This window comes from Stenella coeruleoalba (assembly GCF_951394435.1).
Source record: "Stenella coeruleoalba genome assembly, chromosome: 1".
In the NCBI taxonomy this organism is placed as follows: domain Eukaryota; kingdom Metazoa; phylum Chordata; class Mammalia; order Artiodactyla; family Delphinidae; genus Stenella; species Stenella coeruleoalba.
The window spans coordinates 39,420,784-39,694,567 of NC_137169.1; the positions used below are offsets into that span (position 1 = coordinate 39,420,784).

Genomic DNA, 273,784 nt, shown 5'->3' on the forward strand with positions numbered 1-273,784 from the left:
TCCACATTGAGATGCTGAGTTTAGAGATGAGACTAGAGTTTGGGAGAGAGGTCTGGGTAGAAGATATCATTCGAGGAATTCTTATCATATTGGTTTTATGTAAAGCCTTGAGATAGAATTAAGTCACAATAGAGAAAAAAAGACTCAAAGACTATGCCCTGGGAAACTCATATATCAAGAAGGCGGAGCGAAAAAGATGAAGTAGCAGAAGAGAATAAGAAAGAAGACAAGCAAGATGGTGAACAAAGCCAAGAGAACATAATATCCTGAAAACCAAGTGAAGAAAGTGTATTAATTTTTCTCTTTAGTTTATAAATTTGATGACAATGGCCATCATCTGAAGAACAAACACACAGATCTCACCTGATAGGACAATGCTTGTTCCTTCCTCTTGACCAGTTACAGGTTTCGAAGGTAGCAAGTGACATTCCCATAGGAGCTCCATCTTAGAAGAAGGGTCATCTTCAGATTGAACGATTTGTCAGTATGCTGTGAGTGAAATTTTGATGAAGGTAGAATGATCTCTCCTCTGCTGTCTCTCCATTCCATTTGAGGTTGCAGGAACCAACCTCTTGAATTACACTCCACTAAAAGACCTTTGGTATTAGGAGGATGCACAAGAATCTGCGTTTCCAGGCTTGTAGCTGGTTGGAAAGAAAGGGGAAAACAATATTTAGGTGAAGGGATGGGGAAACATAAGAGAGAAAGAAAAGCCCCCTTCTTCTACTTTAAACCTTATGCCCTTAGATACACTGATAGTCAAGCGCTGTGGGGCTCTGATTGCTTCTACAAGCTAATCAAAAGGGAAAAAGGCTAAGCCAGACTGAAGGGGTATGATATCCAAATTAACAACCTGGTCCTAAAAAGTCAGGACAGGAAATGCCTTTTTGTTTCATTTATTCACTTAGTCAAAAATATTTATTGATTATTTACTAAATCTAGGAGACTGGGCTAGGTCCATGGACGTAATGATGAACAAAAACAATCAATATCTCAGTCCTCATAGAATTTATAGTGTAACATTTTTTCTTGTATCTTCATCGTTAGTCACATATGAGCTACCATAATTTGTTAATAAGCAGTAAATAGCATAAAGGCAAGTTTGCGACTTTAATTGAAACTTTAATTTATGTGCTCTTTGAATAAAACAGGTAACACACTACTATTATCAAAATAAAGCAGTAGATATCAGTTTAGAGAAAATAAACAAGTTTTTGAAAATTTTTAGGACATTGCTGGGGATGTTAAGAATTGCCTAATGCGTGGGCAAAGAAAGAATGAGTAGAGATTTAAAGAGTTCCTCTAAAGCAGCTCTGTCTGATAAAAGTTTCTGCAGTGATGGAAATATTCCATATCTGTGCTGTCCATTCAGTAGCTTTTTGCAATGTGAGACTTTAGCACCTAAGATGTGGTCAGTGATCCCTTATTGACTTTTTGGCTAAGATCAAGATGTGGTCAGTGAGAGTAAAGAACTAAATTTTCAATTTATTTAATTTTTTACTTTAAATTTTGCCTAATTTTAATTTTATTTAATTTAAATATAAATGTAAGTAGCCACATGTGGCTAGTGGCTATCATATTGAATAGCTTAGCTCTAGGTAATACAGATGAACGTCACAATAACTAATGAAAATGTTAAATGTGAATGGGCCTAGGTCCCTACCCTTGTGCCCTCACATTTGGAAGCCTTTCAGTTTACTTCAAGTCCTCCATCTTGCTGCCATTTCTTTGTTATTCAGAAAACCATGACTGAGGTGATATTGGAGGACACAGAAGATTACAGATGAAGGCTTTCTGAACTATATTTAAGAACTACGTAGTCAGCAAATTGAGTCAGGGAGAAATGGGAACAAGAATGATCATTAAGGAGACAGTTGTAAAGATTTAGGTGGTTTATAGAGTCAAGTTTTACTAAAGTGTTGTCAAAAATAATTGAAAAATATAGTACCAAATCCTGAAAGGATTCTGTTGATACTTTAAAGATCTAACAGTGCACATGGACCTGGGAAAACAGACAGTTCTTGCCGATAAAGGTAATATGTGCACAGACACAATTTGCATTCTTAATCCAACACTCTTCCCCATTTAAAGACTAAATGCATGAATTTGAACTTGCTAAGCAAACCCTGTAATATGAAATGGTCAGGAACACTAAGAATATTCCTAATACTCAGCCTCAGATGGATTGAGAATTGTGGATGCATAGAAGCCTCAGAGGGATCCATCCTTACCTGTGACCTTCACTTCTCTGATGGCCTCATCACAGAAATCACCATCTTTGAAGAAACAGTGGTACCACCCATCAGCAGCAGCATTCACATTAAGGAACCTGAGGGTCACCTTACCCTCTCCAGTGACTTCTTTCAGGAGCTCTGTCCACTCCACATACTTGGAGATGGTTTCTCCATACAAGTCTTTACCATTTCAGTACAGGTGAACAGGTTTTGTGTAGTGGTTCTAGAACCAGCGTATTTCCATGTGTTCTGCACTCTGTGGTGGGGACAGCTGGCTACTGAACTCAGCTTTTCCACCTAATGGAGCCAAGATTTGCCCCTGAATGCCATTCACTGTGAACTGCTCTGTGAAGGAAGACAGTAACCAAAAGGTGAGAGTATGAACCAGGAGTCACTGTGTATTGGATTCATATATGTACATGATGAGTTCCTAGCTTTCTAGGTATCAATGGGTTCTTAACATTCCTTCCAAATACTACCTATAGGACTGCCTTACCTTTTTAGTATATCTTTCCAGAGACTCCCAAAATTTCCCTTTTATTTGATTCTCTTTAAATAGGATCAAGATAGAAATTTCAAGAAAATAAAGAAGAGACCAATTAAAAAAGGGATATTCCATCAGGCTCAGTCCTTAATAAAGATCTCTACACTCACTAAGTGCCTAATCAAATAATGTAGACTGATTGATTTGCACAGGCAAATAAAGTCTTCTCTAAAAAATATGTGTGATCATTACTCTTGCCTTTTCTCTTAACCTCAGGCCAACCACCAACCATTTTTATTTCGACTGAAAAAATCCACACTGACCCTGACATCTGATATATTTCTCTTTTCATCCCTTTAAAACTCAAAAATTTATTTCTGGGTAGAGCTTTTTTATTTTTATTTTTAAAAATTTTATTGGAGTATAGCTGATTTATGATTTCGTATTAGTTTCAGGTGTACAACAAAGTGAATCAGTTATACATATAATTGTATCCACTCTTTTTTAGATTCTTTTCTCGTATAGGTCATTATAGAGTATTGAGTAGAATTCCCTGTGCTATACAGTAGGTCCTTATTAGTTATCTATTTTATATATAGCAGTGTGTATATGTCAATCCCAATCTCCCAATGTATCCCTAACCCCTCTTTCCCCCAGTAACCATAAGTTTGTTTTCTACATCTGTGACTCTATTTCTGTTTTGTAAATAAGTTCATTTGTACCATTTTTTTAGATTCCATATATAAGCGACATCATAGGATATTTGTCTTTCTGTCTGACTTACTTCACTCAGTATGACAATCTCCAGGTCCATCCAAGTTGCTGATAAAGGCATTATTTCATTATTTTTTATGGCTGAGTAATATTCCATTGTATATATGTACCACTTCTTCTTTATCCACTCTTCTGTCGATAGACATTTAGGTTGCTTCCATGTCTTGGCTATTATAAATAGTGCTGCCATGACCTTTGGGTGCATGTAGTTTTTCAAATTATGGTTTTCTCTGGATATAATCCCAGGAGTGGGACTACTGGATCATATGGTAGTTCTATATTTAGTTTTTTAAGGAATCTCCATACTGTTCTCCATAATGGTTTTACCAATTTACCTTCCCACCAACAGTGTAGGAGGGTCCCGTTTTCTCCACACCCTCTCCAGCATTAATTGTTTGTAGATTTTTTGATGACACCCATTCTGACTTGTGTGAGGTGATACTCCATTATAATTTTGATTTACATTTCTCTAATGATTAGTGATGTTAAGCATTTTTTCATGTGTCTTTTGGCCGTCTGTATGGGTAGGGCTTTTTTAAAAAAAGATGTTTTCTCTGTATCCCTTAAAGGATTATATTTCACTTTAACAGATTATGTAGGATCTCATTGTGGGGAATTCTGCTCCATCTAGACTATGCTCTCTCACACTTTTGGTGGGGGATTGTAATCTATGGACTCAGAGAAAAATAAAAGTTTACTAAGTTATTAATTTATTTCTTCCAAATGAGTTTCTTAGATTTTCTCCCCCAGAGTAGAAAGCCACATACCATACAACTCATTGAAGGAGAAAATATGACTTGGATGTATGGTAAACCTTTATGTGTTAAGGAACAAAATATATTTCTTTATTCATGTAAACATTTTAAATTTATTTCTTTGTAATTATGCAGTATTACAGATTCATACTGAAATACTTTAAAATACAGAATTATTTAAATGAGGAAAGTAAAAGTGTCCAAAATTTGCATGATAGAGGAATAGTGCTCACATTTGGACACACGTCATCCAATAACAGAGTAGGGAGGAAAGTAAAGACAAGTTCAGATACCGCTAAGATTGCAATAATTGCTAAAACACAAGGAGCACTTACAATGTGCATGGCAATATTCTAAGCATGCAAATTTTAAGTAAATGAAAAATGATATACCATGTTCGTAAATGGGAAGAATCATTTCTTTAAAAGTTTCAAATCTTTCTCCCCCGATAAATTATAATTTCAGGATAGTTCCAATATCCCAATAGTTTTTTTTTCCATAAATTGACAGATTGACACAAATCAATGTCGATGTGCAAAGGCTGAAGAATTGCCAAGACACAACTGAGGGAGAGGGAGAGAAGGAGGATGCATAAGAATAAGGAATATGGAAGCGGAATGAACAAGGGGAAGAAGAAGAGAAAATATAATGGAGGCTGAATATATAAAAAATCTTTAATATAAATTGAAGCTTTTAGGGTCTTCCCTGGTGCCGCAGTGGTTGAGAGTCCGCCTGCTGATGCAGGGGACACGGATTCATGCCCCGGTCCGGGAAGATCCCACATGCCGCAGAGAGGCTGGGCCCGTGAGCCATGGCCGCTGAGCCTGCGCGTCCGGAGCCTGTGCTCTGCAACGGGAGAGGCCACAACCGGGAGAGGCCCGCGTACTGCAAAAAAAAAAAAAAAATTGAACCTTTTTTTTCTAATTAGGATTGTTAATATAAGGTATTAAATCAATTTTTTTAGCAATGAAGTTTAGCAATTTGAAGATTAGTGTAATGTAGTAATTGTTAAATATTACTTTAAACAAGTTTTTGAATTTGGTTTAATAATATTTTATTTAATAGCTTTAATTTACACCCATAGAGAAATTTATCTTTTTTAAGAATTCATTTGTCAGATTGTGATATCAGAATTATATAGTCAATGTGATATCATCTAAAATCCTTCCTACTTTTATTTATACTCTTGAGTTCCTCACAAAGCGTGAAAACTGTAAAATTTTGAAAACTGCAACAATAAATCTAGATTCTGAGTTGTTTTGGGATAGTTATTCAACAAGTATTTTTCCCTTTTACAAACTCAATTGGACATTGACATTAAATGGTTTTCTATATTTTCTTGAGCAAAATTTGGTAAATATCCTTTTTTGTTTTTACATAAAACTGTCCAATTTACTAACATTACCTCATTTAATAAAACACTTTTTTACTGATCAGTCATGATTAATTTTTTGAGAATATATCAATTTTAAGCTTCCTTTGTTCCTATATCAATTTTAAGCTTCCTTTAAGCTTCCTTTGTTTAAGGGTGAATTCTCTTATTTTTCCTGAAGACACCTTAATTTTGTACTTTACCAGAATTGTAGTTCATCAGTCTGTTTCCCTTAAGAAATATGATATACGGTTTCCATTGCTGCTGTTAAGAAAACTGCTACCACTCTGATAGCTGTTCCTTCATTGATAAACATCCTTTCTCTCAGACAGCTTTTAAGATTTATTGCACTTTAGTTGTAATGAATCTATGTAAGAATTTATGTTTCTTTTTCTAGCTTAAGCTTGATAGTGCTTTTTGAATTGGATAATTATCATCTGTCTTCAAGTATAGAAAGTTCTCACCAAATAAATGTTTAATTTTATTACTTCTCTTATTCACTATATGCTCTTATAAAATTTTTATGTCCCACACAACACCTCTCAACTCTCTTGGGTATTACCAGCAGATGTCTTAAACCACCACCGCCTGCTCCTACGGGTGTCCCCATGTTAAAATAATTCATTTATTGTTTTGCCTTTCTGATACAACTGGGCTACCACAGATGTTCTTTCAGTTTAGAGAGTCAGAAATTCTCAAAGTAGACATTTAGTTCCTGACTAGAATAAGGTGTGGGAATAGGACACATGCCAGACCTTCACATTTTTGTCCCCACCTCACTCATTGAGGGGAGGATGCAGACATAGTTGAAACTCTAGGACTCTCTGTTTCCCCCACATTAAGGCCTTCTTGTCTCTCCCAATGCCTCCTGTTATATCGCCACTTGAAAAACACCACCAAATAAATTTAGGTTTTCTCATCCTTGAGGCCAGGAGAGTCTTAGTACCAATGTGTCAACTAATTAATTGATTGATTAATCAATTAACATATAAAATATTAAAACTTATTTTGTATGTGGAATACTATTTTAGGTGTATACTGTTTGATCCCCATTTTATGATATGTTTGTATAATAATATTTGAAAATAATTTGAGCTATTTGAACACTGCCAATGAAGTTACTTTTATTCCCTTAAACAATTAAACTTTAATATGGATCCAAAACACTGATTATTTTGAATGTGTTTTAAGTGCATTAGGTAACAAATAAAATAGAATGATTACAAGCTAATTACCACAGTTACCTTTATATCTATTATAAAATAATAACGATAATTTCATTTTCTACTCATTTTTATATCTAGCTGGATATATAATTTGATACATTTTAAGGTTACATAATACATATTTTCATAAATTTTCAGGTTTATAACAATCTTACAGGAAACAAAGAAAAAAAATGAAAAATTATTCTCAAAGATATAATGGAAAATATTAGAGCATTTTCTATTAAGAACAACTGTAAAGCAAGGGTAACTCAGTGTGGAAATTTGAGGTCATCAAATAAAAATATCTTTGAACTATTTCATAAAACAAAACATGTTTTGTTTGTTTTGTTTTCTATAGACTTTTAAAGAAAAAATATTTTTTTAAAAAAGGTACTGAGCATGGAATAGTTCTACAAGACAGAAAAATGTATAAATATTATCATTTTTGAAAAATCTGAATTTGGCTCATGAGAAGAGAGCTCAATGAAACAGTTTATAATTTTAAATACATAGAGGAATTTAATTTATGACAAAGATGCAATTTGGTATCAGTACAGAAAGATAGATTATTTAATAAATGGAAGGACAACTGGGTATTTTTTGGAAAAAAAATTTAGATTTCTGTCTAAATCCTTATAATAGAAATCATTTTGCATAGATTAATTTGCAAATATAAAATAAATAGAAAAAGCAGCTGTATAACTTGGAACATGGCCTAGAAAACTCTTTCTAAGCAAACACACCAGCTGGAAACCATGAATAGAAGAAATATTGAATTATGCAACAGAAAAATAAGTAAATAAATTGAATTATAAAGGTCAATAAAAGGTATAACAGATCAAGCATTAATTCATTAAATTAAATTTTTAATTCATTAAAATAAAAATAGTCTGGTCTGGAAAAGCTTTTTTTTTTTAATCTGCAAAAGCTTTTGTTATGAGAAAGGAAAGATAAGTTACAGGCTGAGAAAAAATATTTACAAAAGATATATCAGATAAAGGGTTTGTATCCAAAATACAGTAGTCCCCCCTTATCTGGAAGGGATACATTCCAGGAACCCAGTGGATTCCTGAATCCACAGATAGTACTGAACCCTATATATACTATGTTTTCTCCTATACATACATACCTATGACAGAGTTTAATTTATAAATTAGCCACAGTAAGGGAACGTCCAAATTGCCAACATTTCTACTTTTGTGCATTGGGGTCATTATTAAGTAAAATAAGGGTTACTTGAACACAAGCAGTGAGATACTGTGACAGTCGTTCTGATAACCAAGATGTCTACTAAGTAACTAAGGAGTGGGATACCCTGGATGAAGGAATGATTCACATCCTGGGTGGGACAGAGCAGGACAGCATGAGAGTTCATCAACCTACTCAGAATGGCTCCCAATTTAAAAATTATGAATTATTTCTGGAATTTTCCATTTAATTTTTTCAGACAATGGTTGATCTTGGGTAACTGACACTGCAGAAAGCAAAACCACGGTTGGGGATGGGGACTACTAAATACAAAGCTTCTCAGAACTTAACGATAAAAAAACCCCAATATAAAAATGGATAGAACATCTGAGCAGACACTTCACCACAGAAGATATATGGATGGCAAACAAACACAGGAAACGGAGCTCAACATCATGTGTCATTAGGAATTGCAAACTAACGCAATGAGATATTACCAGAAGCCTATTAGAATGGCTGAAATTCAAAACACTGACAACATCAAATGCTGACAAAGATGTGGAGCAAAAGAAACTCTCATTCATTGCTGGTGAGAATGCGAAATGCTAAGCCACGTAGGAAACCAGTTCGGCAGTTTCTTACAAAGCTAAATATGTGCTTACTATATGTTCTAGCGATCAGGCTTCTAGGTATAACACAAATGAGTTGAAAACTACATCCACACAAAAACCTGAACATAAACGTTCCCAGCATCTTTATTCATAATTGCTCCCGAATTGGAAGCAACCAATATGTCCTGTGGTTCATTTAGACAATGGAATATTATACAGTGATAAAAAGAAATGAGCCATCAAGCCATGAAGAGACATGCAGGAACGTTAAATGCATATTGCTAAGTAAAGAGGCCAGTCTGAAGAGGTTATGTGCTATATGATCGCAATTATATGACATTCTGGAAAAGGCAAAATTATGGAAACAGTGAAGAGAGCAGTGGTTGCTAGAGGTTTAGGAAGAGGGAGGGAGGAATACGTGGAGCATAGGGTATTGTTAAAGTGGTAAAGTGGTTCTGTATGATTCAGAAATGGTAGAAACATGGCATTATGCATGTATTAATGTAGTAAATTTGAGGATTTCAGGGCTGATCAAGGAAAAAGATATGACCACGAGGTGGTGGTAGCACACAAGAAGCCTTTATTTGAGCAGCACTTTGACAGGGTTTCGCGGGTGGCAGTCCCCACAGTATGAGACCATTTGGAGGCAGAGGGAACACCATGCAGAAGGGGAGGAGGGCAAGGGAACTCCCAGGGGAGAGATGGGTTGGAGAGAGGGCTTACGTGTCTAGTAATGTCACTTCACAGAACAGTGCAGAGCTGAGGGCTCTGCAGGGCAGCCGTGGCTTGGGGGTCTCTGTAGCTACAGAGTTTATCTTACCTATGGCTAGCAGATGTTGGGTGCAGTTTCACAGGACACACAAAGCAGACAGGCATTACATAGCTAAAAGTATGCTTATCAGGGATATATTTAAAACAATTGGATGTGTAAAAGTTTGAGTTTGGCAAAGCTCAGGCTTTTGAGCTAATGGGTCTCAGCCTGATTTAAAGAAGTGAGTAACACAGGGACAATATACAGAGGCTACTTGTGCTCATTTATATAACAATTTGTTAAAACCCAGAGAACTTTACAACACGAAGCGTGAACCCTAATGTAAACTTTATTCAATAATAATCTATCAATATTGGTTCATCAGTTGTAATAAATATACCACACTATGGAAGATGTTAGTAGTAGGGGAACCTTTGGAGGGGCTGGGTGAGGAAGGGAGAATGGGGTTGGTTATATGGAAACTCTATGTACTTTCTGCACATTTTTTCTGTAAATCTAAAACTGCTCTAGAAAATAAAGTAGTAAAATTTAAAAAGTCAATGAGGATAAAAAGGAGGAAAAAATAAAGGGGGACTTGGGAAATTTTATAATTTATAAAATAAAAAGTCAAAAAAAACCCTCTGGATGTTCAAAATATAATTAATATGTCAACAGACTGAATTATAAACTAGTCAGAAACATGTGGAATAGGTATAAGAGATAAAAATTCCTAAAAATTTAAGAGTTCTTAAAAAGCAATGAGGGAGGGACTTGTCTGGCCGTCCACTGGTTAAGACTCTGTACTTCAAATGCAGGAGCAGTGGGTTCAATCCCTGGTCAGGGGACTAAGATACCATGTGCTGCATGGTGTGGCCAAAAAAAATTAAAAAAATAAAAGGTGATTCTTTCATAATTAAAAAAAAAAAAAGCAATGAGGGAAAAACCAACAATGCAAAGGAGACATGGAGTAAAGACCTACACAGGCAGTTCAGAGAAAAGAAATACAAAATTTCTCTGAAAGATACTCAGTCTTGTTAATAAAAAGGGTAAAATACAATCACTATGAAAATTTATTTTTCATCTGTAAGTTTGGAAAAGATAAAAAACTGTGATACCTGTAATATCTGAGATAGTGATACCATCTGTTGGTGGAAATGTAGATTAGTAACTATTTCAGAATGATATTTTCAATATATAATAAAATGGTACATAGTCTTTGAGCAGCAGTTCTACTCACTGGAATGTTTCCTACCTATATACTGACAGGCATGCTCAAAACATGTGTGCAAGGATTGGTGGCAGCATTATTTTATTAGCCAAAGGCTGCGTACCACCTAAATGTGCATCACTAAGATTTCTGTCATTTAATAAGCAGATTTGTTAGAAACATTAAAATCTTATATTCCATTTGTTGTCTCAGGCTTTCTTTTACCTATCTCTAAATACGTTATCTTTATTTCTTCTCTGCATAGATCCCTTTACAAATGCGAATTTTCCTCACCTGTCAAGCTTCCATTAGCCCATCCCATCCTTCCTCGTCTGACACCTTACTTTACTGATAACTCACATGGATTCCAGTATGGGTCTGCAGCTTAGACCACTTCCTCACAGTATAAGTGGTACGTAAATCATGTCTCCTAAATATGAATATCGGTTCTCAAGGGAAAGTATTAGGTTTTCTTTATTTGTTTATTCTCCCTGGAACCTAACACAAATCTGGGTACATGATAAAGAAGACTTGCTGATTAGAGATAATTAATTTTTCCTAACCATTAACTGGATCTGATACCACAATGAGGTATCACCTCACATCAGTCAGAATGACCATCATCAAAAAATCTACAAACAGGGCTTCCCTGGTGGCGCAGTGGTTGAGAGTCCGCCTGCCGATGCAGGAGTTACGGGTTCGTGCCCCGGTCCGGGAAGATCCCACATGCCGCGGAGCGGCTGGGCCTGTGAGCCAGGGCCGCTGAGCCTGAGCATCCGGAGCCTGTGCTCCGCAATGGGAGAGGCCACAACAGTGAGAGGCCTGTGTACCGCAAAGAAAAAAAAAAAGCATCAAACTATAATTTAAATGGGCATATTTTACTGTATGTAAATAATATTTCAATAAAGGTTTTTTAAATTGAGAAATAAAGTAGCAAGTGAAGTCCTAATGGATCCTCTTGGTGCCAACCTATGTAAATTATACACTAGGAACTTTAAGTATTTGTTGAAATGACTCAGAAGACTTAGTTTACACTCAAAAACCAGCTTTATTACAAAGGAAATAATACAATAACAACAGACGAAGGATGTGCATTGAAAGGGCTTTGGGGTTCCCAGAAGCAGGCTTCTAGGTCTACCCATGGGGTAACATCACACAGGATATGCATCGTCTCCAGATCTCAGCCCATCTCTGTGTTTTGTGGAGCCCTCCAGTGCTAGGAAGCCCCAAATCTGCCTGTGGTAGGGGTCTCATGTTGAATTGTTCACATAAATCTATTCCAGCTATGTGACCAGGCTTAGCCTTTGAACCCTGACATCCCCTACTCCCTGCCCCCACCAAAATCTGGTGCTAATCTTAAATAAAATTAACATTCCTAAGCAATGAAGACAGGCTGCTGCTTCTTGCTCTGTAACAACTCACAGATCCCTGGTTTCAGGACATCATATATCTTTAGTTGATAGATTTTACATTATTTACCAAGAGTCAATAGCTCTGGAGATAAGCACTCAGTCAATCTAGACCAGCTGAGATTAACTGATGCTGTAAACAAATATATTCTTCCCTACCTCCTTTGTGTGACATTAGCTCTACATCTTCCTGGTGATAAGCATAAATTACCCCTGCCAAGATAGTGGCAACTTTCCTCACCTGTTATTTTCTAGGTAAGAGAAACCCAAACATTGGACAGAACTTCTGATTCTAGCTAGGATGAAGTAACAAAGATAGGACCTAACATTAATAAACAATGAAAAACAAGAAAAATATGTGAAATAACATTGTTTTAAATTTTAGGAAACAGACACAATAAAATCAATGAGGCAAGTTCTACAATCACCTAGGCTTCTGGTAGGCAAATTTTTGATTGTAGGCAGAGGAAAAGAGAATGCAAACAAAACCCCAAAAGGCCTGGCTGAGTTGAGAAGACATAATAGATTTCAGGAGGGTAAGGTGAAAAAGTAAGGCTGAGGTCCAGAAAGAAAGGAGCTATGAAGAAAAAGAGCTACAGAAATCTTCAAATAAAAAACCCTGAAAATTTTCTATTAAATAGTGCATGTGCAAAGTGAAACTCTGCAAAACTGAGGAAAGAATGATTAATATTGTTTTAATACCAACACCAGACAAAGATACTGCAAGAAAAAAAATAACAACAACTTATGAAGATTGATGCAAAAATCCTCAATGCAATACTAGTAAACAGAATTCAGTAGCATATTAATAGGGTTATATAATATGATCAACTGGGATTTATTCCTGGATTAAAAGGATGGTTCAATACAAAAAAATTAGTCAAAATAGTATATCATATTGACAAAATGAAAGGAGAAAAACCGAATGATCACCTCAACTGATGCAAAAAATTATACAACAAAATTCAAAATACTTGCATGACAAAAACACTCAACAACTAGGAATAGAGGAAAACTGCCTCAACGTAAAATATATGAAAACCCACGGTGAACATCATACTCAGTGGTGAAAGATGGAAAACCTTTCCTCTAACATCAGGAACATGGTAAGGATGTCCACTTTTGGAACTTCTATTAAATATAGAACTGAAGGTTTTAACCAGAGGAATTAGGCAAGAAAAATAAATAAAAAGCATCAGTATTGGAAAGGAAGAAATAAAATTTTCTCTGTTCACAGATTATATAATCTTATGTTATAGAAAACCCTAAAGATTCTACCAAAAAAAAAAAAACCTGTTTGAACTAATAAATAAATTCAGCAAAGTAGCAGAAGGCAAAATCAACACAAAAATAAGTTACATTTCTATGCACTAACAATGAACAATCTGAAAAGGAATTTTTAAAAATATTCCATTTACAATAACATCAAAAAATATAAAATATCAAGAATTAACCAATGAAATGAGTGACTTGTTCATTGAAAACCATAAAACATTTCTGAAAGAAATTAAAGAAGACATAGATAATTGGAAACATACCTTGTGTTCATGGACTGGAAGACTTCATATTGTTAAGATGTCAATACTACCCAAGGTAAGCTACAGATTCAATGAAATTCCTATCAAAATACCAATGATATTTAAAAAAACCATTAAAATTCAAATGAGACCTCAAGGTATTTTGAATAGCCAAAAAAAAAAAATTGAAAAAGAAGAATAAAATTGGAAGGCTAATACTTCATAATTTCAAAACTTACTACAAAACTATAATAATCAAAACAGTGTGATACTGGCATAAAGATAGACCAATGGAATAGAATAGAAAGCCCAGAAATAAACCCTCATATAATATGGTAAAATGATCTTAGAAAGGACTGCCAAGACCACTCAATGGAAAAAGAGTCCTTTGAACAATATTGCTGGGAAAACTGGATACCCACAAACAGAAGGATGAAGTTGGACCCTTACTTTATATCACATACAAAAGTTAACTTAAAATGGATCAAAGACCTAAATATGAGAGCTGAAAATAGAAAACTCTTAGAGGCAAAAATGGGGAAAGTTTTCATGATATTGGACTTGGCAATGATTTCTTGGATATGAAATGAAAATCAAAGGCAAAAAAAGAAAAATAGATAAATTTGACTACATCAAAATTAAACTTCTTTGCATCAAAGGACACAATTAACAGAATGAAAAGGTAACCCATAGAATGGGAGAAAATATTTGCAAATCATATACTGATAAGGATTAATATCCAGATTATGTAAAGAACTCTTAAAACTCAGTAACAAAAATAACAAGTACACTATTCAAAAATGGGCAAAAGTTGAACAGGCATTTCTTCACAGAAGTTATACAAATAGCCAGTAAGCTCATGAAATGATGCTCACCATCACTAATCATTAAGACGCAAATCAAAAAACAATGACATACCACCTCATACCCATTAAGATAGCTACTGTAAAAATTTCAGAAAATAATTTTTTAAAAAAGGAAATGAATGTTGGCAAGGAAGTGGAGATACTGAAACGCTTGGGCACTGTTGGTAAGAATGTAAAATGGTACAGCTTCTGTGGAAAGCAGTATGGTGGCTCCCCCCAAAATTAAAAATAGAATTACCATAAAATCCAGCAATTTCACTTCTGGGAATATATCTGAATGAATTGAAAGCAGAATCTTGAAGAAATGTTTGAACACCTGTGTTCAAAACTGTATTATTCATAGTAGCTAAAGTATAGAAGCCACCCAAATGTCCACTGATGGAACAGTTAAGCAGAATATGGCATAGACATACAAAGCAATATTTTTCAGCCTTAAAAAAGAAGAAAATTCTGATATATGCTACAACATGGAGGAATCTTGAGGATTCTATGCTAAATGAAATAAGCCAGTGGTAAAAAGATAAGTACTATATGATTCCACTTATATGAGGTACCTAGAGTAGTCAAATTGAAGGACATAGAACATGGAATGGTGATTGCCAGGGGCTGGTGGGAGGAGGAAATGGGATTTATTGCTTAATGGGTACAAAGTTTCAGTTTCACAAGATGAAAGGAGTTCTGGAGATGGATAATGTTGATGGCTGCACAATAACATGAATGTACTGTAACTTAGAAATGATTAAGGTAATAAATTTTATGTTACAGTATTTTATCACAATTTTAAAAATTAGAGAAAAAGACTAAAGACTTTAGTCTAGCCTAAGTTAATTCAGTGTGTGGAATGATATGACAATTTCAAAGTTCACCTAACAAAAAGTTACTTTGTTTTTCATGGTAAAATTAAAATTCTAGTTGAATAAATAAAACTGTATAATGGAGAGGTCTCAAATTACAAAACTTATGCTCAGATAAATGTAATTCTCCCATTCATTTTATGCTTTCATCTTGTTATCAACCTCATTAGTCCCTTATTTGCAATTTATCCCATAAATTCTGGTACGATTATTAATAGTCTTTTAATAGTTTGTATTTCTATTTTTTTTAATTGATTGATTTTCTCTTGGACTAAGATTGGAATAGGAAAGGCTTTGAGGTATTTTTTGTTTTCCAATTTTCCAAGTTTTTACAATTTGTATATTTGTGTAGTAGTTTCTTTTTTATGGCTTTTTATCAGCCAATTTGTTCTCCCTTTCTTCTTCAGAGAATTTAGCAAGACTTTTATTTCAGGATTTACACAGAATCAAAAATGTAGCCAATACTCAATAAATGGTAGCTATAATCATTATGAATGTTAGACAAGCTCACTTGTCACTCTGTAGGTATTGGATTAGATGATGAGGTTGGCAAATATTTAGCTAGAGAGAGTATTTACTATATAAATAGTAGGTGACTGTTACTGTAATATAGTTGAGAAGTTGTGGTACACTCAAATGCATACATGACTCCATGGTATACTCATTTTGTAAGTATTCCACAAGGTCTTTAAAAGAATAAAAATAAAAACATCCAAAAATACTCAGTGCCTCCTGTTTGCCAGGTATTGTGTCCAAGGTCAAACAGCCAGGACACAGTAGAACTAGGATTAAAATTCAAGATATGTATGCCTCAGTTCTGTGCTCTTTCCATAGTACCTGGCTCCCTCTTTTTAAAAAATCATACTTGAAAAAATCTCTCCCCCATTTCCCCATAAATTTTTCCACAAGGTATACATACCTTTTTATCTTCTGTCCACCAACAACTAGTAAGTAACCATGGATAACACACACACACACACACACATGCATGCACACATACCATTCAACACACATTTTCCCACAATATGTACAACTTCTGTGTAGAAGTTTTCTTTGAAATCAAGACCTCAGACAATTTATTTACTAAGGAGAAGGGGAATTTACCCAGAACTGAAAAACTGTATCCTACTAAACAGGCTATAAAACCACACTTGCACAAAACTATAGAAATTGTCATTCACAATGAAAGCATTAACAAACAGATGTTAGGGTAAATCCAAGGTCTATAACAGAATAAGAGACAGTACAGAGCTTAGAGTCTGAGAATCTGTTTTTGGAATCTCATCATGTGATCAGGGATAACATATTCTATCTTTGAGTCTGTTTCCTTATTTTTGTAGTAGGGATATAGGTATCTACCTTACAGCCAAGTCTCTGTGTGCATGAAACTACAGATCCTCAGGTCCTTTTCCAGACTTACTGAACTGGACCTCCTGAAATGGAGATGAAGGAAAGTCAAATATTTTCTTAGGAAACTAGATTCCTTAGGACAATGGATAAAGATACAACAATCCCTGGTAATATAAAAACATGGCAAGAGGAGTGGAGGAGTAAGACATGGAGGAGTAAGACATGGAGATGGTGGAGGAGTAAGACGTGGAGATCACCTTCCTCCCCACGAGTACATCAGAAATACATCTACATGTGGAACTACTCCTACAGAACACTTACTGAACACTGGCAGAAGACATCAGACTTCCCAAAAGGCAAGAAACTCCCAACATACCTGGGTAGGGCAAAAGAAAAAAAGGAAAAACAGAGACAAAAGAATAGGGACGGGACTTGCACCTCTGGGAGGGAGCTGTGAGGGAGGAAAATTTCCACACACTAGGAAGCCCTTTCACTGGTGGAGAGAGGGGTGGGCAGGGGGAAATCTTCGAGCCATGGAGGAGAGGGCAGCAACAGGGGTGCAGAGGGCAAAGTAGAGAGATTCCTGCACAGAGGATCGGTGCAGACCAGCATTCACCAGACAGAGAGGCTTGTTTGCTCACCCACCGGGATGGATGGGGACTGAGAGCTGAGGCTCGGGCTTCAGAGGTCAGACCCCAGGGAGAGGACTGGGGTTGGCTGCATGAACACAGCCTGAAGAGGGCTAGTGCGCCACAGCTAGCTGGGAGGGAGTCTGGGAAAAAGTCTGGAAACTGCCTAAGAGTCAAGAGACCATTGCTTAGGGGTGCGGGAGGAGAAGAGATTCAGAGCACTGCCTAAATGAGCTCCAGAAAAGGGCGTGAGCCGCAGCTATCAGTGTGGACACCAGAGACGGGCATGAAACGCTAAGGCTGCTGCTGCAGCCACCACAAATCTTGTGTGCAAGCACAGGTCATTATCCACACCTCCCCTCCCGGGAGCCTGTGCAGCCCAACACTGAGAAGGTACCATGATCCAGGGACAACTTCCCCGGGGGGAACACACGGCGCACCTCAGGTTGTTGCAACCTCACACTGGCCTCTGCTGCTGCAGGCGCGCCCCGCATTCCATACCCCTCCCTCCGCACAGGCCTGAGTGAGCCAGAGCCCCATAATCAGCTGCTCCTTTAACCCCCTCCTGTCTGGGTGAAGAACAGACGCCAGAGGGCGACCTACATGCCCAGGCAGGGCCAAATCCAAAGCTGGGCCCCAGGAGCCGTGTGAACAAAGAAGAGAAAGGGAAAGTTCTTTGTGCAGACTCAGAAGCAGTGGATTAAATCTCCACAAAAAACTTGATGTACCCTGCATTTGTGGAATACTTGAATAGACAATGAATCATCCCAAAATAGAGATGGTGGACATCGGGAGCAACTAGACTTGGGGTTTGCTTTCTGTGTCTTATTTGTTTCTGGTTTTACGTTTATCTTAATTTAGTATTTAGAGTTATTAACCATGGTAGATTTGTTTATTGATTTGGTTGCTCTCTTCCTTTTTTTTAATATACATATTTTTTTTTCTTTTTCTCTTTTTGTGAGTGTGTAGGTGTATGCTTCTTTGTGTGATTTTGTCTGTATATGTTTACTTTTACCATTTGTCCTAGTGTTCTGTCTGTTCGGGTTTTTTTTAGTATAATTTTTAGCACTTGTTATCATTGGTGGATTTGTTTATTTGTTTGGTTGTTGTCTTTTTTTTAAAATTACTGTTTTATTTTTTTACTTTAATAATATATATTTTTATTTTAATAAGTTTATTTTATTGTATTATTTTTTGCTCTCTTTCTATTTTTTCTCCCTCCTCTTCTGAGCTGTGTGGCTGACAGGGACTTGGTGCTCCAGCCGGGTGTCAGGCCAGTGCCTCTGAGGTGGGAGAGCCGAGTTCAGGACTGACCCATCATGGACCTCCTAGCCCCATGTAAAATCAATCAGCAAGAGCTCTCCCAGAGATCTCCATCTCAATGCTAAGACCCAACTCTACTAAACGACCAGCAAGTTACAGGGCTGTACAACCCAAGCCAAACAACTAGCAAGACAGGAACACAACCCCACACATTAGCAGAGAGGCTGCCTAAAATCATAATAAGGTCACAGACACTCAAAAACACACCACTGGACACGGTCCTGCCTACCAGAAAGACAAGATCCAGCATCAGAGGCACAAGTCCCCTCCACCAGGAAGCCTACACAATCAACTTTACCCACTGGGAGCAGACACCAAAAGCAACAGGAACTACGAACATGCAGCCTGTGAAAAGAAAACCCCAAACACAGTAAGTTAAGCAAAATGAGAAGACAGAGAAATACACAGCAGATGAAGGAGTAAGGAAAAGACCACCAGACCAAACAATTAAGAGGAAATAGGCAGTCTACCTGAAAAAGAATTCAGAATAATGATAGTAAAGATGATGCAAAATGTTGGAAACAGAATGGAGAAAATACAAGAAACATTTTAAAAGGACCTAGAAGAACTAAAGAGCAAACAAACAATGAAGAACAACACAATAAATGAAATTTAAAATGTTCTTGAAGGAAAAAATAGCAGAATAACTGAGGCAGAAGAACGGATAAGTGACCTGGAAGATAAAATAGTGGAAAAAACTACTGCAGAGCAGAATAAAGAAAAAAGAATGAAAAGAATTCAGGACAGCCTCAGAGATCTCTGGGACAACATTAAATGCACCAACATTCGAATTATAGGGGTCACAGAAAAAGAAGAGTAAAAGAGAGGGACATTGAAAATATTTGAAGAGATAATAGTTGAAAACTTCCATAGTATGGGAAAGGAAATAGTTAATCAAGTCCAGGAAGCACAGAGAGTCCCATACGGGATAAATCCAAGGACAAACATGCCAAGACACAAATTAATCAAACTATCAAAAAATAAATACAAGGAAAATATATTAAAAGCAGCAAGGGAAAAGCAACAAATAACATACAAGGGAAACACCATAAGGTTAAAAGCTGATCTTTCAGAAGAAACTCTGCAAGCCAGAGGATGTGGCAGGACACATTTAAAGTTATGAAAGGGAAAAACCTACAATCATGATTACTCTATGCAGCAAGGATCTCATTCAGGTTTGATGGAGACATTAAAACCTTTACAGAAAAGCAAAAGCTAAGAGAATTCAGCACCATGAAACCAGCTTTACAACAACCGTTAAAGGAACTTCTCTAAGAGGAATCACAAGAGAAGGAAAATACCTACAATAACAAACACAAAACAATTAAGAAAATGGTAATAGGAACATACAAATCAATAATTACCTTAAATATAAATGGATTAAATGCTCCAACCAAAAGACATAGACTGCCTGAATGGATACAAAAACAAGACCCATATATATGCTGTCTACAAGGGACCGACTTCAGACCTAGGGACACATACAGACTGAAAATGATGGGACAGAAAAAGATATTCCATGCAAATGGAAATCAAAAGAAAGCTGGAGTAGCAATTCTCATATCAGACAAAATCACTTTAAAATAAAGCCTATTACAGGAGACAAAGAAGGACACTACATAATGATCAAGGGATCAATCCAAGAAGAAGATATAACAATTGTAAGTATTTATGCACCCAACATAGGAGTACCTCAGTACATAAGGCATATGCTAACAGCCATTAAAGGGGAAATTGAGAGTAACACAATCATAGTAGGGGACGTTAACACCCCACTTTCATCAATGGACAGATCATCCAAAATGAAAATTAAGGAAACACAAGTTTAAATGACACAATAAACAAGATGGACTTAAATGATAATTATAGGACATACCAACCAAAAACAACAGAATACACTTTCTTCTCAAGTGCTCATGGAACATTCTCCAGAATACCTCATATCTTGGGACACATATCAAGCATTGCTAAATTTAAGAAAATTGAAATCATATCAAGTATCTTTTCCAACCACCACACTATGAGACAAGATATCAAATATAGGAAAAAATCTGTAAAAAATACAAACACATAGAGACTAAACAATACACTACTAAATAAACAGAGATCACTGAAGAAACCAAAGAGGAAATCAAAAAATACCCAGAAACAAATGACAATGAAAATACGAAGACCCAAAACCTATGGGATGCAGCAAAAGCAGTTCTAAGAGGGAAGTTTATAGCAATACAATCGTAACACAAGAAACAAGAAACATCTCAAATAAACAACCTAACCTTACACCTAAACCAATTAGAGAAAGAAGAAAAAAAAAAGCCCGCCAAAGATAGCAGAAGGAAAGAAAGCATAAAGATGGGATCAGAAATAAATGAAAAGGAAATGAAGGAAACAATAGCAAAGTTCAATAAAACTAAAAACTGATTCTTTGAGAAGATAAACAAAATTGATAAACCATTAGCCAGACTCATCAAGAAAAAAAGGGATAAGACTCAAATCAACAGAATTAGAAATGAAAAATGAGAAGTAACAACTGACACTGCAGAAATACAGAGGATCATGAGAGATTACTACAAGCATTATGTACCAATAAAATTGATAACCTGGAAGAAATGGACAAATTCTTAGAAAAGCACACCCTTATGAGACTGAAAAAGGAAGAAATAAAAAAATAACCAGACCAATCACAAACACTGAAATTGAAACTGTGATTAAAAATCTTCCAACAAACAAAAGCCCAGAGCAGATGGCTTTACAGGCAAATTCAATCAAACATTTAGAGAAAAGCAAACACCTATCATTCTCAAACTCTTCCAAAATATAGCAGAGGGAGAAACACTCCAAAACTCATTCTATGAGGTCACCATCAACCTGACACCAAAACCAGACAAATATGTCTCAAAAAGAGAAAACTATAGGCCAATATCACTGATGAACATAGATGCAAACATCCTCAACCAAACACTAGCAAACAGAATCCAATAGCACATTAAAAGTATCATACACCATGATCAAGTGGGGTTTATCCCAGGAATGCAGGGACTCTTCAATATACACAAATCAGTCAATGTGATACACTATGTTAACAAATTGAAGGAGAAAAAAACATATGATAATCTCAATAGAGGCAGAAAAAGCTTTTGACAAAATTCAACATACATTTATGATAAAACCCCCCAGAAAGTAGGAATAGAGGGAACTTACCTCAACATAATAAAGGTGACATATGGCAAACATGGTTCTCAATGGTGAAAAAGTGAAAACCTTTCCACTAAGATCAGGAGCAAGACAAGATTTCCCACTCAGGAATAAGAAAAGATTGCCCACTCTCACCACTATTATTCAATATAATTTTGGAAGTTTTAGCCACAGCAATCAGAAAAGAAAAAGAAATAAAAGGAATCTAAATCAGAAAAGAAGTAAAACTGTCACTGTTTGCAGATGACATGATACTATACATAGAGAATCCTAAAGACTCTACCAGAAAACTACTAGAGCTAATCAGTGAATTTGGTAAAGTAGCAGGATACAAAATTAATGCACAGAAATCTCTTGCATTCCTATACACTAATGATGAAAAATCTGAAAGTGAAATTAAGGAAACACTTCCATTTACCATTGCAACAAAAAGAATAGAATACCTAGGAATAAACCTGCCTAAGGAAACAAATGACATGTATGCAGAAAACTGTAAGAAACTGATGAAAGAAATTAAAGATGCTACAAAGAGATGGAGAGATATACCATGTTCTGGGATTGGAGAATCAACATTGTGAAAATGACTATACTACCCAAAGCAACCTACAGATTCAATGCAACCCCTATCAAAGTACCAATGGCAGTTTTCACAGAACTAGGACAAAAAATTGTACGGTTTGTACAGAAACACAAAAGACCCCGAATAGCCAAAGCAATCTTGAGAAAGAAAAACAGAGTTGGAGCAATCGGGGTCCCTAACTTTAGATTATACTACAAAGCTACAATAACAAAGAGAGTATTTTACTGGCACAAAAACAGAAATATAGATCAATGGAACAGGATAGAAAGCCCAGAGAAAAATCCATGCACATATGGTCACCTTATCTTTGATAAAGGAGGCAAGAATATACAATGGAGAAAAGACAGCCTCTTCAATAAGTGGTGCTAGGAAAACTGGACAACTACATATACAAGAATGTGATTAGAACACCTAACACCATGCACAAAAATAAACTCAAAATGGTTAAAGCCCTAAATTTAAGACCAGACACTGTAAATCTCTTAGAGGAAAACATAAGCAGAACACTCTGTGACATAGATCACAGAAAGATCCTTTTTGACCCACCTCCTAGAGAAAGAGAAATAAAAATAAACGAATGGTACCTAATGAAACTTAAAAGCTTTTGCACAGCAAAGAAAACCATAAATAAGATGAAAAGACAACCTCAGAATGGGAGAAAATATTTGCAAATGAAGCAACTGACAATGGATTAATCTCCAGAATATACAAACAGCTCATGCAGCTCAATATCAAAAAGACAAAAAACCCAATCAAAAAATGGTCTGAAGACCTAAATAGACATTTCTCCAAAGAAGATATACAGATTGCCAACAAACGCATGAAAGGATGCTCAACATCAGTAATCATTAGAGAAATGCAAATCAAAACTACAATGAGGTATCTCCTCACACTGGTCAGAATGGCCATCATCAAAAGTTCTACAAACAATAAATGCTGGAGAGGGTGTGGAGAAAACGGAACCCTCTTGCACTGTTGGTAGGAATATAAATTGATACAGCCACTATAAAGAACAGTATGGAGGTTCCTTAAAAAATGAACTACCATATGACCCAGCAATCCCACTACTGGGCATATACCCTAAGAAAACCATAATTCAAGAAGAGTCATGTACCACAATGTTCATTGCAGCACTATTTACAATAGCCAGGACATGGAAGCAACCTAAGTGTCCATTGACAGACGAATGGATATAGAAGATGTAGCACATATATACAATGGAATATTAGCCATAATAAGAAACGAAATTGAATTATTTGTAGTGAGGCGGATGGACCTCGAATCTGTCATGCAGAGTGAAGTAAGTCAGAAAGAGAAAAACAAATACTGTCTGCTAACACATATATATGGAATATATATATATATATATATATATATATATATATATATATATATATATATATATATATATATATATAAAGGTTCTGAAGGACCTAGGGGCAGAGAGAAATAAAGATGCAGACATAGAGAATCAACTTGAAGACACAGGGAGGGGGAAGGTAAGCTGGGACAAAGTGAGAGAGTGACATTGATATATATATATACTATATATATATATATATATATATATATATATATATATATACTATATACTATACTATATATATACTACCAAATGTAAAATAGCTAGCTAGTGGGAAACAGCCGCATAGCACAGGAAAATCCTCTCAGTGCTTTTTGACCACCTAGAAGGATGGGATAGGGAGGGTGGGAGGCAGATGCAAGAGGGAGGGTATATGGGCATACATGTGTACGTATAGCTGATTCACTTTGTTATACAGCAGAAACTAACACAAATTGTAAAGCAATTTTACTCCAATAAAGAGGTTAAAAAAAAAAGAAATGAAATTGAGTTACTTGTAGTGAGGTGGCTGCACCTATAGGCTGTCATATAGAGTGAAGTAAGTCAGAGAAAGACAAATACTGTATGCTAACACATATATATGGAACCTTAAAAAATAATTGGTTCTGAAGAACCTAGGGGCAGCACAGGAATAAAGATGCAGATGTAGAGAATGGACTTGAGGACACAGGGAGGGGGAAGGGTAAGCTGGGATGAAGTGAGATAGTGGCATGGACATATATACACTACCAAATGTAAAATAGATAGCTAGTGGGAAACAGCCGCCTCGCACAGGGAGATCAACTCGGTGTTTGTGACCACCTAGAGGGGTGGGATAGGGAGGGTGGGAGGGAGGGAGATGCAAGAGGGGAGAGATATGGGAACATATGTATATGTATAACTGATTCACTTTGTTATAAAGCAGAAACTAACACACCATTGTAAAGCAATTATACTCCAATAAAGATGTTAAAAAAATAATAAAAAAAGAGTTAATAGTTAAGTACAAGTGCTCTTTCTCCTAAGCTTTTGACAGAAATGTTGCCTCTTGGTACTGACAAAGATTCTTTGCTTGATCAAACTTTAGTCAGGATCTTGAGCCTTTTCTAGGCCCATTTGTGCACATCCTTGTAAAATCCAGTTTTAGCAAGAACCCTGCTAAATCAGTTAACCAGAAACCCTCATCCTTGATATGTGATATCCTCAATATCTGATGAGGTTTCTCATTCTCCACCATCCCCAATATGATGTCTGATCACCCTGACCTGTCTTCATTCAGCAAAAATCCTGTTAGTTGGTTCAGCCAGAATCCCCCTTACTCCTGATGTTTCCTCTTAGAGATTTTCTATTCACTGACTTCCATCCTGCTCCTTGGTTATAAATTCCCACTTGCCCTTGTTATATTTGGAGTTGAGCCCAGTCTTTCTCCTTCCCTTTAAAATTCCATTCCATCCTACTGGATGGCCCTGAATAAACTCTGTCTCACCATCCTTAAGAATTGTCACTGAATATTTTTTCTCTAACAGTACCATGGTGGTTTCCTTGGAGAGAGAGTTTGGAACTTAATCCCAGCGGTCTTCAATATTTTGCTTACATATCCTCTAAAAGGATTTGAGTAACTCTATAATCCCTTAATCATCTATATTAATATCTAAAATTTTATACAAGTTAAAATACTTGCAAGAGGTATAATTTTTAGACTTTTATAAGTATTGATATTTTAAAATAAGGCTTCCCCAGAAGATTTTATATCAATATGAATATGTTAGTTTTGAAAATTTTTTATTTATAACCCTATTATAACTTTCTGCAACAAAATTATAAATTAGTTTTATACTTATGACCATAAGATTAAAAATTCTCCTGTATTAATTTATTATAATTTTTATCAGAACACAGTTGATAAAACATTGCAAATATATTATCAATTTTGATAAATATTGATAATATCAAACATAGAAAGTAAAATTTATTAGAAACATACCTTTCAATAAGATGACTAGACTGTTTTTAAAAATAAATTTATCCTTGGATTAATATTATTTATGGCTAGAATGAAACAGGGTTTGGCAACAATTCTGTATGTATCTGTGTAAGCTTAGCTAGACCAAGTTATTTGGTGAAACACCAGTTTAGATGTTGATGTGAAGGTATTTTTTAGATGTGATTAATATTTAAATCAGTAGGCTTTAAGAAAAGTAGAATACCCTCTACATTGTAGGTGGACCTTATCCAATCGTTGAAGAGCTTAAGAACAAAGACTAAGGTTTCCCAAAGAAGAAGCAATTCTGGCTCATGGCTGTAACGTAGAAACCCTGCTTCTCTTTCCAGTTTGCTGACCTGTCCTGCAGATTTTGGATTCAAGACGGCAGTATCAACTCTCCCCTGGACCTGCAGCCTGCTGGCCTGCCTCACAGATTTTGAACTTGCCAGTCCCATGACTCATGGAAATCTCATGACTCAATTCCTCTAATATATATATTTATATACATATATTCATATATATATTTGAATAGATGACAGATAGACTGACCAATACATATCAAAAATGGAAATTAATATAATTACCTCTCCTTGACCCAAATAATAGAGGGATTGGGAACACCTTTCTGTCCCTGTATTAAGTAATACTGAGATCACATAAAAATAGCTATGTGCTCAAGGAAATCTTTGCTCCTAAAATTAAGACAATGAACCCACAAAGATAGTTTACTTATCAAGACTAACAACTTTTTCATCAAGACTTCAAGACTCTTACCTCACTGTTCCCATCACTCCAGAGTTCTTCTCAAACCTCACCGTTTATCACCAGGAAAGACCCACCTTAAAATCACTGAACCCAAAAGCTAAAACCCTAGAAATAACCTTGCTTCATTTGCTGGGTTAGCAGTTTCTCTCTCTGTTGGTCATTTGGGAACCTGAGAATGACATCTCTTACTGTATATTTACAGATATAAATGCTGATAAAAGTTTCTGAGAAACGAGCCATATCTCTCAGTTTCTAAAACTCTGCTGGAGGAGATAAACTAAGCCAGAAGTTATTTCTTCAAAAAGATACAATTGACAAACCTTAGACAATACTGATCAGGAAAAAAAAGTAAGTACGAATCCACAATACTGAGAATGAAAATCACAATTTAATTGCAAAATCAGAGAAAAAAAATAAAGATAATAAGATTGAAACAATGATTACATACCAATATATTTGAAAATAGATAAAATGAGAAAATTCATAAGCGAGAATCAACACATTATGGCAGAGACCACGCATTTTTCAACAATATTTGTTATCCTTTTCTTCTATCTTATTAAAACCTTTGATTTTTTAGGTGAATTTTTAGGTGAATATATAGCCAAATGGAATATAAACCACATTGTTCAGCATCCCTTGTAGCCCTGCAGACTGAGGAGACTAAGTCCCGGCCAATTAAACATAAGCGTTAATGGTGGTCCTGCTCCAAGGAAGTATCTACAGAGAGAGGATGTGTTCACTCTACTTTGGTTTGGGTGCTTTCATGAACCACAAGTTGGAACCCATATATTGAGAATGGAAAAAACAAAACTGAAGACATTACTGGTGATTGTGGAATGGACTTCCTGCATTAGTGAGAGAAAATAAAGAAATTGCCGTCTTGTCTAAGCCATGATTACTTAGAGTTTGCTGTCTTCTGTGTCTGACCCAATCCTAGAAAAACCCAAAATTGATGAATTGGATTTCATCAGAATTTAAAACTTCTTATCAACAACACCATTAAGAAAAGACTTCATGGAAAAGACTTCAACCAGAAGAAAATATGTGCAACACACACATCTGGCAAAGGGTTTATATTCAGAATATATAAATAACTTTTACAACTCAATAATAATTTTTAAGACAACCCAATTTAGAAAGATATAAACAAGTACTTCAAAAAAGAAGATGTATGAATGGCCAATAAGTACTCTAAAATGTGAGCAACGTTACTAGGTATTAGGGAATTGCAAAGTAAAACTATACCAAGATTTCACCTCAGAGTCACTGAAATAGCTAAAATGAAAACACTGACAACACGATACGTAGCCGAGGATGTGAGAACTGGAACTCCCATACACTGCTGTTGTGTCTAAGATTTGAAGTTTCTTATAAAGTATACATCTCCCCAATGACCCCAAAATTCTACTCTCAGGCATTAATCCAAGAGAAATGAAAACATATCCACAAATCTCTTTGTATAAGAATGTTCATAGTAGGTATGTGGTCAGGCCACTCGATGGCTGTGCTCTTGCTCTCTGTACATCCGCTGCTCCATCAGGTCCTGCTTCACCTACACGCTACTCACATGACTGACTTTCTTACATACTTTCCCACGCCCCAGCTAATGATTGTTCTAGCTTTAGATCAGAACTCTCCACTATGCTTATCAAAGGGGTGGTTAGGGGCATGCCCCTCTGCTGGTTTCCCTGGTAACCAATGAGCCCACCTGCTATCAATTCCCCCTATAACTGGTAATCTCCCCCTGCCCCCCGGGAGCGAAGACTGCCACCATGTCCTGCCCTGCCGTCCACAGCGCATGGTGGGGTGTGGCTCCAGGACCTTGCTTCAGACGTGTAAGCTCCCCCATCTATTAAACCACTGATGTGTCTGTTGCTGACTCCAGGCTCTTTCTTCAGTCTTGAAGCTGGGCAAGTACAGACCTTGCAGGCCTGCAGAACGCAAACCAACAGTAATCTTATTCGTAATAGACAAAAACCAGGAATATTCCAGGTGCCCATCAACAAGCAAATGTGGTGTATTCTGACAATGGAATACTACTCAGCAGCAACAAAGAAAAACTAATGATACTTGCAGCAATGTGGGTGAATGTCAAAACATTATGCTAGGGCTTCCCCAGTGGCGCAGTGGTTGAGAGTCCTCCTGTCGATGCAGGGGACGCGGGTTCGTGCCCCGGTCCGGGAGGATCCCGCGTGCCGCGGAGCGGCTGGGCCCGTGAACCATGGTTGCTGAGCCTGCGCGTCCGGAGCCTGTGCTCCGCAACGGGAAGAGGCCACAGCAGTGAGCGGCCTGCGTACTGGAAAAAAAAAACAACAAAAAACATTATGCTAAATAAAAGAGGCAAGACACCAGAAAATATGTACAGTATGAGTCCATGTGTATGAACTTCTAGAACAGGCAAAGCTGATCTACGTTGTAAAATGGTAGAGTGGTAGTCACTGGAGGAGTGAGGGGTTGATTAGAAGGGGTAAGAGAACTCTCTAGGATAATGGAAATGTGCTATAGGACACAATTAACAGGCATATGCATTTTTCAAAATTCACTGAACTGCACATTTTTTTTGTCTACTTGTTTCACTGTAGTATGAAATTATACCTTGATTATAAACACAGGAATGATTCTACTGATTACCCCCATTTTTCAGGGGTGGGGAAAGATAAATTAGTTGATAATCAGTTGGCTCAGAATAGGAATTTTTCCACTTCTCACTAATTTTTTCTTTCCCTTGGGGATGTTTACCTGTCTCTATGTTACATTAGAATTTCCTTGACAATTACCAGAGCCCATTCCTGAGGTATGAGTGGGAAAGATACAAAGGATAAAAGTGAAAATATTGACTAGGGGAAAGCTTAGAGAATTTTGTTTTTGAACATTGGCCAGAAGCAATAGTAAAACATGATAGGTTGTTCACGTATGAAAAGATTCGCAATAAAGAAAATCCCAAGGAATTGCAAAAATAAAACAGAACAAAAAACTCCTGGAACTGATAAGCAGCTATAGCAAGGTTGTAGGATACATGGTTAATATACAGAAGTCAATTGCAATTTCCTGTGAATATGTAATTATTTAAAAATTCTTAAGTGGAAAAATTGATCTACTCTCATAAACTACAAATATCTGTAACCTTGCCTACTTTTTATAAATTAAAAGCTGATACTTCATTGAATGACATCAAGAATTGCTGCCCCACCCTATGAGATTTATTGATGGGACGTAAGCCAAGAAATACACAAAGATATCTGAAAAATAAGATAATTTAATTTAAAATTAATTTATACCAAAACACACACATCTGCAGCCCCACCTCTCAAAGAAAATTACTAATAATGTAAGTAGCTTTTGGCAGGAAAGAACTTTTTGCAGGAAAGAGCTCTCTACGGGAGGCCTCTTTGTCTTGTCACTAACCTTAAACCAGGCACCCCCATCTCCAGCTCTAGCACACGTTTCACATCTTTTGATTACACAATATCTTGTCTAATCTGTTGGTTCTTTCTGTAGATCAAAGAAGTAGAAATGAAGAATAAATAATTAACAGATGACCAGATCTCTTCCCTAGCTTCCCATTCAGTAACCTGGTGAACAAACTGTATGAACAAGACAGCATCTAAAGAAAAAGTGCATTGAAGAGATGTGGATGAACCTTGAGATTGTCATACAGAGTGAAGTAAGTCCAAAAAAGAAAAACAAATATGGTATAATATCATTTATATGTGGAATCTAGAAAATTGGTACAGATTAACCTATTTGCAAAGCATAAATAGAGACACAGACATAGAGAACAAACGTACGGGCACCAACGGGGAAAGGAGGGGTAGGATGAATTTGGAGACAGGATCAAAATATATACACTACTATGTATAAAAGAGTTAACTGATGGGAACCTACTGTATAACACAAGGAACTCTACTAAATGCTCTGTGGTGACCTAAAGGGGAAGGAAATCCAAAATGGAAGGGATATATGTGTACATATAGCTGATTCACTTTGCTGTGCAGCAGAAACTAACACAACATTGAAAAGCAACTACACTCCAATAAAAGAAAATGAATGAATTAATGCCATTTACAGTAGCATGGATGGACCTGGAGATTATCATACTAAGTGAAGTAAGACAGAGAAAGACAAACATCATATGATAATTGCTTATATTCAGAATCTAAAAAGAATGATACAAATGAACTTATTTATGAATTAGAAGCAGACTCACAGACTTAGAAAATGAACTTATGGTTACCAGGGGGAAGAGTTTTGGGGGAGGGATAGATTGGGAGTTTGGGATTGACATGTACACAGTGGTATATTTAAAATAGATAACCAACAAGGAACTACTGTATAGCATAGGGAATGCTGCTCAGTATTCTGTAATAACCTAAATGGATACATAATTTGGTAAAGAATATATACATGTATATGCATTACTGAATCATTTTTCTGTACACCTGAAACTAACACAGCATTGTTAATCAACTATGCTCCACATAAAGGCTGATTTTTATGCAGTGGAAAAAAAAAAAAAAAAAAAAAAAGAAAAAGTGCAAGATATGAACAAGCCTGCACACAGTGGGGGATGGAGACTACACTGACCCCCTATCTCAGTGATGAACTGAGATTACTTCCCTTTTTCCCTTTAAAAACTTTCATGGGTGAGCAGGATCTTCGGGGGTGGTTTTAGGGGGACACTGAGTCCACCATCTCCCCAGATTGGTGGCATTCCGATTAAAAGCAACTTTCCTTTCTACCAACAACTACTTCTCGGGTATTGATGTACCAGCAGCAAGAAGCCAGTCCTGATTCGGTATCCGTAACGTTTTGGTATATTTTCATCCAGTATTGCGTGTGTGCTAAAAAATGAGTGCTTACAAGCTTTAGCATGCATGAGAATCACCTAGAGAATTTGTTAAAACACAAACCACTGGGCTCCACACACAGAGTTTCTGATTCAGTAGATCTAGGTAGAGTCCAAGAATCTGCATTTCCGAGAAGTTCCCAGGTAACGTTGATACTATTGATTATAGAGACTACACGTTTAGTATAAGTGATAAACACCATAATTATATTCTCCTAAATAAAACTAAGTGAGAAATAAAAGATTAAGGCAGATTGTGCATTCAAATGTCAACTTTATAAATCAGTGGTATAAAATAAAGTTAGCATGTGTGAATGGGTGGGTGGACAATCTAATGATGAATTCCGGTATTGGGCTGATTTATCTGCCCAATTACAGGCAGTGATAGCCTGCTCCCATTGAGACAGAGACTTAAGTGCTAAACTTGCTTCATGGCTGAAAGCAATTGAGAACACATGTTTCCTGGGGTTTGCCTATTCCTTAGATAGATGGGAAGAAGTTTCAGGAAGACACATCTCAGTTCCTGATCCCATCACGGAAGCATGGTGAGTAGTAAGTGAGGAGGTAGAGAGAGGCCACGGGTATTACTCTAGTAACAGAAAAAGCTGCTTTCACAAGGAAGTAAACCTCAGCTGTTGGGAGAATTACAGCCCTTACAACCACCACTGTCATCCCTCCTGCCCTCCCCCAATACTGTTAAACACTTAAGTCTTTCCAGTGGCCCATTGTTGTCAATAGGTTATAAGGATATCCGCGTACATCAACTGGTATATCTGCGTCTCTGGTTATTTGGCTAGGAATAATTCCTAGAAGTGTGAAATTACTGGGTAGTAATTTAAGGCTTTTCATACATATTGTCCAGTTGTCTTCCAGAAAGGATGCAGAGATTTACACTTCTGCCACCACTACTCATGGCACAGTACTGCGGTGTAAGCAAGAAATAAACCTCTGTGTGTCAAACCAGTGAGATGAGAGTGGTGTTCAGTGATTTAGAAACATTATTTTGATGTATACTCACAGCTGCCCAGTGAAATGGAAACTATTATTAATACCACTTTACAGTGGCAAAAACAGGTTTTCAAACAGGATTGTTTGAAATCACACAGCTGGTAAGTAGCTGAGTGGACGCTCAAATTTAGTTTCCGCTGACTCCACTCATCATGCTTTGGATCACAATTGGGTTGAAAAGAAATTTACAGAGATTACATCATGGCTTGAAGTCACGTGAGGTATAAGAGGCATAGGTTATATGAGAATCCTGTTGGTGAAGAGTCCCAGATCCTTTAGGGCTCTATGTGTTTAACCACTTATCATCTACTCATTAAGATTAAATTCCTGGGACCCAGGGTAGCCTGGCAAGGGAGAACATAGTCATTGGCAAAGTAGATGGTTCCTTAGGACAGCCTGGAAAAAGTCCTCCCTCCCCCTTTGCATGACACTCCAAAAGCCTTCCCACCTCCCCCACCTACTCCTTGGCCCTTTGCCAATGCCTAAGCCTTCCCAGCCATGATTTAAGGTTTCCCTCCCACCCCACCCTGAGAAATTAAAAGGGAATGGAAGATCAATATGACATACTTTCCTAGAAGCGAGATCTGATAGACAGCATGAAAGTCTTTCACTCTAGAAAGAAAGTTCAGTCGTTCTTTCAATAATTAGTTATTGACTGTGTGTCTGGCATTATGCTAGGGTAATATGATGAGCAGAATCAGGCCAATCCCTCCTTTGTGTAGTTTATGGGAAGAATATGAATCTGTGAGAACACAAAGCAAGGGGTGTGGACAGGAAAGTTCACTGGACAAAAGCAGCAGCATGTGCAAAAGCCCCGCAGTGGAAGGCCATAGCATGCTGCCAGGAAAGAAAAGACTACAGTGAGTGGAGAGCAAAAAGGAGGGAGATTTGGGGCAAATGAAGCTGCAGGGTAAACCACGTAGGCACCAGTGAACTGTGCTGACATTCCTGGAAAAACACTGGTAGGTTCTAAGCAGAGAGTGGGTTGCATGACCTGCTCAGAGTTACATTTGAAAAGGTCCTTCTGGCTTTAGTGTGGAGAACGGATTGGAGGAGGGAGGAAAGGCCAGGTCAGTGGAACTGCAAGCACTTAAGTCACTTAAAAACACTCCCTCTGGCCTGCGCCAGGACACACCCTTCGGCAGGACATAGCTGAGGTGAGGACTTGACCTCACACTCAAACAGCTCTAGGTCTTTCCCTCTGTCCACGTGTGTCTTTGGCCCATCTGCTGCTGCTTTAGGGAGACAACCCTTGGGACTGAGCCTGATATATAAACCCTGGCTTTCATAATCGTCTGTTCATTTCTCTAAGCAGCTCTGCCTTTAGGGAGAAAATAGTACAGGACAATCACCTCCCACCAACACGCCCCCATCACATTTTTATTTATTTATTTATTTATTTATTTATTTATTTATTTATTTTTTGCGGTACGCGGGCCTCTCACTGTTGTGGCCTCTCCCGTCGCGGAGCACAGGCTCCAGACGCGCAGGCTCGGCAGCCATGGCTCATGGGCCCAGCCGCTCCGCGGCATGTGGGATCTTCCCGGACCGGGGCACGAACCCGTGTCCCCTGCATCAGCAGGAGGACTCTCAACCACTGTGCCACCAGGGAAGTCCACATTTTATTTTTTTAACTTAAAAATCCTAAACCAGTTTTTAAAGAAACATTCTATATTTCCAGCAGAAAAGCCAGGCTACCACTGGGTTTATTCACAGCCAGGACTCCACTTCACACCATAAGTCACTATAGATTTTGTAGTCCCCATTTAAGTAGCAAGTGTAAAAGTGATTCTATTGGCTCTGATGTGGGGAATGTATGACCATAGAGAGCAGTGGTTTATTCACTATAAAATCCCTACAGCAAGCACTAAAAAAGTTTGACTGAGACTGACATTACCAAATCAAACATTCCTTTCCTTTTCCACTTGGTTTTCCTGAGGCTAAATGCTACACTTTATGGCTCTCATAATTAAATACAATCTTGATAGAGTCAAATCAATTACAGAAGACAATAACTTCCTGGCTTTTGATTCTCTGAATAGCAATTTAGTTCTCTTTACCGAATAGGATAACCTTTAGCCAATGTCTTTATTTAGATCATGCAGTACATTTGTTAGGAACATGGCCAAGAATAGAGTTGAATGGTTAAGTTGCTAGAGACCTGCCTCTAGGTTGTCATAGTAGCATCAACTATCACAAGTCCACCAAACATACCATCGTGTCTCCAAGAGATTATGGAAAATGTCTTTTTGAAATCCCAACATGAAAAACTTTGTCTGCTGATCCCACCACATATTTGATGCCAAAGAACTTGTTCCATCAATAGATTCTCTTACATCTGTTGAAAATACAGGCAAAAAAGTGAGTCTAAAAGGACTTGAACTTAATGGTTCCCGTCATTCCCCATGTCTCTCTCCCAGTATCCACAGTTCATCTTTAAGAAGCTGGGAGTCTCCTTTGATGTTGAAGTTTACAAGGGTGTATGCTTGCACTCCATGAATTTACCCACCTCGAAGGGAGACACCCTCTCCCCCGCCCCTGCTGCCCTTCACCCTGGGCTCCACATCCCTCCAGCCCTGTTGGGTGCTCTCTAGTCTCCCTCCCAGACCAGTGGTTTTAGATGATGTTGTTCCATGGACCACACCCTCTCAACTACCCCATAAGCACAGACTCCTCTAGTCAGAGACCAATCCCCTCTTCTTGGACTCAGCCAAACCTGTTACAAAGGAGAGGCCAAACCCAAATTTTGATTAATTACAATGTTAACGAGCAGAAAAAGCCCTCAAGATTTCTTGCCTCACTGATTAATGCTATCCTTTTGCTTGGACTCTGTCTTCTCTCCTTTTCTACTAAAACCCTACTTATTCTTCCTGCTAGCTGAAACCCAAACTCCTTTAGAAAGCTTGAATAGTACCTCACTCGATGTGATGTAGTCCTCTTTTAAGTTCCTCATAAGCATTATACAAAGATTTTAGAGTAAGACATCCATCTAGGTTGGCATCTAAATTGTCATAAATAAACCATTTGGTCACTCTGCACCTTGGTTTCCTCATCTGCATAATGTCATAGGGATGCCCTGAGACCTAAATCACACTATAAAGTGTTTTGCCCCTGGTTAAGCACTCAGAAGTGGAAGCAACCACCAGTATGATTTATATCTCTTACTGTAGTAATTAGGCTTATAGTATAGTGTTTATGAATTCATCATTGCTTCCTCGCCCACTTCCCACCCCTCCTCCACTGTGAGCTCCTTGGGAGACAACTTCACTAATGAATCTTAGCTCAGCCTCAGAAAGAGGCGGGGATGGAGAGTGTTCATTCATTCCTAGATAAACTGAAGTTGTCTGGAATTCTGTGTTGCCCAGTCCAGAACCCTCTACCCATATGTAGCTAAATATTTATATTCAAATTAATTACCATTAACTTAAGTTAAAATTTTTATTCCTCAGTTGTACTAGTCACATTTCAACTGTTCAATAGCCCTATGTGGTTAATAGCTACCATTTTGGACAGCACAGGTTTGGAATATTTCCATCATAGCTGAAAGTTCTATTGGAACACACTAGTCTAAATGCTAAATACAGAGACATATTGTCAAACAGCAGCTCAGATTTCCAGCTGCCCACACAATCCCCACTGATGCTAAACACTGCAGGCAGATGGGGTCACACATAAGATAGTGTATGAAGTGCCACCAAAGGCTTTACTACTCATCACTAAAGGTAAACTACAGTGGAAGATGCTGAAATCTGCTCTATTGCCCCAGCTGGTGTCCAACTCTTGATATTGCACATTCAGAGTAAGTGATTCATAGTGATAAACGCCTACGTTAAGAAAAAAGATCTCAAATAAAGAATCTAACGTTATACCTCAAGTAACTAGAAAAAGAAGAACAAAATAAGCCCAAAGTTATTAGAAGGAAGGAAATAACAAAGATTAGAGCAGAAATAAATGAAATAGAGACTAGAAATGCAATAGAAAAATCAACAAAACTGAGAGTTGGCTTTTTGAAAAGATAACAGAATTGACAAATCTTTAGCTAGGATAACTAAGAAAAAGGGAGAGAAGACTCAAATAAATAACATCATAAGTGAAAGAGGAAGCATTACCACAGATACCACAGAAATACAAAGATCATAAGCGACTTCTATGAACAATTATATACTAACAAATTGGATAACCTAGAAGAAATGAATAAACTCCTAGAAACATATAACCTACAAAGCCTGAATAAGGAAGAAATCAAAAAATTAGACCAATAATGAGTAAGGAGCTTGAATCAATAATCAAAAATCTCCCAAAAAAGAAAGAAGCAGAATCAAATGACTTCACTGGTGAATTCTACCAAATATTTAAAGAAGAATTACTACCAATCCTTCTCAAACTCTTCCCAAAAATCAAAGAGAAAGGGACACTTCCAGACTGATTTTTCAAGGCTTGCTTTACTCTAATACCAGAGCCAGATGAGGTCATTACAATAACAGAAAATTACAGGCTGATATCCCTGATGAACATAAACGCAAAAATCCTCAACAAAATACTAGCAAACCAAATTCAAAAGCACATTTAAAGGATCACACACCATGATCAAGTGGGATTTATCCCTGGGATGCAAGGATGATCCAATATATGCAAATTAATAAAAGTGATCCATTACATTAACAAAATAAAGGATAAAAATTATATGATTATCTCAATAGGTACAGGAAAAGCATTTGACTAAATTCAACACACTTTCATAATAAAAAAAAAACCTCTCAGGCTTCCCTGGTGGCGCAGTGGTTGAGAGTCCACCTGCTGATGCAGGGAACACGGGTTCGTGCCCTGGTCTGGGAAGATCCTACATGCTGCAGAGTGGCTGGGCCCATGAGCCATGGCCGCTGAGCCTGCATGTCCGGAGCCTGTGCCCCACAACAGGAGAGGCCACAACAGTGAGAGGCCCACGTACCATAAAAATAAAATAAATAAATAAATAAATAAATAAAAACCTCTCAACAAATCAAGTCTAGATAAAAATGTACCTCAACATCCTTTTGTGATAAAAATTCTCAACAAGTTAAATATAAATGAAATGCACCTCAAAAAATCAGGTAAAGATGAAATGTATGGTACCTTAACATAATAAAGACCTTGAACTTAGCCCACAGCTAACAGAAGTATTCAACAGTGAAAAGCTCAAAGCTTTTCCTCTAAGATTAGGAATAAGACAGGGATGTCCACTCTCACCACTTCTACTCAACATAGTACTGGAGTCCTAGCCAGAGCAACTAGAGAGGAAAAAGAAATAAAAGACATCCAAATCAGAAAGGAAGAAGTAAAATGCCTCTGTTTGCAGATAACATGATCTTATATATGGAAAACCCCAAAGACTCCACCAAAAAATTGTTAGAATAATAGATGCATTTTGTAGAGTTTCAGGTTACAAAGTCAACACACAAAAATCCATTGCATTTCTCTACACTAAAAACGAACTATCTGAAAAAATAAATTAAGAATAAATCCCATTTATAATACTATCAAAAAGAATAAAGTACTTAGGAATAAACTTAACCAAGGATGTGAAAGATCTGTACACTGGAAACTATAAAACGTTGACAGAAGAAATTGTAGAAGACACCAATGGGAAAATATGCCATGTTAATAGATTGGAAGAATTAATATTGTTAAAATGTCCATACTACCCAAAGCAGTCTCTAGATTAAATGCAATTGCTATAAAAATTCTAATGGTATTTTTCACAGAAATTTTAAAAATCCTAAAATTCATATGGAACCACAAAAGAGCCCAAATAGTTAACGTTTTGTTCTTGAGCAAGAAGAACAAAACTGGAGGTATCACACATCCTGATTTCAAACCATACTACAAAGCTATAGTAATGAAAACAGTGTGGTATTGACATTAAAACAGACACACAAATCAATGGAACAGAAGAGGGAGCCCAGAAATAAACCCATACATATACAGTCAATTAATTTTTGACAAACACCAAGAACACAAGTGGGGAAAGGATAGTCTCTTCAACAGACGGTGTTTGGAAAATTGGATATTCACATGCAAAAAAGTGAAATTGGACCCTTATCTTACATCGTGCCCCTCCCAAATCAATTCAAAATTGGTTAAAGCCTTAAAGGAAAGATTTAAAATTGTAAAACTCTAGAAGAAAACAGAGTCAATCTCCTTGACATTTGTCTTGGTAATTTTTGAATTTTGTTGCCCAAAGCACAGGCAATGGGGCTTCCCTGTTGGCCCAGTGGTTGAGAGTCCACCTGCCAATGCAGGGGACACGGGTTTGTGCCCTGGTCTGGGAAGATCCCACACGCCGCGGAGTGGCTGGGCCTGTGAGCCATGGTCGCTGAGCCTGCGCATCTGGAGCCTGTGCTCCGCAATGGGAGAGGCCACAACAGTGAGAGGACTGTGTACCGCAAAAAAAAAAAAAAAAAAGCACAGGCAATGAAAGCAAAAATAAATAATCAGGATTATATCAAAACTATTATATTCATTAAAGGGTTAATATACAAAATACATAAGGAAACCTTACAACCCAATAGCAAAAAACAAAAAAAAAACAAAACAAAAAAACCCCCCAAAACCCAATTTAAAAAAGGGGAAAAGACCTCAATAGACATTTCCTTCCCCCTCCCCCCCAAAATGGGCAAAGTACCTGAACAGACATTTTTCCAAAAAAGACATACAAAGGCCAACAGGTTTATGAAAAGATACTCAACATCACTGATCGGAGAAATGCAAATCAAAGCCACAGTGAGATATCACATTACACCTGATGGGATGTCTATTGACAAAAAGACATGAGATGGTGTTGTTGAAGATGTTGAGGATACACACCGTTAGTGGGAATGTAAATTGGTACAACTATTATGGAAAACAGTGTTGAGGTACCTCAAAAAATTAAAATTAGAGCTCCCATGTGACCTAGCAATGCTACTTTGGGTATATATCTGAAGGAAACAAAATCAGTATCTCAAAAAGACATCTGCACTCCCGTGTTCCCTGCAGCATTATTCACAATAGCCAAGATATGGAAACAACCTAAGTGTCCATCAGTTGATGAATGGGTAAAGAAAATGTGATATGTAGATACACACACACACACACACACACAGAAAAACACACACACACACACACACACACGGGAATATTGTTCTTCAAGAAAGAAGGGACTCCTACCATTTGTGACAACATGGATGAACTTGAAGGGCATTATGTTCAGTGTAATAAGCCATACAGAGAAAGACAGGTACCATATGTTATCACTTGTATGTGGAACCAAAAAGAAGTTGGACTCATAGAAAGAGAGAATAGAATGGTGGTTCCCAGAGACTGGGGGATGGAGGAAATGGAGAGAGGCTTGTCAAGGCTACACACTTTCAGTTGTAAGATGCATGAGTCCTGAGTGTCTAACATAAAGTATGATGACTATAGCTAATAATACTGTGTTGTATACCTGAAGTTTGCTAAGAGAGTAGATATTAAGTGTTCTCACCAAAACAAAAGGGTAACTATGTGAGGTGATAGATGGGTTAATTAACTGGATTGTGGGACTAATTTCACAATGTATACGTATATGAAATCATTGTGCTGTACACTTTAAATATAGTACAAGTTTACTTGTCAATTATACATCAATAAAGTTGGGGGGGAAAGTACGACTAATTCTTGCAAGTCCACAGCCCCACAGAATCTGTAAAGGAAGCAATAATGTGGGCTTACTCAAAGCGACTTCTTAAATGCAGCAGACTCTGAATACTTCCTTTCCATGTCAAGGGCTAATGAAACACACGCATGAATCTCTCCATCCTCCGGACTCACATCTCACTTAAGTCAGGATAGTCATGGGCGTTCACCAGGCATTTTACACTTGACTACCTCATACAGCCTCTAGTCCTCATAACAGTCTCGAAGGCTGCAGGATTATCTTTACTAGATTAGAAAAGACAGACTTGGAGAGGGAAAAGCAATTTGCCAAGGTCACACAGTAAGATGAGGATTAGAGAATCAAACCCAGGCTTGACTGACTCCGAATGCCTGGCTCTTTTCTCTGGCTCCAGTTCTAGCTGAAACTTCCTGTGGGAAGGGCTCTGATCTCCACCTTCTTCAGAACCAAGACAGTTGCAGCCTGGAACTAGGAGGTGCAAATTCCTGGAGTTTAGCACAGATAGCACCTGTCTTTGTCCAATATCCACTTGCAAAATGGTAACAAGCTGGGGCTTCCCTCGTGGCGCAGTGGTTGAGAGTCCGCCTGCCGATGCAGGGGACACGGGTTCGTGCCCCGGTCCGGGAAGATCCCACATGCCACGGAGCGGCTGGGCCCGTGAGCCATGGCCGCTGGGCCTGGGCGTCCGGAGCCTGTGCTCCGCAACGAGAGAGGCCACACAGTGAGAGGCCCGCGTACCGCAATAAAAAAAAAAAATGATAACAAGCTGTTGTAGAAAGATGGACTGAGAGTCTCTGAGATTCAGAGAGAATGTGTGCTGTCAAAGGGTAGAGAGGGTCAGAAAAAGACATCCACATAGAGATTTATAATTTTAGAGATTTATAGAAAGTCAGCATTTCAAGGAGTTTCAGAATATTTCAGCGAGATAGTTGGTGTCCCAAAAGTTTCAAAGAGATACAGAAAACTATAGATATTTGCATATTTCAGAGATATGTTGGGAGACTTGATCAGAGAATGTGAAAAAAAAAAATCAGAGCAAGATTGAAAGACTTTTCTGACACACTGGCTCCTATGTGCCAGCAATGTCTCAGAGAACATATTACTGCAATTGAAAAGCCCCGTGAATCCCTCATCTATCTACAGATATTGTGTGTGGAAGTTTAGCTCTGATTATAACATGGGTGTGGAGGGAGTGAAGAAAGGATAGTCACCTACTGGATTGTCTGCCCAGAGGGACGGTGAAATGGAAGATGCTAAAATTTGTCCTATGTCTTCCCCCTGTGGCCATCCATTGTACTGCACATTCTGAAAAGTATGATCTTTCAGGGCCCCAGTCCCAGACCCGCCAGGGTCCAAATTACCTGCTCTACAAGTCTAGGCCTTAAAAGATAATTCCACATGAATATCTCCCTTCTCTGAATTCCTATCTCAATTTAAATAGTTATAGTTGTGTGCATTCATCCTGCTTTTGACACTTAACCACCAACAGAGCATTTCCCATGGACCCAGTAGTGAGCAAAGTGTTTTCTATTCTCTCCTTTAATATTCACAACAAGCAAGCCAGGTACCCTGAGCACTTGTCTACAGTCACACAGTTAATAAGCTGAAGTGTTGTCATTCAAACCTACCTCTGTCTTACTTCAAGTCCCTCATTCTTTTCTCTGTTTGCACCTCTAATCTCTCAGCTGAATTCCCTTAAAGGAAGGCATCCAGGCTCCCCTTTATTTCTGCCAGTCACAGGCCAAGCACAGGGTTGGATAGACAGTATAAATTTGGTGAATGCTGATAATTTAAATCTAATTGACGGACTTCCCAGGTGGCGCAGTGGTTAAGAATCCGCCTGCCAGTGCAGGGGACAGGTGTTCGAGCCCTGGTCCGGGAAGATCCCACATGCCGCGGAGCAACTAAGCCTGTGCGCCACAACTACTGAGCCTGCGCTCTAGAGCCCGTGAGCCACAACTACTGAAACCCGCAACAAGAGAAGCCACCTCGATGAGAAGCCCGTGCACCACAACGAAGAGTAGCCCCCGCTCACCGCAACTAGAGAAAAGCCCACGTGCAGCAATGAAGGCCCAATGCAGCCAAAATTAAATAAATAAATAAATATGTTTAAAAAACAAAAACTAATTGATGATCGATTGATTGATCATTTATTGATCATTATTGATCAATGCCTAATTGGGGTCAGTGACTGCTTAGAAAGCCACCCTAACACAAGCCGGATGGTTTTCCTGAAACCTAACAGGCTCGGTGAGGCCACTGAGATATGGTATACCTCCATTTGCTGCATGATACAAAGGCAATTTTTTTTTCCCACCCCATTTGCCGCCATCAGGATACAGAGGAGCCAGGAGCCCTACAGAAGCGGGTAAACTTCCAGAGATAATTCCTGCAGAGAAGGAGAGGAGGGATGAATGCCACAGACTCACCAGAGCAGAGTCTTGGCTTCACGCAGTGGAGTCTAACAGAGCAAGCCTGACACACCTTCCAAGGGGCAAATCTCTCCCTCGGTGAGACTCCCTCTCTCCAGTTGTTGAGACACGATGCCGACAGCTCCTTACAGGTGATCAGGCTCCTATCTGCAGAATAAAATCCAGGTGGGGGGGCCTGGTCCAGCCTGGCAGGTAGTGGGCCCCAGCCAGGGTTGGGAGCAGTGGGAGTGTTCTGTTGGCCTCCCAAAGCCCCGTGCAGGAGGAGGTCCAGCTCAGACACCAGGAGACTGCGCGCAAGTCTCGCTCCGACACACACTTGCCTTGGACAGAGACTGGAACTCGCTGAGCCTCAGTTTTCTCACATGAAAAATAGGACTGTAACTTGCTTTCCATGAAAAGAGAAGTAACGCTTTCTGATCTCAGAGCCTACACTTTTAGCTGTGCTACCACATCCCATCAAACATAAACACCAGTGTCCTTTGTCTGAGGTTTGAACTCAGCCCGAATTCTCTAACCCCATCTCTGGTTCCAGACAGAAAATTGGAGACTGAAGGAACCTGAAATGGAACGTCACACACCTGGAAGGACTGGCTTCCCGGGCTCTGGGCTCAGAGAGCTGTCTGTGCTACAACCCTCCAGTCATCACACTATATTCTAAGACTTGTGTAAAGACAGACCATGAGGTCCTCAAGAGGGATTGGAGCTGGTTTCTCTCTGAGTATCCGGTGCTTTCTGCATACGCAGCAGGTGTCTGCTGGATGCTTCTTGAGGGAATTGTGAGGAAGGAGCCCAAGCTCTACCATTTCCAAGAAGCCCTGGGGCAAGATGATGAAGAGGAAAGAGCACTAACCTTGTAGCTGGCAACCTTGGGTGCCCATCTCAGCCCTGCCATAACTCACTCTGTGGCCTGGGAAAACTTGCTTCTCAGAGCCTCTGTTCCTTCAATTGTGAAGTGGGGATAATGCCTCTTATTCCCAAGTACCACGCAGGGCTAGTAGGTGAAGATAGTAAGAGAAGGGTGCGCCATTTAGACTATAAAGTGTGGCATGGCTGGGACTCCTAATGTCCCCCCGGCATCCATCCTTCTCTGTTAATGAGTAAAAAAGTCAGAATCTTGACAGGACACAGGCCACCCCAAATAATGATAGCATTTCCTGTCTTTCCCTGTAGCTAGGTGTGATCACATGACTAAGTTCTGGGCAACAGGATATTAGCAGAAGTGTTGTGTGCCATTTCCAGGAAATGTTCACTGGAATATAGAGGCAATGGCTGGAATATAGAGGCAATGGCTGGAATACAGAGGCAACGGCTGGAATACAGAGGCAACGGCTGGAATTCCATTTTAACCAATGAGATGAAAGATGGTAGAACAGCAAGAAAAAAGGAGTTGAGGTCTCTTAAAAAATTATGAACCACCTTACCGGTCCTGTTTTGTGTATCTCTAGACATGAACGTGAAAAAAACTTTCTTATTTAAGCAACTTTTAAGCTGCATGTATATCACAGCCAAACTTAACCCTAGCTGATATATGTGGTGTGGCTAGTGACAACTGGCATGGTTTTGAGTTTATGAAGAGCTTGCATGGGAAAGGAAGAAACTGATGTAATATGCATTCATTCGTTTATTTGATGAAAATGTAATGAGGATCTACGGTGTGCCAGGCCCTGTGCCATGTGCTAGAGACAGAAGTGAACCCGGTAAAGCCCCTGCTTTCCAGGAGGCCCCCACTAGCAGGGGGAACAGACAAGCAATTATAGGACAGTTGGTAGGAGTTATAATGGAGGGGGGACAGGCAACCGTGGGTACCAAGTAACCCAGAATCCAAAAAAGGACGTGGCGGGGGTGGGGACGGGCCGGTGGAAGGAGCATGAGCCCAGGTCCCAGGCTCTGCCTCCAGTTGCTAATCCCAGGATCCTCTGAATCTCCTTGGCCTGTTTCTCGCGTGAGGCGGCAGAGAACTCGCCGCCTGTTTAGTCTCTCCCCAGCAAGATCCGGCCGCTCCCCGGTGAGAGCTCCAGAGCCTTGCTTGGGTGGCTGCAGGCTTTGCTTTCATAGGAGGACGTGACAAGGTGGGTGGCAGTGGCTCAGGCATGAAGCCACCCCCCGGCCCCACTTGGGGCCTCTTGGGGCTCTGGAATTTGTCAGGACCAAGGACATCTCCAGGGGCCTGTCCGCTCTAGGTGAACACCAGGGCAGAGTCCCACAGAGCCATCTCGCCACACAGAGCACAGTGCCGGCAACAGCGCCCGAGACAGAGCAGCCCTGCGCCGGCGAGGGCTCTGTGCCTTGCACACACTCCTCAGGCTTTATACCTCAGGATGCCTCTGCGAGGTGAACTTCGTCATCCCCTCTCCACATACAAGGACACGGAGGCTGAGAGCACAACTCATGAGTACCAGGGCCGGGCGGGGTCCAGGGGTGCCTGGCCTAAAGCTATGGACCCGAGCCCTCACTGTTCTCCCACTTTTCAGTCACAGCTCCAGCTGGATCCCACTTCCCACAGGACTCTTAGAACCGAAAGGCTAGAGGAGACCAGGTCAATAATTTCCTTTGTAGCACTTTAGCGCTCCAAGGTCATTACAAGCGATTCCAGACCTCTCGTTTCACAGGTGAGGAAAGGCGCTCGCAGTGATGTGTGCCACGTGCACCCATGCATTAGGGGTCACCAACGTGCTGGCGGCAGAAGCAGAGCTCTCCGGCTCCCGGGCCACACCTGTTTCCTCTGTGCCACTGCTGCCTTCTGCCACTCGGGCTCTGCTGCTTGCTCTTGGATTGAGCTCCGGTTCCTCATAAAAGTGACGTCTGCAGAGAAGACAGCCGATGTCAGGCGCTCACCACCCTCCCGCGGTCCTTTCCCCGAATCCTCGGGGAGCCTCCAGGCTGCTCGGGGTCTTAGCTCACAGGGACCCCTCAGAGCCACTGCCGCCCTAGCTGCGGACACAGCCAGGAACAGCCCAGTGTGGTCAGTGCTGTGAAGGGGAGCACATGGCCCCCAGCCTGGGCACCAGGAAAGGCAGCAAGGAGCAGCCAGAGGAGAGGAGGGGAGGCAAGAAATGATCTCTTGGTCAGTGGTCCCCCAGCAGCAGCAGGAAGGGCAAGGGCCTTAAACACCCTAGTCTCGTGTGCCGGAGCAGGGACCCTCTGTGCAGCCTCCCGACAGGCGCTGTCCAGCTTCCATGCTCCGGACCTTGGCCTAACCCTCTGCTGGTGCCACTCCCCCTTTTGAGATGTCCCCAGCCTAGACCATTGTTTTCCTTAAGTCATCAGGCCCTTGGACACACATAAAATTCTGCCATAGACCCACTGACACTCTTCTCTCTTGGCTTCATTAGAGGGTGGAAGGGGCTGCTGCCTCCTCACAGATGGGGAAGAAGAGGGGTCGCCAGGTCACTCCGACAACTTTCTGCAAAGCAATTGTCACGGGGCTCTAGTGCAGTTCTAAGAAAGTTTCAGCTGGTCCAAGGAGTGTCCTCCAGCCAAAAATGCCCGTTATGTGAGCCACATGCCCTGCAGGAAAGGGCATGCACTGCGTCAGCTGGGCTCAGTCACTGGCCGAGAGCAGCCAGGCAAGTTGAGATTTCAGGGCGAGTGTTCAATACCTACGGGTCAGCTGGGGCAGCAGGGGCCCTAGGCTTAGCCATTGCCACGGCCTCTGTGGCATGGCTCCCTGAGTGTCCTGACTCACTTTTAGAATTGGGGTAAGGGTACTAGGCATCTGTTATATTATCCTCACCCATTCGACCTCAGCCAAAACTGAGACAGAAAATGTCCCGGGCTTCCCTGGTGGCGCAGTGGTTGAGAGTCTGCCTGTCAGTGCAGGGGACGCGGGTTCGTGCCCCGGTCCGGGAAGATCCCACATGCCGCGGAGCGGCTGGGCCCGTGAGCCATGGCCGCTGAGCCTGCGCGTCCGGAGCCTGTGCTCCGCAACGGGAGACGCCATAACAGTGAGAGGCCCGCGTACCGCAAAAAAAAAAAAAAAAAAAAAAAGAAACCCCAACTCCAGGCCCAGCTCTGCTTTACTTCCCTGCATCCCTCTCCTCCCTGGGCCTCAGTCTCTCCTCCACACAAGCAGGAGCTCGAGCGCCTTGACTCTGAAGTCCCTCCCAGTCCAGGCTGCCAGGACTCTGTTCCTTTCCTTCTTCTCTCCCTCCTGTTCCTGCTCCTCTCCGGGATGGGAGCGTGCACGCGTGCACGTGTACATGTGCATGTGTGTGTGAGTGTGCAACTGTGTGTGTAGTGGGGTCCGGGAAACGGAGGGACGCCTGCAGAAGACGGAGCTGGCAGTAAGGGGAAAAGGCGGGCCAGGACTTTATGTGCCAATGGGGCTCAGAGCTTTCTCATTGGCCAGTGGCGCTTAGGGCTGTTTAATCATTAAAGGAAAAGAATGAAACCAGGAGTGCCTCAAAGTCCAGCCTGGTGGTGACTGACTAGTAGATGAGCGCGGAGCTGGCAGCAATGGGGCCTGGAGCTTCGGGAAATGGGGCCAGCACTGCGACAGTTCCACGCTCAGCTCCGGGTCCTGGAGGCAGCCTGCATGCCTACGACATCGCGGTCCTGGTCGTCTACTTTGTCTTTGTCATTGGCGTGGGGATCTGGGTGAGTAGCTCGGAGGTTGGGGGTGGGCAGGGGAGGCAAAGGCAGGCTCTCTTCGATGGCTGGTCATGGAGCTGGGGGCAGGGGTGGGCAGAAGGAAGGCGTGTCCAGGAAGCACAGGGGCTGATGTGAAAGGACCTTAAGGGATCATCCTCTCCAACCCCTCCCTTTTAGAGATGGGCAACTGAGGCCCAGAGAGGGGTGTGACCTGCCAGAGCTCACACAGCGAGCCCCCATCTCCCGTCCGACTCCCTGTCCCTGTGCATCTGCTCCTTTGGCCCCATGCATCCCTGGCCTCCCCACATCCCATTCCTGCCCTCTTCCACATGCCAGCATCCCCAGCTATGCGAATGCTTGACTCCTGGACCCACCACACCTTCCGCCAGACGGTGCCTTGGCAAGGAGCCGTGCTTTCTAAAGGAGCTGGGCTGCGCCAGGCAGATCCCAACATGCTTCTGTTCTCCACTGCTCACCAGAGCCTCAATGCCCTGGACGGGCGCCAGGCTGGGAGGTCGGGGAGCTCTGAGTTCAGATGTCAACTCCAACAGGTAGGGCCGCATGGCCCTGGGAACATACGGAGCCTTAGTTTTCTTATCTGGACAATGAGAGTATAAAGGTCTATGAGGTAAAGTGACCCTGACCATTTAGGAGCGTGACACATTTGAGGGTCTGGCACAGCGCCCAGCACACAGCCTGCAGCAGTAAATGACCGCGTTATCTCTGCAGCAATCGAGGGAAACTCCAGCGCCTCTAGACTCCACTGTGAGGCAGAGAGTGACTGGAGCCCCAGGTGGTCACTTATGAGGCTGTGGCAAGGTCAAGAACCATCTCTGGCCTCCGTCTCCCCATCCGTAAAGTGGGATGAACTGTCCCTGCTTCCCAGGGTGTGTGAGGAAGAGATGGGCAAACAGAGGCTCGCTGGCTCCCGGGAGGTGGACAGCCATGAAAAGCAGAAACTCCCCTGTGACTTTGGACAAGTTGCTTCCCATTAGACGACCTCCATTTCCCCACCTGTAACGTAAATTATTTCTGTTCATCTGTCCTCCCCAAGGACCAGAGGTGGCACAGGAAAGTCCAAGCAAAGTCTTGACGAGCAGCGAGCCCTGCACACCAGTCATGCCCTAGTGACTAACCTGTCGCTTTCTCTTGGGGGAAGAGAAGCTTCTTTCAACTTCCCTCTCCCTTCCCCTCCTTCAGGTATTTCTCTTGTCTGCAGACCCAATCAGATGCCTGGCTTCAGCATCCAATAAGGGCTTTAACCGGCTGCCCTGTACTCACCCCCTGCATCCGAGAGAAAGTTCTTTCATCCCCACCCCCTTTCAGTCTTCAGAGTAATTCCTCAAATAGGCCACTACTGACCACCTCCCAGTGCAGGAGGGGGTTTGCGCCAGGGTCATGGGTGGACCTCAGTGGTGCGGTCTGACCTCAGGCCGGAGCAGGAGACGCCCCCAGAAGAGTCCTGCCTCTGTCTGGGGACCGAGTGCTTTGCAACCTCCCAGTCCCCCGAGTGGGAGTCCGGCTGGGCGGAGGGGACAAGGCAGTCTCCCTGCCACGGTAGCCTGCGGATGAGACCCCAACTCATTTCCTGAAGCTACGTTTGGACAGGGACGGGGGAGCAGGATGGGACACAAGAGTGCACAATGGCAATAACCTGTGCACATGAACAGCACCGTGCATTCATGAGGGCATTTCACTCACACACACACACACACACACACACACACACACACACACACCCCATTAGCGCCTTTGTTCTTCACACCAGCCCTGGGTGATGAGCAGGGAGGCCCAGAGAGGGGAGCTAACGCCCCCAAAGCCACGTAGCTAAAAGATGGAGAACGCTTCAGCCGCAGTTCCCACCCTCTGTGTTCCCACAGTGCCTGCCTCGAGGGGCAGGGAATCTGGGGCAGAGGGCAGAGCCTGGGGGAGGCTCGGGAAATCCTCACTCTTGCCATTTCCTTTCCAGTCGTCCATCCGTGCCAGCCGAGGGACCATTGGCGGCTACTTCCTGGCGGGAAGGTCCATAAGCTGGTGGCCAGTGAGTCGACCCTCCTCCCGCCCCTCCCCCCACCTCCCAGCTCCCACCTCACCTACTCCTGCCTGGACCAAGGCTACAGCCCCCAAGGCGGTTCCTGGCTCTGGGCTCCTTCTCTCTGGTCCAGAGGCACCAGGCAACCTGAGAGACCTTGCAAACCCTCAGCTGGGACCTGCGTGCCCTGGGCGCCTCCTAAGTGTGGGTCCCACGCCGGACACTGGACCTACAGAGCCCACGCAGAGTGTTCCCGTCCCAGAGGAGCTCAAGGCTGGGCGGGGCAGACAGACTCCTAAACAGCCTGATGGCTGCGGAGCTGGAGGGCAGCATGGGGCCTGCGAATGTCTGGGGGAGGCCTCTAGCCTCCAGACAGTGGAAGTGGGATTAGGAAAGGTTTTCTTGGGAAAGTGACACATAAATACTAAAGAGCAGTTAAGTGAGGGAAATCTAGAGGCAAAATCCCACCCCCCACAGGAACTGGTCCTTTGAACCCCAGTTCCTCCCATCAGGCCTCCCCACTTGTTCCTTTTGGTCCTCAAAGCTAACTTCCTCTTCCTGAAATAGGACGGAGGGAGGTGAGGCCTGCTTCCAAACTAACAGCGGAGTCCTCAGCCCCAGGGGCCACTGAAGCTGGCACAAGCCCAGGCACGCACACCTCACACGTGGCGTGTGAGTGCACACACGCACACGCACCCACACACCACCGGCCCTCTGCACATCCCTGTCTTTGTTCTCGCCACCCTCGCTGCCCACCGCTGGCGCCAGACTCACCAAAGAGCAGAGGAACCCAGGAAGCCTGCAGGGTTCTCTGGAAGGTTCAGGTGTCTGGGACAAGGAGAGGTGAGGACAAAAGGAGCATGACAGGGCTTCTCTGGTGGCGCAGTGGTTGAGAGTCCGCCTGCCAATGCAGGGGACACGGGTTCGTGCCCCGGTCCGGGAAGATCCCACATGCTGCGGAGCGGCTGGGCCCGTGAGCCATGTGCTCTGCACATGGGAGCCTGTGCTCCGCAACGGGAGAGGCCACAACAGTGAGAGGCCCGTGTACCGCAAAAAAAAAAAAAAAAAAAAAGGAGCATGGCAGACTCCCCCGGGATGCAGGGGGCTGTGGGCCTGGCAGCTCACAGGGATGGGGACAGGGTCGCTGGTGCCGTCAGACAGCCCTCATCAGAAGAATGAAAACCCCCCAGAGGCCTTTCTGATCATCTGGTCCCCCCACCCCACCCCCGAATCACAGCCCTGGAAACGAGTCATTGGGAGGCACAGAACTGGGACAGGTCAGGTCTCCTTGGGTCCATCCAGGAGAACCAGTAGGGGGCCGGCCTGGACGGTCAGTCCTGCGGAGAGCAGAGCTCTGGGGTGTGAGGAAACCCGAGGCCTCCGAGCAGGAGGGGGTGCCCCAGAGACGGTGACAGAGCGGGACGTGGGTCTGTGCACGTGGGAGAGAGGATGTGGCGGTGCCCTCGCCAGGGGGACGGGGCTGTGAGCTGAGCCGCCTACACTGAGAGCAGCTTCAGCCCAAGGCTGGGGCAGAACCAGCTGCGAGTGAGGGACTCTCAGTCCCACTGCCCCGCTGGGACGTGTGCGTCTGGCGCCTGTGACGATCGTCCAATAGCTTTGCGCGCTTCCCTACTCAGCCAGTCCTGAGAGGTGCCTCAGTCCCCTCCCTGTGGCCCGAGGGGAGCGTGGTTGGGGGCTGACGGCAGAAGGCGCAGCAGCATCCCCGTCTCAGAGGGGCCCGTGGGGTCCCCTGCCGACCTTGTTGATGGCTCCTTGAGTGACGCACTGGGGGCCCCGGGCAGGGTCCTCGAGAGCAGCCTGGGGAGCCTGTTCTTCCACAGTAGGAGGCCCAGTGCTCTCTGCTGTGACTGAGTGATCCAGCCCAGCCTGCAGCATCCCCAGGACCCCCTAAGAGAGGGAGGGTGTGTGTGTGTGCACGTGTTGTGTGCACGCGGGGGCGGAGGGGTGGCTGAAAGTCCGCGGGAACATCAGGCCTATTGTTATCTCTGTGCCTTTGCACTGTGCTGCCTCTTCTCTGAATGTCCCGGCGCTTTCCCTTCTTCTCACTTTCTACTGCCCAGCCCCACAATTTTATTAAGGTGACACAGGGTACAAGACTGGCTCTTCCCCTCCGGCTCCCATCTAACAACAACAGATGACACTAATGAACGCTTACTAAGACCTAGCACCCATCAAGCAGTGATTACAGGAGGCAGATGGCCAGAGTCGCAATCCGCATTTCGACTCTCACTTATCAGTTCTGGAACTTGAGCGAGTTATTTGCCTGTGCCTCAGTTTCCCCGAGGTGAATGGGGATAATGGCAGAACTCTCCTCGTGGGGTTGTCGTGAGGAGTTGGTGAGTTAATATATTTAGAACGGAAGCAGGCACTTGGCCATGCCGTTCAAGTACTGACGGCTGTGACTGTGGACATCATCTATCTAACTGGCATTGCCTCCTGTTGCCTCAGAGTAGTTGGCTGCCTCCTGGAGAAAAATTAACTGGGGGGGTGGCCTGGGCTGTGCTCAACCCCGTGGCTCCTCCCACTGCCTGGCCCTGCCCTGGGACCTGCCGGAACCGGGTGGCAGAGGGCCTCCCCCATCCCTCTCGTGGGGGACTCCCCTTCTCCCTTCAGTTTCCTTCTCTCTGGAGGCCCTTAGATCCATGGTCCCAGAGCAGAGCTTTATCCTCCCTACATGGACCCTGCTTCCCATGGCTTTTCTTCTTTCCCGCTTTGCCTCTCCCTCACTGGGTGGCCTGGAGCCAGTGACTTCATTTCTCCTAACATTAACTCCTTCCTTTGTAAAGTGGAAAGATGAATACCCATCCCTCCAAATACTTGTGGAGATTAAGTGTATTAGTGCCTATAAAATGCCTAGCACGTTGCCTGGCATACAGTAAGGGCCTAATAAACAGCACTTCCACTCCTCTTCTCATTGCTCCCCCACTGCATCTCCTCCCTCTGATCTCACGTTCCCTGAGTTCAGGTTCTGCTCTCTCTCTGCCTCTTTCCTGGATCCTGAAGCCCACAGTCCTGACTACAGATCGATTCCAATGAAAGCTGACCTCTGACCCTTGGCCCCCCTTGTGCCTTGCAGATCGGAGCATCTCTGATGTCCAGCAATGTGGGCAGCGGTTTGTTCATCGGCCTGGCTGGGACGGGGGCCGCTGGAGGCCTTGCTGTGGGTGGCTTTGAGTGGAATGTAAGGAAGTTGGCCTGGAGGATTCTCATGGATAAAGGGGGTCTTAACCCACCCCACCCCACCCCATCCCCGGCCTTAGTGCTAAGAGGAACCTCAGAGGTGCTTGGGGAAGATGCATGGTGACTCGAGAACCCATTTTACAGATGAGGAAACCAAAGCCTGGAGGACCTCATCAGAGGTCACACAGGACTGAGATCAGGCCTGTGGCCCCTTACCTCCCCGCCCAGGGCTCTCCTCTGCACAGACCACCTCTCCATCTGCATCTAGGACGTGGATCCCTTTTTCTCCCCACTCTCCCAGGCAACCTGGCTGCTTCTGGCCCTCGGCTGGATCTTCGTCCCCGTGTACATCGCAGCCGGGGTGGTCACAATGCCGCAGTACCTGAAGAAGCGATTCGGGGGCCAGAGGATCCAGGTGTATATGTCTCTCCTTTCTCTCATCCTCTACATCTTCACCAAGATTTCAGTGAGTACCTGCTCCCGTGTGGCCATCACGTCTCTCTGAAAATGCTTAGGAGAGGGCATAGCTTGTTGCTGGATGGATGAATGCATGGATGGTTAGAAGAGGAAGGATAATAGAAAAGGAGGATAAATCCACACCCCTGGGCTTCCCTGGTGGCTCAGTGGTTGAGAGTCCGCCTGCCGATGCGGGGGACACGGGTTCGTGCCCCGGTCTGGGAAGATCCCACATGCCGCGGAGTGGCTGGGCCCGTGAGCCATGGCCGCTGAGCCTGTGCGTCCAGAGCCTGTGTTCCGCAACGGGAGAGGCCACAACAGTGAGAGGCCCATGTACCCCCCCCCCAAAAAAAATCCACACCCCTTCCTCACATGCTCCCCCTCAGCAGTAGGGTAATTAGAGATGAATGATAAATGTTTGTTGAGTGAATGAGAGTCCCTCTATCCAAAGAAGTCACAATCTAGAATTCGTTCACTCATTTATCTTGCCATTAATTGATTCTTCATTCAGCACGGAGCATTAATTGCCTAGAATGTTACCATTAGAAAGGACCTATTCTTCCTCTGTTGACCTAAACTCAGAAGACAAACCCAGGTCAAAAGATTTGCCCAGGTCCACACAGAGCACTAGCTCTGGGGCTGGAACTAACGTTTGGGTTCTGTGGCCCAGCTGAGGCCTCCTGAGGCTTTGTCACGTAGTAGCCCTTGTCATGGGTCACAAAACACTCATATAAAGGGACCAGCAAGCATGTCCTGAAGGGAACTGAATCATTCGGGTTAGCCAGGTCCAGGGCTGGAAACATTACATCCTCTTGTTCCACCAATGCTTGTAAATAACCCTAAATCAGCTCAGGCAAAGGCTGCGACCCCACGTCCCCCAATAAACCCAAACATGTGGGTATCCAGGACCTGTGTCGTCTGCACTGGGGCGCCTGCCCGTCAGGTCAGCCGCGGGCCCATCTGGCAGCTGAGTGGGCCGGTGCTCCTTCAGGGAGCCGTCAGGGAGCCCCTAGGTTCCCACCTTCTCCCCCAGTGGCCTCTTCCCCCGCCCCCCGACCCCAGCTCCTGTCTCACTTCCTCAGTGTGCCACTTCACCCCTTCCCCGCCAGCACATGCCCTTGGCAGTGCTGCCGGATCACACGGTTCTCAGGCTCAGAGCTGTCCGCGGTGCTCCTCTGCTTCACAGTCTCCACGGCGCCTCAGGGTTTGTAGGCCAAGCCCATCCTCCTGAGCACGGCACGTAAGGCTCATCTTCATCGCACCCTGAGGGCCAACAGCATCTGGTATTGCTGAGCAGGAAGGTGACGTACACTGGTGACCACACAGAGGGCCTTGGGTGACCTGGACTCCTGGGTCGCTGTCTCTGCAGACTGACATCTTCTCTGGAGCCCTCTTCATCCAGATGGCCTTGGGCTGGAACCTTTACCTCTCCACTGTGATCCTGCTGGTGGTGACGGCCGTCTATACCATCACAGGTAGGGCCGAAGGGAGGTCACGTCGGGTGCAGGTGCCAGGAGCAGAGACAGGGACAGGTGGAGAGGGAAGCGCCGGATGACAGGGACACAGAGGTCCAGGGAGGAACAGAGTGAAAACTGACCGGGAGAGTGAGAAAGAGAAACTGGAGGGAACAAAGAGAGAGGCAGACAGAGATGCAGAATCAGGCATCACAGACACTGTGCACGTGGGAAAGAGAAAAGGGGAGACAGGAAGGGCAGAAACAGGAGGAAACAGAGCCATCCCGAGAGAGAGCCAGGGAAGGAGATACAGAGGAAGACCGACAGCAGGGAATAGGGTGGAGGTCAGGGGACTGTGACCCGGACTAGAGTCACCACAGGCTGCTCCAGACAAGAGCCACAAGCATGCCTTCTCCCGTCTCCTGCAGAGCCCCTCACAGAGGCCTGGGCTCGCGGGACACAGGCTCCGGCAGACTTCCTCCTGGCTGAGGGGGCCTGGGAAGATGGGGGAGCTTAAATGGGCATTGGGGTGGGGAGGGAGGCAGGCCTCCCGGTGGAGCTAACAGCGCAGGAAAGGAAAAGACTTGGGATATTACCAAACAACAGCCAGAGGCCGTGGGGACAGAAGGAGAGGGACCTGAGGGCCTGTGGCTGTACCAGCCTCCGCCTTCTGGGCGGGCCCACGGAGCACGAGGGGCGGGGAAGGCAGTGGCCAGAGTCCATCCGCTGAGGGCTCCATGTGTTCTCTGGTCTCCCCAGTGCGGCCCAGCACAGGGCGGGCACCCTGAGAGGAACCCCCTGCTGGTGCTGATGAACCCTCTCCTTGGGTCCCCAGGGGGCCTCACGGCCGTGATCTACACAGACACCCTGCAGACGGTGATCATGGTGGGGGGAGCCCTGGTCCTCATGTTTCTGGGTAAGGAAGAGTCCTGAATACATCCCACCCTCCCCTGTCAACTCCTCTCTGATCTCTCTCTGGCTGTCACCACCACGGTCTGATCAGAACTTTGCAGACCACAGAGCCATGTCCCGGCTCCAGGCCAGGGCACCCCAAGAGCAGGATTCTCTCTACTCCACAACAGGGGTCTTGAGCCTGAGTGCCACTCCATCTCTTATTCCCAAGTCCCATACGAGTTCCGAGCTCAGGGGTCCCACACACGACTGGGATCCAGCGAGCTGGGGCATGTGACAGACCCAGTGGGGCCTCAGGGCTGTTTCACTCACAGTGGTCTCTCCCTGCAGGCTTTCAAGAGGTGGGCTGGTACCCAGGCCTGGAGCAGAGGTACAGGCAGGCCATCCCTAATGTCACAGTCCCCAACACCACCTGTCACCTCCCCCGGCCCGACGCCTTCCACATGCTCCGGGACCCTGTGAGCGGGGACATCCCTTGGCCAGGCCTCATTTTCGGGCTCACGGTGCTGGCCACGTGGTGCTGGTGCACCGACCAGGTGATGCCCTGACCAAGCTTGGCCCAGCCCACCACAAACTGGGGTGGCTCCTGCGGGCAAACTGGGCATGTGGATGCACAGAGGGCTGGGACCGGTTCGGGAACAGGTATGGGGCACCGTCCCCACGCTGGGGCTCGCAGGAGCCGAGCGGAACCCGAGCAGGCCCGACTGGCGCTCCTGCGCTGCTGTCTTTTCAGGTCATTGTACAGAGGTCTCTCTCCGCCAAGAGTCTGTCCCACGCCAAGGGGGGCTCCGTGCTGGGGGGCTACCTGAAGATCCTTCCCATGTTCTTTATCGTCATGCCTGGCATGATCAGCCGGGCCCTGTACCCAGGTAAGAGCTAGTCTCCCTCCGGGCAAAGTTGGCCCAGAGCAAGGGCCACACACTTTCTATGAAGAACACATAGTAAGGGCTTCCCTGGCTGCGCAGTGGTTAAGAATCTGCCTGCCAATGCAGGGGACACGGGTTCGAGCCCTGGTCTGGGAAGATCCCACATGCCACCGAGCAACTAAGCCCGTGCGCCACAATTACTGAGCCCGTGAGCCACAGCTACTGAGCCCGCGTGCCACAACTACTGAAGCCCACGCGCCTAGAGCCCGTGCTCTGCAACAGGAGAAGCCACCACAATGAGAAGCTCACGCACCGCAACGAAGATTAGCCCCTGCTCACCCACAACTAAAAAGAAAGCCTGCACGCAGCAACGAAGACCAAACGCAGCCAAAGATAAATAAATAAATAAATTTATATTAAAAAAAAGAACACATAGTAAGTTCGTTAGGCTTTGTGGGCCAAACATGCAGTATGTGTATCAGTAGAAGAAATTTGTACCTGAATGTCATTTTAACATCCTGCTTTCTCTCTATAAGGGAAAGACCAATTGAGGCATTCATGGTCCCTTGCAAGGATATTTGCCTTTTATTAAGATATAAGGCCTAAAACCCAGAGGGGTCTATCAGGTTTTGCAGGGTAGTACGTGGTTGAGAAGTCTACCAGACATTCCGAAATCCCAGGACCCAACCTCCACCTGCCCTTTGACCCTCTAGACGCTGACTCCCTCCACTCACCAGTGAACACTTTCCTATGGGGTCAGAAAGCAGGTACTGGGCCAGCCAGAGAAGGCACGGGATGGTTTAGCTCTGACTGCCATCACTTCTTCTGCAGATGAAGTGGGCTGCGTGGACCCTGACATCTGCCAAAGAATCTGCGGGGCCCGCGTGGGATGTTCCAACATTGCCTACCCCAAGCTGGTCATGGCTCTCATGCCCATGGGTAAGTCCCATCCCCCCACACCACGCTGCACACCAGGTTTCCAGCCTCATCCCACCCCCACTGCCCAAGAGGGATCGCATGAGGATGGTCGTAGATGGGAAGAGAAAATGAAAACATTCACCTCCGCACCCCCGTTCCTAATACACACACACACACACACACACACACACACACACACACACACTTTTCACAAGCATCTGTAGGGCACTACTCTGTGCCCTGGCTCTGGACATACAGAGATAAAAGGCAGGCCCCTGCTCTCGAGCTCAGTGCAGTCTGCAGGGTACCCAAGCAGAAGGCACAATACAGTGGAACCAGTGTGGGGACACGGTGGGGCTGAGGGAGCCCTAAGGAGGCACCTGACCCACTTTGGAGGAATGTGGAGGAAGGTTTCCCAGAGGAGAGGAAATGGAGCTGAGTGCCGGGGAGCATCTCAGGCAGACAAAGGCGGAGGGGCGTGGGAAATGTCGTTCCAGGGATGAGGGCCCGTATGTGCAAAGGCCCAGGTATGAGAGAGTGTCAAGTCTGAACTGAAAGTCGCCAGTGTGGGCTCAGATGCAGCAGGAATGAAGACCACCTTCGTGGGGAGGACTTGGTGGCCACGCCCCACTGTGCAGCGTGACCTTTACTCTGAGGGCAGTGGAGGGTCACTGGGGGTTTCAGGCCAGCGTGCATGACTGGATGTGTGCTTCAGAAGGATCACTCTGCACGGAGAGCTCAGCTTAGGGGGAGGCAGGGAGATAGGTCCTGAGGGATTTTCAGTGGTCAAGGCAGTAGTGGTGGCTTGGACCAGGTCAGTGTCTTTAGGGATGGACAGAAAGGGTTTAGGTGATATTTGTGAGATAGAATTGGCAGGACTTGATGACTGATTGTGTTTGAGGGACAAGAAAGACAGAGGGATCCAAACAGGGCTTGCAGGTCTTGAGTTTACAATGATATTGAGACTGGGGACGTAGAAAGAAAGGCAGGTTTATGGAGGGAAATTGAGTTATTCCCTCCCTCCAGTGGAACAAGAAATGAATCAAAGAAATAGTGGAGATGGTGGTGGAGGCCCAGTTATGACAGAGCAGCCAGAGAGGGACTGGCTGAGGGAGGTGGGGTAGGAGGGAGGCAGAGGAAGGGTCCAGAATAACTTGAGCATATCATATCATTAACCAAAGGAAGAAGCAGGGGCCCCAGAGGAAGATGCTGGCCTAGATCTGGGACACTTGGAGTCACCCAGGGAGGCGTGCAGGAGGCGGTTAAATATTTGGACTGAGGGGAAAGAGGACTGAGGTGGGGCTGGCCAGGGAGTTGTGTTTCTAGATGCTTCCTCATCAGAATCATAGAGACTTGAGATACCAGTGGGCCCCACCCTCCCTTGTTACAGGTTGAAAACAGGCCCAGAAAGGGTCAGAACTAGTCCAAAGATCACACAGCTAGTTCCTTGCAGAACCAGGAAACAAATCCATGGCTTCTGCCTGTGGAAAACAGTACGGAGGTTTCTCAAAAAACTAAAAGTATAACTACCATAAGACCCAGCAATGCCACTCCTGTGAGTATAGATATAAAAAAAACCCCAAAAACACTAATTCAAAAAGATACACGCACCCCAATGTTTATAGCAGCACTATTTATAATTGCCAAGATATGGAAGCAACCTAAGTGTCCGTCAACAGATGAATGAATAAAGATGGTGTATGTATACACAATGGAATATTACTCAGCCATAAAAAGAATGAAAGTTTGCTATTTGCAGCAACGTGGATGGACTTGGAGGGCATTACGTTAAATGAAATAAGTCAGACAGAGAAAGACAAATACTATATAATATCACTTATATGTGGGCTCTAAAAAACCCAACAAACTAGTGAATATTACAAAAAAAGAAGCAGACTCAGATATAGGGAAGGAACTAGTGGTTCCTGGAGGGGGAGGACATTGGGGTGGGGGACTGAGAGGCACAAACTATTGGGTGTAAGATAGGCTCAAGGATGTACTGTAGAAAATGGGGAATATGGCCAACGTGTTGTAGTAACTGAAAATGGAAAGTAACCTTTAAAATTTGTATTAAAAATTAAAATAAATAATTAATTAATTAAAATAAAACCTTCAAAAAGTTCCAGGGATTCTGCCTCCCAAGCTGGGGCTTTAGTCTGGTATCATAGCATCATTGAAAAAGGTTCAAAACACTGAAAAAAAACACTCAATAATTAATAGTCACCCTCCTCCCGACCAGGGCCCACTAACCAAGTGTCTACAACGTTTAAAACCCAGACCGAGATGTCCAGTCTGCAGAGAACCTTAAAGATCAGCTAGTCTCACATCCCTTAATAGTCAGATGAGGAAACTGAGGCTCAGGGAGGACAGATGACTCGGCCAAGGCCACAGGGGGCGGCAGAGGTAGTGTGTGGCCAGAGCCCGGCCGCTAGCGCTATGGGTCTCCAGGATTCCTGGTTGGGCACCTCATTCAACACCGTCCCCATCCCTTTCCCGCCCCTAAACTCGTGCTTCTGCTGGATGCTGGCAGCCTCCACGGTTGCTGGCAGAGCTGGCCTTCACGGGCCAGCTGTCCGCAGAGACCTCATCTCTCCCCAGGTCTGCGGGGCCTGATGATCGCAGTGATCATGGCCGCCCTCATGAGCTCACTCACCTCCATCTTCAACAGCAGCAGTACCCTGTTTGCCATTGACGTGTGGCAGCGCTTCCGCAGACAGGCAACAGAGCAGGAGCTGATGGTGGTGGGCAGGTGCGCTGGCCCATCCTTCCGGAGCACCCCCTCCCTGTAGGCAAAACCCCTCTCCCCTCTCCTCCCTGCCCTGGGTTACCCGAAGGAGATGCGGCTGGGTCTGGGCCCTGCACTGGCAGTCAGAGCCCCTGGTTCCTAGCGCCAACTTTCTGCAGGACCTCAGGTGAGTTCCTCCCCAGCTTTGGACCACTCCCCTCCCTCCAGAATAAGGAGAAGAAAAATCTCTTCCCTGCCTGTTCAATTTTATCTTGGAACTGATCAAGAGGGTAAATGAGAGAAGCTGACAAAGCATTGACTCAATGAAAGATGAACTGTATAGATGGAAAGACGTTAGCAAGCAGCTCGCCCCCAGTGTCTTCCAGACCAGCTCTGGATGTCATCCCCGGATAACAGAAAGACTCCTTCAGTCTCACCCCGAGCACGCGTCCTACATCATACCTTTGTGCTGCTGACACAGGGGCGACTTATATGGTCCTGCCCTGAGGGTGCACACAGTTTAATGAGAAAGTCAGAAACATGTAATGCAGTGAGGGGCCCACATCGATGGAGGTGTTCATAGGAAGGTTGTCTCCAAAGGATGCAGGGCTTTGAACGCTCAGCTGAAATTTGAACTTTATCTCATAGGTATTCATTTTATGCCTTTTCAAAATATAACTTGGTGGCTGTTTTCTCTTTTTCTCCCTGGGTTGGGCATTTCTAGTTTGCACAAAGTTAAGAGGCCCTTTCTGAAATCTTTGCTTCATAATCTAAGGCTCTGTAACTCAGGTTTCTGGACTAACGTGTTCATTCTCTACTTGAGTTTCGATAACTTGCTCTTTTCCGTCTCCCTGCCTTTGCATTCACTGTTCCTTCCATCACGATGCCTTCTGCCCACGGCTGCCATGGGTCCCTACGGTCCGCTCCTCTGTGCATCCCAGCCCTATGCACAGGGACTGACCATCAAAGGATCTGAGCGCAGGACAGATTGTACAAAGAGGTGGGGGCTAAGAGGGGAGTGAACGGCAGGTAGCTCCTGCAGTTTAGCTGCTGCTCTAGTGTGGCCTGAGAGAGAGAAAATGGGAGGGAAAGGAGAGAAGAGGACAGGTGTGCAGAATCCTTTTATCTCTTTGCTCACCTGCCAAGTCTTACTGCACCTGATGGCATCAGTCAGTGAGGTTTGGGCACCATCTCCTGGCAATATGCATCATTGCACCCAACACACCCAAGAAAAGTTTTTCAACCAGGGGCCATTTACTCAGGTGGGTGGTGAAGGGGAAAGGAATGGATTTCTTCCCAAAAGCAGATGGGCTACACGCTTTCAAAGGGATTTTTAAAATTTGGGTTTTTTTGGATTCTGTAATTCTGATATTCTGGGATTTTAAGAGTCTGACTTTCTGGAATCTTTGCCTTTGTGATCCTGTCTTCTCTGATTCAGCAACCACGCGTTCCCCTCCTTTCTCCCTTCCTGGTTCCCGTACATCACCTTCACCTGCCCCACTGCAATGCCGCTCCGAGCGCTCTTCACGTGCCCTGTTCTCTCCTGGCAGAGTGTTTGTGGTGTTGCTCGTCGTCGTCAGCATCCTCTGGGTCCCCATCATCCAAAGCTCCAACAGCGGGCAGCTCTTCGACTACATCCAGTCTGTCACCAGCTACCTGGCCCCACCCATCACTGCCCTCTTCCTGCTGGCCATCTTCTGCAAGAGGGTCACAGAGCCTGTGAGTGCAGCAGTGCACCTGTCTCTCCCAGAACACCAGAGGGTCAGGAGAGCTAGTCTGTCCATAACCTGGACTGCCCCCTCCAGGCTTCCGTCTCCCCAGCCATAGCATCGGGTCTAGATTTATTCATTCACTCAGCAAACATGAATCAATCCCACTAGGGAGGCTCCAGGGATGCAATGGTTTACAAAGTTCACATAGGTCTGCCATCACTGGGCCAGCAGGAGGAAAGAGGTTTCGATATGCAATAAGAGCAAAGTATGATAGCTGCCATGAGAGCAAAGAGCAGGAGCACATAACCTATGGGACGCCTGGGAGGGGAGGTCACAAAGGGACTTGTGAGCTGAGATTTGAAGGATTAATGGGAGAGGAAAGAGTCTTCCCGACATGAGGAACAGTGTGTGTAAAAGCAAGCAGACGGGAAGCTCTCTAACACGGCAGGGCTCTACATGTCGGCAAAATGACAGCAAAGAGGATGATGAAACAAAGTGTGAGCTTACAGGGGTGCCTGCACATGTGCCACTTGTGAAACTGCACGGAAATGTAACAGACCCTGGGAGGTACCAGGAGGGTAACCCTGGTCACTCCCCAGGATAGCCTAGAAAAGACAGGCCCAAATTGCTGGCTGTACCTGGGGGAGGTAAGGAGCATCATGGACGTGATTGTACAGGGGCCACGTGAGAGCCCAGGGTCATCATAAGGGCGATCATAGAAGCCCCTCCCCCAGTGGAGTAGTTAAGCCAGGCCTCTGCTGGGTCTACTGTTTGCAGAGCTCGAGTCCCCCTGCTGATAACTAGAGTGCACGGCAGAAATCGGTTGAATTCTGGAGGTTTCTATTCATTCCAGAATTTTTGAAAATATAAGCCTTCTTATACTTGGGGAACAGGTAGAGGTTAGGGTCCAACAGTGCTACAGAGAAGATACAGGACGTGCCAGAGCTTTCCTTTAAAAATAAAAAAGGAGGAGTTCTAATTCTGATTTCTGATTTCTGATAACAGAGAGCTGGGGAGGAAGATCCTGGCTTTCCCTGCTGATTACAAAAGCAAATTCCATTCTAGTTGAATATTAAGCACCTACCCTTAGTACTTATTAATTTGCTTATCACTGCATGTGAGTGAGGTCGAGTCACTGCTTCAGTCATTGTTCTGCAGCGGAGCCTAGTCTGACCTTTTCCAATAAACTGCTCTGCCTGCCTTTAGGTTAAGACAAAGCCTCGGCATTCATGGGGAACTTACTCAGGCAGACTTGCAAACGCGGTGACAAACCAAACCGTGGCTTTTAGCTTCCTGGGGCTTCCCCGCTGGATCCCACCCCTGGACTGCCCTCTCTCCGCAGGGAGCCTTTTGGGGCCTCATATTTGGCCTGGTGGTGGGGCTTCTGCGCATGACCCTGGAGTTCTCGTACCCAGCCACAGCCTGTGGGGAGGCAGACCCGAGGCCGGCCGTGCTGAAAGACTTCCACTACCTCTACTTTGCACTCCTCCTCTGTGGGCTCACGGCCATCGTCATCGTCACTGTCAGCCTCTGCACAACCCCCATCCCTGAGGAAAAGGCAAGTGGAGTGTTCAGAACAAGGCCGCCCCCAAATGTTCCCCTACCCACAGTGCCTGGACTTCCACCATCGACTCTTACTCCACTGAGTTGAGATCACAGATGGCTGGGGACGGTGAGCTCCTTGGGCTGTTAATTCCCAAGTGAAAAGTAATTCATTCAATTGGAAAATTACTCAGCGGGCACCTACTCTGTGCCAGGCACTGTACTGGGCTTACAAAGATGAATGGGCCCTGCCAGCAACTGCCCGTGGGGAGCAGGGATGGGGAGTGGGGGAGGAAGACCACAACACCAACAGTTACTCTCCCAAGAGAAGGTACAGAAGGCCCAAGCTCAAAGGGTGCAGCGGAGGGCAGAGGAGAGGTAGTCACCCCTGGGGGGAGGGGGAGGGTCCCCGGCAATGTCACTTGAGTTGGACCTTGAAAAACAGGTTTATGAGAAAAGAAACAGTCTAGCAGAGTAAGAGCTTGATTTGAAGCCCTCGCCGCTCCCACGCCGATGGATTTACCAGTCCTCAGACACTGATGCTCAGTCTTTTGAAAGCTTTTTTCTTTAGAGCAGAAGGGTATTACTTTGCTCAGGCTGCCATAACAAAGTACAACAGGGTGAGTGGCTTAAATGACAGGAATTTATTTCCTCGCAGATCTGGAGGCCAGGAGTCAAGGGGTTGGTCAGGTTGCTTCCTCTGAGGCCTCTCTCCTTAGCTCATAGGTGGCCGTCTTCTCTCTGTCTTCACGTGGTCTTTCCCCTGTGCCTGTCTGTGTCCAAATCTCCTCTTCTAAGGGCACCAGTCATATTGGTGTCCTTAGGGCCCACTCATCAGACCTCATTCAACCTTAATCACCTCTTTAAAGACCCTCTCTCCGAATACAGTTACACTCTGAAGTGCGGGGGTGGGGGGTAGGATTTCAACATATGAATTTGGGGGGAACAGTATTCAGCCCGTAAGAGAGCCCATGCCAGAAGTTGGTCCTTGAAACACTGGGTGGAAATAATTAATAACACTCCTTACCTTTAGAGTTCGCAAAATGACCTATACCCTTAGTGTCACGAATTCCTACAAACAAGCAGTGTATTCACAGGTGAACCAAGAGACTGACTTCCCCCAGGGCTCACCCCTGAAATGGTCTCCCCCCACCGCTTGATCCTTCAGCGTCCCCATTGTCTGCTGTCTCATTCCCACACTGAAGTCCTTCCCAGTTAAAAATCCCCTCCCTGGCTCCCGTTCTCCTCCAGGTACAATTTTCTCCCTCTCTGACCCTCAACAGCAAACTTTGTGAAGAGTGGTGTCCATCACCAGCCTCCACTTCCCCCTCATCTACTCCTCGACCCGCTGAGTCGGCCTGGTGTCCCAGTGCCCTCCAGCATTGCTCACACCAACATTCCCAACAACCTTGTTACTGGTCACTTCTCCATCTTCATCTCAAGCGAACTCTGAAGAGAACCAGACGCTACTGCCCACATCCTGCATCTTGGAGGCCTCTCTTCTGCTCACTGTATATTTTTCTACCCTTCTGGCTGCTCCTCTGTCATCTTCATGGGATTTTCTTCCTGCCCCTTAAATATCATTGTTCCGTAGGGATCCGTGGACGTCTCCGCTGTGAGGCCCTCCGGGCTCTTCAAGCTCCTGCTGTGTGTGTGTGTGTGTGTGTGTGTGTGTGTGTGTGTGTGTGTGTATGACCACGCCCCCGCCCCCAGGCTTTCTCTCTCACTCTGTCTCACTCCCGCCATCACCAAGCCCAGTCGTCCTCCTGCCAGCTCGAGCTCCATGAGGGGCCCCGCTACCCATCTGAAGGTCCAGGGCAGCCCTGAGAGCCACGGCGGCTGCCTCCAGTCAGTCACCACGGCCTGCAGCTCTCACTCCTCAACCTTGGGGCTGCCCCCCACCCCGTGACCTCAAATGCTCATTGTTTCTGGTTCCACTTTTGCAACTGTCTCCAGGCTGGATCTCATCAGTTCACTCTGAGAGATCTTCCTAAAGCCCAGAACTGAGCCTCTTCCCTCTGCTTCCCGCGTGCGGTGACTCTCCATGGCCTACTAGCTTCACGTAGTCTCAGCTTCTCAGCCTGACCTCGGGAGCTGCTGCTGTGGGCCGCCTGCCTCCCTATGTCCGGCCTTGCGTCTCCCTGCCCGTGAGCTGCGGGAGGTCAGGGGCCCAGCCTGACCCGCGGTGTTTTCGGCCCCCGGCACGAGCCCTGTATGGAACAGGTGCAGGGAGTTCAGATTTTCCAAGGACGGGGCAGTCGGGCCTCAGAGGCAGGCCTCGTCCCCTGTGCTCCTTTCTTGTTCTCCTCGCTGTTCTGCTGGCCTCCCGGGAAGGGGTGTCCTCTCTTTCTACAGCCCGACTTCCTTCCAAAGGTCCCTGAGCCGAGGCTGTTTGCTCTCCTCCAGCTCGCTCGCCTGACGTGGTGGACACGGCACGGTCCTCACTCTGAGCTGAAGAGGGAGGCGCGGGAGAGCACAGCAGGGACAGCGGACGTGCCATCTGGGGAGGGTCCTACAGGGGCCGGAGGGACAGAGAACCCCAGGCACGGCCAGGAACAGCCTGCAGGTAGGCTGAGGGCACATGGGGGGAGCAGTGGGGACGGACACCAGGTCATGGGTCCCAAAGACCCCATCTGGGGGGTCACTGGGGATGGGGTCTCTGAGGGAGTCCCCCAAATATCACCCCTCCTCCCTTCCCAGATGGCTATTAAACGAGTAAGGCAGATGAGAGCTGAACTATTGCCCTCATTACTGACAAAGCAGAGCGCGAGGATTTGGTTTATATCACTGTGAAGTGCGCTTCCTCGTGCTGAGCCGCTCGGTCCTCAGGCGGGGCACGCGCTCCGAACTGGGCTGAACTGTGTTCGTTATCCTCGCCCCTTAACAGCCCTCTCCCTGCCACACGGGCATGCTTCCGCTAGATGACGGTTTGGGGGTTCAGCGTGGCACCCCAGCTCAGCGCCCAGCCTGCGGCTTGCACCCGGGCTAAGCTGACTGTTCCCCCTGCCTCTGCCCCCTTCCGTGCGCCTCATTCCTTTCTTGGGTTTTTCACCATCTCTGTCCCGGCCCTGCTCTCTCATCATCTCCTTTCTCCAAGCTCGCCCTGCCGCCCCCCTGCCTTCCTCCCCTCTGACTTCTGTCCCTCAGCCCCACGCAGGTCCTGGGGACAGCTGCTCTGGGGCTGGCTGTGTGGGCTCTCGCGGGCTCCGGAGCAAGCGCTGAGCCCCGCGGAGAAGGCCGCGCTGGAGCAGAAACTGACCAGCATCGAGGAGGAGCCGCTCTGGAGAAGCGTCTGCAACATCAATGCCGTCCTCCTGCTGGCCGTCAACATCTTCCTCTGGGGCTATTTTGCGTGACTCTGCAGGCCTGGTATCAGCCACGGCAGGTTAAACACAGCCAGGCCCGGCCGGCCGGAGACAGGCTCCCTTCCCACCTCGCTGTCCACACTGAGCCCTCAGAGGCTGAGACTGCAGGAACCCCCAAAGAGCACCCCATCCAGCCAGTACACTGGAGGGTGGAGCCAGGAGGCGTGGAGAGGGCGCTGGGTCTGCTCAGGCCACACAGCAGGACTCGCACTGGGTCGCCTGACTCCAACTCTTGTCCACTACAGTACCTTTCACTCCTACCTCAAAAACACTATTTCTGGCTTCTGGTGAGTCTGTCCAGGAGCTTGTACTCTACATGTGTCATGAGGTCAAAAAAGTGGAAGATACAAGAAAAAGAGTGGCAAGAAAGTTGCCAAAATCCTCATGCATCTTTGCTCACCCATTTCCCTTCCTTGTCCCCTTTCTCCCTCCTTTACTCTCTGGCTCCCAATCCCCGGTCACCTATTTCCAGCGAGCATCTCCCCAGCAAGGCCTTATACTTTCACTGGTGGCTCCGCACTGGTGGCTGTCAGACCCGAAGGAGCGAGGGACCAGGGACCAGGGTGGAGGGTAAACGTGGTGGCAGATGGCATTTGGGCAGGGAGCTCTCCTCGACACCACTCAGATCTGCCTCTTCCTACCCTCACATCCAAACATGCACCAAGACTCCGGGCCTCGAGGAACTTAGAGGCCAGCTGGAAAGACATGACTTGTTGGAGACAAGAGGAATCAAGACGGGCTGCTGGGTGCTATGAGCAAGCCCTGCGGAGGGGCAGCACAGACAGCCTAGGAGGCCCCACAGCTGCGCCTGTGCCCCCTCCCTCTGCCTGCCAGGCATCTGGCTACTCTGGAAAACACCATGACCCTGCCTGGGTGTCCCTCCTCCAGGAAGCTGCCCGATGCCCACCACTGGATCAAAAAGTCCCATTCCTGCTCGCACAGCCTCTGGACCTGCTTCTGCGGCAGCACCGATCACTGCGCTGTGAGGTTTGCCTCCCGGACCAGACTGAGCACTCCAAGGGGTAGGGACCAAGGACCGCATCCCAAGTGACTTTGTACCCAGAAAGTAACAGGTGTTGCCTTGGTAACAGGAAACGTTGAATTGGTAATTCTCCAAAGTCCTGGTAGGCTTTGCACTACAGCTGGCTGGCTGGGGAGCTTGGGAACCAGTGGTGGGGAGGAATCTCCTTCAGTCGGAGTTTACACGCTGAGTCTCAGATGTCTAGAACAAAACCACAGCTTCGTCCCATTGCGAAAGTCATCCATGAGAACATCCCTTCCTTTTTCTATCTTCCTGTCCAGGCTGTCCCTACTCTTATGGGACCCTCTTTAATGCTGCCTTGGGTCATCACTTTATGCTAATCACTCATCATAATTGAATACAAATAAAATTCTTGTTTTGAGGGTTTAAATACATCTGAGTCTATGATTACCTCCTATTGCTGCTGTCCCCTCCACATTTCTCCACTGACCTTTTCTTGTTCTGTGTCACCTCACATGGCTGTGCAGTCCTCACTGTTTCCCAGTGACCCTTAATGCGAACTCAGCTATTTCCCCCAAACCATCTACATAAGGCTTCTTTTTTTTTTTTTTTTGCGGTACGTGGGCCTCTTACTGTTGTGGCCGCTCCCTTGCGGAGCACAGGCTCTGGACATGCAGGCTCAGCAGCCATGGCTCACGGGCCCAGCCGCTCCGCGGCATGTGGGATCTTCCCGGACCGGGGCACGAACCTGCGTCCCCTGCATCTGCAGGCGGACTCCCAACCACTGAGCCACCAGGGAAGCCCTACATAAGGCATTTGTGTGCAACCGATTATTCTGAAGGTCTGGGGAGGGGAAGAATTGTAAACCACAGAAGCACAGGTTAAGATGAAATATTGAACACCCCTATTTCCCAGAGCTCCTCAGCAGCTGCTCTGAGAACTTCCCATGGGTCTCGCAGTGTCCAGCCTCCCGCTCCTCGCGTGGTCCCCAGCCCCCTCTCCCTGCAGCTGCTCTCACTGAGTCCCTCTGCTCCTTTCTGTGTCTGGTGCCTCCCCCTCAGTTCCCCCTCCCTTTGTTATGCTGAGTCTCCTCTGGGCTCCAGACCTATCTGCTTCAACCCAAGGATTCATGAGCACACTGTTAAACACAGGAGGACTTCAGGAAGGGTGGCCACTCTCCTTCCCTACCCTCTTTGCCTGGTTAATTCCTACTCATTCCTCACATCTCAGCATAAACGTCATGTCTCTGCAAAGGAAAGCTATGTCATCCCGGTTACGACCTTACCTTGGCCACCTGCATCCCAGAGTGGATAAGTCTCCAGCACCCAACATATGGTCTCATGGTCCCCTGACTTTACCTTCAAAGAGTGACATATCTGTATAATTATTACATTAACATTTATCTCATCCCCTAGGCTGTAAAGTCCCCGTCACCTAGAGAGCTGCCTGGCCCATGTTGGGTGCTAAAAAATGTGCTGTGAACAAGTGAAAGAATGGATTAATGAATGAGTGAAAGCATCCTTAGCAGAGGAAATCAACTATTCAGAACAGAGGTGGGGAAAATCATGACACAAGTAGGAAACAGAAAGTGGTTTAAAATGTCTGGATTGGAGGGAAGACCGGGCAGGGCCACTGCTAGTCCGCATGGCTTCTCTGTGCAAGCGAGCAAAAGGCACCACCCTTCCTTTCTGTATCTGTGACTCCTCACCAGGGCTCATGGTGGTAGCCAGAGCTCAGGCGGCAGTTCTGCCCCCGCTCGGCCCTTGGCCAGGTGCAGCAGTAGTAGCCCTGCCATGCTGGGGAGTGGCTGGGGCGGTGAGTGGGGATCAGTCCGGCGAGCAAGGTCCCTGCTAAACTTGGGGCTTCATCATCTCTTCCCTGGATTATTGACCCAGTCAAAACAGTGTTATCTCTGTTCTCAATCTCTCCTCCTCCCATTCACCCTATGCACAGCGGTGAGAGTGATCTTCGTAAAACGCAAATCTTGTGTCACCTACCTGTTTAAGATTCTCTGTAGACAATGTTTCCTAGCCTGGCCTGAGGCCCTACCAAAAGTGCCAGAAGTACCCCCAGGGTCCAGTCCTTGGTCCCCCTTCTCTATTCCAGTGAAAGAGAGCTTATTCTGTGCAGTAGTGAAGAGCAGGGACCTGGAAGCCTGACCCTCTGGAACCAAATCCCAGCTATGCCACTTGCTAACTACATGATACTGGGAAAGTTGCTAATCTCTGTCCTAGTTTCTGTTCTACAAAATGGAGATGGTGACTGTAGCTATTTCATAGAGTTGTTGAAAGGATTAAATGAGTTAATTCACATAAATTATTTAAAACAGTGTCTGGAACAAAATTAAAGTCAATAAACATTAGCTATTATTACCACTATTAGTAGTAGGTGAGATGGGCACTGCACAGTCATGTTAGAGCTGGCACGACATGCTGTCAGAGCAAAGTGGGAGAGCAATTAATTCTTCCTGAGCGATCAGGAAAGGATATAACAGAAAGTTCTTATTGGAGCTGGAGTTTGTAGGATGAATAGGAGTTTTCTAGGAGGTCATACAAGGTAGAGGGACAGCATGTGCAAAGTGGGTAACATGCAGAAGTGCATGCTGGGTTCTGTAAAATAGGGATAATATTTACTCATTTGCAAACACCAACCTGAACATTTCATTTCTCCTTATAAATCATGTTTTGTTTCAGCCTCTCACCTCTAAGGCAGTCAAAGTTTATTGACCGGGGACAGGAGAGAATGAACAGTTGGCCGGTGCAGCAGAGGGTGTCACTGCCCCACGCATATCCCCTTAGGCATGTTTGCTGGGTGACTTCCATTGAAAGACCCTACAACTCTGCTGAGGGCTTTCCCAGCTGCAGAAAAATGCTTGACCCCCTGCATAGAACAGGCTGGAAGTGCTGGGGAATTAAGAACCTGCGAGCAGGCTTCAACCAAGGACAAACAAGAAGTGGTGGGTAACTGTGGAACCACTAGTTCTTTGCCCCTCCAGTGGGACAACTCTGAGGCTTGTTTTAAACCATCTCCAGGGGTTCTCAGGGGGATTGAGCCCCAGGTGCCCACAGAGTTAACGTGCTCATTACCACATCCCAAAAAGCTGCCTTCCCTGCCCTGTCCCATTTCCCCACTCCCCTGCTGTGTTTCCTGGGATCACCTCCTAAATAAACTACTTGCACTTGGTTTCATGTACTACTTCCGGGGGAGACCAAACTAAGAGAGTCTTTAGGGACTAGAAGGCCCTCTTAATTTTGCTACTTGTTTTGGGACGCCCCATACCTCAGCTTCTTTGTCCTTAATAAGGGAGGTGCAAGGGTTTGAATTAGTTGAGATGAAATCTTGGGAGTCCTCTAATGCTGACATTGTGTGCTTCTGGTTCAGTTTCACAGGGGTCTCCTCGGGGCGGGGGGCAGAGGGGTGAGCGGCCGTGGAGGGGGTACAGGGAAAGCAAGTCACGAGCTGGCACACTTGAGTGGAAACAGCACAAAGAGAAAACCTGAAAAGCAGTTTTCAGAGAATTGACATGGGTATGTCATGAGCAATAACAACATTAAGAAGCAGCTTTGGACCGTGAAAGGACGATGTTTAAAAACAAATAGGTGTTAAAAATACCATGAAGAAATGTTTCTTCAAGTGATTTGCAATTGAGCTTAGATCCCCAAAGCACTCAACTTAATACGTGAGACTAGTAACTATGTCCCTGCGTGTGAGAGTTCACATCAGTTAGAAGGGGTGGAAACTGCCAGAAGCCCAGGCAAAACAGTGTCAGTTTTCCATCAACCTAAGTGTATCTCTAGACTTCCAGCCCTAAGTAAGATGACTGTAATTCCTTCTTTTCTCCAGGGTGAAAAGTTGGGAGAACTTTAAAAGCTGATATAAATATAAATCCTAGAGACCTTAAGTGAGGTAGTTACAGTTTACCTTCATATTTCAAGATCAAACTCAGCTTTAGCCAGGATTCACAAAGTAGAAATGTCAGATTTTTTACTGTGATCTCACATAAACTCTACAACTTTCACTTAAAGAGAAAAGGAAAAAAAACGCCATTATGGGCTTCCCTGGTGGCGCAGTGGTTGAGAGTCCGCCTGCCGATGCAGGGGACGCGGGTTCGTGCCCCGGTCCGGGAAGATCCCACATGCCGCGGAGCGGCTGGGCCCGTGAGCCATGGCCGCTGAGCCTGCGCGTCTGGAGCCTGTGCTCCGCAACGGGAGAGGCCACAACAGTGAGAGGCCCGCGTACCGCGAAAAAACAAAACAAAACCAAAAAAACACCATTATGTCTTCCCCAGAATAGGATACAAAATCCTTGGTCCATCTCTCAGGATAGTTTGTATGTAAAGTTTAGGATAATATACGTCCAGAATGGGAAGGACCCTCAGGAGGCAGCTAGTTTAGCCTCTTTCCCTCCTCAGTCCAGGTCAGAATATCTCTGACAGCTTCCCTGACAGGCAAGGTTAGCCCGCGTCTGCTTGCCCGCCTCCAATGAAGGGAAACTGACTGCTCCCAGAGGCAGAGCGTCCACCGTCAGGTGACACGGACGATAAGAAAGTTCTTTCTTTTGCTGCCTAAGCTTTGCATCCCTGAGTTTCCACCATTTATACCACAAACCAAACAATGTTAAATGAACAGTTTACTCTAAAATTACACCCCCACTAGCTGTGATTTATTCTTAAACAAATAATTCGCAAAACTGGGAACACCAGTTCACATTTATCTGGGATGGGAAGTACACGAAGACTAATAAAATAGGTCATTTGAAAAACCCTCCTAACTATTTTGTAAAGAGCACTTTCATTTCAATCGTCTCATTTAGCCCTCAATCCCACTCTAGGATGTTGAACTACTGACAACTGAAGAAACAACTCAGAGAGGCGAAGTGATGTGGCCGAGGCCTGCCGCCCAGCAGCTGCGTTGGTCCTTGAAACCAGAATTCCGTCTCCACCTCCAGGCCTCTGCCCCTTGCACTACTCACGTAGGCAGTATTCTTTGGAAACGCCACTCTAGGTTCTGGGTACGTGAAATAAATGTGCAAAACATCTGCAGCCCCAACAGAGGTCAATCTAATAAAAAAGGCAGACAAGCAAGTAAATTATTGCAGTCCATGGCAGTAAGGACTGAGATTAGAGGCAGGAACCAAGTACTTTGGGAAAACAGAGAAAGGAGCAACCAATTGCCTGGTAGGGTGGGGAGGGCTTCACAGACATGACACTGAACTTGGATTTTGAAGGGCGAATAGAGATTTCCGTGTGGAGAAATGGAATAAATTCTATTCCAAGCAGAAGACACAGCACAAAGCAAGACAAGGAGGGCAAAGGGCATGGCGTATTTGGGGTAGACTGAGGTACACGGTGTGACTGAAGCATCTGGCGTGTAAGAGAATAAAGCAGATCAGCTCGGAGAAATAGGTAGATGTGATCCTGACGACACAGAATGTCTCTATGAATTGGGCACGTGGTGTAGCCAAGAATGGGATAGGGTCAGGGAGGGCAAGTAAAAGCAATGAATAGATCCAAGGAGCATCTTATTATTTGTTTTAGAAAGAGCATTATGGCCACAGAAAGAGAATAACTTAAAGGGTCAGAGGCTGCTAAGGGAGGTTATTGAAGTATCACTGAAAAGAAATAAGGAAAAGTCCATCGACAGATGAATGGACAAACAAAATGTGGTGTACACATACCCTAAAACACTATTCAGCCACAAAAAGCATGACATTTTGATGTATGCTATAACCTGGATGGGCCTGGAAAACATTACACTTGGTGACATAAGCCAGACACAGAAGGACAAATGTTGTATGATTCCACTTTATGAGGTACATAGACTAAGCAAATTCACAGAGACACACATAGAATAGAGGTTACAGGGTTGGGGGAGAGGCAGGAATGGGAAGATATCGCTTAATGGGTACAGAGTTTATGTTGGGGATGATGAAAAAGTCGGCATAGATAGTGGTGATGGGAACACACAGTATGTGAATGTACATAGGGCCACTGAATGGTACACGTACAAATGGTTAAAATTATGTTATATATTTTACCACAATTAAAATAATAAGGGTTGGTGGATGGACATCCTAAAGCAAGTATAGTAAAATGATGGGTTTGGATCTGAGCACACTGGCGTTGAGGTATCTGCAGGATAGCCCACCGGAACTGCCAAAGAACTCTTTGTATCTATGGATCTGGAGCTTGGTGAAGAGATCGGGGCTTAAAACTTCCTTAAAATTCTTGCTTGGGAAAAATGTAACCTACCTCATAGAACTAGTATTAGATCTGTGCTTCTGTGTTGGGGGTGATGGTGCTGCCTAGCGGTGTGAAATAATTTTAGGACTGTGAGTTACTTGAGACTTTATTTTGTGAGGGAAACTGGGAAAAGGAGGGGGGTGGAACCTCTCTTTGTCCAGTTAGGCTTCCAGGAACTGGTTGGTTCACATATGTTATAACAGAATGTGGAGGTGGAGGGGGGAGACAAGGACAGGGCTTGTTGCCCGGCTGCTAGCAGTTCTGGGGGCAGGCAGCCCCAGCAGGGATGGCCTCAGCTGCACAGCCACCTTGCCCGGGGTCCCACCCAGGCAGATGTTTCAGCCATGAAACACGTTTCAGATGTTTCAGCCACGTCAGCCTAACGTGAGACAACTCCGATGGGTCATTTTGTTCCAGAGCCCCGCGGTGGGGTTGGCCAAGCCTGCTATCTGGTCTACGTCACAGCTCAACCGACCCTCCCTTCCACTGGTGTGGACCCAGGGCACTCCCTCATAAACACCCTGCACATTAAACTCCAGTCTCAGAGCATGAACCTCACCTGCGACACAGGTCCAAATGACTAACCCAGCTCCTTTGACTTGACCTACTATGGTACTCACTATAATCCCAAACCATGCTGACTAGATCCCGGAAGGCAGCCCCTAACTCTGGATTCTCCACACATGTACTGGTGAGTAGCTAATGGCTGTTTTCTGTTTTATAAGATAGTGTTAACAGGCTCCAATTAATCCAGTTGGACAAGTAACAAAAAGACCATCATGTGTTCAGCAAATAATTCCATCCTGGCTGCCCCCAAGACTCCCATAGCAAAATCCATTAAACCTTAATGTGTTTTATTTTCTCTCCTGCAACCCTGAAGTGTTTGCTGACATTTGAAGTCTGGTAATAATCATCGTCCCCCAGCCAAGCCATGTTTCTGAATCTTCAGGCAAATTCATGGCTGTCCCATTTTCTGAATGTTCCAATCAACATTCTAAACAGCCTTGCTCCTGGATATAAAGAAGGAAGAAAAAATAAACCTCTTTAAACTTCAGGGTCACAAAATTGCACTAGAAAAAGTCCCAGTGGAAACACTGGATAGTCACGGATTATAGGTTTTATTAATAAAAATCAATATAGTTGAGATGTTCATGCATTTGGCATGAATCAAATGAACCAAGACTGAAGACAAAAAAAAATTGTTTATTCAAAACCTCTTAGAGGGATTTAATTGTTTGGGTTTTGTTTTGCTTTGGTCTTTGGTTACTTCTTTCACAATACATTTTAAAGCCCAGTAAATTAAGCAAAGTAAATCTTGCATTGTATTTAAAATAACCTCAGGAACACACAGATTGATTAACAAGGATATATATAGATATATATATACCCTTATAAAAAAAGGGATCTCAAATGCATTCATTCTTTAAAATTGTAGCTGCCTGATTAACCGTAGCAAATGTTTATTGAGCATTGACTATGTGCAGCTACCAGGCTAAATGTCATATATGTATTGTCTTGTTTAATTCCCCTATCCACCTGACACAGGTAGGGCCTCTGGGTACAATGTGAATGATGCCACCCGCAGTTGTACAACATGGTAGCCCTGGGGATAGGTTCATTTTCTCTTCTTCTGATGAGGAAGTGAGGCATGGAGGCACAGGATGATTCAGCACCTTGCCGCCACTCACACGATCGGTGCATGATACTGACAGGACTCCAAACTAGGCTGATTTAACTAAGCCAGGGCTCTTACTTACTGCATTACACTGTACCTTGTCCTCTGCTGTAAGATACAAGAGCTCATTGTGGCAAAAGAGACAATGTCATCTCTGTTATCCGACTTCCTCTTTGTCCTAGCTCTTCCCTTTGCCTGCACTGTCCTTTTGCACATCTCCGCCTCCCAAGATCCCATGCATCCGTTAGGGTCCACAGAAAATGTCTGCAAAAATTTCCTGGACCCCCTCTTCCTGTAGCAGAATGATGATACCTTCCCTTTGTCCCCAGGGTACTCTGTACCTGAATATTTTCTGGTTTTCCAAGATAGAGTAGTAAGAGCATTCAAAAATGTTTAATGAATGCAACTCTAGTATTTGTAGCACTGAGTTATTTATCTTGTTCCTTGAGACAAGAAAGGAGCATTTTCTCTTGTCCCTTTACCCACCCGTCAACCCCCACCTCTCTCTTAACTCTTCCTTTAGCCTCTATAGAGTTCACAACTGGACTTGTTTATACTTACTATAGTATCTTCCTTGTTGAAGTGTAACCCACCTGTCTGTCCCTTTCTCCTTAGGACTCGATAAATCTTGCATCATAGGTTGTGTGCTACCATAGTTAAAAACATGAATTCTAATCCATCTGAGGGTGGAAGGCGTGTGATATAGTAAATCATCATATAAAGGAACCTCAGTGCAGTCTAAATGCACTTATGCTTCTCTCATTAAAATTTATGTGAAATTAGAACATTAGGCCAAAGTAATTTTATCCTTAGACATTCAACTGGATTTGGAGAGACTGTTAACATTTACACTAACACCTATACTCTGGACACAGCAGTTCATCCATGTGTGGATGGAGCAAGAAGCAAACAACTCCTCACAATAGTCAAAGTTGATGACGTAAGATCAGTACCTAAAAGCTCCCGAACAGGACATTTCCATTCTTGTTTTATACAATCATATCAAACTGGTAACACCTGGTCCCCAAGCCCACTCTACATCATAAACAGAAAATCTGAGGAGGAAAGAAATTCTGAAATAATGAGACAAAGTATCAACAAGGGAAGGACTAACACCAAAGCAGCATAACTGCTAAAAACTAAACAAAAGAGTCAGAATAGTGTGGAGGCGGTCATTGCCGGCACAAATGGCTCTCCTCTACCTTCATAGCCCTGCATTTACATTGGCTGATACAATAACTGATGTTCAGATTGGAAAGCCAAAATCATCAAGAATGCATTGAAATATATCCAGGATCCTTCGTTTTACGGAGGTTAGGAAATAATGTGAAAAATTTAGAAGATGTTCCAGTCAATAGTTAGAAGAATATTATAATTAAAGTATAACAGAACGATTGGAAAAATTCAGATATTCAGAAACCACTCATTAGGATTCAAACAGTAGAGGTTTTCAGTTTGAGGACTTTGTGCTACAGAGAAATGTAAAGCTTATCCTGACTAATAGTTTTCTATTAAAGGCAAAGTGAACTTTCTTTTTCTTTTTTTTGCGGGCCTCTCATTGCTGTGGCCTCTCCCATTGCGGAGCACAGGCTCCGGACGCGCAGGCTCAGCGGCCATGGCTCACGGGCCCAGCCACTCCGCGGCATGTGGGATCCTCCCGGACCGGGGCACGAACCCGCGTCCCCTGCATCGGCAGGCGGACTCTCAACCACTGCGCCACCAGGGAAGCCCCAAAGCGAACTTTCTAATGCTATCAGAGCTAATCCCTTTTCCAATTCAGATTCAACTTGAAACATCATTGCTTTTAACTTAGTTCGTCTCTGACTACACCTACTTTGAAGTGTAACACCAGTCATGTCAAAAACCACTTATATGGTGTGGACAATCCTGCAAAGAGACTTTCAGATGACAGCATGATGGTGTGTGGCTGAAAAATGATCTGATTTTTATGCTTCCTGCCCCCTCCACCCAATCTTCACATTTGGTTTAAAAAATCAATACTAGGGCTTCCCTGGTGGCGCAGTGGTTGAGAGTCCGCCTGCCGATGCAGGGGACGAGGGTTCGTGCCCCGGTCCGGGAAGATCCCACATGCCGCGGAGTGGCTGGGCCCGTGAGCCATGGCCGCTGGGCCTGCGCGTCCGGAGCCTGTGCTCCGCAACGGGAGAGGCCACAACAGTGAGAGGCCCATGTACTGCAAAAAAAAAAAAAAAAAAAAAAAAAAAAAATCAACACTAAAGAATTGCAGTTTATATAATGTATGCTATTGCCAAGCAGCATCAGTAGTATCTTAATTGTAATTATTCACATCTGGGAAGACTTCAGATCTCACTGGCCACATTTTCTTTTCATATCTTTTAAACATTAGGAACTTAAGAAAGGCTACATCCTTTAGCATTATGTATAACCTAACATGTCAGAGAATATTCGGTGTTTCCAGTTTGCTAGTTTACCTTCTGACAAGTTTTGTGAAAACTAACTTGCATTACGTACAAGATGCTGCCCACACAAATACCAGAAAGGGAAGCAAAATGAACAGCCAGACATATGGCATGAGCTGACAGCATAAAGAAACTAGCTCTGCATGAGTAACAAGGAACATCTTGAAATGTACAAGACATATGTGTTTTAGGAAGAAGGCTGAAGTGTTTCATAATAAAAACAGGACAAAGTGAACCACGAGTGCTGAATAAAGTTTTAATTAAAAATGGGTTTTTAGCCTTCAATGTGAATATACAATATGCTTCGCAGATGGATTTTATATTTAAGTCTTATGCAAACCAAAAAGTAAGTGAGAAAAATAAAGCTTCTGAAAATGACACAGAGGCTAAAATGTATGTAAACAATAGAGGATTCTGGTACAAACAAACAAGAAAGGAAGAACAATCCTTCTGTCACCCATTTTCTGCTTGCACATTGCATAAGTAGATCGTATAACCTACCTTTGGTGCAAACATGTTTCTTCTTGGTTTAAATACATAACAGACACACACACTTAGGAAACAGCTGAGATGTCCAACCACAGAGGAATGATTAAACTAATTCATAGCACATCAGTGCAATATTAGATAACTATTAAACATACATTTATGCATCATTTTAGAAAAATGAAGGAATGTGTATGTGTTACCATTAAACTAGTAAGAGATGAAATCTGTTTAAAGAAACAAATGACTGTAGAAATGCACAGAATACTGCAATAAAACATACAAAAATACTGCAAGTTATCTCAAGATTTTATTGATACTTTCACATGAGTACTTTATAAATCTTCCAATTTTTATGCAGTATTGCTTTTTTTTTTTTTTGCGGTACGCGGGCCTCTCACTGTTGTGGCCTCTCCCGTTGCGGAGCACAGGCTCCGGACGTGCAGGCTCAGCGGCCATGGCTCACGGGCCCAGCTGCTCCGCGGCATGTGGGATCCTCCCGGACCAGGGCACAAACCCGTGTCCCCTGCATCGGCAGGCGGACTCTCAACCACTGCGCCACCAGGGAAGCCCTTTGCAGTATTGCTTTTTAAGACCAGAAAATAATAACATTTGAAAAGTCCAATTAAAGTTGCAATATTTTCCTAGAAAAATTGATATAAAAACAATGATTATAAAAGTTTATTGGAAAATTTTTTATATTAATCTTTGATGTCTGACTTGTGGAACTTATCTATAGTTTTGTTCTTGGTCCAAGGCAAGAAGGAATTATCCCTAAGGTTCACTGGCTATGGGCAAAACAATGAATGAAATGCAGATATCTAGCAGACAAAGACGTGACAATTATGATCTTTCTGTACACAGGACTAATGGCTACACTTTTCTGTTTTTTCCTTGGAAAAAAAAAAGTCTAGGGGGCTTCCCTGGTGGCGCAGTGGTTGAGAATCTGCCTGCCAATGCAGGGGACATGGGTTCGAGCCCTGGTCTGGGAAGATCCCACATGCCGTGGAGCAACTGGGCCCGTGAGCCACAATTACTGAGCCTGCACGTCTGGAGCCTGTGCTCCGCAACGAGAGGCCGCGATAGTGAGAGGCCCGCGCACCGCGATGAAGAGTGGCCCCCACTTGCCACAACTAGAGAAAGCCCTCGCACAGAAACGAAGACCCAACACAGCCATAAATAAATAAATTAATCAAAAAAAAATGACCTATAGGCATTAAAAAAAAAAAAGTCTAAACCAAACATAAAAAGCTATCTAAAGCTCTTTCCAATGCATTTAAACAACTGAGTTTAAGCTGGAAAACCTCTGGCAATGATTTTAGTGTTTGAAAGTATCTTAATGCCAGGAAATACTCTTCTATTACAAAATATTTATTTTTTAAAGTTCAGCTGCGGTTTGAGTTTTATTTGATATCTTTAAGTTGGATCAAAAGCAAATTCAGGAATAGCCTTTCTTACGAGGTTTTCTAAAGGTTTCATTTCATTTTGAAGCTGTATTTACTTATCGTCAATGCTCCTTCCCTACGTGAAACTCTATCCAGGCAAGTGATCAACTTGCTGTCCTCAAACACACTTCGTGAACCCTTATTTCCACACCTTTATGCCACTGCTCAATTTTTTTCCACTTACTTTTCTCTTTTCCTAGCTATTCTAACCCAACCCATGCTGCAGACTGAACTCATATCCTTCCTCCGTATTCATGAAGCCTTTTCGGACAAATGACTAGTTCTCTCCATCTTTTGAGCCCTTATTACTCACTGACTCTTCAGTAATTATAGATTCCTATCTCTTTACTGTGGTCTTTTCAAGTATTTATGTCATCTGCTAAATTAGACTGAAGATTCCGTGAGAACATTTAAGAAGTATTTTTTATGTCATCCAAAGTGTCTGACATGCACTTGCAGATGGAGCTCCTTCTTGGAGCTCAATAAATATGTCGAAAGATGGAAAATGGCTGGAGAAACACAGGCTACAAAACTCTTACCTTTGGTCTTAGTATGACCTCTGGGGTGTCAAATACATCTGCTAATGATATTATGAGGACGAAATGGCATTACTTGAGCCCCTAAATATTGTTTTTGGTTTGAGGACAGAATTCAAATTCTATAGTTCGGCATATGAAGAAGTGCCTTGATGTAATTCCAACATACATCCCCCCTTATCTTGGGCCCCCATTTCACCCTGCACCCTTGTACTCTAACCAGTGAACTCCTTGCAGTTCCCTGAAGATGCTGTGCTTCTTTCATGCCCACGCCAGCTCCGATGCCCTGCCCCTCCTCTTCTGATAAAATCATCCATTAAGATCAAGATGAGAGACTGATTCCTTTGTGATGCCTTCCTTCACACATTAAGGACGTGGTTGCTTCCCTCTTCCATGCTCCTAAAGAACCCACCCAAACATCTCCTTCATATATTTACTTGTATTATATATTTATAATATATGTATTTGTTTTTATATATATATCCACAATAAACATTTTATAACAGACTGTATTATAATGTGTCTGTGAGAGGTCAGGACATATTTATTTTATATTTGCCCAATGCCACTCACAATATTTAGTTCATAATAGGTACTTGATGTTTGCTTAATGAATGCATAAATAAATGTATGAGCTTGATAATGTATAAATGTATAAACTTGATATGAGTTTAGATGAAGGGAGAAAAAAACCTGGTATTTAAAGGTTAGCCACCGATACCCCCAGAGGTATGTAATTCACATGGAAATCAAGAGACAGCCATAAACCTTCTTGGAGCTCAAGGTATTTTGTGCCTACAACACAAAAACATTCAGATGATGAAGAGGTTAACAAAATGATAACACTTTAAGAAGGAGAAATTTAAACCAGCTGAAAAAAGGCCTTCTTTCTCCTTAAGAGAGAGGAAGCCATGAAGAGGTGACAGACTCATGGTTCACCAAGCTGGGCAAACATCACAATCACCTAGAGAGGCTCAAAAACTCTTAAAGACTCTTTAAAAAAGTTAAATTTACTGCATCAGGATCTCCAGAGGCTGAGATGAGGAAACTAGTTTTAACTGCTTCCTAAGTGATTCTCATCAGTCAGGATTTGGAAATACTGAACTGGAACACAACCAAAATCTTTACCAGCTTTAGATCGGGATGGTACATAGTCATGCACGTTCCACTAATGAGATGAATGTTACGTACGTCTCAGGTACTCTGCATCTGCATCCTATGCCTGAGGAAAAGTTACTTCCAAATTATGACAATTTCCAATTATTTGTGGTAACTAGATCGCTGAATTCTTTAAATCCCATGGAACTCTTTATTACTAAACCTTTCTAGTAGAGCTGCTAACTAGTTATAAGCTGGCTAGTTTAATTTCCCTCACTGTTCAATGGACTGGAGGTATGTTCATAAGTGGGTGAATTGGCCAACAAGTAGGGACAGAGCAGGGAGAAGGAAAAACAAATGGTTGGAGCTATTTACAAACATATCAAAAACTCTGAATAATGGAAAATAAGCCTCCTCCATATATAGAAGTGATCAATCACTGAGAATCAAGTATCGTCTCTTAAAATCCAATATGAAATCCAATACTTAAGAAAAATCAAGCAATAGTAGGAAAAAGTTCAATAGAATATTTATGAGAAAATACTAATATACGGGTTTAAGTCCTCATTCAGCCACTTATACCCCCTACTGTGTGACCTGCAAGAGACATTTAACCCAAATTGGAGTTTTCTCATTTGTAAAAGTGTAGCACTATAACCCCTGCCCTACCTAATTCATAAACATGTATGGAGAAATACAAGTTATTATTTATCATAAAAGTTTAGTGGAAATAGTTTTTCTAAATGTTTGGTGGATAAAAATTCACTGAAGTCAAATGTTCTTTTTCTTCCATTTTCGCAACATAAACACTTGAAAATACTTTCTAATTCAAAAGCTGGTATCTTTTCTCTCATTTAGCAAAAACAATTACCCCCCTGGGTTTACGGTGGAACTGAAATTAGTTTGACTGTTTTTGTTTAAGATTATCAACAAAAACCTCTCCAAATTATGCAGTTTCTATGCCAAAACACATTCTTTATGCTGCATAGCTGTAGGAATGTATCATAAGTGAACAACTGCTGGGCCACAAAGGAGAGTCAAGATAGAATATTTTTTCTATCCTCCAGGAAAATGTGCAATATTTTTAACACGTTCTTCTTGAGTGGTAGATTCCTTTCAAATATAGTTTTTTATTTAGCAACAGAATATTATTATAAATGGGGGAAAAGGGGGCTATAATAACTGTTTCAGAAAACATACATGTTTCGGATGAGTCCAACAGATAATCAGTGAGCTATGTAACAATAACAACAACAATAATAATTGTAGTAAATCATATTGTTTATACAGCCCTTGCCACGTTCAAGGCCTTGTTTTAAGCACTATTTGTTAACTAATTTAATATTCATAATGACCCCATGGGATTGGTAATAGTATCTTCATTTTATAGATGACAAAACTAGAAACAAATAAATCAGGTAATTTGTCTAAGGTCACACAGTTATTAAGTGGTTGAAGTGTGATTGGAATCTAGCAGTGTGACTCCAGAGGCTGTGTATTTAACCCCTAGGCTATTTTTCTGAGCAGTGAATAATTTATATGCAGCAAGATGCAATAACTAAAATATAATACTCATTAGCCAGCAATTTCCAAAAACATGTAAATATATTTTAAAATTTATTTTATGTATATCTTAGGTTGAGATTGCTAAAGAAAATTTTTTGTAATTAACATTTTTAAAATTTAAGACTTCTAAAAAATTACCTGGTAAACCTTAGTCTATTTAAAAAAATTTTGTGTGCATGTGTATATGTATGTAAGTACACACACACACACACACACACACACACACACACACACACACACATACATATATCTCTGTGACTAGTGTCAAACAGTATAGTTTTCTGAAAAACGTGATCGCTCAATCACATTATTATAAATTCTTAAGACGTGCAGGGATGTGCATCTGGCTGAGATGATCCAGGGTTACTTCTATTGAATTAGGGTGATTTACTTTAACTTCTTCCTCTAACATCCCCCAAATCAAAAGGATATGGTTAATTTACAAAACATAACTGTGCTAAATCCAAAATAAACGAAGGACAAAATAAACTTCCTACTATCAAAACTGGTTAATAGGACATACCCTCAAACTAAATTTATTTTTGTTTTAAAAATAATACCTTGGGGCTTCCCTGGTGGCGCAGTGGTTGAGAGTCCGCCTGCTGATGCAGGGGACACGGGTTCGTGCCCCGGTCCGGGAAGATCCCACGTGCCGCGGAGTGGCTGGGCCCGTGAGCCATGGCCGCTGAGCCTGCGCGTCCGGAGCCTGTGCTCCGCGACGGGAGAGGCCACAACAGTGAGAGGCCCGCGTAATGCAAAATAATAAAAATAATAATACATTGACAAGTGAGATAAGTCACAAAGAAAGTTGAAGTGGACAATATTCTCAAAAACTAAAGTCATGTGTTTAGTTTCACTTGTAAAATCTATGTAAAACCTCTACCGAAGTGCACAACATATACAAGGTTAACAGGATTTTAAATATTATAGTAAAAATAATGATGCTAAGGTAGCTGTCTATGCCTGCGTGCATTTATGCACAAAATGATGAAACTAATGAAAGGGAAAGGGTATTAAATCAATTTTAAGCATCTACTATTTTTCAGGTACAATGCTAGTCACTTTGCATCATTTACCTAATATGTTCTTCATAGTAACCAACCTAGGTAGGTATCATTCTCATTTTATAAATAATAAAATTAAGGTCTGATATCTCCAGACAGCACCACAGTATAGAATACAAACCCAGGTATATGACTCTTCTCATAATACTATACAACCTACATAAACTAAATAACTAGTAAATTTAAGAGCCATACCAAAAAAATCTGAATTATTTGGTCTTGTGTCTTAAAATAATTTTGAAAAAATTTTTACATTTATTCCATTTTTTTCCTCCTATCAGATCCTCAAGATCTTTCAGAATATCACTCTATATTGACTTGGAATTTCAGTTATTACAGTTACCCTTTATTGAGCACCATGCATTGTACAACATGTTCCACATGCATTAACTCTTTAAATGATCACAAGAAACCTATGAAAATAGCTTCCATTTTACAAGTGAGAAAACAAGTTTAGAAACGTTAAGTAACACAGAGGTGACAAGGAAACAGAAAGAAATATGAGGTCTGTTCAACTCTACAAACAACAGTATTGCTATTATGCCAGATGGAATATTTTTCAAACTGCAAATTTCTTTTCCCAGATCACTTCCAAAAAGTAATTAGGATAGTGCCTAATATATGTAGAAAAATGTCCACATTTACTTTCCTATTTAATCTTAATACTCTATGAGAAACGGAGGGGCAGTGTTTATTAATATCCTTTTTCACAGGTAAAAAAAATAAGGTTCAGAAAAGTTGTGAAGAAAGTGCTTTTTCTACTGTTCAATGTTGTTGTCAATGCCCTAGAAATAGAACTTTCTGAAAACATATATACATAAATCCTTCATCATTTTATTTGCTTATATCACTAATTTTACTAAAAAAACAAACACATAAAAACTCCAGTGAAAAATGACTTTCACTGATAAAAGTAAGCCTCTAATAGGATACACTTAATCTCAATTCTATTACATATATTCAAAGTCATTAAAGATTTTCTCTCACCTTATTTCTGAACTATGTCATAAACTCAGAAAGCTAAACTTATTTAAACTTATACTGCAACAGAAATGTAGTGATGCTTCTGACACTTAAAGTCTATTTTTTCTGAAATTAATATAGGCACCTATGCTCTCTTGTTTACTATTTGCATGGAATAGTGTTTTTCCATTCCTTCATTTTTAGTCTATGTGTGTTCTTAAATATAAAGTGAGTTTCCTGTAGACAGCATATAGTTGGATCTTGTTTTATTATTCATTCAGCTACTCTATGTCTTTTGACTGGAGAGTTTAATTAATTTATGTTTAAGGTAATCATTGATAGGAAAGGACTTACTTTTGCCATTTTGTTGTTTTCTGTTTTATATTTACTTTGTTCCTCTATTCCTCTCTTGCTGTCTTCCTTTGTGCTTTGTTGATTTTTTTACAGTGACATTCTTTGATTCCTTTCTTTTTTTATTTTGTGTATCTTCTTTATGTTTTTGGGTTTTTTTTTTGTGGTTACCATGTGGCTTGTTAAAATGTCCACTACCCAAAGTGATATACAGATTCATTGTTATGCCCATCAAAATCCAATGACATTTTTTATAGAAATTGAAAAAACAATCATAAAATCATACAGAACCACAAAAGACTCAGAATAACCAAAGTGATCTTAAGAAAGAACAAAAAAGCTGGAGGCATCACAGTCCTGATTTCAAACTAAATTACAAACCCATAGTAATTAAAACAGTATGGTACTGGCATAAAGACAGACAAATAGCAATGGAACAGAACAGAGAGCCCAGAAATAAAGTAAAACATACAGTCAACTGATCCTTGACAAGGGTGCCAAGAACATACAATGGGGAAAAATTGTCTCTTCAACAAGTGGTGTTTGGAAAATTGTAGTATCAACATGCAAAAAAAAAGATAAAAAAAGAAATTGGACCCTTACCTTATACCATATATAAAAATCAAGTCAACGTGTATTAAAGATTTAAACATAAGACCTGAAACTGTAAAACTCCTATAGAAAATATAGGGGTACATCTTCTTGACATTGGTCTTGGCAATGACTTCTTGGATATGACACTAAAAGCAAAGGTAACAAAAGCAAAAATAGACAAAGTGGAACTACATCAAATTAAAAAGGTTCTGCACAGCAAAGAAAACAATCAACAGAATGAAAAGACGACCAATGGAATAGGAGAAAATATTTGCAAACCTTATAGCATTTCTATCTATTATAGTACTTCTCTCACCGTTAATAAGTAAATGTCAGTCTCCTCCCACAAACTAGGGTCAGGAACTAGGTTTATGTTTATCTCTAGATGTCAGTCAGTGCCTTGCAGATTGCCTGAATCTGAGTAGACCTTCAGTAATATTTGTTAAATGGGTGAATAGTCACAAGTTCTGGCTGTCTAAGGAATTTCATATAACTAAACTCAAAGTACATCATTCAGAGATAAATAATACTCTCGTAACTCAATAACAGAAAGTTTGCTTTTCCCTCTTACCTCTTCATTTTGTACATAAATTTCTAGCTAGTTAGATAATCTGGGATTGGGAGGAGAATATCTTTCTTAATTTCTAAAAGGGGGCCCTCAAACTAACTCACTACCACAAGGGCCTCAGTAATAAGTAAAAAGTACAATTACTTGGGTTCCACTACTCTCAGGGCACCTATTATGGTCACATACAAATTAGGACATGAACAACATAGAGCTTTTGTTTATTTTGATCTGAATTCATTATTTTGATCTGACTTCAAAAATCCATTTTGTATTCTTGAGTTCTCCCAAGTTCTAGATCTTTAACTGATTACTGGACATTTTCCTCAATCCCACCTCCACCCTCATAAAAGCTGATCAATATTGAGTTTATTCCGTCTTGGTTTCCTATACACAAAAGTCCTTCCCGTCTTTCAATGTCCAGCTCAAAAGTTACCGCATCCAATGCCGCTCCAGGCCTGTTGTTCACTTTGCGGTCCTCTTAACTGTCCCACCAAAGCGTTTGCAACCGTGCACATGATCTCCAGCTAAAGCACTTGGAGCTTCCTGAACAATCATGCTCTCTCCCATTTTCCCACTTTTGCAGGTTCTGTTGCATCAAGCTACCATGCCCTATCCTCATTCTTGCATTCTTGTATCATAGAAGTTACCAAACCACTGTAAATGTTGAAATACACTGTTATTTGTCTCTCTCAATAGAATCTGCATGCTTGTGGAAAGATACATTAAAAAATTTTATACTCTATATCTAACACAGTGCTCAATAAATATGTGATAAATGGGTGAATGAGTGCTTGAATGTGTAACTAGCCTAAGTTCCTAAGGTAAGATAAAAATAAACATAATAATTGTAAAATGGTTGAGTCACTTTGGAAAACAGTTTGGCAGTTCTTCAAAATGTTAAACATAGAGTTTCCATATGATCCAACAATTCCACTCCTGAGTGTATACTCAAGAGAAATAAAAAGATATGTCTTCACAAAGTTCACAAATGTTAATAGTACCAGCATTTTTCATAATATCCCCAAAGTGGGAACAATGAAATGCCCACCTGAATGGATTAATAAAATGTGATATATCCATACAATGGATTATTTTTTAGTAATAAAAAGAAATGAAGTACTGATACATGTTACAACAGGGATGAGTTCCGAAAACCTTATACTACGTGAAAGAAGCCAGACACAAAAGTCACATATTATATAATCCCACTTATATGAAATGTCCAGAATAAGCATAGAAACAGAAAGTAGATTAGTGGTTGCCAGGAGCTGAGGGGAGAAGGGAATGAGGAGTGATTGCTAATGGGTACAGGATTTCCTTCTGGAGTGATGAAATATTTTATACATAGCTAGTGGTTACAGTTGCACAACTCTGTGAATATACTAAAAACCACTCAACTGTATACTTTTAAAGGGTGAATTCTGTAGTATATTAACTATCTCAAAAAACTTATTATTAGAAAATGAACACAATAATGAGAATTCTCCATTTGGTCCAGATTTTTAATCAAGGGCTTTATCTTTGAAATCACAACACAACTCTGCTGCCTAGAACTTCCTAATCTTCTATATTGATCAATTATAGAACTAGAAAAATGTTGGAACATTAAAAGGTCATTCTAAATTAACCCCTTCCTCACCTTACAGGTAAGAAAACTGAGCTCCAAGAAGGATAAATGATTTAAACAAAGTTATACAACTAGTAGTGAAACCAGGGAGAACTCAGTCTCAGTCCAATGATTCATCTTTTTTCTTAGTTGAATTAACATTTTCCTTCCTAAAGTTCCCGGGTTCTTTTTTTTTTTTTAACTTAAAGGAAAAGTTACATTAAAAAGAAAAGGACAGACCTATTTATCTTTCATATTAAGCCTAGTAACTATTACTAGATTTTAGGGGATATTAAAAAAAGATTAAGAGAAAAAACTACTGCACCTTTCTGATTCTTTCAATGAGAAAAGGCAACTATTAGTACTTAAAGGTTTTACTCTTAAAAGATAATACAACATAAGAATTCACAGTAATAGTTAAGGATAGCAACAAAAACCACTCTTTCCCCTAGGGAATGGAAATAGACACTTAGCAAAGATGCTACATATGTGGAAATTTACATCCGATCCTTCACAGAGATGTCAAATTTAATCCAGAGGAAAATGTCTTTCAAATTAACACTTTCTAAAGTTCCCCTTGGAGACCCATTTTTTTGGTGGCCTTTGTATGACAATGGCAAATATAGGTACAATAAGTAACTTTTGTGATACTTATTCACTCAGGAGATTTTCTATGAGAGCAAATATTTTCTTTAAAGTTCATATTTGTTCTTTTCACCAGAAGCAACTTTTAAAGGGAGGAATTTTTCATTTGTTTCTACCAAAGGGGAAAAAATACTAAGTTTCGTTGAACATATGATTTTTTTAAAAAACCATCATTCAATGTTGACCTTCAAAAGCTTATACAAAACATCAACATACAACTTATAGCCAGAGGGTAGCTCAGTGATTGTGTAGTCCAGTATTTCCCTGACTGTGCCCACATGTACCTGCACATGGCATTTCAGAGGAAGTATGGGGAGTTGGGGGAGCAGAATGGGAGGGGAAAGATAACCATAACAACAAATATTGTTACACACTCAATTTAGTTTAGGAAATTCTGGGTTAATTCAATAAATATTTAATGAGCACCAACTATGTGTCAGACTTTCTTCTAGACGCTAGAGCAAAACATATTTATGCCAGGATTTCTTAGAGCCTGTAACATGCTACTGTTTACTATGACTAAGATGACCACATGTAGTTTGCCCAGACAGCTCCAGTTTACCACTGTTTTCTCAGCATCAGTAGACCCCCTTTCACTCCTGTTATCATACGCACGACTCTCTAAGTTTGAGGGGTGTGAATATAGTGCATAGATTTTTCCTAAACTTAAATGACCAATGAAATACTTATATTTCCTATAGCCATCTCCTAGAACAGTGGTCTACAGAACATGGTTCAGGAAATGCTGACCTACTCCATTCTCTCCATTTGATAACTGAGGAAACTAAGGACCAGAGATCTAAAGCCTAGGACACCTGGCTCCTATCTCTGATGTGCTTGCCAATACCTTGCAGATTGCCACAGATAAAACACTCAAACACAAAGTAAAAAAGTCTTATTACTGGATAACAAGTATTATGTATTTTCTCCTATTACAAAAATAAATCACCCAATTTTACATGCTGATTCCAATTTAAATAGAGTTTAACTCAAGTTTTTTCTTTTAAGATCATAACTATAAAATTAACCAAAGATGGAGTCAATGAGAAAACATTACCTTGTAGTCAACTCTTTAAGTTTATAAGCCAAGTTTACCATGTCCTATTCTCTGCTTTTCTTCCACTCACTCTGGTGAATACAAGGTAACTGATTTCTTCATATCTTCAAAGCCTCACTGGCCTCATAGGTGTGTTTGGGGCTTGGGGGAGAAGCTAATTTTCTCAACTAACAACTTTCTAGTACAAAGAGTTACGCTCTAATATTTTCCTCCACTTTATGGTTCCAAGTGTCCTTTAAAGTAAGGATGCTACTTTCTTGGGCTATTTGATACCTATGAAAACTCTAAAGAGATGGAATTACAATATAAGTCCCTTATTCTTTCTGAGTCTCTACAGGCTTATTAACAAAGGCTATTTTCTGATTCTGGATGCACCAAAGATATGGCTCTAGAAGAAAATCACGCAAAAAATTCTGTCTTTAAAAATCAGTCATGCACATTGTGGATCACCCATGGCCATTCCTATTTCTAGCTAACTGTTAAGCATTTTAAGTAACTTAGGTAGTTCTTTTAGAGAACAGGGAGTGAATGATTATAGAAACTTTAAAAAGAAAGCTGTATCTTAGGAGCTAAGACATATCAATAGCCTTTTCTGAGGGAGCAAACAGTAGAAAATACTCGTTAAAACAGGGTTTAAACTCCTGGGAAATTCATCTTCGTACAGTATATCTTTTTGCTCATGACCAAGAAAAGGGAGTTAATAATAATAATTAAATCTTAGACAAGATAACCAGTCAAGTAGGTGAAAAGAAAATTACAAGGTGATTAAGGCAGAAGAACATTTCTAGAGAGAATCTGTTTTTGGATTTGTAGCTGGTGATATGAGAGAGATGTGACAGAACAGCCTTCTCAGAATCAGAATGGAGGTTGTAATTGTGTTGCAGAGCTCTGACTTTTAGAATATAGCATTCTTTACTGTGATTGGAAAAAGGTTTGCCCATGATAATTTATCATTTGAAGTAATAAACTTATTCAGGTCTAACTACTGTACTCAATTAGAACCACCTGTTTAAAAGAAAAGGAATACAGATACTGATCACATCAAACGTTTTCATTGAGAAGTTGACAAGGACACTCATACAGTTTATCACCACTGGTCTCAGCAGCCTTCCTGTGTATGAGAAACAGAACTACAGGCCTTTTTGTATAAGCTCCTGTACATCTTGTCCATGCTGTTCTCAAAGATGGGTCGGTAGGATTTTCCTTTATAAGAGGCTGCCCTGTTGGACCAGTATTCGCCATCATCCAAATGGAGAGTGCCACGTGGCTGCTGAAATGAACTATAAAAAAGGACATAAAAGATTAAAACAATGAGGCAACAAAATGAGAGGTAGTACTATATAAATCAAATATTTACTAAGTACTTTATAGGTGTGTGGTACTCTGTTTGGGCTTTGAGATATAAAATGTGACAAGGCTTATGCCTTCAAAGAGTGACACTATTTGCATGCAACAATTACAAAACAATAAAATGAAAATGGTATGTGAGAGTTAAAAAGAAATTCTGAGAAGAGAGGGAGGTGCAGCAAGGTAAAAGCAGGGCACAGATGGTATGGCATGGCCAGTTGTGAGAGTGCTTGGCCTCTGAAGTCAGGCAGACCTGGAACTGAATTCCAGCTCCGTCTTTGTAAGCTGTGGGAACCTGGGCGATTTATTCAATTGTCCAGGGTCTCAGCTTCCTTTACTGTATTTTTGCAGTATTGTTGTAAAAATCAAAGAGAATATATGTAAAGTGCATAGTACAGTGCTTACCTGGCACACAAAAGTTATTAAATATAAGGCATTGAACTACTAGGTACTTTATATATATTTATACATATTTATAAAAAATCTTACAACCCTCTGAAGTTGGTAACTGTGGAAACTGAGACTCAGTGAAGTCAAGTGACTTGCCTAAGCCTCTTTAGGTAGTAAGCAGCAGAATGGAAAACGATACCATTTCTGTGGCTCTAATGTCCTTTCCACTGTGGCATGCTATTGTCCTCAAGGAGGAGTAGAAAATTCGACAGAATATGAATCACTTTTAGAAAACGGAAAACAAGGTGGAAGAGTCTGTATTTGAAGCGATAGAGAAATACTGTTATTTTGAGGGTGTTGAAGAAAAAAGAGAGAGAACAGATGGAAGCTATAAAATAGACCAGGACTAGGCTCATTGTAATGGGAATAGAGAAGAAAAGGCAACTCTTTCTGAAGGCTTGATAGTGCTTTTCTTTAATTTGCTAGAAGTAAAACATTGACTTTTAAAAAGACTGAGTTTATTTTATTTTTTAAACAAATAATGAACTCACTTTAATAAATTAAGTACTTGTTATAGATAAGACCTCTCAGGCATGTTAGAGATTATGCCATATAAAACTGTATGTCCTTGCTATTAAATTACAAATATTGACTTCATATATTTGGAATCTCACTCCACACAAAACAAACAATTTCCTCCCTGACTTATCAGTCCCATGATGTTACTTGTGAATTGTGAAATAGCAACTCTGGGAGCTGGATATCTGTAAAAAGAATTTGCTGTTTCACCTGAAGTCAATCTACCACCTGAACTCAGTAAAAGTGGTCACAAAAAAAGGCACAAAGTGGCTGTGTTATTCTTAGAGCTTGCCATAGTTTCCACCTTTCATTAGCTTTGCTTAAGAAATAGTCTAACCAACTGAATACAGTGTCTTTTATACAATTTCTCACCAAGCCTAACTCCTGCTGAAACAGTCACTCAAAACAGTTTTTTTGGACAATTCGAGTCAAGTGATAGAGAAATCACACACACAAATACATTAATAGAACTTCTTCTGCATGTACTTTGTACCTCTGCAAGTATATCTACCAGCCTAAGTCCCCACATTTGCCTCTGTTCCCTCAAACTACTTCAGGAGTGCCACATGTTGTGTTTTGTTTGTTTAGCTGTATTTGGTTTATTTGTTGCTTTTTTTGTTTTATGTCAAGTCATGTACTAATTAATATTTCACAAAACACAGATCTGTCCTTAATCTCCCTGTTGTCCACAGTCATCAACTTTACTGCATACTGATGGTCAGATGATAATGTTCTTTTCTGAACTCTATATTTTGCCGGGCTAGTTCTACCACAATAAACCTAGTCAACAGAAATTTGAATTTTTATTAAGCTACTACCCAAATCTCAGAAAGGTAAGTAATAGTAGGGCTGCTAACTTTAAAAAATCATTGTGTAGGTTTTTCTGGGATTGTAAATCAAATTCCTAATCCCTATCATAAATTATCATATGAATGAATAAGTGAATAAATAAAATTCAGAAATAATTTTAGGAGCAACTGTGAACCTGATAAGGGTCTGTAAAAAAGAGCGAAAGTGGCCAAAACAGACATCCTGATGCTTTTAAAATCTTGCAGATTTTGACAGGAAGTTTATTTCTATTTAAAATTGCAAAATTTTCAATTTAGTAAACAGTACTGTAGTTCTCCAGAGAGAATTTGGGAATTGGCTCTTCCTAGAAGTCTGAACTGCGAAACAGAGGTGTTTGCAAAACAGAGGTGTTTGCAGAGCAGGTTCTAATACGCATGGACAGGTGCAAACAAAGAGTAGCAGAATCTTAAAAGCAACATTTACTTCTAGACATGGAAGTATTTGGCTATCTAACTAATAAACTGTGAACATAGTGAGTCAGTTCTGATTTTCTGTTATTGGGAATATTAATAAGTTTACAATGTGTAAGTGACACTTAAAAAGTCTTATTATAGTAATAGGCTTTTAAAGACTACACTTCTGTATTTTACCATGAGTATCTCCAGCATTCATTCATTCAAAGCATTCAAAGTTCCTCCTCTACAAAACACTGAATTAGTGCTATATAACATAAAATGGTTATCTTTAAAGCAGGGATAAAATTGCTATTTTATTAAATGCAGTACATTTTTTGGCAATTTACTCTTGCTACTTGAATAGGGGGCCCTCTATTTAATAATGACAAAACTATTAAGAAAAAAAAAGACAAAAAAAAACAGAGACCAGGATAATACCTGAGAACCGAGCACTTTCAAATCTTAAATGTTGCTAAGGTATAAATTATAAATTTATTTTTTAAGGCCTAGCATATATACAGAGAAGAGAAAGGTCTCAGGCAGCTTAACATGGACTAGGATACTAGTATTTTGCTTACAGAAGGTTAAACTCACTTGAAACCCTGACAGTGTTTTCTATATCAGTACGAAATGAAGACCAAGTACATACTACTTTACACATAGTTTTCAGATAAAATATCTATAAGGTTATATACATGAAAACGAAGGTCAGAGGGTAAGATGGATATGCCATGCAAATAATATTAATTCTAATAAATAACTGGAAGGTCATGAGAATAAAAAAATTGGCCATTTGTACTCAAATAACCAGAGTTGAAAATGACATTAAAAGATGATGATGCATATTCTATACTTTAAACTTGTGATCTAAGATTCAATATAAAGACATAATATAAGAGATGAATTTCTTCCCATAATACTCTATAAAGGTTCCTATCAAGCACAACTTTAACAAAACATGTGGAATAGTACTGAGGATGTGATGTATGCTCTATAGACACTGAATGGATGGATGATGGATAGACTGACGGATGGATGGATGGATGGAATGTAGGAAGGAAAATACTCAAAATCTTGGAGTTCAGAATAGATGACAGGGAGAGACTAAACTATGGTCTAATAAAATCTGTAAAGCATTTTGTATCTTTAAATATACCACACAAAGATAAAATGTCATTAAAGACATCAAAATTTACTGATAAATTATAGCAGTAATTCTCAAACTTTAACACACATCAGAGTCATCTGGAGGGCTTATTACAACTCACATTACTGCGCCTCACCCCCAGAGTCACTAAGTGAGGATGTCTGAGATGGGGTCCAAGAATTTGGATTTCTAACAAGTACCAGGGTCATGCTGATGCTGCTGGTCTAGGAACTACATTTTAGAAAGCACTAAATTAGTGGCTTTTCTATAAAATTTTAAAAGCTTCGGGAAAAAAATTGCATGTTGCCATTTATCTTCTTTTATTATTCACAGAAACTAAACAGTAAACATTAATAGAAGTCTATTCAAATGAATATACTGAAGACTGGTTACTTATACGTGATTTACTTCCCTTCTCTGAGTAACGATGTGCAGAAATGAGCCACTGACAACTAATAAGTTCTAACAGCTTTCATCATGATTAATTCCACTGTTGATTCCTTATCTAGAGATGTTACTAAATATCACAACCATAATATGTGATATTTAATAGTAAAGGGTTTCAGCAAATTCAACTGATCATTATTAATAAAAGACCCAATTTTAATATCTGAACTGTTTTTTTTTTAAAATTGAGCTCCTAGTACATGTCAGAGACCTTGATGGGCAGTCAAAAAACAAAGGTAAGCAAAACCTCTGTGCCTCACACTTAACAGAAGGGGGCAAAACAGACATAATGAAATGATCACTGTGAGATAAATATTGCTAATTGAAATTATGTATGTGAGAGGAAGTGGCAGGATAAAGGAGAAAATGACTAACAGTTTGCTGAGGTCATAAAAGGTATCTCAGAAGAGGGAATAACTTGAATTTAGTCCTAAAGAATGAGTGAGCATTCACTAGATAAACAAGAAGACTGGTTATTCCAGACATCATACTGTAACAGAACCAAGGCACAAATTAGTCTGAAATATCAATAAAAATACCAGATAACACAAAATCCAAAGAATTCAAATTAGATTTGAGCAACATTTTCTCACTTAAAACTGAAAGCTTATTCTTAGTTATTCAAGAGACTTTAAGTCTACATATTATTTAGACTTTTTTTCTTTCATTTATTAGTACTAAAGACATCTTGGTAAATTCACCAAGTTAATCAGATAGTGAGCAATGGGCAGGAAATGAAAACTATAGTCAATCTGTGTTATTGAAAAATATATAGTCAAAGTTTAAATTACTTAGTTTGAGATTCTGTTATAAACAATTTCATAATTAAAGCATTTATATTGAGCATATTCTTACTGTTAATAACCTGAAAAACATGCACAATAGAAAACAGTTTATATCAATAGCTAGTTCCATAAAAGAACAACACGGCTAAAAATCTGGGGTAATAGTCATAAAAGGCCAAGTCATGTTCTAAACATGAAATTAAAATTATTTTTATCTTCCCCTCTCTTTTTGTGGCCAACTCCCATCTACAGGAAGCATCACCTCATGCCTGGTCTTTAGTTAGGACTAATGATCAAACTGAATAATGATGCCAGAAGTGTACTACAGTATAGAGAAATTTCAACATCCTGAAAACTGAAGAAATTTGAAAAATATATAGAAGGTACTAAAAGGAGGAAGAGCATCCCAGGGCCCTGGAAATTGGCAAGGCTACCATAGCAAATGCCTAAAATTTTCTGAAACATAGGCAATATGAAAGTTGAAAAGGACGTCTTCATGGGTAGTAAATTATTTCCCCAATCCAGCTCTCAAATCTTAAATTATTGGACGTAAAAGGTCACTTAATAACTCCTTGATAAGAGATTTCTTTCAAGTGAATTTCATTCTCAAAGGTGATGGAAAACACAGGACAGCTTGGAAAACACAGGACAGCTAGCACGGATAGGCTGATGCCCGGAAGATGAAATAACAAGCACTCTAATTTGCCATTCTGCTCTTCCTGCAGAAAACATGGAACATCTGCTGTACTCCATGGCTGATAGCCACAATGTATATCTAGATCATAAGATAAAGGATTGAGTCCTGGGCATAGTTTTTCCCGGGAAAAATATGAAAGAAAATAATTTCTATCTCTTCATGAATATTCTCTATTTGACTGTCATTATACGTCTCTTTAGTTCTTCAAGCATAGCTGCTACATCCCCAGGGCTGCCTCAGGAGGTTTCTAGTAACTCATTTTTCATGTGTATGGATCACACTTTACTGTTTCTTTGCATGTCTCATAATTTTTTGTTGAATACAACAATTTAGATAAAAATTGTAGCAACTCTGGGTTCTCACTCATTACCAAGTTGTTTTGGATTCTTTGTTTAGTGACTTGCCTGGACCTATGCTGTAAAGTCTGTTTCCCTTGCACTGTGTAGCTGCTGGTGTCTCTTCATTTTTATTTTTTCAATTATTGTTTCTATTTTTAAGCCTGGCCTCCTAGGGGTTGCCCCTGCGTCAACATAGCTTGATGACCAACAAATGATTGGTCTGAGTCAATAATCCTATAACGTTTCCATCTTTTGCCAGTGGATCTATGTGTGGCTTAGGGAATACATTCAAAGTTTATCTGGTTGATAAATCTGCCCTGGAACTTGCTTTCTGCCTTCATAAGGCCTCACACTCAGCCATGGAGTAGTGGCTCCCTAACACGCTCTCTGGTCTCTCCTGAACATGTTTACAGCCTTATACATACACATAATGTTCTAGACTACCAGGGATACGTAGAACTTTATCAAGGACAACTGTGGCTATCTTGTCCTTGGATTTTTGTTGGCTGCCCCAGTAAGCAGTAAGACCTCAAGCCCTCCCTTATTGTTTGCCAGTGGGATCATTATTGTTTCCATTAATCCCCCCACACATGAAATTTCCTATGCTATGCGCCATATAAAGTCAGTCCCCTCTGGCAGCAGAGCTGCCTGTCTTTTGGCGTGACTGCCCCAGTAGAACTTTTGTGCTGAGGAGCTGGGGGGTGGGGGGTAGGGACTGGAGCTCCAGGCAAAATGCCACAGACTCCTACTGCTCTCATGGAGCTTCAGTAGATTTTCTTGATAAACGCTCCTCAATTTGTTATATTCCTTTGGTCAATTTCCAGAGTCCTTAAATTGTTGGTTTTGACAATTCAATTCAAGTCAATTGAATTTTGACAGTTCAATTTTGTTGCTTTCGGAGAGGATTTGCTGAGCTCCTCACTCAGCCATTCCAGAGGTCCATGCAGACTTCCTCTTGACCCCTGTGTCAATGGATGTCTGCAGAGGGGTAATTTTTAGCCAAGATCTCAAGTTCCCTCTTGATTTCTGCTGATAGAAGCCTTAAGGCAAGCAAGTGGGTGACTACTGTGAGTGCGGGTTCTCTCATCTTTCAGATGGAAAGTAGAATGGGGTGACTTCTTGGCCTACTATATAATATGACTTGGGGATAAAACTAAAATAATACCCTGATCAGTTCTGTAGCTTCTGGAGCTAATATCAAAGATACTCTTATACAATGTCTTGAGGCACTGACCACTGTGTCCTATTGGTCCAAGTATGTCCTACTGGTCCAAGAGAAGCAGCCAGGAATATAAAGTAATCTCAGAACTTCCTGATGCTCTGCTTGACTCTCTCACTTGAGAGGTACTGAAACAGTCTCAGGTGACCAAAGGCTTAGCCATTAACATTGCTTGGTGAACTGGAAAAAGAACCAATACTAAGGTTTATGGCAAACTTTAAATAGAAACCAATGTTTTTCAAAATATGGTCCTTATATTACCTTCACTAGAATCATTCATGATACTTTTTAAAATGCAGATTTCTAGGTCACACCTCTGTGTGTTAGGAACCAGAATCTATGGAGGTAGAAAGTAGAAATCTATATTTTTAAGAAGCATATTATACATATAGGAGTTTGAAAATCAGACCCTTTGCTTTATCAACCCTACTCACTCCTTACCTCAATTAGAATTAATTACGTGGATACAGAACGCAAAATTGGGATGCTAATGCATATACCGGAAATCTAAGAATTAGAAGTTTAAGTAACAACAATAAAGGGTACAAATTCTTCATCAAGGTATGTACTTTCTTGGCCCTTCCTTTTCCCATTTGGATTGCTTTTTCTTCAAACTCATTTAAAATACACTACTTTCCTTCATGAGAGACCTAGGTTTCCTCAAGGATGGGAAGCAGTAACTTTGGACAGGAGTTCAGACTTATACTCTGTGTAAGGGACAAAAGGAAAAGTCCTCACATGTTTATGGAATGCCTAGCCTAGCTTCCCAGGGCAAATATCAGAGATTTCAGTCCAAAACACCAGTTAGCAATAAAACATATTCCATTATCTGGAGCTTTTTTCTTACACTTGTTTTCCAGGAAACTCAGGAAGGTGTAAGCCATACAGTAATCAGTGGCATAGCATCAAAGGCCTCAGAGAAACTTTAGTTATATAAACTCACAATTTACATTCAGTTTTTAATACCACACTTAATGGCAATTAACATAAAGTTTTCAAAAGTCTTCATGAGATTTGCTAGTATAATTTTGCAAAAACTGTATTATTACTAACATTTCTGAAATTTTAGGCTAGAAGAACTGAATTTCTCTTATTAACATAAGAGAAAAATAAAAAAAGGCTTACTCATGATCTAAATTTTTTTTTTTGCGGTACGCGGGCCTCTCACTGTTGTGGCCTCTCCCATTGCGGAGCACAGGTTCCGGACGCGCAGGCTCAGTGGCCATGGCTCACGGGCCCAGCCGCTCCGAGGCATGTGGGATCTTCCCGGACCGGGGCACGAACCCGTGTCCCCTGCATCGGCAGGCGGACTCTCAACCACTGCGCCACCAGGGAAGCCCTCATGATCTAAATTTTGAAACCTGTTGTTTCCTCATTTATTCAGGATGAGAATAAATACATCCTGAAGTAAGTCCTGAATATGTGGATTTGCAAGGCAGCCAAATACACTAGAAATCTTAAGTAGGATGAAAGGCATCACCATTAATTGACTATATTTGATTTCACTGAAAATTTTCAGTAAGGCAAACATTAAAATACTATAATAGGATTTTACATAGTTAAAATAAAATATAAATAAATAAATATTGAGTCTAAATTTGCCACAAATCCTGCAGATTAAAAACCAGGTTATTTTTATACTAACTATGAGAAGATCTCTATACACTGTATTAATCAAGCTCATACCTATACTCTGGGTCACTGTCATAGGCAGAGTCTCTATATAAAAGACCTCTTTTCAATTCCAGTTCATCTTCTTTCTCTGGGTCTCTCTCATCCTGAAAAATTTAAAGATTTCTATTAATTTATTTTATAATTAAAATGACACCCATGTTTCTGTGGTAATTGTTCTCCCCCTCCCCCAATGAAAGGAATTGAATTAAATGCTGGATTTCTTAGGAAAGGAACAAAAGGGTTAGTGAGAATTTACTATTCTGTTCAATGAAACTAATACAGTTTTATTATAGTATTACTAATACTGCTTATCAAAGACTAGAAACACAATAGATGTTTCTTGAATCAATGAATAAATAGAAATGGATACTGTGTCAAGATATGTAATAAGATGTGTAGTAGGTAATAGCCTACACATTGTTATGTGGACTCCTAAAAGATTATACCTGCACTCTGAAAAATAAGTATTTGGGAAAACTATGTAAATCTAAGCATTTTAACACATACCTATTACTTACGAAGGAAGTGATTTAGAATTATTACGTGTATACCAAAATGCAGTAACAAGCCACAAGAAGTAAAAATGAAAGGCAGGGTAGTTGGAATCAAAACACATGGCTCCTCCTCCTTCTATGGGCAGACTGTTCTTTACTTCTGAGAGATCAACTCAAGGGCATAAGAAATAGAATTCTAAAGAGATAGCTTTGTAAACTATGTCATTCACAGTAAGGATGTTCTTACATATGGTAATTTTATATAATTTAGTATCAAATATCTTTCTCAACTACTAGCTAATACCCTTGTTCTGTGGTCAAACAGGAACAGAAATAAAGAGAATTGATGGTAAAAGGAACCAGTAAGCACAGATTGCTGTAGGGATTAGTATTAATAAGGTGGTCATTCACTTTATTTAAGAAATCAGCTGAACAAAGATTATCAAAGATTAGATCACTCCCTAACACCATACACAAAAATAAGCTCAAAATGGATTAAAGACCTAAATGTAAGGCCAGACACTATCAAACTCTTAGAGGAAAACATAGGCAGAACACTCTATGACATAAATCACAGCAAGATCCTTTTTGACCCACCACCTAGAGAAATGGAAATAAAAACAAAAATAAACAAATGAGACCTAATGAAACTTCAAAGCTTTTGCACAGCAAAGGAAACCATAAACAAGACCAAAAGACAACCCTCAGAATGGGAGAAAATATTTGCAAATGAAGCAACTGACAAAGGATTAATCTCCAAAATTTACAAGCAGCTCATGCAGCTCAATAACAAAAAAACAAACAACCCAATCCAAAAATGGGCAGAAGACCTAAACAGACATTTCTCCAAAGAAGATATACAGACTGCTAACAAACACATGAAAGAATGCTCAACATCATTAATCATTAGAGAAATGCAAATCGAAACTACAATGAGATATCATCTCACACCAGTCAGAATGGCCATCATCAAAACATCTACAAACAATAAATGCTGGAGAGGGTGTAGAGAAAAGGGAACACTCTAGCACTGCTGGTGGGAATGTGAATTGATACAGCCACTATGGACAACAGTATGGAGGTTCCTTAAAAAGCTACAAATAGAACTACCATATGACCCAGCAATCCCACTACTGGGCATATACCCTGAGAAAGCCATAATTCAAAAAGAGTCATGTACCAAAATGTTCATTGCATTTCTATTTACAATAGCCCGGAGATAGAAACAACCTAAGTGTCCATCATCGGATGAATGGATAAAGAAGATGTGGCACATATATACAATGGAATATTACTCAGCCATAAAAAGAAATGAAATTGAGCTATTTGTAATGAGGTGGATAGACCTAGAGTCTGTCATACAGAGTGAAGTAAGTCAGATAAAGAAAGACAAATACCGTATGGTAACACATATATATGGAATTTAGGAAAAAAAAAGTCATGAAGAACCTAGGGGTAAGACAGGAATAAAGACACAGACTTACTACAGAATGGACTTGAGGATATGGGGAGGGGGAAGGGTAAGCTGTGACAAAGCGAGAGAGAGACATGGACATATATACACTACCAAATGTAAGGTAGATAGCTAGTGGGAAGCAGCCGCATAGCAGAGGGAGATCAGCTAGGTGCTTTGTGACTGCCTGGAGGGGTGGGATAGGAAGGGTGGGAGGGAGGGATATGCAAGAAGGAAGAGATATGGGAACATATGTATATGTATAACTGATTCACTTTGTTATAAAGCAGAAACTAACACACCATTGTAAAGCAATTATACTCTAATAAAGATGTAAAAAAAACCAAAAAAGATTATCAAGAAAAATGATTTTAAAAATTTGGTGATGGCATGAAATTAGTAAGAGAGCATTCAGTTAAAAAATGTAAGCAATACATAATAGAGCAAGTTTAAAAATCACAGAAAATGTGAATATATATTTAGAATTATTATTAACTTCTAGGTGAATTGAGCCCTTTTACTGTTATGAAGTAACTCCATTTATTTCTATTAATGCTTTTTCCCTTAACATTTTTTTGGTTTACCATTGATATAGCTACAATAGCTTTCCTTTAGTCAGTGCTTGGATGATATATATTTGTACTTTTATTTTTAACTTTTCCTTATTATTATGTTTACATCTTTTTCTTAAATAGTATATAGATGGATGTTGCTTATTTTTGTCCAGTCTGATAAGCCAATGAAGTAAAGCATTTACTCTATTAATATCACAGAAAATGTAATCACCTGTTATGAGTACAAAAGACACTGCAAAGGAAAGTGTAAGAAATAAGACACTATGTTAATATGTTTTCAATCTTCAGAAATAGAGTATATTGCAAGAAAAACTGAATGAAAGAGATGTAAATGATGTTGAATTTTAAAATTCTATCCTTGGAAGAAATATTAATTTCTAGATTATATGATAAGTGATATCAGACATAAACATAAATCAATATTCCTGGTTTAATTTTGTCAATACAGTTGAAAAAAATAATTTTTGACCAGGAGTAATAAAAAATGTAGACTAAATTTTAAAAGTTTATATATGAAAAAAATACAAATGGGCCTTAGAAATCTGAACCTCAATTATTCATTGAATAATACCCCTATTTTGAGCTGGGTACTTACTATCCTAGACTCTGTGAGGATAGAAAGATGACTAAGACATGATTCCTGCACACATGTGGAATAAAGTTTGTCTATTCTGTGAATCTCTATGAGTAGAATGGATCAACAGGTAGAATTATTATAGGATATAATAAAGGACAAAATGAGGAAGAACTGCCTAATTAATAGAGCATTCTAAAAACAGAATGACTGTCGTAAGAGGGAGTAAGGGCACAATCACTAAAGCTATTCACATAGAGCACTAATTCTTATCTATAATCAAGGAGTTCAGGAAGGGGAATTCTGCTCCAAGAAACAAAAAGGACTATATGGCCTTCACGGTTATTCTCTTCAAATTTTAAGACCATTGTGTGACATTTATATATATTCAAACACATACATATCTCTTATAAGCATCCTTGTGTAAGCTTTTTTTAAAAAGATCAAGTTATAAAAAAGCAGAGAGGCAACAAACATCATACCTATCATAAGCCATTAACTATGACTAAAACAAGTATTAGAAGAGATATATCATTCCCATTAGTGCCAGAAAAATATATTTCCGGAGCATAGGGAAGTGATTCCCCTCTTATTTCTCACCGACATTCCCATTTGTCCACATGTAAACACAGGAAAAGATGGATGACACCAATATTTGTTCAGTTCCTTCAATGTATCTAGGACTGAGTTAGGTACTTCTTAAATGAATATCTTGTAAGCCTTCAATAACCTTATGAAAAAGGCACTGCAACTTGGAAAAATTAACAACATGCCCAAAGATACAAGTTATTAAGTGGCAGAGCTGGAACTTAAACCCAGATCTAACTTTATTTACATTATACTCCCTCCTGAAATGCAAATAAGCTGGACTATAAAATAAAAATCTCCATTCCAAACCATTAGATTATTCTCCAGTATGAAAATTAAGCTCAAACTCTTTCAGCTAATATCTATTCAGTTAGTTTTTTATGAGGGTATTCTGAAATAATTTAGCCCAGAAGAATTTTTTTTAGGATTTCCATGAAGAAACAGTTTTCTTTCAGCAAAAGTCATTAATAAAATGACATACTATTAAAAGAAGCTGTGGGCTCTCCTTCCCTGAAACTGGCAGTAAGTTAAATGCTCTCTTAAGATTCCTGTCACCAATGATCACTATCTTATACATGTAACTGACATCATTCTTAGAACACCCCTGGAACAAAGAAATAAAAGATACCCATACATGCTTGCAAACTGAAAAATTTAGGACAACAGTGATTCAATAGTCTATGATAGGGCTTCCCTGGTGGAGCAGTGGTTAAGAATCTCCCTGCCAGTGCAGGGGACACAGGTTCGAGCCCTGGTCCGGGAGGATCCCACATGCCGCGGAGCAACTAAGCCCATGGGCCACAACGGCTGAGCCTGCGCTCTAGAGCCTGCAAGCCACACCTACTGAGCCTGCGTCCTGCAACTGCTGAAGCCCGCGCGCCTAGAGCCTGTGCTCCGCAACAAGAGAGGCCACCGCAATGAGAAGCCCGCGCACCACAATGAAGAGTAGCCCCCGCTCGCCGCAACTAGAGAAAGCCTGCGCGCAGCAACGAAGACCCAATGCAGCCAAAAATAAATAAAATTTAAAAAGAAAAGCAGCAGCCAACCCACAGCTGCAGCCAGTTAAAAAAAAAAGTCTATGATAAAGCAAGAACGAAAGGTAGTCATCTCACTAATTAAATAGTGCTTAATAAAACATACACCTGTCATTCTCAAATGAAATTCTCATATATAGTTTAAAAACCTATAAGATGTGTTTCATTGCTGTCAAATTCAAAACACTATTTATAATGAAGTGTGTACAAGAACAAGAATTCCAATAGAATTTAACCACTAGTTCTAATTTGCATTATCACCCTGGACAATTAATGCTTCAATTTCCTAAATCGTAATGTAGAGAAAATTTAGAGTTGTTCAAAGTCACAAAGATAAGAAGTTGCAGAGCTGGCCTTAAACCAGGTTTTTCTAATTCTATAAACTGATTTATATTGTAAGTATATTAGAGGATAATAAAGACTCAAGGGAAGACCACTTAAAGAACACTTAAATGCTACTTTTTACAAACTTCTGGAGGCAGAGTGTGGAAATGCATGTGTGATGGTTAATTTTATGTGTCAGCTTGGCTTAGCCATGGTACCCAGACATTTGGTTAAACATTATAATGGATATTTCTGTGGCACTTTTATGGATGAGATTAACATTTAAATCACTGGATTCTGAATAAAGCAGACTGCCTTCCATAATGTGGGTGGGCCTCATCTAGTCAGCTGAAGGCCTTAATAGAACAAAGACTGATCTCTCCCCAGGAAGAAGGATTTCTGCCAGCAGACTGCCTTTTTTTTTTTTTAACTTTTTATTTTATATTGGAGTATAGTTGATTAACAATGTTGTGATAGTTTCAGGTGTACAGCAAAGTGATTCAGTTATACATATACATGTATCTATTCTTTTTCAAATTCTTTTCCTGTTTAGGTTTTACATAATATTGAGCAGAGTTCCCTGTGCTATACAGTAGGTCCTTGTTGGTTATCCATTTTAAATATAGCAGTGTGTACATGTCAATCCCCAACTCCCCAAACTATCGCTTCCCCCGACTCTTCGCCCCCCCGTAACTGTAAGTTTGTTCTCTAAGTCTGTGTTCGTTTCCAGTTTCTGTTTTGTAAATGTTCATTTGAATCATTTCTTTTTAGATCCCACATATAAGGGACATTATACTATATTTCTCTTTCTCTGTCTGACCTACTTCACTCAGTATGACAATCTCTAGGTCCATCCATTTTGCTGCAAATGGCATTATTTCATTCTTTTTAATGGCTGAGTAATATTCCATTGTACATATGTACCACATCTTCTTTATCCATTCCTCTGTCGATTGCATTTAGGTTGCTTCCATGTCCTGTCTATTGTAAACAGTACTGCAATGAACACTGGGGTGCATGTATCATTTTGGACCATGTTTTTCTCCAGATATATGCCCAGGAGTGGGATTGCAAGATCATATGGTAGCTCAATTTTTAGTTTTTTAAGGAATCTCCATACTGTTCTCCATAGTGGCTGTACCAATTTACATTCAGACCACCAGTGTAGGAGGGTGCCCTTCTCTCCACACCCTCTCCAGCATTTATTGTTCATGGATTTTTTGATGATAGTCATTTTGACTGGTGTGAATTGGTATCTCAGGGTAGTTTTGACTTGTGTTTCTCTAATAATTAGGCACGTTGAACATCTTTTCATGTGCCTCTTGGCCATCTGTATGTCTTCTTTGGAGAAATGTCTATTTAGGTCTTCTGCCCATTTTCTGATTGGGTTGTTTGTTTTGAAGATATTAAGCTATATGAGCTGTCTGTAAATTTTGGAGACTAATTCCTTGTTGGTCAATTCATTTGCAAATATTTTCTCCTAATCTGTGGATTGTCTTTTCATTTTGTTTATGATTTCTCTTGCTGTGCAAAAGCTTTTGAGTTTAATTAGGTCTAATTTGTTTAATTTTGTTTTTATTTCCATTACTCTGGGAGACAGATCAAAAAAGATACTGCTGCAATTTATGTCAGAGAGTGTTCTGCCTATGTTTTCCTCTCTTCACACTTTTATTCAACATAGTTTTGGAAGTCCTAGCTATGGCAAACAGAGAAGAAAAAGAAATAAAAGTAATCCAAATTGGAAAAGAAGAAGTTAAACTGTCACTGTTTGGAGATGATATGATACTATACATAGAAAATCCTAAAGACACTACCAGAAAACTACTAGAGCTCATCAGTGAATTTGGTAAAGTTGCAGGTTATAAAATTAATACACTGAAATCTGTTGCATTTCTATACACTAGAAATGAAAGATCAGAAAGAGAAATTTAAGAAACAATCCCATTTACCATCACATCAAAAATAATAAAATACCTAGGAATAAACCTACCTAAGGAGACAAAAGACCTGTACTCCAAAAACTATAGGACACTGATGAAAGAAATCGAAGCCAACACAAGCAGATGGAAAGATATACCATGTTCTTGGATTGGAAGAATGAATATTGTCAAAATGACTATAATACCCAATGCAATCTACAGATTCAATGCAATCCCTGTCAAATTACCAATGACATTTTTCACAGAACTAGAACAAAAAATCTTAAAATTTGTATGGAGACACAAAAGACCCCGAATAGCCAAAGCAATCTTGAGAAAGAAAAACGGAGCTACAAGAATCAGGCTCCCTGACTTCAGACTATACTACAAAGCTATAGCCATCAAAATACTATGGTACTGGCACAAAAATACAAATATAGATCAATGGAACAGGATAGAAAGCCCACAAATAAACCCACGCACCTACGGTTAATTAATCTACAACAAAGGAGGCAAGACTATACATGGTGGAAAGACGGTCTCTTCAACAAACGGTGCTGGGAAAACTGGACAGCTACATGTAAAAAAATGAAATTAGAACATTCTTTAACACCATACACAAAAATAAGCTCAAAATGGATTAAAGACCTAAATGTGAGACTGGACACTGTAAAACGCTTAGCAGACTGCCTTTGGACTTGAACTACAACTCTCTCCTGAGTAACCAGCCTGCGTATCAGATTTTGGACTCACTAAGCCTCCACAATCACATAAGCCAGTTCTTTAAAATTTCTTTCTCTCTCTCTGTTATACACATGCGCGTGCGCGCACACACACACACACACACACACACACACATCCTGTTTCTCTGGAGAACCCTAATACAGCATGAGAATGAGAAACTCCTGCCACATATTAGAACCTTCAGTACCTCACTTTCAACAATGGATAGAACAATCAGAAGATCAACAAATAAACAGAAGACTTGAACAACACTATAAACCAATGAGACCTAACAGGCATCTACTGAACACTCTATCAGACAACAGCAGAATATACATTCTTCTCAAATACACATGGGAAATTCTCCAGAAGAGACCATATTATGTTAGATCATAAAATGAGGCTCAATAAATTTAAAAGGACTAAAATCATACAAAGATGTTTCCTGGCCACAATAAAATGAAATTAGCAAATTAAATCCATTATTCAAAACTGTCAAAGATGGACTTATTTAAAACATTTAAGAAATAAATAATCTTACACAAACTCTTACAGAGAATAATTGGGAATATTTTCCAACTCATTTTTATGAGGCCAGCCAAAACCTGAGAAGGACATCACAAGATAGGAAACTTACATACCAATCACTATCATTAACTTAGATGTAAAAATCCTGGGAAAAATATTAGCAAATTGAAACCGGTGATATATTTCAAAAAAATTATGACCAAGCATTTTGTTCCAAGTATGCAAGTATGGTTTAACATTTGAAAATTAAGTAATTTACTACATTAAAATAAGGAGAAAAAGCATATAATCACCTCAATAGATGCAATGTGATAAAACTCATACATTTATAATTTTTAAAAAATGCTTAGAAGATAAGGAATATAAGAAACTTCTGTAATCAGGAAAAGAATGCCCAAAAAAAATCTACAGAAATCATCATACTTAACGTAGAATTATAAAAAGCTTTCTTCTTTGGATGGCAAACAAGACAAGATGCCCTTTCTATAACCACTTCTATTGGATATTGGAAACACTGGATAATGTAATAAGGCAAAATAAATAAATAAAAGGCATAAAGATTAAAGAGGAAGAAATAAAAATGTCATTATTTACAGATGTTATGATTACATATGTAAATACCCCAAAATCTACCATTTATTAACATTAATATGTGAATGTAAGGAGGTCACTGGATACAAGGTCACTATACAAAAATCTATTCTAAGAAGTCATCATACCAAGAACAAACAGATGACAGAATTTTAAAAGATACAATTTATAACAGCATAATAAATATCAAACATCTAGGATTAAACCTACCGAAATACATACAAGCCTTCTAAAATAAAAACTGTGACATAATTGGAAGAAATTAAAGATCTAAATTAATTTTAAAAGTCACCATTTTTATGGATTGAAAGACTCAATGCTGGTAAGATATCAGTTCTCCCCTACTCAAAGCACAGATTTAATGTAATCCCAATCAAAATCCTAGCAGGGTTTTTAAAACTGAAAAGTTGACTCTGGAATGCAGATAAAAATACAAAGAACCAAGAATAATCACAGCAACCTGCAAGCAAGAATAAAGCTGAAGGGCTTATGCCATGGGATATCAAGAGTTATTATAAACCTACAGCAGTTGAGAAAGTATGGTATTAATACAAAATTAGAAAATTAAACCAATGAAATAGAAGACAATTCAGAAACAGACCTATGTATCTAAACTCCCAATCGAACAGAACAGAATCCAGGACTATCCCCATGTAAATACAGTGAGGAAAAGAATGGCTGTTTGGAGAAAGATGCTGGATCTTAATCATATGGGGATAAAATGAATCTTGATCCAAATCTCACAGTATACATACAAATCAAATCCACATGCATTGTTGATTTAATGTGAAAGGCAACACAATTAAAGATTTTTAAAATAGGAGAATATTTTTAGAACCATGGTTAGCCAAAGTTTTCTTACATGGGGTAAAGAAAGTGCTAACCAAAGTACTAACCAAAAGAACCAAAGTAACCAAAGAACCAAAGTAACCAAAAGTAACTGAGATACATTAAATTAAGAACTTGTATTCACAAAAGGACTCTTGTTAAAAAAACAAATATGCAAGTCACAGACTGAAATATATTCATAATATAAAACATGCCCATCAGAAAATGCCCAGGAATGAAAATAAAAGACCTTAAGAGACATATGGCACACAGAGTCCAAGTCTAATGTGTGCTTTTTGAGAAGCACTATAAATGTCAAACTGAATAAATACAAAGAAAACCACACCTAAGTGTATAATATTTAACTGCTGAAAATATATGACAAAGAAAAAAAAAATATTTTAACAATTGCCAGAAAAGGGTATTCCAGGAAGATGTTGGTGGCATTGTGGTGGGCAAAATAATGGTTCCCAGTGATGTCCATGCCTTAATTCCCAGAACCAGTGAATATGTTACCTTACATGGCAGCAGGGGATTTTGCAGATTTGATTAAGGTTAAGGATATTGATAAGAAGAGACTACCTTGGCTTATTTGGGTGGGCCCAATATAATCAAATGAGTTCTTTAAGGCAGAGAAAACTTTTGTGGCTGTGGTTAGACAGAGGGAGATGTGACTAAGAATAAGAGTTAGGGAGATGCAATGTTGCTGGCTTTGCAAGTGTAGGAAAGTGGCCACAAGCCAAGAAATGTGGGCGGTTGCCAGAAGCTGGAAAAAGCAAGGAAATGGATCCACCCCTGGAAACACTAAGTAGAAAACAGACACCTTGATTTTAGCCCAGTGAGACACATGTTGAAATTCAGGTCTACTGAAATGTAATACAATTAATTTGAGCCATCAAATTTATGGTAATTTGTTATGGCAGCAATAAAAAACAAACACACAAGAGGTACAAATCTCCTCATAAAACATACAGAAATTCTTTTTTAGGTTAGGTGAAATAATTCATGGCAGACCAATGCTCTTGCTAAAAATTAGAAAAGCCAGAAAAAAATAAAAAGTTTATATTGTTTAAGTTATTAGAAAGGTGCAGACAAGTGGGCTAACAACATGCACTTCTGTTTTTCCTCAAAGCATTTGCACATTCTGAGTGTGGACAAGAGGCTGAGAACCAGGGCTTGGATTAGGACAAGGGTCATTGCTGTGACACAGAGAAACTAACAAAGCTTTTGATGGTTGTAGGAGTGGGGTGATGAAACTATAGAGTTTTATGAGGCTTTAGATATATAACTAGTCTCTCAATCATGACATTTATTGATTTATGAAGCTGCCTGGGACTACTAGGTAGATAACTCAAAAGTATCTGAAAAGTAGAGCAGATATTAGTACAGTCTTATGGTGCTTAAGAAATAAAGATCTGCCAGGGCCAGAGGCCTTGAAAACGCAAGAAGCAAAAACCCTAGAAGTAATATTGACACTTAAGGAACTGTATTTTTAAACTGAAGACTCTTAACAATCTGGACTAGCTAAGCTAAAAAACTTGGTCTTGGCTCAGGCAAAGCTTATTTCTGGGGACAGAGCACCCAGCAGAATTTTTCTGTGGATCACACTAGGCTAGAGAGGTAAAACTGAAGACTAGAAGAGCCTCAAACACATGAAAGGTCCTTGTCAAGATATTTGCTAAATTTTGAAGGGGTGCCAGGTTGGCGGCAAAAAGTTAATCCAAAAATGACTGAAAAGCAAAAGAACTATCTCATAGAATCAGATGGTACTTAAAAGACAAACATCCATCAGGAAGAAAGACACTTTGATAACACAGCAGGTGAGAGTTGAAAGCCCTGGAAAGTAGCGAATTGACAGTTGACCATTTGCAATCACATTTTCCCTGAGGACACCTATTTCTGAGAATCGCTGGAACTAGCCATAAAGCTGGTGCTGGTGGACAGAGAAACCAGCAGACATCTTGGTCACTATGCAGAACTGGTGTCACAAAAACAGAGACTAGAGGGGACTCAAATACATGAATAATTTCTGAAGTTCCCTGCTGTGGGAATGTAAGGAACTAAGCCTAAAACCTCTGACAAGCAGGATGGAAACTGTCTCAGTTCCTTGGTACTGAGAAGACAAAGACATGTGAAAGGCTCTAAATTGAAAACACTGGAGGCTCATGCCTAAAAAAGATGGCTGAACTGAGATTCAGCAAAAGTTTGATTGAAGGTAAACTGAGATTTACCAAAACATCAACATAGCCTCAACCCAATTCAGTCTCTTTTAAATCAAGGTTATCGGTCTATGATCCTACCTGTCTAGTAGAGGAAAGAGGGAACCCTTTCATCACCTGGAAAAATCTGAACTTGTTTTAAACATAATATCTAAAATTTAATTATAAAATAAGTGGTACATAAAGAGTCAGAACAACATGACTAGTAAGAGAAAGTAAAAAGACAAAGGAAGCAGATCACAAATTTAATCCAGGTATTGGAGTCAGGAAACAAGCACTTTAAAATAATTATGATCAACATGTTTAAGAAAATAAATGAAAATTTGGACAAAATAGAAATAAAGATTAAGGAGTTCAAAAAATTGGCATCTATAAAAATATATCAGAGCCATTTTATATCTCAAAATTAAGTAGCTGAAATAAAAAAAACTTAATAGATGGATGAACAGCATATTGGAAACAGCAGAAGACAAGATCAGTGAACTAGAAGATGGGTTCACAGGAAACATTCACAATAAAAGAAAAAACAGAATGATAAATACAGAAAGGAATGCAAAACACATGTGGGAGACAATCAAAAGGTATAACAGATGTAACCAGACACACAAAAAGTAAGGAACAAAGGAGCAGTCATACAGCATATATGAGGAGATAACAGGCTAGAATTTCCCAAATTAATTTATGTCAGGAATTTATATATTCAAAAAGCTCTGAGCATCCTAAGCAGAGTTAATACATAAAACCAAATTTTTGAAAATAAAGGCAAGAAAAAATATTAAAAGAAGCCAGAGATAAAGGACATTACCTTCAACGTAGCAGGGGTAAGACTGACAACTGACTTCTCAAGGAAATGATAAAGCCATAAGATAACAGAATGACATTTTTTTTTTTTTTTTTGTGGTACGCGGGCCTCTCTTGTGGCCTCTCCCGTTGCGGAGCACAGGCTCAGCGGCCATGGCTCACGGGCCCAGCCGCTCCACAGCATGTGGGATCTTCCCGGACCGGGGCACGAACCCGTGTCCCCTGCATCGGCAGGCGGACTCTCAACCACTGCGCCACCAAGGAAGCCCCCAGAATGACATTTTTAAAGTACAGGAAGAAAAACATCTGCCAACAATCTTTCACAGATTTAGTAGATATGTAAATAAATAATTAATAAATAATAAGTAGATGGAAATAAGCAAATTTTTCAAAGGTAGGCCTGCATCAAAAACACTAAAGAGAATTCTTCAGGCAAATGGGAAATGATCCAAATTAAAAAAAGAATCCAAAAATAAAGAGCAACAAAAAAGATGAGTATGTAGATCAATATAAATATTACTACGAAAAACAATATAGAGGCAAATACAAATGAACATTACTGTATATCAGTACTATCAATGCATTGTGGGATCTAAAATGCTTGGCAACAATAACTTTAAAGGGGAAAGTGATGTAAATGGGGTGTAAGTGTTCTAAAATTCTAGCATTATCAGGAAACTGGAAAAATGAAAAAACTTAGACTATAATAAAGGATAGATGTATTTTATAGTACAGTATAGTATTAAAATAATAATAAGCAAATATATACCCTAAATTAAAGGGAAAAAAGTCTGCTGTTAAAGGAGGTATGAAGGAGATAAAAGCCCAACAATATCAGTAAACTAAATGATGACACCAAATAAAGAAGGGGAAAACTGAATAATAAAAAACCCAACTATATAAGACACATACCTTAAATGTAAGGACAGAGAAAGGGTGAAAGTAAAAGGATGAAAAATACAAAGCAACATTAACAAAAAGAAACTTGGTTGGCTTATAATAAGTCAGATAAACTCTATTTGAAGGCAAAATCTTTCCTAGAGATAAAGACATTTTACAACAATGAATAGGTCTATCAGTCAGAACAAAAACACACTCTAAACCTGTATGTACCCAATAACAGTTTTAGAATATGCAAAACAAAACCATGAAACATTATCAATTCATACCCTCTGGAGTAGCTATAATGAAAACAAACAAACAAACAAAAAAAAACCTAGAAAGTACAGTGAATTAGCAAGGATATGTAGAAATTAGAACTCTCAATCACTGATACTGGAACACTTTGAAAATCTCTTTGGCAGTGTCTTCTAGAAAAGAAGCACATTCCTTATGATTCAGCAATTCTATTTCAGATATATAATGAACAGGAATATGTACACATATGTTCATCAAAGAACATATACAATAATGTTGATAACAGCACTATTAGTATTAGCCCCAAATAAAAAGTAGAATAAATTGATAAATGATGGTATTCTTATTAGAATACTATTAAAACAGGGGCTGACAGGGCTTCCCTGGTGGCGCAGTGGTTGAGAGTCCGCCTGCCAATGCAGGAGACACGGGTTCGTGCTCCGGTCCGGGAAGATCCCACATGCTGTGGAGCGGCTGGGCCCGTGAGCCATGGCCGCTGAGCCTGTGCGTCTGGAGCCTGTGCTCTGCAATGGGAGAGGCCACAACAGTGAGAGGCCCGTGTACCGCAAAAACAAACAACAAAAAACAAAAAAACAGGGGCTGACAAACTATTCTTGTGAAGGGCCAGATAGTATATATGTTTTGTATGTTATGTGGTCTCTATCACAATTACTCAACTCTGCTGTTGTAGCTTAAGAACAGCCATAGATAACATATAAATAAATGAGCCTACCAATGTTCCAATAAAATTTTAAATGAAAGTTAAAACTCTGAATTTTGCCCATAGGCCATAATTTGCTGACTCCTGCTATATAGCAATAAAAATGAAGTGTATGCATGTCACAAACATAATGATCAACCAAAGAAACCAGATCCAAAGAAACATACTGCGTGATTCCATTTACAAAATGTTCAAAACCACACAAAACTAATCTATATGGGGTTAGATATTAGAACAGTGGGGCATATAATGATGGAAACAAGGCACCAGAGGCACTTCTGGGGTGTTAGTAATGTCGTGTCTCTGACTCAGATGCTGTTCACACATGGGTTCACTTTGTGAGAACCTATGCTGTAGAATTTAGGATTAAAGTATGTTATACTGAAATTTTTAAAAAAGTTAAGGACCTAGAATATAGTACTTGAAAAAAATCCACGGAAAACATCTGCAACAAAATGAAGTGACAAGATATTCACATGAACCCCAAAATATGAGATGAGAACAAACCACAGTTGTTACAAGAGACATTTTGGTAACATTATCTCTGGAGGAGAAATCAGAGGAAAGCACTGAGGTATCTGATAAATCAGGTAGCTTCAAAATAACAAAAGAGAGTTTCACTCAAAAGCTCAGAAGTGGGAAAAAAAACCCTCAGTAGGCCAATTTAAGAAGAGCAACTGGAAGAAGTTTTCCTACTTCCATAGTGATGAGTACGAAGGGTTTACAGGAAATTCTGAAGGAGCTAGAGCAGTCTGGGACCCATTAACTCTCAAAACTAACATGCCAAAGTCACCTTTCAAGACAAAACTTTACACTGAATAAAAACATCTGGGAAAAGAATCCAAATTGATCAGGGGAGCAAAATTAAAAGAAGAAAAATTCTATATAAAAGTTGGGAAGAAAAAGCAAGCCTGGAAATCTCTAAGTTGCCATATTTAGGAACAAATGACAAAAACAGAAGAAAAGAGCTCTCAAGCTACAAAGCTAGAAAAGTAAATCTAAATCATATGTCCCTTCTAAAAGTTCAGGAAAAAAAAAATTCACACACACACAAATCGTCATACGTGGGTAAACTTCATAAAAAGTTTTAGGAGGGGAAAAAAAGACAAAAAAATTTCATTATGAATACTAAAAAAGAGATAATTTATTTTGTTTCTCAAATATGGACAGTGCCACAGAGAAAACAAACAGATGAAGCAGTTTCTCTTTTTAGAAGTATTCCAGAAAATAAAAAATGGATGTCAAAGTTGTAATCGTACCAGTTTTGTAAGTCCTATGCAATGCATCTTGGAATTGGAATTGCTATGAAGAGACAGAGAGACATAGAGATAGAGATATAGAGATAGAGAGAATATGAATGAATATGAATGAATATGAATGAATATGAATGGATCAGGCATTATATGGTCAATGATGAAAGACACAGCACGACTCTCGAAAATAAAAACTGAATCTGATTAAGCTTCTAGATACCCTGACCAATTTAAAGGTAATACTGAAGACAAAAGAACATGTTTAACAACACCAAGGGAATGATATCAGCAAAATCTTATGGGAAATTCAACAGGACAAATGATACAGTTCTTTCAATAAATAAAATATGCCAGAGGAAAATACAGTGCAGAACAAAAGAAAAGTAGAGAAGGAGCCTATGGACTAATAGAAAATTAAAAGATACATTAAAAGAGGAACCAAGATGGTGGAGTAGAAGAATGTGCTCTCATTCCCTCTTGTGAGAACACCAGAATCACAAATAGCTGCTGGACAGTCATTGACAGGAAGACACCGGAACTCACCAAAAAAGATACCCCACATTCAAATACAAAGGAGAAGCCATAATGAGATGGTAGGAGGGGCACAATCACAGTAAAATCAAATCCCATAACTGCTGGGTGGGTGACTCACAGACTGGAGAACACTTACACCAAAGAAGTCCACCCACTAGATTGAACGATCTGAGCCCCACGGCAGGTTTCTGAACCTGGGGGTCCAGCAATGGGAGGAGGAATTCCTAAAGAATCAGACTTTGAAGCCTGGTGGGATTTGATTGCAGGACTTTGACAGGACTAGGGGAAACAGAGACTCCACTCTTGGAGAGAACACACAAAGTAGTGTGCGCATCAGGACCCAGGAGAAGGAGCAGTGACCCCAGGGGAGACTGAACCAGACCTACCTGCTAGTGTTGGAGGGTCTCCTGCAGAGGTGGCGGGTGGCTGTGGCTCACCGTGGGGACAAGAACACTGGCAGCAGGAGTTCTAGGAAGTATTCCTTGGTGTGAGCCCTCACAGAGTCTGTCAGTAGCCCCACCAAAGAGCCCAGGTAGGCTCCAGTGTTGGGTTGCCTCAGGACAACCAACCAACAGGGAGGGAACCCAGCTCCACGCATCAACAGTCAAGCAGACTAAAGTTTTACTGAGCTCTGCCCACAAGAGCAACAGTCAGCTCTGCCCACCACCAGTCCCTCCCATCAGGGAACTTACACAAGCCTCTAAGATAGACTCTTCCAACAGAGGGCAGACAGCAGAAGCAAGAAGAACTACAATCCTGCAGCCTGTGGAACAAAAACCACATTCACAGAAAGATAGACAAGATGAAAAGGCAGAGGGCTATGTACCAGATGAAGGAACAAGATAAAACCACAGAAAAACAACTAAATGAAGTGGAGATAGGCAAGCTTCCAGAAAAAGAATTCAGAATAATGATATTGAAGATGATCCAGGACCTCGGAAAAAGAATGGAGGCAAAGACCGAGAAGATGCAAGAAATGTTTAACAAAGACTTAGAAGAATTAAAGAACAAACAAACAGAGATGAACAATACAATAACTGAAATGAAAACTACACTAGAAGGAATCAACAGCAGAATAACTGAGGCAGAAGAATGGATAAGTGATCTGGAAGACAGAATGGTGGAATTCACTGCTGTGGAACAGAATAAAGAAAAAAGAATGAAGAGAAAGGAAGACAGCCTAAGAGACTGCTGGGACAACATTAAACACAACATTCATATTATAGGGGTCCCAGAAGGAGAAGAGAGAGAGAAAGGATCAGAGAAAATAATTGAAGAGATTATAGTTGAAAACTTCCCTAACATGGGAAAGGAAATAGCCATCCAAGTCCAGAAAGGGCAGCGAGTCCCATACAGGATAAACTGAAGGAGAAACATGCCAAGACACATAGTAATCAAATTGGCAAAAATTAAAGACAAAGAAAAATTATTGAAAGCAGCAAGGGAAGAACGACAAATAACATATAAGGGAACTCCCATAAGGTTAACAGCTGATTTCTCAGCAGAAACTCTACAAGCCAGAAGGGAGTGGCATGATATACTTACAGTGATGAAAGGGAAGAAACTAAAACCAAGATTACTCTACCTGGCAAGGATCTCATTCAGATTTGACAGAGAAATCAAAAGCTTTACAGACAAGCAAAATGAAGAAAATTCAGCACCACAAAACTAGCTCTACAACAAATGCTAAAGGAACTTCTCTAAGTGGGAAACACCAGAGAAGAAAAGGACCTACAAAAACAAACCAATAACAATTAAGAAAATGGTAATAGGAACATACATATCAATAATTACCTTAAACATGAATGGATTAAATGCTCCAACCAAAAGACACAGGCTAGCTGAATGGATACAAAAACAAGAACCATATATATGCTGTCTACAAGAGACCCACTTCAGACCTAGGGACACATACAGACTGAAAGTGAGGGGATGGAAAAAGATATTCCATGTAAATGGAAATCAAAAGAAAGCTGGAGTAGCAATACTCATATCAGATAAAATAGACTTTAAAATAAAGAATGTTACAAGAGACAAGGAAGGACACTACATAATGATCAAGGGATCAATCCAAGAAGAAGAGATAACAATTATAAATATATATGCACCCAACATAGGAGTACCTCAGTACATAAGGCAACTGCTAACAGCTATAAAAGAGGAAATCGACAGTAACACAAAAATAGTGGGGGACTTTAACACCTCACTTACACCAATGGACAGATCATCTAAAATGAAAATAAATAAGGAAACAGAAGCTCTAAATGACACAATAGACCAGATAGATTTAATTGATATTTATAGGACATTCCATAAAAAAACAGCAGATTACACTTTCTTCTCAAGTGCACATGGAACATTCTCCAGGATAGATCACATCTTGGGTCACATATCAAGCCTCAGTAAATTTAAGAAAATTGAAATAATATCAAGCATCTTTTCTGACCACAACACTATGAGATTAGAAATGAATTACAGGAAAAAAAAACGTAAAAAACACAAACACCAAAGAAACAAACAAACAAAAAAATTGGGCTTCCCTGGTGGCGCAGTGGTTGAGAGTCCACCTGCTGATGTAGGGGACACGGATTCGTGCCCGGTCCGGGAAGATCCCACATGCCGTGGAGCGGCTGGGTCCATGAGCCATGGCCGCTGAGCCTGCGCATCCAGAGCCTGTGCTCCACAATGGGAGAGGCCACAACAGTGAGAGGCCCGCGTACCGCAAAAAAAACAAAAACAAACAAAAAACCCCACAAACACATGGAGGATAAACAATACGTTACTAAATAACCAAGAGATCACTGAAAAAATCAGAGGAAATCAAAAAATACGTAGAGACAAATGACAATGAAAACATGACAATCCAAAACCTATGGGATGCAGCAAAAGCAGTTCTAAGAGGGAAGTTTATAGCTATACCAGCCTATCTTAAGAAACAAGAAAAATCTCAAATAAACAATCTAATCTTACACCTAAAGGAAATAGAGAAAGAAGAACAAACAAAACCCAAAGTTAGCAGAAGGAAAGAAATCATAAACATCAGAGCAGAAATAGATGAAATAGAAACAAAGAAAACAATAGCAAAGACCAATAAAACTAAAATCTGGTTCTATGAGAAGATAAACCATTAGCCAGACTCATCAAGAAAAAGAGGGAGAGGACTCAAATCAATAAAATTAGAAATGGAAAAGAAGAAGTTACAACAGACACCACAGAAATACAAAGCATCCTAAGAGATTACTACAAGCAACTCTATGCTAATAAAATGGACAACCTGAAAGAAATGGAGAAATTCTTAGAAAGGTATAACCTTCCAAGACTGAACAAGGAAGAAACAGAAAATATGAACAGACCAATCACAAGTAATGAAATTGAAACTGTGATTAAAAATCTTCCAACAAACAAGGTCCAGGACCAGATGGCTTCATGGGTGAATTCTATCAAACATTTAGAGAAGAGCTAACACCCATCCTTCTCAAACTCTTCCAAAAATTTCAGAGGAAGAAACACTCCCAAACTCATTCTATGAGGCCACCATCATCCTGATCCCAAAACCAGACAAAGATACTACAAAAAAAAAAAAAAAAATTACAGACCAATATCACTGCTGAATATAGATGCAGAAATCGTCAAAAAATACTAGCAAACAGAATCCAACAACACATTAAAAGGATCATACACCATGATCAAGTGGGGTTTATTCCAGAGATGCAAGGATTCTTCAATATGTAAATCAATCAATGTGATACACCATATTAACAAATTGAAGAATAAAAACCATATGATCATCTCAATAGATGCAGAAAAAGCTTTTGGCAAAATTCAACACCCATTTATGATAAAAACTCTCCAGAAAGTGGGCATAGAGGGAAGCTACCTCAACATAATAAAGGCCATATACGACAAACCCACAGCAAACATCATTCTCAATGGTGAAAAATTGAAAGTATTTCCTCTAAAATCGGAACAAGACAAGGATGTCCACTCTCATCAGTATTATTCATAGTTTTGGAAGTCCTAGCCATGGCAATCAGAGAAGAAAAAGAAATAAAAGGAATACAAATTGGAAACGAAGAAGTAAAACTGTCACTGTTTGCAGATAACATGATACTATACATAGAGAATCCTAAAAATGCCACCAGAAAACTGCTAGAGCTAATCAATGAATTTGGTAAAGTTGCAGGATACAAAGTTAACGCACAGAAGTCTCTTGCATTCCTATACACTAATGATGAAAAATCTGAAAGAGAAATTAAGGAAACACTCGCATTTACCATTGCAACAAAAAGAATAAAATACCTAGGGAGGGAATAAACCTACCTAGGGAGACAAAAGACCTGTATGCAGAAAACTATAAGACACTGATGAAAGAAGTAAAGATGATACCAACAGATGGAGAGATATACTGTGTTCTTGGTTTGGAAGAATCAATATTGTGAAAATGACTCTACTACCCAAAGCAATCTACAGATTCAATGCAATCCCTATCAAATTACCAATGGCATTTTTTACAGAACTAGAACAAAAATCTTAATATTTGTATGGAGACACAAAAGACCCTGAATAATCACAGCAATCTTGAGGGAAAAAAATGGAGCTGGAGGAATCAGACTCCCTGACTTCTGACTATACCACAAAGCTACAGTAATCACGACAATATGGTAATGGCACAAAAAGAGAAACACAGATCAATGGAACAAGATAGAAAGCCCAGAGGTAAACCCATGCACCTATGGTCAACTAATCTATGACAAAGGAGGCAAGGATATACAATGGAGAAAAGACAGTCTCTTCAATAAGTGGTGCTGGGAAAACTGGGCAGGTACATGTAAAAGTATGAAATTAGAACACTCCCTAACACCATACACAGAAATAAACTCAAAATGGATTCGCGACCTAAATGTAAGACCGGACACTATAAAACTCTTAGAGGAAAACATAGGAAGAACACTCTTTGACATAAATCACAGCAAGATCTTTTTTGATCCACCTCCTAGAGTAATGGAAATAAAACCAAAAATGAACAAATGGGACCTAATGAAACTTAAAAGCTTTTTCACAGCAAAGGAAACCATAAACAAGACAAAAAGACAGCCCTCGGAATGGGAGAAAGTATTTCCAAACAAATCAAAGGACAAAGGATTAATCTCCAAAGTATATAAACAGCTCATGCAGCTCAATATTAAAGCAACAAACAACCCAATCCAAAAATGGGCAGAAGACCTAAATAGACATTTCTCCAAAGAAGACATACAGATGGCCAAGAAGCACATGAAAAGCTATTCAACATCACTAATTATTAGAGAAATGCAAAACAAAACTACAATGAGGTATCACCTCACACCAGTTAGAACGGGCATCATCAGGAAATCTACAAACAACAAATGCTGGAGAGGGTGTGGAGAAAAGGGAACCCTCTTGCACTGTTGGTGGGAATGTACATTATTGATACTGCCACTATGGAGAACAGTATGGAGGTTCCTCAAAAAACTAAAAATAGAACTACCATATGACCCAGCAATCCCAGTACTGGGCATATACCCAGAGAAAACCATAATTCAAAAAGATACATGCACCCCAATGTTCATTGCAGCACTATTTACAATAGCCAGGTCATGGAAGCAAACTAAATGCCTATTGACAGACGAATGGATAAAGAAGTTGTGGTACATATATATAATGGAATATTACTCAGCCATAAAAGGGAACAAAATTGAGTCATTTGTTGAGACATGGACGAATCTAGAGACTGTCAGAGTGAAGTAAGTCAGAGTGAAGTAAGTCAGAAAGAGAAAACAAATATCGTATATTGAAGCATGTATGTGGAACCTAGAAAAATGGTACAGATGAACCGGTTTGCAGGGCAGAAGTTGAGACACAGATGTAGAGAACAAACGTATGGACACCAAGCGGGGAAAGCTGTTGGGGGTTGGGGATGGTGGTGTGCTGAATTGGGCGATTGGGATTGACATGTATACACTGATGTGTATAAAACTGATGACTAATAAGAACCTGCTGTATAAAAAAATAAATAAAATTAAATTAAAAAAATTAAAAAATACTAATACTAAAGTTTCTTTGGGTTATTTGTATGGAAATATGTTAATATAAATGTTTCAGACATTACATGAAATTCCTAAAAATCTTATATGTTCTGGTATAATGTTATAAGTCATAATTCTAGTTATTACTTTAAAATGTTTATCTCAGAAATAATTAAATTTCCTTGTCAATTGCATTGTTATGAACTTTCAACAAATCTTTAACCATGGTCATTTTTAAGTCTTTTGTCATTTACAGATAGTTCTGGGTGTACTCTGATGCTTTTGCAAAAATGTTCGTATACAAGGGTTTCATCTTCAAGGAATTCATGGAAAAGACTCTGACAAGTTAGGTTTCTGGTAACTGATTATACTGCTGAACTGAATGAATAAGCATTTTCAGAACTCTAATGGAAAACTGATGAATTCATAAAAGTGCTAACAAAAGATCAAGATAAAAAAATTAATTACATAGGACTGAGTGAACTGATGAGGATGATTATAATTTTGTGACTTTCTGTTTGAATAATTTAAAAAGGATACATTAAGAATCAATATTGTTAAAATGACCATACTACTTATGGCAATCTACAGATTCAATGCAATCCCTATCAAAATACCAATGGCACTTTTCACAGAACTAAAACAAATAATTTTAAAATTTGTATGGAAACAAAAAAGACCCCAATTAGCCAAAACAATCTTAAGAAGAGCAGAGCTGGAAGAATCAAACTCCCTGACTTCAGACTATACTACAAAGCTACAGTAATCAAAAAAAATATGGTACTGGCACAAAACAGACACATAGATTCATGCAACAGGATAGAGAGCCCAGAAATAAACACACACACTTATGGTAAATTAATCTTTGACAAAGTAGGCAAGAATATACAATGAAGAATAGACAGTCTCTTGAATAAGTGGTGCTGGGATAACTGGATAGCTACATGTAAAAGAATGAAGTTAGAACATTCTCTAACATCACATACAAAAATAAGCTCAAAATGGATTAAAGACCTAAATGTAAGACCAGATACTATAAAACTCCTAGAGGAAAACATAGGCAGAACATTCTATGACATAAATCACAGCAATTTTTTTGGATCCACCTCCTAAAATAAAGGGAAAAAAACAAAAACAAATAAATGGGACCTAATTAAACTTAAAAGCTTCTGCACAGCAAAGGAAACCATCAACAAAACAAAAAGACAACCTACTGAATGGGAGGAGAAAATATTTGCAAATGATATGAAGGATAAGGGATTAATATCCAACATATATAAACAGCTCAACACACACACACACACACACACACACACACACACACACACACACACAAATCCAATTAAAAAATGGGCAGAAGAACTGAAAAGACATTTTTCCAAAGAGGAAATACAGATGGCCAACATGCACATGTCAATATTGCTAATCATCAGAAAATGCAAATCAAAACCACAATGAGTTGTCACCTCACAACTGTCAGAATGCCTATCATCAAAAAGAACACAAATAACAGTGTTAGTGAGGATGTGGAGAAAAGGGAACCTTCCTACACTGTTGGTAGCTATGTAAATTGGTGTAGCCACTGTGGAAAACAGTACAGAGGTTTCTCAAAAAACTAAAAATAGAACTACCATATGACCCAGCAATTCCACTCCTGGGTATAAATCTGAAAGAAAAAGAAAAACCAAAAAGATACATGCACCACAATATTCATAGCAGCATTATTTACAATTGTCAAGATATGGAAGCAACGTAAGTAGTCATCAAGAAGTGGCCATAAAGAAGATGTGGTATAGATATATACAATGGAATACTACTCAGCCATAAAAAAGAATGAAATGTTGCCATTTGCAACAACATGGATGGACTTGGAGGGCATTATGCTAAGTGAAATAAGTCAGACAGAGAAAGACTAACACTATATGATAGCACTTACATGTGGAACCTAAAAAATACAACAAACCAGTGAATATAACAAAAAAGAAGCAGACTCTCAGGTATAGAGAACAAACTAGTGGTTTGCAATGAGCGGAAGGGCAATATAGGGATGGGAGAGAGGGATGTACAAACTACTGGGTGTAAGATAGGATACAAGGATGTATTGTACAATACAGGGAATATAGCCAATATTTTATAATAAATGTAAATGAAGTGTAGCCTTTAAAACTGTATTAAAATTTTTTTAAAAAAGAAAGAAATGCTCACTTGGGGGATAATATTATAAAAGTAAAGAAATAATTTCCATAAAAATCAGGACACTGGATTGTTCTCACGGATGAGGGAGGGCTGTGATTTTAAGGGACTACAGAGAGGGCTACTGGGATGGCTGGCTAGATTCTATATCCTGATGGGGCAGGTGGTTAAGATGCTCATCTTGGAAAAAATCATCTAGCAACATATGTCTTATGCAATATTCTGTATCTGAGTTATAGTTATCAGTTTTAAAAGCATAAAAATTAAAAATGACATGTTCAGGACTTACCTGGTGGTCCACTGGCTAAGACTCTGTGCTCCCAATGCCGGGGGCCCGGGTTCGATCCCTGGTCACAGAACTAGATCTCACATGCCACAACTAAGAGTTCGTATGCCACAACTAAAAGATCCCGTGTGCTGCAACTAAGACCCGGCACAGCCAAATAAATAAATAAATAATTTTTTAAAAAATGACGTGTTCAAAGTAGCAACAATATGACCGATAACTTTACCAAAACAATAGAATGATAGCTTGAAAGTGCTGAAAGAAAATAACTGCCAACTTATTCCATAACCAGAAAAAAGTATCTTCCATAAACTGAGTTAAAATAAACTTTCAAACAAAAGAAAAAAACAAAACAATAAGCCTGGTAGAATTCATCTGCAATAATGAATTGCAGGCTAAAGGAAATACTAGAATTCAATAATGAATTGCACGCTAAAGGAAATAACTAGAGTACTATGAAAGAGGAAGCCTGGAGATGCAGTGTAGAATGAAGAGCCACAAAATGGTAAAATATGATTACATCTAAATGAGCATCACCTATATAAAATATAATGATGCGATATGATGCTTAAAATATACAAACAATAAAAACAGGCTAATAATAGTATGTTAAGTGAGGAGGAAAATAATAAAATTAATATGTTCATTTATATTCAACTTTAAAAAAATACTTGTTTTTAATCTTTAATGTAACCATCAAAATAATAAAAAAAGAAAGTAGCACAAGTTAATGTGGTAGGAAATTAAATAATACATGCTCAAGCCAAAAAGAGGCAAAATAGAAGGAAATACATAATATAGAAGGGGTAGAATGAATAGAAAACAGTAGATTTATATCCAAATATATCAGTAGGTATGTTTAATATGAACAGACTAAATACTACAATTAAAACACAATGATTGCCACATTGTATAAAAATGTCAATATATGCTATTTTAAAAATCCCCTTAAATATCAACAGAAAGGTTCAAAGTGTAAGAATGAAAAAATATATTTTTGGGCTTCCCTGGTGGCTCAGTGGTTGAGAGTCCTCCTGCCGATGCAGGGGGCACAGGTTCGTGCCCCGGTCCGGGAAGATCCCACATGCCGCAGAGCAGCTAGGCCTGTGAGCCATGGCCGCTGAGCCTGCGCATCCAGAGCCTGTGCTCTGCAACGGGAGAGGCCACAACAGTGAGAGGCCGCGTACCGCAAAAAAAAAAAAAAAAAAAATGTATATATATATATATATTTTCTTCCATTCCTCTAAAACACTAAGTATATAAAGCTATTTTAGCTATAGCAATATCAAATAAAGCAGACCTAAAGAAACATTATTACTAGAAATAAAGACATTAAATACTATAATTCCATTTATATGCATCTAATCACATAGCTCCAAAATATACAAAGCTGAAATTGTTAGAACAGGCAAATTAAAACAGGCAAATTATATTGGGAGATTTTAAAGAAGTGTCTCTCAGTATCTGCTAGAATTGGCAGACAAGAAAAAGTCAGTAAGGATAAAGAAAAACTGAACCACATTAGCAAACGTGACCTAGTTGTCAAGCACACTAAACTCAACAAAAACAGATAACATGTGTTTTTTCTTAAGTGTACTTGGAATAAAAAATGACCATATCCTGGGCATAAATAAGGTCTCAAAAATTTCAGAAGACTGAAAAATCAAGTGTTCTCAAGACATAGCAGAATAAAGCAAAAAATTTTTTTAAAAAGAAAAAATAAAATTCCCCCACCCAAAGAATGTTTGGAATTCTACAAATACACTTTTAAATAACCCAAAGGTAAAAGAAAAATTACAAAGGAAATTAGAAATAGTAGTAAAATTATAACACTACTTAGAAAGAAATCTATAGTCTTAAATACATGTATACATTAGGAGAAAGCCTAAATTTAATGACGTGAATAGTCACCAAAAGTTTTTAAGAGAAAGATAAGCAAATTAATTCCACAGAAAGGAGAAGAAAAGAAATGATATAGACCAAAAATTAATAATGTAGGAAAAATACATACAATAGAGAAATAAAACCAAAAGTTGGTTTTTCAGAGGAAAAAAGTAACAAATCTCATAATTCCTTTGTGAGACTTATAATAATCTCCCTTTTATCACCATCATAGAGAAGTGATTTAAAAAAAAAAACAAGAGCAAACATTTATTAAACACTTTCTATATGCCAGTGTCATTCTAAGTATGTTACATATACTAATTCTACTAATACAAGAAACCTATCAGGAAACTGTTAACAGAGAAGTAATTTGTTGAACAAACTGGTTCCAGACAGAGCCTTCATAAAACAGCACACAGCTGGTATGTAGTAGCAACTCAATTCATCTCAGTTAAACTTACTAATCAACTTCAAACTATTAAAATTTAAACCATACTATTCCTTGGCAAATCACATACCCTATCCTTCCTGATTTATTCTTTCATTATACTATTTTGGCATATTTATATAAAAATCAGTACTTTTAAAAATAATTGGAAGATCTGGCAACATTGCGCCTGAATTCCTATATGGCAACACTTAACAAGGGCTGAGCAGTGGCTTTCTCCTACAGAGAGGTCATAGACTTACTTTCTCTATTGGTCACAATACTCAACACCTACCCTAACTTTTTTTTTTTTTTGCAGTACGCGGGCCTCTCACTGCTGTGGCCTCTCCTGTTGCGGAGCACAGGCTCCAGACGCGCAGGCTCAGCGGCCATGGCTCACGGACCCAGCCGCTCCGCGGCATGTGGGATCTTCCCAGACCGGGGCATGAACCTGTGTCCCCTGCATCGGCAGGCGGACTCTCAACCACTGCGCCACCAGGGAAGCCCTACCCTAACTTTTGAATGCATCTGACTTCATGACTTCCTGGATTTCAGGATAAAGTCTATGCTTCCTATTCTACTTTTTCCACGATTTGGCCCAACAAGAACCTTCTGCTTTAACTGGATTATACCTAACAATTTCCAGAATGAGTTTTATATAAAAACATGAATTTCTAGAGAGTATAGGCTTATAGGATTAAGTCACATTCTCTTTATTTCTGTCAAAAGGCACCAGAAACTGGGGTTCAGATGTGATAGCAAAAGGACTGGGGTCTTTGTTGAAATGACCTTAGATTTTCTTGAATTAAGTCAAAATGCTGAGTGTTTTCTCCTCATTCAACTGGGTTTTATTTTCAATAGGCTCTTTTGTGATCACTGACTTCCATTAGCTTGTTTGAGGTGGGTTCTCTTCATTTATAAAGGATTGGCAAACTATGTTTTACACTCCTCTGTACTAATCAAATATTTAATGATTTTTGAAGGACTTTTTCACTGTCCCAGAAGAGCCTCATATTTAAATTCTTTGTGAAATAAAAATACGTTTTTACTTTTAAAAATTCTTTGTGATGTAATGTAAAAACACTTAATGTTTATATTTAATAAGGGCTACCATTCTCTGTGAGTATCCTTCAAGCAGGTCCAACATGGACTTTGGTCTGACCTGTGTCTAGGGAGTGTGTTTTAGTGTACAGCTCACAACGTGTGTCTCTGGTATGTTAGTGTTTGTTTCTGAACATGGATCTTGTTTTCACATGTTAAGGTTTAGGCATATTATTAGGCTTACATGTATCAGATTGTACTTTGTGGGTTTATCTCTGTAGAGCTTAGTGGTTAAGATCAAATAGTATTAATCTGGACTCAAATCTTGGCTCCAACCAACCTAAGTAGCCATGTGACCTTATATAGAAGTTACAACTTTTCTGAGGCTCAGTTCCTCATCTTTGAAATAGTACTTTTTAATAGTACTTACTTTGTAAGATTATTGTGAGGATAAAATGGAATAATAAATACATGTATAGTACCTGGACTATAGTGAATGTTTAATAGTTATTATTCTTATATAAATAATTTCAGTTTTTCTCTGGAAGAACAATAACATTTCCTACTTATGCTTTTTATTCTTATACTTAATCGTATACTATGCCACACTGTTTTAATCTTTCACACTCATTTTTTAGTTTATAAAATAATCACTGGATTATACAGGTTCCTTATGGAAAATCTGATTTCATGAAAATATCCCCAGTGCTTTGCATAGCGCAAGGTACAGAGCATGTAGATATTAGAGGAAAAATGTTCAATATATACTTAATGAAAGAACATAGGCAAAAAAAAAAAAAAGACTAATTTGAAGAGTTTGTGTTCAGGCTGCTCTTCATGTAAAACCACTTAAGATACTGAGATTTAGTGTCCAGTGTAAGCCAACATGAGCCACCTTACTGCCTTCCATTCGAGAAAGGCAGGTCAGAGACAAAACAAATTAAGGTAATTAAAAGAAGTGATGTGACACATGGAGGCTAAACAATACACTACTTAATAACCAAGAGATCAGTGAAGAAATCAAAAAAACACCTAGAAACAAATGACAATGAAAACACGATGACCCAAAATCCTATGGGATGCAGCAAAAGCAGTTCTAAGAGGGAACTTTATAGCAACACAATCCTACCTTAAGAAACAGGAAACATCCCAAATAAACAACCTAACCTTGAACCTAAAGCAATTAGAGAAAGAAGAACAAAAAACCCTCAAAGTTAGTGAAGGAAAGAAATCATAAAGATCAGATCAGAAATAAATGAAAAAAAATGAAGGAAATGATAGCAAAGGTCAATAAAACTAAAAGCTGGTTCTTTGAGAAGATAAACAAAATTGATAAAGCATTAGCCAGACTCATCAAGAAAAAAAGGGAAAAAAAGACTCAAATCAATAGAATTAGAAATGAAAAAGGAGAAGTAACAACTGACACTACAGAAATACAAAGGATCATGAGAGATTACTACAGGCAACTATATGTCAATAAAATGGACAACCTGGAAGATATGGACAAATTCTTAGAAATGCACAACCTGCCGAGACTGAACCAGGAAGAAATAGAAAATTTGAACAGACCAATCACAAGCACTGAAATTGAAACTGTGATTAAAAATCTTCAAAAAAACAAAAGCCCGGGACCAGATGGGTTCACAGGCGAATTCTATCAAACATTTAGAGAAGAGCTGACACCTATCCTTCTCAAACTCTTCCAAAATATAGCAGAGGAAGGAACACTCCCAAACTTATTCTACAAGGCCACCATCATCCTGATACCAAAACCAGACAAAGATGACACAAAGAAAGAAAACTACAGGCCAATATCACTGATGAACATACATGGAAAAATCCTCAACAAAATACTAGCAAACAGAATCCAACAGCACGTTAAAAGGATCATACACCATGATCAAGTGGGGTTTATTCCAGGAATGCAAGGATTCTTCAATATACGCAAATCAATCAATGTGAGATACACCATTTTAACAAACTGAAGAATAAAAACCATATGATCATCTCAATAGATGAAGAGAAAGTTTTTGACAAAATTCAACACCCATTTATGATAAAAACCCTCCAGAAAGTAGGCATAGAGAGAAATTTCCTCAACATAATAAAGGCCATATATGACAAACCCACAGCCAACATCGTCCTCAATGGTGAAAAACTGAAAGCATTTCCACTAAGATCAGGACCAAGACAAGGTTGCCCACTCTCACCACTCTTATGCAACATAGTTTCGGAAGTTTTAGCCCCAGCAATCAGAGAAGAAAAAGAAATAAAAGGAATCTAAATCGGAAAAGAAGAAGTAAAGCTGTCACTGTTTGCAGATGACATGATACTATACATAGAGAAACCTAAAGATGCTACCAGAAAACTGCTAGAGCTAATCAATGAATTTGGTCAAGTAGCAGGATACAAAATTAATGCACAGAAATCTCTGGCATTCCTATACACTAATGATGAAAAATCTGAAAGTGAAATTAAGAAAACACTCCCAATTACCACTGCAACAAAAAGAATAAAATATCTAGGAATAAACCTACCTAAGGAGACAAAAGACCTGTATGCAGAAAATTATAAGACACTGATGAAAGAAATTAAAGATGATACAGATAGATAGAGAGATATACCATGTTCTTGGATTGGAAGAATCAACATTGTGAAAATGACTCTACTACCCAAAGCAATCTATAGACTCAATGCAATCCCTATCAAACTACCACTGGCATTTTTCACAGAACTGGAACAAAAAATTTCACAATTTGTATGGAAACACAAAAGAACCCAAATAGCCAAAGCAATCTTGAGAATGAAAAATGGAGCTGGAAAAATCAGGCTCCCTGACTTCAGACTATACTACAAAGCTACAGTAATCAAGACAGTATGGTACTGGCACAAAAACAGAAAGATAGATCAATGGAACAGGATAGAAAGCCCAGAGATAAACCCACGCACATATGGTCACCTTATCTTTGATAAAGGAGGCAAGAATATACAGTGGAGAAAAGACAGCCTCTTCAATAACTGGTGCTGGGAAAACTGGGCAGGTATATGTAAAAGTATGAAATTAGAACACTCCCTAACATCATACTCAAAAATAAACTCAAAATGGATTAAAGACCTAAATGTAAGGCCAGACAGTATCAAACTCTTAGAGGAAAACATAGGCAGAACACTCTATGACATAAATCACAGCAAGATCCTTTTTGACCCACCTTCTAGAGAAATGGAAATAAAAATAAAAATAAACAAATGGGATCTAATGAAACTTAAAAGCTTTTGCACAGCAAAGGAAACCATAAACAATACAAAAGACAACCCTCAGAATGGGAGAAAATATTTGCAAATGAAGCAACTGACAAAGGATTAATCTCCAAAATTTATAAGCAGCTCATGCAGCTCAATAAAAAAACAACCCAATCCAAAAATGGGTAGAAGACCTAAATAGACATTTCTCCAAAGAAGATATACAGATTGCCAACAAACACATGAAAGAATGCTCAACATCATTAATCATTAGAGAAACGCAAATCAAAACTACAATGAGATATCATCTCACACCAGTCAGAATGGCCATCATCAAAAATCCAGAAACAATAAATGCTGAAGAGGGTGTGGAGAAAAGGGAACCCTCCTGCACTGTTGGTGGGAATGTAAATTGATACAGCAACTATGGAGAACAGTATGGAGGTTCCTTAAAAAACTACAAATAGAATTACCATACGACCCAGCAATCCCTCTACTGGGCATATACCCTGAGAAGACCATAATTCAAAAAGAGTCATGTACCAAAATGTTCTTTGCAGCTCTATTTACAATAGCCCGGAGATAGAAACAACCTAAGTGTCCATCATCGGATGAATGGATAAAGAAGATGTGGCACATATATACAATGGAATATTACTCAGCCATAAAAAGAAACGAAATTGAGTTATTTGTAGTGAGGTGTTTGGACCTAGATAGAGTCTGTCATACAGAGTGAAGTAAGTCAGAAAGAGAAAAACAAATGCCATATGGTAACACATATATACGGAATCTAAGAAAAAAAAAAAAGTCATGAAGAACCTAGGGGTAAGACGGCAATAAAGACACAGACCTACTAGAGAATGGACTTGAGGATATGGGGAGGAGGAAGGGTAAGCTGTGACAAAGTAAGAGAGTGGCATGGACATATATACACTACTAAACGTAAGGTAGATAGCTAGTGGGAAGCAGCCACATAGCACAGGGAAATCAGCTCGGTGGTTTGTGACCACCTAGAGGGGTGGGATAGGGATGGTGGGAGGGAGGGAGACACAAGAGGGAAGAGATATGGGAACTTATGTATATGTATAACTGATTCACTTTGTTATAAAGCAGAAACTAACATACCATTGTAAAGCAATTATACTCCAATAAGGATGTTAAAAAAAAAAAAAAGAAGTGATGTGATTGTCTTTCACTTCTGAGTAGGACGGGGTTGTTTGTGTGTGTGTGTGTACATGTATACTTATATATATATATTTAAGGCATTAGATAGCTGCTTAAACAACAGTACTAGTGATGCCAAGATTCCTGAGGGGAGAGGTGAGTTAATAGTCTGCAGCTGTTATTTTCCTGGGGACATTTGTGGATTCTGAGAATAGAACAAAATGTTGAGAATCTATGCTTTGTCACAGGTCCACTGCCAGAGGACAAATATACCAGCAGTGTTCTGGCAGTCTTACTATGCTAGATGGACAAAATTAATAATCTGAGAGGCCAAAACCCAATGAGACACGATGGGTGCAAAACTGACCTGATGGGTCCCTCAAGACACTCACAGAATGTCTGAAACTATGCAGGGTGAAGGGACAAAAAAAGCTCAGCAAAAGCCTCTGAAAAGCAGAAGCGATTTTCAGCTGTCTTGCCTGAGAAGATGAGAGTCATAAATAGTACCTATGAGAAGGAAGGGGCCTAGAACCACACCAACTCTCAGGTAAAAGCCCAAAGGGCTGAAAATTAAGAACCTGACAGTTTTGTTTTTTGGTTTTTTTTTTTTTTTTTTTAATATTTAGGATTTAGAGAAAGGCTGCAAAGGTAAAGAGTTCCTGTACACAGGAACTTCACCCTTCACCCAGCTTCTCTTAATGTTAACATCTCATATAACCACAGTAAATTTTGCAAAAACCAAGAAATTAACATTGGTACAATACTATTACCTAAACTGCAGACTTTATTTGGATTTCACCAGTTTTTCCAATAATGTACTTTTTCTGTTCCAGGATCCAATACAGGATACCATGTTGCATTTAGTCATCATTTCTCCTTAGTCTCCTCCAATCTGTGACAAGTTTCTGTTCTCCCTGTTTCTCATGATCTTGACATATTGGTCAGGTATTTTGTAAAAAATTTCTCAATTTTTTAAAAATTATTTATTTATTTATGGCTGTGTTGGGTCTTCATTTCTGTGCGAGGGCTTTCTCCAGTTGTGGCAAGCGGGGGCCACACTTCATCGTGGTGCGCGGGCCTCTTACTATCGCGGCCTCCCTTGTTGCGGAGCACAGGCTCCAGACGTGCAGGCTCAGTAGTTGTGGCTCACGGGCCTAGTTGCTCCGCGGCATGTGGGATCTTCCCAGACCAGGGCTCGAACCTGTGTCCCCTGCATTGGCAGGCAGATTCTCAACCACTGCGCCACCAGGGAAGCCCTCAATTTGGTTTTGTCTGATGTACTCTCATGTTTAGACTAAGGTTATGGGTTTGGGGGAACCATATGACACAGACGTGCCCTTCACATCCCCTGATATCAAAGGATACATGCTATCAACATGAGTTATCACTAGTGATGTTAATCTTAATCACTTTGATAATAAGGTGGTGTCATTTGCCAGATTTCTCCACCTAAATTACTATTTCTTTTTTCCATGCTCTATTCTTAGACATAAACCAAGTCCAGCCCACACTCAAGAAGAGAAGAATTAAGCTCTATCTCCTGGAGTTGGCAATATCAACAATTATTATTTAGGATTCTTCTGTAAGGAAGATTGGTCCATTCTCACCGTTAGTCATTCATTGTTTCACTTACATCAGTGTGGACTCATGGATATTTATTTTATTGTTTGGATTATAATTGATACTAATGCTATTTATTTCGTTGCTCAAATTATTCCAGAAATGGCCACTGGGGCTCATTCAGGTTGCTCCTGTGTCCTTTCTTTTTTTTGAGTTTTTATTTATTTTTTATACAGCAGGTTCTTATTTTCTATTTTATACATTAGTGTATAGATGCCAATCCCAATCTCCCAATTCATCACACTGCCACCACCCACCCCCCCGCTTTCTCCTCTTGCTGTCCATAGGTTTGTTCTCTACATCTATGTCTCTATTTTGATATGCCCCTATTCCCCTCACCTTTCTTGAACAATTCCTCACTTTCCACACTACAAGATGTTCTATGCTAATCTTCTGTTTTCCCTGCTCCACCCCGAGAATTAGCTATTGCTCTAAGAAAAAAGCCCTGGTAACTTTCACAGAAAATAGGTATTTAGAAATACATGATAGGTATTAGATCTGGGAGCTGGGTATCCATGTTGCTATTGGGTTGTCACTCCTTCTAGGCCCTTTCAGAGGGCAAAGACAGGAAATATGTGTGTATACTAACCCATGTATATTCATATATCTATATCTCTGAATTAATCTATCTGTATATATTAAAATAAACATGAATTAAAACTGTCATCTCAGACTCTAATCCAACTTCCCAGGGTTCATTCTAGCTTTTTCCCATCTTGTTTCTTTATAACTTCTTTTTTCTGACAGTAAGAAACCTGGTTGTTTTATCCACAATTTATTTACTTATTTATCCAACTCTCATATAGATGTAATTTCAGAATTGTTAGTCCATATCCCTGTACGAAACACATTTATCTACTAGAGCAGGGGTTGGCAAACATCTCCCAGGGCAATTCTGGCCCTTTGCCTGTTTTGGTATGGCTGATAGCTGAGAGTAATTTTTACATTTTTAAATGACTGGGGGGATAAAACAGAATATTTCATGAAAATTACATGAAATTCACATGGATAAAGTTTTATTGAAACACAGTCATGCTCATTTGTTTATGTGTTGTCTATGACTGCTTTCATGCCATATCAACAGAGCTGAGTAGTTGTGACAGGGACTCTATGGCACACAGACTCACAAAATATTTACTATCTGGCTCCTTCCAGAAAAAGTTTGGTGATCCCTAAACAAGAATATAGTGATCATGTAGTTCTTTTTGGCTTTAGTGTTACAGTATCCAGCCAAAATACCATATTCCAAAGTAATTTAGATAAGCTAATTTAAAGATAAGTCTTGTATTTTTAATACTGCTAGTTTAATATAATCTACATTAATTCTTCAGAAGACCCAACATCACACTTTTAATTTTTAATACAATAAATTTAACTCTTTCTAATGTACATTTTTCTAGGAGTTTTGACAAATGCATAAAATTATGTATCAGTCACACCAGTATATCAGGCAGTTCCTGTACCCTAAAAATTCCCCTGTGAGGCTGGTTTCTCTGTAGTCGACAGCTTGTGCATCTCCTAACTTTTGCTATTTTAACAATGTCATATAAATAAAATCATACAATGTGTAGCTTTGGGGTTCTGGCTTCTTTCATTTAGCAAACTAAATTTAAGATGCATCATGTTGTAGCATACATTAATAGCTCATTCTTTTTTATTGCTGAATTATATTCGATTGAATGGCTATACCAGTCTGTTCACCATTCACAATTAAAGTGCATCTTGTTTGCTTCTAGTTTTTGGTAATGATGAATAAAGTTTCTATAAACATTCATGTACAGGTTTCTGTGTCAAGATATGCTTTCAATTCACTTGGGTAAACAGCTAAGAAAAGGATTGCTGGGTCATATAAGTGTATGTTTAAACTTATACATAACTACCTTCAAACTGTCCTCAAAAGTGGCTGTACCTCTGAGCATTCCCACCAGCATCGAATGAGAATTCCTGTTGCTCCATATCCTTGACAGCATTTGCTACTGCAAGTTTTGCAGGGTTTCTTTGCGGCACTGGGGTCGGGGGATGTTTCTGTTTAACAAATTCTAATATGTGTGTAGTGCATCTCAGGCAGTTTTAATTTGCATTTCTGTAAAGACTATTGAGCATCTTTTCATATATTAATTGGATAAAAATGTGTGTTCAGATCATGTGCCCATTTTTCAATTAGCAATAACCGCACCTCGGATAAACCTCATTGGCTACGATACTGCCCCTGCGCAAAGCTTCATGTGCCCATTTTTAATTGGGTTATTTATTTTCTTATTGTTGAGTCTGAAGAGTTGTTTTTATACATTTTAATTATGGATATAAGTCCTTAATTATATATGTGATTTGCAAATATTTTCATTCAGACAAGGGCTCGTCTTTCTATTCTCTTAACAGTGTCTTTCACAGAGCAAAAGTTTTTAATTTCAATGAAGTTTAATTTATCAATAATTTTGCTTTTCCTTTATGGATCATGTGTTTGGTGTCATATCTAAAGTCATTGCTAAATATAAATTAAGTGGATTTTCTACTGTGTTTTAGGTCTAGGATATATATATATATATATATATATATATATATATATATATTTGTTGTTGTTGTTGTTGTATGCGGGCCTCTCACTGTTGTGGCCTCTCCCGTTGCAGAGCACAGGCTCTGGACGCGCAGGTTCAGCGGCCATGGCTCATGGGTCCAGCCGCTCTGCGGCATGTGGGATCTTCCCAGACCGGGCATGAACCCGTGTCCCCTGCATTGGCAGGCGGACTCTCAACCACTGCGACACAAGGGAAGCCCCTAGGATATATTTTGAATTATGTGTCAAGGAGTTTGTTTTTGTTTTCGTTTATCGATAACCATGTGTTAAAAAGACAACAAATGCAAAGACTCCATTTAATTGACTTTGTACTTGTGTCAAAAATCAATATTTGTGTGGGTCTATTTCCAGAGTATCTCTCCTATTCCTTGATATCTGTGTCTATAATTTAGTCAATACTACAGTCTTCATTGCTATGCTTTACAGTAAGTCTTAAAATTAGGTAGTGGGTCCTCCAACTTTGTTCTTTTCAGAACTGTTTTGGTTTTTCAAGTTCCTGTGCTTTTCTATACATCCTAGAATCAGCTTGTCAATATCTATTTAAAAGCTTGACGGAGTTTTATCATTTCATTGAATCTAGAGTTCAAACTGGGGAAAATTGACATCTTAATTTGGAGTCCTCCAATCCATGAATATGGTATATCTCTGATTAGTTCTATCTTCTTTGATTTCTTTCAATGGTGTTTTGCAGTTCTCAGAATGCAGATCCTGCATTAGGTATAATCCTGTTAGAATTATACCTAAGTATTTCAATTTCTGGTGCTATTGTAAACTGTATGGGTTTTCTAAATTAAAATTCCAATTGTTCATTGCTGGTATATAGGAAATATTACTTTCTTTGTATTTTGTGGCATTGCTAAACTCACTTATTAGGAGCTTTTAGGTTGTTTGGAATTTTCTACATAGATAACCATATCCTTTGCAAATACAGTTTTGTTTCTTCCCTTCTAACCTTTATGCCTTTTATTTATTTTTCTTGCCTGTCTGCATTATCTAAGACTCCCAGTATGATGTTAAAGGAATGGTGAGAGAGGGCATGCTTGCCTTGTTTCTGAGCTTAGGGGGAAAGTATTCAGTCTTTCACCATTAAGTATAATGTTAGCTGTAGGTTTTTCAAAGATGGTCTTTATTAGGTTAACGAAGTATCCTTCTACCTCAACTTTACTAAGAGTGTTTATCATGAATAGAGTTGAATTTTGTTGGATACTTTTTCTGCCTATTGAAATGACACTGAGAACAAATATGTATCTAATCCTATGTTAATCCTATTCCTCCTATGTTAATAGGAGGAATTTACATTGCATTTCTGGAATAAGCCCACATGATTAGGATGTATTTTCATTTTTATATACTTCTGGTTCTAATTTGCTAATATGTTGTTAGGGATTTTTACATATATGTTCATGAAGGATTTTGGTCTGTATTTTTCTTTTCTTGTAATGTCATTGTCTGGTTTTGGCATCAGAAGAAATGTTGATACCATAAGATGACCTGGGGAGTATTCTTTCTTCTAGTTTCAGGAATGTGTAAAACTGGCATTATGTTTTCCTTAAAGGTTTGGTAGAATTCACTAGAGAAAGCCTCTGGGCTTAGCGTTTTCTTTTATGGAAGATTCCTAACTCTAAATTAAATTTCTTTAATAGATATACAACCATTGCAATTATCTATTTCTTTTTGAGTTAGCCTCGGTAGTCTATGTCTTTCAAGATGTTCTTGAAAGTTATGTCTTTCAAGAAGTTTCAAATAGTTTTCACAGCAATGTAAACAGAGCAGAAGACAGGATTAGCAAACTAGAGGACATTTCAAAAGAAAGTATCTAAACTAGAAAGAGAGAGAGAGAAAAAAAAGAATTAAAAACATCAAAATAAGCATAAGATTCATATGATACACAGTCTAAAGACCTTACATAAGTGTAACTGGAAACTCCAGATGGACAGTAAATAGATATTGGGGCAGAAGCAATGTTTAAAGAAAGAATGAACAGGTTTTCCAAAACTGATGAAAGATATCAACCTAAAACTTTAAGAAGCTCTGCAAACTTAACGTAGAATTGATCCAAGAAAATTACATCTAGGTATATCACAGTACGATTACTAAACACAAAGTTGAAGAGCAAATCTTAATTGCAACAAAGGGGGGAAACTCCACATTACTGCAAAGGAATGACAGCTGACTTTTCAACTGACACAAATGAATGGCTTCTTTAAAGTGCCCAAGGAGGGAATTCTCTGGCAGTGCAGTGGTTAGGATTCTACTTTCACTGCTTTCACTGCCAAGGGCACAGGTTCAATCCCTGGTCAGAAAACTAAGATCCCATAAGCCATGCGGTGTGGCAAAAAAAAAAAAAAAAAAAAGTGCCAAAGAAAATAACCACCAACCTAGAAATTTATAACTTTATATCTAGTAAAACCACCCTACACAGAAGTAAAATCATGATGTTTTCAAACAAACAAAACTGGAATTCAAAGCCAGGATAATAACATGAAAGAAAGTACTAAAGGGAGTTTTTTGGGCAGGAGGAAAATGACTCAAAAATCCAAATGGGCATATGGAATTGCAGGAAAGGATGAAGAATAATAGAAAGGGTAAATATGTGATTAAAATGAATAAACATTACTATGTAAACAAAATTAATTTGTTGTGTGTTTTATATACATAGAATCAAAATTCATGATAATAGATGTTCAGAAGAAGAGGTGGGGGCTTCCCTGGTGGCACAGTGGTTGAGAGTCCACCTGCCGATGCAGGGGACACGGGTTCGTGCCCCAGTCCGGGAAGATCCCACATGCCGTGGAGCGGCTGGGTCCGTGAGCCATGGCCGCTGAGCCTGCGCGTCTGGAGCCTGTGCTCCACAATGGGAGAGGCCACAACAGTGAGAGGCCCGCGTACGGAAAAAAAAAAAAAAAAGAAGAGGTGGGTTAAAAAAGAGTTAACTGTTTTTAGGTCCCAACATTACTGGGGAGGTCAACAAAGAAATAATTCGTTATATATGCAAGTTGAAATCTCTAGGGAAATGAATAACAGAATAGTAAAAAAATGAATAATGAGTTAATAAAAAGGAAATGGATAATTAAAAAGTTACTAATCCAAATAAAATCTGCATCAATCTACATAAAAATTCTAGATTTTCATTATTGGAAAGAAATCTCATGTGCTATTCACAAGATACGCACTTTAAATATATTGATAAAAAGCAAAGGATGGAAAAATATACACCATGCATATACTAGGGAAAAGAAAGCTGCTATAACTATACAACTAGTAGACAAAACATACTGTGAAACAAGAAATATTACTAGAAACAAAAAGGGAACGTTTACGTAAGAGGTTTGTATCGTAGTCTGAAATCTGTATCCAACTAACAATTTGGCTTCAAAATACATAAAATAAAATTAACAGAACTAGAAAGAAAAACAGACATATTCACAACCATAAAACTTGAAACTTTCATGAAATTTGACACCTACCTACCACTATACAGAAAAAAATAATTCCAACAAAAAGCCTTTAGAAGAAAACATATGATAGAATCTTGAACTAGACTGATGGAAGAAATTTTCACATATTGAGGTATGGGGAATCATTCTAGCTTGTACATCATTTGGCTTGAACTTTATGCTAACTAGAGCCAGCAGTCTTATGGTCTGTCAAACGTACATTGTACAATTGCTTTAACTAAAAACAACAACAACAGCAAATAACAAAAATGCACTTTGCACTTACCAGACTGTTTAGAATGTCCACTTGGAAGATAGGGATAAAGGTGGGCCCTTTCTATGACACTAATGCTAGTACTCCCTTGAAGGTGCGGTTCCCTTCTCAGACACTGTGGTCATGCTGACTCGCTGTGTATGTGCTAATCAGTCTCTTTGGAAACTTGGAAGGACTGTACCCCTGTCATGTCTGATGTTTGTTCTTTGTTCTGACAAGATATGAAACTGCGGTTCAGGCATCCAAAATGGAGCCAGTTGGTCACTGTGGATGTGGTTTCAGACATGTTCCTGCATCACTAAGACCTTGAAATTTTCTGAACTGTATCAAACTCAAGGATACCACCAGCAGTTCTCAAAACAACATCTGCAGCTGCAGCCAGCTGCAACCTGAAGGTCTCAAGGTCTCCCCCTGTGACTACACAGCCATTTCGGACCCTAACCAATCCTTACTTAACTCATCTACCCAACTGTAACTCTGCGGTTTTTGCTGATATAAGCCTCCTCCACTTAATAGTCTGGCAGAACACAATTCAAGTGCTTCTCCTTCACAATTCAAGTGTCCTCGGCTATAGTCCTCAGTCTGGCTCTAATAAAGCTCTTCTCTATTCCTATTTTGGATTTATTATTTCTGTTGACAAGACAAAAATTGTAAAAATGCTAATAAAAAAAGATAAATTTGATTCATTGTATGTAAGAACTTCTTTTCATCAAAAGATACCATTAAGAGAATGAAAAGGCAAGGCACAGAGTGGAAAAAGAAAATTGCAAAACATATATCTGACATATCAAAATCAACATGGAACTTTAACAAAACAAAAAAAGAGACAACTCAGTACAAAAACAGGCAAATAACTTGAACAAGTACTCACAAAAGAGGATATCCAAATAGCAATAAACAAATGTACTAGTCATCAAGAAACAGCAAATTAAAACCATTATGTTATAAAACTATTTCTCACTATCAAAATGCCAAAATTAAAATACACACACACACACACACACACACACACACACACACACACACAGACACACACACAACCTATCAGTAGTAGCGAGGACAAACTGAATTCACACAGGCTGGTAGTGGGAGTGTAAACTGTTAAAATCACTTGGAAAAGTCTTTGGCGGTATCTAGTAAAGCTTAATGTTTACACACTCTATGAGCAATTCCACTGGTAGGGACATACCCAAATAAAATGTATACAATGTTACCCAAGGAATAAGCTGTTCATAGCAGTCCTAAAATAGCTCAAACCAGAAACAACCCACATGTCCATAAACAGAGGAATGCATAAAGCAATGGCAGTATTTTCACACAATGAAATACCATGCAGCAGCAAGAGTGCAGAACTATATAAGATGTCTGTATCGCAAAAATGTCTGAATTGAAAAAACAAAATGAAGTAACTAAGAAAAGAAGGGAAAAGATATGGTTGGATGTCATTTGTATAAAGATCAAAAATATACAATACTAATCTTGCTATTAGAAGTTAGGATAATGTTAACCCTGGGAGTGACAGTCACTGGGACTATCTATATTACACTTTGAAAACAAATTTAATTTAAAATCAATATGCATACAGAAACTTTCAACAGTACAAACTGATGTCAATGTCACATAATCCAGTTATATCTCCAGGACTAAGCTTGGTGTCCAACATGACTCATGATAAACAATTGTTTTTAAATTAATGACTGAAACAAGAAATCAAACACAAAAAGAATAATATACTGTAATTATTTCCCAGCTGTTGTTCATATATATGTTTATTTGCCTTATGTCAGAAAGTATTCTCATACTGATCTTCTCTAATATTAAGCCTGATAAACCTGACCTCTTCTTTTCCTCTTTTAAGTTTTAATTAACATAAAAATCAGCTGGGAAACTTCTCCAAAATACATATGTCTCATCCCATCTCTCGTTCTACCATTTAATCAAATCTGTTTGCAGGAAATGGAATTGCTTTATTCTGGGTCACAAAACAAGGGTTCCCATATTTTGAAGGCTGTGAAAAAATTATCATAAAGTCACTACTTACTGACTCTTTATGGGATAGTTATCACTAACATTTTTTATAGTTCACATGATCTGTGTCAAACATTTTGCATAATGACTCAGGTCAAGCAAGAAGTTAGATACATTGCCTTTAGCAAAACCACTGACTTCCATTAAATGGAGGTTGTATCTTTTCTATTCCTTCCCAGTGATTAAAGTTTGCGAGCTTTAAGCATCTTGGGTGGTTTTCATGCCTAATTATAAAAAGCCTTCAAAAGAAAAATTTAGAAACTAACATATAAATGTCTCTGATGAGCCTGATGTGATTTCAAGACATTCTTTACCCGGTCATGGATCTCATCGCAGTTTGAAGGTGAACACCAGTCAGAATGGAATCTGTAGGCATAAAAAACAAAGGGGACTTGTAGCCAGAGGGACAGAAAAGTAAATCTTTCCAAATGCCAGACACAGAAAGTTATTTTTTCTTATCTCTATGTGATAACATAAAAAGATTAAAATAACGTATTTTCTTTCTTTGACCGAGGGTGAGAGGCAGATATAAAATCAGGTACTAATTCTCAACTGTAGTATTAAGTCCTCACAATATGTTCCATTAACAGTCTTAATAATAAAGTTTGACATGATTTGGGGAGAGCATATCTATATATCTGACCATTTTAACAATTTCCATACATAATTCTTCAGAGGTTTATCTTTAAATAAAGATATAAATTTTTATATTAGAGCAATAACTCCACCTATAGTGCCTTTAAAATTAGTTCTTATTTTCCAGTCTTGAAATTAAACATGTCAAAGAAGAAGGAAAGCAACTATTCCTCTTTCTCATGCCCTTCCCAAACTCAAAACTGGCACTTGTATAATTAAGCTACTTTATTTGTTTTATACAAGTAATAATGAAAATTTCCACATCCATCTGATTATAATGCATCTACATGACATATTCTTGATAATTCCTTTATAAAGGAATGAGTACTAAAATGTTAACAGGTTGCTTAAAACTTTCTAGCTCCCAGTTTGTTCTTACAAAGTTATAATTTTACGTGTTTACACAAAGTATAAACTGTTAAGCAGGATAAATGATTTACATAATCTGTTTTAAAGAATGCAATCAGTAATGGATGATCAACTATATATAAATTTTAATCTCCTGCATTTGTAATAGGAAGTGTTGCTGCATTTATGGAAATATATCAGCAGACCTTGCTATTTGCTACATATGTAACACATCTTGAAAATCAGAGACCCAAATATCCAGCTCCAAGAGGATCTCTTCAATGATACTATGAGAGGATCCACTAGTCTGTGCTGTGGTATAAGAAATAATTACCTAGCAATCTAACTCCATTTACAAAAAGCAAAACCTTTAGCATGATCAAAAAGAATATCAGCTCCTTTTAAATTAGATTTTCTATTATTTCTTAGTCTGATTTTAGTAATAACTCTACAAGCTAATATAAATTATAAGTCATAATATTAATATTTATACTTTAAGGAGAAAACTGCTTCTGAAATGTAACACTTATAATCAAAATTGAAACCCTTGCATGGTGTGCTAACCCTATTGGAGGTATTCTTTAAATAGGCTTAAAGCAAAAAGGACTTTCACTGTAAATAAATTCATCTGCTTAGAGTCACTGGTAAAGTTTTCAAAAGTCTGTTTATTCATATACATGATTAAGGAGTCAGCTTTTTACAGCAATCTTAGAGGAAAACTTATTTAATTTTAATGAAGATTTACCCAGATAAACCAGAGCTGTATGTTCTGTCATATTCCCAAGTTTGCCTGGGACATAAAATCTACATTTACATCAGTTTAAATTGTTTATTGATTCCAATGGATTGTATAAATATAGTATATTTCTCGGTGACCTGAAAGCCAGATCAGAGAATGACTTATATTTAAAGATGTGGTACTGAGTGTGCTAAAAAGAACAAAATGTTTTTGTTCCTAGTAATGTCTTAAAGACATATTGTTTGACATATTTTACTTTCTTCTATAGACTAGATCTAGACCTTTTTTAGAAAATACACTCAAAGCAGAGGTGTTCTACGTTAGTGAAAGTAAAAAAGTTTATTTACCCTGGAAAGTACCCCAATAAAATTTTATTAACTTATTTAGATGTATTCAAACTAAATTGCCATTATATTCTTTTATTTTAAAAGTACCTCAAATTTCCTCAAGTCATAAGTAAAATATGTAATGTTTAATATTTGAATCACTGATATCCTTCTGGCAAAGAACTTATTTATCTATATCTACTATCCAACATCAAAATAAATGTGTAAATGCTGTTACCTACTCTAAACCATCCCCTGCATTGAAATATGAAAAAGGGACAGTTGACTTTAGCTACCCTCAATAAAGAATTTTTGAAAATAGCCTCAGTGAAGAATTTATCAACCTGGCTTCAAAGCTGGGACAATTATATACAAGGATAAAATAACACAAGACTAAAATTGATATTTTACTATAGTAGTAGACAACTGGAGAGTTCTGCAAAATATGCAAAAAGGTAGAAAAATAAATCAATATTTATAAAAACATCTCCAAGGAGATACAGGTAAAAAAAATTCTTGAAAACCTACAGATATGGCAAAGAACCTAATCAAGAAAACCACAAGGGCTTCCCTGGTGGCGCAGTGGTTGAGAGTCCGCCTGCCGATGCAGGGGACACGGGTTCGTGCCCTGGTCCGGGAGGATCCCACATGCCGCGGAGCGGCTGGGCCCGTGAGCCATGGCTGCTGAGCCTGTGTGTCCGGAGCCTGTGCTCCACAACGGGAGAGGCCACAACAGTGAGAGGCCCGCATACCACAAAAAATAAAAAAAAGAAAACCACAAGTGCTTAATTCTAAAAGTAGGGAAAAAGAGTGTAGCACCAACTGAATATCTGAACATCTGAGCAGACATGGAAATCAAAGAAAGTCCCTGAAAACTGAGATGCAAGTTACCAGACTTCAGTAGAAAAACCTCTCTTCAAGAGCTTCTCCTGAACTTTTAAAGCCTATAGATACACAGACATATATCTCCCTATGTAAATATACAGATGTATCTATCTATGTATCTATCTATGTATCTATCTATCTATGTATCTATGTATCTATCCATCTATGTATCTAGCTATGTATCTATCTATCTATGTATCTATCTACCTACCTACCTACCTACCTACCTACCTACCTATCTGTCTGAACTTGATCTCCATAGGCATAATTCTAATACACTTGAAGCAACATTCATCAAAATTCCCTATCTCAGGATGAGGGTCTCTAGCATACCTTCATATACCCATTTCAAATGCTTACAGGGCTAATGAGGAAACAGATAAATCTATCTGTTCAAGACAGAGATGTTTTAATACAGTTTCCAAACTGATATACTCTTGTTTGAATCATCAGTTTTGAGATGAACTTTTGATAGACTCTCTACAGCTAATTTAAACTTCCTTATTTATGCCTGATAGCCCTAAGTACGCTGCAGGAATTTGGTGTGGTACTTTAGCTTTTTGATACCATTTGTAAAGATAGGTTTTATTTCTATGTGTTGACGGCATATCTCTTAGGTTTTCAAATTTCTATAAAATTTCTTAAATACCCAGGGTTCGGTTTTTGGTTTTGTTTTTTAATTTATGACAACTCTTGTTTTCTATGTTACCAAGAGGGAGGCAAGGAATTTCCAATTTGGATTCAACAACAACAAAAACAGATGAAGAAGAATTCTTTCTTTCACATTCAAATTATAACAAGTGTCTAACTTTGTTTGCCAAAGCATTTTTAGAGGGAGAACTAGAATCTTTACATAAGGTTAAGATAGACAGACGATTCTCTTGGCAAGTTGAGGGTAGGTAATTTGAGGAAAATAGGCGCCATGTACCAATAATATATAGTATCATCATTATCACTAAAAGGAAAATATAACCTATGCTATTTTTATACATAAGCCATGACTATAATACTAAATCTCTATGAATCTACTAAAAACAAACTATCATATACTCTATTTTTCACTTGGGAACTACAAAATTTAATTAGGGTTAAAGTGACCCTAATTAATAAACTCACTAATAGTTAATAAACTCACTTTGAGAGAACTGGGCTGGGGAGGAGTATCTAGCATTGTATAATATGCAATATGTTCTAAACAAAAACAATTTAAAGTAAGTCTCTTAAAATCAGATTATCCCGTTACGAATAATCACATCACATACATAATTACTGTCTGCTCTTTTCTTTTCTTTTTTTTTTTTTTTGCGGCACGCGGGCCTCTCACTGTTGTGGCCTCTCCCATTGCGGAGCACAGGCTCCGGACGCGCAGGCTCAGCGGCCATGGCTCACGGGCCCAGCCGCTCCGCGGCATGTGAGATCTTCCCGGACCAGGGCACGAACCCGCGTCCCCTGCATCGGCAGGCGGACTCTCAACCACTGCGCCACCAGGGAAGCCCTGCCTGCTCTTTTCTAATGATGATTACTCAAAAATTTAGTACAGAAATAGAGACCAAGCATTACCTTTCCCTGAGAGAAGCACGATTTAACACAGGGCTTGGAGAATGCTTCGGCATTGTAGAGGGTGCTGAATGAACGAGTGAGGTCCTGGATGAATGCTGGGGCTTGCTACGTGACCTTGAACTCAAATAGTCATCATATCTTTCCAAAGAGTCATCGAAGTCTCTCCCATGAGGTGTTCTGATGACCTGTTTAAAAATTTTTTATATATATACATGTATATATATGTGTATATATATATATACACACACAGGATATATATAGTGACATTATACACACACACACACACACACACACACACACATACCCTTTGTAAAAGTAAAAAAATCAAATATAATGCCATAGCTGTATTTGAAGGTAAATTTCAAAATGTAGCAGTCATTACTACCACTGCATGACTAGACATTAAATACATATGATTATTCATTCCACATGTCCAAAATCTACAGAACTTTATCAATTCCAATGGCTTTTGAGTAGGAATAGGGTAAAGGTAGGGATGTATATATAAAACAAAGGACAAATATACATGAATTAATGATAGTCTAGTTTATCTATGAGGCCAAACAAAACAGAATTCTAGTCCTCATACTCATTCATTGCTTCATAATAAATCAGGGTAGATAAATGAATAAATTCCTACCCTTGTAGAACTTATATTCTAGTAAAATTTACATTCTAGTAAGGAGAGAGAGATTTAAAAACACACACCTGGAGTCTGTCATACAGAGTGAAATAAGTCAGAAAGAGAAAAACAAATACCGTATGCTAACACATATATATGGAATCTAAAAAAAAAAAACCAAAAAAAAAACAAAACATGGTTCTGAGGAACCTAGGGGCAGGACAGGAATAAAGACGCAGAAGTAGAGAATGGACTCAATTGAGGACACAGGGAGGGGGAAGGTTAAGCTGGGACAAAGTGAGAGAGTGGCATGGACTTATAAATACTACCAAATGTAAAATAGATAGCTAGCGGAAAGCAGCCACATAGCACAGGGAGATCAGCTCGGTGCTTTGTGACCACCTAGAGGGGTGGGATAGGGAGGGTGGGAGGGAGATGCAAGAGGGAGGAAATATGGGGATATATGTATATGTATAGCTGATTCACTTTGTTATAAAGCAGAAACTAACACACCATTGTAAAGCAATTATACTCCAATAAAGATGTTAAAACACACACACACACACACACACACACACACACACACACACACACACACACCTGCCCGCCCAAAATAAATAGGTAAAATATACAGTATCTGGAAGGATGGTAAATACCATGGGAAGAAAATAAAGGCAATAAGAAGTGCTGCTGGGTGGAGTGGCAGGGGTATGTAGGGCAGGAGCTGTAATTCTAAATACAGTAGTCAATTGGGACCTCACAGAGAAGACTGTCCTAGTAAAGATCTAGGGAGTAAAGGCCTGAAGACCCTAGTGAAGACCATAAGACCTAAGTCAGGGGGACATTTGTGAGAAGAACATTCCAGAAAGAGAGAAAAATAAACACAAAGATCCTGTGGATGGGGTAGGGTGCATGCCTGATAGTTAGAAATAGCAAGGAAGCCAACAGGGCTAGACAGAATAGTAGGAAATAAAGTAATAAATAAGGTAAATTTTAAGGATTTAGCCTTCTATTCTAAACAGAGGAAAAATAAGCTCTTTTTATTTTTTTGTAAGTAAGATCTCCTCGGCTACTGTGTCGAGAACAGTCTATAGTGGGCCCAAGGGCAAAGGCAAGGAAATCAGTTAAGAAACTATTACAACAAAGTATGGAAAGAACGCTGGCTTGATTCTGAGTGATAGCAGTGGAGGCAAAAAGTGATCAGATTCAGAAGTCATCTGGAAGATACAGCCAACAGGATTTGCACAGACTGACTATCAAGGATAACATCAAAGTTTTCTGGTGAAATCAACTGGAAGAGTTGAGTTTGTATGAATTAGCTATACCCTTCCAAATGGACAGGCGGAAGAGTAAGATATTAGGAGTCTGGTTTTGGACATGTTGAGCTTCACACATCTATTCATCATCCAAACTATTAAAGCAGAGGTTCAGGAGAAGAGTCCAGGATAAATATACAAGCTGGTAATTTCCAGAGTCTAAATGGCATTTAAAAGTATGGCACTAGGTGATATAACCAAGGAAGTGAGCATAAATAGGAAACACCTGAAAACTGAGCCCTGGGAAGACTCTACTGTTTAGAGGCTGGGAAGATGAGAGGGAAACAAACTGAGGAATGGCCAGGGAAGAAGTGGAAGAAAAAGGAGAATGTGTTATTCTGGAAGTCAATTATATAATGTATTTCAAGGAGGAGGAGTAACTAGCTCGGTCAAGTACTGCTGACAGGTCAAGGCAGAAAAGGCTAGGAATGAACTTCTGGATTTTAGCAGCGGGGGGGGGGGGTCATAAATAATATTAATAAGAGTAGCTTTGGTGGGGGCTTCCCTGGTGGCACAGTGGTTAAGAGTCCGCCTGCCAATGCAGGGGACATGGGTTTGAGCCCTGGAACAGGAAGAGCCCACATGCTGCGGAGCAACTAAGCCCATGTGCCATAACTACTGAGCATGTGAGCCACAAATACTGAGCCCGTGTGCCACAATTACCAAAGCCCATGCACCTAGAGCCCATGCTCTGCAACAAGAGAAGCCACCGCAATGAGAAGCCCATGCACCACAGCGAAGAGTAGCCCTGGCTTGCCACAACTAGAGAAAGCCTGTGTGCAGCAACAAAGACCCAACACAGCCAAAAATAAATTAAAATAATTTTTAAAAAAGAGCTGCTTTGGTGGAATGACGGGAGTGATAATCTGGAGTCAAGTTCAAGAGAGAATGAGAGAGACCTAAATGTAAGGCCAGACACTATCAAATTCTTAGAGGTAAACATAGGCAGAACACTGTATGACATAAATCACAGCAAGATCCTTTTTGACCCACCTCCTAGAGAAATGGAAATAAAAATGAAAATAAACAAATGGGACCTAATGAAACTTAAAAGCTTTTGCACAGCATAGGAAACCATAAACAAGACAAAAAGACAACCCTCAGAATGGGAAAAAATATTTGCAAATGAAGCAACTGACAAAGGATTAATCTCCAAAATTTACAAGCAGCTCATGCAGCTCAATATCAAAAAAAGAAACAACCCAATACAAAAATGGGCAGAAGACCTAGACATTTCTCCAAAGAAGATATACAGATTGCCAACTAACACATGAAAGAATGCTCAACATCATTAATCATTAGAGAAATGCAAATCAAACTACAATGAGATATCATCTCACACTGGTCAGAATGGCTATCATCAAAAAATCTACAAACAATAAATGCTGGGGAGGGTGTGGAGAAAAGGGAACCCTCTTGCACTGTTGGTGGGAATATAAATTGATACAGCAACTATGGAGAACAGCATGGAGGTTCCTTAAAAAACTAAAAATAGAACTACCATACGACCCACTACTGGGCATATACCCTGAGAAAGCTGTAATTCAAAAAGTCATGTACCACAATGTTCATTGCAGCTCTATTTATAATAGCCAGGACATGGAAGCAACCTAAGTGTCCATCAACAGATGAATGGATAAAGAAGATGTGGCACATATATACAATGGAATATTACTCAGCCATGAAAAGAAACAAAATTGAATTATTTGTAGTGAGGTGGATGGACCTAGAGTCTGTCATACAGAGTGAAGTAAGTCAGAAAGAGAAAAACAAATACCGTATGCTAACACATATGTACGGAATCTAAAAAACAGAAACAAAAAGAAATGGTCATGAAGAACCTAGGGGCAAGACGGGAATAAAGACGCAGACCTACTAGAGAATGGACTTGAGGATATGGGGAGGGGGGAGGGTAAGCTGGGACAAAGTGAGAGAGTGGCATGGACATATATACACTACGAAACGTAAAATAGATAGCTAGTGGGAATCAGCTGCATAGCACAGGGAGATCAGCTCGGTGGTTTGTGACCACCTAGAGGGGTGGGATAGGGATGGTGGGAGGGAGGGAGATGCAAGAGGGAAGAGATATGGGAACTTATGTATATGTATAACTGATTCACTTTGTTATAAAGCAGAAACTAACACACCATTGTAAAGAATTATACTCCAATAAAGATGCTAAAAAAAAATAGGTAAATACCAAGGAAATCTGAGTAAATTAAGGACTTTAGTTAATAATAATATATCTATATTGATCCATCAATTATAACAAAGGTACCATACTAAATAAGATGATAATAATATGAGAAACTGGGTATGGAGTATATGAGAACTCTCTGTACTATCTTTGTGTTTTTTATGTAAATATAAAACTGCTCTTAAAAAAAAAAAAGAACTGCCATTTAAAAAAAAATAGAATTAAGCTATGCTAGGTAAAATTTTAAAATTTAACTTGCCCTTCTGCTTACATTTATTTTCTTTATGCTTCCAATCCACCAACGTTCTTTCTGTTACATTTTTATCTTATGATTTTATCCCTTAGTTCAAGTATTGTTTTATAATGCACATCCCTACTATATCATGTACATATCACAGAGAAAGTGGATTAGTTGTGTTGTAACACACAAAAACATCACCCTTGGGCAGACTTTTCATACCAGGCACATCTCATAGCCCCATCCTTTGTTGGTTGCCTTTGGGTTCCTATTCCTGACCCAATGGTGTCTGGATGATAGTGTTGACGTAACTCAAAACATGGTGACTCATGGCTGCGTTTTCACTAGAGGCCCCAGAGATATGGCAGTTATCTGGTAAACCTAACCATCCTAGGTCCTGATTAGGGTAGACTTCAAACCCTCTTTTGTATTGACCCAGCTTTCTTATCTCTTCTCTGGCATATATTCCCTGCAAATACTATGCCAATGTACCCAAGACACTAAATGCTTCTAGAAAAAAAATTAAATTAACCATATAGATTGGTTAGTTTTATTATGAATTTATTATTGTCAGTATGATATGGACACTCAAATTACTCTGACATTCTCTAATGCCAGCATCCTCATTGGAATTAATACATCCTTCCCATAATGTTCTTTAAATCCTCTGACACACTCTCACACAGATGTTTCTAACATGCTACCTCTGCTCTCCTGTGAATCTACTGAGTCCACACATGTATGCTCCCTTCTATCTAATCTCAGAAGTTTCTTCGATCCAAGAATAACACCTACCTCCATCTGTGCTTTATCCCCATTCTTTTTCACATCCTTTGAACTTCCCTCCATTCATTATTAGCATGCTATCTGTATTTCCAGCTTCTTCACTTCAACGGGCTCCCAACTTTTAATGCAATTCATGCCTGATCTCTCCCATTTTTATCTCTCTTCTTTTGTACATTAAAAAAACTTATTGAAGGTGCAGACTAAACATATTGCTATTTTTCTACCTCTCCTGTACTTATAATGTTTCATCAAAACCTACTCTTCCACAATTTATTTTATAAATCCTGTCTTTTCCTCCCAGTTCTCATACTACTTGGCCTCTGCAGCATTTGTCACTGGTCAGTCCTCTTTTAGGTCTTCTCTCCTGAATTTCTCCTCCTCTGTTTCCTTAGTCACCTCTTTTCATGGTCCAGTGGACATTCTTCATCCTTCATCTCATCACTGAAATCAGTGGCTGCTCTCCAATGTCACACTTTCTGCCCCTGTCTCATGTACCTTCTCTTTGGTTGATTTCCTTTGCTTCTATTATCAAGTGTACAGTAATCTTTGAAACACTTATCTATGGACAAGACTTAGCTTTCCAAGACATATCTCTGGAAATCCAGATCTGGATACCCATTTCTCTGTAAGGCAGCTCTATTTGGATTTTCCACATGTGACCAAAACTCAGTAAATTTAAAAGTTTTATCTCCACCATGCTCTTACCTCTGCTATTCCAGATTTCATCATTATCTTAGACCTAAGCTAAAAATCCATAATTCATATTTCCACAACACCAAGTATGGTCCATCTCTTTATTCACTCCAGAGCAAGCTATTTATGGACGACATAAATTTTAGAATTCCGTCGTCTTGAAATCTTAAATAAATTCGAGAAAATGTCAATTCTATCAATGAAAAAAAAAAAGAAAACTGAGATGGTTGATTGAAAATTTAGGGGACCTGTCAGATCAAATGAAAGAACTGAAAAAATTAATAACTATATAATATCATTTAAATGGCATTAGACATAGGAAAAAGTAGAATTGGCACTATTTGGCTTTATCAAATTGACAACGTAACGCGCATAGTTTTGAACTTTCCCAAAATATAGTGAAAGAGTTAAAAATTCTCAGAGTAGAAAAATTATTGAAAGACAAAATAGAAGAAAAACTTTCCTGAACTAATGAGATACATCACGGGGGATATTATGAACCAGCAACATTAATTAAAAGAACAAAAACACCACAAAAAAAAAAAAGAGAAAATGAGAGAGAGGAACTGAATTTATTTAACAAATACTTAACTTCCAGTCACCATGTTAAATGTTGGGATTACAACAGTGAACACAACGAAATCCCTGCCTTTATGAGCTTATGTCCTAGCAGTTACTATCAACGAAATATTTGACCTTTTAAGAAGGTCAATATGACCTTTAATCTTTCTCAGATTCATTTCACTTGTATGTAAAACAGGGTTAATAACAGCTACCTTATAGATCTTCCGTCATTTATTTAAAGTATCTTGCAGAATGCCTAGGTGTGTGAATTAGTTATACAACAAATATAAGTCCTTTATTATTAAGACACCACTGCAACATGGCTTCTTACTTCAACCCTACCACAATTTTCACTGTTTTCCAGAATTACAGCAACATATGGTGAGCCAGCAGTCAGCTGAGAGAATCAAGCTTTCATCCCAGAACCAAACAGCATGTAATTCAAATGACTCAGTTACAGTCCCAAATAACTGACCAAGAAATATGTGATCCAGATTGAATAAAAGAAAAAATTGAAAAGTGCTCTATTGTTAGCTGTTCACAGAGACAAAGTAAAAACACGGTGAATGTCAAAAACAAGATCAAAAAGGTCCATGACCAATAAATACAAGTGTATATATTAAGAGACTGATAGAAAAGAAAAAAAAGTGCTATAATGCTGTTTCTAGAATTATATCCAAATATGAGTCACTTGGCTTATAGTAGAGAGATTATTTTCTCTTCATTAATTTCAATGCCATTTGAGTCATGCTGGCTGGCAGACCATTTCATTTTTTGTTTACTAAAATTTCTCCACAAACTAGTCAGCAACGCTTTAAATAAAGCCTCTTCTAGGTGACTACAACTGACTTTTTTTCTCTTTATCAGAATATTCACTGAGAATCTCTTGAACAACATATTAGCTAACACACAGATCTAGAGAGGTACAGGGATTTGAAATCACAAACCAGATGATACAGGGTATTAACACAAAGAAAACTGACAGTGAGATATGCTAGGTGGCAAATACATCTTAACGACAATATCTGCAGAAGGACATTTATAGACTTCTAATGGTCTAAATGGTGGAGGTCTCATGGAGGAGGTGGATTGGAATCAAGGCCATAAGTAGAGAAAAGGGGGAGATAGGGCATTCCAAGTAGAGGAAAAGGCACAAGGAAAGATAAACAATGAGTACAGTCACTTGGCTAGTTCTGTAGGAAAGTAATCAGAGAGAATATCACAGAGGTGGAGAGGGGCACACTGTAGAGAACCTTGAATGCTGCAACTCAATACTATCTGACATTTATTAAGCATCTTCTATGTATCAAATACTGAACAAGGTAGGAGACAGTAGTCACAGGTAAATATAACAGGAGACCTCAAAGATATTACAATCCAGAATGAGAGACATGAAAAAACAAGTAATGATAAAACAATGAGGAAGGAAATTAGAACTAAATAGATATACAATAAGTAATTGTGCAGTGGGGACACAGCTGGGATGTATTCCTTCCATGGAATTAGAATAAATATTTGTTTTGGAAAATTATTTATCTAAATGGGGAACGGAAGGTATAATAAGGGGGTAAGTCTTTGATAAGAATCCACTTCAAATTTTCAACCGTAAAACTCAGCTTAAGAAAACGTTTTTGTAGCTCTTGTGAGTTTTCCATAGGTTGCTTATTCACGTCCTAAAGCCAAATGGAATGTTATCTCTTTGGCTCGTAACAGAAGAGTTACATTTCTTGGATGACTCCTCAAGAACCCTGCCTTGGAGTGTTCAAAGAACAGGGTTCAAATCCCTGCTTGTTATGCGACCCTGAGCAAATCATGTACTCTAAGTTTTTATTTCCTTCTCTATAAACTGGGGAAATTATCTTACAGGTTTGCTACAGAAAATAGTAGCAAAATTAGTACAAACACAAAGCAGAGGGCTCGAGTTATGAAAGACAACAGTATTTATTTCCTCTGTTTACAGCAACCTTCATATTTCAGCATAAACAGTTTTTTTTTTGTTTTACATTTACAGAAATAGTTCTTTAAATGCCATTTCTAAGATCTCAGAAATGTAATAATTCCAATATTGCAAATGTTGCAATGTATCAAGATAAAATCTAATATTTTTAAACCAACCTGAAATTGTTACAGGTAGAAAAGAAAATTTCATACACCAAATTCATCGTAATTATATAAATGTAATGTAATTAAATGACATACTTTTCAAATATGTGATACATAATGGTTTGGTTATACCATACTTATGAAATAAGGTTCCTGAAAAGTTGTTTACACAATAAGTTCATAAGTTAAATAATATTTATGCCCATGAAAATTTTATATTTATAGGAACTTCAAGGTCAAATTAATGGAATAGAGAACCACTAAGTATAAATAGGAACCAGGAAATTCACTTATCCAACAAATATTTGTTGAAAGCCCATTTAGTGCCTGGTACTACACACCATGCTTTAAAGTTTCTCCTTTGTCATGGGACATAAAACTTAAGAAATAAATAAAAATAACTCTAATGGAATTTGCTGGGAAGTAGTTGAGAATGAAGACTATAGGAAAGAAGTGCAGTAGAGGTACTATTTTCAGGGTGTAAGAACAAAGCACAGTTCTGATTCAAAAGGGAGAGAAGCAGATATTGGCAACTGAGATCAGTTTCTCAATTTTGCTGAAAACATTCCTTTTGAATCCTACTGAAGGGAATGATCCATTCCTACCTTATCAATTTAAAAATACATATGCTCAACTATCTGGTTTGGTTTAAGGAAGATGTACTTTCTTTACACGGAAGAAAAATTTAGAAGAAATTCTAAATTCTAAAATAATGCAATGAAAATGATAAGTAATTCCTAAGTGTGTCCATCTTTAGGGGGTAGGGGGAAATTCCTCCCTTCTTAGACCACTGTTCAATGCACTTATATAAATAACTTGTTTAATCCTCACAACGACCCTATGTGGTATTTTTATTACCTACACTTTACAGGAGAGGAAACTGAAGCAACGTCAAACAGCTATTAAGTGGTAGGGGTCCCAGGCCAGTGAACTATGAGAGATCCACAGCAGAAAAAAATGGAAAATTCCCACAGCCCAGGCCTCACAGGATGCCTATGAGGAAAGTTCCACAGAAGATGTGCTAACAATCTGTTTTACTAACAACCCAATAAAAAGAGCCAAGGAACAAACCGACAAACTGTTCCCAAGGAAGAAATTAAATATCCCCCAATTAATTTTATGATGTGATCATAACATTGCTACCAAACCACTCAAGAAAAGCAGAAGAAAGGTAATTAGAGACCACTCTTACTAGTGACCATATGTGACAAAATATCTTAAGTAAAATATTAACAAATTAAATTTAGTGATGTTCAAAAAAAGAATACAACATGATTAAGCTGGGTACATTCAAAGAATACAAGAATGGGTTATCAATAGAAAATCTATTAATTCACTATAGAAAAATCATTATCAACTCAATAGATGCTGAAAAAATTATTCAATAACATCCAACAACCACTCGTAATTAAAACATATACATACCTTGCAAACAAGGAATTTCAAAGGGAACTTCCTTAACTTGCTAGAGGATATCTAACAAAAATCTACTGCAAGTAACATTCATAGGTGTGAAACCTTCGACATGATCTTATCAAAGACAGGATCAAGACAACACAGTATTAGTTCATGCTGCAGCATATCAGGCTGCATTGCAAGAGCAAATTAAGTTTGAAAATTAGTGGCTTAACATAATAAAGGTTCATTTTTCCCTGTGCTTTATGGTAATATAGGTTAGCAAGAGAATCACACTTCACAAAATTGCCCAAGGACCCGGGCTGATGAGACAGGCTGAACAACTTATAGTTGTACCATCTAGAACATGAGACCTCATTATCACTATAACAAGAGAGAGTTCATGTCAATTCTTCTATGCTGCACCCTGGAAGGGATCCACATAATTTACATGTATGGTCCATTGGCTGGAACTAGGCCCCATACACCTGCAAGAGGGCTTGAAAATACGGGAGGGGACATGAATAGCCAATGAGCAATAAATGTCTGCCACATCCTGATCACCACTTCTACTTAACAATGTACTGAAAATCCTAGTAGGTCAAGACAAATAAATAATGTGAAAGGCAGAACTAAGATTCATTGTTGAGGATATGGTTTCCTCTATTACAAAAATTCAAGAATATCTGAGACAAGAATGTTATACAAAAATGTACTGCAGACCCATACATCAGTAAAACACATAAAAATGTAATTTTACATAAAAGACCACTTACAATGGAAACTAAAACTATAAGGTTTCTTGGAATAAATCTACCAATGTGTTAACACATTAGTGGAAAAGTGTATATAACCTTAGTAAGACGTGTGAGAACTGAGACCACCTACATTCACATGGCTTGGCTAAAAGAACAAAACACTGAGGCCTGCCCACCTCAACTTGACCTTATCATGAGTTCCAGGAAATTCTTGTCAGGAAAATAATGCCATAAACCAGTAAATAGCTTCATTATCTGCTTCAGGACCTTCCCATAAATCATGTGCCTGAACAGCAGTCTGCTCAATCATCGATCAGCTCCCTTCTCAAAACAACAGATTCTTAATCCGGGCAAACAGTCCCCTTCTCAGGACAAGACATCACTCAATAGGACAAATCCCTTCCCTATCAAATACCTGTTTATTTACCAAGACTTGCTTTAAGACTCTAACCTCTGTGTCCATTAATCCTAGACTTCTATATCACCAACTCTGCTAATTAGATTCCCTCATTCAAAGCCCTACCTTAAACTACTGGAGCCCAGACCCCAAAGCCCTATAAATATCTACCGTTAACCTTTTGGAGATACTATGAAGACTGTAAAGGTGGTGCTCTCCCTTACGGCATAATCATAAGCTCTGCTTTGCTTGGTATTAACAGATCATTCAGTTATCATGGTGGTCCTTCGGTGAGTTGGCAGTTGACAACCCTGGAAGTCCAATAAGATCTAAACAGACCCTCCTGGCTGCCACATCTAAGACGCTCGACTTAAATAGAAATAGTTTTTTCCTCTGAGACACTCGGGCCTCCCTCCTGGTGGTTTCTCTAACTACAACGGTGCTGTAAGTGAATCTTCCTGTTGAAGCTGGACTCTGCTCTCCTTTTGTTAAAGCTCCCAAATGCTGGGTTACTTTGTCTTGTAGGAATGCAGAGCCGTTGTCATTATCTGGTCAAATTTGAAAACTTGTTACCCAGGCGGAAATCTATCTCATTACTAACAATACTAATATGTCTCTCTCTCTTTGTCACTTTTTGCTCTGAGTCTGTAAGAGGAAGTTCATAGAGAAGTAACAGGCATTAGCTACTAAAGCTATCCTGGAGCCAGACTTAAGGATTGACAGGTTCAGATGTTCTCTTACACCATTTTAAAATCCTTAGTAGAAACTTCGCCCTGGGCCACTTGTCAGAATACCATAAAAACTTTCCTCTGTTTCGTCTTCTTTTTTTTTTTGTCATGAGAGAAAACGCCTCTGAGAGAAATCACTACCAAACCTTCCATCTTCCTAGAATTACAGATTTATCAGGTCTCCAATTTAAGAAACCAACCACTAAGTTGGGGCCCAAGACATAAGGTGTACAAGCAACATACTGACCGACACTGCCAGACTCTTATGCCTGTGTTTCAGGTTAGGCCCATGCCCCCTCCAAGTCAGATTCAAACTTTCCATCATCTTACATATATTTATACTATAATTTAAAATTTTACACTTATTGTTCCAAATAGCATAATTTCACTAAGCATATTTTAGAATTACAGTGGCCACTTTGGACGGTTTTTTATATGAACAAAACTGTTCATGTGAAAGATGTATTAGAATAAAAAGGAGCAAAATCCTACACATGCAATGGTCTGCACTTCTTAACTGGCCTAACAAAAATTCCAAAACATTTCTGAGTCCACGAATTGCTTCCGTAAAAGATTTGCTGGCCAAGGTAAATTTTTAAAAATGTGAAAATGTAAAACTATGTCTTGTTTAGATACCCTCATATCCCATTGAGAGAAATGGCTTTTATCCCACTATTTCTTATTTCCTGTCCTATGCTCCTCCATTACCTCAGATCTCTATCCTTCTTTCTGTCTGTTTTCATTCCCATCTGACCTGCCAGAAACAAAAGCTCAATGACTTCTTAAAATTAAATCCCCTTCAGAATACCTCAAGTGCCACATGGTTGATTTTTAAGCTCTGGTCTGTTTCTGAGCTGAATAGTCAGACACTCTCCGGCATCTAAACAAGATAACCAGGAATTTGCAGCAGAATTTAGAGTTCTGTGAACTTTAAACTAGCCTTTGCACGTTTCCTATCCCAATAAATGGTGTCATCAAACACTGAGTTGTGAAAATTAGAAATATAAGAGTCATTCCTAACATTGCATGGCTAAGCCCCTTCCAATGCTCTCTGCTTTCAAAGTTTTCCTGCCTATTTTTGCCTAGTTCCTGAAATTTAAAAAAAAAAAAAATGCCTGGAGATATTCTTATTGAAATTTTGTTAATTTTTGAATTACTCTACATAGAAGAATATCTTTATGATATTGACACTTTCTCTAGGAGAACATCGTATATCTTTTCCATTTGTCAAGTCTACTTTTCTGTCAACATTAATCCTAAATATCTGTGTAATATCTCCACTGCAATCGACCTCCATTATCACCCCAATCCAATCCATCATCATTTCTCACATTGACTATTCAATAGCCTACTAACTTGTATATTACTATCCATTCTTTTCCTAGTCCATACTACAATCAAGAGTAATATTCGCAAGGTACAAATCCAACTGTATCATCTTGTTGTTTAAAATAATTTCATTTGCTTCCCATTGTACCTAGGATAACTATCAAAATTCCTAACATGGCGAAAAAGATGTGATCCCTACCTACTACTCCAGCCTCAATTTATATCATGCACCTACCCATGTCTTTCACTCCTAGCAACACTGGTCTTTTAGTTGCCTAGCCACTGAACCTTTATAAATGCTACTTCCCCTTTTCCCTTGCACATGTCCTTCCCTCCTTTTCACACAGTAAATTCTTATTCACTTTCAGCTCAAGAGCAATCACCAGTCCTCAAGATCCTTTTTCCATTCTCCTTCACCAGATCAAATCCTCCTAATAGATAACTAGTCCAAGCTAGCATGCATGTCCCCCATGACATTTATCACAGTTCCAAGTATATATTGATTTTTGTGATTTTATTATTACCTATCTCCCTCATCATCATGAAATATCCATGAATTCAGGCAGAGATAGTTTCTAGTTTTGCTAATTTTTTATTTCTAACATAATAGAGTTTCAGTCATATCATCTTTCCTAATGGTAAGAGAGAAGTTGGGAGTGGAGAGGGACAAGGCATTCTAGATGTGACAGAGAAATGATTAGCTTTCCATCACAATTCATCTTTCCCTCCTCCAGAGCAGAATTACTGCTGAGAAGCAATCCTTGCATCCAGGTGTGGCCATCTGATTAGTTCTTGGCAAACAGAGTGTAGGTAAAAATGTTATGTGTCAATTCCAGGCCAAGGTTTTTAAGAAAGAGATATGCCTCTTCAGGTTCTCCTTCATTTTCCACCATGTGAAGAGGACAGCAAAGCTCTAGAGTAAGGCGAAGGCACAGAATGGGGTCACTGCACGGAAAAATAGTACGCAGATTAGAGGCACCCTAAATTAACTATTATGTGAATAAAAACTAAATTTCTATTATATTAACCTTCTGAAGTTTGTAGGTTTATTTCTAGAGCAAATAGCATTACCCCAAACAATTCAGAAATCAGTATCTTACTGTACTGGTCTTAACATAGACCTAAATATGCATTGGCCTATAAGTCAGGAGCAGGAAGCAAGGGAACAGATACTTGAGGATTGAAAATTTAAGATCCAATAATGCAGTAGCAAAATAAAACTGTGGCCTGCAACAGCTGGGAAGATAGACCACATAACTTTCAAGCTTATTTTCTCTAAAATAGCTGTAAAGGGCAAGAGATGTAGTGTGTGTTGGCTTTTACTTATACTGAGCAAGGGATTTCAAGAATGACGAGCTCAGGAGAGATTGGTTTGAGAGCAGAAATGAAAGATTTTAGTAATCGAGGGCCTCTCAGGGCCAGGAAAAGTGAGTGCCAACTGTGTGTGGACACAAAATGTAGAAGGTTAAGCCAGAAAAAGGCTTTGAGCTTTGAACAAAGGGCCATTAAAACTTTTAAACAGAGAAACGAAATCCTAAGACAAAAATCAGATTGAGGAGGTTACTTCCCATCTGAGCCTACTTCAAAGGCCCTCAAGGTAAGTGCCATTAAAAGGCATAAGAACTAAAGAAATAAATCAGACTTCAGAATTGTATTTAGAGGGAAGAAAACAACTTTGTGTGTATTTACTGAAACATTAAACTGACTGCAAGCAAATAAATGAGAAGTTGATACTTGCTTAAGTCTATATTGCCTAAGAAATCAAGAACCTGGCCTTTAAGAGCCTAAGTCTATAAAACAGCTCTCAGGCCCCAAAACTTTTAACCGCAGGAAGTGGGCTAGAAAACTATGCAGTCCCAAGAGATCAAATCCTCCAAACCCATTTCAGAGAGGATAACTCACTGCCATGTGGGGTAATAAATGGACATGGAAAAACCAGCTGCAGGGTAGAGTCAGGGCCCATGGAGAGTTAAGGTCTAAGAAAGGACATTCCTCTACTATCAGGGCAGCGGGGCACCCGCCTGTTAGGTTCACAAAGCTTGCCCAGGAGCATTTATCATTGCTGTAGACTAGTAACTGCTCTTCATTCTCTATTTCTCCCTTTTGCAAATAAGAACACCATTTTTTTCCAGTTAACCTATCCCTGCTCTAACAAAACATACCAGAAATGAGGTTCAAGTAGAGTGAGAAGGTGAGGGAGGGGAGAAGTAACTTGTCTTCGTTCACAGGTCACTGGATCACAGGGAGTCTATCTGGATCTGGCTTATCCAGCACTCAAAGATCCTGAACTTCAAGCTAGATTCAAGTAGAACTTGAATGATGGAACTTCAAGTGATTCTCCTGGAAGAGGACAAAAGTATGTTCTGTGTGAGGGAAGAAGGGGATATTTGGTGGCAGACAGGCAGACTATGACAGATATGGTCAGTGGTCTACTAAAATCTATGAGCCCTCTTCAGTGGAAAACAGCTGCCTAACTAGGATCTCTATTTGCTAGCCACCTTGCTCATCTTGCTTCTAGATGGGACTAGTTCTTGTCAATGGAATATAAGAAGTGACTTAATTCACTTCCAGGCTTTTTTTTTTTAATTAACTAATTAATTTTTGGCTGCACTGGGTCATTCATTTGAATGCCTAGCAATGAAAGGACAAAGAAACAGGGAACAATAAAGATATAGGGAGGCAGGTTGAGAGGTGTGTTCTTTTTCTGAGAACTTTGTATTTATAGAACAGCTGATTATAATGCATCCAGGGTGAAGAGAGGTGACTTTGGCCAAAAGAACAGCTAATGACCAAGTAACTAGAAATCTTAAAGAAGGAGGCGGCAGATACAATAGGTATGAAGAAGTAGGAAAAACAGAAAATAAATGTTAAATAGCCATTATCCCTCAATATACGCCCTCCACTCAAGCCAGACCAGTAGTTTCCCCCCGCCTCCAGGACAATGTACTTATTCTAAACTCCAAGGCTTTTTCATGTGGTTTTCCTCCTAAGAAATTCTTCTCTCTCTTCCCTTGCCTCTGCAGAATATATTTCTCAATAGAACTCAGGCCAAGTCCCACTTTTCTAAAAAATTTTTGCAAGCACTCCTAGTTTCATAACTCTTCTCCTTGTAGAAATCCTATAGTGTTCCACTACCAGTTACTATATGCCTATAAGAAAATAGCCCTTTGTTTTTTTCATAGAAAAGACAGCACTGTTCAATGCTGCATATGTATTTCTGTGAAAATCTACCTCTTCAATACAGAAATAATCCTGTGAGCTCACTTACCATACACAGCTTTACAAAGGTAGTATGAATGATCAACTTCTACTCTAACTCTAAAAGTGAAGAATACAGAGGTGAGGGTGGGTAGATATTAAAGATGAATAGAAGTGAAGTTCTTTTAAAGAATTCATTTAGAAAAGAGGATTCTAAATATATCACCTACCTCTAAATGGACCAGTCAATGTAGAATTGGATTATAGTTACCTTAGGATAAAGATTAGTGTCCTATAAACTTTATACTTTTCTCTCCATTCTATACTTTTGTATATTTGGTTTACTTGTTTTCTCTTCATAATCCACTCACACAACACATATTTTAGGAATCCACACCGTACATCAGACAATATCTAGCAATTGTCAATAAGCAAGATCAATAAGATCCTTGCCATTCTGGAACTTACAGATTAGTAAAAAAAAACAAGGATGCAAATAAAGAAGAAAATAAATAAAACTTGTGAAACATGACTTGAAGATAGGCTTGTCCCTTAGGTATTACAACTAAGGTAACTTAGTTACCTTAGGTATTACTTAGGTATAACTTAGTTACCCATAGGTATTACAACTAAGGTAACTTCCCTGGGCCCCATGCAAGACAACAAACATGCTTCTTGATGCGTGTGTGTGCCTGCGCATGCATGCACATATATATTACACAGATCAGTACCCATGTATGTGTTTGAATAAGTTCCACATAATAGGGTAGGTCTGCACCAGGGGAATTATGCCAGGCCCACACTCCTCTAGGGACAGCCTTAAGCAAGGGCACGACCCTATACAAATGCTATACAAGGAATGGTTCTATTCAAGTGCTATATCCACGTCTATACTAGTAGTTCTCAAATACCAATCCTTGGATAGACAGCAAAAGAGTTGCATAAGAATCACCTGGAAACTTGTTTAAAATAAAAATTTCTAGTCTACGGTCTCAACAATTTTAACTTAGTAGGCCTGGAATAAACTTTTATAAAGTTCCACCTTGATGATTCTGACTCTCTGGTAGATCTGGCCCCTTAGTCACATGGTGCCTTGGCTTGTTCCATATTTATCACAATCAAAGCATGGCAAAGAGCTATGCTGTTCAGTGCCAGTAAGCATGGGATAAATTGTTTTCAAGTAAATAAACAAAGGTATTATAAGGAAAGCTATGTTTTTTGTTTTGTTTTGTTTTCCCAACTGTGATGCCTCTTCTTATTAAGAAGCTTACACTTAGGGACAGAAAAGAAAAACTCTGGGGCAGTACTTCTCAAAATGTAGAACATGAACTACTAGTGGTATAGTAAATAACTTAGTATGGTACCCAAAATGAATTTAGATGATACACAAGATTATTTTATATAGTACATGGACATACACTAAAAGGGTACTGAATCCCAAAAGAAAAAATATATTTTCTTTTCAATTCTCTTTCAATCAGAAATCTTCAGTTAGCTATTGGTATGTCTCCTATACCTGTCTATCTCATTTTAAGAAAATATCTTATCTCATTTTAAGAAAATAAGAACATGTCTCAGAGTCTTTGGAAAACAATAGTTTTCTAGCCAGAATTTAGTAACGTTGTTTTGTTTTTGCTGTATTTTTAAGGCTATCATCCATTTAAAGTATATGATACTGATTTTTCATTTACACTGGTGAAATAAATAAAAACAAGGTGAATTTTTAAAAGACAGCATAAATTACATGCAGGTATTGTAAAAATTATGAGGATGCTCTACGAATGACTGAAATTTAGAAATACTACTGTGTGAGGTATCACTAAAAGTAGCAACCAATTTCTTTCTGTCTCTGTCTCTCTCTCTCAGACACACACACGCACATATACACATACACAAACAAGTAATGACCAATCAAAAGTCACAAAACATTTGTAGTAAGACACTCAATGAAAAGTCTATCCTACCACCTGACAACATACACAAAATAATGACATTCCATAATATGACAATTATTGTTTGTAAATTTCTTGACTAAATGAATATGATAATATCTGACCATACATATAAGAAATTTACTAATGCTCTAATCTGAAAGCCAGGATAATTATTGTTCTGCAATTTATACTACATACCTTATAATCCTTGGGTCGGTAGCAGCGAAGATGAGAATGATCTAAAAAAGGATGTACAAAAGAAACTATAAATATTTCCTATCAAAAAGAAGAAATTTGTTTTCATCTTTGATTTTTCCTACAATCACTCTGTTTCTACGATTATACTTCATACAGCAGTTTTCAGAAATATCTTAAAAATCCTTCAATAATGTTACAAAGATGATAAGCAACAACTTAAAATCTGTATCAGTTCTTCAGCAATTAAGTGATTTCAAATCATATTTTCATTAGAGTAGGAGATATCTGATACAGGCCAGATTAATTTTTAGTTGATAAACCAATTTGTCTACATGAAATAGATAATTTTTAGTTGACAAACCAGTTTATGATGAAATATAATTTGAATATATAGATTTGACAGATACTGCCAAACTACATGTGTTCCTAATCTTGGAGTCCATGCTTGAATTAAGTAAGCGTAATGGAAACAGGACCAGCTTTAGAGGGCGGGAGCAAACTGTCCTGTAGTGTACAGATCTTGCTGACAAATAGATGTGCATTACAGTTCAGGCTCCAGCACTTCCAATATGGCCCTGGGCACATTATCTAATCTTTCTAAGTCTCAGATTCCTCACTTTTCAATGCAGGGGTCCCCAAGCCCCAGACCACAGGAACCAGGCCGCACAGCAGGAGGGGCGAGCAGCAGGTGAGTGAGCAAAGCTTCATCTGCCACTCCCTACTGCTCCCCATTACTGCCTGAACCATCCCCCTTCCCCACCCCACCACCACCCCCACAGTGGAAAAACTGTCTTCCACGAAACCAGTCCCTGATGCCAAAAAGGTTGGGGACCACTGGTCTAATGTACCTCTTTCGTAATATTGTTTTAAAGATTACATTAGATATTACATGTAAGGCAATACAATAAATGTTAACTATTATTACTAACAGCATTATCAACATCATTACTATTGAATACTAAGTCAAACAAGGCCAGGTTCAACTTCCACTACTTATCATGTTAGTTTGGTCCAGTTATACAATTAATCTGTTTTTCATTCCTCATTTTAAGAGTATGAAGACAATGCTTACCTTACCTCAGAGAGTTATAGTGATGATTAAATTATACAATTTATAAAGGTACCTAGCATAGCATCTACAACAGTGGACTATAAAGCTATTCCCAATCTCTCCCTAAGCCAAAGACCACTACATTGTAGATGCAGATTTGGGGTTTTACTCATTACTTGAAGGAGTCAAGTTTTAAGTATTATAATCTCTGTTATATTGATAGATAAGAAAATCAGAACCATAATTTGCAATTCTACTTCTTTGCTAATACATTCCACTCAAAAACATTCTAACAGTCTATATTTTACCTTCCCAAACCACCTTGTACAGAAAAAAAAATGCTATACGGATAGAGACCCAGGATAGTCTATATTTAGTCAATTAGCTTTCATTTATAGCACAAGATGCTTGTTCTCCAAGTGTCCTGAGCCATTATAGAGGGCAGCTGAAACATTAATGTCTTTCACACAAGGTCAACTTCACCATTTAATTCAGTAAGGTCCAACTTACTTCAACTGCTTTTCAAAATTCAAAATAAAACTAACTCCCAACCTAACTCCTCTTCTGTAAAGTCTAATGTACAACGTGGCCACAAGTAGCAGAAGAAATAAAAGAATGATAAGGACACACGGAGTCTAATTCTCCAAACATGCTAACCTTGAAAATTAAGGTAATAGTTTCTATACATAATATATATTCTTTTTGGTAGCTAATGTAATATTCAAAATGTCAATATATTAAAACACAGGAATGTCTTCTGCTCTCCACAAACCATTTATAAACATCCTAATTCAGACAAATTTATATAATTTTCTTTCACTTTTATAAATTAAGCTATTACTTTGATCTGACGTTTCCTAATGTTCACATTTAATCACCTTTACCAACAATTAGGTACTTAACTATATTCTAAATGCAGGAGATAGAGGAGATAAAAGTCACAGCCCATGGTCAGGAAGTGCTTATAATTTACTTTAGTTAAGTTATACGAAATTGAATAACAGCAGCATAAAAGAACAGGCTAAATCAGAATGGTATAGGCAATTAATGCTATTAAAAAGTCATATCAGAGATAGATCTCTCAAAGTTGAAGGCCATGAGGAAAAACTTCCTAAAGGAGGAAAAAGTTGAGCTGGGCCTTAATGAATGGGTCACACTTAAGAAAAGTATGAAGAAAAAGAGCTAATTTAGATTGTGTGTGTGTGTGTGTGTGTGTGTGTGTGTGTGCACGCGTGCACGCACGCACGTGCATGCACGACCTTGAACAACTTACACTACTTCCTTAAATCTCAGATTTCTTCATCTGTAAAATGAGGATAAATAATAGCATCTAAAATTCTTGAGGTTACTGTGAGTAATTAATCAATGAAATATTAAGCATTTAGAATAGTGACTAGCAGAAAACACAATATTAGTTATTATTTGATTCTCCAATAATCTCATGAAATCAGTGTTACAAACTGAATATTTGTGTCCTCCCAAAATTCATATGTTGAAGCCCTACCTCTCAAAGTGATGGTATTTGGAAATGAGACCCTTAGGTGGTAATTACGGTTAGATGAGGTCATGAGGGTGGGGCTTCATAATGGAAAGAGTGCCCTTATAAGAAGAGACAGTCAGATCTTGCACTTGAGCTCTGGTGTGCTCACTCATTCACTCATGCTCTCTCTCCCCTTTTATTCTAAAAATAGATATTAGTGATTTCACAACTGTGCAAATTTATTAAAAATTATTTAATTGTAAACTTATAACAAGTGAATTTTATGATATATAAATTATACCTCAATAAGGCTGTTAAAAATGTTTTATAAATAATAGAGAATTAAAGAAACTAAAAAAGGAGTTCCTAAAAATGACACTCTGTAAAACAAGGAGGCACACAAACAAATGAGATATTTTGCTGATAAGTATATACATGATGACTACATGCATTTTATTCAGAAAAGAATAAAATATTACCATTTATTGCTGTCTACTCAAGATATGACCTATTAGGATTTGGGATGTTATTTCCAATTTATTTGACATAAAAATAATAACCATCTAACAAAGGGACTAGTGGAAGCTCATAAAAGATTACAGTCTTGTGTAGAATTGAAACTCACAACAGAATCTTCAAATGAAGAGAATAAGAGACATTTCCTCCAAGGGGGAGACAGAGTCTAGTATCTTTCCTAAATCCTAAGCAAAATTGAAAAAGGCCAAGATGTTGCTCTTGATTTCCTCTTTAAAATGCACAAATGATTGGATAAAGCTTCCATATATTCTTGAGGTGTAAGAGATACTGAGTTTCTTCAAAAAGACTGCACAAATTACAATCAGAATTATATATCAAGGAAATTCCAGACAGAGAAAATTTGAAAATTTTATTTAAAAAAATACACCTAAATGAAAGTAGGAAAAGTGGTAGGAGAGTGGTGGAAAAGAAAGGAAGTTGGGGTTAGAAGACCTGGGTTCTACACTGTACACGGCTATTCTGTAGCTCTCCAACATATCACGTAACCTCTCTAAGCCTCTGTCACTCTTCCTGATCAAATATAGCTACATCCATCTTCACATTATTATGAGGACTAAATAAATCAATGTTGGTGAAAATGGTAACCTATAGGAACTTAAGAATTATTAGGCAAGATACTTTGGTAAGAAAATGTTCAAGAAGAATTTTCATTAAAGATAGTCATAAGTGAAAATTCACTATGTGTAAGATAGTCTATCATAAGAAATTCACATATGTATTTAAATAGCTGATAAGAACCCAAAGCACAATTGCTCAACTGCCAACCAGAAAAAAAAAAAAAGTAGTCCAAAGAACAGGGGCATTAAAATTAGAGAAATGAGAAGGGAAAACTCTTTATAGTAAAAGGCAAATAATAAATGTATAAAGAAAAATGGAACTTAAAAAAATATTTGGTAAACATCACTGTAATAAATTGTTTCGGGCAAGAATCATCAATGTATGCTAAAGGGGTCGAAGTCAAAGAGAATTACATAGTCTCAATCTTCCCATAATTACAAAGGGAAGGAAGAAAATAGCACCTTCATGCTGGAGAAACCGAGCAGACACCATCTTAATCAAGTGAGCAAATTAACATCACCAGTAACAAAGCAACATCACATACATCCTGACATGATGCACTGAGAGTAATACATCACTTCTGTTGTATTCTGGGGGAAAATGAATAAATCTAATCATGAGGAAAAAAAAAATCAAACAAACCCAAATTGAGGGAGATCTATTAAAAAATTGGCCTTTGTTCTTCAAAATTATCACATCATTAAACACAAAGAAAGACTAAGAAACTGACCCATATTAAAGAAAACTAAAGAAAGAGACATGGCAACTGAACCTTATGTATGTTGTGGAATTTCTTTTGCTATAAAGATATTACTAGAACAAGTGGCAAAATATGACTTAGGTTTATAGCTTAGTTAACATTATATCATTAATTTCCTGTTTTGATACTTGCATCACATTAAGAAAACAACTGTATTAGTTTCCTCAGGCTGTCATCTACCATAGACTAGGTGGCTTAAACCACAGACATTTATTTCTCATAGTTTTAGAGGCTGGAAGTCTGAGATGTGGGTGCCAGCACAGCCAGGTTCCAGTGAGAGCTCTCATTCTGGCTTGAGGATGGCTGCCTTTTGGCTGTGTCCTTACATGAGAGAGAGAGAAAGCAAGACTTCTGGTGTCTCTTCTTATAAGGGCACTAATCCCATCATGAGGACCCCACTCCATAAACTCATCTACACCTAATTACCTCCCAAAGGTAATGACCCGTCTCTAGATAACATCACTGGGGGGTTAGAGTTTCAACATATGAACTTTGAGGGACACATATCAGCCCATGGCAATGTCCTTGTCAAGAAAAGTTTATACACAGACACTCATACAGGGAGGAGGCAGGGAGGAGAAAGAGAGAGAGGAAGAGGGAAAAGAAAATATTAATATTTGTGGACTCTGAGTAAAAGGTGTAGGGGAATTCTTTGTACTATCTCAACTTTCTGTAAGTCTGAAATTATGTCAAATTGAAAAAAAAGCACCTCATTATTGACCTCTCTGATTGTACCTCTACACAGGCAGCTGACTGTTTTGATTAGAAGTTACTAGAAACTATAACAGTTCTGCTGGCAAATACATAATAATTGTCAAGGGAAATCAGACATTTAAGTGCATTCTACAAACATCTTCCAAAGAAATGTCTATATTGAAGCTATTTTCAATTTTCTGGTTCTGAAAGCTTATTTACTCTATGTCTATAAATTTAGTACAAGAGGGGAAACATCCCTTGGAGGGGGAAGTCCAAGAGTATAACATCTGTTCCTAATTTCATATAATCTGCTATTCTGAGTATGAAAGACTTATTGATCACCCCATTTATCTCCCAGTTAGTGCTAAAAAAGCAAAATAAATGTGCAAAAACTCTTCATGTTCTCAGATAAGAATGTTTCATATCCCAATTTTTAAAAACAGATTATACACTAGCATTTAGAAACAAAAAGAGACAGAGCTCACTACATGTTGATTGTATTTTTTCACTCTCACTTTTCTATGCCTTTTTTTTTCGTGTGCAGTAAATTAACTTAAAGGCTGCTGGTGGATACTTGGTGAACTGACTAGCTAATGTCTACAGATATTAACGCTTACATATCTCTAATTATAAAATACTACTTAATCTTCTTCATAAAAATCATCTTCATATTGAACTTAAGAAACAACTTATCTAACCATCAGGACCAGGCCTAAAAATGAAAAAAAAAATATTATAAACTAAACCTAAAGGACATTATCTTTCCAGAAATATAAAAAATAAGTATTATTTTGACAGCTGATACTTATTAAGTGCTAGAGCATTTTACATGGTAATATTTATGTTATCTTCATTCTTCAATAAACTGATTATCAGAGTAAAGTGATTTGTTCAAGAATGCCCAGTTTATAAATAAGTGGTAGAGAAAGTATTCAAATATATGTGTAAATGTATGCCCAAAACCTATAAAACCGAACTCTTTTTACAACGGTGTTTCCCAAAGCCTGTTCCATAAACTAAGTAATATATGTTAAGGAGAGGAAAAGGTTTCATGGTCAAATAAATTTAGAAATTGTTGAGCAAAACAAAAGGTTTTGTTTTGTTTTGTTTTTTACTAAAAGGTATCATAGCCTTTAATATGCTAATATGTGTTTTGAATCTCAAAGATGAAGATGGTTTATAGCAGCACAGAAATTCTACTATTTTTAGAGAGTACCGACATGGGTGTCCCACAAGTTGTAAAAAGTGGCATTATACCATATTTTCCAATACAGCCAAGATTCTGTTTTTATTAATTGATGCCAAGACAAAGACTTGAATGTAGCCAAGAGAACTAAAACAGATGAAGAGAGATAACTTGTAGCTAACCATTGTGCAGCCTGGACCATCCATTTCTTTCACAGTCTCTGCCAGAAGATCCAAATAAAGCATCAGCCCTGGGACTTGGGGGATCAACCTAGAATAAGGAAGATTTCAATGTAAAACGGAGCTTAAATATTTTTTTCAGTCTCATGGAGTCAGAAAATCAATTGAGGTACATAGATCACATTATCATCAAGTTAACATGATACTGCCTATACAGTTCAAGGATGTTCCAAGATCAGAGCTTAGCCGAGTATTTTGCTGTTTGTTTTTAAATAAAATTTAAGTTAAACTCCAGAAATTTTTAATTATATTTTGAATCCACTCTAAAATGAACAGATTTATAGTTGTAATGTCCATTACTTTATTGCCTAGTTTGCTTCCTATTACAAAGTTAAAAACAGGGAAATCTTACTTTGCCACATTTAAGAAACAAGTTTAGCCATTTACTCCTTATCTCCTTAGCATATAGATTTTGAATTTAGTGTCTTTACTTGGCTGTGTTCAGGAGTCAGCATTCTGAGTATAGTAATAAAAGATATTAACAGTTATCCATATTTTCTAACAAAAAAAAAAGTCAGAATGATATAAATCTGTGCAAAAAAGACAGCTCTACTTACCAAAATTAAAAACTTTGTACATAAAAGGACAATATCAAGTAAAAAGGCAACCCATGTAGTAGGAGAAAATATTTGCAAATCATTATCTGAAAAGGCATTAATATCCAGAATATATAAAGAAACATCTAAAACTCAATCTAAAAAACTCAATTAAAAGTTGAGCAAAGGACTTAAGAAGACATTTCTCCAAAAGATATACAAATGACCAATAAGCACATGGAAAATCAATCAACATCACTAATCATAAAGGAAGTACAAATCAAAATTCTAGTTTACCCCCATCAGGATGGCCTTTATCAAAAACCAGAAAGTAACAAGTGTTGACAAGGATATGGAGAAATTGAACCGCTTGTGCACTCTTGGTAGGAATGTAAATTGGTGCAGCCACTATGGAAAACAGCATAGTGGCACCTCAAAAAACTCAAAATAGGATTGTCATACAATCCAGCAATTCCACTCCTGGGTATATACCCAAAAGAACTGAAACCAGGGCCCTGAATAGATATTTCTATACTATTTTCACAGCAGTATTATTCACAACAGCCAAAAGGTAGAAGCAACCTGTGTCCATCAACAGACGAATGAATAAACAAAATATGGTATATACATGTAAAAGATTATGCAGCCATAACAAGGAAGAAAATTCTGACACATGCTGTAACATGAGTTAACCTTGATGACTTTATGCTAAGTGAAACAAGCAATTCACAAACTGACAAATACTGTATATATTAGGTAGCACTTATATGAGGTACCCAAAACAGTCAAATTCATAGAGACAAAAAGTAGAATGGTAGTTGCCAGGGCTGAAGGGAAAGAGGAATGGGGAGTTATTGTTTAACGGGTACAGTTTCAGTTTAGCAAGATGAAAAATGTTCTGGAGATAGACGGTGGTGATGATTATACAACGTGAATGTACTTAATGTGTACACTTTAAAATGTACACTTAAAATGGTTAAAATAGTAAGTTTTATATTGTGCATATTTTACCACAATTTTTTAAAATTTAACTTTAAAAAAAGGAATGTGAAAAGACAAGCCACAGAATGAGAAAAAATATTTGCATATCATGTAACTGATAAGGATCTAGAATCCTAAATATATAACAGAAAATTTACAACTGAATTCAACAAAAAGGCAAACAACTCAATTAAAAATGGGCAAAGGACTTGAATAGACATTTCTCCAAAGAAGATATGCAAATGGCAACAAGCACGTGAAAAGATGCTCAGCATCATTAGTCATTAGGGAAATGCAAATCAAAAAAACCATAATGAGATACCACTCCACACCCCTCAGGATGGCTACAATAAAAATAAAACAACAAAATGAGAATGTGGTGAGAATGTGGATAAATTGGAACCACCACACATTGCTGGTGGAAACAAAATGGAGGAACCACTGGGGGAAAGTTTGGCAATTCCTCAAGAAGTTAAACATAGAATTACCATATGGCCCAGCAATTCCACTCCTGGGTATTAAAGCAGTTGGGAATTAAAACAGGTATTCAAACGAAAACTTGTGTATGAATGTTCACAGAAGTACTATTCACATAACTAAAAGTTGAAAACCCAAATGTACATCAACAGATTAATGGATAAACAAAATGTACAATGGATTATTCAGTCGTAAAAAGAATCAAGTACTGATACATGCTACAACATGGATGAAACTAGAAAACACTGTGATAAATGAAAAAAGACACAAAAAGCCAAACACTGTATGTCCATAGAGATAGTGAGCAGATCAGTGGTTGCCAGGGGCTGGGGAAAGAAATGGGGAGTGAATGCTTAATGAGCATGGGGTTTCCACTTAGGGTGATGAAAAAGTTCTGGAACTAGATAGTGGTGACAGCTGAACCACAATATAAATATACTTGATGTCACTGAATTATACACTTTAAAATGGTTGAAATGGTAAATTTTATGTTATGAGTATTTTACCACAGTAGAAAAAAATCCTATTCTGCATAAATAAAAAAGCAAAGAATGCAGTTTAACTCTTATAGGATGGTTGTGCCAGTTTGGGAGAGTACTAGTTAGATTCTTGAAATGGCTTCTTATTCTTTAAGATTACTTTTTATACAGTGTTTGTAAAACTAGAATGTCTTTCTTAAATGTATTACATTTTGCATATTCATGTATCAAATTAAAATTTTGTTTGGTTACCAATTTTATTAAGTGCTTTTAAAATCATGAATGCCTATGGGGCTGAGAGAGGCATACATTTATACAGGTGGAAAAAATCTAGTCCTATACAATAACGTAAGCAATTTTATAAGCTTAGAAGTATGTATTTCTTTCTGTTCAATGGAAAGCTGAAAGGGAAATCATTTAAATAAAAATGTGAAGATTTATACCAAGCATTATTAAAATTATTCTATTTTGAACAGTGACATGAACATAATAATAAACATTTTAAGAGCAGTTATTTCCCTAAGCAACTTTTATGTGGCTAACGCTCAAAATATTCCTGGTTATCTTCGTACATAGGCATTTTAATTAAAATGCTAATATTTCTTCAGATTAGAATTTAGCATGTCCTTTCTTTTCAATTTAATTTGCAATTATGAGCAAACAGAATTAAAGGCATTCTGAAACTGTCGTCAAACAAGCAAGTAAACACATCTGGATATTGTTCAAACAACAAAAAAATGTGACCAGAACCTATAAACGAGTTCTATAGGAATAAGACAAGTATAATCACAATAATCTCAATAAAATATTATCATTTAAAAGTGTCCATTATATTATAAATTTTCTTTTTTACAATAAAAAATCTATTACTTAGGCTACAATAATAAAGGATTCATAGTCAAAATATGAAAATGGAATGAAATATTGCTTAAGGCACAGCTAAATTTTTTTTTAAAGGTATCACAAAGAAAATCTGAACTTCTAGGTGGCGTATGTTAAAAAAGCTATTCGACCATCACAGGAGCATGTTTACATGTTCGTACTGATATTTACGTTTTAAAATTTGGAAAAAAATGCATTAGAGATAAAGTCAGAAAGTGTTTCGTAGACATCTCAAAAAGTTGTTTTGCTTCTATAAGCACTTAAATCTTCAAGTTTATTATTATATAAAGCAATTTTTATTAATTTGCAAGCTTTTCTTAAAGAAATACTTTTAAGGTAATATAGTTTGATAAAAATTAAAGAAATTATGAAGATTCTGAGAAACTTTTATTAAATATTATGATTATAGACCCTTAAAATTAGCCAGAGTCTATTTGACTATATGGACACAAGCTCTAAACTCAAACCATACCAAAACAGGCTTCATATAGAAAGATTAGAAACTATGTTACCCTTGAAGTTAACTCTTTCTTTCAAAGGCCTTCCTCTTCCCATCAAATAAAGATTTACTTCAAAGATCCATTATATAAGGTTTATCCAAGGGACATAATTTCAAGAGAAACTTACTTTTCCATTATAATTTTTTAAAAGGCTGGGGGAGGAGGGTGTCTTCCTTTCCACAAAGAAAACTTGGTCTTCTTTTAATACCCTACTCTGCCATTTTAGAACTAATGTCAATTACATCTCAGTTCAATTTGTAAAGTTATTACACGGTCCACTGTATGAGAGGAAAGGAAATGGCTACTGAGAGGATTTAACATGGCATTCATAATGGAGCTTGATCTCTGTCCGGTTTAAGGGCTGCAAAAGAATGTTCTTTTATCAAGTTAATTTTCCATTTTAGATTGCTAGGCTAACAGTTCAGGAAAGAAAATTATTAATATAAGCTAGAAGTTGAAAGAAATTTGAGAATAATATTTTAGTGGAAGAACAGATTAGATCAGTTTCAAATGGAAATGTTTCAGAGAACACATACATGTCTAATCACAAATGGAGGTTTATCTGTTTCTTTTTTGAATTCATAGGGCCCCAGATTTAAATGCGCCAGCCGCTGCCTAGTGTCTTCAGATAGCTCACACATGCGTCTTTTTGTGTAAGGAGATGGAGAGTGTGATTTTGAAGAAATTGTAGGCTGTTCGTAGTTTTTTGCATTTATGCAATATTTATTTCTCTCAGGTGATTTGGAGTTTTTCTTTTGTGACCTTGATGTTCTGGTTTGCAGTCTGCCATGTGATTTTTCAACTGGAGCCGTATGGTGAATAAATTTATCCTAAACATAAAAAATAAAATTCATTTGGTCAGGAGAGATATATTTTATACATATTATGACCCTTGGGTAAACCATATACATATACATATATATATATAACTACAGGTAGAAAAAACCTTAAAAAGTAATTTAAGGCACATATAATCTATCAAAGCCAACTAGATCAGTCTCTCTTATCCATGTAGATCCTGAGGGAAGTCAAATCCATATCCTCCGAAATAACTCTGTCTAGTAGTTAATAAAATATACTGTACCTCACTTCTTAAGTATAACAAGTACTTTAACAAAGTTAAAGCCCAATTTTTAATCATTTGAAAAATCTAAGAAAAAAAGTAAAAACAATTATTTTTCAGTATACTAAAAAACTAATGCAAACATTGGTTTATCATTTATAATTATGTATTCAAATAATTGGCTATATAATTTAAGAGGATTTGTTTAGTAATCTTAGCAACACACATGTCTAATTAGTTGATTATAAAATCTTTATGGGGAAAACTATACGTTTCATTCATACTATCATGATTACATACATTTGCACAATGTGAAAATCTGAAGAAAAGCTTTATACATATTTTCATAAAATGTATAATTTGGATTATACAAGGTGATTAGAATTTTTAAGATCCTTCCAAACTAAAACTTTACAATTCAATGACAGATAACCATAACATCTTAATTCTGTATTTTTATAAAAGTAAAAATGTACAAAAGACACGTTACAAACTTTAATGACTAGTACTCTGTCTTCTAGTAAAACTGGCTAACACTCTAAAATTTTAAACACAAATGATATTTCTATATATTTTGTGTTATTAGGATACTTTATTCAAATAGTCTCTGCCTTAAAAAAGTTGGATTACAAGTAAATAATTTAAGACCTCTTCAAGCTTTGTCTAGATTTATAAGCTTTCCAATATTCGAGAAAATGGACAGTTGAGAATCTTTGAACGTCCTCCTAACTTTATCACATTAAAAAACCACCGGGCTTCCCTGGTGGCGCAGTGGTTGAGAGTCTGCCTGCCGATGCAGGGGACACGGGTTCGTGCCCCGGTCCGGGAAGATCCCACATGCCGCGGAGCAGCTGGGCCCGTGAGCCATGGCCGCTGAGCCTGCGCATCCGGAGCCTGTGCTCCACAACGGGAGAGGCCACAACAGTGAGAGGCCCGTGTACCGCAAAAAAATAAACAAGAAAAACCACCAATCCTACCTTCCCTCTTCTCTACTTTCTCAATCCCCCTCCCTACTTGCTAAAGGTATCTATTTCTAAGTAAATAAAATACAAATGTGAAATAGGAGAAGAGTCAAATATTTTTTAAAGTAGGAAACTACTTTTTTTTTTTTAAACAGGAAAGAAAATAGGAAAACAAGGAAACAAAGTTTCCTGATTAGAAAAATAAGTCCACAAGTTTCATACAGACCAGCAGCATCAGATTATTTCATCATTTTTCTTTCTTCTCTAGCTCTTGCTATGCTCCTGGACCTTCTCCCACCTTGTTCAATGACTTCAACAAGTAATTCAGAATTTTTCATCCCACTTCACCTATCTCTATGACATCACACTGACTCACAGAAGCAGCATTATTAACACATGAAAAGAACCTTTGAGGTTTAATAAAATGTTCAAGCAATGAATCTTTCCAAGAACTTAGACTTCCTATTTCTGAGCTTTAACTGTCTTTTTCTACTTCATCTTAGATTTTATCATTATACAGATCCATTGCACCCTAAACTCTGAAAACCCCTTGCTGACCAAACCTTTTCCTCAACCTACTTCTTTTATTTTCACTGAATCTGTTACTTGTCCTCTTCGTCTCCCTCAGCCCCTAGATCTCTTTCCCCCAGATCCTCATACATTTTTAGGATCTCTTACCTTTAGACCTGGATGAACCCAACATCACCTATTTCAGCAATGCTGTAAAGCTCCTTCTTACCCACCTCTTGCTTATACCAAACTGAAAGGAACTCTTTCTTCTTTTTTGATTACAGCTTTTGAATGCTGAATACCACTAGAGGAAGTTAGAAACGGTGCTGTATCTACCACAGATTCATACCTTCTAACCTAATCAATCCTTAATGCATCCTATTAATGCCCAATAAAACTTAAAATAGTAGCTGTTTCATACTGTTTTACACAAAATGGCTCCCTAGATCAGCCACGAGGACAACAGCACTTGTGACCAAAGGAGACTTGAAAAGTGCTAGTCTTCTTTTACTCCAGAAAACCTTCCCGCCACATGTGAATGAGCTGAAATTAGCCTGCTAGATGGTGAGAGTCTGTGGCCATCACCCCAGCTGAAATCAAGCCAAACACCAGGAATGTAAAGTCCCTCTCACACCAAGAAGTCAGCCAGCTGCCAGACATGCAAGTGAAGCCCTCCTAGACCACTCAGCCCTAGCCTAGGCAGCCCAGACCAAAAGAATCACCCAGCCAATCCACACAACTGTGAGAAGCATCTTATTTTAAGTTACTAAGTTAGTGTGGCTCGTTACACAGCAAAAGCTACCTGATACAGATTATCAAACATATTAATAAAGTTACTAGTAATATTTAACTATTTACTAATAAATTCTACTTTGCAGTAGGTAAAAGAGACTACATAGAAAACTAGATATATTCCAGAAAATCCCAATAATATATTTATTTTTTCAGTCCATTCAATTGGTGGCAAAACATCAATTGTGACAAAAAATTTGAAAATAATGTGCCAAAAGGAATAAAGATCATTATAAATATTTATAAACCTAAATGATTTTAAAGAGTTTATTTCAATCACTCCTCTCTTAAAAACCGAAAATGGTTTGTCTAATTCTTAAACTGTATTTGAACCTGAAAATGCTGTTTTATACCCATTAAAATTTTAATTGTAACTAATATTCACTTGGGAAAAAAGTGGATTTAGCATGTTCTCAAATAAGATCAAATAAGATTAAAATTCTGGCTGTTACCATTCAGAATTTTAATGTAAAAGTGTATACTCTGTTGTGCCTACCATACAATGTCTTCATCTTATATTTCATCTATGTCTTCTATATCTCAATTATCTTAATTAAAAAACGAATAACCTCAGTAACAGCCACAAAATTTATTAATTATATGCTACGTGCAGACACATATATTCTCTAATTTAATCTTTAAACCAGTCTTTTGAGGAACTTGAACCCAAATCTGTCTGATTCTCAAGAATATTTTCTTAATAACACCAAAGGCTATTCTCTCACATCTCTGTTCAACAAAAAACAAATGACAAACATTGAAATGGCAAGTTAGCCAAAAGCTTACAGAGGAAAATGCTAGTCCAATGAAACTACTAGTGGGGTGAAAGTTCTACATTTAGTAAGGAATCTTCCACTAAGCTGTACACTTAGAATGTGTGTACTCTTCTGTGTGTATACCACACTCCTGACAAAAAAAGAAATTTCTACCCACCCAGTAAAGGCATACCGCAGTGTGGGTAGGAAACTTCTGTGAATCCAGAGGAAGCATTTCTGACAATTTACAAATGTGCACAGTGCATATCTCCAAACAAGTCAGTAACCCAGCTCTGCATGTGGCAAGTACGTGTCATTAGATCTCTAGTAGCAGTGTTTCAGCTTGCATTTAAAAGATAAATAATTAGGCCAAACTCTAACATACCAAATGTCTTGCTAAACAAAGTAAGAAAGATCCCCTTGATAATCTTACAATCATATTTTACCTTTGTTAGCTTGTCAAGTTACCACCCTGAGCAAATTCCCTCTGAAACTGATAATGCAGGAAATTAACATTCTACTTTTTCCACCATAGGTCCAGTTCTGCCCTGTTTGGGTCCTCTAGGCTTTATATAGTACTGGCTCATCATCACAGGCTGGCCACTGTTACCTGGTCATAATGCAGTCACATATGTATGAGTGATGCCTAGACATTATTAGATAACCTGTGGTCAGGGTAGCAAGATGGTCCCAGTGACTCAGTAGGAAGTTAGACCAGAATGTAATATTAGATCCAGATATCTGAGTTTACTGAAGGCAGTTTTTACAAACACAGAAGGTACTTATTAGGCTGAAGTATTGAAGCTTCTCTTGATCTGACAGCACTAGAACAGCCACCAAACTAAGCAACAGTCCCTTAAGGAATTAGAGACACTCAAGAAGCTATACCCACTAACCACCTATATCCCAGCCTGAGAACCTCTGGTCCCATTCGCTAAAAATGTATCCTTTGAACTTTAACTTCTTTAAGATTCATAGAAGCCTCCAACCAAGTTCTCTGTGGAACTTTTTGAAACCAACATCTTTCTGGCAGCCTAATTTCTTTCCATTAAAAAAAAAAAGTACCATCTACCATGTACACCAAGTTTTTCACTTCCACACTTATTAACATGTAACCAAACAGCTAAATACCTAAGATAATTGTTTTACTTAAACTAGAGACTGATCAAAAAAATGTGAAAAGAGTTGTAGCCAAAATAAAAGAATAATGCTTGCCAAATGCCCAATAAATACAAACAAATAAATTAAACCATTAGATATTTTAAATAAATGATTTTAACCTGAGTGTGGCACTTCCTTGAACTTATCAGACATTCGGTAATCACTGAGGTTGTAGAAAATTCCAGCTTTGGAGCAATTCCCTGAGGAAGAAAGAGAGGATATTAGTAGACATTTTAATTTTTAAAAAGCTAATTATTACTGGTGAAAACACGACCTATAGTAACAAACACTTACCAAGGTTCAGCTGCTTTATTTGTTAGTTTGAATTTCTTATTAAGGATAAAGACAACAAACGAATGTTAAATGTTATCAAGAAACAGTTTTACTGCTGATGATTCACTTACAAGTGATTATATCACTTTTATGGAAAAATTCAGACATTTTTCATTTTCAAGTATTTCTCTGTCAATTTTTTAAAGATTTTTAATAATATTTAAAGTCCTAAATATTTGAAAATACTTAATGGATTCTGGCTCTTTTTACTTTTACAGATTAAGATGTACTTAACTACATAATCCAGAAATACTTTGCATAGTCTCCACGTGTCAAAAAAAAAAAAAATCACAGCTCCTGGGTATGCAGCTTTTGAAAACAGAAGAGAGATAAGTCTCTACCAATTCTTCCAACAGTTTTTCCCATAATGTAGCTTACATTCAGATATATGAATGAATGAATCTAGTTTCTATTTTTTGCAACATTTCAATCATCAGCTTAAACACTGTTTTGAGATAAGCAGAGACAAATAGTAAAATTCAAAGGACAGTCACAAAGCACCTGAGAAAATATTTGGAAGCACACAAGTTACATATTCACCAAAACACTAAAAGATACAGTATATTGTCTGTACCCAGGCCAGCTTCACTCTAATATATTGGAGGTCAGATATCTTACCCAGTCTTTGACCTACTAACTTTAAAGTTTCAAATATTACACACTACAAAAAGGTTAAATATGAGTTACCTATGGATTAAATGGACGACTTTTTTTCTGCAAACATACTTTTATTGATAATGCTTACTTGTTAGTTATCCATCGCTGCATAGCATATCACTTAGCAGTTTACAACATAAGTACATACTATCTCACATAGTTCCTAAAGGTCAGCAATCTGGCAGAGGCTGAACTAGTTGGTTCTGGCTTGAAATCTCTCATGAGATTGCAGTCAAGATGTTGTTTGGGCTGTAGTTTTCTGAAAGCTCGACTGAGGCTGGAGGATCTGCTTCCTGAGATTCACACAGTTGTTGGCTGGAGGACTCAGTTCTTTTCTATCTTTTAGCAAGAGAACTCAGCTCTTTCTCGATAGGACTGCCTGAGTGTCCTCATGACATGGTAACTAGTTCTCTCAAAGCAAAGCAAGGAGGAAGACATAATGCTTTTTATGACTTAGTTTCAGAAGTCTAACACTGTCACTGCTGTCACATTCTATTCATTAGAGCCCTTAAGTACAGCCCACATTCTAGAACAAAGGAAACTACCTTTTTAGCAGAGGAGCATCAAAAATTTGGGGGACATGTTTTTAAACCACCACAGTTCACTCTCTGACCACAAATTAAATTCCTCTCATGTGTAAACTAAACTCATGCCCTACTGAAGAAAAAGGAAAAGGAAAGGAAAGGGGAAAAGTCTCATCCTTTTATAACTTCAGCTTGAAATCCAGGATATTGGCATCTAAATCAAACTGTTATTCAGCTGTCTCAGGTATGGTTCTTTAAATACAGTTTCTAGGATACAGTTCCTCACAATTAGAAGACCTATGAACTAAAGAAACATGTGCCCCACATATATTCAAGGTACACATATGCAGCAGGCAGAGGATAATCACTATAGACATTCCTATTCAAAAAAAGAGAATACAAGAGGCAAATAGAAATCACTGGTCCACAGCAATTCTGAAATCAGCCAGGAAAATGTTAGAAGTTTCTCACTTAGAAGTTTAGTCCTATTTCTGCTCAGAAATAACTATCCATAGTTTTTGGCTCCACTCTCTGGGCTCTTGCTTCCATCCTTTGAATTATCATTCCTTTGCAACAAGAGGTAGACAATGTTTAGAGCTATACAGTGTTCTGAGCCTGGGTCCTGTCAATAGAATTTTGGGGGTCCAAAAGGCTTTTCATTTTGTAAGGTCTCTCTCAATTTCAGACCATGCTGGTGGTGTTTCTACCAATATAATGCTCTTAAAAATGTATTTTGTTCTCATCTGAACATAATTGGAGTTCACTTCCTTAGACAAAAGCCACACCCACCTGTACAGGGCTTCTGCTGGTCTTCAATCATCTTCAAGAACATATGTTTAAGCAGCATTATTTACAACTGCCAAGATTTGGAAGCAACCTAAGGGTCCATCAACAGATGAATGGACAAAAAACATGTGGTATATACATATACACACACACACACACACACACACACACACACACACACACACACACACACAACAGACTACTACTCAGCCATAAAAAAGAACAAAACTTTGCTATTAGCAGCAACATGGATGGACTTGTAGGGCATTACGCTAAGTGAAATAAGTCAGACAGAGAAAGACAAATATTGTATGATATCACTTATATGTGGAATCTAAAAAAATACAACAAATTAGTAAATGTAACAAAAAAAGAAGCAGACTCACAGATACAGAGAATAAACTAGTGGTTACCATGGAAAGGGGGAAGGGCCAATAAAGGGGTGGGGAAGTGGGAAGTACAAACTACTAGGTGTAAGATAGGCTCAAGGCTGTATTATACAACATGGGGAATATACCCAATATTTTGTAATAACTGTAAGTGGAAAGTAACCTTTAAAAATGTGATAGAATTCTACATCTTTTTATGATAAAAACTCTGCCAGAAAGTGGGTATAGAGGGAACATACCTCGACATAATAAAGGTCATATATGACAAACCCACAGCTAACATCATCCTCAACAGTGAAAAGGAATGCTGAAAGCATTCCCCCTAAGATCAGGAATAAGACAAGGATGCCCACTCTCATCACTTTTATTCAACATAGTTTTGGAAGTCCTAGCCACAGCAATCAGAGAAGAAAAACAAATAAAAGGAATCCAAATTGGAAGGAAGAAGTAAAACTCTCACTATTTGCAGATAACATGATACTATACATAGAAAATCTTAAAGACACACCAGAAAACTACTAGAGCCCACCAATAAATCTGGTAAAGTTGCAGGATACAAAATTAATATACAAAAATCTGACACATTTCTATACATGGACAACAAAGTATCAGAGAGGGACATTAAGGAACCAATCCCATTTACCATTGCATCAAAAAGAATAAAACACCTAGGAATAAAACTTACCTAAGGAGGCAAAAGACCTGTACTCTGAAAACTATAAAACACTCTTGAAAGAAATTGAAGACAACACAAACAGATGAAAATATATACCATGTTCTTGGGCTGGAAGAATCAATATTGTTAAAATGACCATACTACCAAGGCAATCTACAGATTTGATGCAATCCCTATCAAATTACCATTGGCATTTTTCACAGAACTATAACAAGTAATTTTAAAATTTGTATGGAAGCACAAAAGACCCAGAATAACCAAAACAATCTTGAGAAAGAAGAATGGAGCTGGAGGAATCACACTCTCTGACTTCTGACTATACTACAAAGCTACAGTAATCAGTACAGTACGATACTGGCATAAAAACAGACATATAGATCAATGGAACAGGATAGAAAGCCCAGAAATAAACCCATGCACTCAAGGTCAATTAATCTATGACAAAGGAGTCAAAAATATACAATGGAGAAAAGAGTGTCTTCAATAAGTGGTGCTAGGAAAATTGGACAGCTACATGTAAAAGAATGAAATTATAACATTCTCTAACACCATGTACAAAAATAAACTCAAAATGGATTAAAGACCTAAATGTAAGACCAGATACTGTAAAACTCCTATAGGAAAAACACAGGCAGAACACTCTAACATAAATCACAGCAATTATTTTTTTGGATCCATCTCCTAGAGTAATGGAAATAAAGGCAAAAATAACCAAATGGGACCCAATTAAACTTAAAAGCTTTTGTATGGCAAAGGAAACCATAAACAAATGAAAAGACAATGTACAGAATGGGATAAAACACTTGCAAACAATGTGACCAACAAGGGCTCATACAGCTCAATATAGCTCAATATCAAAAAACAAACAACCCCATCAAAAAACTGGCAGAAGACCTAAACAGACTTAAACTGCCATCTGTATGTCATCCAAAGATGACATACAGATGGCCATCAGGCACATGAAAATATGCTCAACATGACTAATTATTAGAGAAATGCAAATCAAAACTACAATGAGGTATCACCTCACACTGGTCAGAACTCCCAAATTAGGAGTTTGGGATTAGCAGATACACACTACTATACATATAATAGATAAACAAGGACCTACTGTATATCACACAGAACTATATTCAATATCTTGTAATAACCTATAATGGAAAAGAATCTGAAATAGATATATGTATATATAAATGTAGATATATAACTAAATCACATTGCTGTACACCTGAAACTAACACAATGTTGTAAATCAACTATACTTCAATTATAAAAATTGTATGAAAAATATTTTTAATTAAACAATTTTTAAATGTAAAAATTAAAGTAAAATAAAACCTATGTTTAATTAAATTATTTTCTGAGGCAACATCTTGGATCTTTTGGAGGTTTTAATAAAGGATTTTACAGTCACACCCCCTTGGTTTCACCATCAGACCAAAATTTCCTGAACATACCCTAGAATGATTTTTGCTCATAAGTCATTCCTTAATTTCAACATTATCTGCCATTGGGGAAGGCTGAGAATCCTCAAAAACAGTAAGTTCCAACTCCTTTTTGTGTTAACAGGCTTTCCTTTTGCTTCTCTCTCCCCTTATATTTTGCTATAAGCAGCAAAAAGAAACCAGACAGCCCCTCTAATACTGTGTCTGAAAGTCTCCTTACAAAGACCACCCATTCCATCAGGTATTTTTTTCTATATCCCACATTCCAGCTAAACTTTACACCATTACATAACAAGGGCTCTTTTCTCCCCTAATTTCCAATAAAATTTGCCTCATTTTCTTCCAAACACTCATCTGGCAGTTTCTTCAAGGCTCTTCAAGCTTTCATACACACCCCAGCAAAGCTGTCCCAGCTTCGGCCCTCTCCAGAGGCTTGAGTGTCCTCAAACATGGCAGTTGGCTTCCCCAGGAGTGAGTGATGTAAGAGTGAGAGCAAGGAGGAAGCCACAGCGCATTTAATGACCTGGTCTCAAAAGTCTAAAACTATCACTTCACCACAGTGTATCTGTTAGAGTCACTAAGTAGAGTCCATACTTAAGAAACTCTGCCTTTGGAAGAGAGGAGCGTCAAATCATTTGTGGACATATTTTGTAAGTACCACAGCCTGGACTGCAACTTATCACTTCACCCCTCCCAATATATTGCTGGTCATATAGTAAATACTCAGTGTTTTAGCCATTATTTTTAGATCTTTCAAAACCCATGTGTATCAATTGGGGTTTCAGGGAAACAGAACTAACAGAATATATACACAGAGAGATATTTATTTTAAGGAATTGGTACATGCAATTGTGAGAGTGACAAGTCCAAAATCCACAGGGAAAGCTGGCAGGCTGCAAACTCAGGCAAAGTTGATACTGTAGTCTTGAGTGTGAAATATGCAAGCAAGCCAGCAGGCTGGAAACTCAGGATTTCTATATTACGGTCTTGAGGCAGAATTCCATATTCTTTTGGAAACTTCAGTTTTTGCTCTTCAGGTCTTCAATTAATTGGATGAGGTCTTACCTACATTATCAAGGGTAATCTCCTACACGTAAAGTCAAGTGATTGTAAATAGTAGTCAAATCTACACAATACCTTCAGAGTAACATCTAGCCACAACCTAACCAAAATAAATTTAATCATCACACATCGGAAATGTCAGTTTCCTCTATGAAGTCTACAATAAGATGTAATTTATTCAATTCAACCAAGTCATTTAAGTACATACAAAGATCTGTGCTAAGAGGTAAGATCAAAGATGAGAAAGTCACAGATTCTGATTAATATCACTGCCACCAACAACAGCACCTTGTCATGATCTCCATGGCCACCATTGTATCACTAACATTTACTGATCATTCTCTATGTACCAGGTACTAAAATAACCGTTTACAAGTTTTCATTAATCCACCAAACAACGTTATCTCCATGGTATAGTGATAGTAGTAGCCTGTGATAGTGCCAGGATTTAACCCCAGATGTGACTTGAATCCTTGCCACAGCGATGGGTTCAGGAAGTCAGCCTAAGACTCAGATGTCTATGCAGAATCATCAGAATTCTGAGGAAGGGTGCACTGTTGCCTGCCAGGACAGCAAACTACTGATTGGAGTGTGTTCTCCACTCACATCTAAATACAATAACTGATATGATTGAATTTACAACTGCTATTTTGTTGTTCAATTTATATATATGCCATGTCTTTTTATTCTTGTATTCGTTCTAGTGGTCTCATCTGAGTATGCATAGCTTAGTGGTCATCCAATGGACCTGTAAGAGTTCCACTCTTTGTTGATTATCTGTGTGTGGGTTGGGGAATGCACTCAAAGGAACAGCAGGTCTCTAGTCTCCCTTGGCTTTCACTTTTTGCTGGACTCCCACTGTCTCCCCTGAACGTGCATAGTTTCAGTCAGCCAGGAATGAGTGGAAAGCTCATCTCAGCCCTTTTATTGCTCCCTTACTTCCAGGGCCTCCTGTCAACTTTCTGGCAGGTGTGCTGCTCACTCTGATTGGAACTGCAATCGGCCTAGCAAAGCTGTGGGTTTTTCTCATGTGCTTCTAACTGAACCCACCACATTTAGCTGGCAAAGACACAATATTTGCCCTTATGATTGTGACACCAATTCCAATGTGTGGGTTTTCCAACACCACCAAGAAAAGTCTCTGCGACACCATTTGGGTGTCCTGAAATTTAACTCAGCTCTGACACTACCTGGAGAAAGTGTCAGATCCCACAGGTCAAGGGCTCAGTTCCACAAGACTGCTCCTATCTGACTTCAGATGCTCATCACAAGTCCAGGTTGTCACCCACAGGCTACAAATAAGAGGTTCCCATGACCCCTTCCTTGGGTTCGATCAATTTGCCACAGCTGCTCAAAGAACTCAGGAGACAGTTTACTTAGTTTACCAGTTTATATAAAAGGATATGATGACATCCAGTTGGAAGAGATGTCTAGGGTGAGATATGTGGGAAACAGGGAGAAGTTTCTGTGCCCTCACCAGGTGAGCCACTCTCCCAGTACCTCCACGTGTTCACCAACATGGAAGCTCTCCAAACCCCATCCTTTGGGTTTTATACCCGCTTCATTACACAGGCGTGACATTAAATCACTGGCCATTGGTGACTGAACTCAATCTCCAGCCCCTCTATTTCTCAGGGGTGGGGCTGAAAGTTCCAACCCTCTAATCACCTGGTTGGTTCCCCTGGCATCAAGCCCCCATCCTTAGGTTCCCAAGGAGCTTTCCAAAAGTCTCCTCATTAACATAAGAAAAGACACCTTTATAGCTCTTAAACCCAGGAAATTCCGAAGGTTTTATGAGCTCTGTGCCAAGAATGGGGCAAGAAGACCAAATGTATGTTTCTTATTACAAATCACAGTATCACTGCCCAAAATTGATTCTGACCTCTCTGGTAGCAAAGCTACTAATTTTTGCAACTTGCCCCAGGCTTAGTGAAGCTACAATTCTCGCTGGCTATGCAGGGTATGAGAGCTGTCCTAGGCAAGATGACCACATACTTCTGCCATTTTTACCCAAAGTTTTAGCAGCTATTCAAGCACGGATACTTCTTAATTTGTCTTAATTGTCTTAACTGCCGATCAGTTTCCAGTGCCCTAAAACTGCGGCTTGTGACAATTTTGTCCAGTTTTATACTTGTGTGGAGAGAGTAATTGACAGACCCTTCACACCATCATCACCAGAAGTCTCACTTTTTATATTGTTAAAAACAACAGGCCCCAAATTGAGTTGCTTACGCTAAGCCCCGTGTCACCAAACAGATTTAAATTAATTACAGTTTCGGCTCTCCCAGAAATGGAATTTTAAACCAGTCAATCAGGAATCGCCTGATTAGCACTCACTAGGTAATCCATCTGATTAGACCCTCTGCCATCCCCTAAATGAAAGGAACCTTGCAATAATCAACACACTTTTTGGCCTAGTATAATGTCCTTGTTCCTGCTCCTTTCTGGATATAAAAATCTTTCATTTTGCACAGCTCTTTGGAGCTTCTTTCTATCTGCTAGATTGGATGCTGCTTGAATCAAATCAATTTTTGCTCAAATAAACTCAAAATTTTTAATATGCCCCAATTTATCTTTTAAGAACATATATAGACTTTTTGCCTTAGTAATCCAAACTTTTTGATATATGTGAAAGTAACTCAAATTCAATAAGGAAAACTACCTGTTAATGGTCCATATTCTTATGTTTATATTGCCAATTTGGTATAATACAGCATTTTAAATTACTTTTAAAAAACTTTTAATTTTAAAATCAGAATTTTTTTCATTGCAGGCTTCTAGAAAGTCCCTGAAACATTCTTGGAAGACTTTTTGGGCTAATGGACACTGAAAATATCCCAAAGGAGGTATATTTTAATAGATTTGCTAGTCAACTTTTATACTTTCAGCAAGCTGAAATTTGCTATTTCTTACAGGAAATACAGGAGAAGTTACTTAATTCACCATATTGGCTCATGTAGCACTCCAATTTCCTTACTGCTCTAATATCTCCTAAAGTTAGTGAAAAATATTTGTCCAAATAATTTCAATCTAGACAACTTTTACTTTTTTCTTCTTTGAAACAGCAGGGGCTTCACTCAGTCTCTCTAGGCAGAAGGCATTTTCTGCCTAGAATAAAAATATTATTTTTATTTTTAAAATAAATAAATATATTTATTTTAATAAATATTTTAATAATAGGAATAAAAATATTATTTATTTATTTAGGAATAAAAAATTATGAATCATAGGAATAAAAATAATAATAGGAATAAAAATATATTTATTTATTTTAATAAATATTTTAATAATAGGAATAAAAATATTATTAATTATCCAATAAAACTGAAGAAATTGCAGGAAAAGATGAGAGTTGGCTATCACTTAATGCCGCTTTCACTTTTAGGGGTATGAATACGTATTTCCATTACATGAACATGTAATAATTATTCTATCCAAACTCCTACTAATGGACATTTCAATTATTTCCATTTTTCATTATTATGAACAATGCTACAAACGAACATTCCTAAGAAGGCTCTTAGTATGCCAGACAGAATACATCTTAAAGCTATATACCTAGAAGGTCACAGGCTATGAGAATCTTGGCCTTCACTAGATAATCCTGAATTGTGGTTGTTCTGATTTACATGACATAGCAACATATACAAGCTTCCATTTTTCCATGCTTTTGACATTTGTCAGATTTATTAAATTTTACCACTCTTATGGCTATAAAAATGAAATCATATGATTGTTTTAATTTGAATTTTCCTAAATGCTAATGGGATTGTGCACGTTTTCAAATATTTATTGGCCATTCTTTTGGGAGAAAAATAAAGAGAAGAGAGAGAAAGACATAGGGACAGTGGGGAGGGGAGGAAAGGGGGAGAAGAAGAGGAGAGAAATCTGAAGAATATAAGGCAAAATAATGCTTGTTAATTTTGGAAGGTAGATGCGTGCATTTTGGTAAAGTATTTTCATTTAGATTTCAGTATGTTTAAAATAACATCATAATTTCATAAAGCAATTATGTTTTAAAATAAATTAAACTTTGAATTAGGTCTTCACATTTCAGATATTGAGGGCTATGTGTTGGTTTTTGACAATGATCCTGCATCACGATTTGATTCAGAAAATAGTAAGCACTTACGTGAAGGCCAGAAATCTTCCTCATGGTAGCCTGGCGGTTTGAGTCATGGTGTCCAGAAATCTGATTTGGACCCGGGAACATGAAATCTCGTGTATTCTCATCATATGTAGACAGTGTTTCACCCACTACAAGAAAGATATCCTATGATTCAAATTATAACAAAATATGCTATTTAGAAACAATATCATCAAGTACGAATATATAATGCCTGATGCCTTAATGAAATACTTGCTTCAGGGTCATGGACTTAATTTTTTTCTATGAAAGGGAAATTAAAATAAAGTTATGTTAAACGAATTAACACATTTCCTTATTCAGAAATGTCATACATACTACTAATTCTCCCTCCCCCTTTCGTAGAAAGGGGATGTTCATGTAAACTTTTTAAGTACATATGAGTTCCTAGAAAAGAAAATCCTTTTAAACGTATCAAACTGACATAACATTTATACATATAAAACTTAATTACCATCCCCAGAATTTTTTTTTCTATCTTCCATTCTTTTCTACCTGCCATTATGAGATATTAGGTTACATATTGAAAAAAATATAGACATTTTATAGAATTTGTGGTTACCTGGATTAGGTATATATGTGATATTCAAAAAGCTTAGACTACTAGCTTTCAATAAAATATAGTTCTCTATTTCTCACATAAAATAAGGATTTAAGATAGAGTCTTCTATAATCATAGAAATCAGTAATAAAAATAAAACTATCCTTCAGGTTTTAACTCTACCTACTGCAGGGATCTGTACTGTTTATTAAGTAGGTACAGTTTTAATTCCCCTATATTCCCAATAACACTCAATACACAAAAACAAAGATAATGAACTACTTTATCAGCAAAAGCATATTGGTTTAGAAAAATTACAAAAACTTAAAGAAGTTAATTTTTATGAATGTCACAAAATATGCTAGGATCATATCGGGTTATTTCCCACTTTAAATTATGACTATTCAATTTTAGAACAATGTGTTCAAATATAATTTATGTCAATCTTTCTGTATATATTATTTTGGCCTACTGACATTTTACACATAGTAGACCAATGCTAGAGACTCAGCATTGCTCTTACTTTGGGAAGAAGGGGAAAAGATGAGATTTTTTAAAAAGCATTTCATTGAAATGAGTTCACATGTCAATTACCTTATCAAAACACAATACAGTACCTGGCGGAACTAGCTGAATCAACTCAAACAATGCTGTATCATCTGAAAGTTTAAAGAAAAATTTCCTTAAATAAACAAATTTATAATAAACAATAACTAATTGCTTTACCACAGAAGTACCTAAAAGCCAAAGTAATTGCTCAGTAGACTACATATACGCTTACATCTCAGTATATACTGTGTATATTTTCTGGTTGCTATGCATCTTGTGGATTTATTAATCTCTGGTAGAAATTAACCTTTCTAGGTTTTTTTCTGATTTTTTTAAGACTTTATTTTTTTAGAGCAGTTTTATTTACGTTGACAACAAAATTGAGAGAGAGGTACGGAGATTTCCCCTATATACCCTGCCCCCCAAAACATGCATAGCCTCCCCACTATCAACATCATTCACAGGAATGGTACATTTTTTACCAAGGATGAACTTACACTGACACATCGTAATCACCCAAAGTCCACAGTTTACCTTGGGGTTCACTCTTGGTGATGGACATTCTGTGGGTTTAGACGAATGTATAATGACATTATCCATCTTTATAATATGATACAAAGTATTTTCACTGCCCTGCTCCTCTGTTCTCTGGTTATTTATCTCTCTCCTCCCCACAACCCACCCTCCGCCCACCACAATCACTGTCTTTTTATTGTCTCCAGAGTTTTGCCTTCTCCAGAATGTCATATACTTGAAATCATACAGTATATATAGCCTTTTCAGATTGGCTTCTTTCACTCAGTAATATGCATTTAAGGCTCCTCCATGTGTTTTTATGGCTTGATAGCTCATTTCTTTTAGGTGCTGAATAATATTCCATTGTCTGGTTATTCCACAGTTTATTTATCCATTTACCTACTGAAAGACATTGGTTGCTTCCAAGTTTTGGCAATTATGAACAGAGCTGCTATAAACATCCACGTGCAGGTTTTTGTGTAGACATAAATTTTCAACTCTTTGCATAAATACCAAAGAGCAGTATTGCTGGATCATATGGAAAGAGTATGTTCAGTTTTGGAAGAAACCGCCAAACTGCCTTCCAAGGCGGCTGTGCCATTTCGCATTCCTGCCAGCAATAAGTGAGAGTTCCTGTTGCTCTGCATCCTCACCAGCATTTGATTCTGTCACTGCTCCAGACTGTGGGAATTCTAGGAATGTACAGGTATCTCGTTTTAATTTGCGTTTCTCTAGAGACACATGATGTGAAGTATCTTTTCGTGTGCTTATTTGCCATCTGTATATCTTCTTTGGTGAGGTGTCTGTTAAGGTCTTTAGCCCGTTTTTTAAAAGGGCTGTTTGTTTTCTTATGGTTGAATTTTAAGAGTTCTTTTCATATTTTAGATAATAGTCCTTTATCAGATGTGATTTTGCAAATACTTTTTTTCCAACCTGTGGCTGGTCTTCTAATTCTCTTGATTTTGTCTTTCACAGAACAAAAGTTTTTAACTTAACTGCAATCCAGCTTATCAATTATTTTTTTCACAGTTTCTTTCAAAGACGACACTATGGTGTCTTTGGTGTTGTATCGAAAAAGGCATCACCATACCCAAGATCATCTAGGTTTTCTCCTATGCTATCTTCTAGGAGTTTTACAGTTTTGCATTTTCCAGTTAGGTCTATGATCCATTTAGAGTTAATTTTTGTGAAGGGTGTATGGTCTGTATCTGGATTCACTTTTTTTTTGTTTTTTGCATGTGGATGTCTAATTGTTCTAGCACCATTTACTGAAGAAACTATCTTTGTTCTATTGTATTGCCTTTGCTCCTTTGTCAAAGATCAGTTGACTATATTTATAGAGATATATTTCTGGGCTCTCTGTATATTTTTATAAAAATAAATTATGTCTATTTCTTAAGCAGAGTGGTGAGTACAGCTAGGTATATTACAAAACTCACACTTTTAATATGTCTGAAGTACTTTATGATAAAATTTTTAAATAAAAATAAAATATAAATTATGCCCTTTCTACCTTCTAAGAACCCATGAATATAATCTTTCTCTTTCTTTAAATTCTGCTATTTTCATCCAAGGGAAATCTCAGTCATTTAACCGAATACTTATACGTCCAGTTTTTGAGGAAATATTAAATATTCCTTGTAGCTTATCATTCGGGTCTGTAATAAGAAAAAAAACTGATAATAGTCCTATTCCTCAAGCACCTGACATTGTGTTGAAAAGGCAAATATTAAATGAAATAAAGACACAAATAAATATATAATTATAAACTACAAGTACAATAAAGGCATTCAGGTAGTGCTATAAGAAAGTATAACAAGATAATCTTGTCAGGGAGTCAGTGAAGGCTGAGGAGGAGCTCTTCAGGACTTGACCCATAGCATGAATAGGTGTAAACTAGGAGTTAGTGGGGTGGGAAACTAGAGGTTTTCAAGCAGGAGGAACAGGATGTATGAAGGCTGTAAATGGAACATAGCAGGGTAATCTGAGAGATTAGAAGGTTCAAAAACAAACCTCCTGCTAAAATCGACTTGAAAAGGTAGATAACTAAAAAATCTGCTTGAAGGCAGGAGAAACCTAACAAGGTAGTAAAAAAATTACAAGTCTGAAACTCAGTATATGAAGTAAACACAGGACTTCCCTGGTGACTCAGTGGTTAAGAATCTGCCTGCCAATGCAGGGGACAAGGGTTCGATCCCTGGTCTGGGAAGATCCCACATGCCACGGGGCAACTAAGCCCATGAGCCACAACTACTGAGTCCACGTACTGCAACTACTGAAGCCCACGCACTGTAGGGCCCACATGCCACAACTACTGAGCATGTGTGCTGCAACTACTGAAGCCCGTGTGCCCAGAGCCCATGCTCCGCAACAAGAGAAGCCACTGCAATAAGAAGCCCGTGCACCGCAATGAAGAGCAGCCCCCGCTCGCCACAACTAGAGAAAGCCCACACGCAGCAACGAAGATCAAACCCAGCCAAAAATATATATATAAAATTTTTTTAAAATTATCTGTATTATTTTAAAAAACAGAAGTAAACACAGAGAGATAAGCCTGGTATTTGAGGTTACTTTTCCTTTTGGGTATCTGACAGTTCTGACAGAGGTAGCTAAGAGGCTAAGAAGCTGAGTACAGCTTTTGATAAGCTCATACAAAAACTGGAGTATCATGACCTTGGGAAGAGATGAGAAGGGAGGTCTGCAGGTAAGAGAAAATGGCCTGATAAAATGGCTAGGCTATAGGACTGAATCTTGAAAAGGTAAACCAATTCAAAAAGACACATGCACCCCAATGTTCATTACAGCACTATTTACAATAGCCAGGACATGGAAGCAACCTAAATATCCAGTGACAGAGGAATGGATAAAGAAGATGTGGTACATATATACAATGGAATATTAGCCATAAAAAGGAATGAAATTGGGTCATTTGTAGAGACATGGATGGACCTAGAGACTGTCATACAGAGTGAAGTAAGTCAGAAAGAGAAAAACAAATATCATATATTAATGCATATATGTGGAATCTGAAAAAATTGGTATAGACAACCTTATTTACAAAGCAGAAATAGAGACACAGACGTAGAGAACAAACATATGGATACCAAGGGAGAAAGGGGGATGTGGGATGAATTGGGAGATTGGGATTGACATATATACACTATTGACACTATGTATAAAATAGATAACTAATATGAACCTACTGTATCGCACAGGGAACTCTACTCAGTGCTCTATGGTGACCTAAATGAAAAGGAAATCCAAAAGAGAGGGGAAATATGTGTACATATAGCTGATCCACTTTGCTGTATAGTATAAACTAACACAATATTGTAAAGCAACTATACTCTAATTTAAAAAAAGTTTAAAAAAGAGAGTAAACTAAAAATAGATAACCAATGCTATATACTGAATATCTGTATCCCCTCAAAATTCATATGTTGAAATCATAACCCCAATGTGATATTCAGAGTTAGGGCTTTTCGGCGGTTATTAGGGCAAAGCCTTCATTGAAGAGATTAGTGCCCATTAGTGCCACTGGTGCCCAAAAGACCCCAGATAACTTCCTTGCCCTTTCTGCCACGTGAGAACACAGAGAGACAATGGCATTCTATGAACAGAAAGGGGACCCTCACCACACACCGAATCTGCTGGCTCCTTGATCTGGGATTTCCCAGCCTTCAGAAGTATGAGAAATAAACTTCTATTATTATAAGCCACCCAGTCTATGGTATTTTGTTATACCAGCCCAAATGGACTAAGACAGCAAACTAAGAACTTAGGCTTAAATCTGAATCATCCCAAATCCTGTCTAAATTAAGTTGATCCAGAATTGCTAGTGCCCACTAGAAACAATCATAAATCTTGTCTGAAGGAAAATATTTTCATCTAAGGTTTCAAATTATTTCTAAAATTCTTACATACAAAATCTGACATTTAATGAAAATCGACCAGGTATATAGGAAAAAAAGACCATTGGGATCAAAACACAAGAGAAACACAGGAAATAAAAACAGATCAACAGGGCTTCCCTGGTGGTGCAGTGGTTGCGAGTCCGCCTGCCGATGCAGGGGACACAGGTTCGTGCCCCAGTCCGGGAAGATCCTACATGCCACGGAGCGGCTGGGCCCGTGAGCCATGGGCGCTGAGCCTGCGCATCCGGAGCCTGTGCTCCGTAATGGGAGAGGCCACAACAGTGAGAGGCCCGCGTATCGCCAAAACAGAAACAAAAACAAAGAAAAACAGATCAACAAGAGATCCAGAAAAATTAGTTATCAGACTGCAACTTAAAATATGCTTAATATGCTCAGGAAAATAAAATATAAGATTGAGAATGTCAGCAGAGAACTAGAAACTGTTACAAAGAACCAAGTGGAAATTTTTCAGCTAAAAAATAACCAAAAATTAACCACAACGAACGGATTTACCAGCAGATTACAAATGACCCAAGAGAGAATTATGGAATTGGAAGACAAAAATAAATATCTTGAGAGAGGCACAGAAAGCCCAAAGGTTGGAGTAACAAAAAAAAAGGAAAAAAAAAAGGATAGAGTAAGAGGATCTAACAATGTGCAACTGGTTTTGTAAAAAGAGAGAAGAGAAAAGGGCAAAAGAAATATTTGAAAAGTTAATATCTCAGAGTTTATCTGAAGAAAGATACCAAGATACAAACACTAAGCAGAACAAATTTTTAAAACACACACACACAGAGTTGGGCACATCAAAGTAAAACTACAGGAAAACAAAGACGTAAGAGAATATGTTAAAAGAAGCCAAGAGAATATGTTAAAAGAAGCCAGCAGGGCTTCCCTGGTGGCTCAGTGGTTGAGAGTCCGCCTGCCGATGCAGGGGATGTGGGTTCGTGCCCCAGTCCGGGAAGATCCCACATGCTGCAGAGCAGCTAGGCCCGTGAGCCATGGCCGCTGAACCTGCGCGTCCGGAGCCTGTGCTCCGCAACAGGAGAGGCCACAACAATGAGAGGCCCGCGTAACGCATAAAAAAAAAAAAAAGCCAGCAGAAAATGACAAAATACCTTCAAAGAAGTAACAATAAAATTAACAGATGATTTCTCAACAGAAACTAAGGGAGCAAAAAGACAATGGAATAGTATTTTCTAAGGGCTGGAAGACAGTCATACCAATATTCAGCAAAAATATACTTCAAAAAAAGTAAAGACATTTTCAGATAAATAAAAATCAAGATATCTATTATCAAAAGACTATAAGAAAGGAATTATGAAAGGACATTCTTCAGAAAGACACAATAAACTGAGAAGCTCAAAAAGTGAAAGGAAATAAAGAGCAACCAAAAAGGTAAAATACAGTTGTAAAGTGAAATGAATGATGCCTATACAATAATAGCAATAATATTCTGTGTAGTCTCATTGTACACTAAGTTAAAATGCATAACAAAAAATAACATATAATCTAGAAGTTAAGTAGTTGTAGGTTCTTCATTGTCCTAGAAGAGGTTAAAATAAAAATATGTACACAACTCTGAAAACTCAAGCATGCATGCTGTATTCTCTATACTAACCACGAAAAAAACAAAATAGTTAAAGAACATGTACCCTCAAGCTAATAAAAGTGTAGAAATTAAAAAGCAAAAAATAGTTAATTCAAAGAAAAGTAGAGGACTTCCCTGGTGGTCTAGTGGCTAAGACTCCATGCTCGGGTTCTTTCCCTAGTCAGGGAACTAAATCCCACATGCTGCAACTAAGAGTTTGCATGCCACAACTGAAGATCCCACAGGCTGCAACTAAGGCTCACGAGTGCCACAACTAAGACCTGGTGCAGCCAAATAAATAAATATTTTTTAAAAACTACTAAAAAAAAGAAAAGTAGAAAAAGAAAAGCACTAATATTCAACAATCCAAACAAATAAAAAGTAGATATCAATATGGTAGATTTACACCAAAATATATCAGTAAAAACATTTTTTTAATTTAATGTTTTTAGATAATGAGGATTCACAACAAATTGTCAGAATACAGAGATCTCATATACCCTTTATCCAGCTTCCCTCAGTGGTAACACCTTGCAAAACTATAATAAAATATATCACAACCACTGTGACACTGATACAATCTACTTATTTTATCCTAATTAAAAGTTTTAATTGTACTCATTTGTATGTGAATGTGTATGTCTATATTTAGTTCTATACACTTTTTTTTTTTAACATCTTTATTGGAGTATAATTGCTTTACAATGGTATGTTAGTTTCAGCTTCACAACAAAATGAATCAGTTATATATATACATATATTCCCATATCTCTTCCCGCTTGCGTCTCCCTCCCTCCCACCCTCCCTATCCCACCCCTCCAGGCGGTCACAAAGCACCGAGCTGATCTCCCTGTGCTATGCGGCTGCTTCCCACTAGCTATCTACCTTACGTTTGGTAGTGTATATATGTCCATGCCTCTTTATCGCTTTGTCACCGTTTACCCTTCCCCCTCCCCTTAGCCTCAAGTCCATTCTCTAGTAAGTCTGTGTCTTTATTCCTGTTTCACCCCTAGGTTTTTCATGTCATTTTTTTTTTAATTCCATATATATGTGTTAGCATACGGTATTTGTCTCTCTCTTTCTGACTTACTTCACTCTGTATGACAGACTCTAGGTCTATCCACCTCATTACAAATAGCTCAATTTCGTCTCTTTTTATGGCTGAGTAATATTCCATTGTATATATGTGCCACATCTTCTTTATCCATTCATCCGATGATGGACACTTAGGTTGTTTCCATCTCTGGGTTATTGTAAATAGAGCTGCAATGAACATTTTGGTACATGACTCTTTTTGAATTATGGTTTTCTCAGGGTATATGCCCAGTAGTGGGATTGCTGGGTCATATGGTAGTTCTATTTGTAGCTTTTTAAGGAACCTCCATACTGTTCTCCACAGTGGCTGTATCAATTTACATTCCCACCAACAGTGCAAGAGGGTTCCCTTTTCTCCACACCCTCTCCAGCATTTATTGTTTCTAGATTTTTTGATGATGGCCATTCTGACTGGTGTGAGATGATATCTCATTGTAGTTTTGATTTGCATTTCTCTAATGATTAGTGATGTTGAGCATTCTTTCATGTGTTTGTTGGCACTCTGTATATCTTCTTTGGAGAAATGTCTATTTAGGTCTTCTGCCCATTTTTGGATTGGGTTGTTTGTTTTTTTGTTATTAAGCTGCATGAGCTGCTTATAAATTTTGGAGATTAATCCTTTGTCAGTTGCTTCATTTGCAAATATTTTCTCCCATTCTGAGGGTTGTCTTTTGGTCTCCTTTATGGTTTCCTTTGCTGCGCAAAAGCTTTTAAGTTTCATTAGGTCCCATTTGTTTACTTTTGTTTTTATTTCCATTTCTCTAGGAGGTGGGTCAAAAAGGACCTTGCTGTGATTTTATCAGGAGTGTAGGTTTGTGTATTCACCACCACAGCCAGGATACAGAATAGCTCCACCACCACATGATCTCTTATGTTGCGCTTTTGCAACCACATCCACCTCCCTCCCCAACCCATCCCTAATCCCTGATAACCACTAATCCCTATAATTATATCATGCATTTTTAGAAATACTCTAAATGGTCCAATTAAAAGATAGATTAGATTAGAACAAAACAAAACAAAAAATTCTCTCCAAGTACCACTCATAAGATACATGCAAAATGTTAAGAATACAGAAAAACAGAAAATAAAAATATAGACAAATATATAACATGTGACAACTAAAAGAAAGCTGCTTTGGCTATACTATAAAAGATAAAGTCATCATTAAAGCAAAAGCATCAAAATAATAAAAGGTTCAATTCACCAGTTGATAAATGCCTGGCAAGACTGGTCAAGAGAAAAGACACAAACTACTAATATCAGGAATGAAAAGAAAGACATAGAGATATTTTAAAATCCTAAGGCATTACGAATAATTTCATGCTACAAATGTATTGAATGTGTCTTATCTGAATCACTGTCAAACAAAATATGATTAAACAATTATAGAACAATTGGGGAAATGTGAACTGAGTGGATATTTGATGATAGTAAGAAACTGTTAATTTTTAGGTGTTCCTTTATTTTAGATATCCATATCTATAAATGAAAGGATATATGATATCTGAGATTTACTTCAAAATAATCTGATATATTAAAAAAATCAAGTTCCTACAAAAAGGAAACTTAAAACTTATTCAGGTATAGAAAAAACTGAATAGCTGTGTACATATGTGTGTATATACAGATATATGTGTAGATGCACACACACATACACAATCCATTATTTAAAACCTTACAACAAAGGAAACACTAAGATGACTTCATTGGTGAATTTTCAAACTTTTAAGGAAGAAAATAATGCTGATTACATGCATACTCTTTTGCAGACCAGTAAAAGAAGGAACACTTCTCAACTTTATAAATCCAGCAAAACCTTGATACTAAAACCTGACAAGAACCTTACAAGAAAGGAAAATGACAGGCAATCTATTTCATAAACAGAAATGTAAAAATCCTATATAAAACATTATCTAATCAAATCCATCAATATATTAATATGGTTTAATATTCAAAACTAAAGCAACATAATTCACCACCTGAACAGAATAAAGCAGTATTTCATAAAAGTTAATAATCATTCGTTTTCAAATAAAAATCTTAGCAAACTAGAAATAGAAAAGAAGTTTTATAATCTAATAAAGGCTATCTACCAAAAACCTAAAACAAACATCATACCAAGTGATGAAATGTTGAAGCTGTCTCTCTGAGATCAGAAATGAGACATTCACTTCATTCACTGCTATCACTACTATCATTCACTTCAACATTTTATTGGAGTTCTAAACCACTGAAAGCATAACAGAGCAATAAAAAGAAATAAAAGATATAACTATAACAAAAGAGAAACTATAATTCTATCATTTACAATGTGATTGTGTACATAAAAAGTCCAAAGGAATCTAAAGACATTTTTTAAATCAATACATATAGTGAGGTTGCTGGAAACAAGGTAAATATGTCAAATAATATATTTTTTTATATATCAGCAACAGTTAGAAATGACATTATAATCTTGTTTAAAAGTGTGAAATACCTAGAAAAATAATGAATTAAAGATATTAAAAACTGCTACACAAAAGAAAAAAATTAACAGAGGAATATACATGCTTGAGAGACATCAACCAATCATAATGTATGGACCTTACCTTTATCCCAATTCAAACAAAAGACTTATTTTTTAAGTTATAAGATAGTTGAGGAAATGTGAACTGAACTGATATTTAATATTAAAAAATTGTTCATTTTTAGGTATGGTATGGTACTGTTTCTATATTTTAGATATTGATATCTAATAGATAAAAGCATATTATGTCTGAGAGTTCTTCAAAATAATCTGGAAAAGGGTGATGAAGTAGAGAGATACAGTTAAAACATTAGCCATGAGTTGATAATTATTGAGCTGAGTGATGAGTACGAGGGGGTTCATTATTCTCTTTTAGTGTCCACTTTGTATATTTATAAAATTTTCTCTAAAAATGTTTTTTTAATGTTTTTGATTAGAGAAAGTTGTGTGCATGTGCTCTAATAGCATCACCGTGAGAGCTCCCATTATGCTGTTTTTTGTTAAAGTTCTCTTCTGCCTTTTCCATCAGAAATTCTAAACTAAGAGACACACATTCTACATGTTCAACTTCACATTCCTCCTTCAAATGGTATCTAGTTATCTAAATAAAATCAGTTTAAGATTGTCAGAATTCCTCCATATTTCCTATAATTTGTAAACTGAACATATATTAATTTTTCTTTAAAAAACAACAATGAAAGTTTTAAAAAGAGGATAGTAGAAGCACTAGGCTCTTAACAAGAAGTTAATCCTCTCCTTTTAGTCTCATGGCATTTGATGTTGTCAACTGCTCATCCTCCTTCTCACTACAATCTCTTAACTTCAAGGTCCCTACCACTTTTTCACCGAAGATAAAACAGGCTTATCTTCCTCTCAAACCTAAGACTTGCCATAATTTTGAACAACATCCACCCATGTGAATGTTGTATCCAACAGTTCTCTGACCTCCTCAAATCCAGTGCACATATACAAGGATTCTGATTATTTATTTACATGTCTGATCCTTATTTTATTAAGATGGATACTCATTTGAACAAACGGCCTATATTTTATTCACTTCTGAATCCCCTATATTCTCTCACAGTGACTGAATCTGCGCAGGCAATCAAAAAGTTTAAAAAAACAAATTTTATCATAAGCCAGTGGATAAGCAACTTTTGTTTTGGAAGACTTTTCTATCACCCCTTGAATCACACAGCATATTCCATGAATACATCATGCTGTTTCTCATCCTATTATCAATAAATGGAAGAACAGAAAAGAACTAATGCTAAAGATGATACTGAAATAAGAGACTGGCATTTAAGAAACCTGGTCTATTGCACTTACAATAATTATAATATCTGACCACAAAGTAAAACCCTATCCTTTAGAAAATATCTAAACATAAAATTTTATTAGAAATCAAACAAATTAAACAAACAGGATAAACATACTAACACCATATTTTTTCTGATGTCACTTATTCTGTAATCTCAACTATTTGAAAAACATTATTACAAAGTAGAAAACTACATTTTTTAAAAAAGGATATGGGTAGTCAAAATAATAGTATTTACTACCATTTAGAGAACATCTTCTGTGTGTCAGAAGATGTTCTCTAAATGGTATTCCTATGAGCTTCAAACAAATCCCTAAAACAACCCTAACAAGCAAGCCATTATTTCCATTTTACAGATAAGAAATAGAGACTAACGGTTAAGGTTACCAAACATAAATTCCTGAACTGAGATCTGAGCTCAGCCTGCACTGTTTTCATTAACAATTCTACTAGAACTAGAAAGCAGTAATTTACAAAATATACAGTGAGGTAAGGAAGTTATATTTTGAATGAGGAGTAGAATAAAGATATAGGATAGTAGCTAAATGAGGGTAAGGATGAAGACAGGAAATATCTTTTAAAGATGTAAACATACAACATATTTATACAGTGTGAGGGTCAGCAAGAGAGACATTGCAAACACAGAGGGAAAAAAATCTAATGATCAAGATACTAGAGATGGCACGAGGAGATGAATAAGAGGGACAAGTAGAATAATCTTGAGCAGAAGGCAGAAACCTCATCCTCCAGGACCAGGAGAAAGGGGATAAGAATGAGAAACAATGTAGATGACTTTTAGGACAAGGGAGGAATAAACTGAAGTGATTCACTAACATGGCCTCAGTTTTAGTCAGTGAAGTAGGAAGCAGTCATCTGTTCATCTTAAGAAGGCTGGAGTTTAAACAGAGACATCTAATGAGAGAAATGAATATGTTTAAAATATCTACAAGACAAATTAAAAAGGAAGTTCTCCAAGAAGTAAAGGACTGAAAGGTAGCACTGAGAAATAACTTGTGTTAGCATCAATCTGAAGGTTATGAAAGCCCATCAGCAATACCAAATTAACCTAGTATAAAAAGCCAGGAAGGCAAGTTGTAGCACTGACCCGGGAATGGACATTTATTAAGAATCTCCGGTATGTCAGCTTTGATGTAATATCTGACATAATGAAATAAATAAGTTAAAGTAAGATATAGAAAGTTTCAAATGTTTTTACCAACACAAAAAGGATATACCTTTCTAAGCAACCATGTCATGATTATATTTGATTCCTATCCCAGATGCTCAGGGAAAACGTCAATAAATTCCAAGAAGCAGTAATATTATAGGCTACATGCTCTGACTGAAAGACAAATTAACAATATTTTTTAATATTTAAACTAATCATGGATAAATATTTGAAATACACTGAAAAGACATTAGCAGTCTTCAATATGAAGGTTCAGCAAAATGACTGGATACACAATAAATATTTTTATCACTTTCTTGTGTATCAACCATAAACAAAGGGAAAAAAGGAAAATTAGGTGAAGAACCTTATTCTCTAAAGCCACAAAATATATAACAGCTAGAAATAAACATAATAAGAACTGTATGGCAAGTATACGTATACACAGACACACACACACACTCACACACATACCCCAAAACCTTGGTAATATGCTGAAAGAAAGCATAACTTTAGTAAATCAGTATACATCACCTATCTACATGGGAAGAATGAATAATGTAAAAATGCCAATTCTCCCAAAATATAATTAAAATTAAAATTCAAAGAGGTTTATCTTAGACCTTAAAAAATGATTTTAAGTTCATCTAGAAAAATAAACATGTAGGAATATAAGTGTGTGTTTATTAAATGAAAAGAACATGGATTATATAAAGCTGTAATAATTAACTATGCACTACTAGCCCAAATACAGATACTTAGAAAAATTAAACAGATATAATGGGGGGGGACAAATGGGAGAGTACAGAGACAGGTTGAGGGTAGAAAGGATATTAAGGGGGAACAGATTTCTGCCTCAGAATAATGGCAATTTACATAAAGCAGACCAATCATCTTAATAGGAAGACTAAGAAAATCAGGTCAAGTTATTTTTTAAAATCCACTTGAAGGCACAGAGAAGATAATACGGCAGTGAAGAATTACAGGGCCAAGTTCTAGGAGAAGAAAAGCCAGGGAGATGGGCCAAACATTGGAGCTGCTTTCTCCCCCAGGGCATCTGCTAATTCCAGAAATGGCAAATGAAGGATGGATAAACTTAGCTGAGATTTTGATGGTCTCACAGACCTAGAAGCAAAATATCACTACAGGGGCTATACCAAGAAGGACAGGTCTTCATAAATTCTCCACAGTTTGGATAGAGCCTGTAAAAGACAACATCATAGGAATAAGGATGAACTGGAAATACCCTGGTGTTGTACACGGATTGAAACCCAGCGTCAAATCATCTTAATCTCTGACATTAGATTGACATGATTGAGGATTCTGAGTATCACTAGCAGTCTACAGAAGGGAAATAAAAGGAATTGTACAATTATTTTTAGGGAACTGTTCAGCAGTATCAACAAAAGCTAAGTATACACCTATTCTATGACTCAGAAATTCCACTCCAAGAGAACTAGTATAAATGTTTACCAAAAGATATTTATAAGAATATTCATAATAAGCCAAGACTAAAAATCATCCTCATTAACAAGAAATGAATAAATTACAGTACATTGACATAATGGAATACTAAAGAGCAATAAAAAAGAATGAACTACTGAAATACAACAACATAGGTGACTCTCACAGACATTTGGCTGAGTGAAAAAAAGCCATATTCAAAGGAATACATATTTATGATTTAATTTATATGAATTCCAAAACCAGACAAAAGTAATCAATGCTGACAAAAGTCAGAATAGTGATTATCTTGAGGGGGGTGTGACTGGTAGAGGCACAAGGAAACCTTTTTGGATGCTGGAAATGTTCTCTATCTTGATGAATGGTGCTTATGGATGTACACAAATGTGAATAATCATTGAAGGGTACACTAAGGATTAAAATTAGTATACTTTAGACACTAAGAACAGCTAAGAAAATCTTCAAAAAGAATAAACCTGGGATAAATAACAAAGTCCTAACGTATAGCACGGGGAACTATATTCAAAATCTTGTGTTAAACCACAATGGAAAAGAATATTTTAAAAAAGAATGTATATATGTGTAGAACGGAGTCCCTCTGCTGTACAGCAGAACTGGCACACCAATGTAAATCAACTATACTTCAATTAAAAAATAATAAATAAGTAAAAGTGAAAAAAAAAAGAATAAACCTGGAGGTCTTAAACTACCAGATACCAAAACTGAAGCTCCAGTAATTAAGAAAGCATAATATTTATGCAAGGACCATGAAACAAAATAGAAGATCTATTTTAAAAAATCCACATGTATGTAGGCACTTAATTTGTGATAAAGTAAACATTACAGAGCAATGGGAATAAAAGTTTCTTCACCAAATGGTATTGCTCAATTAGATATACATAAAATAAAAATAAAATGTTATCCCTTCTTCATACCATATATAAAAATAAGAGCCAAGGGGACTGTAAATCTGAATGTATATGGTAAAGAAATAAGGTTTCTAGAAAATTATATAGAATATCTTCATAACTTGGGGTAGGGAAAAAAATTCTTTAACATGACCCAAGAAAAGCACTAAACATAAAGGAAAAGATTAATAAATCAAACTACATTATTAAGTCAGACTATATTAAAAATAAACTTGTTCACCAAAAGAACAAGAATCACTAATGGATTAAAAATGCAAGCCACAGAGTGAGAAGCTACTTGCAACACATATAACTGACATAAAGCTTATTAACTAGAAAATATAGAGAAGTCCTACAAATTAGTAAGAAAATAATAAACAACCAAAAGGAGAAATGAGCAAAAGACAAGCATTTCACACACAAATACAAAAAGATGGCCAAAAACGATGATGTCATTTATTGTCACGGAAATGCAAAATGAAACCACTGTTCACTCACCATAATGACTAAAATGAAAAAGTCTGGCAATGCCAGGAGTTGGCAAGAGAGAACAGAACTAGAGGTTCTGTTCTAGGGGTTCTGTGGAGAACAGAACTTTCATCAATGGCAGCGTGTATATTGATAGAGAAACACTGGAAAACTGTTTGGCATTGTCTACTCATACTGACCCTAAGACTCAGCAATTCCACTTCTATGTATATTCCAAATAGGTGTGCATGCTCATGAACATCAAGGCATGTAATCAAGAATGTTCACAGCAACTTTATTCATAACAGCAAAAACTAGAAATAACCTAAATGCCCCTTAATATCTGTAAATAACAGAATAAATGAATTGGAGTAGTCACATAATGAAGATACTATATAGCAATAAAGATAAATGAATTAGTTATCAAAACACAAATCAGTTTCTCAGCAAAATGCTGAGCAAAAGAAGCCAGGGACAAAAGAATTTGCACATTACAATTCCATTTATTTAGTGTTCAAAAACGCAAAACTAAATGACAATATTAGACGTTAAAATGGAAATTCCCTTGTGGAACACAGAGGAAATAGAGATTAGGAGGTGGTATAAGGAAGGCTTTCTGAAGTTTTGGCAATGTTCTAATTCTTGACCTAGGTTGTAGTTACACAGGTATTCACACTGTAATAGTTCAGTGAGCTACAAATGAATGCTTCCAGTTAGAGATAGTAGGTTAAATGTATGCATTAGCTTTTGTTCCCTTCTGAACCCTCACTAAAAGAATAAAAGGATTAAGCACACACACATACCAACTCACAATGACAAAACTAAAGAGAAAACAGTTTGAACAAAAATGGTAACTGAGTTAACAGCCTGGAGAAAGAATCTTAAGCCAATAGAGAGGAAAGCTTAGAAGCAAACCATTTTATACTAAGGAATTCCTAAGAGATGTAGCAATTGGTGGTGCTAGGTACCTCTGGAAATGACAGAATCAGTGGGGTTAAAAACCCGAGTAATAATTGAAAGTTGAAGAAGCAGTCAAACCCCAGATCCTTCTTCCAATTTACACCACTAGGAAACTGCCCTTCCCCATTCCCAGGCAGGTGACTGGAAGTTATTCTCCAGAGAGTTGGAGCAGAGGCGGGAGGGAGGGGGGGAATGGAAGTTTATTAGGGAAAGGAGAAGAAGGAGAGGGAAGAAGAGGGTTAGGAGGAAGAGAAAGAGGAGGAGAAGTAATAGTAGTAGTAGTTGTCTTCACTGGAATGGAAACAGCAGGTACAACTGACAGCAGGGGTAATACTATATGAAAACAGGTAGATTAAGAGTCTGGGCTATACAGTGAGATTTTACTACAGCTTCTTCCACTACAAGGTTCTATAAACAGGTCGCCAAGTATATAGCCTCTAGGAGAAATATGTGAATGATTCTTTTACTGAATATGACCAGCTGAAGAGAAAAGATACAAAAAGATAGTGACATAATTTCCAATAAAATGACCCAGAGAAATCACCTACAATAAAGTACACATTGACAATCTGCATCCAGGAGGAACCCCAACAGACTTAGCAATTAGTGGTACCAGGCACCTCTGGCACATAACTTCCAAAAGCATTTCAGTCTTCTATTCTTAAATATGAATAGATGGCCAATAATTTGATGAAATATGAAAGGCAGAAGCAAAAACACAAAATAAAAGCGAAGACTAGAATTTTCAAGTCTCTCCAAACCTCCCTTCCATAAAAACATATGCAGCAATTGCACAGCAGAAAACTACAGACATTTACAATAAAATAAGATGACAAGACATCTCCACAAACCCTAAGATAAAGCAGATGATGACAAACCACCAGCAACCACAAAACCTGTGAGGTATCAGCATCTATCTACGCAGGAGAAGCAGAAGAAAGCAAGGGAGTATAAAGGGCCTGGGAAGAGCTACTCTAAATACCCAACTGGTACTCAGTAGGAAGAAGTAGATCAATCTGAGAAAAGCAGTTGAAATTGGAAGGGTGTTTGTCCATTCCAATAGCAGGTGAGTTCAAAAGAGTACAGTAAGGTCCAAAGGTGGTAAAGTAGTCTGGTAGCCTGTAAGAACTACAGAAACTGAACACCCAGGGCTCCTGGACAGGATGGAGCACAAGAAACCAGGAAAAACGGTAGAGAACAGAATACAAAATAAACAGGATAAAAATGTAGAAAGAGAAAACGCAGAAAAAGAAACAACAGCAGAAAAAAACTATCAAAAGTGGAATGGAACAAAGGCAGAAAATTCCAGAAAGCAAGCCACCATACTTTGAACACTATATAAGGGAGCTTGGTGAAGCTATAAAAAATTATCCTAAATCACGCTTCCTTCTAAGAATTCACGGGAAAAAATCTAAATTAAGAATGAGCAAAGAAAAGGATCACAGTCAAACACATACCAAGTTCTTGTTTAAAAGATAATAATAGTGAGCAAAAGAAAAAAGTTCCTACAGTGAAAGCATCCAAAAGACATGCTTTCAAAATAAATAAAAACTATAATCTACTACTTGAAAATTAAGGAAGTAATATAAGATATTAAGCAACTACATAAATCAAATTTAGAAAAACACAGAAGAAAGATGGTAATAACTTAGGAAAGAAGCAGAAATAGAGAAGGAAGTTGTTTCAGAAACGAAGATTAAACTAAAGCAAATAATCACAACAGACAGTATCTTAAAAGAAATAAAAGAACAAAAGGTTGTTTTAATCAAAAAGAAACAAAAAGATTTTAAAATACGAGTAAAAATAACAAATACTAAACATGCAAAAAATATCCAACATAGACCCTGATGAAAAACACTAAGGCAAAGAAAGAAAATAAATATTAAACGGTATATATAGTTCATGAAACTTTACAGAAATGAAAAAAGATTACAAACTACAAATGAAGGAGAATGCACTGTACCTAAGAGTACCAAGCCATAAAAAGCAACTTCAGGACATATTCTAGTAACATTACTACACTTCAAAAATAAATTAAAAAGTTTTAGGCCTCTAGGCAAAAAAACAAAAATGATTCATAAGTGAAAGAACATTAAACTGTGAGAAAATAATGTGAATACCTGAGGGAGAATTGGGGTTAAGTTAAGCAAAACAAAAAAACTAAAACTATAAAACTAAGCAAAGGAAAGTAATTATTAGTTCAAGTGAAAACAAAATCCTTGCAGAAAAAGTATGATAGTATATATACCACATGGTTCAGCCATAATACTTTTTACATGATCTTAACAATATAATCTAAAATTATGATATAACTGTATTAAGAGAAGAGAAAGACAGAAAATGGGCATGTATATATTTTGAGAGCAAAGAGAGAACATATGAAAACTATTTAAATCCTCATTTTTCATAAGGGAAAGGAGAAATAATGTCCAATATTTAAAAATCAAACGTTTCAAATGCAGTATAAGCATGTTGGAGACAATGGAGGTGAATACAAAGAAAAACAATTTTAAAAAAAAAGAAAAGCAGTCGTTAGGGGAGTAGGAAATGATGGAGGATAGGGATGTTACAGGACTGCTGTTTGCAATCAGCTCTGTAGACTATATGTAACTCTGCTATGAAGAAAATTAAAATAATTCTATAACCAATTAAAAATATAATTTCAATATAATTAAAAACCAGACTTAAGGTAAGACATTAATATTTACATATATGCATATGTATGTATGTATGCACCTTGCCTGACAGCAAGTCCTACAGAATAATAAAATTAATTGCCTGGTAGTTCTCTGGGTGAAAAGTTCTAACACCATGTGCACAATGTGCTTACCCTTTCCAGTCTGAAGAACTTGCCTTGCTTTGACACTGCAAATTCAGTACTTGTAAATTGGACAGAAGAAAAAGTTCCACTTTCTTTTCAAATAAATAAATATTAAAAACAAAAACCATTTCATAAAGGAAAGTAAAAGGTTAAAAATAAAGCCAAAGAAGGGAATAGCCCTTTTATAAGGGATATAAGTAAAACAGAAGTACCCCACACTAGCCAGAATCATTCTGGAAGGGGCCAAACACAAGCAGAATACAGCCAATAAAACGTCAATCAAAACATTACATGGGTGTTTAGTATTGCCAGGTATTATTTCTGTGAACAAATTACAGTGAAGAAAAATAAACACAGCTGTTAACAAAATATATTTCCAAATACAGTTTTTAATTCCAATAAGTTTGCTAAAGGTATCAGTGGTCTCAGAAGTATCAGTGATCTCAAGAAGAGTATAAAGTTTAAAAACAAAGGGTTTAAATAGAAAACAAATTTAAGATTTGTGTCAATATACTATATACCTTCTGAACCTACCATTGACACAATGAATCACTGCCAAAGTGAAGTAATGAAATAAACAATACAGGTAGAATTGTTATTGAAACTCCTCAACTGTAAAGAAGTGGCCTGAAAAGTAATTGCTTGGGTTTAATTAGTTTATATTTTATCACAAGAACATAGATTAACTTCTAAAGAGAAAACTATTTCCTAGTTTCTATAAACAGTGTTCTACTCTTTTATATTTAAAAATATATATTTTGGCAAAAATACTTCAAGAAGAAAAGACCTTAAATTATTAATGGAAAAGTTTTTAGAGAACTAATGTTCCTGGAAACCAAATAATAGGTTCATGTAAATTACATCTCCTGGAACATATAGTATAATTAATTCCATTTTACAGTTGCTCTTTCTTATAACTAATGACAATTTCCCTCCTTCTGTAAAAATTGTCATTTTCACATGTACTTTCAACCCAAGTTACAAAGTAAATGTACTCCAGTACTCCAGAAATCTTAGTCCCATGGAGCAAATCAAAAGCTACCATAAACACCTTGAGAGAGAGTGCCAGAATGCCATTAACACTCCGTACCAGCAAGAGTAATTGCTATAACAATTTCCAATAAATGCCTATTTACCTGCCCTAACTGCAAGGGCGAACTGCTGGGAATGCATCTGCCATCATGGATTTAAAATATGAATCCTGAGTCCTACAAGCTCTCCTGACCACTGAGGCAGGGACTCTCTCATTTATAGACACTGAAGGATTTATTCTCAGCCTTCAAATCTTCCCCTGAAAGCATTCTGAATACCCCAGACACCAGGTAAGCACTAATTTCCAGAAGCTGAAAAGCAGAGGCTATAATGAAACTGCTATTTTTCCCTACAGGTGAGAGAAAACAATAGGGACAGCTAGTAATCTACTGCAATATAGATAAAGATCGCATCTTCTCTTTATCCAAACGAGAATGAAGCCAGAGCAGCTATTATTATATTACAAATTTTCAAATACAAAATACATCTCCTAATCAAAGGATTGTATACTACAAACAGGTATCTCTCGGTAGGACAGTTCCAACACTCATGAAAACAGTAATGAGAGGCAGTTATACGATGCATTTATGAGATTTTATTTAACTCCTTGAACATCAAATACCTAGTATGTGTCAAGTATTGTCATATGCACACAACAGCTACAAAAAAGGAAAAGTCAATGCTCTTATGAAATTATCACTCTAATGAGAGAGAAAATAAAAAAATAAATAATATATCAGTGCTAGGAAGAAAAACAGGAGGACCATTCATCCCTATTTGCCCTGAGCAGTACCCTTTTCACAGCTGTTGTCTTGGTGGAAATACTAAAAACACACTCTTTTACTCTCAAAGTATTCTGGTGTAGAAGATATAATAACCTTAAAGATAATGGGATAGAGATTGAGATATTGACCAAACGGGGGAGCTATTTTTAAATACTTTGGTGAGAAAAGATCTCTCGTTATAATGATAAATTTGAGGACTGACTTGGAGAGAAGTGAGGGAGCAGGCAAATCCATAGCTGTAGGAAGAGCTTTTCAGGCAGTGTATTTGTGGCAGTATGTAGCTGACCCCTGAACAATGCAGAAGCTAGGGGTGACCATCCTCCTGCAGTTGAAATCCGCATATAGATTACAGTCGGCCCTCCATATCAGTTCCTCCATATAAATGGTTCCTCCGAATCTGCGGTTCAGCATCCACAGGTTCAACCAACCACAGATCATGTACTGTAGTATTTACTATTGAAAAAAATCCGTGTATAAGTGGACCTGCACAGCTCAAACCCACGTTGTTCAAGGGTCGAGTGTACTGTGTACGTGTGACAGAGTATGTTTGTGTGTGTGTGTGTGTGTGTGTGTGTGTGTGTGTCTGTAGAAGAAAATCTACAAAGTTTCAGTGAAAAAGGAAGAAACTCCAGTTTCAATAGAGTAGTCTATAAAGTAGAAAATTTTTCATTCTCTTTCTCGCCTAAAAATGGTTCCCAGGAAATGGCTTTAGTCATAATTAATTTTAGTCTGGTAGATTCCAGGATTAAAACCATTTCCCTAAAGAGAATGCCTTCTCTATGAATGTAAAATAGCCCTATATGGCTTTTAATGTCATTGGCCCTTAATATCACTTTATATTTATACATCATAAATATATATTTCCCCAGAAGCTTGGTGATTCCGGGGTGCAGATATGGTATGAATGGAACTTGGCAGTTCCCCAATAATAAGAGTAATAATAATAACACACCACCAATAAAAATAAACAAGGGACATTTTAAGTGTTTACTGTGTGCAAGGGACTGTTCTAAGCATTTTATCTGAGGTTACTCAAGTATCTGACCATTTATCAGACTGCCCAGTTAAGGGGGTCTTTGAATCTCCTTGAGCATTTGTACCATCTATCAAAGAAAAAATAGATCCTTACCTCTCAACATACACAAAAATTAACTCAAAGTGGACCATTGGCCTAAATGTAAGGGATAAAACTATAAAATTTGTAGAAGAAAAGAGAAAATTTTTGTGACCTTGGGTAAGGCAAAGACTTCATCAAAAACATGATACATAAAAGAAAAAAATTGATAACCTGGACTTTATAACTTTTGTTCTTCAGAACACCCCATTAAAAGAATGAAAAAAATAAGCCACAGACTGGGAAAAAATATTTACTAATCATATATCTGATAAAGAACTTATATTTAGAATATTTTTAAAAAGAAAAAAAAACTTACAATTCAGTAAGAAGACAAACTACCCAGTTCAAAAATGGGCAAAATATTTGCACAAGCATTTTATAAGAAAAAGCTACATGAATAGCTCATCTGCACTTGGAAAGATGCTCAACATTATTAGTATTAAAAGGCAAATTAAAAATACATTGAGAGGGCTTCCCTGGTGGCGCAGTGGTTGGGAGTCCACCTGCCGATGCAGGGGACACGGGTTCGTGCCCCGGTCCGGGAGGATCCCGCATGCCGTGGAGCGGCTGGGCCCGTGAGTCATGGCCGCTGAGCCTGCGCGTCCGGAGCCTGTGCTCCGTAATGGGAGAGGCCACAACAGTGAGTGGCCCGCGTACCGCAAAACAAAACCAAAACCAAAAACAAACAAACAAGCAAAAAAATACATTGAGATACCACTACACATCTATATATTCCAAAAAGACTAACAATATCAAGTCTTGGGGATGATATGGAAAATCTTCATATGTTGCTGGTGGTAATGTAAAATGGTACAGTAACTTTAGAAAACAGGCTGACAGTTTCTTAAAAAGTTAAACATATACTTAGGATACAACCCAGCATGTATCCATATACTCACAGCAACATTGCTCATAATAGCCAAAAACTTGAAACAATCCAAATGTTCATCAAATGGTGAATGGAAGGGGAAAAAAAATTCCATACAAGATGAATATTATTCATAAATAAAATGGAATGAACTACTAATATGTAGAACAACATGAACAAACCTCAAAAACATTATTCCAAGTAAAAGAAGCCAGGCACAAAGGACTAAATGTTGTAAGAACCCACTTATATAAAATTTCTAGAAAAGAAAAATATACAAAGATAGAAAATAGATCAGTGGTTGTGGGGACTGGAAGTGGGCATAGAGACTGAGTACAAGCAGGCGTCAGAACTTTTGGGGTGATGGAAACATGCTAAGTTGGACTGTGATGACGGCTCACAACTATATATATTTTCTAGAAATCACTTAACTACAGCTACAATGGGTAAATTTTGTGATACGTAAGTTATACCTCACTAAAGCTATTAAAGTCAGGAAAGGAAAGATGACACTACCTTTCCTACAAGAACAGTATTTCAGGGTCATCACATTGCTGATAAGGAAAATATCTGTTAGAGAAGAATTCCAGCTAACACTTATAGAAAAAATTAACAGTATTAGAAAAATCACATTTGGTAACCCCTAATGAAAAGACGGGTCTCAAGGAATGCTGAAGCTGTTCGATGAAAGGCGGTAGAGGAGGTTTATCATGGAGGAATCAGGCTGATGCTGCCAGGAGGCAAAAGATAAATCTTAATATCACTAAACTTAAGACAATCAGACATTATATGCCGCTTGATATGATGCAATAATAAGTACAGAGCACCAATTATGAAGGATTCTTGCCAAAAAAACAAAATAAGCCTGAATCGAACCAAACCTTTAGGTCTAATTTTCAGTTTACATAATATAAGTGACGAATAAGCTAAACAACACTTTGAGGAAGCAGCAGCCAAATCCAAACTGTAGGACATTCTAAAGGACCTGATTTTTCTAACAAATTCACGGCATTAGGAAAAAAAAAGTGAGGGACACTACTACAGAAAAAAATAAACTGAAGGGCTAAACAGCCACATACATATGTGAACCACGCCTTGATGGGATCCTGATTTTTAACAAACTGTATAAAGACATTGTGGTGGCAATTGGAGAAACCTGCATAATGACTAAGTATTCGATGTTATTAAGGAATTAATATTAATTTTGTTAGGTATGATACCAATATAGTGGTCATATTTTTTTCAAAAAAGCCTTTATCAATTAGAGGTCATGCCAGAATATTTGCAGTGAAATAATGTATGTATAGAATTTGCTTTTAAATATTCCAACATTTTTTTAAGTGGCAGGGTAAACATATAATACAATGGGCAAAATGTCAAAAAACTGTTGAAGCTGACAGGTATATGAGACTTCATCATTCCATCTTTTCCACTTTTAGTATAGCTTTAATTTTTCATATTAATAAGGTTAGGGGACAACAAAAAACTGCAAAGCTGAGAGGAAATTAAAAGTAAAAGAAAAGGCGCCCAAAGCTTACAAGAGAGATCAGGGATAAAGACTGCTGTGGAAGCCATCAGAAGATAGGTAAAACATGAAGCCAAGTCTTTGGAGAATATCATATAAGGAGAGAGTAGAAACTAAGTCAAAAGAGATCAGAGAAGTGAAGCCAGAGGAATTTGAGAAAGATACCAAAAAGTGGACTGTCAGTGATGAAGGAGGAAACCTAAGAGAAAAAGTGAATCAGTGAAATCAAGACAAGAAAGATTCCAAATAATAATAACCACCAAGTACTCTTAGAGACCCTAAATTTCAAATAAAATAGGAAAAATTATGTTTTTTAACAAAAGAACTTCAGAATGATAAGGGAAATAATTATCTTCATATTTCCTAAGATACGCAATTTCTGAGATACTGAACAAGATGTTCAAGAAAATTAAAAGTCATTACGCACTGGCACCAAGTTGCCACCTCACTAGTCTGCCATAGTGGAAGACAGAATACCAAGTGCAAGAACAGCTATAAAAAATAAATACGATATTGACATTAGCCATAAAGAGTTCTTTAAACTATTACTATTAACTCCCTGAAGGTAAAACAATGAGCCAGCCCTATTTCTACCCATATGCCCAGATTCTATCTAGCATGGTTCCAGGCTGCATGTTTCTATATTGCTAGAGTCCCAACGGGGTGCAAAAGGTATGGAAGGGACAGTTGACACTGATGATGCTCAATATTGTTGGCGTTTTGAGCCACAATTATATATTAGACCAATATGGTAATCCCTAATCCCTTTCTGATTACAAGGATAAATAACAGAGCTTTTCATTTCATACTCAGAGCTCAAATAACATATTCCCAAACGTATACCTTTGCATTGCTGCTCTCACAAAAAACTGGATCTTTTTATAGTTGATCCCTAGTACTTTGAAGAATTTACTGTTAACCACAGCCTTGAATACGTCACTTTCAAATAATTTATTAACATATTGCATACAATACAAAATGCAAAAGCATATATATTTTAAGCTACTATTACTTCAATCTTCTATTATTTACTCTCTTGATTTGCAATACAGTGAGGTTAAAGACATATTTTTGTTTGCAGGGCAAAGTCCCACCTAACATGAATCTCAGTTCTTACATCATTAACAGCTCATATCATTTTAATCAATAAATAGTTCAGATAAGTCTTTTTGTTATTCACAGATCAAACACAGAAAAAGGAAAAATTCCCCATCTCTCTGCAGCACACGTAGTTTTTATTATTTCCAGGTATATTCCAAAATTCTAAAAAGTGTAAAAAACTTCTCACCTCAAGAGTTTTGAAGTTCTTGTTTGACCCTTTTTGACTTTTATCTAACTCAGGATTAAAGAGCATGATTCTAAAATCTCTTAGAATCAGAAATTAAAAGTTAAAAACTTACATTCAAGCTGTGCAACCACATCTCCAGGGTCTACTGCTTCAGGGAACACCTATAGTGAGAGAAGGCAGAGGGAAGCAGGATAGAGAAGAGAACGTAAAAGGAAGACATATATGAAATAGTTTTTGTGTTTTCCTTCTCATTCCCAAAATATTCCTTTCCCAACCAAAGAAACTTCTGACATTATTGAGAACTGTCACTTCCTCTCTGCTTCCCATGATCAGTATACAAGATTTTACCAACAAACAAAAATTACATCTGGCTCTGCCTCCCTCTCCAATTTGATCTGCTAGCAGTCCTCCCTTTGTTACCACGGTCATACTTGCCTCCTTGGTGTTCCTCCAGCTCATCAAGCTTATTACCAACAAGACACCTTTATACTTTCTGTTCCTCTGCTTAGAATGCTTTTACCCTAGACCTTTAAATAACTGATACTGTCTCATAATCCAGGCTCAGTTTCAATGTTATTGCCGTCTCTGACCACCCTTTAAAATAAAGAATCCCCCTAATCCTTCTGTCCCCTTACCCTCCCTTTATTCTCTTCATGACACTTACTACTTACTTGATTATTGTCTGTTTCACCTATTACAATGAAAGCTCCAAGAGGGGAGCATGTTTGTTTTTTTTACCCAGTGCCTAGAACAGTGCATGGAACAGAGCAGGTACTCAGTAATTATCTGTGGAGAAGAGGAAGGAGAAAAAGGGAGGAAGGAGGGAAGGAGGAAAGGGAGAAAGGAGGGAAGGAAGGAAGAAAAGAGGGAAATAGACAAGGAGAGAAGGAAAGGAAAAAGTGAGAAATACAATTGGTAATAATTACCCCAAAGCACCAGATTCAGGGGGGAAAAAGAAAAGAGACTTATAGAAAGAAGCACCACATGAAAGTCATAAGCAAAATATGACCTATTCTTACCTATTAATATCTCCCCCATCTCTTCTATGAAAATGATTACTTAGAATTCAAGGTGCTATATTTTACATAAAGACCACTGAGACAATTTTAGAAGTAAACTGATCCATCACGAAAAAGAGGCAACTGATTCAATGTGTAATATAATGCATATTTATTTTCAAGCTTCCAGATTTAAGTTACAAATCTCCTTTTGAATTAAATCAAAGTGCATAGTCAACAATAGTAATATGTGTTATTCAAAATTTGGAACCACTTTGATTTTTTATTGGTTAACATTTGATTGGATGTTTGAACTCACCTTTTCAAACACCATTCTGGCATTGAAGACCAGTGGAAAACTGGCTGGGACACATTGTGTCTTTTTGTATTGGCCAAACACACAGATGCTAAGATAGATGTCCTCCTTGTCTTTCAGCACCACTCCTGGGCAAGTTACCTGAAAGAAATTAGACAGATGAACGTGACTGCTTCATGAATTCCCTGAACTACTGTACTAAAATAACTTACCAAACATTACATAAAAACACTAGTCTGCTAAGCTAATAAAAATATGCACAAGTTAAAAAAAAAAGAGAGATTCTAGTATTTACAGAGTTAAATGAAATGCCTTTATAACTTCCATCCCTCTGAGAAATCTATGATTTTCCACTTGGTTATCTGTGCTCTATGTACTGGCTCTCGGGACAGACACTAATAGTTTTAAACAGTAAGCCTCAGGCTCCCACTTTATGTAGAATGCTGACATAAACTTATTCAGCATCATTTAATCACAAAGGATTAAGACTCAGCAGAAATAAAGCACAATACTAGAGGACAAAAAAAAAATACCAAAAAAAGCACAAATCTGACCTGTATCACCCTAAGTCGCAGCCCATATACACCCTCATCAAAAGAAATATGACAAACCTTCAAAGCAAGTGCACTGTTTCTAGCCCAATGAAATATTTTTTAAATATAAAACTACACTTAACTATTCTCAGGACCGACACAAGGTATAGGCATAAGATGTAGGGTTTCTAAAAAATACATAGCACAGTCTCTCCAGTTCCTGCCATATTTCATTGTCAGTGATCAACCATACCCTTAGTAGGCTATTGAAGATTCTCTAAGATTTGAATCCAACTTATCATATAGCAATATTACTTGACACCTCCTAAAAGTACAATCAAAGTATATTTGTTATTGTTTTCTGAACACACATTACTTTCTTGCCTCGCATTCTTCCATTATCTGGGTTACTGCTCATTTCTACTCCATGCCATCTCCTCCTCATGTACTTCTACCTTCCAAGGCTTACATTAACTGCCATCCCATACACAAAACTTCTCTTGATTCACCAACTGTCACTATTCAATTCAATCTAATTCAAACATTTATTGTGAATTTATTATAGTCAAGTAAATAGTTTTAAATTCTCACAGCATTTTATAGTTCTCTTAAGGCCCTAATTATTGTCTCTATGCATTTTAATGAAGTGGGTACACCTCACCTATTTTATTTGATTATAAATTCCCTGAGAACAGAAACTCTAATTTCCTCATCAATGTACCCCAAAACACAGACTTTCCATATTAACAAGCAGCTTAGAAATTATCTAGTACAGCTTCGAATTTTTTATATAGGGAAACAACAGAGACCCAATAAAGTGAAGGTGATTAACTTACTTAAAGTCACACAATAAATGAGTCAATACAATACATTCGAAGTACTTAGAACAGTGCCTGACAGTGCTTTAAATAAATACTAGTGGGCTTCCCTGGTGACGCAGAGGTTAAGAATCCACCTGCCAATGAAGGGGATACGGGTTCGGGCCCTGGTCCAGGAAGATCCCACATGCCGCAGAGCAACTAAGCCCGTGCACCACAACTACTGAAGCCTACACGCCTAGAGCCCGTGCTCTGCAACAAGAGAAACCACTGCAATGAGAAGCCCATGCACCGCAAAGAGGGGTAGGCCCCACTCGCCACAACTAGAGAAAGCCCACGCACAGCAACAAAGACCTAACATAGCCAAAAATAAATAAATAAATAAAAATAAATGTATAAAAAAATAAAATAAAAAACTAAATACTATAGTTATTATTAGAATGAAAACCACTATCATCTACCATCTTAATATAGACTATTGCACTGAATAAATGACTAAGACTTCATGTCCCTCTGTATACAGCAGTTAAGATTATTTTCTATGCTAGCTATTTTGACTCCATCTACCCCTTATTCTATTTTCTACTTTTGTCCTAATAATTCACTATTGATTATTAAAATCAAGGCCCTCAGAAATCTCATTCTGTCCATCAGCTTCATTTTCTATTCTGCCTCATTTAAACCAAACCTGTTAAGAGTACCTCTAAGTCTGTGTTATGCCTACAGATGAGGCTGGTCCAAATTGAGATGGACAGTTAATGTAAAATACAAGATTTTGAAGACTTTTGAAGACTTGCTCAAAAATATTTTAAAGAATGTTTACAAAACAAGTGTAAAAAAACTCATTAACAACTTTTACACTAATTACATGTTGAAGGATAATACTTATACTGACTTAAATAAAATTACTGTTAAAATTAATTTTATCACTTCTTTTAATTATTTAATGTAGCTAGGGGAAATTTTTAAATTATATCCTTGGCTCAAATTATACTTCTATCGGACAGCACAGCTCTAACTGTCCTCACTGGAAAATACTGAGTCTCTTTCCAATTTGTAGTATATTTAAGAAGACATGACATTTTTCCTTAGCCACAGTTTTATAAATTCTGCCATTCTTTAAAGGAATACCATGGAAAGTTCCATAAAGAAGGCATCAAAAAAGGGGTTAAAGAAAATCCGATGGAACAAATATAAAATAAATAGCAAACTGGCTGGCTTAAACCAATCATATGGATAATTACATGAATGTAAATATCTTAAGTATTATAACTAGAAGGCAGAAATTATTAGACTGGATAAAAAAGCAAAACAGAATATGCTAGTCTGCAAAAACACAATTTTAAAGATTACGACATACACAGAAAAAGTATTTTCATAATAGTAGAGTAAATATCTCCAAAATCAGCCCCTCCACAGAGAAGCTGAATAGATATTTTTCCAAAGAAGATATACAGATGGCCAACAGGCACATGAAAAGATGTTCAACATCACTAATTGTCAGGGAAATGCAAATCAAGACCACAATGAGATACCACCTCACACTCGACAGAATGGTTATTACCAAAAAGACAAGAAACAAGTGTTGGTGAAGATATGGAAAAAAGGGAACTCTCACACACTGTTGGTGGGAATGTCAACTGGTGCAGCCATTATGGAAAACAGTATATCGAGGGTTCCTCAAAGAACTAAAATAGAACCAGTTATAGGATCCAGCAATTCCACTCCTGGGTATTTATCTGAAAAAAAAAGAAAATACTAATTTGAAAAGGTATATGGGGACTTCCCTGGTGGCGCAGTTGTTAAGAATCCTCCTGCCAATGCAGGGGACACAGGATCGAGCCCTGATCCAGGAAGATCCCACATGCCACGGAGCAACTAAGCCCGTGCGCCACAACTACTGAGCCTGTGTTCTGGAGTCTGCGAGCCACAACTACTGAGCCCACGTGCCACAGCTACTGAAGCCTGAGCGCCTAGAGCCCGTGCTCCACAACAAGAAAAGCCACTGCAATGAGAAGCCTGTGCACCACAACAAAGAGTAGCCCCCCCGTCATAACTGGAGAAAGCCATGCACAGCAACGAAGACCCAACACAGCCACAAATAAATAAATATAAATAAATAAATAAATATTTTAAAAAAAGAAAAGATATATGTACCATGTTCATTGCAGCACTATTTACAATAGCAAGATATGAAAGCAACCTAAATATCCATCAATAGATGAATGCATAAAGAAGGTGTGATACACACAAACATATCCCCACACACATACACACAGGGATATTACTCAGCCATAAAAAAGAATACAATATTGCCATTTGCAACAACATGGATGTACCTAGAGGGTATTATGCTAAGTGAAATAAGTCAGATACAGAAGGAAAAATACCATAAAGAAAACAAAACAAATGAACAAAATAGAGACACATAGATACAGAAATAAACTGGTGGTTGCCAGAGGGGAGGCGGTGGGGGGGGGGGTGGACAAAGTGGGTGAAGGGGATTAAGAGGTACAAACTTCCAGCTATTAAGTAAATAAGTAATGGAATTAATGTACAGCATAGGGAATATAGTCAATAATATTATAATAACTCCATATGGTGACAGACGGTAACTAGACTTATCCTGGTGATCATTTCATAATGTATAAAAATATTGAAACACTATGTTATACACCAGAAACTAATATAATATTGTATGTCAATTATAATTAAAAAATTATTGTAACAAATGGTGAATATTTACTATGAGCCCTAAATTAGACAGTATTGTTGTATAAATGCTAAATTTATTGTGTGGGGGAATTGTATTAAATTTATATAGGAGAATGTCCTTGTTCTTAGGAGATTTACCCTAAAATATTTAGTGGTAAAGCGTCTGAATGTAAGCAACTTCAAATGTTTCATCAATATATTTTTATGCCTATATCTCTACTTGTATCATAGAGAAAGATAAATAAATCAGATGTGAAACAAACAAAAAGTCAGCCCTCCATAAAAGCAATGAGAACACCAACAAAAACTGTCAAAATCAACTTTTTAGAGACCTAGAAATTAACCAGAAGTTTGCAACAATCTGAGGAGCATTTATTCAAGAAAAATAGCTGAATTTTGGTAAAAACAGTGATATTGTGGTGTTTTAACATACTTTATTCCCAATCTCCTCTACTCGGGTCTGCTATAGCCTTGACAACCAAGACCCTTACAATCATGGTAGCCATGAAAACTAGCAGCCCTACAGCCACTGTAGGAAATCAGGTATAAAGCTACCCAAAAGCCCTAGCCTAAGGAATTGTCAACCCCCATTCACAGGGCTTCTCTTTATTTGACTTGAATCAGAGCTTAGTCACAACAAACATCCTTTACCTGCGAGGCATTTGTCAGAAAAAAAAAAAGCAGCTATTGTTTAACATCAGGGATGCCTGAGGCAGTGCCAGTTGGAGCAAACAATAAGTGACCAAAACACTTAAAAGGCAAAGCTGGAGAACTGTGTGTGTATGTGTGTGTGTGTTGGGGGGCTGTCTTTGACAAGCTGTGATACATTCTTGGCAATTTAGAAGGTCACGCACACGTGCAGGGCTACAAGCATACCCAGAAATTACTTAAGGAAGCCCTAATCTCTCACTTCTGGTTGATCTTGAGGCTTTGAAAATGTTGGAAGTGAAGACTAAGAGTTGTACGTTACCTGCAGGGCATAGAAAGCATGTCCCAACATACTCAGCAATAGAGATACTCAGCAAAGACTGGGGGACTCACTGGTTCAAAGCATTTAAGGAAATATAAGCCCTGTCATTAGAGGGCCATGAAGCTAACTGAGCAGAGACTTCAGTGGCCACACACAACAAAGAACATAGTCTTTACAGAATATAGACATTGCCTCAGGAAAGTAAATAAACAAACAAAAAGCAACAACAACAGCAAGAAAACAATAAACTCTGGGAAATAGAGGAAGTCTGATTTACACAGTTCCATATTATATTATTTAAAATGTCCAGTTTTCAACAAAAATTATGACATGTAAAGAAACAAGGGTATAACCCATACATGGAGGAAAAGGCAGTCAGCAGAAAATGTCCTTGAGGAAGCCCAGAAGTTGGGCTTACTAAACAAGAGCTTTAAATCATCTATTATAAATATGTACAAAGGACTAAAGGAAAACGTATCTAAAGATCTAAAGAAAAGTATGGCGATGTGGCAAAGACGTCTCATCAAATAAGGAATATCAATAGACATTATTTTAAAAAATAGAGATTTTAGAGTTGAAAAGTACAAAACAAATGAAAAATTCACTAGAGAAACTCAAGAGTAGATATAAGATAGCAGAAGAAAGAATAAATGAACCTGAAAATTTGTCAATTGAGATTATCCAGTCTGAGGTACAGAAAGAAAATAGAAAAATGAATAGTCTCAGAGACTTGTAGGAAACCATCAAGCACAGCAATATAGATATAATGGGAGCCTTAAAGTAGAGGAGAAACGGCCAGAAAGAATGTTTGCAGAAATGATGGATAAAAATGTCTGAAATTTAAAGGAAAACAATCTATACATCCAACAAACTCCAATAACTCCAAATCACACACATTGTAAACAGACGGTTCAAAGACAAAGATGAAGAGAGAATCTTGAAAGCAGGAAAAGTTAAATGATTCAGTAGGTACCAGAAATCCTCAACAGGAATAACAGCTGATTTCTCATCAGAAATATGAAGCCAGAAGAAAGTGCAATGACTTATTCAAAGTACTTAAAGAAGACTTTCAGTAGTTCAATATCCAGGCAATTCTCCTTCAAAAAGATGGAAAATTAAGACTTTCTCAAACAAAAACAGATAATCCATCACGAGCAGAACTTCCCTATAAGAATTATTAAAGAGAATCCTTCAGAGACCTTCAAGATGGTGGAGGAATAAGACATGGAGATCACCTTCCACCTCACAAATACATCAGAAATACATCTACATGTGGAACAACTCCTACAGAAAACCTACAGAACGCTGGCAGAAGACCTCAGACTTCCCAAATCGCAAGAAACTCCCCCACATATCTGGCTATGGCAAAAGAAAAATGAAAAAACAGAGACAAAAGAATTAGGATGGGACCAACACCTCTGGGAGGGAGCTGTAAAGGAGGAAAGGTTTCCACACAATAGGAAGCCCCTTCACTGGCGGAGATGGGGGTGGCAGCAGGGAAGCTTCGGAGGAGAGCACAGCAACAGGGGTGCAAAGAGCAAAGAGGAGAGATTCCCGCACAGAGGATCAGTGCCAATCAGCACTCACCAGCCTGAGAGGCTTGTCTGCTCTTAGTGGGTGGGGGCTGAGAGCTGAGGCTTCGGCTTCCGAGGTCAGATCCCAGGGAGAGGACTGGGGATGGCTGCATGAACACAGCCTGAAGGGGGCTAGTGCGCCACAGTTAGCCAGGAGGTAGTCAGGAAAAAGTCTGGAATTGGATAAGAGGCAAGAGACCACTGTTTCGGGGTGCGCAAGGAGAGGGGATTCAGAGTACCGCCTAAGTGAGCTCCAGAGACAGGTGCAAGCCGCGGCTATGAGCGGGGACACAAGAGACGGGCATGAGATGCTAAGGCTACTGCTGCAGCCACCAAGAAGCCTGTGTGCAAGCACAGGTCACTATCCACACCTCCCCTCCTGGGATCCTGTGCAGCCACTGCCAGTCCCGTGACCCAGGGACAACTTCCCCGGGAGAACACACAGCGCGCCTCAGGCTGTTGTAACGTCACTGTGGCCTCTGCCGCCGCAGGCTGGCCCCGCATTCCGTACCCTTCCCTCCCCCTGGCCTGAGTGAGCCAAAGCCCCCTAATCAGATGCTACTTTAACCCCGTCCTGCCTCAGCGAAGAACAGACGCCCTCCGGCGACCTACACGCAGAGGCAGGGCCAAATCGAAAGCTGAACTCCAGGAGCTGTGCAAACAAGGAAGAGAAAGGGAAATCTCTCCCAGCAGCCTCAGGAGCAGCAGATTAAATCTCCACAATCAACTTGATGTACCCTGCATCTCTGGAATACCTGAACAGAAGACGAATCATCCCAAAGTTGAGGAGATGGACCTTGTGTGATTTTGTCTGTATAGCTTTGCTTTTACCATTTGTCCAACGGTTCTGTCTGTCCGTTTTTCTGTTTGTTTGTTGTTTTTAGTATACTTTTTTAGTCCTTGTTATCATTGGTGGATTTGATTTTTGGTTTGCTTGCTCTCTTCTTTCTTTTTTTTAATTAGTTTTCAATATTTTTTAAATTTTTAATAATTTTTAAAAATTTTTATTTTAATAACTTTATTTTATTTTATTTCCCTTCCTCCCTCTCGCCCTCCGTCTCTCTCTCTCTCTCTCTCTCTCTCTCTCTCTCTCCCTCTCTTTCTTTCTTTCTTTCTCCCTTTTCTTCTGACCCGTGTGGCTGACAGGGGTCTAGTGCTCTGGCCAGGTGTCAGGTCTGTGCCTCTGAGGTGGGAGAGCCGAGTTTAGGACATTGGCCCAACAGAGACCTCCCGGCTCCATGTAAGATTAAACAGCGAGAGCTCTCCCACAGATCTCCATCTCAATGCTAAGACCAGCTCCACTCAAAGACCAGCAAGCTACAGTGCTGGAGACCTTACGCCAACCACCTAGCAAGACAGAAACACAACCCCACCCATTAGAAGATAGGCTGCCTAAAATCATAATAAGGTCACAGACACCCCAAAACATACCACCGGATGCTGCCCTGCCCACCAGAAAGACAAGATCCACTCTCATCCACCAGAACACAGGCACCCGTCCCCTCCACCAGGAAGCCTACACAGCCCACTGAACCAACATTACCCACTGGGGGCAGACACCAAAAACAGTGGGAACTACGAACCTGCAGCCTGTGAAAAGGAGACCCCAACCACAGTAAGTTAAGCAAAATGAGAAGAAAGAGAAACATACAGCAGATGAAGGAGCAAGGTAAAAACCCACCAAACAAATGAAGAGGAAATAGGCAATGTACCTGAAAAAGAATTCAGAATAATGATAGCAAAGATGATCCAAAATCTTGGACAGAATGAAGAAAATACAAGAAACTTTTAACAAGGACCTAGAAGAACTAAAGAACAAACAAACAATGATGAACAACACAATAAATGAAATGAAAAATTCTCTAGAAGGAATCAATGGCAGAATAACTGAGGCAGAAGAACGGATAAGTGACCTGGAACATAAAATAGTGGAAATAAGTACTGCAGAGCAGAATGAAGAAACAGGAATGAAAAGAAATGAGGACAGTCTCAGAGACCTCTGGGACAACATGAAACACACCAAAATTCAAATTATAGGGGGCCCAGAAGAAGAAGAGAAAAAGAAAGGGACTGAGAAAATATTTGAAGAGATTATAGTTGAAAATTTCCCTAATATGGGAAAGGAAATAGTCAATCAAGTCCAGGAAGCGTAGAGAGTCCCATACAGGATAAATCCAAGGAGAAACACGCCAAGACACATATTAATCAAACTGTCAAAAATTAAATACAAAGAAAAAATATTAAAAGCAGCAAGGGAAAAACAAGAAATAACATACAAGGGAATCCCCATAAGGTTAACAACTGATCTTTCAGCAGTAACTCTACAAGCCAGAAGGGAATGGCAAGACATATTTAAAGTGATGAAAGGCAAAATCCTAAAACAAAGATTACTCTATCCAGGAATGATCTCATTCAGATTCGATGGAGAAATCAAAACCTTTACAGACAAACAAAAGCTAAGAGAATTCAGCACCACCAAACCAGCTTTACAACAAATGCTGAAGGAATTTCTCTAGGCTGGAAACACAAGAGAAGGAAAAGACCTACAATAACAAACCCAAAACAATTTAGAAAATGGTAATAGGACCATACTTATCGATAACTACCTTAAATGCAAATGGATTAAATGCCCCTACCAAAAGACACAGACTGGCTGAATGGATACAAAACAAAGACCCATACATATGCTGTCTACAAGAGACCCACTTCAGACCTAGGTACACATACAGACTGAAAGTGAGGGGATGGAAAAAGATATTACATGCAAATGGAAATCAAAAGAAAGCAGGAGTAGTAATTCTTATATCAGACAAAATAGACTTTAAAATAAAGACTATTACAAGAGACAAAGAAGGACACTACATAATGATCAACGGATCAATCCAAGAAGAAGATATAACAATTGTAAATATTTACGCACCCAACATAGGAGCACCTCAATACATAAGGCAAGTGCTAACAGCCATAAAAGGGGAAATCAACAGTTACACAATCATAGTAGGGAACTTTAACACCCAACTTTCCCCTTTGGACAGATCATCCAACCTGAAAATAAATAAGGAAACACAATTTTTAAACGATACATTAAACAAGATGGAATTAATTGATATTTATAGGACATTCCATGCAAAAACAACAGAATACACTTTCTTCTCAAGTGCTCATGGAACATTTTCCAGGATAGATCATATCTTGGGTCACAAATCAAGCATTGGTAAATTTAAGAAAATTGAAATTGTATCAACTATCTTTTCCGACCACAAACCTATGAGACTACATATCAATTACTGGAAAAAAATATGTAAAAAATACAAACACATGGCGGCTAAACAATACACTACTAAATAACCAAGAGATCACTGAAAAATCAAAGAGGAAATCAAAAAATACCTAGGAACAAATGACAATGAAAACATGTTAACTCAAAACCTATGAGATACAGCAAAAGCAGTTCTAAGAGGGAAGTTTATAGCAATACACTCCTACCTCAAGAAACAAGAAACATCTTAAATAAACAACCTAACCTTACACTTAAAGCCATTAGAGAAAGGAGAACAAAAAAACCCAAAGTTAGCAGAAGAAATCATAAAGATCAGATCAGGAATAAATGGGAAAAAAAAGAAGGAAATGATAGCAAAGATCAATAAAACTAAAAGCTGGTTCTTTGAGACGGTAAACAAAATTGATAATAACCATTAGCCAGACTCATCAAGAAAAAAAGGGAGAAGACTCAAAACAATAGAATTAGAAATAAAAAAGGAGAAGTAACAACTGACACTGCAGAAATACAAAGGATCTTGAGAGATTACTACAGGCAACTATATGTCAATAAAATGGACAACCTGCAAGAAATGGACAATTTCTTAGAAAAGCACAACCTTCTGAGACAGAACCAGGAAGGACTAGAAAATATAAACAGACCAATCACAAGCACTGAAATTGAAACTGTGATTAAAAATCTTCCAACAAACAAAAGCCCAGGACCAGATAGCTTCACAGGCGAATTCTATCAAACATTTAGAGAAGAGCTAACACCTATCCTTCTCAAACTCTTCCAAAATATAGCAGAGGGAGGAACATGGGAGAAAATATTTGCAAATGAAGCAAATGACAAAGGGTTAATCTCCAAAATTTACAAGCAGCTCGTGCAGCTCCATATCAAAAAAGCAAACAACCCAATACAAAAATGGGCAGAAGACCTACATAGACATTTCTCCGAAGATATACAGATTGCCAACAAACACATGAAAGGATGCTCAACGTCACTAATCATTACAGAAATGCAAATCAAAGCTACAATGAGGTATCATCTCACACCAGTCAGAATGGTCATCATCAAAAAATCTACAAAGAATAAATGCTGGAGAGGGTGTGGAGAAAAGGGAACCCTCTTGCACTGTTGGTGGGAATGTAAATTGATATAGCCACTATGGAGAACAGTATGGAGGTTCCTTAAAAATCTAAAAATGGAACTACCATACGACCCAGCAGTCCCACTACTGGGCATATACCCTGAGAAAGCCATAATTCAAAAGGGTCATGTACCACAATGTTCACTGCAGCTCTATTTACAATAGCCAGGACATGGAAGCAACCTAAGTGTCCATCGACAGATGAATGGATAAAGAAGATGTGGCACATATATACAATGGAATATTACTCAGCCATAAGAAGAAACGAAATTGAGTTATTTGTAGTGAGGTGGATGGACCTAGAGTCTCTCATACAGAGTGAAGTAAGTCAGAAAGAGAAAAACAAATACCATATGCTAACACATATATATGGAATCTAAAAAAAAAAAATTGTTCTGAAGAACCTAGGGGCAGGAAAGGAATAAAGACACAGACATAGAGAATGGACTTGAGGACACGGGGAGGGGGAAGGGTAAGCTGGGATGAAGTGACAGAGTGGCATGGACATATATACACTACGAAATGTAAAACAGATCGCTAGTGGGAATCAGCCACACAGCACAGGGGATCAGCTCAGTGCTTTGTGACCACCTAGAGGGGTGGGATAGGGAGGGTGGGAGGGAGACGCAAGAGGGAGGAGATATGGGGGGATATATATATATATATATATATATATAGCTGATTCACTTTGTTATAAAGCAGAAACTAACACAACATTGTAAAGCAATTATACTCCAATAAAGATGTTAAAATAAACCAAAAAAGAGCATTCTTCATATTAAAATGAAAGGACACTAGACAGTAGCTAAAATGCTCATGAAAGAATAAAGAACACCAATGAGGGAACCACATTGGTAAATTTAAGACAGTATAAATGTATTTTCTCTCATTTAACCATTTTTATTTAAAATAAAATTACATAAAGCAACAATTATTAAACTGTGTTGAAGTGTGTATATGTATAAAGATGTCATCTGTATGATAATAAAATTATAAAGAAGAGAGAGAACAGAACTAAATAAAAGCAAAGGTTTTATGTATTATTCAAATTAAATTGGTATTAATCCATACTATATTGTTAAAAATTAAAATGTTAATTGTGAGCCCCAGAACCATTACTAATAAAATAACTCAAAAAATATAGTAATAGAAACAAGGGAATTAAAATGGTCCACTTGATAATAGTTAACACAAAAGAAGTCACTAATGCAGAAACAGAGAAACGAAAAAGACATTAAGACAGAAAAGACAGAAAAATGACAGAGGTAAATCCTACTTTATCTTACATTAAATGTCAATTAACTAAACATTCCAATCAAAAGGTAGAGTTTAGCAGAATTGATTACAAACTATAATCCAACTACATGTTGTCTACAAGAGACACACTTTATATTCAAAGACACAAATGGGAAAAATAAATAATCTATCCAAGAAGTAACCAAAGGAGAGTTGCAGTGGTTATCCTAACATCAAACTAGACATTAAAACAAAAATTGATACTAGAAGCAAAGAAGGACATTTTATAATGATGTGACAATTAAAAACAGGTAAATATATTCCAAGAAGACACAACAATATAACGATACATGTACTTAGATGAGCCCCAAAATACATGATGCAAAAACAAACAGGCATCTCTCTAAAGAAGATTCACAAATGGCCCAAAAGCACATGAAAATATGTTCAACATCATTGGCCATTAGGGAAATATAAATCAAAATCACAATGAGATAGCTCTTCATACTCACTAGAATGGCTTATAAATCAAAAGATGGACAAAACAAGTGTTGGGGAGGATGCCAAAAAATTGGAACCCTCCTACTGTGCTGGTGGAAATGTAAAATGGTGTAGTCACTGTGGTAAAAAGTTTGGTAGTTCCTCAAGAGAAGTAAACAGTTACCACAAGAACCAGCAACTTGCTAGGTATATATCCAAGAGCACTGAAAACATACGTTCACAAAAGAATAGGTACAAGAGTATAACAGTGTTATTCATAACAACCAAAAAGTGGATACAATCCAAATGTCCATCAACTGATGAATAAGCAAGATGTGGTATATCCATACAATGGAATATTACTTGGCCATAAAAAGAAATAAAGTACTGATATATACTATAACATGGATGAATTTTAAAAACATTATGCTAAGTAAAAGAAGCCAGACACAGAAAGCCACATATTGCATAATTCCACTTATAGAAATGTCCAGAGTAGGCAAGTCCATAGACCTAGAAATTATATTAGTGGTAGCCAGGGGCTGGGGGGAGAGGGAGATGACAGTACTAGGTATGGGATTTCTTCATGGGGTGATGAAAATGTTCCGAAATTAGTGGTGACTGTTGCACAACTTTGTGAATATATAAAAATTCATTGAACTGTACACTTTAAAAGAGTGGATTTTATGATATGTGAATTATATTTCAATGTTTTTAAAACTTAAAAATTCAGGACTAAAGTAAAATTATAGAAAAAGATGCACCATGCATTCACTAATCATAAGAAAGCTGGGGTGGCTAACTTGATATAAAGTAGACTTCAGAAAAAGAAAGGTTACCAACGTTAATGTGGAACATTTCATATCGATTAAAAATCTGATTTATTAAAAGATATACAAAATTAAATTGTATGCACCTAATAATACAATGTCAAAGTAATGAAGCAAAAAAATATATAACTGAATTTCGACACTTCCCTGTCAATAACTGATAAAATAAGCAGTCAAAAATCATAAAGGGTATAGAAGATGTGGACAACAGCGTTCAAGTAATTTGACCTAACATTTACATAATACTCCATCCAACAACAGAAGGATACACCTTTTTTTCCAAGTGCACATGAAAACATTCATCAAGACAGATGATATCATGAACCGTAAAACAAGTCTCAATAAACAAAAGGATATGGGGTCAATAGGCAAAAAAATCAACTTTATTTCTATATATTAGCACATCAAAAAAATTAATACCGTTTATAATATCATTAAAATCTTAGACATGTACTACCTAGGTATAAATTTAACAAAATATGTGTAAGACATGTATTCTGAAAACTACAAACATCATTGAAAGAACCTGAAAACCTAAATAGATGGAAAAATGTACCAGTTAATGGATTGAAAGGTTCATTGTTAATTTCTCCCAAAAGTGGTCCATAATCTCAGTGAAATCCCAAGCACTAAGAAAAACAACAAAATTGACAATCAGGAGATAAATCCACTTTACATGAAAATTAATTTACACAATCTGAAAATAATTTTAAAATAAGTATTTAGAATCTTTCATCTAATAAGGGGAGAAAACTCCATAAAAAACAAAATTTATGAAATTAAAACAGGTAAAAATGTAAATATTCGGCATATGTTTAAAAAGAGACACTAAATGAGATATCTTGGAATATGTAGTCAATGAAGTTAAAAATCTCAATAGAGAAGATTTAAAAATTTAATTTAATAAGTAAATAAGAATATAATACTGAAGAATTCTCCCAGAACAGGAGGATATAAAAATATTACACACAAGAAAAGCACTTAAGAAAGCAGAATAGATAAAAGTTCCAATATATGTCTAATAGCACTGTCAGAAGAAAAGAGAGAACAGCAGAAAAACAATATTCAAAGATATAAAAGCTAAGAATTTCCCCAAACTGCAGAATTCCATAAATTCTCAGATGGAAAGTACAAACTTAGTGGAAAACAATAAACAGAAATGAATCTATAGTTCTATAATCATAGTGTACTAGAATACAACAAGGATAAAATGAAAATACATTATGAGAGTAAAGATTTTAATATCTCCATTACAATCTGGTAGAGATTGCATGCAGACAAAAAATTTAATATGGAACTGAAGAATTTCAGAGAAAATAAATTTGATCTGATAATGGCTGATAGAGCCCTATATCAAACAAATAAATTTATATATTATTGTCAAGTAAATAGAGAACATTCACAATAATTGGATTATTCATAAATATATTATATATATAATAATTGGATAATAACACATAGGAAATTGCCAACAAAAATAATCAATATCACACAGACTTCATTCAATACCCCCAATGCAACTGAATTAAAATACTACAATATAAGAATGTATGTATGTGTGTGTATGTATATATGGCGGGAAGGCGAGGGGGAAAAAGAGTATATACACACATATAAATCCTATACATCTTGAAATTAAAACAAACTCCTAAATAGCTCATAAGGTAAAGTAAAAAGCATAAAATAAATTTTATAAAAATTATAAAATATCTAGAACCAAATAATTTTAAAACAGTTTCATCAATCCCCTTAGGATGCCAGTTAAGCAGCACTTGCATGTAAATCCAATGCCTTAAAGACAGATATTAAAATGAGAAAAGCAATGAAAAATAGGGAGAATAACACAAAATTCAGAGTAGTGACTAGCCAAAGGAAGAAGGAAGGGGGGATTCTATTAGAGAGAGAGATATAGGAGACTTCACCTTATCTGTAATGTTTTACATCTTAAGCTGATGGGGAGGAATATGGGTGTTCATTATGTTACTCTTTATAACTTTTTGTATGTCTGAAATATTTCAAAATAAATGTTTTAATAATAAAAAACAAAAGCTAAATAAATATTTGACTTATACAGCTAATATCCCATCTATGGACACAAATGAAAGATGCTAAATATAAAATTATGAATCAAATCCAACAAAATATAGTAAAAATAATACATCCTGACTAAAAAGAATCTATCATAGGAATGGAGAAGGTGCAACATCACAAAATGTGTCCCTTTATAGAACATGGGAGCAATGTTATATAATAATCTCATTAGACTGAGGGAAAAGCATTCAATATAATTCAAAACTCAAAATACTTTAAAAATTAGGGGGAATTCCCTGGTGGTCCAGTGGTTAAGACTCCGCACTCTCACTGCCGAGGGCCCAGGTTCAATCCCTGGGCAGGAACTAAGATCCCATATCCCACAAGCCACAGGTGCAGCCAAAAAAAAAAAAAAGAAAAGGAATAGAAGGGAGCTTTCTTAACTCAATAAATGAAAATCCTACAGCCAATATTATATTAGGTTGAAATATATGAAATTGTCATTTTTTTTTAGTCAAAAAATGGCCCATTGTCAGCAATTTCATAAGATTCAATCTAATACTGGTGAAACTTCAGCCAGATAACTTAAAATAAAATGACAAGTATATGTACTATTATTCGCACTATTTAACATTATACTGGGAATTCTAATCAAGGACATAAATAATAAAAAGGGAAAAAAAAGAAAAAACATTGTACAAGATAAGTCAAAACTGACTTTATTTACAAACATGATTTCCCACATAGAAAATCCAAATACCTTATATGAGATTTCAGCAAGTTGCTGAATACAAAATATGCAACAAAGACATGTACAAAAATGTTCACAGGAGCACAGTTTGTAATATCCCAATACTGGAAAAAAAAATGAAAATGTCATCAACAATAGAAATGGATACAGAGGAACAGAATAGTTTTCCAACGAAGACATACAAATGGCCAACAGGCAGATGAAAAGATGCTCAACATCGCTAATCATCAGGGAAATGCAAATCAAAACCACAATTAGATATCACCTCACACAAGTCAGAGTTAACTCTCATGAAAAAGACAAGAGATAACAAGTGTTGGTGAGGATCTGAAGAAAAGGGAACCCTGGTGGGAATGTAAATTGAGCATAGCCACTATGGAAAACAGTATAGAGGTTCCTCGAAAAATTTGAAATAGAATGACCATATGCTCCAGCAATCCCACTTCTGGATATACATCCAAAGGAATTGAAATCAGGATCTCATATCTGCACTCCCACGTTCACAATGGCATTACTCACAACAGCCAAGATATGAAAACAACCTAAGTGTCTGTCAGTGAATAATGGATGAATGGATAAAGAGCATGTGATATATATGTACCAATATTATTCAGCCATCAGGAAAAAGGAAATCCTGCCATTCGTGACAACTTGGATGGACCCTGAGGGCATTACGTTAAGTGAAACAAGTCAGAGAAAAACAAATAACTAGGATATCACTTATATGTGGAATCTACAAAAGATAAACTCAGAGAAACAGAGAGTAGAATGGTGTTTACCAAGGATTCAGGAGGTGGGGGAAATGGGGAGATACTGATGAAAGGGTATAAACTTCCAGTTATAAGATTAACAAGTTTGGGTACCAAATGTACAGCATAGTGACGATAACTAATAACACTGTATTATATACTTGAATGTTGCTAAGAGAGTAGATCTTAATTGTTTTCACCACAAAAAAGAAATGGCAACTATGTGACAGGATGGAGATGGTAGCTAATACTATGGTAGTAATCATTTTGCGATTTATAAACATATCAAATCAACATACTGTACACTTTAAACTTATACAATGCTATCTGTCAATTATATATCAGTAAAGCTGGGGGGGAACAATAGAAAGGATAAAGAATTACTGCTTCACATAACAGCATGGATGAATTCTCACAAAGAAGTTATACGTAAACGTCGAAGGAGGGAGGGAGGGAGGGGAGGGAAGAAGGGAGGGAGAAAGAAAGAGGCTGACTTCAAAAGTTCAAAATTTGTTGTGATAGAAGTCAAGATAGTGGTTACCTCTGGGAGGGGAAGGGGGGGCAGGTGGAGTGGCTGCCACCCACCATCCATTTGGGTGTTGATTACACACTTTGGATTTGTGCACTTTCTGAATATATGCTATAGTTCTGTAAAAAGTTAACTTAAAGACTCAGCATTCTTTGTTTACCAGCAACAATAACAACAAAAAATAGAAAATAAAAACAAAGGGCATTACTAAAAAGAGCAAAAACAAAGTGAAAAAATAAGCTTCAACTAGAAGATCTTTGACATTTACATTACATATAACCAACAAAGGTTGGTGGTGTTCAAAATATATTTAACAAGAAAAAAAAAACTCTTATGTTCCTAAAGGGCAAAGGATATGAACTGGCTATTCACAGAAAAGGAAACCTCTAGGATTGGAGATTGGAGTTATGCAGCCACATTCTGGAAATGCCTGGAGACACTGAAAGCTAGAAGAACAAGGAAGGGTCTTCCCCAAGAGCCTTCTAAGGGAGCGCTGCCCTGCCAATACCTTTGTTTTAACTTCTGGCCTCCAGTAAATGTGAGAGAATAAATTTCTGTCCTTTAAGACTCCAAGGACAACAAATTGAGGAAATTTGTTATGGAAGCCCTAGGAAATGAAACCAATTCCCTAAGACTTGGTAGTTCCATTTCTAAATCTATTCCCTAGAGCACTGGGTCTCTACAAGATCCAACACCCTCCTTTTACAAGTACTATTTTGCAATTTACCCATACACATAACTAAAAAATAAACCAATGCCATAACGGAAAAAAATACAGAAATAAAATAAATTATATATTTCTATGTGTAAACGCTCAGGCAGAACTAAGCTAGAAGATACAATATTTGCACCTATTCACAGAATCAACATGAACTGGTCTGTTTCAAAAGCTGAATGATAGGTATTTGCAGCTCAAACACAAGCAGAGTTGCCACTGATGCCATGATTTTCTGAAAGAGTAAACTCTTACCAGAGTTCCGAACAAAACAAAGTACACTCTTTCCTCAATTTACATGGTAATTGCATTAGTGGAAAATTCACTGTATTTAAAAATATTTTTTTCCCAAAAAAAAAAAAAACAGACTTTGTGTTTAAACATAAAACAGAGTTAGGTTCTTAATCTCTAATAATTATAAACAGGTTTTCATATACATATTCAATGGGACAGTCAAGTCATGCAGAATACCAGATAATCAACACCAGTAGGATCTCCCCCAACCACTATGGCAAACAAGGTAGCCCACAGATTTCTAGCATGCTCCCTAGGGCACAATATCTGCCCTTGAGAACAACTGACTCATGGACACCAGAAGGTATGTTCAAATATTCTCACTGCAACATTGTTTGTAATATTAAAAAAGAGGAAAACTGGTATTTAAAAGTCCATCAATAGGGGAATAGGAATTAAATCACTGTCATATAAATATACAGCATTACATAACAATTAAGAAAATTAACTAGATCTGTAAGAATCAACACTGACAGATTTCAGAAACAGTGAAGTGGAAAAAACAGATCTGCAGAAGGATACCTACAGTATGATACCATTTGTGTAAAGTTTTATAACAGAACAATAGTACACGTAGTACGTAGGCGTACACAAATATGGAGTAAGCTTACAAAAACCTGAATGAAAAGAATACACTCCAACTTCAGGATATTGATTATGTTACCTCTAGGAAGGGACGGAGGAAAATTGGCTTCAGCAAGAGGTGCAAAGGGGCCTTAACTACATCTGTAACATTTTATTTCTTAAAAACAAAAATTTGCAGGAAACATGTAAAATGAGGATTTAGTAAATCAGGGTGGGGAGAGATCACAGTATTTAGGTTTTCTTTTTCTGTAAGTTTGAAGTACTTTAGAGTTAAAGTTTTAAAAAGTCTGTATTCCAGGGAAATTTACTACCAGCTGCAGCATAAGTGAGTAAGGAAACCAGAAAACGATCACGAATGTTCAGATGAACTGTGATTGAAAAGTACCCAGATCTCTTTGCCTCAATGCTATCAATAATTTGAGTGAGGTAGTGAGGTGAGGTGAGTGTAGAGAAGAAAAATGGGAATTATACAATACAGACTAACCCCAAACTGACACAATTCACGTAAAGCAAATTGGCTGATTTTATTGCCCAGGCATTGGGCTTTACTCTTATACCTCCCATTTCTTCCTTCTATATACCTAAAAACATCTCATGAAAACGTCACTACTGAATAAGAAGAAGAAGGTAGAGTGAAGAAGCAGCAAATATAGTTTTTCATATCAAAGATATGATGTTTCAAATATTAAAAGTGTAAGTGATGGGAAATATAATTTTTGGCTGCTCTTTAAAAACAAGTTACTTTGGCATATTACATCATTTTCCCAAGATTCCTTGAGAAAAGTCACACTTTCTTCCCAGCAACATATTTTCTCTCAAGTCACGGCTCTGTTGAGCAACACAAAATATTGCGTTATACACCAAAACCTTTCATGTTTACTATGTTTTTGCTCTCATATTACCACAGTATTAAACATGAGATACCACAAATACAAGACTACAGCAAAAAAATAAACATGGAAAGGGGAGAATGGAATGAAGTGCCCCACTTCAAACAGGCAGGTAGAAATAAAACACTTAATTTCCAGTTTAGAAGAACAAATTAAGTATCACCGTGATGGGGGAAAATTCAGACAATAACACAACATGGGATATTCTGTATCCGAGTCTGGTCTCCAAAAGGTAGCGTGCATAAAAAAACTTTTATAGGAATGAATGTTCACAGTAGTTTTATCCATGACAACCACGACTTGGTAACAACCCAAATAATCAACAATAAAGAGAATGGGTAAACATGTTGTGGTGTATGACAGAACATGATACAAATCACATGATAGAATGCTACCCCACAATATAAAGGAACTACCAATAGGCACAGCACATGAATGAGTCTCAAAAATACAATGAACAGAAGAAGCCCACACAAAATATTACACACTATATAGCTCATTTAATATGATGTTCAAGTACTGGCAAACTAATCTTCCCTGATAGAAATCAGAAGAGGAGTTCCCTCTGCGTGGGGCTTAAAAGGGGGAACAAGGGAATTTACTGTGGCGATGGAAGTGTTCTAAATCTTGATCCAAATAATGGTTGTATGAGTGTATGAATTTATATAAATCCACGGAGGGGGGAAAACATTGTGGGAAAGAAACAGTAGAACTGCTCTAAGTTAAAATGGACTAAAACAACCTAACGACCAAATGCAACATGTAAACTTTGAATGGATCCTGGTTTGAAAAAGTTAACTATACACGCCATTTTTGTTGACAACTAGGAAAACTTGGAAATGGACTAGATACTAAGAACTTATGGATAATTATCTTAGGTGTGATAATAGTATTGTGGTTATTTAGAACAATGTCCTTATTTTTAGAAGATATATGCTGAAGTATTTAGGCAACAATTTACTTTCATATTTTTGGTAAAAAATATTTATTTTTATACATATACAAATATAAAGATATATCAAATTAACGTACATAGGTCATGGAATATATTCACTGTACTATTCTCCCAACTACTCTGTATGTTTGGAAAATGTCAATAAAGAGTTGAGGTTACAGAAGATGCCCACTTACCTAGAGTGATCTTCAGGATACATTAAGGAAAGAAAACAAGCAAAGTGCAGACTAGCTTATATAATATGCTTCCTATTGTGAAGGAAAGTAAAACAATATATATGGGAAGGGGGGAGTGTACAGTGTGCGTGTGTGTGTGTGTGTGTGTGTGTGTATGTATCTATTTGATTATATTACAAAGGGAAATACTAGAAGAATAAATCAGACACCAATAAAAATGGTTACCTACAGCAGATGAAAATAGATGGAAAACAGGTTTGAAAAGGGCTGGAAATAAGACTTCTCAGAGTGTATCATTTTATACAGTTTTGACTTTTATACCCCATAAATGTAAAGAATTAAATGAAATTGAAAAAAATGAAATTGAAAAGATGTTAAAAATATCTATGCTCACATGAATTCCTCCATTCAATCAAAGCCAAATCAATCAAGCTTGTTTAATGTGTGAGGTTATTAACGGTCTTTTTTGCTCCTTCTGAGCATCAGAGTCACTTAATGGGGTTTTTGCTGGTCAGAAAACTTAGCGTCTTCCTGCAGATCTGCCCCCTAAATAGTTGTGCAAACCTAGAAAAACATTTAGTCAAGCTAAGCCTCGATTTTCTCACCCATAAAAAAAAATTCAATCCAATGAAAGCCAAGATTTCTTAGAACTGTAAAATTCTGTGACTCAAATGTCTGTTGAAAAAAATGAAACAGGAATGTTTCCACCTGCATAATTTCTTAAGCCACGATGAACAACAAAGCTCTATTATACAGCCGTTCACTTTCCGCCTGACAACTTATACTGGGGAGAAAGGGTAGTGAAACAACTTCTCTCTCTCTGACCCCTTCAGGCAGTTGTCAGTTACCACCAAGTGCTCGCTCTAAGCAGGTCTGGATTGACCAAGGAAGGAAAGCAACATCCGGTCCGGTCAGGCAGCTGCTCTCGCAGGCTGCTAAACTGCATTGGTTAGCAGAAGAGGAAGCAGCAGCCAGTAACAAAGTCTAGAGAGGCCGAACTCAGGAGTTTTACTAACTGCCCTGGGCGCAGCGGTTCAGGGAACTTCGTGTATTCTTTTGCCAAATGAATACTCCTTTACAAAAAGGCTGCCAAGCTTTGGCAGCTGTGGGATGAAAAAAACATCTGAAGCCAATACTATAGAGTTTCTGACACTGCAGTGAGTAAAATCTCTGCAGCCTTAAAGATAAAGCGACAGCGCCAGAAACTTTCTTCTCCAAGCCTGCCTCACACTCTGCCCTACCCGGCCTTCCTTTCTTTAAGACCTAGCCAAAGACCTAAAACAGTCCTGTGACTTCCCTGGAGGTTTCAGGGACTGTTCTACAGCGGCCTCATTGTAATGTGAGGAAAGACAGCAAGGAAAGCAGAGGATGCTTTGTGGTGGGGGGATGGAGAGCCTTGACCGCAGGGCGTGCAGGAAGGAAGTGGGGAGGGCTACTCCATGCAGCACCCAGAGGAATGGTGTTGGCTATTTAAGCACACGCGCGCGCACACACACAGACACACACACACACACACACAGAGTTTTGCTGGGAGATGAAAGAGATGAGAAATAAAAGGACTTAGAGAAGTGGAAAAAGAAAAAAAGGACTGAAGGAGGAATTTTGTTTCCAAACTGCCTGCAGGTCTAAAATGGAGGTATGGAAAGACTTTCGGGGGGATTTCCTCTAGAAGAGAGAGGTTGGAGATTTCATCTGAAGAGGAGAATGAGAGGGTCCTGTAAAGAATGAGGGGGAAGGAGATCAAAACCCCTTGGAAGGGTCTTGTAAGATTATTCAGAGGGATGGCGTTTGCTCGTGGCATGGAGAGGTCCAAGGCCCTTCACTTGAGGAAGGGCAGGGGGTTCTCTGCCTCAGCTGGATTTCCACAGCAAGCTGGGGGGACACTATCCTCTTCAGCATGTCTGGAGAGTGACTGGGTGGGGCTGAAGGTCCTCTGGAGCAAGTTTAGAGAATTAGTAGTGTCTCTCTAAAAGCTGGTGCCTTTCTTGGAGTGAAGGGAAGGATAGGGGTTCCTTCTCAACATCGGGAGAGTTTGGGGGCTGGAGGGGCCTGAAATGGTTTCCGAGGTATTGGCCCTGGGGTAGATGGCAAGGTGCTGTGTGCAATGCTGACATATTTCGGTTGCGGGGTGTGGAGGAAAGGCCCCTTCACTAATCAGAAGCTTGTTAATCTGTCTGAAAGAGGAAAAGCACCCCTCCCCGCCCCCCGAAGGCTGGGGAGAAGTCGGGCCAGTAATACTCTCACTAAAAGAACTGGAGCAGAGAAGAGGAATTTTAAAAGAAGACTCTTCCCCCACCCAATTCACTGGAAAGTTGAGAGGAGAGAGGAGGACTTTCGAAAGTGGTTTGGAAAGGATTTGAAGGAACCCAAACTGGAAGTTGGGAGGAAGCTAGGGGAGCTGAGGTGGAGGGGTTCGGTGGGGGGCGTCAGGCCTCTGTGTGGCTGGAGTGGGAGGGCGTTCGTGATTTTGAGGTTGGGGAAGAGCCAAATGACACGGGATCAAAGCTCCATAGGGATGATTCGGAGGGTGGAGGAGGTTTCGCGGTGACCCGGGGTTCTCGGAAGGGAACGGAGGCGGCGACCCTAGTAAATTCCGGGGGCTGACGACACCCAGGCGGCGGCGATGGGGGCGCGACCTGTACTCACACAGCGGATCTCCAGCGCCAGGGCGCACTGCAGCGCCTTCACCTTCGGCATCCGCGCAGGGTTGGGGCGGCGGGGAGGGACCCCGGCCGCGGACCCGAGGGAGGTGAGGAGACGCGGGGCGGGAACGGGGAGGAGACGAGGTGGCGGCGGCGGTAGCAGCTGTGCCCCCAGGCCGGGGCCCGCGGTCCAGCCAGGGTCCCGCCCGAGCTGCAGCCTTGCGCGGGGCGCGGACTCGTTGTCATGGCAGCCGGGAGGGGCGGGGCCAGAAGAGACGATAGCGGGGACGCGCCGGAGCCGCCGCTCGAGGGCGAGCAGCTGGGGGCGGGACTCAGAGAACGACGGGAGGGGCGGGGGTCGCTCGAGGAGGCGGGGCTTCCGAAGGGGCGGGGCGGGGCGAGGTGGGGCGAGGCGGGGTGGGGCGGGGCAGTTCGTCTGTGACGTCAAGCTACGGGCCCAAAGCCAGAAGAAGAAGAGAATAGCTGTATAATAGGACGGTGCGCAGGTCCGGGTGCTGCACTCAGGAGCCCTGAGTTCCAACGTGGCAGTGGCAACTTGAGCTAGTGGCGTCCCCCCGCGGCCTCAATTCCCAAACTGTAAAGAAGAATAACGATTATTCGTTCTCTTATTTGAATTTCCTTACGGTGTTCAAAGCCAGCATGAGAAAACAGGATTGGAGAAGAGACGTGCTCAATTCAAAGGCAGAACCAGGACTGGACCTCAGGAGCTCTCAAGTAAAAGGTTGCCTCCCTGAGAAGAGGGGCCTCAATCAAATCACCTTCCTCTTCCGAGTCTCCTATTCTGCGATTCTTCGTTAGTGCGTCGCCCCCCTCCCTTCAAGGTTTCCCGTCTAATCACCTGTGTATGCATCTCAGTGTATATTGTTTTAAGTTGAACTGTCAATGAGGGGCCAAAAATAGGTCCAGTTGCAAAGTGGCTGGGCCACAGACCATCGATGATTAAGGAAATCTAAGAGATTGCCCAAGCCAATCGTTTTAAAAATCATTTTTAGTGCGAAATACATTACACATACAGAAGTATATAAAACAATTTCATCTTAAACAATAATAACAATAAAGCAAATACCTGTGCAACTAACACCCAGCTTAAGAAATAGAACGTTACGAGCACCAGAGATATGTCGCAACCATTGCATTGCCTTCCTCGCCCGGGAAATAACCACGACCCTGACTTTTGTTACAGTAATTCCCTTGCTTTTCTACATACTTTTGCGATTCATGATTGCATCTCTAAACAAGGTATTGTTTAACTTTTTCCTGTTATTGATGTTATATAAACATAATTAATACTATATGTATTCTTCTGTGACTTGCTTCTCTCACTCTTCTGCTGTAGGATTCTCCCAACTTTGATGTTGTGTAACAGGAAGTTTTTTCCATTGTTAGACAGTGGAATATGTCCAACATAACATATGAATATACATTGATTTATTTATGCTTTTTACTATTGATGGTTACTTGTATTCTTTCCATTTTTAGCTATTGTCAACAATGTTGTTATGGACATGTACATGTCCACTAGTGCATGTATGCTAGAGTAGGAGTGATTGACTGGGTGTTAAGTTTTGCACATGTGGGACTTTAATAGGTAATGCCACACCATTTTCCAAAGTAGTTCTACCAAGTAATGTCTCTGCGGGGAGTGTGTAAGAGTTCTTATTTTTCCACATCCTCACCAACATTTGGCATTGGTATTGAATGTTGAATTTTTGTGTATTTGGACTTGTGTAGTCTAGGTATCTCATTGTGGTTTTATTTTGCATCTCATTACTTTTGAGGTTGAGCACCTTTTCATGGTTTTATGAGTCTTTCAAATTTCTCTTTATGAACTGCTTAGTAGTTCTCTTACCCATTTTTCTACTGGATTCTCTCCATCCCTCTCCCTCTCTCCTGATGTACATTAGTTCTTCATATATTCTAGATACTAATTCTTTGTCTATTATATGTTGCATATATCTTCCTAGTTTGTGCTTGGTCTTTTAATTTTCCATATAATGTGTCACAAACAGAACATAAATTAAGTCACGGGTTATGAGTATTCTTAGTTTGACCAAATAATTCTAAGTTGCTGTCCTCAATGCCACACCAGTCTACACATCTACAACCAATGCCTGAGTGTAACTATGCCCTCACATTCTTCCCAACCTTGGCATTATCAAGCTTTCTTGTTTCCCCTAGTGTAACAGATGTAAAGTACCATCTCATTGTTGAATTTCTCAGATTACTGATGCATCTGAGCATATCTTTACATGTTTATAAGATTTTTGCTTTCTTTACGATCAATCTTCTGCTCAGATTCTTTGCCCATTTTTCTGCTGGAGTTTTTGTCTTTCTTACAAGAACTCTTCTGTACTCTAGTTATGTATACCTTGTCAGTTTCAGACATGCAAATATCTTCTCCCTTTTTCATCTGTTCATAAACTTTATCCAGGGTATACTTCAGTTAATAGAAATACCTAAATCAATCAATCATTTTTGCCTTACATTTTGTGTTTGTTTCTGACATTTTAAGAAGTCTTCCTTATTCCTAGGTGACAGAAATATGTCCTATATCTTCTTCTATCCACTTCATAGTTTTACTTTTCACATTTTGATGTTTAATCCAACAGGCCTCAATTCTTGTACATGGTGTTAGGAATCCAGGATCCAGGTTTTATTTTGTTTTGTTTTTTCTGCTAGAGAGTAAGCTAGATTTCCCAACAATACCAACAAAACATTCTATACTTCCTCTCATTTATTTGTGGCAGCACCTGTATCATATATTAACTACGTAAAATTCTGTCTTAAAGCTTCCTATTCTGTCCCTGTGTTCTATTTGTCTTTCTTGTAACAATATCACACTGCTTTATTACTGGACTTAATATCCATTCGGCAAGTTTCTCTCTCTCTCTCTCTCTCTCTCGCTTTTTCTCTCTCGATTGTTTAGTGATTTGTGATCCTTTATTGCTTCTTTTTATTTTAGAGTAAGTTTATTAAGTTTCTCAAGCAGCCCAACTGGAATTTTTATCGTTATACATTAAATTTATAGAATAATTCAGGGAATTGACATCTTTGTAATATTGCATCATCCCATCCAAGAACATAAAATGTTTCTCTATCACTTTGTCTTCTATGTTCTTTACTAGAGTTTTCAAGTTTTCTGCATAAATGTCCTACTTAATTCCTAGGTGATTAATTATAGTTTTTTTCTTTCTACTATTGAGAACAGTTTCTTATTTTTCATTATATTTGCTAGTTATTGCAACTGTAGAGAAAATTTTATTTTTATAATTTATCTGTCAAACCTATTAAACTCTTACTGTTCGGAATATTTTCTCTGTTTGTTTCATTGTTACTATTGATTTTTTTCTTACAGAGATGATATGCACTGTATTGGCTTTCCATTCCTGCCATAAGAAATTACTACAAACTTGGAGGCTGGAAACAACCCAAATTTATTATCTTACTGTTCTGTAGGTCAGAAGTCTGACACGGGTCTCGCTGGGCTAAAATCAAAGGACCAGCTGGGTTCCTTTCCGGAGGCTGTAGGGGAGAATCTGTTTCCTTTTCAGCTTCCAGATGCCACCAACATCCCTGGGCTCATAATCCCCTTCCTCCATCTTCAAAGCCAACAAAGAAGAGTCAAGTTCTTCTCACAGTGCATCACTCTGACCTACTCTTCTACCTCTCTCCTTCCACTTTTAAGGACTCTTGTGATTACACTGAGCCCACCCAGATAATTGCCTTTTCTCAAGCTCATGTGATTAACAATTCTAATTCCATAACCTTAACTCTCCCTTTGCCATTTTAGATAATACATTCACAGATCCAGGGATTAGGATGGAGGCATCTTTGGGGGATTATTATTCTGCCTACCACAAGCACCAAAAGGAATGATAATTGTATTGCATCAAAACACATCAGATGTGTTAAAAATCCATGAGGTGGTAAAGTTACTCAAAGGGGCAAAAAAGCATGAGTCAGCTTTGGGTGATTTAAGAACCAACTAATTCTGAAATCTGGTAAATAAAAAGAAAGAATCAAGCATTCATACTGAATTTCTCGTTGGAACTATACCTCAGGGTGACCAAGGAGTTGATGAGTTTTCTTTATAGAAAACTCCCAGAGATAAAGGAACAGGAAGAATAAAAAATAAGAATATTCATGGCTATTAAAACCATCAGTGAAAAGCTGATGAGGATTTTTGTCATAGATAGGTCAGTTCGACAACACTTAAACACACTGACCAATCTTAACATCACAAAAAGAGATAATCAGACGTTATGCCCCTTCCGGGATAATGCAATAAAATACCACCTTTCGAGCCAAAAAAATCAAACTTGAATCTGACCAAGCATCCAAATAAGTCACCAATGTGCAGGAAATACAATATTTAAAGTAACTAACTGGTGAAACACAATAGGGATGTAAGCAGCAAAATGAAGACAATATGATTTTTCTTCAACAAATTGCAAAGGAAAAACAAAAATAAAAACAAAAAGGGAGACCCTGTGGACCCTGTGTATTAAAAGAGACTAAAGAGACATAACCTAATATAAAGTATTTATGAGGCAAGAGGGGAAATTTGAATGCTCACTGGATATATGAAGATCTTGAAGAATTTTTGATAATTTTGGGGGGAATGATAAGAGTGCCCAGGGTCTGGTTCTTAAAAAAAAGGAGCCCTTATCTTTTATAAAGTCATACACACTGAAGTATTTATGGATGAAATATGATGTCTGGGATTTGCTTTAAAAACCTCCAGTGGAGGTGGGAGTTGTTAGTGACGGACAGTGGGTGAGGGTATGGATAAAACAAATCAGCCATGTAATTGTTGATGGCAGGTATGTTGGAGTTCATGACACTATTTTTTTCTTTCTTTTTTTTTGTATATTCTTAGTTCTATATTAATTCATACAAAAGAAAGTAGGTGTTGAACAGTGTCAAATGCTTTTTCTACACTGATTATTGAGATAATCATATGGGCTTTCAACTTTAGCCTATGTGTGAAATGAATTACATTGATAGTTTTCTGATATTGAACCTTCCTTGTTGTCTTACACTTTGTTGTTTTGTGAATATGCTTTTGTATTACGTTAGCTAGTATTTCATTTAGGTTTTTGCATATATGTTCATAAGAAACTTGGACCTATAATTTTCCTTCCTTTGTTGTCTTGTCCTGGTTTGGGAATCTGGATTCTAAAATAAGAGCATATATTAGACTGCATACTCTTGTCCACAGATCTCTGATGTTCTCTTCATTTTTCTTCAATCTTTTTTTTTCAGATCCTTTAGATTGTACAATTTCTGTTTATCTGTCTTCAAGGTAACTGACTCTTCTGCCATCCCTAATCTGATGTTAAGCCCATTCAGTAAAATTTTCATTTCAGTTCATGTGTTATTCAGTTCTAAAATTTCCATTTAGTCTTTTTTTTTTTTTTTTTTTACTTTCCACATGTCTGCTGAGATTTCATGCTCACTCATTAGGACCATATTTTCCTTTACTCCCTGAACATATTTTCCTTTAATTCTTTGAACATATTTACAATAACTGCTTTAAAGTTGTAGTATGCTATATCTGACATCTGACATCTATACCAGGTCGAGTTCTGTTTCTATTAGCTGCATGTTTTCAAGACTATGAATCACATTTTCTTGTTTCTTTGTGTGTCTAATGATTTTTTTAATTGAATACTGGATATTTTGAATACACATTGTAAGACCCTGGATTCTGGGTTATCTATTATCTTTTCTCTGAAGCGTGTTGACTCTTGTTTTAGCAGGCAGTTTAATTACCGGCTGATTGCCTTAAACTGGTGGAGACTTAGCAATAAGTTGTTACTACAGGTATGTGGAAAGCCCAAGATGTTTCTATAGCCCCTCTAACTTGGTAAGACCCAACTTTCCAAACTCTGTCTCTCCTATGGGTTTTGCCAGGCTTGGTTATAGACTTTGTTAAGGCAGGTCTAGTGTGGGCCTTTCTTCTAAAGTGCAGCCTTTCTGGTGTATCAGCTGGATTCCAGAAGTATTAACAAAGTGTTAAAAAAAGATCTGTCCACAATGGAAGGTTCAGAAATCCAGTGTCCCCTAGCACTGCTTGATCTCAAGTATCTCTCTTCTGCTCCCAACCCTGTAGCAGCTGCTAAGTGGCAAGCCTCAGGTGGTCTCACCTGTGCATGTAAAGCTCATCCCTCAGCCTTGAAGTTTTGGGGAAACACCTCATCAGTTTCTGTGCTCTCTCTGCACAGCTCCTGTCTTAGTTCAGGCTGCTAGAACAGAACATCATAGATCAGATTGCTTATAAACCACAGAAATTTATTTCTTATGGTTCTCGAGGCCAGAAGTCCTGTCAGAAGTCAAGATCAGTGTACCAGCACAGTTGGGTTCTGGTGAAAGCCCTTTAATGGGCTTCAGATAGCCATTTTCTCGTTGTATCCTCACATAGCAAAGAGGGTGAGAGAGCTCTCTGGGGTCTCTTGTAAGAACACTAATCACATTAATGAGGGCTCCATTCTCATGACCTAGTTACCTCTCTCTCAGAGGCCCCAACCACAAATACCATCGCACCGGGGATTAGGATTTCAACATGTGTATTGGGGAGAGGACACAAATATTCAGTCTATAGTGACTAGTTTGAAGGTGTTGCCTCTGTCAGAGCCTTCAAGTTTCAGCCTCATACAAAAATTCAGCTGCCAATTTCCAAGCCCCAGGTGTAGAGTTTTTGGTGAAAATTCTAGCAGGTCTGAATAGCAGCATTGTGAGTGGCACCACTATAATTAACGATATCTCAGGAAGATGTATAACTGCAGGTAGCAGATAAAACAGAAATAGTACCACTTCTACACTTCCTCTCCTTTTATCCTCTATGAAATTTTATGGGAAGTAAGTCCAATAAAAAATGTAAGCTCTTAATCTTTCCCAGAGATCCTACCTCATTTGATGAATACTTGGTGGGAATAGGTTAGAACATTTTTTTTTCCTGTTATATAGTCAACTTTGCATTTATGAAGGGAGAATGGTAACTTAGACTCCCTGGCTAAATGGTCAGAAGGTCAGAGACATTCTTAAAGGCCTCTGTTATCGTTCATTCATGTTCAGTCTCTGTAAAGGAATTGACGTAGTGGCAACAAAGTCAGTGTCTTCATTAGTTATAAGCCTAATAACAATAAGAATAGCCATAGTAACCATTCAGTGATGGTTCATTATATACAGGCATTGTACAAGGTACTTTATATCCTTAATTATATATCCCACACATCTGTACGAGGTATTTGAATCCTCATTTAAAAAACGAGGAAGCAAAATCAGAGTAAATCCTTGCCCACACTCACACAGATAGTACCTGACCCAGCAGGACTGTAAACTTTAGTCTGCCCTGTTCCAAAGGTAGCCTTCTTTCTGCTATAAAATGCTGGCTCTCATTATTTATTAGTTTAATATTATCAATAGCAAACATGCCACTTAGTTTAAGATACAATACAACCAGGTAACCATGATGACAACAGTAACTGTTATATTAATAGAATATGTTATATATGTTATTATGATCTTGTGTCTGAATATAAATTTGTGTTTCTGATAGTACATTTCTATCACTTAAGCTGATTCTCAAAATGGTTCTGTGTATTTTAAAGTAGAACTATTTCTAAACCTCTAATGCTGGACTGCCGGCTTATTTATCACTGAGCATTGTATGGAAGGTTTACGAGAAACAAGACTTTTAAAATTTCTGATGGAGTTTGAAATGAAAAGATAAAGCAGGAATCACTCTGTGGTAAGAATTTTCTTATATAGAACAGTATGAATTGTACCCCTTGGAAAAATGTGTTTTGTCTTGATATGCATTATGCAGCTATAATAATACATACCCTAAAGAATACTTTGTTTTATTAAGCTTGTGTCCCTATGTAAGATATGCCAGTTCAGCCAATAATAATTAGATTGCCATTCCTCTGACTGAGTTTTAGAAAGTAATAAGCCAATGAGGAATCACTTCCCATTTCTCATATAAGAGCCTTAGAGAAAATGGCCGCGTAACAGGCCAGCTTACTTTAGGAAAGCAAGAAGTGGGTGTGGGAGGAGACACTGTAAAAGTTCTGAGCCCTAGTTACAAACTGGGTCTGCTGGAATTGGGATTACTTCCAACCTGGGGGGCAGCCTCCTGAGACTCAACTGTACTGGCTCCATTGCAGGAAAGATAAGGACCTGGGTACCCGTATGAGGGTCCCCAAATAGCTAGGAGCACTGCATCGATGGTAAGCCACATCCATCTTAGAGAAGACTTTCTGAACAAGGAAGGGTCCTCTTGTGACGTTGGAGCTAGGTAGCTGCTGGGGGAAGGAGGAGATGCTGATGTAGATATCATTTGGTTTTGTCCACAGCTACCAAGCTTTAACCTTCTGGAGCACTGAGTCCTGGAGGTAAACTGAATAATGGCCTCCCAAAGACATCTACGTACGAATCCCTAGAACCTATGAATGTTGATTCCTATGGCAAAGGACTTTGTAGATGTGATCAAGTTAATGACATTGAGATGGGGAGATTATGCTGCATTATCCCGGTGGGCCTTATGTAATCACAAGGGAACCAGGAGGAGTCAGAGTCAGAAAGAGGGCAACGTGATAATGGAAGCAGAGGGGGAAAAGGTGATACAGGACCATGAGCTAAGAAATGAGGACAGCCTTTAGGAACTGGAACCAGAGGCAGCAGATCTGTCAACACCTTGATTTTACCAGACTCATTTCAGACTTACGACCTCCAGAACTGTAAGATAATAAATTTGTGTTGTTTTAAGCCACTAAATTTGTGGTAGTTTGTTACAGCAGCAGTGGGAAACTAATACAGTACTTGATTTGGTCACATTGCAGGTGGATAGGGAATTCCCTGGCGGTCCAGTGGTTAGGACTGGCCATTTTCACTGCTGGGGCCCTGGGTTCAGGGAAAAAAATTGCAGGTGGACTAAAAGTTAAAAAGGCTGACTGTGAATTTCTTAAACGAATCCAGAATTAATTTTGCAACAGAAATTACAAATTTAAAAATCATGACACAAATAGTGACCTCAGGGGACTTTTCAAGTCCTGCTCTCAGGAAACAAATAATGCCTGGGCAGTGTCTGTTGGAGGTGGTTTCCTACCTAGCACACTAGGTGATAAGCAGCCCCTTCCAGTCCTTCCTAGGCACCTGCAAGTTTCAACAAAATGTAAGTCTAATACCAGTCCCAGAAAATAAATCAGGCCTATTAATTAAGAGTGTAGACAAAAAACATAAGGCCATATTGGCACCAAATGACTGCCCTCCCACCCTGTGCACCCCTGGGAATTCCAGTTTGGATATTCTTTCTCAAGCGGATGTGGCTGCCAAGGCCTCTGGGCGTCTTCATTTCCCCTTGTTCTTGTAAGAAAGAAGAGTGGAGATGAGTTGGGTCTCTCCACATTTCCTGAACAAGATATGCAGCCTGACCCCTACACTGAAGACCCCTTTTTATACTGCTCCTCCCTCAGTGTCTACCCATCAGAACAAGCCTGACTTCTCACCTCTTCCTAAAAGTTCTGGGAATTTTTTAAAATAAATAAAGTTGGTTTAACCACCTCTCACTTAGAGAAATAATGGTTGACAATGTGTAAAAATATATATTGGTCCCACCCTGATTAATTAAATCAGCATGCTTGGGAGCAAAGTTTAGGCATCTATATATATATATATTTTTTAATTGTTTTTTTTTTGTGATACGTGGGCCTCTCACTGTTGTGGCCTCTCCCGTTGCTGAGCACAGGCTTCGGACGCGCAGGGTCAGTGGCCATGGCTCACGGGCCCAGCTGCTCCGCGGCATGTGGGATCTTCCCGGTTTGGGGCATGAACCCGTGTCCCCTGCATCGGCAGGCGGACTCTCAACCACTGCGCCACCGGGGAAGCCCAGGCATCTATATTTTTAAAATTTCTCCAGGTGATTATAGTCAGAATTGAGAACCACTGATCTAAGCCAATCATGAACACCCTATTCCTGGCCAAATCGTAGTCACCAGTATTATGGGCTGAATTGTGTTTCCTAAGATTCATAGGTTGAAGTCTTAACCCCCAGTACCTCAAAATGTGACTGTATTTGGAGAGAGGGTCTTTAAAGAGGTAATTAAGGTTAAATGAGGTTGTTGGGATGAGCCCTAATCCAATGGTATCCTTCTAAGAAGAGGATTTTAGGACACAGATACACACAGAGGAAAGACCATGTGAAGACACAGAGAAAAGATGGTCATCTACAAGCCAAAGAGAAAGTCTCAGAAGAAACCAATCCTGCTGACACCTTGATCCTGGACTTCTAGCCTCCAGAACTATGAGAAAATAAATTTCTGTTGTCTAAGCCTCTCAGTCTGTGGTACTTTGTTATGACAGCCCTAGCAAGCTGCAATCAGTAAAAACATGGATCTCAAATCCATTGTACATTGTCATTCTAGGAACACTCATTTTCTGAACTCTGAACGTTAGCATGGGCTATACTTCTCTTTTTTTCAATCACAATAGCCTTCGTCCTAAGAAAATACCAAATACTCAGGTAAATTGCTTTTACTTGCAAATAACAGAAAACTCAATTATCATTGGCTTACAGAATAAAGATATTTAAGAATATCAAATAACAAAACGTCTCAAGGTGGTCAGGAGAGGGATGTTGCAGATACTTACCTGGTTTGAAGACTCAGGCCTATCTTTCCCTTTCACTGTCTTTAGCACATTTTTGTTGATATCGTTGTTGCTATTTGAACTGTTTTTTGTCTTCATGCTGGCTGTCTTCAGGCTGGTTGTACATAGCCACACCAGGAAAAAGGAGAAAGGGCAGAGCCCATAAACCAGAATGTCATGCCTGTCCCTTTTTATAGGAAAATAAAAGCTTTTCCAGAAGGATCCCAACAGACCTTCGTTTGCTAGGTCACATGGCTTCCTCAAGCTGTACAGGAGGCTAGAGTGGAATAGCTCACAAATGGGAAAAGAATGTTACTGTCAGAGGACCAGTGCGTCGCAATCCTGACTGGAATCACCTGGGGGAATATTTAAACTATAGATGCCTGGGCTTCAGTCTCAAAGGTTCTGATTATATATATTAATACATATATATAAGTAAATTAAGTTATACATAATATAAATATTACAAATATATATAATTCTATTTAAAATTTGCATAAATATTGTTATAAACATGTAATATAAATATATAAAATATAATATTAACAAATATGCAAATATAATACTCATAAATTTAGTATAAATATTAATATAAATATACAAACATGATTTTATATAAATATTAATATAAAAGTATAATATTAATAAATGTATAAATATAAGGTTAATATTTATAACATTTATATAAATATGAAATATAAATATATACAATTTGATATAAATTTATATAAATATATATACAATTTCATATAAATTTATATAAATATGTATAATTTTTAACTCTACAGCTGATTCTACTGTGTAGCCAGGTTAAGAACCACTGGCATAGACCAATTATTGTTCATCCCATGGTACCACCTGGAACAAAATTGGGACTCAAATAGTAAGCAGGCAAGACAGGAAAATAACTGGATAGGAATTAACATCTGTGGCAGACCCAACTAGAAATTATTTGCTCATAAAACAGGGAAGATGCACCTGGATTTGGGCATATTTAGGTACTATAAGACTAAAATGATCAATCAATCTCTTTCTCTGCTCTCTCTCTTCCTCTTTCATCTCCCTTCCTTTTCATCTCTCTTCCCTTCCATCTTCCTCTCTCTCCATCTCTCCCCCTCCCACTCCATTGTTTCTTCCCTTCACTCCCTCTCCCTCTATCTCTAGTACATCTTCATAGCCAGGTTAGACCATTGTAAGCAGTATTTTAAAAACATATTCCCTAAATAACTAAAACAGATCATCCAGTCATTGGCTGAATGCTCCCAGTGACAGAAAGCTCCCTGCTTCCACGGAGTTAGGATATAAGATGGTATGAGTTATGCTCTGCACGAGGGCACCTGCCCGAAGTAGTGAGTGGGCGCTGAGTGCCATTGTGTCAGGATTCAACCTGCTACAGAAAGAAGCACCTTTCTCTAATTCACGTGAAGATGCCACAGAGGTTATCAGAGGCCCTGGTGTTATGAGGCTACCCTTTCCACTGCTATATGGCTGCTGTGACCTTTATGAAGTTCTCTTACAATGAGGCAAAACCTCCCTCCTCAGCTAGTCCACTCAATAATCCATTTAATAGCTTGGAGCTGCTTAGAACACATTTGCTTCTTCCTCTCCAGTCTCCATGACATCTTTTCTTCTCCAGGTTTCTCAGCCCCTGTTCCTCCTCCTCCTTTAACGTGGCTCAGATTTCCCGCCCATCATCTCCCCTCGCTCTTCTTTGGATACACTGTTGAGTGGTTAGTGGCCCTCTAAGCCGCAGCACCCTGGCCTGACCGTTGTAAGAGGGAGAGTCTGCCCACAGATGGGGTGACTTCATCGCTCTTGAAGGGGAGAGAGTGCAGGTGGAAAATCAGAGCCTCATTCACAGAGATCACCTTGCTGCCAGCCGTGAAGGAGGTAGACCTGGGAGGCACAAGAACAAGCAGCAGTTTTAGTGGAAGCCAATCGAGGAAAGGGTTTCGGGGATGGGGTGAGGACCGTCAGTGCCCGTGCTGTTAGGAGTTTGGTAAAGTGAGTAAAGAAAGGGCTTCATGGATGTGGAAGTTGGTCATCAGTGACCTTCATTAGATAAGTTTCAGTTAATGGATAAATGCCAAATAAGGCAGTAGAGACAGCTCGTGCAGCAGAATGGAGAGCTTGTAGATGCCATTTACAGGGGGGATACAGTCCAGAAGGTGGAGGGCAGCGGGTGTGTGTATATGCTTAAGGATGGGTGAGGTTTGAGTGTGGTTATAGGATGAGCAAAGAGAGGCAGCGGAGAGTTGGAGAGAGGCTGAAACTGAGAGCAGGAAGATGATTATTGGAGCTCTGCCTGGAGGACTCAGGAGAGTCTGAGGTCAAGGGCACAGGTGGAGGGACTGGCCCTGAATAGGTGGACTAACACATGTTCCTTAAAGCCCGAGGGAAGGAGAAATAATGTGTACATAGAAAAGGGGAAGACTTCTTTGAAATGAAGACACAGAAAGGATTACTTCTTTTTTTTTGCGGTACGTGGGCCTCTCACTGCCGTTGGCCTCTCCCACTGCGGAGCACAGGCTCCGGACGCGCAGGCCCAGCGGCCGTGGCTCACGGGCCCAGCGGCCGTGGCTCACGGGCCCAGCCGCTCCACGGCATGTGGGATCCTCCTGGACCGGGGCACGAACCTGCATCCCCTGCATCTGCAGGCGGACTCTCAACCACTGCGCCACCAGGGAAACCCAAGGATTACTTTTATAAGACAAAGAATCTCAGTGCCAATATGTCCCTCAGTCTCTCTCTTCTCCCTTCATCAAATATTTATTGAATCCCTGCCCCCCAGAATTACGGATACAGAGGAAAACAAGACAAAGCCTTTGTCCTTACAGAGCTCCCAGTCTGGATAGGGACGGCCCTGCTCGTCACTTGTCGTTCTGCACCAAAGGGACCCAGCCCAGCACTGTGCTTGGGCCACTTTCCTCAGTGCTCACGACATCTTATTCCCTCTAAGTCTCTCTAGATGCTCTTGATTTCCTAATCATTTTGTCAAAGCTGTGCAGGAGAGAACACAGCTCGCTGAGGTGGCCGGATGAGGGAAGAGGAAAAAGTCAGGGATAGACCAAGTGGGGAAGAAATAAAATGTTATTTTAAAGCCGATGGCCTAAGTCCCCTTCTGGAGAGAACTGTGTGTGTTTGGAAAAATAATTTCAAGACATCTCTGCAGGTTTGAAAAGGGAAACCCAGAGGACACACGCAGGGTAGTCTAGCGCAGTGAAGAGGACAGAAGTGCTTTACACAGGAAGTGGGATGAGTTCTGAGGCTTGGGTGTGGGGAGGAGGGGCCTGAGAATGCCTCAGGTGTGAGAGGGGGAAGGGAGGGATGGAAGCATCTCAAGAGTAGGATCTGTGAGCTCCTAAAAATTCATATCTGAATAGAAAAACAAGCAGAGTGCGTTGAGGGTTGGAAGTGAGGTAAAGACCCTGAACTTCCTGGTGACACTCTGTGTAATTGTTGGTTTGTGTATGAGGCTGGTCCAGTGACCTGGGAGACCCTCGAAGTCAAGGGCCAGGTCTTAGCTATTTTACGTGCAGTAGTTATTACTGAGTCTGAGTGGTTTGCGGTTTTTTGGACCCTGAAGCTTATATAATTTGGAGGTCCCTTTAAGAAAAAGAATACAAAATTTATAATGAAAAGTAAGAAAGTGAATATTTATTCAAAATGAGGGAACAAATCATAGACATTTTTAAAATTTCAAAATCCAGAAAAATCACATTATTTTTATTAATTGTCTGATATACCTCTAGACTACCTTTCTCCAGTATTTCCTGGATTTTCTCTTTGATCATCTCTTCATATGACAATAATTTTTGTAAAATGATTTTCCTTTCAGAGGACAGAAAGATAATTTGGTCTTTCTTCTAGCATGACTGATCAAACTTGGATTTTTATTTTGCAGAATTCAGAAGCGTTCATTTTAGCTTTGGAACTCCTTATCTGTCACGTTTTGTAGAATGTTCAGACCGTTGCTTTAGAAACCTCTATTGAATTTCTTGTATTAGGTGCTATAAGAATTCAGGGCATCTTGTGCAGTCCTAATCTTCACACTCTCTAAATTGACAGCACTCACTCATCACATTGTTGCCAATGTCTTTGTTCTTGAGGCCCTGAACCTTTGGTGACAACGTTTGGTGAGTCGGTCCCGTGGGCAGTGGCAGTATTCCTGGAAGCCATTCCTACACTGGGGATGGCTAACAATAACTGAACAGTTCACGGGGAGTGGCTGTGAATCACATAAACATAACCCACTAACCCAAACTTCAACTCAACTTCCTAAAACGCCTATGGCTACCTCATTGCCTCCGTATGTGAAGGCAAGTGAGGCGAAGGGGAAATTGGAGTGGAAGAGACAATGGTCTTAGAAGACTGCTGTTAAAATCTTCATGCTACTTACAAAAACGTATCCTCAGGTGAACACAGAACAGGGGAAGGGTCCAGTGCTTCTTGAACATACAATAAATCTCTGGGTCTGACACATAGTGGACAGGTGCTCAATGAGTGAATAAACATGAAAGGGAGGGAAAGGAGGAAGAAGAGGCTTGAACAGGAGCAATAGCGCTGATGCCTGAAAGGAAGGGGATGCCTGATACGGTTGGTGGTGGGTGAGGTGTCATCGGTACCCTGCCTGACCTCAGCAGGGAAGTTGGCTTTGCTTGTCCACTGCGGCTTCTGACCTCCTGGCTAAGCTGCCCGTGTTTTTCCCCTCCCTCCTCTTCACCCCTTCTGCTTTGGCCACACAGAGGGCTATATTCTTATCCCTGTGACAGAAAGTTTGCCAATCACCAAGGCCCCTGTGTACCTTTTTGATTTGCAACATTTAAAGGGCATGAAGAGATGCATTCAGAGGCAGGCTTTTAAATCTGAAGTTACCCTAGTGTGAGTCCCAGCTGAAACATCCTCGCTGGCAGGCACCGCTGAGCACAGCTGGACGGATGGCAGCATTTGCCCCATAAAACATTTGATACTTTGCCAATAAGCTGTAAAGAAGAAAAGAAAGCCCCTGTCTAGTTTGAAGTTACAGGGCTGCCTTGGAATGCGCTGACAGAAGCAAAATGTGCTGCTTGCTCTGTCGGATCAGCGTCCCCCTGCCCTGCTGATGAAAAGGAATATAGTTACCAGTAATGCAGGCCTCTGACTCAAGTCCCCACTCCACAAAGCCACTGGGGCTCTGGAGCCTGCCCCAGATCTCTCCCTTCCCCACTGGGGCTGGGTGGTTTAGGGTGCCCGCAGGAACTGCTGAGGCTGTTCAGTCTTGGGTACCACAGTCGCTCTCCACTCCACCTCTTTGTGGCCTTGTTTGTCAACTGGAGCTACTACCACCACCATAAAGAATGGCGACCGGAACCTCTGCGGCCATTACTGTCGTTCTTTTAGAGCTGTTTCTTCACTTGTACCCTTGTTTTTCTGTTTTCCCTGTAACAATGGTCCTTGAAGGGGAAGTCTCTCCGGCCAGTGAAAACTCCCTCAGTCAGACTTCAGAGAGTCTGGCAATCTACTGAAAACAGCTTTTTATAAAGTTTACCAAAGGTTAATGCCCTTTCTGATTTTCATATCTATTCTTGATCAGTGTGGGTCATGTTATCCAGGGTCCGGTCGGAAGACAGTTATCAAGTACAAAACACCATTCCTCCCGGCCAACCCACAAACTACAAACATTCCAAGGCAGGAGCCATTGGTCTCCTACTCTAGGATGAATTCCTTGAGAACCTGAGCATTCTGGGGGAGGGCACCCTGCGAGATCCAGTTCACTTGAGGATTCAAGTGGCAGGAATCTGGGCTCAGCCATCAGTTTCAAGTCTCAGTCACTGCTTCTCCCCAGGAGACCTAAGAGAACTTATGTAAAAAGGATTCCTGGAAGCATCGCTCTCCCACAGTTCCTGTCTTAGTTTGGGTTCCCCAAGAACCATCAGACAATTATTTGAGTATAAGTAGTTTATTGAGGGGGTGATCCCAGGAAACTAACCAGAGAAGGAAGGAGGCCAATAAAGGGTATGTTTTCAAGCAGGTTCCCATTATGGGCTACTGAGGTTAAAGCCCACTCAGAGCCAATGTACAGTATACATCTTAGAGTTATCCTGTCCTAGGGGTGAAGAATCTGAGGTCTTTATCTATCCATTCCCGTCAGCCATTGGTTGACAGTGTTAATTCCAGCCCTTCTGGCCTGCCATGAGGGTTGAGTAGGCTCCAGCCACTGGAAAAAGCAGAGAATCACAGGTGTTGGCAGTTGGAAATCTGGCCAGTGAGCACAGACATGGTGCATACGAGGTAATAGTGGTGGGACACTGACATGTTCCCAAGGTGGACGTGCAGGACCCCTCATGATCCAGAAAGAAGACCACAATCAAGGAAAGGGAGTTTTCATGACCTTCAGAGTGTGCTGATCGTCTGGATGAGACTCTTGAGTGATCCATTCAGGAAGGAACAGCTAAGAATATAGGAACTGGACCAACCCTACATCCCTAGGCCACTGCACACTGATAAGAGTAAGGCAGGGGAGCTGGGTTCAGGATAGAAATCCTAGTTCAAAGAGGAATTGGGATCTGAAGGAAGAGAAACTGAAGTATCAATCTGCATTGCTCTAGATGAGTGGTTCTTCATGAAGATGATATCACCCTGCAGGTATTTCAGAAATATGTGGGTCTTTTAAAAATGGCTCTCACAATAATTGGGGGGGGGGGGTGCTCCTGCCACTTAGTGGGAAATATTCAGAAATGTCAGGTAGTCCTACACATCGAAGAATTGTCCAGTATCCCCAAATCCTATCCCTCCACATTTTCTTAGAAGTGAAAAACTTATTTATAGATATCTAGAGTTCACAGCCCAACTTCATTTCACATGGAAAATCGAACTCCTTTTTGCATGATTTAAATACAGAGCAGTTTTCCCTAACCCTAACCTTGGGATAATGCGACTTCCTTTTAAATCAAGAGAAAACTACATTTTGTTCGGAACTCTATTGAGAGTTGTACAAAAGTTTAGAAAAGCACATCATTCTCAGTTAGCGGTAATATTTCAATCACCAATTCAACATACCTGCCTGAGTCAGTTTGCATCTGTAGGTCTGACATTAACGTAATTTTATAAAGAGATGAAGGCATATGCTCCTTTATTGTATCTTTTTTGTAGTCCTGCCAGAGTATTTACATATGGAAAGACATCTTATTCTATTTTACGTTACTCCTCTTTTATTTCTACTTTATAGTACGGTTAGAATGATATTTCTATTTTTAAAAGTTGTACATGTAGGCAAGTTTTATTTTCTGTGAATTTCGTATAGATAAGAGAGTGATCAAATATTTGTTATAAAAAAGGAGTGTGGGGTCTGGTAGGGCTGAGACGCACTGCTCTAAGCTAAATACCAGGAAGAGCAAGAGTAGCTCCAGACGCCCCCTGCTGGTGGGGAAGCAGCAGCTGCTGCCATCTTTACCCTGCATTGTGCTGACAGATTCTGGAATTTGTCTTCAGATTTTGGTATCTGCTTTAAAAAGGCTAATCAACAAATCTGATAACTTCCAGATAAGAATGGCTAAGGTGTCAATGGATCTGAAAACCTTAACCTTAAAAAAAAAAGTAGTTGCCAGGGATTGAAGACATTTACCTTGGAAATGTGATTCAGGAATGAGCAAAGGTGGAATGAGGAACCTAAATCCTATCATTTAATCTCTGAAGGGCTGAGATGGACAAACTGATTCCGAGTTGGGGGAATAGGGGAAACCTAAGACTAGTGGTCCTATGACTGGAACAAATTCTTCCAAAATATTAGGGTGAAAATATGGTCACCTTTAAAAAAATTAAATCATCAAATTCTCCTTTCCCTCTCCCCTTAGATGAGTTATTTTCTGGAAGTCCAATATGTCTTTCCTGAGTCTTCCCTTCATTTGTCTGCTGGTCTAAGTATAAACTTCAGAGATTGGTTCAAGATGGTGGAGTAGAAGGACATGCGCTCCCTCCCTCTTGCGAGAGCACTGGAATCACAACTAACTGCTCAACAATCATCAACAAGAAGATACTGGAACTCACCAAATAAGATACCCCACATCCAAAGACAAAGGAGAAGCCACAATGAGATGGTAGGAGGGGCACAATCACAATAAAATCAAATCCCATAACTGCTGGGTGGGTGACTCACAAACTGGGAAAACACTTATACCACAGAAGTCCACCCACTGGAGTGAAGGTTCTGAGCCCCACGTCAGGCTTCCCAACCTGGAGGTCCCGCAATGGCAGGAGGAATTCCTAGAGAATCGGACTTTGAAACCTAGGGGGATTTGATTTCAGGACTTCAACAGGACTGGGGGAAACAGAGACTCTACTGTTGGAGGGCACACACAAAGTAGTGTGTGCATTGGGACCTAGGGGAAGGAACAGTGACCCAATAGGAGACTGAACCAGACTTACCTGCTAGTGTTGGAGGGTCTCCTGCAGAGGCAGGGGGTGGCTATGGTTCACTGTGGGGACAAGGACACTGGCAGCAGAAGTTCTGGGAAGTACTCCTTGGCGTGAGCCCTGCCAGAGTCCTCCATTAGCCCCACCAAAGAGCCCGGGTAGGCTCCAGTGTTGAGTCACCTCAGGCCAAACAACCAACAGGAAGGGAATCCAGCCCCACCCATCAGCAGACAGGAAGATTAAACTTTTACTGAGCTCTGCCGACCAGAGCATCAGCCAGCTCTACCCACCACCAGTCACTCCCATCAGGAAACTTGCACAAGCCTCTTAGATAGCCTCATCCACCGGAGGGCAGACAGCAGAAGCAAGAAGAGCTACAATCCTGCAGCCTATGGAACAAAAACCACATTCACAGAAAGATAGACAAGATGAAAAGGCACAGGGCTATGTACCAGATGAAGGAACAAGATAAAACCAGAAAAACAACTAAATGAAGTGGAGATAGGCAAGCTTGCAAAAAAAGAATTCAGAATAATGATAGTGAAGATGATTCAGGACCTCGGAAAAAGAATGGAGGCAAAGATCGAGAAAATGCAAGAAACATTTAACAAAGACCTAGAAGAATTAAAGAACAAACACCTAGAAAAATTAAAGAACAAATAAACAGGGCTTCCCTGGTGGAGCGGTGGTTAAGAAACTACCTGCCAATGCAGGGGACATGGGTTCGAGCCCTGGTCCGGGAAGATCCCACATGCCATGGAGCAAGTAAGCCTGTGCGCCACAACTACTGAGCCTGCGCTCTAGAGCCTGTGAGCCACAACTACTTAGCTTAAGTGCTGCAACTACTGAAGCCTGTGTGCCTAGAGCCCATGCTCCACAGCAAGGGAAGCCACCGAAATGAGAAGCCCACACACCGCAGCGAAGAGTAGCCCCGGTCCCCGGAACTAGAGAAGGCCCGCGTGCAGCAACGAAGACCCAACACAGCCAAAAATAAATAATTAATTAAAAAAGAAAAGAACAAACAGAGATGAACAATACAATAACTGAAATGAAAAATACACTAGAAGGAATCAATAGAAGAATAACTGAGGCAGAAGAATGGATAAGTGACCTGGAAGACAGAAGGGTGGAATTCACTGCCACAGAACAGAATAAAGAAAAAAGAATGAAGAGAAATGAAGACAGCTAAGAGACCTCTGGGACAACATTAAATGCAACAACATTCGCATTATAGGGGCCCCAGAAGGAGAAGAGAGAGAGAAAGAACCCAAGAAAATATTTGAAGAGATTATAGTCAAAAAATTCCCAAACATGGGAAAGGAAATAGCCACCCAAGTCCAGGAAGTGCAGAGAGTCCCAGGCAGGATAAACCCAAGGAGAAGCACGCCAAGACACATAGCAATCAAATTGACAAAAATTAAAGACAAAGAAAAATTATTGAAAGCAGCAAGGGAAAAATGACAAATAACATACAAGGGAACTCCCATAAGGTTAACAGCTGATTTCTCAGCAGAAACTCTAAAAGCCAGAAGGAAGTGGCATGATATATTTAAAGTGAGGAAAGGGAAGAACCTACAACCAAAATTACTCTACCAGGCAAGGATCTCATTCAGATTCGACAGAGAAATCAAAAGCTTTACAGACAAGCAAAACTAAGAGAATTCAGCACCACCAAACCAGCTCTACAACAAATGCTACAGGAACTTCTCTAAGTGGGAAACACCAGAGAAGAAAAGGACCTACAAAAACAAACCAATAACAATTAAGAAAATGGTAATAGGAACATACATATTGATAATTACCTTAAAAGTGAATGGATTAAATGCTCCAACCAAAAGACACAGGTTCACTGAATGGATACAAAAACAGGACCCATATATATGCTGTCTACAAGAGACCCACTTCAGACCTAGGGACACATACAGACTGAAAGTGCGGGGATGGACAAAGATATTCCATGCAAATGGAAATCAAAGGAAAGCTGGAGTAGCAATACTCATATCAGATAAAATAGACTTTAAAATAAAGAATGTTACAAGAGACAAGGAAGGACACTACATAATTATCAAGGGATCAATCCAAGAAGAAGAGATAACAATTATAAATATATATGCACCCAACATAGGAGCACCTCAATACATAAGGCAACTGCTAACAGTTATAAAAGACAAAATCGATAGTAACACAAAAATAGTGGGGGACTTTAATACCTCACTTACACCAATGGACAGATCATCCAAACAGAAAATTATTAAGGAAACACAAGCTTTAAATGACACAATAAACCAGATAGATTTAATTGATATTGGGACATTCCATCCAAAAACAGCAGATTACACTTTCTTCCCAAGTGCTCATGGAACAGTCTCCAGGACAGATCACATCTTGGGTCACAAATCAAGCCTCAGTAAATTTAAGAAAATTGAAATCATATCAAGCATCTTTTCTGACCACAATGCTATGAGATTAGAAATCAATTACAGAGAACAAAAATGTAAAAAAACACAAACACGTGGAGGATAAACAATACGTTACTAAATAACCAAGAGATCACTGAAGAAATCAAAGAGGAAATCAAAAAATATTTAGAGACAAATGACAATGAAAACACGATGATCCAAAACCTATGGGATGCAGCAAAAGCAGTTCCAAGAGGGAAGTTTATAGCTATACAAGCCTACCTCAAGAAACAAGAAAAACCTCAAAAACACAATCTAACCTTACACCTAAAGGAACTAGAGACAGAAGAACAAACAAAACCCAAAGTCAGCAGAAGGAAAGAAATCATAAAGATCAGAGCAGAAATAAATGAAATAGAAACAAAGAAAACAATAGCAAAGATCAATAAAACTAAAAGCTGGTTCTTTGAGAAGATAAACAAAATTGATAAACCATTAGCCAGACTCATCAAGAAAAAGAGGGAGAGGGCTCAAATCAATAAAATCAGAAATGAAAAAGGAGAAGTTACAACAGACACTGCAGAAATACAAAGCATCCTAAGAGACTACTACAAGCAACTCTATGCCAATAAAATGGGCAACCTGGAAGAAATCGACAAATTCTTACAAAGGTATAACCTTCCAAGGCTGAACCATGAAGAAATAGAAAATATGAACAGACCAATCACAGTTTTGAAACTGAAACTGTGATTTAAAATCTTCCAACAAACAAAAGTCCAGGACCAGATGGCTTCACAGGTGAATTCTATCAAACATTTAGAGAAGAGCTAACACCCATCCTTCTCAAGCTCTTCCAAAAAATTGCAGAGTAAGGAACACTCCCAAACTCATTCTATGAGGCCACAATCTCCCTGTTACCAAAACCAGACAAAGATACTACAAAAAAAGAAAATTACAGACTAATATCGCTCATGAATATAGATTCAAAAATCCTCAACAAAATATTAGCAAACAGAATCCAGCAACACATTAAAAGGATCATACATTATGATCAAGTGGGATTTATCCCACGGATGCAAGGATTCTTCAATATATGCAAATTAATGAATGTGATACACCATATTAACAAATTGAAGAAAAGAACATATGATCATCTCAATCGATGCAGAAAATTTTTTGATGAAATTCAACACCCATTTATGATAAAAACTCTCCAGAAAATGGGCATAAAGGGAACCTACCTCAACAAAGTAAAGGCCATATATGACAAACCCACAGCAAACATCATTCTCAATGGTGAAAAACTGAAAGCATTTCCTCTAAGATCAGGAACAAGACAAGGATGTCCACTCTCGCCACTATTATTCAACATAGTTTTGGAAGTCCTAGCCATGGCAGTCAGAGAAGAAAAAGAAATAAAAGGAATCCAAATTGGAAAAGAGAAAGTAAAACTGTCACTGTTTGCAGATGACATGATACCATACATAGAGAATCCTAAACATGCCACCAGAAAACTACTAGAGCTAATCAATGAATTCAGTGAAGTTTCAGGATACAAAATTAATGCACAGAAATCTCTTGCATTCCTATACACTAATGATGAAAAATCTGAGAGAGAAATTAAGGAAACACTCCCATTTACCATTGCAACAAGAAGAATAAAATCCCCAGGAATAAACCTACCTAGGGAGACAAAAGACCTGCATGCAAATAACTATAAGACACTGATGAAAGAAATTAAAGATGATACAAACAGATTGAGAGATATATCATGTTCTTGGATTGAAAGAATCAATATTGTGAAAATGACTCTACTATCCAAAGCAATCTACAGATTCCATGCAATCCCTATCAAATTACCAATGGCATTTTTTATGGAACTAGAAAAAAAAATCTTAAAATTCGTATGCAGAAACAAAAGACCCTGAACAGCCAAAGCAGTCTTAAGTGAAAAAAACGGAGCTGGAGGAATCAGACTCCCTGACTTCAGACTGTACTACAAAGCTACAGTGATCAAGACAGTATGGTACTGGCACAAAAACAGAAATATAGATCAATGGAACAGGATAGAAAGCCCAGAGATAAACCCATGTACCTATGGTCAACTAATCTATGACAAAGGAGGCAGGGATGTACAAGGGAGAACAGACAGCCTCTTCAATAAGTGGTGCTTGGAAAACTGGACAGCTACATGTAAAAGAATGAAATCAGAACACTACCTAACACCATACACAAAAATAAACTCAAAATGGATTAGAGACCTAAATGTAAGACTGGACACTATAAAACTCTTAGAGGATAGCATAGGAAGATCATTCTTTGACATAAATCACAGCGAGATCTTTTATGAGCCACCTCCTAGAGTAATGGAAATAAAAACAAAAATAAACAAATGAGACCTAATGAAACTTAAAAGCTTTTACATAGCAAAGGAAACTACAAAGACGAAAAGACAACCCTCAGAATGGGAGAAAATATTTGCAAATGAATCAACAGACAAAGGATTAATCTCCAAAATATATAAACAACTCATGCAGCTCAATATTAAAAAAAAAAACAAAACCCAATCAAAAAATGGGCAGAAGGGCTTCCCTGGTGGCACAGTAGTTGAGAGTCCGCCTGCCGATGCAGGGGACACGGGTTCATGCCCCGGTCCGGGAAGATCCCACATGCCACGGGGCGGCTGGGCCCGTGAGCCATGGCCGCTGAGCCTGCGTGTCCGGAGCCTGTGCTCCACAACGGGAGAGGCCACAACAGTGAGAGGCCTGAATACTGCAAAAAAAAAAGTAAAAAAATGAGCAGAAGACCTGAATAGACATTTCTCCAAAGAAGACATACAGATGGCCAAAAAGCACATGAAAAGCTGCTCAACATCACTAATCATTAGAGAAATGTCAATCAAAACTATGAGGTATCACCTCACACCAGTTAGAACAGGCATCATAAGAAAATCTAGAAACAACAAATGTTGGAGTGGGTGTGGAGAAAAGGGAATCCTCTTGCACTGTTGGTGGGAATGTAAATTGATACAGCCACTATGGAGACAGTATGGAGTTTCCTTAAAAAACTAAAAATATAATTACCATATGACCCAGGAATCCCACTACTGGGCATATATCCAGAGAAAACCATAATTCAAAAAGACACATGCACCCCAATATTCACTGCAGCACTATTTACAATAGCCAGGTCATGGAAGCAACCTAAATGCCCATCGACAGACAAATGGATAAAGAAGTTGTGGTACATATATACAATGGAATATTACTCAGCCATAAAAAAGGAACGAAATTGGGTCATTTGTAGAGACATGGATGGATCTAGAGACTGTCATACAGATTGAAGTAAGTCAGAAATAGAAAAACAAATATCATATATTAACACATATATGTGGAACCTAGAAAAATGGTACGGATGAACTGGTTTGCAGGGCAGAAATTGAGACACAGATGTAGAGAACAAACGTATGGACACCAAGGGGGGAAAGTGGCAGGGGGGTGGTGGTGTGATGAATTGGGTGATTGGGATTGACATGTATACACTGATGTGTATAAAATGGATTACTAATAAGAACCTGCTGTATAAAAAATAAATTAAATTAAATTAAAAATTTTTTTTTAAAAAGAAAAAGAATCAACTTCAAACTAGGGTCTGTTATGCTTTCTCAACCAAAGCGGTACAGAACCTGGCCGGGTATGCCGGTCCTGCTGTGCGTCTTGCTCCCACGTGGTGGCGCTGTTGAAGACAACCGAAGGGAGTGTAAAAGACATGGCAGGTTAGCGGCAGCATTGACCGCAGTGATTGCCCTGTTTTTTTGAGGAAAGATAACCCTCACCTAAAGTAACCCCATACTTTGGCCCTGAAGTTTTCAGTTCTTAGTACTTGCTCTTTCAGATGAAATGCCCATTCTCCCTTTCAAGGAACAAGCCAGCCCTATTTGCACTGTGACTCTGGTGACTGACTCTTCAGACCCAAATTTCTATCCCTTCCCCAGCCCTAGTTTTCACCCTGGCTGTATGGCAGCTTTACCCCTAGAACTCGCAGAATACAGTCTCATTCTCCCCATTTCTCAGAACATTTGCTATCCCTTCAGCAGTTCCCAGCTCATTTCTATTCCTGCCTATTCTGTGCTATCAGTTTCTCTTAATACGTGATTATGGTTGTATAATAATTATACCCCTGGCAAAACATCATCTCTAGCTGGCACCTACCACAGTTGATTCAAGGAGGGGGCAGATTTTAACTTAAGAAAGAACTTTTAAAATCCAGAGCTCTATAATGTCTGCCTCAAGAGGAAGTGAGCAGCTCCTCCAGAAATACTTAAAAGAGGCTGTTTGAGCATCCCTCCAGACCAATGTCCCAACAGGCATGCAAAACAGAGTCACCTGCCATCGTGATGCTGTCTGTGGCCCAGAGAGGACAAGGCTGGCCTGTAATAACTGTCAAATCCCTCAGCTCCCTAAATGTGTCTGCTATCACAGTTTCACCCCTCTTTTGTCGAAACTAATGAGTCACGATTCAAGTAATGTTTTTCTATGGCTCCAAAACCATTTTGCTTAATGAGGTACTAAGTCTTCATAATTAGGCCCAGAAGGGAACGAGGACGTGGGCCTTAAGAGCAATAATTATTTCAGTTATTTATGGTAATAAAAAATTGAAAATAGGAATTCTTCCTCACAATGCAACTATTTATTCTTTTACATATTGCCTAACAGGCAATTACCCTATTAAGGCTGCATTTTATTGCTAAAGACAATTAATTGAAATGTAAATTAAATGTAAATCAGCTAATTAAATTGATATGTAATGAACTTGTCAGGCTGGCCTCTCTGATCAGATGCATTTCACTAATACACAAGCATTGCAGCTGGCCCAATGAGCAGCTGGGGCCAAGGGTGCCTGGGCTGTTCCCCACCAGACACTCTGGTGAGGAAGGGAGGGTCTGTATTATCCAGATCTTCAGGAGGAAAGGGGAACAGTTCAGTCAGGCCCTCAGAAATATGTTTTCCTTCCGATACCACTCCGTGGCCTCTTTTTTGTGTGGTTTCAGATGCAATGCTTTCAGATGCAATAGTTAGAGAATTCAACTCCAGCTGAGTCAGGTAAATGGAACATCCAGAAGTAGGGTGAGTTTGGAGTGGCTCCTTCAGGAAAGCAGCTCCATTTCTCTCTCTCTCAGCTGTGCACTCCCTGTGTTGGCTACATCTTTAGGTTGGTGTCTTCATAGACTACATGCTTATCACATGCAGTGGAAGGGCAGGGTGTTGTTTATACAATGACTTAAGGAAAATATTGTCTTGTGCCTATTAAACCAGGGCAGCTTTGCAGCTGGCTTGCACTGGTACAGCTGTTCCAGTTGTTAAAATAGTGAAACACTTCCCTACGGTTGGTAAATAGCTACTTCCCCCAAGAGCTGTTTTCCCCTTAATGGTCTCTTCCTTTCCCCGGCGTCTCCAGCTTCTCCCCCAGGACCCTTCAGCAAGAAAAGGATTAGGGTCTCCAGAATCCTGCTCTGGAGCCACGTCTGGCACATATTCTGATCGGTTGGTGCCCTTGCTCTGCTGCCCGTTAGATATCCGGAAAAATTTTCCATATTGGATCACTCCTAAACCAATCCCTGTGATGAGGGAAATTCCATTTACTGCCTAGCTACACCCCTGAATTAACACTGTGGCAACAGGAAGAATTTTCCTTGATGACTCTAGACTCTAGAGCAACCTTGAATGTATACCAGAATCACGTGGAAGACTCATCAAAATGCAGAACACTGAGCCCCACTCCCAGAGTTTCTGATTCAGGAGTGGGTCCTGAGACTTCACCTTTCTATCAAGTTCTCAGAGGATGCGGATGCTGCAGGACTGAGGACCACGCTTTGAGAACCACTGCTCTGGGTCTTTGCCATCCTCAGGAGAATTGAGAGCAAGGTCATTCAAATCATTTTCTATGTTGGGTAGTTCAAGTGAGGAACCTGGTTGACAAAAGCTGTTCTAGTCTAGGCAGTCAGAGAACTATGACCAAATCCACCCTGTCACATGTTTTTGTAAACAAAGTTGTTTTGGAACACAGCCATATTCATCTGTGTATGGATTGTCTCTAGTTAGTTACTTCTGTGCTGTGGTGGCAGAGTTGAGACAGAGATTTTATGGCTTGCAAAGTTTAGAATGTTTACTAACTGCCTCTCTCAGAAACCAGTTTGCCAACCCCTGTTTTAGATGAATCAAGGTCCACCTCTCATCCGTTAACCTGGCTGCTACACAGCTGAAGACAAGTAAAATGAATGGAAAGAAAACAAGCCATGTCCACCATACCCCTCATCGGCTAAGTGGGTGTGACAATCCTCGCTGTAAAGAAGGTTTATTTTGCAATCAGATGATCACATTTACACAAGTATGAGCAGAAGCAAACAGAAAGGATTCTGTAGCGTCAGGGATATGGGTACGAGGCATAGTATGATTTACTTTAGCACAGTTCCCTAGCTAGCGCAGAGACCCAGTCACCAGCAGACTGGACTCTCAGCTCTGTCTGCAAATCTAGCGCCCCACAGGTCTGGGGAACCTAAGAACTTCCCTCAGCCTTCTTCTACATACCATATTCTGGGGAGGGAGGCATAAATGGTTCTTATTGAGACAAGACATATATGAAAACATTCTTTTATTTAACAAATATTTACTGGACACCTACCTGCTTTAAGGAAAAACTGTTGAAGGGATGAGGGATTCAGCAGTGAACAAAATGGATCATTTCGTAGTAAAGTTCACAGGCAGTTGAGCTTTGCCCAGGTCCACAGAGCTTCCAAGCAATCTTTTAGTGACTACCCTTTTAAAATCTCATTTTTAAAACATAAAATGTAACACATCCTGGTAAAGAAATAGAACATTTCCAGCATCTCAAGATCAGCCTTCAATACCTCCTACCCCTGTGATCCTTCCTTCCGACACTCTCCTCTCCTTAAGGGTAACCACTGTCCTGACTTTTATGATATTACTTTCTTGCTTTGTTTTATACTTCTACCACCTAAGTGCATATGCCTAAATGAATCAATTTTGTTTTCCCTGTTTTGTAAATTCATGTAAATATAATCGCACATTATATACTTTTTTGTCTTATTATTTTCAGTCAGCAATGTATTAAGATTCATCCGATTTTGTGAGTGGCAACATTATCGTTTTTAAATAGCATTTCATCATGTGGATCTGCCACACTGTAGACATCCATTCTGCAGGTGGGATGTTTGCAGTTTGAGGCTATTGCAAATGGTGCTGCTATGAGCATGCTTGTGCATGCCTCTTGGACACTTGGGTGTGGGTTTCTCTAGGGTATATACCCAGGAGTGCAATTGCTGGGTCACAGTGTAGCAGTATCCTCAACTGTATTAGGTAATGCCAAATTGTTTTCACCAACTGACATTTACTTAACAGTGGAAGAGTGCTCCCATTGTCCCATATTCTTGCCAACACTAGATACCATCAGACTTTTAAATTCTTGCTAATCTGTGTGTTTAGAGTCACCTCATGTGGTTTGAATGAGCATTTCCCTGATTACAAAGGAAGTTCACCTTTTCGTATGAGTTTTGGCCATTTGGGTTTCCTTTTTATGAACTGCTATTCAAGTCTTTTGGCCATTTGTCTAATGGGCTGAGATGCTGGATGTCTTTCACTTGCTCCTCCAGATCCACTCACAACTTCTTCACTCTGCTCTATGTCCTTGGGGGCGACCCAGATGCATTGCAGCCATGGGTTCCCTGATCCTCTGACTTCAGCACTGGAGCACTGGAGAGCACTGGAGGGAGAGACAGAGGGAGGGAGGGAGGGAGGAAAGCGGGGAGGTGTGGGGGGTTGGGTATTTAGTTCCTCAATTCTCTCTCTGCTGAGTCATGAGGGGCTGACTGTATCCTTTGATCCAAGGTCACAGCTCCTGGCAGGCAGCTCTCTCCAACAGCTCTTTCTGTTTCTGAGTTCTAGGAACTGTTACCTCTCCTTGTCCTTTTAGACTTAGAGGGCTAATCTTGTGATATCCCTACACAATACTCTCAGCTTTGTAGATTGTCTATTTATAAGGCTTTCCACGAATTTGCCAACATGACTTTGCCAGCTGTTTGCTGATACAGTTGATTATCATTTTGTAATGAATTTTCAGGAGTCCTTTAGTGTGTTTGGGACATACTCCTTTGTTGGTTATATGTGTATAAGTATCTTCTCCCACTCAAATCACTTTCTTCATAGTGGCTTAAAAAATTGTTTTATCATAAAATAAAATGCAGGTATAGAAAATCACATGAAACAAAGAATAGCTTAATGGATTGTTTTAAGGCAGACACCCTTGTAAATACCAGTTGATGTCAAGTAATAGAACTTCGCCAGCTAACTCAAAAGCCCTCCGTGTACTCCATCCCAATCACAGCCTCCTCCTTCCCTCTCAAGGTAACCATTATCTTTCATTTTTATACTTTTTCACTCCTTTGCATTTCTTCAGAGGTTTATCATTTAGGGCGAATCCCTAAATAATTCAGATTAGTTTTGCCTGTTTTGTGTGTTTCGTTAGTCTCTTCAAACTAAGATTTCTCCCTCTGCTCCCACCTTTTGACTTGCAATTTATTTGTGGAAGAACCTAGGTTATTTGGCTTTTAGGTGAACTAAGTCTGGATTTTTACCTGCTTCCTCATGGTACAAGTTAATATGTTCCTCTGTCCTCTGTATTTCATGAAAATTGGTAGTTGAATCTAGAGGCTTGATCAAATTCAGGTTAATTAAAATATATATATATATATATATATATATATATATATATATATATATATATATATAAAACAGAAGGTAATGTCTAATTTTCTCTTTTTGGTGTTAGCACATTTCCTAGTTTGCACAGGAAAGGCAGGTTAAATTTTTCATTCTTTCCCTCTATTTACCAGTTTTTGAGATAATGAGTTTTCTAAGATAATGAGGTTTCCTGTCTTTCCACAAAATTGAACTAATTTTTTTATGAACTAATAATGCATTTAAACATACTTGGTGTTTTCCAGCCAGTATAGTTGTTATTATCCTAAGTGAAGCCCATTCGTGAGGGCTCCAGCCTCATGACCTCAGCACCTCCCAAGGTCCCACCTCCTAATATTATTCTGCTGGGCATTAGGTTTCAACACATGAATTTGGGGGGATGCAAACATTCAATCTGTAGCAGATGATATGATTTATGATTTTTTTAAAAAAGAGCACTTTGGGGAAGATGGACTACAGGGGGATGAAGGTGAAAGCAGGATCCTTAGGGGAAGGTGTTGCATTCACACAGGTTGGAGATGGTGGTGGCTTGCTCTGAAATGGCTGTAGAGGAGATGGAGAGAGGTGGATGGATTTCGGGTGTATTTTGTAGGACTGTTAATGTACTAGATATGAAGGATCAAAAGGGAAGTATCAAGATTAACAACAAAATATTTGGCCTGGGAAACCAGATGGTATTGCCTTTTGCATGGATAAGAAAGACAGAGGGGGTGATTTGGGGCAGGGATAAAAACATACCTGGAAATCAAAAATTCAGTGTAAGCCTGAGATAGCTGGTGATCCACTGACTGTATGAATCTGAATTTCTGGGGATAGTCTTAGGCTAGAGATGAGAATATGGAATTGGCACAATTCATGGGTTTGAAAGCTGGGGAACATCTAGATGGTTGGAGGTGTTATCATGGTGTCAAAGTGCTTGGGCTTTGAAGCCAGACTGAAGTATGTTTGAATCCTCCCTTTACCACTTACTAGCATTGTGGCCCTGGGCGTGTTACTTTTCGTGTCTCTAACTCCTCATCTACAAAATGGGGACTGCATGCCTTCCTCTCAGGGTTGTTGGGAAGATTAAGAAGGCATGTAGGGTTTCTCTGGTGGCACAGTTGTTAAGAATCCACCTGCCAATGCAAGGGACACAGGTTCGAGCCCTGGTCCGGGAAGATCCCACATGCCGCGGAGCAACTAAGCCCAGTGCGCTCTAGAGCCTGCGAGCCACAACTACTGAGCCCGCTAGCCACAACTACGGAAGCCCATGCTCCGCAACAAGAGAAGCCACCGCAATGAGAAGCCCGTGCACTGCAACGAAGAGTAGCCCCCACTCTCCACAACTAGGGAAAGCCTGTGCACAGCAACGAAGACCCAACGCAGCCAAAAAGAAAATAAATAAGATTAATAAATTTATTTAAAAATAAAAGAATGCATGTGAATCTCCTGGCATTAGTAGTAGTAGATGGAGGCATTGGCACCATCACTCACCTGGTGAAAGCTACTTGAATTATAACCATAGTGCCTAGAA

The 273,784-nt window shown here is 38.9% G+C and overlaps 3 protein-coding genes across 5 annotated transcripts; 1 reads left to right on the plus strand and 2 right to left on the minus strand.

The window, feature by feature from the left end:
- Window positions 1-304: 304 nt before the first annotated feature.
- Window positions 305-46,096, minus strand: LOC307182649 (putative selection and upkeep of intraepithelial T-cells protein 1 homolog; the record flags this gene model as incomplete). Its single annotated transcript, XM_079914082.1, is given in 7 exon segments — window positions 305-402; window positions 405-644; window positions 2,232-2,424; window positions 2,428-2,457; window positions 2,461-2,579; window positions 45,030-45,290; window positions 46,093-46,096. Coding segments are annotated over 7 exon segments (945 nt in total).
- Window positions 46,097-46,793: 697 nt separating this feature from the next.
- Window positions 46,794-66,123, plus strand: SLC5A9 (solute carrier family 5 member 9; the record flags this gene model as incomplete). Its single annotated transcript, XM_079900948.1, has 14 exons — window positions 46,794-46,955; window positions 48,919-48,990; window positions 52,079-52,183; window positions 52,484-52,648; window positions 54,008-54,113; window positions 54,928-55,008; window positions 55,335-55,540; window positions 55,738-55,873; window positions 56,702-56,809; window positions 59,387-59,537; window positions 61,064-61,232; window positions 62,568-62,783; window positions 65,174-65,333; window positions 65,915-66,123. The coding sequence occupies 14 exons, from the start codon at window positions 46,794-46,796 to the stop codon at window positions 66,121-66,123; spliced, it is 2,046 nt and encodes a 681-aa protein (XP_079757074.1).
- Window positions 66,124-83,494: 17,371 nt separating this feature from the next.
- SPATA6 (spermatogenesis associated 6) lies at window positions 83,495-242,260 on the minus strand. 3 transcript variants are annotated; one of them, XM_079901666.1, is made up of 13 exons: window positions 242,041-242,260; window positions 218,155-218,292; window positions 216,950-216,998; window positions 191,556-191,597; window positions 190,383-190,507; window positions 180,498-180,578; window positions 175,672-175,965; window positions 171,224-171,311; window positions 164,774-164,814; window positions 146,318-146,502; window positions 142,138-142,189; window positions 99,327-99,418; window positions 83,495-90,727 (listed from the first exon to the last, which is right to left on the minus strand). In XM_079901666.1, the coding sequence occupies exons 1-13, from the start codon at window positions 242,089-242,091 to the stop codon at window positions 90,547-90,549; spliced, it is 1,419 nt and encodes a 472-aa protein (XP_079757792.1). In that variant the 5' UTR covers window positions 242,092-242,260; the 3' UTR covers window positions 83,495-90,546. The 3 variants fall into 3 exon arrangements, with proteins under 3 accessions (XP_079757792.1, XP_079757791.1, XP_079757793.1); XM_079901665.1 differs by having other exon boundaries at window positions 142,090-142,189; XM_079901667.1 differs by lacking the exons at window positions 216,950-216,998; window positions 218,155-218,292; window positions 242,041-242,260 and adding an exon at window positions 200,725-200,813 and having other exon boundaries at window positions 142,090-142,189.
- Window positions 242,261-273,784: the final 31,524 nt, after the last annotated feature.

Bases quoted from the DNA above. Each gene is read 5' to 3' on its own strand.
- SPATA6 (XM_079901665.1), bottom strand. From the start codon at position 242,091: ATGCCGAAGGTGAAGGCGCTGCAGTGCGCCCTGGCGCTGGAGATCCGC. The intron at 216,999-218,154 runs GTGAGTTCAAAC...CTCTCACTATAG, and splicing joins CCAGAATGGTGTTTGAAAAG to GTGTTCCCTGAAGCAGTAGA. The intron at 146,503-164,773 runs GTATGTAGTATA...ATTTTTAAACAG, and splicing joins ACCGACCCAAGGATTATAAG to GTCATCAGAACACCTCATGG.